Genomic DNA, 286222 nt, shown 5'->3' on the forward strand with positions numbered 1-286222 from the left:
GCTCTAACAGACCCAGAACGGGTTCCAACCAGCCTCCTCATCAGCCTGGGCATTTACCCCAAAAGGAGCCCATCGCCACTCAGCTGATTAGAGGTGAGTTCGTCTGTTGGACTGGGGCAACTCCAGAATCGAGAATCTACCCTTAGTGAGGAAAACCACCGCGGTGGGGCTCTCGTGACATCATACCCATGGTCATGACCCCCGTTCTAATATTCGAGGATTTAACACTAGAGGTGCTCGAGAGTAGACTCCCAGTGACGCTCCTCGCGATAGGAGTCGCTGGCGTCGACGATGACTCTCATAGGTCAAGACTCCGGCTCGAGGATCACACAACCAAGAATCGTACAGGTCCTCTACGTCTGAGGTGTCCATAGAAGTCCATAGGTGCGTGATACAGTGCATCTGCCATCTTACTAAAGGTTCCCCTAGCAGTCGTAGCTGTGCGACGATAGGTTCCAACGTGCAAGTCGCCCCGCAGGATTGACTTGTTGATCGATGGCCTGTCTGGAATTGTGTGAATTTTGTACCAGCGAGATACATAAATGTCAGGAACACTGTCTCTGTTACGACGCGATTGTCGGGAGGAGTCAGCGGCACCTTGCAACAGCGCTTTCTGCTCACTTTCTACAGACAGCCGCTACTGTATCAGCGAGACGCCCCCTTATGAAACCCAACTCGCAGACTTCAGTCTTCACTGTGTCGCAGGCTTCATGTGGCGAAGGCAGTCCCAGTGGTACGAAGTGCGCAATCTTTTGTGGGGAGCGTTAAGGACAGGGTAATCCCGCGGCTAAGACGAGACTGACCCGAGAAACTTATGAGAACGGCTGGCGAGACTTTCCAGTTACTTACATCTCATTGAAATGAGGACTCACGAAAAGCGTTATCTGAATGCTTTTAATCGTGTCTAAGCAATAGTTTGACGCCCCCTCACGATGTCCATATGGTGCACTTCTGATTAGGGTTCATCGAAGAATCACTAGCGCAGTCCCAAAAGGTCGGAAACCGGTAAGAGTTTCGAAGAGCTCCGTTCACCCTTAGAGAATTTACACTGGTGACAGACTCCTGCATTATTTGCCTCTTACGCTCTGCATCCATGGTTTCACAGAAGCTCTTCGCGTACAAGACAAAGAATAACTGTTTGACGGTGATGTTGATCCCGGTAAGTAGTCCGTACTCCTCGATGTTAATTCTGTTCACCTTTTTCACGAAAACCTTGAAAGCAGGAAAGATAGACAAACTATCGATAGTGTCAAGCTCCGACCTTGTTTCCAGCCGAATTCTTTGGTCGTTGTCCCTCTCGTAATGTTTCTGTATGCAGCCTTGCAGATCATGGTAGCCCATCTGCGTGTCGACTGACCACCTCAGCTTACTTCTTGGGTAGTTGTTTTGATGAATCCCTCGAAACAGTACGCTGATTACCTTTGTGGCTACACGAGGAATTTGCAGAAGCATAGACTCACTGTCAATCATGTAGGATTGGTCGAACAGAGCCATTGGTATAAAAATTGTATCCGAATCCCTGTCGAATATTGGTTCTGTGTCGAATACAGAACCTTTCCAGGCAGGAAACTCGACGCTGCGAGGTAGCCTGATCTTTGACAGCTGCCTTTCCATGAACTGTGTTGCCAGCGTCTTGTATATGATAATTATACCCCGATGCTGTATGCCTAGTTTAATCTCTTCATCAGGTAAACGATTTGAGTGTTTACTCCAAAATTTCTGGAAAACCTCGAGCTTGATCCGCGCTACCTTACTCTTCAGCATGACTTTGTCGTCTATGCTCATCCAGGGGGCGCTTCCAATGCCGAGGACGAACGTGGCTTGGATCTCGTTTAGTAGTCTCCAAATCTTGTCAGGATTCTTATGCCGACGCTTGGACAGGGCGTAAGTATGTAAAAACAGAGATGGAGCCACACGTTCGAACATGCGTAGACAACGCCTCCACCTTGGCCATGACCTGCGAGAGATTCCGGTGATTTCTCTCATCTGTATGGTTGCGAGGTCAATCGCTTGATCCGGAAGCAAAGGTGAAACGTGCAGGAGAATACGAAACCCCAAGTAGTTGAGAATATCCACTCCTTTGCTTACGTGCAGCACTGACCTGAGGGACTTGAGATAGTGTTCGGACTTTACAAGCACCTTCATGCGGCTGTGCACAGTTGTAATATTGTTGAACACAGTCTTCAGCAGTTGAATGAGGTTGCTGTGATATTTCAGCTGCATAACCCTGTACCGGTTCGTAGAAAATTCTTCGTATCCCCGGTTCAAGGTTATTTCAGCAAGCCGTACAGAAAAATCACGAACTCTCTTCGCAATTTCAACGTACTTTCCGCTGGTGAAGATCTTGAAACATGTGGTGACCGCCATGCTGTACCATTCAGGCAGGATGCTGTCTTTTGTGCCGTACTGCCCAATCAGGAGGCTGGGTTCGCCCAACGCTATCATGTACCTGTCATCGTTGTCAGGGTCAATTTCGAGATCCACTGAAACCAGCGTATGCAAGCCAACGTTCCTGACCAGGAGGCCAGCAGACTTCCACACGTCTATGAGGGTTTTGGTGTTACGCACAAAGGGCCATCCACGTAGACCAAAGCTGCCCATGAAGTCCAGCAGTATCGACCGATAGTCCTGAAACGCCGGAGTACGAATGCAAGCATTCAGCAACTGTTCAGCTTTCAGTGTTTGAGCAGTGACGCGTTCTTTCGTCGTCAGCCCGTGGAATATATCCTCTTCAACTTTCTGCACCAGTAACGCGTCTGCGGATGTTCCGACATCTGGATGCAGGCTCTTCCACCGACTGCACACGAAACTGTAAAAGTCTTTACAGGGCTTCACGTTCCAGCTTAAGTAGTTCGTTAAATAGACTGATTCTGCCTCGCAAATCTTTGTCTCACAGAAGTTTATCTTCTTGGGGATGACAGTCGTATGATAGGATCTGGTAGGCGTAGTGTTTTCATAAAAGTGGACGCCATATTTTTTGGAAGTGTCCTTACGTCTTCGTGTCTTCGTCACAGGTGCATCGAGTTCTATGACACGTCTTTCTTGAGTCACTCGTACGGCTTCTGCTTCGTCACTCGTTCTTGTGACACCAACGCTGCTTTCCGCTGTGATCACTGTATCTTCTACTTTGGAACTTAGTTCGTAAATCCTCTTTCCTTCCCACACCTGCAGTTTCTTCTTGCGCCAAACTCGTTCGCTTTGCGTAGTCGAGCGGACGTGTTCTTCAACTGCCATATCGGAAGCTCCATTGGCTCTGGGTGCCGTGTCGTCCACTACGCTGCCTAGGCCACGTACGTCACTGCTGAACAACGTTCCTTTCGCAGGTGGTCGTGCTCTCACTTCCATCCGTGCACCTGTACCATTCGCTCGGGGGGACGTCTGCCAAAAATCGTACGCTGCTTGATACATGGATGGGTCTGTATCATACCCCCTTCGTGCAAATAAATATTTCGCGTTGATATAAGAAATAAATATTCCCACTCCAAAAATAGCGATCGCGGTGGCGATTAGAAGAGTTACTTTCAATAAGAAAGGCCTCTTTGTCGTCGTCTGCGGCGCCTTGGCGGTGCTCTCCAACTTCTTGGACGTCTCCTTCCCCTTGGAGTCTCTGATGCCCCTGGACCGCTGCGGCACAGCAGTGCGTGACGTACGAGCTGCAGTACCGGGGTCGTTGCCGTCGTTGTGGCGGGAACAGTCAGCGTTGAAATCGGTCGACTGCTCGCCGGTTGATCCATCCCTGTTGAGGGAAAATAGCGGTCATGGGGTTAGAAAGCAGCTGTAAACAGCTAGGCACAATGCGGAGATATCCCCTGGCCACAAGATCTTCCCGACACTGTCGGTTCGTGGCTAATTTTGCCCAAAATGGTGGTAGACGCAAGACGACGTACCTAGCTAACTTGTACCATGCTACCAAGTTACGGGCGTGCTCGCCCACTTTCTAGCAGACAAGTTAAGCAGACACTTTACTAACTCGTGCACCAGTGCTGGAGATACGGGCAGTAACGATGACAGCAATTGACACCCAAACCGGAGAAGTACTGGTGCAGTGGCACGGAAGCAAACATAGCAGAAGCAAATCCTCGTCGCTTCATTCCCCTACTTTCAAGAGATACCCGTTTTGAAGAACAAAGGGCCTGCTTTTGAGATTGTCGTCGTAGCGAATTGACGTAGTGAATAACGATAGAAGTTGTGCGAACGAGCAGCACGAGTGCACTTGGCAGTTCATACACACAATACATAACGTTCCTTCTCTACAAGACTGTATATTATTCTCGAAAATTTCCTTTAGCAGCAGCTGTTTTACATTTTCAACTGTGCTCCATATCCATAGCATTAATAAGGTAGAGTGCTGGCTCATGATCCACAAAATACGATCCACTTTGAAAAGAACGCTTATCAGGTTCTTAATTAAGGTGCGATCGAAGATAAAAGATTTCAAACGTTTAGGGACGAGGGTTTCTAGCAAAGAGTATATCATGTATCATACCCAAGAGTGGAAGACTGCTTTCGGTAGCTGTCATGCGCCCACGGAGAACTTGGTGCCTGGAATGAAGGAGACGCAGCGCTCTTCTTGGAGGGTGCAGGTGCCGTCAAGGAATATTCTCTGGAGAAGAGTTCGGAGCTGTGGGTGTAGGAGCTGGAGCTGAGGAAACCAACGACGCTGTTCCATGTTGATGATGTCCGGGTGTCGGGCGCGGGTGCTGAGGTCGACGACGACAGTTCCTTGGCCTTTCTGGAACTTTTGGTAGCTGGGCGTTTCCGACGGCGGTCGTCGTGTTGCCGGACCATTGCTGCGTGACCTTCTTTGGTTCTTGCGCGTCGAGGTATTGACGGTTGACTGTATCGGTTCCGAATGGTACCGCGTGGCAGGATGAGCGAATGCGATGTTTCTTTTCTTCTTCCGCGTCTTCCCAGAGCCCGTGCGAAAAATAAATCAGAATTAGATGCAATGCAAAAGTACAACAACAAAAAAAACTTTCTCTGGTACACATCACAAGTACTGTGCTATCGGAAAACTTTCCTCGTGCCGTCCTTATGCTACTTGCATTTCTTCAATATGTGAAGCTATAATGTCACTGACACTCAACTTCCGCTAATCTGCTTAATTCGAAAGAAGCGTAATTTCATCAAAGAATGCGCTGCAGGAGATGCCGTGTACTTTGGAAGAACAACTTCGTGGGGAACACCTCAGAAGGTTGGGTATTGCAGAAACACTGTCAAACTTGCAAAAGATAGTCGCAAAATGCGCTGGAATAATTCATGTATGCGAAGGCCCCTGTGCAACTGCAGCATATTAGCGTCATGAGTCATTGCGTAAAAAGAAGAAAAACAAAAGAAAGCATTGCTGTGTATGCGGAGCCTGAAGGGAACGCAGCGGGCTGTGCATACGTAATTTATTCGTATCTTACGGCTTCACACATTAACCTGTTGTGATAGCAAACTGTTACGTATTTCTTCCAAGTGTAAAGGGTACTATACTAATGTGACCTCGCGTCCCCATTTAGGCGACCCAGGTCGCACTCTTACGGTCGTAGTACCCCAGTCCCACCATCCTGCCTCTGGGACGGAGATTCGTGCCGCCTTTCCTTGCAATGAACCGTGGAATTAAAAGGGTATGGGGCTAAGAATCTACGGTCTAGCCAACGGAACATCCTGGCATGCTGGCTATCAAGCCATTCCCAGAGTTTCTTTTAAGCAAATCTCGTTTGCGCACGTTGCTTATGGTGGCTAGAAGCCTCATCATATTGCCTCGGTGGGAGCATGGAACTCGGTGTAATGATTTATTTGCGTGGCGCTGACGATAGTGACAAAATTGAGCTGCATGTTCAGCGAGCTTGGGCTGAGATTGTGCCTTCATATCTATAATTATGAAAACACACCATACAAAGTATCTGACGTGCGCGCTAGGTAGTACGTCAAAATGCAACAGATTAGTAAATAAAAGAATATAAGTGAAAATAAATAAACAAAATAACGGCAGTAAGTTTGTGCAAAATAAAACTTTTGATTTGTTGACTGAAGGAAAGCACAAAGCTGCGGTATAGTTAGACTTTAAGCTTGGCAGAAACCTTCGGAGTCTTATCGCCATCGATACTTCCTGCCTATACCATACCTGCCTATACCATCGCCTTTAAAAATAGTCTCAAGCAACACAAACAGTGCACTGACCATGGGCAACCACTTCCATATGGCCGTAGCATGATAACTAACTTCTACTCCCCAGTTGCCAGCAAGGGCAAAGCTTCTCTTTAATCCGATGCAGTCTTCCTCACGCCCCAGGAAGACGACGACGACGACGACGAAGTGGCGTCCTGAAGAAGGAAGCAGCGCCCAGGGAAGCTTTCCTTGCGGGCGTGGTGGGCCTGGTACCATGGTCGCTGAGAAACAGCGAAAGCCCGGAGCAGTAGGAAGCGCTCGGAGTCTGTCGGTCAGCGACGACGTGAACGCTTTCGATGACTCACTTCCCTGGAGCCATGTCCTGGGCTTTAAGACTGCCGCAATTATTCTGTCCGTTGCCGCGCTGGTCATAATGGGTACCGTATTGTTCTTCAGCAACTTTGATATAAGCCAGAAAACAACAACCCACACCACAGCAATCACATCGGTGATACTCAACGCGTCGACGACTGGAATCGTCCTCACTCGTAAACCGCTATATAAGAGTGCCATATATGAGCGGAAGTATGAAACTGTTCATGGAGATAAGGGAGCTGAAGTGACCAGCACTGAAAACCTCCACAAGGACGCCGTTCAAAATGCTCCTTCTGTGAACAGCTTCGAGAACTGGCGTGAGGTCGACCCTGATGACGTTGGGACGACTGACAGGAAAGACTGCAAGCGCCCAATGTGCAAGTGGATTTCTCGTTACATATCTTCGAAATTGGACTGGACAATCAAGCCGTGTCACGACTTCTACTCTCATGTTTGTTCGTCGAAGTGGTTTGCGTCTGACAACGTCGAGGAAATGGACTTTCCGTCTCAGAGCCTAGCGAGGTTCATGAAACATTTAAAACATTACATCATCCACAAGGCAACAGGCAACGCTTGGGAGAAGAACGCCGCATCTTTATTCAAAGGTTGTCTTCAGGGTGACAGAACGCTTACTCATATTCGCCCCCGTTTTCCAATTTGGCCATTGAAACGGCTGTCAGGAATTCAAACGCTGGCCAAGCTGCAAGCCTACTGCCTACGATTCTACAAGTCGCAGCCCTTGTTAGAGACATTCATAGCACCGAGCGGAACCAGATGGAAAGGCGGAGAGCGTAGTAACTTCGCCCTGTTCGCTGATTCACCGACCCTGCCCGTCTCTAGATTTCAACTTCTGTATCCAAGCGCTGCCGAAGATGACTACAAACGTCTGATACGTTCCCTAATCGAAGACAAAGATGGGGACAGAATAGCCCAGGGCATTATAAAGCTGGAGAAGGCCCTAGTGAAAGTGATATCAAAGGAATACGTCTCGCTGAGTCACCGTGCGGTGAATGTCCTCGACTTGATTCAAGACGACGATGATTGGCAAGTTTTGCTCAAGACGGCTCTGAGCAACCAGAAGGATATTAGGACGCTCGACCGAAATTATTTGTTCAAACTTAGACATGTTTTGAAGAACGCGTCGTCTACATTGGATGTCGCCAACTACATGGTTTATTACACCCTTGTGCAGCTATCGCCCTTGATACGAAACCTGACCTTCCTGATACCCCTGGGCATGGGTAAGACAATACGCGGTGTTTCTGTGTCCACGCAGGGATGTCTGAGGCTAACGGAAAAGGCTTACGAACACGGGATGCGTATCTTGGGTATGATGGCACTAGGAGCACAGGACTGGACGCACGAAAAGCCGAAGGAAGTAGCCGTTCGTGGAATTGTCAGTGACCTAAAGAGGATTCTAGCAAAACACGCAGAAGAATGGTTCACAACCCCGGGAACACGCAAGGAAGCAATAAAAAAGCTGAAAGCACTCAAAGTGGTAATACTCGGCGCAGCCCCCCTCGATGCCATCACCTACGCAAGAGGTGAGAAGGTTGTGGGCAGTAAAGATGTTGTCAGCCTGCTCCAAGGAGGTCCAGCGAGGGATTCGGTGAGATTCGGCTTCTTCCCTGGTTCAGTGTTCGATACGACTCCCCGCTATCTACCAGAGGTGAACACCGTGTACTTACCCCACGCTATGTTCGGAACTTTCAATAATGTCAGCAACCCGGCAGATCCACTGTTCCTGCCGCTAATCGGAGCTTCCATGCTGGAAGCGATGATGTCAGCTATGGATTCTAGAGGCGCCGAGCGCATAATCGGTCCTTCTGGCATCAGTGCGAACTGGTGGGACATAGAAGAAGAAACAAAGGCAAATCGGAAGAAGGAATGCTTCAAGAATCTGTACGGGCACAGATTGAAAGAGCTGCTGATAAGCAGCAGCCGGCAAGTGTTCATGGAGAAGTTCCTGGCTCGCGGGGCTTTGCTAGAACCGCTCTATCAGGCTTACCACAATAGAGTGACGCAGCACTATCCCGATGGTCTACACATAGACCCAGGCCTTTCAGCTGATATGCTGTTCTACGTCATCTACGCGATGGGTCTTTGCGAGCAGCCAGGATCTGAAAAGTACAAGATCAAGCACAAGGCTGGAATTCCAGCAAGAATACTCGTTAATGCTCACGTAGGGAGCAGCGAAAGATTTCGACGGGCGTTCCATTGCAAGACAGATGATGACATGGTCCCTGTCAAGCCCTGTTCTTATTGGAAGCCATAATGTTATGCGTTGCTTTCTAGATATGTGTGAATTTGTTGTGGCCTTGTGGATAGCTTCTTGTAGCATGCATGTAGTCGGGGAATAAACAGCGAAAGTGTTGCCTAAATGAATACTTGTTGTGATTAGTGTAGCCGTATGTCTGGTTCTTTACCTCTTGACTATTAGAGACTTGTCGATCTAATGGTGAAGACTGGTAAACCCAAATGAATGAGTACATCAACTTGTGGGTTTCGAGTATGTAGGGATAACTATTGGTACATACGGTCAAATAATTCACAGAAGATATGGTGAGTTTCTGAAAAAAATATCTTGGTTGAGCCCTCCTTTTCTGAAGGCTTATTTTTGAAAAATGCGCACCTGTGTTATTGCTTTGTGAGTGTGTGCGTGTGTGTGTGTCAGAGCTCTCAATAACACAACCTATATGGTGTCAGTATTACACCCTAATCTAACCTGCTGTGAAACTGCAAAACATATGGCCTAGCCGTTTCCTTGTAGTGTGCATGTATATACGTGTATATTTCTTAAACCACGGAAGAGCATGAGACTTCAACAGAATAATTTATTCAATAACTTTGCGTAGGCTATCAGCTGTTTATAAAGGCCTATTGTCAGTTAAGTACTTGACTTTTCGTGGAATAAAGTTACTATTATATACAAAGCTTCCAGTAAAATCTACCTGCAAGTCGCAGTCCAGACGTTTGTTCCATTTCATATTGTGACTTAGGTATAAAAGAAGCTGTACGAGTTATGGAAGCCCTATCTATTTACATAACACTCTCATTTTTGTGACTATAATTTAATCACTGGAAGATCACAAGCGAGTTTACTAGTCCCGCTGCTGCTCACATGTTTGAACCAGTCAGATGGCTCACATTGCAGTTTTGTTTATAGTGACTCCAATATGAAGCACAAATTCTAAGGCACAAGAAACGCGATGCCACTGAAGCGTCTACCTCAATGATACATGCCGTCCACCAAAAAATCCATACGTGAATAGTGTCTCCTCTGCCACAACTCCAGGATCTGTCGACCGACAACTCCCAGGACAATGAAAATAAACACCAGGCCTAAGCTCAGCCCAACGATCAGACCCATAGGCGCTGACTCCTCATTATGGTCAACTTCGACGACAAACGTTGTGTGAGCGTGGACACGTACTGGAGCCGTGTCCTTCACAGCACTTGAGGTGGATGACTCTTGAATTTTGATACGTGGGGACTGAGGTATTGCAGTAGATGTAGCAGGAGTTTCTGCAGTGCTTGAATGGTTCGACCGGGTAAGCATAGTCTCCCACAAGGGTGGCGCCGATGTAGCCGTCTGTGTAGCAAGGAATACAGTTGTTGAGGTTGTCGTCATTGGAGCTGTAGTAGGGGAGCTTGTTGTTGTCATTTGCCTTGCACTTGTTGGATGTGTTGGACTTTCAGTTGTTCCTCGGCTTGTAGTCGTCGCTGGGGTCGTGGTGACTGTAGGTCTTGATGCAGTTGTTGGGTTTCTGGTAGTTGATGGATCTTCAGTTCTTGCTGGTCTTGTAGTCGTCTTTGAGGTTGTGGTGACTGTTGGTCTTGATGCAGTTGTTGGGCTCCTGGTAGTCGCTGGATTTTCAGTTGTTACTGATGGGCTTGTGGTTGTCACTGGCGTTGTAGTGTCTGTTGATCTTGACGTGATTGTTGAACTTGTGGTAGTTGTAGGACTTTCAGTTGTTGCTGTGCTTGTTGTTGTCACTGGAGTTGTAGTGACAGTTGCTCTGTTTGTAGTCGTAAGGTCCACTGCAGATGTTGCTGTAATTGTTGACCTTACTGTGGTAGTAGAACTTGCTTCTTCTTGCAAATTTGCTTCTGTGTAAGTTGTCTCTTCTGTGGTAGCTGGGGTGGATGCAACAACGGAAGCTGGATGCTCATGTATTAGGCTTTGTGGTTTCGTCAGCATTGTTTTCTTGTAAACAGCATCCTTTGATACTGTAGTCATAGATCCTGCTATACTGTTCGCATTAAATTGCACCCCTTTCCTCGGTTTTACAGAAGACTTTAGTAACTTCAATAAGTGATGCCACGCCTCGTCGCGGGTGAGGTCTATCCTCATAGTTGTATGTTCAGATGTCGTTGCGGATTCTGTTGTCGTTGGTTTTGTCGTACTGCTGGAACGTGTGGTCTCGGGTTTAGATGTTGTGTTCATACTTCTCGTGAAGGCACTAGCAGTAGTAGAAGCGACTTCAGCGAGCGAAGATGAACCCAGTAGAGTCGCCGCAAGTGGCATAGCAATTGTGTTTCTGTGACAGATCGTCTCACCTGCTGTTTTTGTAAAGGTGCAGAGATCTTTAACGTACGAACCATACACAAGGCACGCTGTGGTGTTTCCAGATTCCTTAACAGTTCCCACAAGGCAGGTACCTGAAAAACATAGTGAAATGGCTCAGAACGGAACTGGACTGGAGTCCAACGGTGGGAGCAAGAAGAGGGACGAGGGACATGTCCCGTGTGTAAGAAATGATTGCACTGACCCAACGGCTTATCTCGTTAGCGAATGTCGCAATAAAGACCTACATAAGACATCCCGCAAGGTTGGTAATTCGTGGTTTTACGTCAACTACGATCACGAGCGACGCCACAGTGGTCGGTGTGAGGATTCACTTTGCCCACATCGGGGTCCATTAACAGTCCCCGAAAGCTCAGCACATCGTATGTAACGTCCCTCGCGCAAGACGATATGTCTAAGTAACTTGTACCTGGTCGCGGAGTTAAGGCTCGTTCCCACTGCAAAGCCGCAGCCCGGTACGGCGCCCACAACGGCAAGAACGTCACTTGGGAGCCCGTTCTCTGGCGCCATTTAAGCAGTCGCTCCTTGCGCGACTACACATACCGGCGGACGGTTGATGACCAACCAATCGTGGCGAAGAAGAAGAAGACACGGCGTTTGTTTACCTCCACATTCCCCACGTGGTGTGGAAATTCACCGCTTTTGGTGGTGGTGGTGGTGGTGGTGGTGGTAGTGGTGGTTTTTGTGAAAGGGCTCGCCCTTTTCTGTCTCACAGGGGAGGGCAACGTCACGACTAACGCCCTTGGGGAATGTGCGTCCTGGGCCGACTTCTAAGGGAACTGTACCGACATACATCTGAAACTGTTTAAGGAAAACCCAGGGAAAACTCCAAACAGCACAGCCGGCACCAGGATTCGAACGCAAGTACCTCCCAGCCTCGACGTGACATGGTCAGCGCGCTAACCACTGAGCCACGCGAGCTGGTGTTGCCGCTTTTGCTGTTGTTTGAACACCGCGCGTCATGGCGAATCGTGAAATGGAGCGGATGCGGAAGTGGCGCAAGCCTTGCTCTCGCCGAGATACCTCGAGATTTCCGTGACCGTCGGGTGCCTTGAGTGTGGACACTCTTGCCGTTCGCGGGTCGCCGTTTCAAGCAACGTGAGCGGGCGCCCGGCAGTGGGAACGAACCTTTACTGGCGCGTCGGCAGGGTTCGAACCCGCAACCTTGGGATCAGTAGTCAGACACGCTACGAAATGATCGACGAGATTTTCTTCTTTTTGCCAATAATCAGAAGGGGTCATCACACGGGTGTTGTCATTATTGTAATGAGTCAAAGTAGAGGAAATTCAGTGTAAACGTGTTACATGGCACTCAAAAGGTGGTATGATGACAGCCCCTTGAAACGCGTTTCTGAGGTAAAGGAACCGTGATATCCCATAGGAACAAACTGTTTGTGTACTCACCTAAATTACAACAATGTTTTAAGCAGTTGTCGTGAATCTTCTCCTTGTGATCTTTGAAGAATTGGTCCACAGTGGTATTGGCACTGGCTCTGAGCTTCCCCATTACCACGCGCGTCGTAGTCGTCCGTGCGTCCTTTGCGTCACACCAAACCTCAATGGAGAAGGACGTTGCATGTCTCAGCTGGACCCAGGCTAGGATCCAGGAGAATAGAATTCGGGCCCTCATATCTGAAAGCAGACACATTTCCTTAGTTCCGCGGCATGTGTTGGCGAAGAAACCTGCAAGCTTATGACATCCAGAGGGAGACCACTCCAGCGTGCATATTCCCTCCCGTTCGTTCCTTGCTTCCTCTTCGATCGCCTTCACCGGCTGACTTCCCGTATCGCACTCCGCACGCCAAAATGTCGCTTCGTGTCGCATCATTCTTGACGTGCCACTCAAGCTAAAGGTCCCTATAATGGTGTGCTGGGCGAAATGTTTGCACAGAGAGTCTGCCCGTCCTTCTTTCTGGCAGCAGGTCGGCATCTACCCCGCGAGATGAGTTGTTTGCTACCACCTTCGATTACCCGACAACGTGCCACCCTCAGGCAGTTCCTGAGCTCTACATCCTAGCAAACTACAATAAATATGTGATGACGGTGCTATGGGGTGTCCACGACCTAGACAGTGCACTGTAGTCTAGGGCAACATTCATCTTGCCGTTCTTCCTCGCTGAGTAGCCATTCCCATTTACCTTCTATCATCGTTTATATCTCTGCTTTTGTTCTGACCCTTCCTCGTTTTTTTTTTCACCTTGTGCGCCTAGACGCATACTCCCTCGTCATCTCGTGCCACCCTACTCCTTGGTTCTGTATTTCTTCTCTCCTCATTCTTATTATTCTCCTCACCCTCAACCCCTCACATCTTATCTTGTCACACTCTTCCCATAGTTCATTCCTCGCAAAGAATTGTAAACTCCCTTCTTTCCCCTATATGTCTTGATTGATTTCCCTCGATTCTTCCGAGTGTACAACATAAGGGTATCTGCCCTTTTGTGTAGCGCTGCACGCGCACGTTGCACGCATGTTACCTTCCTTATTCAAGTGACATGCTGACAAAAAAAAAAAAAAGACGTGACAAAGAAACATTTGATATGTCGAATACAAAGCGCATTGTATTATGTTAGGTCCGACCCACAAAACCTATGTCCTAGTGTACGATGACCTGCGCCTACCAGTTCTGTCTTCCAGCGGCCCCATGCAACGAGGAAGGGTATCGTCGGTGTCGGCATCGACCCTGCCTCGTCCAGAAAGGACGGTTCAGTATTTGCAGCACAGAAGTCACGTGAGAATGGCAAAGCGCACGGCCCAAGGTCAACGCCACAAAGGTAAACAAGCCTGATCACTTAAGAATGACTATGTCACGCAGTTCAAGCGATCAGGCTTTCTTTACCTATGTAGCGCTGTCCTTGCGTGGTACGTTTGGTCATTCTCACGTGACTTCTGTGCTGCAAATACTGAGCGGTCCTTCCTGGACGGGACGTGACACAGTCGTTATTTCGGTCCGCCGTGTACGGTAGCAATGTGGGGGAGGTAAACGTTGCTTCCAGCGCCGTGCGTCGGAGAGTTCCGGCGCAACCCCTGGTGGTGGTGGATAGATATGCTATAACAGATTGCCTCTGCGCAAGGTAGAGTACAAAGTTTGGAGAAACCACGTGACACAGTGTATGTCCGCTCACAAAGCAGCAATAAAGGGGTATGCGTATAGACCGGCATAGTTATCCGCATAGGCCCACAAAAGGAACCACGTGCGCCTCGTAACCTTGAGGGACCAATGAAGTCGCTCCACGGACAATAGCGGAGAGTGGAAAACGGAGGAGCTGCACAGATAGCTGACCTGCTTGCATAGCGCATTATCCGCAGCCCTACCCTGCAGCACTACAGCATGCAGACACACTCGTGTTGAGAGACTCACCTTGCGTGTAGGTCTACTCTGAATTATTATTATAGTCGTTAAGAGTCCGCCAATCAAGACCGTCCTTTTGGCGGCCATAGCTATGGGGGCGAACCACCATGAGACGCATGGGGGAGCCACTCGTAGCTACAGAAAGCCTGTGTCTGAAATCGTCCGCGACGGCTTTACATGTCCCATGTGATGAAGGAGTGAGAGGAGGTATTAAGCTGGCCTTCTGTACATAAGTGGCGTTGACAAGGCCCGCACTAATCATGCCTGCAATAATTGTGTCTTGGGCAAATTATTTATGCCCTTCTGGGTGGCGCTGTCATTTTGTGTACACGCAGGTGTTTCATTAAGAGAGAGAAAGAAATTAGATCTACACAAATCACGCAGGTAAAAAAAGGAGACGCAGAAGGAAAGAAAAAAAAAATACACGAAGAAGAGGTAAGCAACGTTCTAAAAATAGAAGTCCCTGGCGCAAAATCGTCACTTCCATTCTCCTCCTTCTTTCTGGTCGTTTAAACATTGTGAGAGAGCCATCAATAAAAGCTCCACCCTTGAGATCAGAGCGATGGGATAATTTAGTGCATCTTTTATTATATGGCTTCATTTCTTTTCGCTTCTATACCCTTTGAAATCGTTGCGTGGCTAGAGCCCATTTACGATAGGATGGCATTTGAATAACCGTATTTCTTCCCTTCAATTTTCTGTACCTGAAGTATGCGAACTATTCTCGGATGAAGGCCTGCGTAGTAATATAGTATGGGAAAACGTCTGATGACAGAGACAAGTGCCAATCAATCGATCGGGTTGCGTTAGCGCTGGGTCGTTAACTCATAGACACCGAGTTCTAGACATTTGTATATACTTGGAAGCAGTGCTGATTTACACTCTTAAAAATGAACTTCACCGCATAGCACGCTCCAAGCCAACCATCATCTCGAATGATATCGTTATCTGCCCTTATTTGTTGAAAACGGGAGGCGTACGCCATTTCTGTGACAATTATGAACAGCATAAGTGTCAAAAAAAGGCGTACGCCTCTCGTTTTCAACAAATCAGGGCAGATAAAGATATCATTCGAGATGATGGTTGGCTAGAAGCGTGCTATGTGGTGAAGTTCATTTTTAAGAGTGTACTTTGATGCAGGAATGTCGTCCAGTTTCGGCTTACACGGAGGATACCATCGATTCCCTTCAAATCCCAAGACACCCCTAGTGCTGGTGGGGACATCGAATACATAGACATCGAACATGCAGAAAAGGAAGTCTCAGTTTATAAACGTTCGATGCTTTTAACCTTTCCTTCTTTTCTTATTCGCTACCTGCGAATGAGTTTGCTAAAATTCTGTATCGTTTTTCTCTATACCCGTGCGCTCACACGCAGAGATGATCTATTGAGATGATAAGAATATATATATATTGTTATATATAATTTATAATTCATATCATAATATAATTTATAATATGTATATAATATATATAATTTATATTGTTACGGGGTAGAGAAAGAAGCGGGAGCCGGAGCTCGTGCATGGAACCCAGTAACCTTTGAAAGTCTTTCATTTCCTTAATCAAACAGGGCTTGAACGCGTTTTTTGCTTGACGTGAATGAGCAGCCATGCCGAGTCCTGGCTGTGCATTCCTATTTTTGGCAGCATAAATATTGCACGTAAATCTACTTCGGTCAGGTCTGTTTTTCGAGTACAGAACGAAGAAAATGAAGGAATCCGAGAGTCGAATACAAACAATGTGCATGTACACATATTACTGAATTACATTCAAAGCTCGTGATAGGCGTTCAATAACAAAAATTGGGAGCTGGATTTACAGGCGAATCACCTAAACTAAGTAATGAAGTGTCGAGCTCGCTGCATTCTCCGTCCAGCGACTGCATGGCTTGCAAGAGAAACGGAACATGATACGTTGTCAGTACACAAGCAGGAAAGTACATACATGGGTAACGCAGTTGCGCTTATTGCATTAGGAAGCCCGCCAAAATGCACTCCGATAATGCCCGTCGACTACAGCAGTTTTTTCTTTTTTTTTCTTTTTTTTCATGCACTTGACTGAAGCAGTGGGCGAATTCCATTTCGGTTCCAGGAATAGAAACTTGAAAGATATAGCTTATCGGGAGTCGGAGACCGTCATACCGGGGGACGTCGATATTTTTCACGAGACTGTTACCTGTGCCTCTGCTTTGTTATGCATGGTGGTAGACGGGTCCCTGTTTTATCTTTGCTGCCGCAGGAGTACGTGTGGTTTCGTTAGAGGGCGCGTTCGTCGTTTATTACTAAATTAGTGAAAGCGACGATCCTGCAAACGTACAGAAAAAAAAACGATATAACGATAACAGATACGATAAATAACGATAAAAGATAAAACGTTGCGCTGCTATATGAGTGCTATATGAGTTCATTCTCAAAGGCACATGAGATGACTGATAGGGCGGTGTGCAGCATCTTTGGCGGTTTAGTGCCGGAGCAGGACTTGCTTTAATAGAGCCTGACGACATACGGTCAAAGTGACGAGTTGAATGCTGAGCTTAAAACGAACGCGTCTAACTGATGAGACTATAAGTGATTTTTTTCTTATCTTTTCTTTTTTTTTTTCGAAGGTGGACGGAATCGTTGTGCTAGATCGAAGATGTTCACAGTGGAGTTATACGAAGGTTGGATGTTTTCCAAAAATCAAGAAAAGCTATTCTCAACAGCGGACAGCGTAGCTCGATGGAAAATGTGTTTGATAGTTTCACTGCGTTGCATGGACCCAAGTCCATCACGTGCTTATTATAACCAGACTAACTGATATCCAGACTAACTCTTAGCTTTCGATTTCAAACGGGAAATAAATAGTGGCAATTAAAAACAGTAGCGCAATAGCTGCAATGGCACAGAGAACAGGATTGGCCACCTTGTAACATTACTGCGTGGAACGGTTTTGGTTGCACTCTTGAAAATATACATCACCGCATAGCGCGCTCCTAGCCAACCACCATCTTGAATTATATCATTCTCTTCCCCGGTTTGTTGAAAACGGGAGGCGTACGTATGGACTGCATAAGTGTCACAAAAAAGGCGTACGCCTCTCGTTTTCAACAAATCAGGGCAGATAACGATGTCATTCAAGATGATGGTTGGCTAGGAGCGTGCTATGCGGTGAAGTTCATTTTTAAGGGTGTAGCCAACAATATTATCTCGAATGACATCGCTCTCTCGCCTGACTTGTCGAAAATAGAAAGCAGACGCCTTTTTGTGGCACTTATGCAGTGATGTTATTTGCCACAAGGGGGCGCACGCCCAACGGTTTCCGCAAATCACATACAGTGAACCCTCGTTATTATGACCATGGTCGTTCCCGAAAATTTTGGTCATAATGCGGAATTGTCATATTAACGGGGGGGATTTCCAGAGGTTTCACTGCATTGTTCCCCAGGAGCATGGTCGTAAAGCGCGTATGTCAGATTATCGGGGGTCATATTAACGAGGGTTCACTGTATACGCAAGCGATATCACACCGTGCAATCGTCTGCTTTCAGCGTGCTATGTGGTGAAGTCCTGTTTGAAGCGTGTTTGAAGGCGTTCAGCTCACCCGCAATTGAAATGCGCCGTCCGATAGGTACTTAGGGAATGGATACCCCGAGTGCTAGTTCCGCGAGGTAAATGTCGCTGAACTTGCGCGCGGCGCACCTTGGGCCACATGCGCTCTGCGTGTGGAAGCAAAGCGCACGGGGTTCATCGCACAGCCGGATCACGTTCTAAGGCCCGCATTACACATACTCGGCATCAGCCATGGAAATAACTTCCTGATGGACGTTACAACGACCATGTCGATGCAGTGCCGGTTATTCCCCTGAAACGGTATAGACGCGCGGGGACCTACATTACCGTGAACAGTTTTTGCTCTGCGTGTGTTCGTGAATTCCTCACTTCTACGTATTTGTTCCGCCTTAAATGCGTGAATTTACCGATTTCGTCGACTGCCACATATCTCACAACTGCAAGCGTACTGTGGTACTGCGTAGCGAAATGTACTGCAAGCGTACTGTATAGGAGCAATGCAAAAGCGTGCTGTTTCTGGATATTTTGTTGAGTATGAGGAAGTTTCAGCTGATGCGATAGTCATTGCGAGCTCGCTGAATTTGGTCTAATCAAGGTTTTAATACACTGATCATGACTGAGAACGCGGAGCGACAAAGACAACAACAACAACTTTATTTTCGGTCTTGGAGAGTGGGGAGTTTCATCGCAACAGGCGATACTCTACCCCATTGCTGGGTGGAATGGGGGAAATAAAATAACGAGCCCCTTCACAATAACGAGCGAAGTCCGATGGTGTCCAGAAATGTCAGAAGAGCTTTGAGCGCAGAGCGTTGCTGGGCTGGATTGGGCCAGAGACCAAGCAATTTCGGTAGGGAGAAAGGGCGAGAGTCCAGCTGACGAAGAGACTCGGAGAGTGTGGTTCGGGAAGGTTCGTAGTGAGGGCAATGAAGAAGAACGTGCTCCAGATCCTCAAGAGCACCACAGTGGCAGCAGGTGGGAGAATCAATTTGTCTCAAGCGGTAACGCCACTGAGCTGTAAAGGCCACATCGAGGCACATGCGGAGGCACAGACGTGTTAATGGCTTACCACACTATCTACGCCGCAGGCCACAGGCTAGTTCTCCAGTGGGTTCCAGCCCATTGCGGTGTCGTGGGGAACGAGCAGGCCGACAGCGCCGCAGAAGCAGCACTCTCGTATCGGAACCGGACCCGTATTGTTCTGCTCAGAGGAGCGACAAAGACGACACACACAAGGAAGCGTTATTCGGACAAACAACTCTAGTCAAGAAAGTCCTGGGCGACAAGAAGAATTAATATACTGGAGTAATACAAAGATGTTGCGTGTGACATGATAACAGGGTTATATATGAAGAATTAAAAGGGTTACGCCGCACCTGAAAAAAGCAAAAAGCCCGTCTGGTGCAGCTGAACGATTTGTATAACACTCAAAAGCAATCGCAATATTTTTTTATCTTTCCTTCAAGAGCAAGTATATACGCAAAAAAATATAGCGAATCAAATCACACACTACACAAAATATATGTGCACACGTTGACATAATAGACGACAACGCAATACCTGTAATTAATAACAAACTCTTACTGGGAGAAGTTTTTTTTAACCACGCTGAATACTGGAGATTATATATACGAGCATATATATCACTGATTATTTTCTGTCGTAAGTCTCGCGGAAACGGATTATCGGAACACTATATAGGATGATGAAACAAGGGGGTCTCTCGGTCTTCATCATGGATGCCAGGATGACTTTATATATCACTGCTGTTCGCGAGAAAGTTATTGGGCTCCCCGTGATGAGGAGATCCAGAGCTTGAGCACCACGACTAGCTTGTCTGTGCGTATATCCGTTTTATATGTGTTATTCGGCTCCGTATTTATTGGTGCCTATAGCACGAACGGTTTATGACGTATTATTATTATGGCCACGACCCTGCTTCATGACGCATAGCAATATTACCCGACATAGCAGGGCGAACCATATCTAAAGCATTCCTTTTACGAGTATTTCTATCCTTAGTACGAATATATTTGCGTGCTCTCTCTATTCTTATCACTCCCCTTTCAAGCCCATATCAGGGGGTGCGAGGGACTGCGGTTGCCCAACGAATTCCAGATGCTCTCCTAACGGTTGTCCTCTAACACGACGCCTCACTCGGAACAACCGTAGTAAAGAGGAGTCTCTCCAGAAAAATTTGCTTCACCTTGGAACATCAATAATTCCTTAGCAAGACACTAACCCAGGTGCTAGCACGCTGCTGTGAACGTGACGTTGTAGTTGCATGCCGGAGCAAGCTCCGCTTTGCCAAGGAATTTAACCTAGCTGGGGCTAGCCAACACCACTTATTTATTCATTTTATTTATTTATTTACCCTCAGGGCAAGAAGCGTTACAGAGTGGAGTGGATTGCAAAAAGGTTACAACAACAACAACAGCATGATAGTAATAAGAACTTGCTGTGTTGGGAAATTTCACACTTGGGTGACATAATCACGTACAGCGGTTTTAAATAGATTAATGGATGAAATCGATGTGACACAACCAGGAAGGTGGTTCCAATCCTGGCTTGTACGGGGAACAAAGGAATTGGCGAATAGGAGATATGCGAAATAGCGCCATCTGCCGAGTGCGCCGCTCCCGACCGCCATGGCTAAGGCAGATCTCTCACGAGCTGCAGCGCGGCTTGAGGGGATTCCGCTAAAGAGAAATCCACGGCCGCAATTTTTGAAGCACGACTTCTCGGTGAAGTACAGAACATTTCGGCGGAATGTACGAATGACAAACTGTTCAGAACTCTAGTCTCAGCAGCAGAAATAGTCCTACAGTTTTGCGATCGATTCCATTTTCAGCGAGATCTCACACGGCACTTATCATGGACGTTCGGCATTTGCATTCACTTTGTTTTCTGCAATACTTCACTTTTTAGTTTTAGCTGATATTGTGATGGCAAGATTAAAGGAGATACTGGTCTTATAAAAGGGAATATTTTGATGCAGGAGTTTTTCATATCATTTGCCGCACTGTGCCGAGCAATTTCTTCCTTAATGTTTTGAGATTCTGGTAGCCACGCCACGGTTGTAGTGCTGCTGCATTTGGTAGTTGTGATATATAATTAGACGATATAGTATTAAGTTTCAGATTTAGATATTGGAAGGTATCTGGTTCTATCATTGCTGCTTGCTCTCCTTAAGCCACGATTTGACCCGTTTGTCGAGCATGTGACTTCATGACGAACGTTTATTTGTTATTTAATAAATAAATATTTGATCAACATAAATGCCATGATTCAGAAACCTGTAATAAGAGTGGTTTTATCCTACGTAGTTCAACTACAAGAAGTGATCTTCCTTAACGCACACACAAACACAAATAAGATTTAAAAGCAAATATTCATAGATGATGTCCTATTCTCGCGTTCTGGCCTATTTAGTGGTTCGACTAATTTCTTTTCTTACTTTCCCTTGTGCACGAGAAACTGGAACACAGTAGAGAACACATGTAGTGACAGCAAATTATTGTGCACATGCTTATTTGGAGTTAGGATGTACGTCAAGAGAGCGCACTAGGTACATATGCAAAACAATATTCCAATCTATCACATTTGACAATTCACCTGCGGGTTATGATATAATTCACTATAAGTTCAGTGACTTTACAAAAAGAGTCAAATCAGGATCACTCATATCACATTATGGGTCTGCCTCTCAGGATCTGCATCTGTGGTGCATAAACGAGCGGCAAATGTCTGATTCTAAAGTGACTGCATACTCGTATTAATTCTGAATGATCGAGAATGTTAAGCTTTACTAGTTAAGCTTTAGTCTGGTCCGATAGTAGCCTCAACTACAGGATACTATTTCAGGTTTTTTCTTCATGTCATCTTCCTAGTGCTCAGTTACAGCGATACATGAATACGCACACTTTTGTCGTTTTATTCCTCTCTGTTAGTACAGCTTCGCGCAGCAGTGCGGTGACACCTTCATCATTACTAAATAACATTGTGTTTTGTTCTTCAGAGTTTCGACATACGCAGTCCTTTTCACGACAAAAAGTTGTGGTAATCAGATGATTCTTTACTAAGCAGAACGAAAAGCTCGCAGTGTCGTTTACACTATGCTGCCGGCTGCTGCCTTGCTGCACAACATACTTTTACTAACGCAGTGGTACATGAGGCGCTTACACATAGCATGACAACAGAAGCCCTTTTCAGCTGCCACTATTCAGTCAAACGTACTCAGGGGCAACGCAAACCGTTTACACGGAACAGCGGGGCCATGCTTTCCAAGCATCGCCTCGACGAAAATGGCGCGAGCGCGTTTCCGCTAACGGGCAAGAGAGGGCGCTTCATTTCGCATATCTCCTATTGGGAGATGTATGTGGCAGGACGGATAAGGTTAGTTCGCAGCGAGTCATTGTGGTAATAGAGTTTGTGAAAGAGGCACAGTCGGGAAATTTTCCGGCGTACCACATGGTCAGTTAGCTGAAGGTTAATTTTCATGGAAGTGACACTTGCGGTTCGTTGACTTGCTGTACACTTATATAGACAGAAGGCCAGCGCAGCTCCGCGTAACGTCATCCTACTCGGATCGGCCAATTACGCGAAGGCGGTGTCCCGAGGAGGAGGAGTGTCGTTGGGAGGAACCCGAGAGGTTTGCCTGCCTGATTAGGCGGCATGTTTCTCGGGAAGGGAAAGGTGGTGGAGAGGAGGAGAGGAAAGTGTGAAGTGGAAGACCGAGCGGAATCCGCTCGGGGGGAGGATAGCTGCGTCCATGGGCCGACTTCAGGGGAACTGTGCCGGCATACGCCTATTACACATCTGAGGGAAACCCAGGAAAAACCCCAGACGGCACAGCCGGCCCGCGGATTCGAACCGCGGACCTCCCAGTCTCCAAGCGCACGCGTTACCGCTGCGCCACCGGAGCTGGTGCGGTGTCCCGGCGAAGCAGACGGCGCGCATTTCATTGGAGGGAAACCATCCGCGTAGGCTGACGTATCGCGAGGGCGAGGGGATATTGGAGAGGCCTTCTCTTCTAGGTGGTGTCGGAAAAGCAAGCATAACGGTCACGACGGTCACGTCAAGGCAGATACCGGTATGCATTCACACAAGCGTTGTCGTGAGCACACTGCACCACTTCCGTCAGTGCAGGTGATGATGGCGAATGATGTGAAGTGATGCTATAGTACCAGCTTCCGTGGCGTAGTGGTTAAGATTATCGTTTTCCACGCTGAGAGTGGGAGGTGACACGGGTTCGAATCCTGCCACCGGCTGCGCTGTATCAGGTTTTCCGAAGACTTTCCGGACGAATGTCGGCACAGTTCCCCCGAAGTCGGCCCAGGACGCGTACTAACCCCCTTGTCCCCCACTCCTTCCTGCTGTGCTCTCTCCGTTTCTCCACATCTGTACGCTGCTCACAGCCACAGTTGCTTCGCGGCGCTAACACAGAAAACAAAAAGAAATTATGCTAATGTCCGATCATCGATTGATGTTGATGTCGAATGATGAGTTGTACCGTACCATTGATGTCGAATGATGAGTTATGGTGTTGATGGGTTGTGATGCTGATATGATGGACTGCGAGAAAAGAATTTCTAGAAATGGTACCGATCTATGACATCCTGCAGTATGCATGATGACGTCACGCCTGAGCGTTAGAAAGGAAACTTAACCAACTTTGCATTGTCCTTTCCATAGATCGCTTTTTACTTATTTGACATTTCACCGTGACACGAACCGCGAAGCATACCTAACGAGTTACTGGCAGGACACTGCACTCAGTTTCTGTCCCGAAAACGATGCCGTGTCAGTCAGGAAGACGAACGAAGTGAAACTTGCTTTTTATAATGTGGCCTATTTTTTAATGTTCGCATGCAGGAAAGCGACCATGCGAGACGGGTGAACGTGCAGCGAGGACGGAAGGGCGTGGATTGAGTGCAAAACCGTTCAGATGACCTTTATCGTGCTTTTTGATCGTTCCACCACTCTTGGACTAGAACGTAGCACTTTTTACTGCAAAGGGATAACTGTGTCATACTTTTATTTTTTTCGCATGTGGAGCATTATATGTATCTTTCGAAGCCATGCATGAAGCCGAAAACTAGCTACACTGTAAACTTTTTCACAAGTTTAAGGGTGTGCGCTATGCACATTCAACCTGGTTGCGTAACATTGCATCTCCAGGATGATCTTTTACAAAATTCGGAAAGCATTACTAAAGATCAAGTGTCAGTGCAGATCTTGCTTTCATGATGTCTTGGGTATCGTAGGTACGAGCTAATGCATATATGCGTCGCTACCGATAATCGAGCACGGGCAAGTGTCTACAATACTGTTGAACAATGTTGAGATGTTGCAAGACTGAATTTTTTGAGGACAGAGAACACTCGAGTAAAGAAAATTTGTGCAAAACCGTGCTCCATTATGATGTTACCAAAATTACACCTAAAAAGGCGTGCGCCATGCACGCTGTTACACCTTTAAAGGTGTGAAAAGATTTAGAGTGTACGAAATTAACGTTTTATTAATTAACTTTAATTAATAAAATTAAATAATTAAATTAACGTTAAATTAATGTTTCCGAGTGACGCAGCGGGTGTGTTACAATGCAACACGTCTATGGCCACAGCGGTGCATATCCTTTTTATTGGTGGTCTTTGTGAAAAAAAGATTCGAAAGTGACTCAGTTTTCAATCAACCAGCGAACTCTCGATAAAGTTAAGACGGAAGAGTTTTCTTTCCTCGTATCTTTCTCTCTTTTCTCTTTCGGTCCCTTCTTTCAGAAGGCATTGTTAAATTTACACTGCCGCTGCACGTTTGGAGTCCATCGTAACACGGAGGTTGTGTACCGCCATGCCGGGAACATGATTCGCCTTCGTTCCGTGCGACGAAGTTCAACGTTCTCGTTCTGTAGCTAAAGGGCTAAGGCGCCGGAGTTTCGTGCTATCGATTGGTCGTAATCAAAGTTTGGCCACGCTGTCCCGCGGAACAATTTTTTATGTTTCCGTGACACGGTATAACCCCCTGGTGACATCCAATTGCCATCTGACACGGAGTTTATATTTATATATACAGGGTTATTCTAGCAAACGTTACACATTTCGACCGCACTGTAAAAATAGAAGACTACATTTGGCCCATCCCAAACTTTGCAGACTGATAGCCATTTATCTGAAGTTTCATTTGAATTTTTTGTAAGCGCTATGGTCACGTAGAAAGAAAATTGAAAATAAACCAATATCTCGCCCCATGCATTTTCAATGGCCTATCTCACACAAACACCGCCATTTTTTCTAGTGTCTGCTTCACGGTCACATCACTTCACACAGGTAGCGCTGCCTGCAGCGGTGTGACATGCAGATTCTGACGTTATGCACCAATCATCTTGTTCTGTATGCTGGTGCCACCTGTGTGCGGTGAAATGAAAGTGAAGCGCACACAGAAGAAAATGGCGGCTTTTGAGTGATATAGGCCATGGAAAATGCATAGAGTGAGATTTTGCTTGTTTTTTTAATTTTTCTTCTACGGGACCATAATGCTCACAAAAAATTCCAACGAAACTTCAGACCAATGGCTACCAGTCTGCAAAGTTTGGTGTTGGACAAACCCCGTCTCCTATTTTTAAGATGCGATCAAAATGTGTAACGTTTGCGAGACTAACCCTGTATATAGCATATGGCGTTTATGGTCAAAGTACTAGGATAAGTTACTTTACACACAAAAGGTACAACACAAACAGGACGCCTTTTTCTTTTCTTTTTTCTTTTTTTTCGTATCCCTCTCCTCCTCCCGTTATAGTATAGTCAATTTTGATCCGCAAAAAATATATGCACACACAATTTCAACACAATACACAATTTCCTGTTTTGTTTGTTTGTTGGTTGGTTGGTTTATTCTTCTCTTTTTTCTTGCTCTATTTTTTCACCCACAAACGCGTTTTGGAGTAGCCAGTTATGACTGGGTCGGGACTAACCTATCCATATTTTTCTTTCTTTTGCCAATCCAATCCAATCCAACCGCAGACAGCGCCAGTAAGGATAATTGCAAAGCAACTGTCCTGGGAACGGGGAACAACAACAACAAATAAGTAATGACGAGGTAGTGGGATGTCCCACAGCTGAGGCGGGGAAACCTATTAAAGCGATGGCTCTCTTGAGCCAACCACCGCGTTGATCTGTCCGTAGCATTATTGATCCACGTGACAACAATCACGTGAACAAATATTTATCACCAACGATTGCCCTATAAAGCTACGAAGCCAAATGAAGCCATCGAATATAAACACGTTTTGCACAATGCCCAAAGACTCTGCCAGTTTTTATTGAAGCTCGTAAGCACAGCCATGTCCATCCCCTATACGCCGTGATAGTGGTTGCCTTTTGCGTTATCTTCGTAGAAAAGTTATTAAAATGATACGTTCCATTTAGTGCTCCACTGCCAAGTCATACGCGCATGCAGCTGTAGACGAAAAGCAGGATTGAGTTACATGGGAAGCGATAAAACTATGAAAGTCCCCCGTTTTCCGATATTATAGTGGGCAAGATGTAGGCAAGATCCATGACGACGAAGCATGACCTTGGGCACAACAACAACAACAACAACAACAGAACGCGTAACGTAACACAACACAATCTCATTTGGCAGCTCATTTAGGCATTTTGTTAGATAGCTGTTTATTGTGTGGAAGTTATTATTCACCGATGGCGTGGTCATTGTACAACGAGAGACATCAGCGAATAATTCTGGAAAGCTTGATGTTACTTTGATGACACCCCCCCAATCACTAACTTCATCACATGAACAATGTACGGTGAACTGCACACAGCAGCCGTGCATTCAAAAGTAACAAAACGGATAACTGACACAGTGCAGGGGATCGAAGCTTTCTTGTCTCACTTTCTTCTAAAGGTCCCATTGTATTGATTAGTAACTAAGTAATTAGTAACTAGGAGACCATACTCGATCGTCTTGTAACTTTCCAGACTCTGAGCTCGCATGTTTTTCTTTTTTCGTTTTCTTTTTTGTCGCGTCCCGCAAAGTATGCAACGGTTTCAAGTGACGGCTCCGAAGGCCACATGGCATGTGTTTCTTTTACGTTTCGTAATGCTGCGCTCCTATAATATCTCCGTTGCTTCGTTATGTTTCGCGATACAATCCTCTGCTCCGCTTGAGACGAATTGCTTCCTGTTGGCTCCATTCTGACGATGGACAGCACTTCGCCGTTATAAACAAAACGAACGGTTCCGCAGTGGCCAAAATAGCTTTGCTGAGCATCCGGATCACATCTTGCTTGCAGGACGAAATATGATCCGGAACTGATGACATATGGCCCGGCTCCGGACGTGGGAGCTCAATGAATATCAATGCTCAATGCAAGATCAGTTTAGTAGCGTAGAGCCCGGTGCATTATGGCCCGAGAGCCTTGAAGAGTGTGTGACTTCCCACTTTCTGACTGGGGAAATGTAGTTCATTGCGTCATTGAAAAATTTCGTATTGACAATCTGCGCTTTCAGTTCTGTACTCGCATACTACTTATCACGTACAGAATCTGTTCGTCCAATACGTCCGTACGCATGCGCACTGCAACAAACTTCACGTCGCTTTCCCATAATATGATGTGATATGATATGAAATGAAACCAAAACTAGTGACAACAATAACCGTTGTTACATCGCATTCGCCACTCACACTTACACATAATGCACCGCACGAATATAAAACTTGTCCACCCAGCCGTTTCCCCATCAGCTCTCATGGTCACAGAATAATTGACGTACTCTGCTGTCCACAGCGGGTCAGCGGAAGCTACATACATGCACAGCTACATAGAGAAAACAAACAAAAACGACGGCTCAGAACAAAGGCTACTAATATTCATTATCACACAACAAACAGCATGCCTTATCAAAGCCCGTCACAAAGACACCAACGGGTGCATTCCCAGCGGACAATCACACCACTAACCCTTTCGAAAAGCGTAAAACCTACTCACCCGAACCCGACGGCGTTCGCTTTCACAGGAACGTGTCCCCGACAAACCGGTTTGTGTCCGTACAGTCGACTGCGACAGACGTAAACATCCAGCGGCCGCTGTTGGAACGTCCGGAACTGGCGAGCACGAAGTTAGCAAGTGTCACAAGTCCTTCTGGTACGCTGAAGGATAACTCAGTTGCGCTACAATTCGTAACGGCGAATGGTTGCAACCTGGGTTATCAATCGATTGTGATATCCAGTAGCAGAAGTGCTGCATGTAGGTCGGCGTCTCTGAACGTGATCTACCTACGTGCCCGCTTTCCGCCTCGCGTGCTGCTCATTACTGCAGGGCACGTCCTGTCGTCTGCTTTCTCTCGACGGTCTTCTCGAGTGAGGAGCGACATCGTGGACGGGTCGCGAGCGCCCCCTCTAAGCCGGTGTGAGAATTGTACCGATGGATATAGGCGCGGGAAACTTGAGTGGTATGGCTGTTTGTCGCGTCCGTGACTTTATCGATAGAGAAGCCGAGATGAATGGATTTCTCGTCTCTGTCTCTTCAACCACATTTATCGCTCAAACTCATTACGCCCCCATTACATATTACCTCCTACTCGCATTTCAGCTCGACTCGATCATTCTTACAAGGTTTCCCGTATTCGGTCTCGCACCACACTCTTAAAAATGAACTTCACCACATTGCGCTCCTAGCCAACCATCATCCCGAATGACAACGTTCTCGCGCCTGATTTGTTGAAAACGGGAGCCGGAGCCTATTCTGTGTCGTACATAATGAGCACAAAATAGGCTCCGCCTCCCGTTTTCAACAAATCAGGGGCGAGAACGTTGTCATTCGGGATGATGGTTGACTAAGAGCGTGTGATGTGGTGAAGTTCATTTTTAAGAGTGCACTTGTTTCAGTAAATCATTCGTTCCAAATACTATCATCTACTGGAACAACATACCTCAGGACACTGTCAATGTCATCGACCCCCATGACTTCCGCATTGCATTACATCGTCACTTCGCTGTGCCATTATTTTTTCGTTTTCCTTTGTACACCTGTTCTTGAGTATGTACATGTTGCCGGGCCCGCCCCCCTCATGTTATGCCCTCTGGGCCCTTGAGGTGTATGGAAATAAATAAATAAATAAATAAATAAATAAATTTTGAGGAGAAAATGGACTGAGTAGTCAAAGTTTGTAGCCTATCCAGCAGTGCCTATCTAACGAAACAATTGCTAGATACGCTAGCTGGCGTATTTAGCATCAATAGACAAGACCGCCCCCGTCCCCGCCCCATCCCGCTCTTGCGAATTTTAATTATGATGAAGATGAAGAGCAGCCTGTGCTAGGTAGAGATGTGTGTGGCAGATGCAGAAGAGGTTACACACATGAATTTAGGATGCAGCCTGTGTGTCGTCTGAAACACAACTCCTACAAGGAGATATTGGAATGTGGGTTAACACAAGTAAGCAAAACTTCACTCGTGGAATCTTTTAAAATTGTGACGGACATGGTGTTGTTCCAAGCGCTACCAGATGAACCTCCTGACAGGGTTACTTGGAAAACTGCAAAAACAATGTATGCCAGAGTTTAGGCAGCGCCTGTACGCTTCCCTCGGAATCACCTTTTGCCTTACTTGCTGAATGGTCACGTCACGTGGACGAACTTTTGCCATATGCAGACGAAATCGACGCTATGCAGCTTGATGCGGAAAGTCTATGTTTCATGGAAGAAGCCGAGTCTGAAGGTTGGCACTTCTAAACAGGCTATATCAGCATGCTAACACTTGACCTCTTCAAACATCGACTGGTGCACAATGAAGCATAAAAAAAAAATCAACGCTCGTGTATCAGGGAAATAAAAATGTACATTTGTACTAAGCCCTCTCATTTCATTGTGAGTGAACAGACATGGATAGATGTGTCTGTGTTCTCTTCTTCGTTGTGTGGCACACATTTTTCCTTGTTGCAGTGATCATCGAGCTAACAAAGCTTCCGTCCTCTTCCCTTCAACTTCATCAAGGCAATTGCAGCAAAGAAGTTGAACTGTACAAATATGTTTATGTACATTCGTGTCTTTCTGACTTGCTTGCGTTACGCATTTTGGGTGACAACGGTAAACCGAAGCGTTCTGGTGTTACCCTGACGACGAAATGACACACACCAGCTGCCAAAATGCTTAGAGACAGTCAATCTTACAAGGACCTATTAGAAGCGTATACGAAGAGGGGAGTCAAGTCCTGTAGATCACATAAACAAAATACAGAAGCCGACATGAAGATTTTTGTTTAAGTTTAATTTGTACAAGCTTTCGCGTGGAGGTCCACGCTTCCTCAGGTACAAAGTGAAGTGGTGACACACATAAGTATATATAGTATAGACATATACACGACTAAACACACTGCTGTACAAAGAAAGGGAAGTGGAAAGGAGATATGGTGCCACATGTCTGTGTACAATGAATAGCTGGGCAGACGGATAAGTGACCTCTAACCGTTTAAGAACAGTAAAAGGTGTTGTTGTGAACAAAAAGGCTCGCCAACCCAGTTTCGCGGAAGGGGGGTCAGGAGTATGGGAAACGTTTTTGTTTTGGGTTGGCGAGCCTTTTTGTTCACAACAACACCTTTTACTGTTCTTAAACGGTTAGAGGCCACTTATCCGTCTGCCCAGCTATTCATTGTACACAGACATGTGGCACCATATCTCCTTTCCTCTTCCCTTTCTTTGTACAGCAGTGTGTTTAGTCGTGTATATGTCTATACTATATACTTATGTGTGTCACCACTTCACTTTGTACCTGAGGAAGCGTGGACCTCAACGCGAAAGCTTGTACAAATTAAACTTAAACAAAAATCTTCAGTGTCGGCTTCTGTATTTTGTTTAAGGACCTATTACGATAACGAATGCTCAGATGTATGCTGTTTGTGCTTAGAACGTGAGTTAAAACTTCGTCGCTGCCCAAGCAACATTCACACTCTTGACAGGACAATTGGTCGACATCACTCTGGCTATGGAATCCCTCTATCTAAAAGGGCTGTCATCTCACTGTCCTTGTATCTAAATAAAAGAAAAAGTAACTGTTCGCAATCGTTTATTTCTATTCATTTCCAGTGAAGAACTAGGAAAGTACTCCTTAAATCACAAAGACCTGCATGTCGTCACTGAAAGCGGGAGGCACGAATTTTTTTTCTTTTCTTTATATTTGCATTTCCATAAATGACTGTGAACTTGTTGTTTCTTTCTCTATGAACATGCAACAACTTTATTTTTTACTTTGGAGAGTGGGGAGGTTCATCGCTACAGGCGATACTCTACCCCATTGCTGGTGGGAATGTGGGGAATAAAATAACGAGCCCCTTCACAATAACGATCGAAGTTCGATGGCGTCCAGAAATGTCAGAAGAGCTTTCAGCGCAGAGCGTTGCTGGGCTGGATTAGGCCAGGGACCAAGCAATTTCGATAGGGAGAAGGGGCGAGAGTCCAGCTGACGAAGAGACTCGGAGAGTGTGGTCCGGGAAGGGTGGTAGTGGGGGCAATGACGAAGAATAGCAAAAGAAAATCATTACCAATAGAAAAAGAAAAGCATTATATCGTATTGCAAAAGAGGAGAGAAAATCCATGTACTTACCATAGTCGGCCTTTCCGGTCAAACACTCTCAGGGGGTAAAATCTTGAGCTGGAATCTCAAGTGAATTCACTTGAAAAAAACATCCATTTTGGTTTTCCGCCTCTTCCCCATTGTGTAGCACACATTTTTTGCTTGTTGTAGTGATCATCAAGTTAAGGAAGCACTTACACTCTTCCCTTCAACTTTGTCGGAGTAGTTACAGCAAAGAAGATGAACTGGAAAATATGTTTTATGTCAAACCAAAATCAAACGATTAAAAAAACACCGTTCCGCTAAATTGAATGCAGAAGAAACATGCAGTCCAGCAAGACTGAGCATTTCCTAAAGTTGGCTTCCCCCAATGTACGTAGAAGTTAGGTAAAGCCGACTTGCAAATTAACAACGTCCCCCAAAATGAAGGTAGACACACTCGTGTCTTTCTGAACTGCTTGCCATTCACGTGCAGGTGAAGTGTTCTGGTGCTACCCGAACATAAAATGTAAGAAACCAGCTAAAAAATGCTTAGAAACAGTCTATCTTACAAGCACCTATTATATAAACAAAATACAGAAGCCGACACTGAAGATTTTTGTTTAAGTTTAATTTGTACTCTGAGGTCCACGCTTCCTCAGGTACCCGAGGAAGCGTGGACCTCAGAGTACAAATTAAACTTAAACAAAAATCTTCAGTGTCGGCTTCTGTATTTTGTTTATGTGATCTACAGGACTTGGCTCCCCTCTTCGTGTACGCTTCAAGCACCTATTATGATAAGGAAATGCTCAGAAGTACGCTGTTTGTGTTTAGAATGTGAGTTGTCCCTTCAACTTCGTCAGAGTAGTTACATCAAAGAAGAGGAACAGGAAAATATGTTTTATGTCAAACCAAAATCAAACGATTAAAAAAACCGTTCCGCTAAATTGTATGCAAAAGAAACATACAGTCCAGCAAAACTGAGCGTTTTCTAAAGTTGGCTTCCCCCAATGCATGTAGGAGTTAGGTGAAGCCGACTTGCAGATTAGCAACGTCTCCCAAAACGAAGGTATAGACACACTCGTGCCTTTCTGACCTGCTTGCCATAGGCATGCAGATGAAATGCTCTGGTGTTACCCGAACATAAAATGTAAGAAACCAGCTAAAAAAATGCTTAGAAATAGTTTATCTTACAAGCACCTATTATGATAAGGAAATGCTCAGAAGTACGCTGTTTGTGTTTAGAATGTGAGTTGTCCCTTCAACTTCGTCAGAGTAGTTACAACAAAGAAGAGGAACAGAAAAATATGTTTTATGTCAAACCAAAATCAAACGATTAAAAAAACCGTTCCGCTAAATTGTATGCAAAAGAAACATACAGTTCAGCAAAACTTAGCGTTTTCTAAAGTTGGCTTCTCCCAATGCACGTAAGAGTTAGGTGAAGCCGACTTGCAGATTAGCAACGTCTCCCAAAACGAAGGTATAGACACACTCGCACCTTTTTGACCTGCTTGCCATAGGCATGCAGATGAAATGCTCTGGTGTTACCCGAACATAAAATGTAAGAAACCAGCTAAAAAAATGCTTAGAAATAGTTTATCTTACAAGCACCTATTATGATAAGGAAATGCTCAGAAGTACGCTGTTTGTGTTTAGAATGTGAGTTGTCCCTTCAACTTCGTCGGAGTAGTTACAACAAAGAAGATGAACTGAAAAATATGTTTTATGTCAAAGCAAAATCAAACGATTAAAAAAACCGTTCCGCTAAATTGTATGCAAAAGAAACATGCAGTCCAGCAAGACTGAGCGTTTCTTAAAGTTGGCTTCCCCCAATGCACGTAGGTGTTAGGTGAAGCCGTACACTCGTGCCTTTCTGACCTGCTTGCCATAGGCATGCAGGTGAAGTATTCTGATGTTACCCGAACATAAAATGCAAGAGATCAGATCAGAAGTACGCTGTTTGTGTTTACGATGTGAGTTATCAATTCATCGTTGACCGGGCAACATTTCTCTCTCTGCGGCAAGATTGGTCAACATCACTCTGGATATGAAGTCTCTCTCTATCGAAAAGGGTTTTCATCTCACTGTCCTTGCATCTAAATTTAAAAAAAAATGTACTGCTTGCAATCGTTTATTTTCATTCATTTACTGCGACGATCTAAGTAAGTGCTCTTTAAAATCACAAAGACCTGCATGTCGTCACTGGGAAGGAATGAACCTCTTTTCTTTTTCTTTTCTTTCACGTACTTGCATTCCATAAATGACTGTGAACTTGCACGCTCATAGGGAAAGAAAAAAGAACACTATATCACAAGAGCAAAAACGTGTACTCACCTTAGTCTGCTTGTCCAGTCAAGCACCCTCAGGGAAAAACCTGAGCTGGACTGCCATGTGAATCCACTTGAAAACAAAAATCCATTTTGGTTTTCAAGTGGATTCACTTGGTTCCAACTAAGACCGGAACACGACCTACTCTATACTAGAGACCTGGACAACTGGCAATCGCCTATGGGAGAGCCGGGTCGTGGGATAGTTACGGTAGTGGACACTGCCAGCGCCACATAGCATTATTGGAGAGAGGGAATGATACTGTCACCCTTGCCACCGTCTTTCGTGCTGTGCTACCAGGTTGTTGCTAAGCACGCACTATTCTCTCTCTTACTGCTTCGTCGTTGTCAACACAGCCCACCATGCACATAGAGATAATATAGTAGACCATGCATTGCCGCGGTTTCGGCAAGTCACGTGGTAACGAATAGTGCGAGCTAGCGCCAAATCCCATAGCCAAGCGGCGATTGCCAGAACTACTACCCCGGTGCTGGGAGCTTTGCGGATGTCCAGGTCTCTAGCATGAGAGTACAGCGACGACTGTCTCGCCCCCAAAGACGTGACGAGGAAAGTGATGTTATTGTTTATCCTTGAGAGTTATTTACAGCTTTACCTGAACTGGCTCGCTGTGACACAATGGGATACGGAAAAGTGATGTTATCATTTATGATCGAGAGTTAATCCGTGTCTTGCACAACAACGGATACGTGACGTGAACTGTGATTAATGTGGAGAGGTAGCTTGGTCGACTACATATATATATATATATATATGAAACCGAAGCATGTTTAATGAAATCTCTACAATGAATATCATGATGTTCGCCCACGATGTGCATCGGTTGCCGAACTTCAAAGCGGGAGGCGCGTGCCAAGCCTTAGTTACCTTAATCACACAGTAGGCGTGCATGCAAACCGAATTATAATATTAAGAAGCGCATGTTGCTTCCACGTGTGTGAGGGACTGGCCTTAAATCCGGGCCACAGCTGGCTGGTTCAGCCCTTACGAGATGGGGGCTGGTATTGCGAAAGTGGGCTGGTGCCCCCGTAGTTAATTAAACATTCCGAAAAAGGCGTACACCCCCCGTTTTCAACAAATCAGGGCAGATAACGATATGATTTAACATGATGGTTTACTAGGAGCATGCTATGTGGTGAAGTTCATTTTTAAGAGTGCAGCTTTCGCGTTTTGAAGTGCACTCTACAAACAGAACTTCACCGCATAGCACGCTGTGCGCCAACGATTACCAAAAATGATAGGGTTGTCGCTTCTGATTCGAAAAAAGGGGATGGGCGTACGCCTTTTTGTGGCAATTTGGATATATGATAATTGCCAAAAAAAAAGGCGTACGCCCACCTCTCTCTTCGAATCAGAAGCGGCAACCCTATCATTCTTGGTAATGGTTGGCGCACAGCGTGCTATGCGGTGAAGTTCTGTTTTTAGAGTGTACACTGTTAAAACAGAACTTCACCACATAGCACGCTCCTAGCCAACCATCATTCCGAATTATATCATTCTGTGCATCGATTTGTTGAAAATGGGAGGAGGCGCCTATCTGGGACAGATTATCTTGTCCCAGATAGGCGCCTCCCCCCTGTTTTGAACAAATCATGACGCAGAATGATATCATTCGGTATGATGGTTGGCTAGGAGCGTGCTATGTGGTGAAGTTCTGTTTTAACAGTGTATGCCTGAATCAGGTGGCGTCCGGCCTGCGCGCAACTGCACAGATCCAGCTTTCTTATTTTTAAGCTTACTAGGAATGTAGAAACTTTTCCAAGTGCGGTCAATACAAGTATAAAAAAGATAAAACACTTAAACTACTGTTTATTAACGTACATGCTTCCTTGCACTAGTCTGCATTTCGTCAGGTATAAAAGTGGTAAAGCTCAATAAAAGGTCACTAAAAAATCAAAGATAAGCTAAAATATGAGCTCATATAAATAAAAATAATAAAAGCTCATATTAAGATCACTTTTGCACCTGGCGAAATGCAGACTACTGCAAGAAAACTTGTATGTTAATAAGCAGTAGTTTCGGTGTTTTTATCTTTTTATCATTTCAAGCTTACTGAAAGGACTCTGAAACTTCATCGAACAAAGTTTCTACATTCCTAATTTGGTATCAGTAAAGCCCAACCTCATAAGGCCCCTGAAATGCTCCAGATGACTTCCCCCCCCCCCCGGAAATATATCATTTTTTAATACTTTTTTGTTGTTCCGCCTAAGTATTCCGCCTAAGATTATTCGTATCTTTGAAAGCAGTCACCTGACTCAAATCACGAGCAAAGCATCTAATATCGAGAGTAATGAATGACAATGATGATAGTAGACGGACTCGTACCTGACTGATTATAAATTGAACTGTTGCCGTCTTTTTCGCGAGAGGTGGCTATGCCCTGTTACCTTCTTTTGTTTCTGTTAGGCTTATCTGTGACCTGTAAAGCCGCCTTTCCTTGAGACAAGTTGACTCTCCCACCTGCTGCCACTGTGGTGTGCTCGAGGATCTGGAGCATATTCTTCTTCATTGCTCCCACTACCAACCTTCCCGAACCACACTCTCCGAGTCTCTTCGTCAGCTGAACTCTCGCCCCCTTCTTCCTATCGAAATTGCTTGGTCCCTGGCCTAATCCAGCCCAGCAACGCTCTGCGCTCAAAGCTCTTCTGACATTTCTGGACACCATCGGACTTCGTCGTTATTGTGAAGGGGCTCGTTATTTTATTCCCCCCATTCCCACCAGCAATGGGGTAGAGTATCGCCTGTGGCGATGAACCTCCCCACTCTCCAAAGCCAAAATAAAGTTGTTGTTTTTCCTTCTGCAAACCTGCATACACTGTGAAGCAGCATTTAAAGTCAGCTGTATAGTCTTCCGTATTAAAGGCTCATTTTTATGCCTCCCCTTCATTAATGGAACCGCGGTCACCGTATTAATACCAACTATTTTTACCGTGCACATCCTTGTCATATCAGAATAAACACTGTATATTTATATTTGAGCTCAGCCGGCACCACATGCAAACTGAACATGAACCAATGGTACTGACAGAGTGCACTGCTATCAGCCGAAATTGAAAACTGAGATTCTTTTTACCACAACGTAACTAATCCGATGTTGATATTGATGTTGACGAAAAAATAATAATAGGGAGAGATTGAATTGGTGACACGACAAATTCGTCTACTGCCATAAACAGCTAACCTGAACTAACCTGAAAGGAGTCAGATTCGGATACGTTGATTTATACTGTGCACTCAGGTTTAACTGCACGTACAGCAGCATAGAGTTATTCCAGCTTATTTTCTTCTGGTAACTACACCAACGCGACATTTTAAGACGTCGAACGTCCACCTACGCGACCCTTACAAGACCCAACCTCTCCCACTTGCGCCACTTTCGTCCAAACACACTTCACCCTATCGGAAGCGCAGCAACAGGTGATCACATGACGTCATCGATTTGACCGGCCTATCGCGCACCGACGATGGCGCACATAAAAGACGGTTCAAGAGAGCAACACTCAAATACCAGTGCTGGCGTATATCCACTTGTGACGGCTCCCAACCATGGACACGTCGAACCGTCGCAGACGAATGTTCCAAAGCAGACGATGCTGCAGCACACCAGCCATGGCAAGTCTCAGTGACTTTCCAGACTCTTTCATCGAAGAAATTAAGGTCAGTGGTTTATTGCTGTTACTGTGAATTTAGGGCAGTCAAAAATGAAATCACATACCAGACAATTTTTCTATGGTAGCCTTGATCACTAGGTACCCTTTCGATTTTTCTGGCTTTAACGATGCTGCAAATACATTTTTATTTATTTTATTTTTATTTAGTTATTTATTTATGTATTTCCACAAAGTGGAGGAGGCCGGACAAAAAGCTGTCAGTGTAGCGTGGCAAGACCCCGACTCCAAAGCAGTACAGCAGCAACCTTCACAATCCATCAAATATATACACATAGGAGGAAACAAAGATATTTACAAATGTTTGCGTAACGCAAACTGTACACTTGAACACAACTTTATACAAAGAGTGCAGACTTGTACCACGCTAAATTCCCGTTTCATAAAAATAGCTTTTTTAGTTCTTTATTTGTAGGTATGGTAGCATTTGTATCAAAACCAAACTCGTTTAATATTCGATGTAGTAACACACTCAAGCTTTGCTCACCTCATGATGTCCGCACGCCAGGGCACGTCCACATAGCGTCTCTCCTGGTAGGATAAACTCTTGTTATCCAAAATGAGGTTTTGAACAGGGACAAAAATTCAAGGTTTTTATTCCTAAGGGATAACCTGTAAGTACTTAGGCATCTATATTTAAGGAAGTCCGTTGCTCTTATTACTTGGTACTCCTTAAAAAGAACCTTGCTCGAAAGGTGTCTGTCGACATTCGCAATTTTACTAGTTACCTATGCATCGCGAGACTATAGCAGTCCTCTGGTTCCTATAGTTGCAGAAAGTTCTGTGTTGATAGACTTGTGTATCCTACAAATTCCGTCGTAGCCATAGAAGAAAGACACGGAACCCAGGCCTAACGAATTTCACGAATGTGGTTCTGTTATCATTCAGTTATTCTTCAGCACAGGGGAACACCTCTATGACTGTGTGCGATTACGCGTGAATAACTTTGTTTCAATGGTTGTACAGTCATGTCTCGCTTATCCGGAGTTCAGATATCCGGAAACCTCGTTATCCGGGTTACATTACCGGGAACGAACCTGCTACCATTGGATTTTGTCTCGGTTATCCGGAATTCATTATCCGTATCCAGACAGCAAGTACGGGGAACAATCTTCCAGGACCCATGTTATTCTGATTCGCTTATCCGGAAAAGTGTCAACGTCCTCTGTCCCTGGTATGTGCTGTGTTCGAATTATTCCGGAAAAGGGTCACATCTAACGGGGCCATTCTGTAGATTGACCTTCTCTTCTTCTGAGGTCACTCCTTTTTGGTGTGTGCGGGCACACGGAGATAGTAGACGATAAGCGAAAGACGTGCACTGCACCCACGGAGCGTAAGAAATCCACACGTCAATGTGAACGTCAAAGTCCAGGCCGTCTGAAAGCATCGCCTGTCTTTTTGCAAGGCCAAGGGCATTTGTAAGAAGACAAAAACATGAGGCCAGGACCAACTTTCTCAGACATTGCTCTTTATTGAACAGCGGGGTGACGCAGGTGGTGCCGTGGCTGTGACGAAAATACTGTCACACGCGTGCCTGCTAATTTCAAGAAGCTCACTACGCACGAATTTTTCAAGTAGTGATCCTTTCCTTGTTTTCTTTTCTGGAGCTATAAAGAGCTGTCCCAAATTTTTCGGGTTTCCCCGGAAGTATGCTTGGTCCGGATACCCGGAAATTCGTTATCCGGACGAAAAGGGACGACTCCCGAGGTGTCCGGATAATCGAGACATGACTGTATTCAGTACCGCCGTCTACTTTTCGCCTCCGGGGGTTATTTGCTTTCCGAAATGTGTCTTTTTGAGCCCCATTAGGCGGACCCCGGGGGGGGGGCAGTTGACCCCCTGCCCCTCACGTAGATACACGCCCTGGTTGTACTGAACGAGTGAGCTCATGACCTTGGTCCTCCACAAGGGCAGACCACGTGATTTGTTCTGACATTGAAAACGCGGCCTATTCGTCGGTTTCGCTACTTTCGGCTTACTCTTTCTTGTCATACAATACTGAGTTTCTTTATACACGATCTTTTAAAATGTCACACAAATTACGTCTGTACAGATGCTTCATTTTGTGCATTTATCGAACGCACACAGACCAAGATATCATACAGGAAATATCTAGCAATAGACGGGCAATCTCTTCTATTTTCAGCAAAGACTTTTTTTTTCCTTACTTTTGAACTCTCTAAAAAAGTAACTAGGAAACATCAATTACGTTCGTATATAGTTCCACCAGCCAAGCAGCAAAGATTGACTTCCTCTTACGCCCTTGCGTTTCTCACTGGCTAGTAGCATTCCGTGGAGCAGCGAACAATTAGTCGTAGTCCTGGCGACCCCTTGGAGACATTTAGGGATGACGTCAATCACCCTCAAGCCAAGAAAGGAACAAGACAAGGAGATGCCATTCGCGTCCCCCCTCTCCCCCCCCCTCCCCGTCGAATATTTCTATTAGACCTGTCACGAGCGTTGCTGAGTTGGGGTTGTTTCGTTGTTGGTCTTGTAAGCTTGGTAACCACCTGAGGTGAAAACGTTATTCCGTCACTCGTACAATACTTGCTTCTTTGTGTATCCTAGGTAATACGCGGCAAGAACCCTTAATGAATGAAGGAACCTCTCCTGGCGCTCTTGAAACAGAACTTACCACCACGTAACACTCCGAAGGTCAACCACTGCACAGAATTATGCCGTTTTGACCCCTGGGACCTTATCCTCGTCAACGTAATCGACCTCGATCACTTTGTGTCTCGCCTGTCATTGGTCGTTACGTGAAGAAGGCGAGAAGGACGGAGATGAACGTCACGCGCCCTCAACCAATCGTCGAGCACTTGATCCTGCACTCTTCATGCTTTATCTACACTCTAAAAACAGAACTTCACCGCATAGCACTCTGTGCGCCAACCATTGCCAAGAATAATAGGGTTATCGCTTCTGATTCGAAGGGAGAGAGGGGGGCGTACCCCTTTTTGTGGCAATTTTCATATATCCAAATTGCCACAAAAAGGCGTACGCCCCCATCTTTCTTCGAATCAGAAGCGATATCCCTATTACTCTTGGCAATGGTTGGCGCACAGCGTGCTATGCGGTGAAGTTCTGTTTTTAGAGTGTACACTGTTAAAATAGAACTTCACCACATAGCACGCTCCTAGCCGACCACCATTCCGAATGATATCTTTCTGTTTCATGATTCGTTCGAAACACGGGGAGGAGCCTATCTGGGACATGCATAATCTGTCCCAGATAGGCGCCTCCTCCCAGTTTCAGCAAGTAAGGACACAGAATGATATCATTCGGAATGATGGTTGGCTAGAAGCGTGCTATGTGGTGAAGTTCTGTTTTAACAGTGTACACTCTTTAAAACGAACTTCACCTCTTAGCACGCTCCCGGGAGGCGTACACCTTTTTTGTACCGCTTACGCACGCTTAATTGGCACAAAAAAGGCGCACGCCTCCCGTTTCCAACTAATCAGGGGCGAGAACGGTGCCATTCAGGATGATGGTTGGCTAGGTGCGTGCTAAGACGTGAAGTTCGTTTTTAAGAGTGTGCCTTATCACGAAGATTGCAGGATCAAGAGCTCGACTATTGGTTGAGAGCGCATGACATTCATTTCATGTTCTTCACGCCTTCTTCACGTGGCGACCAATGATAGGTGAGACACAAAGTAATCGAGGTCGATTACTTTGACGAGCATAGGGTCACAAGAACACGTGCGCCACTCATTTTCAACGGATCATGTGACAGAACGATATCGATAACGATAACGATTAGAGGGATATGTTGATCATCCTTACCTCTCATTCTCGCCATGCGATCTCCAGATACGATCCAATTAGCTAAAACCGTGGTCCTTTTTAATCCTCTTTAACGCATGCTCTCTCCCTTCTCTCCCTCTCTTCCTGGTTGTTTATAACTTACTGTTCTTGTTGTTTATTTACTTGCAACGACGTCGAGCTGTCCCTGTCATTCCACCGATTACCAGCGCAAAGATTGCAGCTTAGGCTCTAGCTGCCGCCACATTCTTTCAACTCGCATACAGTGAACCCTCGTTATTATGACCATGGTCTTTCCCGAAAATTTTGGTCATAATGCGGAATTGTCATATTAACGGGGAATTTGCAGAGGTTTCACTGCATTGTTCCCCAGGCGTACGGTCGTAAAACGTGTATGTGACATACACGTTTTACGACCGTACGCCTAGCTCGGCATACCGACCTCGGCTCGGCGACCGTACGCATAGCTCGGCGCGATCATGATCGCGGCAGCCTTGCCAGTGCTTCGTGATCGCACTCATGATCGCGATCATCAGGCTTTGATAAGGCATTGCGATCATGATCGCGCCGAGCTACGTGTATGTCAGATTATCGGGGGTCATATTAACGAGGGTTCACTGTACTCTGATCATTGCGACGTCTAGCATTTTTCTCTCAACGAAACTGCAGCTACGCCCAAAGGCTACCACTTTCCAAACTGTTGCCTTCTGAACTGTGCAGCGTCGTTTCTTTCCGTGACTTTTTCGCGACTTCTGAACGTTGCTTTGGAAAAGTATTGAGCGTTGGTAGGCCCACGATACGAGCAGACACCTTAACGGTGCCAATCAGGCAAGCTGTAGGCGGGAAGGTCTCATTAGTGGAAGATCGAAGGGAGGACGACTGATTTTGGAACCATCATTTTATACAGAATGCGCGAAGGCTCGTGGCACATGATATAACCCACGGACTATGTATATACCACCGAAAAAAACAAAGAAAGAAGACACGGAAGAGAAAAAGGGGAAGGAAGCGATAAAAGACCTCATTAATTCAATTTCTCCCCGTTACAAGGCGCTGGCAGAGGGGCCCGATAAAATGCATGAAGCCCAAGAGTAATGGACGTGTCCTTTGGGTGGCTTCTGCAGATTCTTCTTTATTGCTCGATGCCTCCGGAGCAGAATAAGAAAGTGACCGCCCAAATAGTGGTGCGAGCTAAAAATATTCTTCCTTGAGACCACCCGTAAGTGACGCAGCAGAAAAATGGGAGGAGAAAGACAGGTGCATGAGGAAAGGGGAACTCGATGAGTGGTTGAAGAGTCACCTAAGTTTGAAACGGGTGGTTGAGGCAGTGACGCCCGCTTGAAGATAAAGGAAATGCCGATAACAAGGTGATGTAACCTTTCGCCTTTCTATAGTGTCAGGTATGACGGATGCGTTTCTTTTATTTCCCTTTTCTGTGACGTGGTCACCGTGAACACCTAGTCGATGTAAGGAACAGCGAAGAGCGGCAATAATTCTGTGGTATTATTATAGTGCTACGTATACGGGAAGTACTGTATCGTCGGCAAAAAACAGTAGGCAATACCGGCTGTATTTGCTCCTTTTCTTTTCCTTTTCTTTTTTTGCATTATGCCTTGGTGGTACATCTCTATGTTGCAAATATTTATTTAGTTCATCGGAGACAATTGCAATGTTACGCAAGAGGTTGTTTTGCAGAGCAAGATCTTCAAGAAAGATGCAGACTCCCAATCAGGCTCCCCTTCAGGATCGAAGGAAAGCTTGAATACCCAATCCTCAGATGGATCTCAACAAGACGGAAAAGAGAATTCAGCCGTTGTGTTTTCTCTCCGTAACCAGGTCGGCGGCCTGGTACGTGCACTACGAGTCTTCAAGGTAGGTACTCTGCCCTTTGCAGAGCTGTCTTTGATGTGATGCATGAGGTTCCCGATAGAACACACCCACAAACCAACGTTGATTAACGCTTGTTGTGCGCAGGAGAAAAACGTGAACGTGCTTCACATAGAATCCCGCAAGTCTCGCGCAAACCCGTCTCAGTACGAGATCTTCGTAGGCTTGAACTGTGACCAGGGCCAGATGACTGACGTGGTGCACGCTCTGCGCCATGAGGTGGATTGCATCGCCCTGAAGGAGTATTTTTCCAAAGGCTGCCAACTGGAGTCCATGGACTCTTTCGGGCCGCAGCCAGAGCTTTCTTCTGCGGACATGCCTTCTCGTAAGACACTGCCGTTACAGAGATAGTAGCATTTGTTGACATCACAATAGAGTTCGCAGGAATGCCGTGGTTTCCGAGAAAGATAGCCGATTTGGACAAGACTTCTAACAAGGTTCTCATGTACGGTGCTGAACTGGACGCCGATCATCCCGTAAGTGCACCTCCTAAACAGATATCTACAGCACTGAAAAAAAATACACGGCGACGTCCCGTACGTGAGGAATTCCTTTACGAGGGAGTTAGACTCATGAATGTCTAGCCTACTCTGCGTGTTCCACAAGTGAAATTGGCATTACGGTCATATAAGTAGTAGTTACATAGATAATCATCTTGCCCTGATGAAGTGCAGGGTCTCGAAGCAACCTCGTCTTTATGGAAGTTAACTTGTCCGGGGTGCATCATCCTCTGTATTTATTGTGCTTTACATAGATCGATTATAACACAAACTCTAGCACAAGTTTGCGAAACAACCACATCTTGAACAAAGAACAGGCACACACCCGAGAGATAATGTGGATGTCCAGATGTTTTCCAGAGCAGATGTTTTTGGATGTCTTCCCAGGAAAAGCGTTCGCAGTCGATGGACCAAATTCCTAGGGTAATGACGCACACACAAAAAAATAAAACAAAGCATTCTTACACGTGAGCAGCAACAGAAAAAGGGCTCATCTCTAAACCTTCAATCTGTATTCGCTCACCGTAACCCCTGAGACACCAAGTGGCAATGCAAGCCGTTTCCAAGCTGAAGCCTGCTCGCTACAGAGTGTCACGTATGATAGTCACTGCCATATTGGCGAAACTCACAAGAAATGGAGCTGCAGGCGCCCTTTTGGACAGCCACCAAGTTCCAACTCCCGCTTAGTTAGTGAAGAAAGAAAGAAGAAGCCCTTGGATTCATCATTTGTACGCGTCGTGCGGAAGAGTTAAGTTTTCTTTCGCCATCGAATATTCAGGAATGTCGCAGAAGGACCGGTTTCTCGATTGAGTCCATGAGCAATATTGACTTTCATGCACAAACGCGAGGGATCGATTTCTGCTTATCAGGGACTTAGCACGTTTCTCGGCTTTCCTTTTCGTCTTCGAAGGTCCCTACGTGATTGACCCTTAGATGTCGGGCACAAGACGGATTGATCTTTATGAGGTTCTTTTGTTTCTTCCATTGCAACTCTGTCATCTTCATTCAAGCACTAAGCTTGTGTTGACGTTTCTATTCTGCGCATATAAACGACGAGGCTTCCGTTTTAAGAAGCAATGACTATGCTGCGTGTCACGTTCTGCTTAAAGGAAGGTACAACTACCCCTTCGTCATATTAGTATAGGGTGGAATAGCAACCGTCCCGTTTATGTCGCTTTCTTGCGGAACTAGTGTACATTTCCAACAGCGACGTCTGTCTTCGGTGATTGTCTTCGTAGTGCGAGGCTTCATTCGCGTCGCCATTCCTTTACAGCTACCGTGGGGTTTATTTGCTTCATGTCAAAGGCTAACTATGACTCGCAAACATGACGCACAGATAACATAGCGTGGTAGTATGGAGGCGTCGTGGTTTTTCACGAATGTCATCGTCGTCCTCGAGGTCACTGAACTGCCTTCGGGATCACGCGGGAGACGGTCTCTATAACATCCTCAAAGCAACCGCCAAAGGAGGAACAAAATGGTTCGCCTCTAGTGACTGCCCCTGGTCATTCAAATCTGAGCCCCGAATGTATAATGGCTGAAGACCTCGCTCTCTACAAGGCGAATCGTTATTCAGGATCCTCTACCCTATTCAGGATATAGGATGGACACCTTCGCTACTGTCAGTCTCTAGCATGCATGATTGTCTTGCGAACAGAGTGGCACCATATCCTTGTGTGTCCCGGGGATCTGCACAGAACAGTTACAAGTACTCTGGGCTCTATTATTTTCTTTTATTTTTATTTTTTATTTTTTTTCACCTGCGACTGGAATCTTCCCACCTGGAGAATCATATGCTCATCAACGTACAGAAATGTCTTGAAGACTCCAGCCTTCGCAAATCATTTCTTCGAACGAAGATGTGATCATCACAACCAACAATCAGATCAGGGGTCTACGACCCCAGATCTGATATGCTTCTCTAGTGGCCTTCCGGATCAATGTCTCAGACCGTATACTCTACAGCATGCTGGGAAAACAGTATAAAGTAGTCCAAATGTGGCAACATGAAACTCAGCATATATCGTACATGTCTCGTGGCACATTGGTGGTACCCAGCATCGTATCTCGCATACTTGTAGAATACTAGCATTGCTGCGTTGTAGGTTTATTGCTCCTTACCCTCAAGGGCTTGCTAATGGCGGGACATATATCTACTGACACTGGTCTTATGTCTACCTCAGGGCTTCAAAGACCCCACCTACAGGCAGAGGCGGATGTTCTTCGCCGATGTGGCAATGAAGTACAAGCAGTAAGTCATTAAAATATCACCATCGTGACGGTCACCTATAAACCATGAGCATCCCGACTACGCCACAACATCCCTATGTCTTCCAGCCAGTAGTGCAGATAGGGTTGTCTGGCAGCGCGCTCCAACTGAGCTCCGTACAGACAACTATGTTTTTTTAAATGCATGCGATTCGCCACCTAGCGGGCAGCCAATAATGAGGATCGAGTACACGGAAGAAGAGAAGAGGACCTGGGGACGCGTCTTCACGGAGTTGAGCAAGTTGTATACCAAGCACGCCTGCAAGGAGTTCTTGGAGAACTTCGAGTTGCTCATCAAGTACTGTGGATACAGGCAAGTTGGTAACGTTTCGATTCAACGTTCTATACCTGCAACTTCATCACCTGAATCGCTCACTCACGATACCCATCATTTCGCAGGAAGGACAACATCCCACAGCTCGAAGACGTCAGTCAATTTCTGAAACGTGCGTACAAGATTGTTCTGTGTACATATTCTCCACAGGGCTCGCAGTGTGTTCCCCTTTGGTGAACATGCAAACATTAGGACACTTTTAGCTACTTGGTGCACCAGGACTCGTCATTTCAGTTCATGAGCAATGTGAATGTAAAAAAAAATATAAAAAAACATCTGCAGGCTTAGTTTTCACGCGACGTAAAGTCACGAATTATTATTCCAAAGCTGTTTAGGCGTCACCGTGAACACGTCATTGGCAGAAGAGGCTGGAGCATTCCTGGGCCTCTGGCTCCCTCGAAGTGGGGCTCGGCTTGCTCATACGAATAAGCAGGTGCAGTGTACCGTTAAGTGAGAAAACCACGAATCGAGGAATAGGTTTGAAAGAATTCAAAAATACTTGTAATGTGATTTCATCTAAAACGTCAATAGTGACTCGAATCTTGTGACTACTGTGTGTTCATATCGTGCCTGTCATGACATATCATGATGACCATCGTCGCTCCAAGACTTCTTTCTGGATATTCTATGATAAGTTCTTCCTCTGCTTACATCAATTCGTGCTGTTCAAGAGCCTACGGGTACCATTGGAACTCCTACGTGCACAAAAACTATTTCCCAGATAAGCGCTTCTCTATAATCTGCTCAACAACAGGAAGACGACATGCGCAAATAATGCATTCGCCTGAACTGCACATATTAGGATCTTCAAAATGCAACGAAGTTTACGTGCCTTGTTGTATCCCATCGCACACACCTCCAGCCATGCCCGATCAATCCACAAAAAAAAAAAAAAAAAAAAAATTGAAAAATGTATTGAACTGACGCATTGTTTGTGTAATGACTGCATTTTATTATACGGTGTACAAGTAAGTTTTGACTGTTTGCCTTTAGATAGGACAGGCTTCCAACTGCGACCCGTTGCTGGCTACTTGTCAGCTCGAGACTTCCTGGCCGGCTTGGCATTTCGGGTATTTTACTCTACGCAGTATATCAGACACGGCTCTGACCCTTTCTACACACCTGAACCGTAAGGAGGCACATTTTCCTATAACTGACAACGGCAACGAGGCTTATTCGCCGTACTGTGTTCTGTGGCCACAGGGACTGCTGCCACGAGCTCCTGGGGCACTGCCCGATGATGGCGGATTCCAACTTTGCCCAGTTCTCTCAGGAACTAGGTCTTGCATCGCTAGGAGCCTCAGATGAGGAAGTTGAAAAGCTGGCCACGGTGAGTCATTGACAGTAGATATGCTCATGTTGCCACAGCTAAGTCGGTTGGTCGTAGTCGCCTGACCGAGTTCAAAATATGCACTTAGTGTCGCTTCTTTCGCTTGTTAGTGCTACTTTTTCACGGTGGAGTTCGGATTGTGCAAGCAGAATGGTGAAATGAGGGTGTACGGCGCCGGATTACTCTCGTCAGCTTCTGAGCTAAGGGTGAGCTTTCACTTATAACTCGGTGTGGACTACGTACCGCTATAAAAAGTCATTCAAATGCAGCACGCGCTGACCAGCGAAGCCAAAGTTCTCGCATTCGACCCTGTAACGACGTGCGAGGAGGAACCTATCATTACAGCATTCCAAAATGTGTATTTTTACACGGAGAGCTTCGACGAGGCCAAACAACAGATGAGGTAGGAACATAGTGGTTATCCTTTTCATTTTTTTTTCTCTACTCTCTCTTCGCAAGTCATACATATGGTTGTGCATATGACCGTCTTCTTTCATCGTTAGTTTCTTAGGCACTTGAGGCTTTCTAGGTATTCGTCCATGTGTTCCAGCATTCAGAACATTAATTGCCATCACGTGCATAGAACCATGTGTGGAAAACGCAATGCAACACCAGCAGCCATGGGCCGCATGTAATACAATCCGAGTTAAAGTTACATTGATCCACCTGGGAAGTATCACTAATATGGTTTATTCCCCAAGCTCACAAGAAGTCCCGCACAAAAGGAGGAGCATGGTAATGCCCTATGGCGAACCAAAGCTCTCTTTAACGTACTTTATTGCGATGATGAAGGCCCAATGTGGCTTATCAGATAAGTACAAGATGGTGATGATGATGATTATGATGACAGAGTAAACGATGACCTTGTGAAACTTGTCAATGCAGAGAGAGGGAGCTACACGAATTCGTCTCACCCCACGACACAGTTAGAAATACTAGCTTGTACTTGAATGTGTCACTCGTGGTAACGTCACATGACTTTGTGTCTAAATGGCCTACTCACCTCGAGTGTGTTCTTCCCTCGTGTGTTATAAGTCCTTCTAAAGCCACTAAATAACCATGTCTAGTGTCTCGAGGCCCTCAACGAACACGTGGTTTATAGTACCCGTTATTCCTCACATGTTTCACTATGCACTTGCACTCTAAGAAGTCCAGTCATAAAACAGAAGGCCCCACGGAACATTGAAGCTGAAGTATGGTACATTGAATGTCAATGTCCTCGAAGGTCAAACCCTTGTACTCAATCAAACACCGACCTTGGCTCGATCTTGTCTCTTTCGCCAATCACCAAGTGTCTTCCTTCCGTGTTCTGTCGCATTTATCATCATCTAGAACAATACTACTCGGGGGAACATCGCCCCGAGACACTGCAAGAACAAGCGCGACTCATGTCAACGGCTATGGCTATGCCATGGCTATGGTACTATATGTGTGTAAGAAATTCAGGGTCAACTGAAAGTTTTCTAATACACTGAAAGAACGCAACAAATGAGTTGTTTAGGCATCGTTTCTGAAAGGCCACATGTAAAACAATATGAATGTTTTCCTGACATGAGTACTCTGAAAATGTGATAAGACTTCATGCCTACATGCGAATATGCTTCAGCCAACGCCGGAATGTAAGTAAGTCAGAAGGTGAGTCTGTCTGATGATTAGAGATGTCATAGACAAACGAATATCAAGAAATCCACACAGGTAGGTAAAGCTTCAAGGCTGAGGTTTTTGTCAGCTCAAAAGCGTATCTCACTATATCGTTTCCCATCGCTGCTCTAGTGGACATATAAACCGCGAGTATATTCTATACACTAATGAGCAGTAGATGCTCACGCTATCCTGTGCGAGATGGAAGAGCAACATTGCACAACGCTTTGTATTTCTTTACGAGCGTGGTTTCGGCTCACAAACCTTTGTATTATGGCATTGGCACGCTTTGACAGCGCCACTCTACTGATCGACAATATCCCGAAGAACTTCGGCAGTAGCCCATTACATGTTCCCAACCTTAGGGACGTCCTTGTCTGCTGTTGCCTTTCAAAGACTTGTATCACCCGCCCCTGTATACTGTACAAGACAAATAACGGTGTTCACAACCGTCCGACATTCACTACCCGTCACATTTATGTACTTTCACAGGGAGTTCGCCAAGACCATCAAGCGTCCATTCGGACTGCGTTACAATCCCTACACGCAGACTGTGGACGTGCTCACCAACACCAGAAAGATCGCCAATATCGTCAGCGAACTCAAGGGAGACCTCTGCATCGTCACCAACGCCCTGAGCAAGCTGACGCCTTCGGAACTCCCAGAGACGCTGAACCGTTGATCCTGTTCACATATATGTTTATTGCTCATACCCAATTTCTTGCATGTTTCGCCGTAGAATATGTCTGGACCCCTCAAAGTATCACCCACTTTCAGCTAAACTGTACGTACCAAAGTTAGCGAAATATCATTTTGTCATATTCCTTGGTGTGTCGACAACCAGCGTAATCTCCCAACGTTTCCCTTTGTGATTCTTTATTCTCTTCCCTCTATTCCCTTTGTGATTCTTATCTTTGTAATTCACACCTGCACTGGTGTGTTTCAAGTGGTGTTTCTTTAGTAACATAACAGACGCCAAGGAGAAAGCCCAAATCTCCAAAATCTGATTGCTCTGAAATCTGATCTGAAAATCTGATCTCGCCAAAATCTGATTGCTGAATATCGAATAAGGACGTAAGGAATGCTCAGTGATTTTATCAATATTTATCAAAATGACGGGAACACATATTTAAGTTTTCGATAAGAAAATAATGCCAACGAGGAGAGACTATCGCGAGGTTTTGAAGATGGATATAGTGCATAAAAGAAGCCGCAGCTGTGCGACCGCGTGTTGGGTATCCTTCACAACCATTTTTTTCTTCTTTTTTTAGTCGTCAGCCTTCTTCAAGCAACCCACGGTATGGACCTCTGTCGCATGCGCGTGGCGTCCATGATACTGAAGGCAACGCGTAGCGATACGTAGAGCTGCTGACTACTCCACAGGTTTCGTGTTACTCACTTGCATGTTCTGACGCATGTCCTAGTCGGAGGAGACCATCACCGAAGACTCACACCCGCACCTCCAAGATCGGTTTGGGGTTTGTCTGCTATTACACTTCAGTTTTGTTCTGCCACGAGCAGCAAGTATGTTTTGCTGAAGAACCTTCAGGACTGTGACAAGATTAGGAGAGAGGTCCCTAACAATTTGGCTCGGGGTTATCTGCGTGCGTCTGCACCCTGTAACGTGCATGTGGCATGAAGAGCACGATAGAAATGTTCAATAAGCACACCCCTGTCCCAATGCTTTGTATATCATGTGTGCGAGTGAGTAAATGATGTCTTACCACAAACCAGTTCGGATCACATTGTTCCAAGTTTGCTCGAAGAATCTGATAAAGTTTCGTGCAAGATTCACCAAAATGCGGTGTCACGACAACAAGATAGAGAGGGAAATAGAAAGATAAACCGATAGCCATGTTTGAAGCCATCCTGGATGGCGCCATGTTGACCTCACCTTGCTTTGTTTGCAAATGGCGGACGTTAGGAACTCATGCGGTGAGCATCTTTGCGCGCCTACGCTTCGAAATTCCGCGACATTCTATTGGTTCCGTAATGCCGGCAACAATTTAAGGAACCAGCGTTATAACGATGTAGCGGGCCGTGGACAACGACGAAGATGGCCACGCGCCTGGAGCACCGGCCTCAGTTCCACCGGCGCGGCCATGGAGATAGGCCACCGTCATCGCCTCTCCGTGGCATACCATCATCGCCGGTCGGGGCTCATGTAGAGGAACTCCACCTCCTCTACAACGAATTCAGCTGGTTGTTTTCGTGCAGAAAAAGTTGCACTTCGTCGACCACCGCCACCGCTGCTTCAACCCAACCTGCGTCGCACACTCGCGTTCCATTGGTCCTTCGGCTCACTCTTCGTTCGTTTTTGCCTTGAACGAAGGAGTGCGAGAGGTCTAATTGAAGCTTCAAAGTTCAAGGAGAAACGCTGGGCGGCATCACGTTCGTTGCATCACGATAGCATGATTCTTACGCGAGCTAACGCCTTCCTTCTTTCCCCACGAAACGAAAAAAAAAAAAAAAAACAGCTCCGGCGAAACCATATCACGTGACGAACCTCAACATCATGCTGTCACTTGTCTCGTGTGTTTTCTGGGCCGCCGTCGGCACGAAGAAGGGTCGACCCTCATGACCCTCATGTGTTGGGACAGGGATTAATCAGCCTCGGTACCAGTGCGTCAACCTTTCCCGCGGGGTATGCTGTACAGCGTGACATCTCAGCCCTGACTGTTTATGACTAGGGACGCATACCACACAAAAAAAAAGGAGTTACCAGCTCCGTGGCATAGTGGTTAGGATGATCGCTTTCCACGCCAAGACTGGGAGAGGTGACACGGGTTCGAATCCTGTCACCGGCTGTGCTGTCTGAGGTTTTCCCTGGGTTGTCCGAAGACTTACCACACGAATGACGGCACAGTTCCCCTGAGGTCGGCTCGGGACGCATACTAACCCCTCTGTCCCCCACTCCATCCTTCTGTCCTCTCTCCGTTTGTGCGTCACTCATAGCCACAGTTGCTTCGCGACGCTAACACGGAATTAAAAAAAAATTATTAGTTACAAAGAAGGACTTGACGCATAGTGTGCGTGACATGTATTTGTTTGCGACCCACTCTCTTGTAAAAATTACGTACGCATGCGTGCAACGAAGAACGGCTAAGTCCTGGTGTGACAAAGACTTCGCTGGGGCCGACGTCGACGAGTCATGACTCATAAGATTGCTGACTTTCCGTCAGAAGGTCGCGTCATGGACTGACCCAGAGCTCACTTTGTCGAAGCGCGCAGTGAACGAGGAGAAAGAGGGAAAGCCATTGTATAAACTAACGCGTTTGGGGGAGGGGTCGCACCCCCCTCCCCCGGTATTCGCCACTGGGTCACCTAGAATATGTCCACCTAGAACATGATGTCCTGGAGGACATCAGCACTGGACAGCTGTAGGATGGGAACAACAACGATTATGGGATGAGGTGATTCACCGCGACAACTGCGGTACCATACCTCAGTGCATGTGGGTTAGTACGTGAGTGGGATGACGATAAAAAAGATGAGGCATACACACTCGCACGCACGCAAATGAGATATCACACACGTGGGTGCGTCGTAACGGATGGGATAGTAGTTCATCCGGTCGGCTACCGGAGATGAAGTGCTGTGAAGAACACATCTCCGCATTCATGGCAACAGCTCTGAGGTCACAGGAGTTCAAGCAGGTTAGAAGACGTCAGGAACACATAGAATGAGTGCAGGCATTGACGGTGCTGCACAGGGTTAGACCAAGGATCCAAGATTGCTGCAGGGCTGAGCGGTTTGTTGTTGAGACGGGTCAGTTGGGACTGGAGCAGTGCTCTCTCCGACCTGTATAGAGGGCAGTCGATGAGGACGTGTTGAATGCTTGCCACTATGCCGCAGTTGGAACACGAGCTGGTTGACGCATAACCTAGTCTGTGTCTGAACTGCGGGGTGAAGGCCACGTTGAGGCGAAGTCGATGCAGAAGGGAAGTGAGACAGCGGGGCAAACGGCCTGGGAGAGAAAACGACATAGTTGGACCGACGACGTGCAACAAGGACCTGTCTGTAATGTCCCGGCGATATTGTTGGGATGCCATTGGTAGGATCATCACCGACGAGGATGCCCTCCTGTCACCACGGGTCAACATATTCGGTATCACCGCCTGGCATTGTCTGGCAACAGCAGCCACTCTGTCAGCCTCTTCATTTCCGCTTAGTCCACAGTGACCTGCCAGCTCGCGTTCAAACTGTGGCATAGCGACAATAACGAAGGCGGCCGATGAACTTGCATGTAGGATGGGGCAAGACACAATACTTGAGCACATTACATTACTGTCCTCGCCGTACACCTAAGAGCGGTCCAGCTCTGGACAGCTGTTTCGGCCTTATTGGGCGATCGATCAGCAGTACGCAGGCAGGCACCGTTTGAGTGCATGTTTATTTATCCGCAGTCCTATCACGCTGCACGAGCAGGCTACAACTTGCGTGTAAATCTACTCCAATTACTTTATAGGAAATTGAGGTAGATTTACAAGTAAGGTGTGAAGCTGACAAGCTGCACGTGCTGCAGGGTCTGACTGCGGATAATTTCGACCGCCTGGGGTTCTTTTGACGTGTGCCGGAAATCTCCGGAACACGGTGCTGGACGCAATGTTTACGTCCCCAATGTTTACAATGATGTCCTCCCGTCGACGTGAAAGCCTTTCCAAATGAACGTCCCAGTGACAAGCCCGTGAAATATAAATGAGAAAACGAAAAGCTTTAGCAGCAAGAAGACATTACATGAGCTTTCACTACATGTAATGTCTATAATATTTATATTGTGCTGTTTTACCACAGACACACAAAGTTGCGGCAACAACCCGCTACGTATAGTACGTACTCGAGTTTCGCGCTCTTCTCACTAGCGCCACCTACGAACGTGTAGTTCAGGTTCAGCAGTTCAGCGGGCGATTCGATTCATCCTCGCTTTTGGTGCACCATGTGCGTTGCTCTATCTCTTCAGCATATCCACCAAGGTGTTCGCTTTTGAAGGTCTGGACGGTCAGCAAACTCTGTTGCAACGAAGGTAGCCTGCGGTGGGCTAATCTTCAAACAAAGGTAGCTGTGAAAACTTCTCTTTCCTGCAAGAATATAATACGCATTTATCATCCAGTGCTGAAGACGGTCTGGAAGACACCCGTGAGTGCAGCCATATAATTTTTTATGCCGTTGTAAAATGCCAGTACCAACTCCCGCTGAGAGCGTAGAGGCCTTCGCAGCTCCTGTGATTGAAGGGCCCGATAACTACGCTGTGCGAAGTGCCCTCATGGCTCACTTTCTGGACTTCGTACACATCTACAAAGAGCTCCAGGAAAAATATTACCTCATGAACATTAACGCAGTGAACATGATGAATATGTTGAGCGCACTAGTAGTGCGACTGGAACGTTTGGACGATTTGATGAGTGCTATGAACTTGCGAATGTAGTTGCAAGAAATTATGTGACAAAACTTGTTCGACGGTAGCCACCTTGCGCCTGGCAATTCCTGTCTCTTTGCTGTCAAATTTTGTCAATGTTGTCATGTACAGTTTTGTTATAAGCTGCGTATTATCTACGAAATATCCTCGCCAACATTCCGCAGTTTTGCAGCAGTGCCAGTTTATAGTTAGCACGTCTCAACTCGGTATTTTAGGGCTCATTTCCTTCGTGGCAGGCATTGGGGGTATTCTCTACTGTTTACTAGCGCCACCGCTCCTCACTTAGTACGGCGGTGTTGTGCAAGCCTTCTTCTATAAGCAGTCCCAGTACATGCGAAGGACGAAAGATCACCGGACTTCGTTATTGAGTGTATGTTTTAATTTGTAAGGTAAGATTATCACACGCATGTGCTTCTTTGACAAAGCTTGCACATTTATGTTGCTTGCTGCATTCTTTCTTTGTGGTTACGAGTAAAATGGCGTGGATCTGCAGTGATTTCCCCTCGCCGCTTGGCTTTTGCAAATTTTTTCATTTACGAGCTTAAAAGCTGAGACACCAGTGCACTTTTTGTGAGAGTAGTCTCTCAGTGTTAGTTTTCAGGAGCCCCGCGGTGTTTTTCCAAAAGTCTGTGAAAGGTTTTGCATTCATTGCATGCTCGGGGGTCCCCCCCTTTGGACGTACACTCATGTGATTATTGTGAACCACGGGTACCTGTACTCGATATTTATGTCATTATTCTGTTTTGAATGAATGAAATGGAGTATTTACGTTGGTCTTCCATCCGCATATTCTAGGTTTCAAGTTTCCCACTTTATTATCCCATTAAAGTTTACTCAACTTCGCACACCGTTTCTCTAGGAAAAAAAAACGCAGCATGTCCGGCATAGTGAGTGCGGTTGTAAAGGGAGCAAAGCCCAGGCTTCAAACTTTCCTCAAGTATGCAGCAGTTGAACTGAGGCCGCCAACTCCAGGAGAGATCCCCGAGGTAATGTGTGGCATGGGCAACCTCGTCCGCTCTGCACAGAACGGAGCCTGGAAGAACCTCACTGTCAAGGAGGCCACCCTCAACACACTCATCGGTCTGGAGGTTTTCTTCTGCTTCTTTATTGGAGAATGTGTAGGCAAGCGAAGCCTCGTGGGCTACCATGTGTAAGGACGCACACAGGCACCCGTCGTTCGTTGTGAAGTAAGAACATGTGAGAATAAAGTTTAGCATATATTGGGACACTGAGACATACTGAAAGTATTGCTTTTAGTACAAGTGTTACGAGAAACTGGGGGTAAGGGAAGTGTGTGAAGGCTGTCTAAATTCAGTACCACTTCCACCTTTCTTGACACAATAGCTGCCAGAGCGTGGAAGTATTGTGTTTCTGAGCAAGCATCTTTACGATGTGGACTCCCTTCAGGTAAAAAAATTCGTTGAGCATCATACCGCCCCCTTGATATCGAATACAACATTCGCCTCCATTTTGTGCGGGTAATTAATTCATAAATGATGACAATACCAAACCGAAACCAAAATGCAAAGCGCACAGCGGTTCGCCCGGAGGAAGATACCGTGATGTCACCCAGCATTGTCGTCTGCTACGAAGCTTGCATTCTTCCATGATAGATGGCATCGGCAGTGTTGCTTTCAGCACCCTCTTGCTTCACAGAAGCGAAGCGCTCACTTCGTAATAATTCGTTCGGATAAAATCTTCGCACTTTTGGAACGTGATATTTCGTATATATTTTCCTGACACCCCAAGGGTTATTGACGTCATTTGTTTACAAACAGGTAGAGGTCTATTCGATTGCGCAGCTATAACGCTTTGCAGAGCCAAAATATTTTGCATTTTGACTCCTGGTGGACAGCTTGCCAGACGAGGCAGGACTTCTAGCGACGTTAAATGTCACGTCACTGCTCCTTTACAGGTGCAAGGTGGGCTTGAAAAAGATACTGGCACGTAATCATACCACAACAATAAGCTTAAAAATGACCGGGAACGTACTTACATGAGACTACGCTGTGGCACGAACAGTCTTGCATAACAAGAAAATGTCAACTGTCTTTATCTAGATGGCCAAGAATGGCTTTCTCGAGTTCGACAACAAACGACGGAGCGAATAGGGAGCTTCCCATTTTGGTCCGCTCTGTTTTCGTAAGAATTAACGGCCGCCCGTGTTAAAAGGACGTGTTCACATGCTTTTAGTCCGTGTGGAGATTCGTCTGCAGAAGTCTGGCTCAGAATTTCCTTCATGGCGGGATGTGTTGTTCATCAAGTGGTCTGTCATGAACCACCTGCACAATGTTTTCGCTGTGCAGTGTACTGTCACAGCACATTCAAATTTACATCCTCTCGCATGTGCTACAGCTCAGCTGTGCTCACGAATCCTTCACAAGATCTCGTGCTGTTTGTTGTGCATCACGTTGTACCCAAAAACAAAAGCAAAAAATAATGGAAGGTCATTTCACTGCTTGTTGAAATAGTATGCCAACTTTCACCATCTTCATATTGGTTCCACCATTTCGTGTTGCACCTTCAAGCATAGTCGTATGTGATGAGTGTTCAACTGACAGGGAGACGACAAAACACAAGATATAGTGTTACATAGGTCACACCGCACGTGGAATATTTAAAAAACTTAATAAAAAATCAAATTTTAAATTTGAAATCTCTGTGGTCACTCTACATCACAGTTCAAAACCTTTGGTAATAAACCGTACATAAATGTTGCAGTTAGCATTCTGAGTAGTATTCCCATGATCAAATGCAGTCAGCTGTATCAGTGTAACGGTATAGACCCCTTTCAGAATTCGGAAAAATATAAAACCCGGAAACTTCAGGGTTCACTAATGTGCCATTAAACCTCAGCTGATGAACAACATCATCACTTTTCACGTGTACCACAGGGGCGTGTACTTAATATTCACACGCTGAATCTTCATGCCAATGCAGCGCCATAAGTTTGGGAACTAAAGTAACAGAACAGTTGTGGAGATGTAGTTCTGCTGCGAAACTCGTGTCACATTCTCATTATACCGTTGTGGGGAGCAGGTGATAACCATTATAGCTGCGAGATGCAGGCGGGATTCCCAATGGGTGGCCGCTGTGCTCTATTATTTCCGTGGTGTCTGATAGCTGTGGGCTATATGACAGCACTAGTGCATGTAGTAAACATTGAGGGGAGGTACCCAGACGTGTAATGACGTTCTCTCTTATGAACAGTGCGCTGGGAATCTGCATCCATAATTTCCTCTCCATTAGGCACTCTTGTATGAATGAGCCTTTCTGTGTAGAGAAGGCCATCGAGACGTCACTCCTACTGAGCTCTTTTGAGGATATTGAACTCGTGTTTGTGACATTGCAGAGTATGTTGCTTCTGCCGTAGTTCAAGTAGATGACGCTCCTGTGTGGGCATGTATGTTTGTTGCAGACGACAAAGACATGGTATCCTTATGGGGCTATGGAAAACTAGTGTTCCTTCTTGGTAATGAAATGAAGGAAACTAGTTTCATCGTAAGTAATGGGTAATAGTGCCTTATGATCGTGTCGTTATCATTAAATGATTATGGCCTCGTGTGTGGAATACGGATCAGTGGCAGACATTGTAGCTGATGATCATGGATAAAGGTAATGCAACGTAGGTTGACAGAGGTCATTTTCTGAAAGTCCTTACGAGGGCACGTGCTATGTCTCGTTATGCTGATTGGCTGCAGTTGATTTTAAAAGGAATGTTATAGTGTTTGTTTTGTTCTTCTGCAGTCATACAAAGTGCTTCAGAAAGAGAGACCTGGAAGACCAGGTTTCATGTCAGCCTCACATAACTGTTTTACGTATATCGATTGCTTTGATTTAGGGAACGGACTACATCATACTAAGCGTATCAAGACTGGCCAGTTGGTACAGGACCATGACTGGGAAAGCAAGCGAGACAAACACAACCACACAACATAAGCTCAAACTGACAACTGGCAGTTTATTGCAAGGAGAGGAGGAAGACTGGTACTTTTGGGGCCTCGTAAGTGCCTCTCTCCCTCCCCCCTCTCCTGCAATAAACTGCCAGTTGCTAGCTTGAGCTTATGTTGTGTGCTTGTGTTTGTCTTGCTTGCTCTCCCCATCATAGGGACTATGTCATGTCCAGTTTTGATACCAAAACATTGTATTTCTTTTTTTTCTGTTGATGTGTTGGGATGAAACTTGCCATCAAGAGCCCCAGGAGCAAAACAAAACCATTTAATTTACGATAAATGACTTTATACAGTTCTCAGGAACAGTTGAAACAAACACCACAAAACAAATTATACAGGATACGAAGGAAAACAGCATTCACGAACAAGTGGCTTAAGAAGCAGTACAATTTAGTTTCTTTAACAACGTAACAATATCTTAATCCTCTATATTGACATGAAAACAATATACACATCTGTACAATGACATCTCGTTAAAACACATAAAACTACCTATACAGGGTGATCAAAAAGAGTGATTAGATTTTTTTCATATCTAGGAAAATAAGTTACATTTTCTCAGATCATCACGTTGCTTTGTCAACAGGGACAGCATCTTCTCACGCCAGACAGAGAGAAGTTATGGTGCTGAAACACTTTCTGTTCGTCCTTTTAAATATACTCCAAAAAATTTCCTTTTGTAAACCTAAATTGCGGTGCTGCTGCAATTCTAACATCTTCACGTTCAACTTCCGATCAATGTTAGTCAAAAGATGTGTTTTATTTTATTTTATTGACATATCATCTGGATGTATTAGTGCAATATTTTTGGAAGATATGTCTACTGCACTCGAGCAATGCCAGATGTAGTACCCACGGCCTGGAATATATCCATGAGAAGTTTCTTTTTTTTGGGGGGGGGGGGGCTGTTTGTATTTGTAGGATGAGGGAGATATAATTTCTGTCTGGTAATTTTTCTGTAGCTGCCATAATGAAAAAGTGCATTTCACCTTAACTAAGTAGGCTTTTTCTAAAAATTTTGATGAAAAACTAATGACAAAGGCTCTCCACATGTAACTCCTTTTTCTAGACACTATCGTAAGACATCACTCTTTTTTTTTTTTATCACTTTGTACCGTTGAGAAATTATTTCCAGGATTGTGTCACAGATAATGTTTCAAGTTTGTGCCATTTCCAGAAAGATACTCAGTTGAGATCAGCTATTATCATCATCTGTCAAGGTTTCACAATCAATGGCTGCATTGCGTGACCTGTATGCTGCATGTACATAAGATGCAGGTGTATCACAGTGACCACCGGTAAACGGTTTCTTCATCCAAAGGGTACAGGCGTGCACAGAATGAGCACTAGTACAGTGCAGTTGTACAGCCCACATTTTTAAAGCTTTTCGGTACCAGAAAATCTTAACACACGTTTCGTCACGAAACCAGGCTTGCAGGTCTTGATGGCAGGAACTAGCAATTACACAATTGCCATGTGCTGCGTACATGCAGAGTAGCTGTGCTGAGGTCATGGAAACATAACAGTGTACACTTCGAGTTAATAAACATTCACAAAATGTATCCCAAATAATAGCAAGTTACATTCCCAGACTAGAACCAGTGCTTTCCATGTCGAACAAGAGAGAAACTGATGTTCTGAGGCTGGAACAACATAGAAGGGACAGATACAAACAAAGCCTCAAATTGCCTAAGAAATCAACGATGAAAGATGAGTCACTGAAAAGGTTAGCCAGCTGTAGGGATCGAACCCACATCTTCTGGATTACCGGTCAAGGGCTCTAAAGGAGGGTGAGTGAGAGTGAGTGGCTGGTTTGTCGTCCCTTCAGATGACGCACCCCGAAAGTCGCTGGAGAGGCGTGTTAGCTTAGCTCAATTTGTAGAGCCCTGGACCGGTAATCAAGAAGATGTGGGTTCGATCCCTACAGCTGGCTAACCTTTTCAGTGCCTTTCATCTTTCATCGCTTTCCATGTCGTAAGTTGAGTTTTGTGTGCAGTGACTTACTTTACTCCTTACTTTTCTTAAAGTGCTCGCCTTTTCTTGAATCCGTATCCAAAAGAAAGACATTTTTGTGGAACTGACTGCTTTTAGTTCCACATACCCCATCCTTCCGTTATTTCTACTAAGCACCACAGAGGGCTGCAATGGCGTTGAAGTTAACTCTGGTGCTAGTGCAACACGAGGAGCCTTAACCGTTTCCCCGTTTTCTTTGACATTAACGCCCTCTCCCCACGAATGTCTACGCTGTTATTTAGGGAGTGACTTTTTCGGGTTTAATGCCATTCTCAGATTCGGGGGGTAAAAATCGGGTGCTATTTTTACTTCTGTAATTTGGAGAGAAATCGGGCGATGATTGTGCCTTCAGGTGTTATCGGGTGTTTTGGTTCTCCTCCCGTCTATTGAGTCATTTCCTATTTTACTTTCCTCTTCTTTTTTTTTTACCTACCAACGGTAATCCCCGAAGGCATAGGCAGTGCTGACACGCGTGGATATAATTCTGGGAACGTTAAGTGACCCATTCTTACATGTGTTGCACGTGGCGACCTTTGTTCATCTTCAGTGAAAAGGTCACTTGAGGATTTCATAGCGAACCGAATTCAGGGAGAAATCGGGTTTAACCCGAATTGGTCGGATGTCAGTTTGGGGGGGGGGGGGGGGGATAACCGGGCGGAATCGGGCGGTTTAACCCGAAAAAGTCACTCCCTGTATATACTGTATACTTTCACTTCGTGTTCACCAGGCGAAGTTAAATTTCTTTCTCGAGCATGAAAACGCACGGCTGTGTGATGGTTCAACATTTTACCACCAGGTGGATTTTCCCACCCTGTGGTTCATTTCGCTTACGTAACAAAAGACACAATTTTGAATCACCTTCGTTTAAATACATAAAATTCAGCTGGGATGTTTTTACTGAGGCGTATGTACAGAAATATGATACATAAGTCATCCTGGAATGCTGACTTTTAAAATTGGAATAAGACCTAAGGAAGGATACAAAATAATATACAAAGGCAGAATTGAATGACTGGCAGTTTGATCTGACTGCGCGCGTGATGGCACCCTGAGGAATCTCATTCGTCTTCTCGTCGACCGACCTTTGTTCTTGTTGGCACAGAGAAAACGGAACTCCATGAAAGCTCACAGCCTCATATACATAAATGATATGCAAAGAAAGACCTAAAAGTTCACCTTCTTTAGCAAATAGTACGTCGACACTGCATGAACGGAATGGCAATGAACTTAGACTTGTGTGCGAGTTTGAAGAAGAGCAATAAATAAATAAATGCACTTTGACGGACTATGCAGTTGGACCTTCGTCTTCGGACGAATCAAATCCTGATTGAAGCACTATCCAGTACGGCTGGTGTCGACTGAAGGTACCAATGCGAGGCCTAGCTACGAAAGACTGTGGCGCCTTCCGGTAGGACCCCGAGGAAAGTAATCGGCTTCCCTGACCAGAGCTGTGACTCTCGACCTGCAAAGATGTCAATTCACAGAGGTCTAATTATGTGATAATGCTTTAAAGCTTTATCTGCTCATGGTTGCTTTTATGCTTCGCTGCGCGACTCCTTTCGGGAACTGTAACGCTGCAACCCGGGGGGGGGGGGGGGTTACAATCGAGTGCAAGTACAGTGTATCCCTGCAAGTTTTGCTTCACTGCAGCGCTCGGGGGCTGTAGGTGAAACGCGCTTTCCAAGATGATGTATGCGGGCTCGACGTGGAGTGCTTTTCCAGAGCGCTTGAGCGTTGCAGCAGTTTTCATTAGAAGCAGAGTTAAGCTTTGGTGTTATTGGTCAGTCATGGACAAGGTACTCCAGAAAAGTATCGCAGCTAAAGTTACAGCCAGTTCGTGAAAATGGTAACTGACAGCGAAGTTTTAGGAATGTTAGTTGCAGCTGCAGTTACCAAGTAAAAGTAACTTAATTGCTTTTAAGAAACGAGAGATGGCAAATCCACCTCTCGAAAACTTTGTTTTGCTTTTTAATAGTTCCGGTGCTGGCCAGTCATAAATTACATGACATGTGACATGTGACACTACCTCAATCTTCAGTAAGGTACTCAGATTTTGTAGATACTCCCACGGAGAATGGCAACTAGTTGCAGTTACAACTTGTTTTCCTAGGAAAGTTAGTTGTTAGAGCAACTAATCACTGACAAAAAGTACCTCCTGTAGTTTCAGTTACGAATTGCTTGCAATTCGGTTATCGGTATTGGCCTGGGACTGGAGTATTCGGTTGGCCAGTAAGGATTTGGTACAATCAGAATCACAGGGATCCCCAACACCGTGAAACAAAGGAAACTACCTTACCTGGTTGTGTTCCCTGGCGACTTCTGCAACCGCTTGTGCGACCATTTGGGGAGGAGGAGGCGTCGGTGGTGCAGCGTCGCTCAGAAAACCGTTCCTGGCATCCGCTTCGGGGCCGTCTGGAGGAGAGGCGATGACGTTGACGCTTTCCAAGGTTTCGCCTGCGTGGGGCTCGGCGCAGTAGCTGACCAACGTTCGGAAGCTACACGCCCGTAGACAGCATTCTTCTACGATGCCTCCCGTTTGACTGCTTGCACAACATGCGAAGAAACAAATTGCACGAATGATAACGCTGTTTGCATCCCATATGCCTGACCTTAAAGAAGCCCAGAAAGCCATCTCAAAGATCGTCTGTCTCAGACGCATTATGAAAGCATGTGACTTGACAACTAACGCAATAAATGATCTGCATACGCAATATCTTTCTCAGAGGAAAGCGCACCCGAACATTGACGCGCGCGTTTCCCCTCAACTCATTCAGCAGGGCGAAACGAGGAGGAGGAGGAAGACGAAAGAAGAGCGGTTGCAAGAGTGACTGCGCTCCAATCGGCGTCTGCGCCTTGCGCTCTTTTTTTCTTCTCTCTCTCAGTTCTTCTTGTGTAGCAGACGACGTTTCTCTAAACCAGTCAGCGGGCTGTGCCGTAATGACGTCAAAGCGATTCGGGCTGCTAGTTGCGGGCATTGCCACCGTTGCGCGCGGCCGCGATTTTAAAAATCGAATTTTGCGATATTCATCCATGTGTCGAATCTGTCACTTCGCATAGTGCATTTTCATAGGCAGGTTAACGGCTAGGTAAAAAAAAGGGGGGGCAATGCAATAAAAGGGGGAAAGGTGTGCCAAAGGGGGCTGATCAGATAAAAGGGAGGGATTGACGAGCTGTGCGACGTTTCGAGCACCAAGCTCTTCGTCAGGCATATGGGAATGCTACCCCATTCCCGTACTGCCTCACGAAGAGCTTGGTTCCCTCTTTCACCGTTCCCCCTATTATTGCATTTTCCTTACGTGTACTCGGCACCCGCATAGTTTTTACCCGTAAAAAAAAAAGAAAAGGAAAAGTTGTGACTGAAGTGCTTTCTGTGCTTCTATAATAGTTCTGGGTTTTCATGTCCCTGAGCCCATGGGGAGATACGCACAAGACAAGACACGAGAGCTTGCTTGCATTATCCTTCTGTGTCCTGCATGAATAGCTTACCTGTTCCCAAAGTAACGATTTTCCCTGGACGAATCTTGACTGCTGCTTGCTGTGCTTGTTTCTTGCTGTTCGCCACTCACGGAGTTCCTTCTACTAGGAGAAGGCTTGTAGATTATGTAGGATGGGAACCTATTGATGGGTGTGTCACTTACTGAAAGATAGAAATTTTTAAAAAATGTGAGGAAAATGGCGGTGAATTATACGATGCGTTGGGTCTACGGCCACTGTAAGGCTGTGCAACTAGTGAAGTTTTGGGATGCCACAATGAGCCATGAAATAAAAAAAAAGAAAAGAAAAGCGAGAGTGATGTAATGAAAGACGCAGAACGTAGCCTTCAATAAGATTTGCGTACCAATCGGATGACAAAAATTTGTAGTGTAGACAAAAACACGCGCCGCAATAGAAGAGTTAAGAAAATCCCAGTGCTCTCTGCGCACGCATTGCATTCTGGGAGCTTTCTAATAATCATGAATAATAATCCTTCACATTTCGCTTTCGCTGACCTTGACACGTCGTGGACAATGGACCGGTAGGGAAGAAATCGGAACAGTTGGGAGGCCACCCGTTTCTTTCGTATTAGTAAACTCCCACAGTTCAAAGCGACGCTAAGCACTCTGGGATTTTCGGAACTCGCCTATTGTAAGATGCGTAAAACAACTATCTTCAGTTAGCTGATTAGCCTGATATAATTCATTAATGAATTAGTCAGAATGAAAAAAAAAGTACTGGGGATACGACTGCTGACAATATTCAACTGATTTCGTTCGAGTAGAACTGAGCGCTCTTTCTTTTTTTCTTTTTTTTCTTCTTGGTTTATATGTTCATCTGGTACACCACGTACACAGCAGTAGCCAGGGAAGATGGGTGTTCTTCCCTGGGATGGGAACTCCCCTCGCACTCAAATGAAAACCTTGACTCAAATGACCTCAAATGAAATGACAAAAACTCAAATGAAAACCACTCTCGGTGCAGTCACCAACCGGTGACTCTTTAGCGGACACAACCACTATCTAGGATGCCGAAGTTGGTGGTCAGAGAAATATGCTGCTTTGACTCAAAACTGCGTCCTCTTCAACGTCTGGGCTCCTTTTCGTAAAAAAAAAAAAAGAAATACTTATGCTGAAACGATAGCGAGTGGAAGCTACAGCTGTATATAGTTAGATGTATAATGGAATGATAGATGACTGCGTTACAATACTAGCTCATTAATGCCATCATTAATCGATACATCTCATAATCAATGGGATAATTTGTAAGGACCCGCCCATATACTATACTCTGCCACGAACAAAAATATATCGCTACAAATGTTAGGCCCCGTAACCACATCCACACGCGCGACGTCCAAGAACCTTATTCATTTCTTTTACGACCATTATGTAATCGTATCAATAAAGGAAATGTGCCGCGATTACTGACGTGGCCATCATCATTACCACGTGTCTGCGCCCAAGGCCTTCTATCAGCCTTAGCTGCTGTTAGCGCTGTCACCGCTGGAGCCACCGCATTACCGTTCAACAAATTATGCCAGCCTTGATGATTCAATGTACCTTTTTTTACACTCGCGGCGTATCCTAGCGTCTGTTCACGGAAACACGATCGCGCGCCAAAACACAGCCGGCTAGGGTGACTCGATACTTGCGCCCTCTTTGCAAAGAGGGCGCAAGTAGCACAAATGTCGAGGCACCACTGCAGCTAGCGCCATCTATTGAATATGTAGGGAACTTTCTTCGGCGCCATCAGGGTCACAAAGCATGCGCAGAAGCGTTGTGAAAAAAAAAAAAAAAAAAGGTCCATTGTAACGTTTGCGACAATGTGCCTCAGAGCTGAGTTGACCGTGCGATCTGCTGCGTACTTGATAGTCTGACGCATATTTTTTTTAAAGCTCCCTGTTAGCGCCGCGAAGCAACTGTGGCTATGAGCGGCGTACAGACGTGGACAGATGGAGAGAGGACAGCAGGAAGGAGTGGGGGACAGGGAGTTAGTATGCGTCCTGGGCCGACTTCAAAGGGAACTGTACCGACATTCGTCTGGAAAGTTTATCGGAAAACCCAGGGAAAACCTCAGACAGCACAGCCGCTGCGGGAGGTTCGAACCCGCATCACCTCCCAGTCTTGGCAGGGAAGGCGATCATACTAAGCCACGGGATCGAGCTGGTCTAACGAATGTGCCACCCCGAAACCTGGCGCTGCACACAACCAAAGCATGAATGCCATGCCCGTTCCGTGCCATCAAGCGCGCTCTTGCAGTCTGTGAATGATGTGGCGGTTTTTGACGAACTCCCTGCGAAAACTGTGATCATGCAAAATATGAACATATGGAAACTTGGCAAGGTCCTAACTGGTCCTTTCTTTTAGTACAGTTTTTGTCTTGCAATGATTGTTTTTTTTTTGTTTTTTTTGTGTGTGTCTTTAGGGTTTGACTAAATTTACAGTACGTATTTTTAATTGTTGCAACAGATGTTGTTCTTCGTCTGCCCCCCGCAGAAATTATTGGAATTAATCTAATCTTCGACGCAGAGAAGTTATTGTCTATCTTTCTCATCCAGGTACGAACTATGGCAAACTCATGGCAACTATGGCAAAATCTTCTTTTAGAGGTCATGCTTGAAACGGGCTAAACGGTGAAATTAATTGTTTATTAACCCTGCATCACTTTTGTTTTTGTTTTTGATTTCTTGTCTTGTCTTTTTTTCTCTTCTTAAAATGGTTTCCGACCATCGTCAGGGACAACATGACAACTGTGACCTTCCGCACTCGCAGGTAGAAATCGTCGAATAAACTCGACCTCCAATGCTACTAAAATGTACGTCACGCGCGCCATATGGTCCACAGAAGCTTGTGATCCACAAGAGCAAGCCACCTTCCTGACGTCATACACACTGGCCGACCAGCTGAGCACCGCATATGTATGCAACCATATGTGTCTCGGATTCTCACCTGACGATCCGTTATCAAGAGGAGCTACATAACCACGTTCACACATCGGCGCTTGACAACAAGGCCGTGCCTCGGAATGACGTGCAGGAAAGAAGACTCACGCCATACCGCAGACGCAACCGCGTCAAGTGACAATCACTGCCGCTTTTGGCTCACGACGAGTGTAGACTGACTAGACGCCGGTGCGATCTACCCTGATCTCTCTTACAGGTTTTATCACGAGTTCAGCTGTGCGCGGTTGCAGGTGCAGACGCTTGTTCGGTGTGGAAAAGGACGCCTGCAGTCTTTGCGTGTGCCGCTCCCTTGTCCTGTGTGTAACCTTATCGATTATTTTCGAGCGTTGTGAGAGTTATTGGTGCCGTAGCGTCACCCGGTGTGGGAGCTCTTTGCGTCATACCCTTCCCCAATAATGGATCCCTTTCCATACCAGGCGGTACCAGATAAATAAGAGTATTATATGTACCACATACAGAAGAAAAAAATGGCGTGCTCGCATAAGGATGCTCATTTTGTTTTCGGTGTAATTGCGCCGCAGAGAAAGACAGCAAGCAGCCGAACTGCGGTGCGGCACGTCACCTCCATCCTCACGTCACACGGTGCGGATCGCACCCCCATTAGTGACGTCACTGTCTTGGAGCACTGATGATGTTAGACTGCCGTTCTGGTGGAAAGGTGTAGCTATATACGGTGCAAGGATGTGGGATTCGTTTATTTCCTTCAAAATATATTGCGTTGTGTTAGGTAGCATGTTACGAAACAAGAAGAAGAAGTCGAGGTTATACTAGTTATACTAGATGAGTCCATTGCTGCAAATATTTGAGAGGAGAACGTGAGAAAATTATTGCGTCACCCGTTGATTGCTCGTAAATTTTTATCAAAATAGGTACCACGCGTTAAATTGTTTGATCAAAAGATGCGATTTTCATAAGCGACAGATTTTATAGCGCCCGCGCCAACGTCGACAGGCGTCTATGTCCGTCCGTGACAGTTCTGGAGAGACAAGAAGGAAAGAAGAAGAGAGAGAAGAGAAGGATGAAGACACAATGACACCGATGCCATACCGAAACTAGCCCGCCGTACCGAAACCGAAACGAGTGGCTCACGGCCATCTTTTGAAACGAAGAAGAAGAAGAGTGCGGGTGCGGGCCCTAACGTCACGATCGCAAAACTGTCCCACAAAGCGTTTAAAGGTGTTTGGCAGAATGCCCAAAGGTGCAGTCATTACTTTTTTTCTTTTTGTGAACCTTCATTATGAGACTTTCTAAGCAGCACATCTTGGGCCAATATTGAGCCAAGATGTTGTGGTGCTTGGGTTAGGATCAACTCCTCGTGTTCACGTCGTAAGCACAGCCCCACGTCGCACCTTGGGCGCATGTGGCGAGTGTGGAAGGGCAGGGAAATAAACTTTACTCCAAGACACTGCCTAAGGACCGTGCACCACCACCGACAACCATTGATGCCAGAGCATCAACTGCACGCCAGTTCTTCCGACTTTCCTCGCGATGTTGCACAGGCCGAAGTGACGCACAAGTTTAGAATCCCACTCACGAGTATAAGAAACAGAGAACGATCGCCAGCTTTTTTCGCTGAGTACGTATTACCCAAACATCTGTATCCTCAATGACTAGTCTGAGCACGCGGAGCGAGGGTGACGTCACTGGAAAGTAAACAGGGACAGTAAACAGAAATAACTCATTACTCAAAAACGCGGTCTCTCACGCGAAGAGTCTCTCTAAATTTATGCTTGGCACAACAACAACTGCCGCTCAGAGCCGAACAAGAAGAATGTATAAGTGTATGCGCTATTTCGTTCAGCAGCCCAAAGCGAAATGGACGAATGACAAAGGAATGCGAGACCGAGACTGAGCTACGAGCCATTCAGGGTTTACAACCTCAGAGACTGCGTCATCCGTACCTTCCCCCGGGGTTTCAGTTCTTTAATTAAAAGCAAGGAAAGTGTGTCTGGAAGTTTGGCATGCCCCGACTGTGTTGTGGCACGCCAGTATTTTAAAGAACGCCGCTTCGTAAGGAACCCTGCGACACTCTGCGACGTATTTATGTTGACGGCAAGCGTGCATCAGGTGTATGTCAGGATGTTAGGAACGCGTGTTTGCGTGGCGGGCACGTTTTCTATACGTTTTCTATACAGTTGTTAATATTAGCAGGATAACATAGGACAAGAAGGACATAGGACAAAGTTTCATTTTAGTAACACAAGTAAACGCAGCAAAAAGGACACAAGCACAAGAGAGAAGTGACACGCAACACAAACTGCGTTGTCTGTCACTTCTCTCTTGTGCTTGCGTCCATTTTGCTTGCTGTGTTTACTTGTGCTACTGTGATATACCAACTTCCCCGCTTCTGTACTTTAGTCAAAGTTTAATTTACATGATGTATACGGCAAAGCGCCTTGGCAAGGTACAAGTTCTTATATAGGTTCTCAAGCAGCCCTGTAGGTTCCGTTTAACACAGCATTTCTCCTCGAGATAGGTTGCTGAGATGCAGTTCATGTTGTTATAATGAAACTGGATGTTTCTTCGAGAGAGATTTCGAAATTTTGGCGTATCCATCGACTTTTGGGAAAGCATAACGGGCGTGTATGGACCTGGAGCATGGATGTTTTACACTCATCCTGTCACGAACTTCATGAAGACCACGCTGTTTTCCCACTTCCTTGCACAAATAACGATTCCGAAACCGTGTATAATGGAATGGTGTGCAGGCGCATTACTAGCGCAAACCCCCAATTTGTGAAAGATTTAAATATGACAGTAGTCGAAAAAAAACCGAGACAGCGACAGGACTCGAACTTGCACCACAGTTCTAGACTCCGGAACACAGCTACTTTCCGTTTCTGCAGTTTGTGGAACAGGAAGTATACCCGCAGTCAAACTCACTGGAACCCCTATGGTTTCGCGCTATATAAGCACAACTTGCTGAAAAACTCCAAGCTCCCATGACATAAATACGTCAGTCATTTCATTTTCATTATCACCAGGGGGCGCTATCTTTAGCCAACGCCATCCCGCATAGCGCGTTCAAGTTCAAGGTCGTAGAAAGTTGATGGGAACGTTTCCGGAAAGGCTGCGCCATTCGAGTAGACAGCTCGTCGTCCCGTCGGCCTATATTAGAAATCGTAAAAGGAAAGCAAAAAGAAGAAAAAATGCAATAATAATAATAATAAAAAAAAGAAAACAGGAAACTAAAGCCCTGTATGGTGTGTGCTTGGCAGCTGTCCATAATCTGCGATGCCACTGACGTTCGCAGTCGGCTGCAGTATAATTGCTCTTGGAAATGAATGAGGTACATCTAAGTACCATCTAAGTACATCCACGGTACATCTAAGTAAGTATGTTAAGTATGTACCTCATACTTAACACTCAACAGAGAGATAGAGATTCAGAGAAAATGCAAATTGGTTTGTTGTGGCTTTGTCGATTTCGGCTACCAGCGCACACACACGCAAGTAAGGTCAAGAAGCTGGGCCACCAAATCTGGCCGCTATCCAATCCTATTTGTTAAGCACGATTGTTGAACTCTCCTTATGTTTCGCTTGGGAAAAACTAGGTCAGGAATCGACACACGTTCAGGATGCATTGTGAGGTAATGGGAAAGTCAATTTGGGGAATAAATGCGCAAAAGTGTTTGCGAAGTTTAGCGAAAGTGTATGCACTGTTGGAGAGTGCTAGCAGGGCGTAATTGGTCAGCGCATTCGACCGGCAATCGAGAGGTGGGTGGTTCGAGTCCCGTTCCGGTTCGAGGTCAGGGCAGTCTGCTTTTTATAAGCCTTTTTGTAAGACCGCGAGATATACCGTATTTTCCGGTGTATAACGCGCATTCGTGTATAACGCGCACCCCTAAAAACGGGCCGAAGTTGAAAAATGTTCGATGTACAACGCGCACTGGTGCATAACGCGCACCGCAATGGTGCTACAAGATTCTGTACTGCGACCAGTATACACAATAAACCAAAGCGGTGTATCATATACGTATGCATATTCTATATTTGAAACACATTTAGTCAAATCCGTTAAACTCCGATGCAACAGCGTCGGTGTCATAGTATACTTCAGTGTCCTCTCTGCTTTCCGTTTCGCGTCCCTTCTCAATCACGTCATTCTTCTGAAATGAATTCAAGATTATTGACCGTTTATGAAGTCCAGTGTCCTTTCGCCGGATCTGTCAGCTGACCCTAAGAGATACGGGAGAAAACCACAGCACAACCTGGAAGTGGCTAGAATTTGTACGTCACTGACCTGAAAAGGAACTCTGCAGGAAAATATTTCCGTGTATAACGCGCACCGTTAGATAACGCGCAGGACCTCTTCAGAGCACTTTTTTATTGTATAACGCGCGCATTACACACTGGAAAATACGGTACCTACAATGACCACATCGTGATAGAGGTTCAACCAACACCCTCTACACCAACATCCAACACACCAACCTACACCAATCTACACCAACACCAACATCCTCTAAAGGGCACCCCCGGGACATTTCCGGAACCGGCAGGAAAAAAAAAGCAAAGAAAACGCCGTCCGATTCAAGACAGCTTAGCTATCTGCTTGCGAATTAATGTTGCGCATTACATAATGAAGCTGACAACACTGCTGAAGGGCAAAAATGTGACGTCATCTAATGGTGTTGTTTATCTAGTGATGTCCTAAAGGTCTCGCCCTTATCTATAAAGGAGACATCAGCAAAGCTCGTGGCGGATTCTCTGTTGCGTGTGGGGAATGAAAACAACAACAACAACAAAAAGTCATTTTCCATATCCTTTGTGCGGCTAGAGACTGTGGCGTGGGTGCTCAAGGGACAAGTGGACTTGCACAGCTCTACAGTTGCCTCAGGAAAAAGAAGAGGAAAAGAATAATTTGTCTGCACGCGCACAAAAACAGAAAAAAAAAGAACACTAACATGAAGGAGTGTTTTCGCTTTCATGAGTTGGGATTACCAACCGGTTTGGCAGCAGGTGTTAATCATCGCACGGAATGGAAATGCCAGTATATCGCCTTGAAGTTGACGTAACATGACGGGGGATGTTGACAATTGAGAAGAAGACGACGCGTAGATCTTTCTTCGTCGTTTTATTTTTCTTCTTCTTTAGGTTTAGGTTGCAACCGCGTTTTCGGTTGCAATCGAAAAAAAAAAAAAAAACTTCAAATTCGAGTGGGTTCCGGATCCATAAACCATTTTGAAAACGGGGCACAAGATTTAAACTTTCGCCATACATTCCGGTATGTACGGTAGGTCTGTCACGTTTCCCCCCTTGAACTTATGCATGTGCGCGTTGTTATTCGCGTGAAATTTTATTTTCGATTTTCTCGTTCGATTGATCATGTGATCTACAAGTACATGATGGCCACAGTTGCTTCGCGGCGCTAAAAACAAACAAAAAAAACAGGTAGATGAACACAGAAAAAAGACAAGGACTGTGTAAACCATGGGCGTGGGTCCAGCTGGAATTCGCGATTTTCTCCCTCCCATATTTTGTTGAACAGCGTCGGTGTTTTACGCTTAACATTCGTGTCTCCGAAGCAATGTTTTCCCGTTCGCCCCGCACTTTATTCTTCACCCTATACCGGCCTTTGTGATCGCAGTCCTCCACGTACCGATCGCGCCCAGAAACCTAGAACAAATTTGTTCGGAGCCCACGACAAAAACGGTCTTCCACGAAGCGCCTACAACACCTGCAGCACCAAACACACGTCGCTATAATTCTCCCACGAGCGGGACATTTGGTGCCAACTCGAGAGTGCTCAGCACACAGACTTGCCATCGAGAAGCATTTTCGTTGACCAACAGCAGCGAATTCTTGTTTAGCGAAAGTTTTCGATGTCTGGACACCTTCTGCAACCTTTGGGCATCATCCCATCACGTTCAGTTCCTGCCCACATACACATTTTACTTCTTTAATATTCGTCCTCTTTTTTTTTTTTTCTCTCTTTTTTTTTTTGCTTTTTGTCGTACGGCGTGGCTGCTACGACAGAAGCTTCATTTATGTTTCCCGTTAGAGGCTGGAATAGGAGTTCGCAATACCTATTGGGTTATTTCTTAGAAGGTGGGTCTCGTCCTATATAGTCCCACATGAAGGCAGGTGACCCCTACAACCTGCCACATTTTCAGAGTTTTTATTTATCTGAAGTTCTTGCCGATTAATCGTTTTTGCCAGTGAATTACAAGGATGGAAACTTGTCAAGCTGTCCTACAGCTTTTTTCCCGATCTCCACATCCTGTAGAGATCAAATAAAATTGAATTGAATTTAATTGAAATTGAATTGAATAAGCTCTGACTACTGAAGGTTCATCCAATATCCCTTTCCTTTGCATTCCGACAGCCTTTCTCCGTTTGTATTGCTGCATTGTCAACTTAAGTGATGGGCTTCTTTATGTCCGATGGTAGAGAAGAGAGAGACAGAGAGAGAGAAAAAAAAAAACAGGAGGCTGTCAAGACAAGAGCTCGACGATCTGCACGTGGAAGAAACGACAGGTGAGTAAAAGACAATCGGCATCATTAGGCTTGTCACGTGACAGCACGTGTATGGTGTATAGTGAGATGGATTCCTGCTCTCGAACGGGATCTGGCGCGATGCTCCCTGTTTGTGAAGAAAGAGACACTTAATATGTATACGTATAACGCCCTGATTCCGTGTCCACTCAAAAGGCTGTGAACGAATGAGGACAAAGTGAGCGATAGTGGTGGGAGGAGTTGATACTAGAGTCATAAAATCCGCTTCTCAGACCTTCTCGTAATGCGTTTCCTTGCGCAGCGCGCCCTCGTATATACTCCACTATACGAGATTGTAGCACACAATGCTGTGGTCGCCAAAAATATAAATAAATAAAAAAGAAGGAAAGAACAGGTGACACGTACGGATAATAGGTATGAGAGCTTCGAGAGTACGACAATTCTTTCCCGGGGTGAGGCCTGCGATGTTACAACTCTAAGAACGCTTTATGACAATATTCGTTGATTTTGAAATGAAAGAAGGAAGTCACTGAAAGAGTTAGCCAGCTGCAGGACTCGAACCTACATCTTCTGGTTGGTGGAACCCTGGGCCGGTAATCCAGAAGACGTGGGTTCGAGTCCTGCAGCTGGCTCACCTTTTCAGTGACTTCCTTCCTCCTTCCATTGTTCTTAGGCACTTGAGACTTTGTGTGTTGTCCTTTCTTCTGTGTTCCAGCCGCAGAACATCACTTTCCATCGCGATTTTGAAATATGAGTACCGTACGCTTTTTCCTATCCCGAATGTTTGGGTCTCGGCCCACACCATCACCATCCAATGTATGTGTGTGTGTGTGTGTGTGTCTCGGTCCGTCACTTTCGATTGTTCATCGATGACTTAAAATGTGACTTTATAGTAGAAATTCAATTGATTGCAATTGGATACATCATATAGCTGCGGTGACAGATGGCACGTCGGTTCTCTCAGACGACAGACGGCAGCAGCGATACCACGACAGGAAGCGCTAGACCGTTGAATTCTGAAGCGCGATAAAAGCTACTCCTTACGTCATTAGAGGAACCTGACCTCTCTCCTTTGATAAGCTTCGGGAGGCGTGTTGTCCGAAATCAACCAGCAGTGCAACACGGGCTGTTACGTGGTGGCAGGTTACGCCATAACTTACAAACTGCGGACATGGCTTTCTGAGGAGACATATGCGATAACTGATTGGTGTAACTGGGGCAGCGAAATCAATGCTTTCCACAAACCGTATAAAAGCGTGCGAATATTGCTTTAAAATGACGCTACTAGACTAAATGAGATGGGGCTGCAGGCGCCCTTAGGGTAGCCACTCTGCTTCAAGTCTTTTTCCCCCTTCTTTTTTTTTATCAGTTAATTCCTACTACTACTACTACTAGACGCTACGTACTAAATGCATGCCTTCAGAACAGGAAGTCTCCTAAAACATTGTTTATGTATGTGACGTGGAAGTATTATAAAATTAATTTCTAGTTTTGAGAAGTATGGCGTACGTGGGGTGACGAATCTACCAACACGTCTATAGCACCATTGCTCCTCCCTCTCTCTCTCTCTCTCTCCATTCTCTTCTTTTCTGAATAACGCGTCTTGGAGTAGTCAGTCCCGAGTGGCTTTTCTAACATCTCCATTGTTTTCTTTTACAAATCAAATCAACATTGCTCCTCGAAGGTCGATTTTTTGTTTGTCTCCTATAACCACAGTTTTTGACAGTCTTCCAACGTGGGATGGAGCGCGGAGACGCGCGCCGTTGGTACGAGGCAGACGCAAGGACTGTCAGTGTCGTCACATACTCTTGAAGGATCCATGAAACTATGGATCTTTCCGTGTTGTTTCGAAAATTCCTTGAAAGCACGTTACGTTCTCTGACTGCATTCAGGATTTGGGATCCTACCACCGGCTGTGCTGTCTGAGGTTTTCCCTGGGTTTTCCGAAGACTTTCCAGACGAATGTCGGCATAGTTCCCCCTGAAGTCGGCCCAGGACGCATACTAACCCCCCCTGTCCCCCACTCCTTCCCGCTGTCCTCTCTCCATCTGTCTACGTCTGTACGCCGCTCATAGCCTCAGTTGCTTCGCGGCGCCAACACGCAATAAAAAGAAAAAGGCTTTGTGCACTGATTGTTTGACCGAGGTTGAGTTATGATGGGAATACTCGAGTGGGAAATCGTCCCCATTTCGTCGAGAAACATTGATCTACGGTATATACCCCAGTATGATTTGCTGTTCCTGATGTGATTACTATACGTAGCCAATACCTTTCATTTTAGAATCAGCGTTATGCACAATATACTTGACGAGCTGTGCGCAGTTGGTGGCAGCTTCGACGCAGTGTTGCCCGTACTTTTCAATTTCAATTTTCTAAAAAAACTACGAATGTAATTGGGACAGGCGGTGGTGCTTCTGAAAGAGCTTGCCGTTGTTGTCGGTCTCACAGAGGTGGGCAACGTCAACGACTAACGCTCTGGGAGAATGTGCGTCCTGGGCCGACTTCTAAGGGAACTGTGCCGACATACGTCTAACAGCTAGCCGCCTGAGGAAAACCCAGGAAAAACCCCAGACAGGCACAGCCGGCACCGGGATTCGAACCCGGGTACGTACCTCCCATGCATTTTTGATGTGACGTGGCCAGCACGCTAACCTCTCCGTCACGCGAGCAGGTAAATACTGGTGGCTCAGACTATCGAACAGAAACATTTTGTGAGATTGCATGTCTACAGCTGTTCGGCACCTTTCCCAGGCAGCACTGAATCTTGGACCAATATCGGTTAGTCATTGGTAGGATTGGTCCAATATTGGTTAGTCATTGGTAGGATTGGTCCAATATTGGTTAGTCATTGGTAGGATTGGTCCAATATTGGACCCGCTTTGCCAATGGCCAGCCAATAATGGATTCAGCATGAAAATGTATTGGTCCAACATAGCCAATTACCAGCCTATGTTGGCTATAAACGGGCATTTCTAGGGCGAGGCAGCGTTGTTTTTGTAACGCGAACCCGGATCGATTAGAAGATCTACAGGAAAAAAAAAAAAAAAAGGAAATATGTAATCTCATTTTTGGTGGTGGGTATTATACCGGATAATGCTTTGTTATACCATCGACTCATCATTGGCGATATAACGGTAGAATTGGCACAATATGGGCAAAATGAGCTTGCCAGTATAGGCAATATGAGAGGTGCACTGGGAATATGGGAGTCCAAAATTGGCATGCCATTAATGGGTCAATATTTGCATCACTAATTGCCAATATTGACCCAATCTGCGACCAATATTGGCGTGCTGCCTGGGTTAACTCCATCTTTCATAGAAAAAGAAGAGAACGATATGGCGCAAGCGAACAAGGCGTCGCAGATGTTCCTTTTCAAGATGAACTTAACTCATTTTAGCTGCCATTTTGTGGAAAGGGTCATCTCGTCGATATTCCGAACTATGATGAGATTCTAATGGCGCTTCGTTTCTGTTCTTTCGGAATTGGTCTGAGAAACGACCCAACGTTTAGGGCTGTTTGCGACATCTCTCTCGCCTTCTTTCTCTTTAGGTGCCGTTCGTAAGCTCAGAGAGAGTGCGTGGGAAGTGCAGTTTGTGGGTCAGGCAATTGTAAAATGTAGAGGAGATGGATTTGTATTGATATATACAACAAACTTCGAAGGCGAATCGAGCAGACCTCATGGTCAACTTCGTTATATGCAAAACGAAAATAAGTAGTATAGGATTTGAGCACTGTCCTGCAACAGTGACAGTTTCGAGCAAAACGGGGGAGTGAGCAATCTGAATTGTTCCAAAATCCAACACGGGGTAAGATCGCAAGATGGTGCTCTCCGGCAAACAAGGAATCGAGTCCCAAACAAAATGCAAAGAATGCAACAAGGCATTCTTTGTACAACGCATACACCGCAGTACAAAGTTCTTCAGTTGGTCCAAGCGCGGGAGCAGCAAAATTTCGAAACGAGGTTAATTACAGGTTGACCTGTCGGATCTGGCTGCGACGCCAGACGAACTTCGTGATCCTTTAGCTAATTCGAAGGATCCTTCGTCGATATGCCCCAATTTCTTTCGTTTTTTTTTTATTTTTTTTTTATTTTTTACGGGGGAAAAGCTGCCGATCGTTATGATCATTAAATCGCGTTCCGTCTGGTCGCCTGTTGAGGTTCAGTGACTCCGAGATAAAATCTCGTGACAGAAATGATGTCAACTCTGCTTTTCCCGGGGAGCGCGATGATCATTACAAGGGTAACACGGGTTCCCTAATTGCGCCCTAATGCCTTTCTAAATGCCGTAACGAGAAACTTGTCTGCTGTGCATCTTTCTGTGAGGTTTCTGTCAGATCCGGTTGTCGTCTTGTATGTGTTGTAGGGGAATATAATATGTAGCTCACGCATTTTGAAATAATATCTGATGATAAGTAGCAAGTGCGTTACAGAAACAACGCGCAGTTACTGGAATAACTGCGTTGCTCCAAGAGCATTCAGTCAGAGGTTGCTGAAGCTGCGTGGAGGAAGCTATACCTTCCCGCGGAACACAAGCATGTGTGAACGTAGTGATATGGTAGTGTGTACAATAACGATAATTCTTAATGCGATTAAGTAATTACGACGGAAGTAATTTCGACATAAATAAGCGAGGCAGAGGAAAACTCATTATGTTAGCTATAACAACGGCTGGTCTCTGGGTTTTCCCTTTTCAGATACACCTCGCCGTCCATGCTCACGCTGTTGCAAGCGAAAACTGGCATCTTTAGCCTAACCCGTTCACCTTGCTTCGTAATACGAGGCAGCTTTCGCCAGTTAAACGAAGGGCAAACAAATCCCACAACTGCTTCAATGCTGAGGAACTGCTAAAATGACATGTCACCACTGATGTGTGTTGGTGTATACGTGAGAAGGGCAACTTTCTTCATTGATTTGGAGGAAGCACACGAATACAAGTGAACACAAGGGACAGGACTGCATGTTCTGTGCACTCCGTGGTGTTTACGTTCCTTTCTGTGCTTCCTCAAAGCCAAAGACATGTAGCCCTTTTCGCGCATACATCAACTAGCTTACCTTATTTCCACTTTTTTATCTAATATGTTTTGCTTCCTCCTGAATGGGTCACAAACGGCCATAAAAGTTTTGAAGCGCACATTTCAGGGCATAAACCCTTTCGCTCCCACCTCCACAATCAGTATGCTCAGAAACACCATGACATAATGAGCTCCTCAATCAATGAATTAATTTATTGATTAACTATCTGGATGCACAAATACGCCCTTCAACGGTTTTCTACGCTCTACTTTTAACACACACTACTCCTTGTCTACTCTGGCGTACACTGTCAATGCTCTTCAGGTCCTGTGCTCAGTGTGTGTGCATATTGAGCGTTGACTGAATATATATATATTTTAGGCTCGCGGTACATAGATTAGCTGCCGCGTGCAGTTGTTCGTCTTCCCCGCGATAGAGCATTAGGATAGGCGATAGAGCGTTAGATTAGGCGATAGAGCATAGAGGATAGAGCATTCCTCACTTAGATGTCGTGGCACGTGCACTCCATCTAGGGTAGGCAATTGCCACAGATGCAAACGATGTTCTGATTGTTGCTGCACCAGCCAAGTTTCATCTCAGCTTCAAGCTTCGGTACTTCACAGGCCGATTATGTAACATTCTCCCGCGGTCAGCTATGCCACTCTCCTTGTATGCGGATGCAGCGGATGCCTTACATGAGACAGAGTCGCCGTCCAGGTTAAGCATTGCGTTTTAACGCGCATGAGTAGGTGGGAGTGCTATACGACCTGAACGTTCTCCTTTGCCGAGAGAGAATGACCTCAACCGTGCCATACGGCATGGAAACCTCTTACGGCGCACTATCTGGAGCCACGTCGGCCATCTTTTTTGTGCTTTCTGGCCCCACAACCTCGTGCGATATCACAGCCAATGGTTTGTAAGAGCACCTCTCTCTAATCGCTTTCCTGTTTGCGAGGAACTATAGACGCCCTATACGGCATGCTCTTCCAACGTATGTGCTGCCGGCAGTTCTCCTCAGACGCGCGGCTAAAGTCTTCTGCGTGTCCGAGTTAGTGATGCAACGTATATGGTCATCAAGCCTGCATCTCCCTCATCCCAGGCCACTCGTCAGTTCATCGTTCTCATCGCCGAGAGAGAGAGAGAGATACATGATGACGATGATATGGGGATGTCTCATCGCCGAAATCGCGTACCAGGTTGCAAGAACCCGTCAGCCAGCTGCCGATAGAGGGACACATCCCTGTCTTCAGGCGTGTCGCCGCAAGGTTCATAGCGAAGTACGTGTTACAATTCTCCTGTAGCGTATGCGCTTTGGGGCCATTCCATTTCCTCGCAAGTAGTGTGAAAGAATAGTAACATTTCGCCTCGTAGGCTCAGGTGACATTGAGGTGTTCTTTTTTTATTTTTTATTTTATTTAGTAATACTACTCCGCACCGAAAGGTGCTACAGTAGGAGTGCTCACGCACGACAGGGAGCATGGACAAAGTGCATCAATATAAAAGCTCAGAAATTCAGAATAAAACAGTAAGAGCCTATTCTGGCTCGCCGTACATCATGTTCAAAAAGCTTGACAATGTGTCACATTCAACGATGTTTTGCGGAAGAGAATTCTAGTGCGAACTAGCACGTGGAAAGAAAGAGTTTTAAAGCACGTTGATATTACAGTATGGCTCACATAAATACTTAGTGTGCCTCAGTGGAGTTCTCCCAGGTTCTTTAAACGAAAGGTAACTTTCAGCGCTTGTGTGAAGCCTTCCGTTGAGCAGTAGCCAGAACACTTTCGTGCTCAGCATTTCAACTCGCACAGATAATGTAGTAAGGTTTGCGTCATGTAACAGTTGTGTGGGGGAATCGTATCTACCAAATTTATTAAAAACAAACCTAACAGCTCTTCTCTCAAGCATTTCAAGTTCTTGCCTTTTTATTTGTTCTTCTGGGTACCATACTGGTGAACAGTACTCAATTATTGGTCTAATAAGTGTAATGTATGCCACCAATCGAACTTTACATGGTGCATGCCTTAGAGTACGACGAATTACGTTCAACTTCCTAAGAGACTTCCCTTTTATATTCGACACGCTGTTTCCACGATAGCTTACTATCTACAATGACACCCAGATATTTGTGTTGGTCTACACGTTGCAACTGAAAGTCTCCGAGGAAGTAGTTAAATTTTAGCATGTTTTTCTTCAGCCCTATAGACATAACCACTGACTTTTTCACGTTGATGTTCATTTGCCATTCTCGGCACCATCTCTATATGCTTGCAAAGCTGTATTTAAAACAAACTGGTCCTCTGGAGTGGATATGCATGGGTACAAAATACAGTCATCAGCAAAGAGTTTGATGTTGCACGGTACTGAATCGGTAAAGTCGTTTATGTATACAAGAAATAATAAGGGTTCGAAGACAGTTCCCTGAGGGACACCTGACGGCACATTTTGCGTATTTGAACAGGTCTCTTGAAAGAAAACAAACTGTTGCCTAGACGTTAAGTATGCAGGTAAGTATGCTTTTGAACTGGGGGATGTTTGCATGTGAGTGTACTTGTGCGTGTTATCTGTTTATGATGTCAGTGCTTGTCCCTTTTACTCAGCCCAGGACTCCAAGTGCCCCGTGACGGCCCTCTGTGGTCATCATGGGGACGCCACCATAGGCAGGCTGACATAATGATGGTATGCTGACCCTTGTGGTCACAAGGTACCCAGCACATTAGCGTTTGCTACAGACACTATGGCGGCGTCCGTCAACAATATCCCTGCTGTGCCATCGATAACGGTGCAGTCATTTGACCAGACGGTGCAAATCAATAACGCATGTTCCGGCCGCTGATACAAGTTTTAGAGGTAGTCTTACTACGGGCACTCGTACCGTAATGAATGCGTGTACCCTGTCTTCCGAAAGGCGATAGCGCCCAATGACCGTCGTCACCTGCGGCTTTTCTCTTTCCAACGCATGGCTCTCGTTTCAATAGTCCGTACATAGAGCCTTCTCGAACAAACCGACTGGGCGTAAAGTATGGCAGACGACCGCGTCGATGGATGTACCGAAAATTGCGTCTAGCCGTCGTTTTGCGTGACGCAAGACGGATAGTTATGGATGCAGCCGTAAGATGGGGCTTCTTTATGCGTCGGGTGTCAAGTTGCGGTTAAAGAACCCGCGATAGTTTCGGTGGTTTCGGCTTAGTCTCTCTGTCTTTCTTTTTTTCGCAAGCCCGGCAATCTGAATTTCTTAAAAGAAAGGGGGTGTGAGTGATGCCGTTGGGCGATGAGGTGTCAGTTTACGTTCGAGGTTAAAGACTGCTTCGTGGGTATACAAAACGTTTGCGAATTTAGCGGTCAGCGCCACCGAGTGATATTCCCCGATGTGTCGTTGAGTATGCGGAAGATGATACGGTACCCATTACGTTTAATATTTCGCCGAAATTTCGCCCGGTGTTTGGGACCCAAAATGTCTACTTGCAATCACAAGCGCATGAAAAACATGTATAGAAAACTGGACGAAAATAAAATAAAACGTATGCGTTGTTCTGCAACGGGGATGGGAGTACGGGTATGAAAAAAGAATCAGATTGTGCATCAAAGGTGGTCACAAAGTACTTCCCATTCATGAATTGCTAGCTGCTAGCTATAGACGAGAGGCTAGTGCTGCATCTGTATGGAAATGTCCGAACGTGGTAAGATGGGTTTAGGCGCTGCAACGCTTTGATGCTTCAACTTATTTGCTATGAGGTATAAGACCAGCACCTGCCTTTACAACAAATTGAAATTCCAGATTTTGTTTCTAAAAACTATTTCACAAGACAAACACAAAAATTATGATAAAAATAAGATAATGCAATACAAAATAATGATGGAGCACAGGAAAGAGACGCACACCAGAGGGTACACCACAGGTACTGTAGGTTGTAGTGGACGGAAACTCGAGTGCACATGCTTGGAAACGGCACAGTTTCCCCCGAAGTCGGCCCAGGACGCATACTAACTACCCCTGCACACTAACTCCGACACTAACCGCCTCCTCTCTTTATCTGTCCATGTCTGTACGCAGCTCGAAGCCACATGATGTCCTAACGGATTCGTACGTCCAGAGGATATCCGGTGTTGTTGGGGAAGATTTCTCCTCGCAGAGTGGAAGATGCCGTTACCTTAACACCAACATAAAATGAACGTGAGTCTTTCGTTGCGTCGTTCGAGATTTATGATCGATAGGAAAAAATCCCAATTTACGCTCTCCCTCTCCTTCTTAAGAAGGCCGAAAATGCGGAGCGCGTTCTCATTGGTCTCCGCAAACGATTTGTCCAATCGTCGCGGGAGATCGTTTCAGGAGACCAATCTGCGAATCCCTGTTCCTTTTGTGTTAAGGTAACGGCATTTTTTTACTCCGCGATGGGGATGTTTGACAACGCAGGGTAACAGGTCCTATGAAGCGAACTCCTTGCGTCTGATGACGGGACGAGGGACAGCGTACTTCAAGTTCCTCGACAAGGACCAGGTTTCTCGTCATGGATCCTAATCTCTTTTGTATCTGGACCTCATTTCCTTTTGAAATAAAATGAAATGAAATGAAAATAAAATGAAGTTGACACGGAGACTCACTGTCCGTGTCAACCTATTGTCCGCCGCCCCTCGTCCCGTCTTCAGGCTCAAGGTTCGCTTCATCTGCACACCAGCTCGCTTGCCTTCTTCAATTTTGTTGTTCAGCAGGTCCTATATTTCGTGACGAATCTCTCTCCATACTCTTTTTGTTTGTTTTTCTTCTTTTATATATATATATATTCCCTCTCACTCATTGACTTTCGCCTTTGCTGTCGTGCCTCGCTTTATTTTCCCAAACAGTGTCTCCCAGAGCCTTGCGACACAGTTTCTCTTTTCACTAAACAGAAAGACGGAATCTAATGTCAACCGGCATGAGGGAAGGGAGAACTGATACTCGGACAAAGTACAAAACGTAAAGAAAGCCTCAACACGAGAACACTTTTTCCTGTCAACAAACTATGCTTTTACACGGCCTCATTACGGACTCTCAAATTAAATTGCAAATGTGCAGCCTCTTCTTTTCGGCTCAACGTGTGCGAAGGTCCTCAGACAACGAAACCCAATCTTATCCTTTCAAAAAACAAAACTTTGTATCAGGGCAGAAATATCCTTTATCTTTTAGTCGGCGTCTCGCTGTCTTCCCGACGGAAAAAAGCGAAAGTCTCGACAGCAATGTTATAATGCTGGAAATTTGCCTCTAAAGAGAATCAAATAACCGACGTGGCTTAACTGGTAGTTGCTGGCTCCAGATATGTTAATTGCGACGGTGAGGGTTAATTATTATATGCGCGATGACGCGCGATTCTCAATATGTTATGATACTGACGTGCTTTCTAGAAAGTCTCTCTTCTTCCCTCAGTAATGAGGACAATTATGGTGGCGGAAAGGAGGGGAAGTGTTTGTTCATTTTTTTTTTCATTTTTTTTTTCATATGCAGTGACGTACTAAGGATATTATTCTGAGCGTGCTTAATTGAAGATGGTATTATATATTTAAATCATGTCGACTACGCTATCCTCGTGCCAGTAAAACCTGGAAATACCTTAGCAGGTAAAGGGTAGCACAATACAAAAAGCAACATTGAAGCTTCCTTAGTTTAATATATACAAGCTTTCGCGTGGGGCACCACGCTTCATGAGGTACCTATCAGTGTATCAGGTATCAGCGTACCTGATGAAGCGTGGTCCCCCACGCGAAAGCTTGTATATATTAAACTAAGGAAACTTCAATGTTGCTTTTTGTATTGTGCTACATTTCTTATAGGACTTGACTTCCCCTGTTTCGCCGAGATTCTGCTATCGAGGTAAAGGGTAGGAAGACAGTCCCGGTATCGCTAGATTGATTTGGGCCATGGATTGGATTTGGGGACATCGAAGCACACAAATAATACGAGAAACGTTGAAGCTTCACTTGGGGGTTTACTGAGGTACAAAGCTTTCGTGCTGCAGCTTACACGTCCTGAGGAACATAAAACTCAAGGAAGGTACCTCAGGAAGTGTATAGGCTGTAACACGAAACCGTACACCCTAATAAACCGAGTGCAGCTTCAGTGTTTCTCGTGTTATTATTTTTCTTTTTCTTTTTTCTTGTTAGCGCCGCGAAGCAACTGTGGCTAATGAGCGGCGTACAGGTGAGGACAGATGGAGAGAGGACAGGCAGGAAGGAGTGGGGGACAGGTGGTTAGTATATATGCGTCGACTTCAGGGGAACTGTGCCGAAAAGTGTGCATGGAAAGTCTTCGGAACATCCATGGAAAACCTCAGGCAGCACAGCCGGTGGCAGGGTTCGAACCCACCACCCCCCAGTCTTCACCACGGCCCTGGTTGGCTACCAACAACGACCAGTACGCCTTAATCCGCTCGGCAATTCCGCTGTTGTTGTTGTTGTTTTTAAGTGTCGAGAGAGGTCAGCCAATATTGGGCTTGCTACTCTGCTCGCTTGCTCTGCTCTGCTTGCTGGTATTTGGCTGGTCGTGTTATTAGTGCTTATGGCCTCTATACTACACTCAACCTCTGACTTCCTTCCAGCATTGAAGGGCGAGTGATGTTTTATTGCGTGACCGTGACAATACACAGAAATGATCGAACACGAACGGCGTGTAATTAATCCATCGTATGAATGTGCATATGAGTATCCTGTTCTGGAGTCATTGCACCAGCGTTTGCGTGGGACTGGCACAGATATTTCAACTTTTTTTAGTGCGTATAAGCAAGTACGTCATTCTCTTGCTAGTGAGAAACTTACGACTCTTTAAACTTTTGAAAGAGCGCTTGGTTTATAGGATTTGAAAAAAAAAAAGATAGAAAAACGCGTCAAAAGTATAAGCTTTTGCGAGCACAAAAGAGACGACGACGCGCTAAATGAACTCATGAATAACTTTACGCTACGAACGCTGGCTTCATTTGCGGTTCCTTGCTTTTGTGGAACAACAACAACAACAAAAAAAAACAAAAAAAACACTTCATTCATAGTCTCTTTTGTTGTTGTTTTTGTCGGAATTCTTCCTTCTGTATCACGCACATGTTTGTACCGTTATGCTACTTAGACGATAAGAACACTTCTGTATTCCAATACTGGTGGAAGATACACACTTTGTTATCGCTAAGTAGACGTGCTGTGTGCATGGTTCTGATAGAATACTGTCTAACCCTCCACGAGTGAAGAAGGAGCGGGAAAGAGGTGGAAGGGAATACAATTACTTTCCGACTGGAAACCCATGCAGCACTATGCACTGAAACTTCGAGCGCTTAGGAGGACCTGGCAGGGTTTCCTGTCAGTTCAGGAAGCCTCAATTCACAGCACTCGGTTGGCGAAAGAGTAACATGGAGGTCCCCTTGTGCGCTCGCTCCTTCAGTGGATGCTGCGCTGCGAGGGCACTTCAGTGTGGTACGTAGAGGGCCCTTAATGCTTTCAGCGAAATCCTATTACTAATCTGCGTTCTTTCTTCTTAATCCATTAATATTGTTCACCTCTCACGTAACTGGAAGTAAATGCTGCCGCTGTAATAACGAACTATAAGTAAGTGTATTATACATTTGTTGACACCGTTAGTGGGCGGAGGTTAACTTTTTTACATGTACTTGGTGTTCAACAGGTGTGGACGCAGTGACTGGCAGAAAGAGTGTGTACTCAACCAGGAATCAGTACCACGAAATGACACACATTCGCTCCGAAAGAGGTCGTACATGTCACTTACTTGTCAGACTTGCAAGATAACATCGCTTCAATGCAGGAAACGACGCACAAAGGTGAGGAAAGGATGATATTACTAAGTTTCAGACGGTGAATGCTGACTTCGGAAGGCGCTGAATCTTCGTATCCCTTTTATTCATAGTAGTTTCTTCCTTTTTTGGTGTTTTAGGGTAAAATTTTGAATGGAGGTTCCAGCGCGAATTCTCGTACTTCTAGTCATGCACAAGAAAAGACGATTTATGATTGTTATCTTCCCCTATCCCCATATCATTGTCATCAAGTACCTCTCTCTCTCTCTCCCCCCTTTTATATATATATATATATATATATTTAATCAAACTCAAAACGATTTACGTATGATTGGAAATGAGACGACTGTTACGTGAAAGCACGAAAACGGAAACATAAAAGAAATATTGCTGTGTTGGGAAGCATTATTTTGTCACAATTTTAATTTATATTTATAATAGAACTTATTGTTATAATTTCATTAGATATATGCAAACATTTTAAAGCTTTGTGCTACAGCCCGTATTCGTGTGGTTGTCTAAAAATATTGTTCTGTAAGAACATCGAAAACGCAAACGCACATTTCTGAACGCACATTACATTACGATATGTCTCGAGAGTGCAGCAGTTTCAGCAGTAAGCTATCCATAAACAACAACAACAACAACATAGATGAATGGGTGATGATGATGTGGGATGTTTCCCTGCGTTGGGTGCAGGACCCTACCCCATTCCAAAGAGGTTCATATGAGAGGATGACTATCCATAAAGAAATGCAGAAATATATTAGTAAACCAGCTTTGCTTCTCCTGTTTATGTTACAAGCAATAATTTTTTTTATTTTTTTTTCCAATGGGTCGTACTCAGCGAGAAACTTATCAGGGCTCGCAACACGGACAGGTAGATGTGGGAACGGCTATTGGGTTTAGACAGGACAGGTGGTGTTCCTCTGAGGTTCATCGTCGCAAAGAAGGAGAGAGAGGACGACGTTCTAGGTCGGGCACTTCTGGAAGTACACGACCTGCAATTGATGTGACGTGATGTGAAAAAAATGGCGATTTAAGTCACGACAAAGTCAGACTGGCTACCCTAGACCACTTAGCCGCAGTTAGTTGAAATAAATAAAAAGAAGGAGAAAACCCAGTAGTTGGGGCCGGGAGACAAACATCCAGAACTAGTGGGAACACTTGTCACAAACGAGGGACCAGGAAGTCTCACGAAATGTCAATCAGATAACCCCGAACTGCACGTGCTGCAGTAAATAATCAGCGATCAACTTGCATCTATCTGGAATTCTTCTTTTTGTTCTTTCTCCCGGGGTCGTCATACAATACAATGAACCCTCGTTATTACGACCATGGTCGTTTCCAAAAATTTTGGTCATAATGCGGAATTGCCATATTAACGGGGTGGGGGATTTGCAGAGGTTTCACTGCATTGTTCCCCGGGAGTACGGTCGTGAAGCGCGTATGTCAGATTATCGGGGGTCATATTAACGAGGGTTCACTGTATACGTATCTGTGACATTGACAGATAAGGAACTGGCTTTACTCATACTATGAATTCATTATATGAACTCGAGCGTGTTCTCGCAGTAAATCTGTGGGAACTAGCGCCTGTCAGTCCTTGTGTTTCTTCGGCCGCTTCTTTGCCATAGTGTCGAAAACCAACAAGCCCGAAGATTCGCCCTTCCCCCATACGTCCTTGTAACAAAGTGTGGCCCCGCTGTATGAGGATATGGAGTTTGGCTTATTCCCTATATAGGCTATGTAACCCGCTCCTTTTTTTTCTCTCTCTCTCGCGCACGTATAGCTATCGGCGGGCTAAATGTAGACACGGCGCGGAAGGAGACATATTACCAGATATGATGTTTTATTTAGTCCTCGCGGACGACCTTCAAACGTAAATGGTCCAAGCGTTCAGACGATATGCCGCTCGGGGAAGACGCCGACTGATTTGACATGTTGTAGCGTGGATTTCCGTGTTGCATTTTGCCTGGCTCTTTTACATTAGCCCTGATACACAAATGGAGGAAAGCGATGTCCTACTGGAAAATAAGAAAGACGTACAACGTGACCTTGAATGCACGCCTGACGTCTTTGTTTGTTCTTATGAAGAAGGAGATGGTGGAGAAGCGTCAAATGTGTGTGGACATTTGTCAAAGTGACAAATGTCCCAGAAGAGTGTTATTGAAATAGGAAAAATTATCCGAAAACGGACACAGACTATTTTTAATGCAGTTTAATTGTATTTTCTATTCAAATACTACCAAAAATTAGTGCAAAGCTCATGAAGAGGACAGAATTTATGCAGTCTAGCTGGTGAACCGCGATAGAAACGGAAGCCCCGAGGCAGAGGAGCACAGAGGGACGACACAATACGTTCTCGAGAGCCTGTTGTGTTGTCCCTAAGTGCTCCTCTGCCTCGGAGTGTTCGTTTCTATCATATAGTCCTAAGGCGCATTTTTCGCTGGGTACGCGTTATAACGACAGCTATGTGAATACCTAGAATTTAGAGTACGACTTTCTTTTTTTTTTTTTTTTCGAGAAGTTCAATTAACAATGCGGGAGTGTTAGGGACTTTTAATGGATCGGAAGCACGATAAAGAATCACGGAAAGGGTTGGATAAAAGAAGCTGTCAAATCAAAGATAAGACACGTGTGGTCATGTACGTAAAAGGAGTACGGCAACTGGCTCAGCCTGTTTTTCGGAACTGTTATCGTGAATACGTGCCGATCTTCTAAAGCTCGTTATTAGGCAGTTTTAGCACACCGTTGGTAAGGTTATCGTGCCTATCGGAGCCAATCGCAGTCGTGTGTGACTAAGAATCTTATCCACTGCTTCCCAAGCAGCACAATGTACTGAAAGTCGAGTGCAATAGGGGTGGACGGGTAGGTGGAAGGCCTTGAACAGACTCGTGAAACTAAAGACAATTGATAAGACACATACCGTCCACCCCTATTGCACTCGACTTTCAGTACATTGTGCTGCTTGGGTTGGTTCCGGTTGATACTGTTCGGCGCGAGCGACGTTGTCGTTGAGCGACGGGGAGCAAAATTACAATTGATTTCGGTGTCGTGAGGTGTCTTGCGGTAGAACGGCCTGGATCATTGTGCCCTCTTGGAGAAACTGAGAAATGCTGCAGTGCCATCGCAATATCTGAGTACCGACCCACATGGCTACATGGTGAGTTAGTACAATACTGCATGAAATGGACTGGAAGTGTGGAACTTAATAATAATTGGGGGTTTACGTCGCGAGACAACTGAGATCATGAACGACGCCACAGCGATCGGTCTGTGGATTGTTTTTGCCCACCTCAGGGTTCTTTAACGTGCGATGAAAACTCATCACACGGCACCACGTATTTAACGTCCCTCGCGGAAGACGGCGTGTCTAAGCAACGTGTACACTGCCACCAATTGTGGAACTACTGGATATCGAGTTGGCGAGGACATAGGTTTGCCTTTGATGACAGTTGTCTTATAGCGCCGTAAAAGCCCCAAAATTATTGCCACAAGCTTTGTTGTATCTATACCGTCTCCTATTTTCTTAACAGATGAGCATCGCAATTTGTATCATAACTTTCGACATTCACTGACATTGATAAAGGTACATTTTTATTATTTGGTACATTGGTTAGTTGGTCTGACTCGGCAAGGTGGTGAACAGTTGGGATGCTTTAAGATTTTCTAGCTTTTTATATAAATTTTAGCTCTTTTATTTTTAGCCATTTTAAATTAGTTATTTTATTTTACATATATTTAATTAAACGAAGTTCCGCACATTTCGTGCGCTGCGGAAAAGAGGAACAACACACACACACTCATGTAGCGCATCTTTCCCACAATACGAAGGAGCAATGCAGAGAAACGACATGCATGCATTTGAACCTGGCAGACAACACGGCACTGTTGTGTTGTACACAAGGTGCACAGATAATGAGGACAGCAAACACTAGAAGACGAGAAACATATCTGGTGTTACGCAGGCTCAACCTCTCTCCATATCTCTCGCCTTTTCCCTTCTCTGCTTTCTCGTCCGGCTACCAGACAGCTTCTAGGACACTTTTACCTAAAATGTCAAGCGCCCCACAGCCGACAACACCAATTTATTCAATTCCGTTATTTAATAAACATTGGATAAGTTTTCGCAGAGATTTCTGTAACGGTAAACAGACATCTCACAAAGCCGTGGTCCGCGTAGTTTGCATATTGCTCTCTCGCTGTGAAGCAGTGCTTACCTTATCGTGTTCTCTTGGAGCCTCCCCCGCTATACAGTGCATGAATTTATGGAATCGTTGATCTTGTGAAGCCGAATTTTTTAAAGAACATTTTGATGATTTTGAAGGCAACAACGACGTGCTTCGTGGAAGGCGCATTGCTTTTCTAGAACTGCATTTTTTAGATCCATGCAAAGCGACCTCTCTCATGTAAACTTTCAGTTTTTAAAGGCCAGATTCATCAAAATCGCCGACTTTCATCGAATACACGTGTTTTTGTTTATTGTTTGTGGAGCACGGATTGATTCGAGAAAGTATTGCGGCCGAATAGTTTGCATACATATGCGAATGTGTGCATCTGTAGTAAACAGGAAGCCACGTACGTGGAAAATCGAAATGGTGAGCAAGGCCGGAAGCTTTTAAGATATGGAAATATCTTCCCGGAGAAATTGTTTGACATTACGTTGCCCAAGACGCATGCACTCGGAGAAGGTGGAGCAAAATGGGGAAGGAGGGGGGCGAGGAAGTTTCCGGAACGCGTGTCAGATGATAACACGTGCGTTCTGCTTTGGCAGCCCCGAGACGGGCCGTGTTTACGTTTTGAGGTCAGTGGTCTCTCGGCGGAAATTCCCAGCTACAGAACCGATATAACTTCGGCTACGTCACTCACGATGGCTCACTGAGCTGGTTTGAGACCAATCTATTCCTAAAAGTAGAGTGCCGCCAAAGTTGTTTACCCGCCTCACTCCTCCACTTAAGCTATATAACGACATGGTCTGTTTTGAACCTGGTCCTAGTGTGTTTCTTGCTTGTTTGAACTCTTGGATAACACATCAACGCTGTTGAAGTGTTGTCCCTGAACTGTTTGTTGATTTTGATAATTCGAAGCGCGTTCAAAAATGACGATTTTGCTCGTCATTTGTGTGCCGGCTCTGTTGAGGTTAAAGCAGATGACGGACTTGCAAATTAATAGAGTTGAAGAATGTAGAGGGTTGGGTCAAGGTCCACTTGGCAAAAGCAACAACGCTTTCCTTTAATGGACTGCACGAAAGCTTGTAACCATTAAAGGAAAGTTTCAGTGTTTTATATTTTTGAAATTAATAGAGTGAAAATCGCGATACCACAGCATTGCCGTCACATTCGTCTTACCGTGGATGATCGCGCAATTTCTGTCCCTTTGTTGAACGTCTGCATGCTAATATCGAAGGAGATCGAAAACCTGTTTGCTGCTTGTACGTCGGCCTCGTAACTGTTTGCTCTTTAGAAGAACTCGCCGAAGGAAATACGTACAAGTCTCTGGACAACCAGCGATGCCCCCGCATGGCGTCGCTGCGTACTTAAGAAGCAGAAAGAGGAAAAACGAGACTCATAGAAGAAGAGCGAAGGAAAAAAAAAAAAAAAGACAATGTAAAAATACAGCAGGAAGAGTTGGAATGTGATAGTTAAAAAAAAAAAAACAGCTGAAGTTTGTCCTGGTTTACTACCTTGGCGCGTCCATTCCACTTCTATTAAAAAAGAAAAAAATAAAAATAAAAAAAGAAGTTTGAACGAAACGTGTTTTGCCACAGTGCTCGATTTTTCCTGCAGGTTTCTAGATGTTTCTGTGTTTCACTTCGTCACATGGAGGTGAGCTGGAGCCTTGTCCTCACGGGAGCCCCGCGCGACCACGAACGTCCAGTGCATATTGAAGGTGATCCAAACATCTAACTCGGGGTTTCTATACGACGTCCGCCCGACATTCAAGGACAGACAACAATTGATTGATCTATCAATGACGTGGCAGGGGCATTGTACTGCGACGGCCACGTGGATATCGCTTTGTGACATCCTTTGAACGTTCTCACGAGTCTGCTAAAGTGCACGCAAAAGGAGGGTTCCCGAGGGTATGGCATAGATGGAGGCTAGTTGGTGAACAAAGTCCATAATGTAAAAAGCCTGGGTCTGGGCATAACTAGAGGGACAGGACAAACACACTACTCAGTCGTGTGTTTGTCTTGTTCCTCTAGTTGTGGTCAGGCTCAAAAATGAAGTTTCCCGAGCTATGTGACCTTAATCAGGAGGCAAAGCCGCATACTACGTGCACGGCGAGAAGAGTGCCTCACGTACAGTGAAAGTGAAGCTACAACCAATCGGCATAAATCGGCGTAAATAAAAAACGACATAAATCGGCATAAATAAATAACCGGCTTAAAGAGAGAGAGAGAAATATATCCGACACAGTAGAAAATCTGAAGGGGCCAGCTGCGTGGTGCTCAGTGAACAATGAGAACATGAGAAACCCACGATGACGCATTTGATCAGTTGCGTCCTTCACCAAATTTCAAATTCGTCAAATCTTCACCTGCGTCCTTCACCGAATAAATCCTTCAACGAAAACGCAGGAAACCTTCTAGGTACGAGAACACAGAGGCCGTGTACGTATTCGAATATTCTACTGCGTGCACTGTCTCATAATTCAATGATATGGAGCTCAATTTAAATCCTCTTCCGCTTAGCACGCATCTGGGTGATAAATTATAGCTGAGTGCTAGTTAACTTGTACGGGTCCAGTCTGACCACAAATTGGGCGATGAAGGAAACAAAAAAACATGCACGTTTCAGTTGAGTGGTGGGGAAAAACACAGTAAATACACAATAAATATGTAAATAAATACGCAGACGCTTCCGAATCACCAACGTAGCGCTCGCGCACGCTTCAGATTTTTGCTTGTACAGTGATCATGTTGCGAAAGCCCTAGTCGGAGGCGACTTAGGCAGAGCAGATTTATACGTTTTTAAAGGAGCAATGAAGCGACATTTAACATCTCTCGGAATCCCACCTCCTCTGTCAAGCTGTCCACCAGGAGTCACCATGCAAAATATTTCCGCTCTGGGTGCGTTATAGCTGTGCAATCGAATTTATAAAAATCAGTCGGAAAAAGGAGCCGCCGACAGTCGACAGGATGCTTCTTCTTTTTTCTCTACTAGACCTGGAGTCCCGCGGATAGCGCGCTCACATCTCATTTATTTCTCCTATCATCGTCGTCGTCGTCGTCGTCGTCATCATCATCTTCATCATCATCGTCATCATCGTCGTCATCGTCATCATCATCATCATCATCACGATGCTTTCGTGACAAGTCCGCCATAGTGACATGGTTATGATCCGTGCCTCGTTACTTTGTTTTTTCTTCGCAGCTCACGCGCCGCTTGTACACGTTTGAGCTATGCCGCCGCACGTCACTGGTCACGTGAGGGGAGTAGCATACGTCACGACGTCCTCTCGTTCTGCGATGCGCTCTTTTCACGAGGAGAAGGATTTTTTCAAGGTGTGCGGCACAGAGCGCTCGCGCTCGCTCTGTAGGTCACCTACGCTCGTCGTTCTTTAGCAGGAACTCATTTTATTCGTTGGAGAACACTCTGCACCGAAAAAAAAAAAGAAAAAAAAACTTGGGGGTCACGTCAGTGTTCCTTCAAGGCAAACACGTAAAGTATTCGCGTTAGCAAAATACGTGAATCGCCTTTACCCGTCAGCCCTGAGCAGACATCTTCTAGTGTGCCCCACTGTCAATGTGCGGACCACGTTTTCCCCTGGCGGAGATACAACCTCTGCGACCGTAGCGCTTATGTTGCCTCGGAGTGCCGTGAGAACAATTCTCCACGGATCCATATGGTGTAACGCGTGGCATCTCGCAGAAAGCAAGAAAGCCCGCAGAGGCTGGGAGCGCGGAGTGTTGGGCTATAGTGGCTAGTTAGCTCATGAGTGAGTGTTTACGCATTTTTTCCCACAAGTATATAGAGACCACTGTTGACCTTCTCGGGAGGCGTTGCCGTATATCGTCTCGGTCTGTCGTTCTCCGCTTCCGTAGCTGCATCAACCACTGCTACTTATTAACAACAAAGAAGTTCTTTCAAGGGCGGCCGAGGAAACAACAAACTCCCGGCGTGTGTTTTCGTCTCGTAGCCTTCTAGCAAGCGATGCAGGCGATTGGCATCGTTAGCGGAGCACGCGTTTCACTCACGATTTGCTTGTTTGTTCCCTGGGGTTGCGTGCGTGCTGCTTGCGTTAAGTAACGGTACCATAAACTTATAAAACAACATCTGTGATTCGATGTGGCTGCCATTCCTGGAGTTATGGCTGGTTGGGGGATTTGTAGTAGGCCTGCGCGACATGGTATGAGGAAGACCTCGAATCTGCAGCATCACAAGAATGGTCCTGTCACGGAAAATGGAAAGCTATATGCTAGCAACTATAGGGGTGGTGATGTGCAGAGCAGACGGTACGTGGATTATGAGAAATGATCCGTAATAAAGTTAGCGAGATAGGACAAAAAAAGTGAGAGAGAGAGAGAGACAGGAAAACGGGACTGACTACTCCAATAATACCGGGGAAAAGAAACTGGAGCAGAAACAAACAAGACGATAACGTCATGAAGAGCAAACCTCGAAGGAAGAAAATCCCAGGCAAACAAGCCCATAAGAAAGAGAAAATAACTTGAGAAAAGCGGGAAATGAGAAACTGACGGAGGGAGCAAATCTGACAACATAATGTAAATAATGGGAGTGGTTGGGATGTGTGTGCACAGTAAGAAAAAAAGGAGTAAAACGGGGAGTAATTGCAGCTTCTACTCCACTAGATTGCAATTACTCTCCACTTTAGTCACCCCGAAACCGAAATTTACTGCTTCTAGAACTGCAAATAGTCATTGAACTTCGCGAATGATCTCCTGAATGCAAGAGTCTACGTAAATATGAGCTCTTTGTGAATCTGGTGGAGTAACGCTCTATAACTTAGCTAACTTAGCAGATTTTCCACCCACACGGAGTGAGATATAGTTAGCGGTTTGTTTCTAGACAAATTGTGCCCTATGGGCGTCACAAGATTTTATATCGCTCGACATATAATCACGGTTGAGGGTTTAGTTCAAAGTATTTTTCTTCATGCACACGAATTATGCACCTGGGACTCTTGGAACAGAACGTGAAATGCAATCCCCACTCTGTAACATTCATTTAGTCCTGTGCAATTTCTCTCTAAAGGAACAAATTTTTGTGACAAAGCAGCTACTCCCTAAAAGGAGTAAAATTACAATTTTTTCCCTAGAGCGTGGGAGTAGCGGGAGTGAATTTACATGCATTTCGGTCTTTTAAAAACCAGCAAGGACGTTATAGCGTATCAAAGCGATCGCTTTATGGAGCCAGCCAACGTGTTGGTCCGTCCGTCCGTCCGTCGGTTTGTAGGGCCACGTATACCACGTGATCGCTGAAACTACATAACCAGCACGTGGCCTTACAAATCTATCGTTTAACGCGTTTGGCACAATTAAAAAAAATGCAGCCTTAAAAAAAAAAAAAGGTTTTGATGACTGACCTTGAAGTACACCTAATCACCAATGCAATACCTTACAACGCTGCCAGTAAATATATATATATATATATATATATATATATATATATATATATATAAGAAAGGCGCGCACGTCCGGCAGGTTGATGACCTGCAGCGCCAGCTGACTGTCATCTGTAGCCGCGTTCTGTAATGCGTTCCAATACATAATCGTGCAGACACGTTAAACCTGAAATCCAGTAGGAAGCGGCCAGCTGTGCTGCGTCGAGCATGCTCCATGGAGCCAATAAAGAACTAGAGGGTCATGCCAAGTTGTACGAACCCGATTGGTGTTCGAGGGATGATGACGTCAATGCAAAACACTTGCACGAAAACAAGCTCGGACTTCTCGGAAATCTTCGTCACCATTTGGTGCTTCAACTGGTCTTGGGTTCGAAGATGAAACCACAAGATCTGTAAGCTGCTTTCTGATAAACGGATGTGGCCCATTGTGTAGTGGTAAGCCCACTGATGACAGCGTTACATGTTGCCGCCACTGTTGTTTTTGGTGCTATAAACGATGACGTCGTAGCTATACGATGTAACTTTTTGGCGGCTCATAAACACTTATCCGCGTAGCCGGTGTACGCTTTTATCAGATTAAGGCCGGTTTCACACCAACGATTTTCTCGTCCGTGTTTTTCACGAAGCTAAAACGGACTCATTGGAACCTGCGGGCCTCGATTTCCCTTAGGTTCTATTTCTGAAGCAGACGTTAACGAAGCAAAAACGTTTGTGTGAAATGGAAGGGGGGATATGTTTAATAGAGTGAAAAAAAAGAAAAAAAGAAAACGGAAATGTCAGCCAGGCTATTGCCAGCTTGCTATTCCGAAAAAGAAACTGAAAAATAAACAAAAGGAAAGAAAAAGAGCCTAAGCCGGAGCACACTGGTACAGCATTTTCCCTTTTGTTGTTTTACCATGCGTTCGGCCGAAGATGATGAATAAGCTGATGATGATGATGATCATTGGAGTTGTTGCGGTGCGCAAGCAACTAAGAGTTATAATACGCAATGACCGGAGTGCGGACTGTTGTCACTAGTATAAAACGACTATTCAAAAGAGCCACGAAAAATGAATAAAACAAGCGATAATAAAGTAACCAGAAAAGTTGATAAGATTTAGGTGCAAAATAGAATATCCAACAAACTAAAAATAAGTTTTAACCTCAACGCGTAACCGCATACCTTACGCTACTACAATCGGACCACTCGAGCTTTTTACAAGTAGCACGTCCACAATAGCAGGTCACGGCACAACCACGTGGACACCACGAATATTAATAGCCTCCTGATAGGCTAATAACTATCACGAAGGCACCCACCAGACGTCACCTTTCCGGGCTCTGTGACAACCTGAGTCTACATACCAGGCGCATACCAGCTGTTATGCAACATACTCAAGGCGCTGATAACAAAGTCTGGAGCGAAGTGAGGCGAGATAAGAAACCAAACAAGTAAGGAAAATACGTACCGTAACACGTTCGCAAGAACTCAAGACAGATTGGCGACGGGGAATTGTGAATTTGATAGTACTATCTCCACAAGAAAATATTCGAAAGTTATCTTAAATGTCTTCTCTTGTTTACCCTCACGCAGACTTCATCGTAAAGAGGCGTCTGCAATTAAAAATGAGGTTAAAAAGCTAACCAGCATAATATAACAAAACTTGGGAAGTTACTCAATCCAGAAAGGCGACACCCGCCATAGAGTTCACATCGGAATTATCTACCAAAAGTCTCACGAACTGTTCGTGTATGCGCTGTTCCTTCTACCTTGATAGTGAAACTGAATGGATGAGCGAATTATTGAACTGGCTAACAAAGTGCACCTGTAGCCTTGACGACGACATTCGCGTTGTTCATTCACATTAGCATTCGTGTTGTTCACCCACAATCTGTCAGTCGAGCCCTCCCAAAACACGTCGGGTTCTCTTCACTACCGCAAACTGTCCACGACGATTTCAAATCGCTACAAACCAATCAGTCAATCAATCAATCAATCAACCAACCATACCCTTCTCACTTTCTTATCTCTCCCTCTCCGATGTAACCTGCTATAACAATGATCCACATATCATTGACACTCCGTACAGCTCCCTTTTCCTCAAGAAACAGACACCCGCCTGGCTTCCGCTCAAATCACGCGTTCACTCAGCACTGTCTTCCTGCGAATCATCGTGAAAGAAACTTCATCAATAGAGTACAAAGTACAGTGTTAGCAGTCTCAGCAGAAGGTCACTAGATGTGTTAGTGGATTGTTCTATTTGCAAATTGATTGTAAGAATTTGGCTGACTGTTTTGCTGTAGTATTTCGTCGGCGGAGAGTTACATATCCTGAAGTGTACGCAGTCTTATTCACACTTGCATGTTAATACCACGTCATGTTAAATTTTGCTCAAACACGGCGTTCTAGACGTGTGACATTGTTTCTGATTGGAGAAACAACCCACATCTATAGAGAGTCTCTAGCTTCTGATTCCGTATAACAGAAAGGTCAACGACATTTTTATAAATTCCGCTTCGCAGAAGTTATATCTAGAGTACCAATTTTAAAACATCTGCATCAACGCATAAACATTCACCATGTTCACACTACATTAGTTCAGCGTTGAATGTAGACAGGGGCAAGTTCCTCACCTCCGTGAGGACTCCTACCCCTATAATACCAAAGTGTCTACAGTGTGCAGTTACATGTCATATTCACTGATGATAAACAATCTTAACAATTTTTCTGAGGTTACTAAATATTCTGTATCTGCGCAACACCGTACTAACGTTGTCAGTTCCAGCGTAATTGGGTTGATTGATCTCATAATATTTAAGTAGACACCGAAGGTAATTTTAGAGGTTCGATAGTCGTTAAATTTGCACAGTGGTCACGAAAAACGTATTGAGTGAGGTTAAAAAATATATATATAACTGGCGCCACTGAAGTTCTGATTTTTTAAAGAAATTTGTGGGCATAGTTACAGCAGTGATATGCACGCGCAATTTGACGTTTTCTAAGAAGAAAGAGAGAGAGAAAAGAAACACGAAAGAAGTGCAACATGATACAACGCTGAAGAAGCCGAAAGAAAGCAGAACTGTCCCAGGGGATGTTCGCCACGAACAAAGTCACATGTCAGATTATAAGTGCTTTCTCTACCACGTCGATATTCGAATGAAGTTTCTCGTGTCGATGCGATCGGCCGTATAGCGAGCGGGTCACAAGGTGCTTTGCAAGAAAATGATACGAGAAGAGTGAATGATGATGATGATGATGATGATGGTGGTGGTGGTGGTGCTGGTGGCTGTCCCCTTTGTATCGGGTGGACAACGCAGCTGCTACAACCTGCCTGAACTACAAGTACCTGCTATACGTGAGGTACGACGTATGAATGGAGTTGCCAGACTTTTTGAAAAAAGAATGATCCATGATCTACCCGACACCACTGGAGAAAAAATTTACGAAAGTGTGACCTACGAAGTTCGTGAGTGATATCAACTATTTTTCTTTCTTTTTTTACCACAGGAGTGGAGCACATATACCTGAGGAACTTGTCAAAAAATCTTTTCGAGGTGTGTTCACTACAACTTCGGTGGGTCCTGTCAAACTAGTCTTTTACCTGTATACTAAACTATGCCGCGTACCAGCATTATTATTATTAGGAAACTTTTTTTTTACAAAAAGCATAAATCACGCGCTTTATGAAAGTAAGCTGAATAAATTTATGAGTCGAGCAAAAAACGACTTCTACAGGACTTATAAAAACGCCGCCAAGTCCACGAAAGGGGTACTGTCAGAACAGAGTTAAAACGGTTAGAAACATCAGGTGCTATTGAAACGTTTTCGTGCAGAATAATACACCCGATGAAGTGCAGACCCTGCACGAAAAGCTCGTCAATAAAACTAGACGCTCCTCACCGCTTGCACTAAATTCAAAAAATGAAGAAGGCTAGTTCCATTTAGCTTGTCTAAGGAGGATGCACGGAAAGAGCATGGCTACAACTTCGGTCGCGGTTGACACAAAAGTGCAAAGGAAGCAACCAAACTGCCCTCTATACTCTCTCCCCGTGACTCGTCAATGAAAGCACAAAAAAGAGCACGTGAAACACTCACATCTTGCAGCACGCCGTCGCACGTGGCTGTGCACTCCTCCACGATCTCGACAGAGCATGAGCACCACGTTTGTAAGGTGTGTACCACATAGTCGGACGGAGGGACGGTTCAAGACGGAAGATGCTACGGTGGCGGAGAGGCTATGTGCGTCGGCGGCCAGCAGTCCCGTGGTAGCCGCGACGGCCGCAAAGAGAACCATGCGTCGGAGCTCCATTGCAGCCGCGTTTCCTCTGAGCCTTTCTTCGTTCGTCGCGCTGCTGGTCTTTCTTCAAAGTGGGCGGGGAGGACGCGTCTCTCGCCCTCCGTGCGGTGGCGCGCCATTAGGTGGGATGAGGAATAAGGGGTTCGACACGTTGCCGTAAGGTACAAAAAAAATGGGGGCGAGAAAAGGGGAAGCGAAGAGGAGAGGGGAAAAAGTTTGGAGAGATGTCACGTGGAAAGTTTGGAATTAATTTGTGGATAGTTGAAGGAGTGAATGTCTTCATCGAGGAAGACACTCAGCACGACACAAGCTAGCGGGTGTGTACGTGAAAAAAAGGCATTTCCGTTAAGTTCGGGAAGCTGTAAGTAAGACGGGTAAAACAGCGAAGTGGGCAGAAATGTGTACGTGTGACGGATGACGGACATGGAGGTGCCTGTTGGCTACCTTTGGATGATTATGGCATTGAGGAATGAAGAATAATGAGAAGGACGTTACAGCTCTTGATGAACACACTGTTTTTGCTTTACGTTTGCGTTGCAAAAAGAAATGTGGAATTTATGTTGCTGTCGCTTATTAGACGTATTTTGCACAGTTTCCACGGTGTGGAGGCATCCCGAAAGCCTTATTCCAAATGAGATAATTCTGTTTCAATACTCCATTCCATAGAGCAGTTTGTAGCGTCACGCATTTATAAATCACAGCCGCGTCGACAAATAGAACAACAGACGGACGGACAAACCTTATTTCCCTTCTTCATAGAGAAAGTCGTGTAACAGCTTAGAACGAGAGAGTTTGCAGGCATTACACATTGAAAGATGACTGGTGTAACGCTTTAAGAATGCCACAAAAAGAGGGGGGGGGACTTAAGATGCAGTTATCCAACCACTTCCTGTACAGTCGTTGCCGTGTTGCACCAGTGCCCCAGTGCAGCGCACTCACCATCACAGGCACGTGCTGCCAACGCTTGTGGTTCAACGATCTGACAAAACATCTTCCGACATACTGGGACATATATACTTTTCTTCATTTAGACCAAATATTTTTTTTTTCATCTCGTCCTGAATGCCGGAAGCACGAGGATAGTAAATTCCTCTTCACTGGAGGCTAAATTTAGCACCAAGCCGTGATATATGTGCGCGCTCTAGAGTAGTAGACGTCTGTGGGACGTCCACTATAGTCTGCTGGACGCCGGTGACAACAAAGCCCACAAGGCGTTCTTCTCCGTCTGTCATTACTCTCCAACCGTCTGGTTTTTAAGCTTTTCCTTCTTCTTCCTCTTCTTTCTGTTCCCATTCATGAATGACGGAACTCCATTCTCTATTTTCGCTCTTAACACTGCGTTGCAATATAATTATTTTGTTACTTTTCATTTGAGTAGTTTTCCTCGGATTTTTCTTTTTCTTTTTTTTTGCGATGGGCTTATACCTAGCGCTGGTCATTTGAGATAGTGTAATCAATACTTCAAGTGTAGATTCATTCAACTGCGTGGTAGCTCGAGTTGCTGTCATTCCTCATCATTTCGAAGCAAGTCGGAGCCTTGTCTTCGTGAGCGTCTCGCTGGCCACCACAACCGCCAAAGTAAAAGTTCCTACCAAGTTGATCCAGACCAACTGCAACACAGGGTTTACATACGGCGTCCGCACGACATCCCAGTCCGGATGACATTTGACTAATCCACCAGTGACCTGTTAAGGATATCGTGCCTCGACTATAGTGGAGGAATCTGCACTCTAAATGGGGCGGGGGGGGGGAGTGAATTGATGAGACATTGCAGCTTTTTGTCCCCTTGATTGCAATTACTCCCCGTTTTAGTCCCCTGACACTGAAATTTGCTCCCCGCTGAGGAGTAAATAGTCCCTGGCAAATACTGCTCGCTGGGGAGACTGCAACTAGTCCCTTCGCATAAACTCCCGTGCATTTAGTCATAATAGGGACTAATGCTTGTGGCAATGCATCTACTCCACGAAAGTTTAAGATTACTCCGTTTTTATACCCCTGCCACACGGGCAGTCTTGAATAATCATTGAAACCAATGACCATTGAACATGCGCATAGCGCCACCAAGCGTGCAAGTGTCAACCTACTAGGGAGCATCGGATTCTATGCTCTTTGAGAAGTTGGCACGTTACACGCTAGATGGCGCTACGTGCATGTTCAATTGTAATTGGTTTTAATGATCATTCAAGTATTACAGTGTAAGAAGTCTGAAGGACTATTCGTAAGTTTTTGGATTGGACGTAAGTTTTTCGGCCACATCATCCGGTAAGCGAGATCATGAAAGCCGAAAATAGACTTCATTAGAAACGATTCTTGTACACGCACAAATGTTAGCGATACTCATCGGTTGGGAAGGATGGCAGATTTGCTGATGTGTCGTCGACGCCGTCGAAAATACTAGATATTAGGTGGGCGCACCTATTAAAGTGACCACTGTACACAATGATGGAGAAGTCTCTAGACCCAAACCTTCTCCTGTATGAAACCACTGCCAAGAACCAAGTGTGTTCAGCACAGCTCAATAAGCCACTGTGCAAAGCTACGTACCACGTTACCAGTACTGCAACTACTGTTGCTCTCGAGGCCCCTTAAAGTCGAGAGGAAGTTCTCAAAGCGAAATAAACGGAGGAAAAGTTTCAAGCAGGTGATTGACACAGCTCATAGACACAGTTGCTTCGCAGCGCTAGCACGGAATAAAGAAAAAGTCCAACACTGCTTCTATATGAAGCAGCGATTGGTGATATTAGATATTACGTTCTCGCCGGTAACAGATACAACGCTGCACTTTTGTAGCAGTTCTAGAATTTTGTAAAGTTGGCTTCTCTGCATAACGGAGGAGTAGCAAGGAGAAACCATGCGCACAGGTTTGTGATGTGAGTGTCGTTCACGGACTTGGACCATTTTGTATCTTCTTGTTCTCAATTTTAGACATTGGAGTCCTTGACCACTGACACACACCGCATCGAGGTCGACAACGACAACTTTATTTTTAAGATGATAAATGGGGACTTTCATCGCCATGGGCGATGCTCTACCCCATTGCTGGTGGTGATGTGGCGAATGAAATAATAAGCCCCTTCACAATGAGGAGTGAAGTCCTGTGGTGTCCAAAAATGTCAAAGGAGCTCTGAGGGCAGAGAGTTGGTGGGCGGGATTTGGCCAGGGACCGTGCAATTTTGAGGGAGAAAGAAAGGGGGGAGGGGGTAGAGTCCAGCCTATTAAGAGACCCGGAGTGCGGTTCGGGAAGGTTGGTAGTGTGGGCAATGAAGAAGATTGTGCTCTAGATCTTCTAGAGCACCGCAGTGACAGCATCTGTGAGAGTGGGCTTGTCTCAAGCGGTAACGCCACTGAGCTGTAAAAGCCACACCGAGTTGCATTCGATGAATTAATGCAGCGTCTCGTGGCATACGAAAAGCGAGCGTTGGATGAACACTCCTCAGCATAGATGAGGGGAGAATGTCATTTGTCACTTGGCGAGAAACCAGGGGTGTCACGAGGCGTCGAAGAATGGAACGACGCCCTCCTCTCAGCAGCGCAGTCTCGAAATCGACACTATGTCAAGTGACATTGCAGAAAAGAGAGAGAGAAACAGAAAACGCCGTTACATCATAAAACAATCGTAATCGCACATCAAACCGTAACAAAGGAAGGTCACGCGATCCCCCCCCCCCCACGTAAAAATAAACGAAGCAAATACACCGTCTGCAGCGACGCAGACGGCAATAAACGCAACAAAAGAAAATGAACGGAAGAAATGCCAACTCGGTTCTAATAAGCATAACGCAATACGAAGGACACCATCCCTAGCGATAATGCCCTCACTAACCCCTTCCCGTCAGGTGGCAGAATGCATGCAACACCAGAAAGCACTATACTGCTATCATTGTGGTTTTGTTTCTGTCTTCGGACACGTCTGCGGGCATATGGGGCTAAACTGGCCAGTGCATAATCTCGGTCGACGCGTGCGGAAGAAAAGGAATACAAAACGGAAGACACGAGCTTGACGACCGACGCGCCACGAAGTCGCCATTACGGATCTCATCGTAAATTCCGCGCGGCTGCTCTTATAACTACGTGGCCTTTTACCGTGTCCGGTTTGTAGTGGGTCCACTTAACTCCCTTATTGCAGCTTTGAGAGCCAAGTTAAAGCTAGCGGGCGAGAGTACTCCATCAGCACATCTGTTGGCACGGCACTAATGACTTGTTGCTTTAATGTCACGTCTTCAGTTTGCACATTACTAAAGATTTTTCAGGGTATAGAAGTATTCCTGACATAGAGTGGTGTGAAAGGGAAGTGTGACCTATGCAGCGTGGTTTGTAAATGGCAAGTATATACCACGTACTAGCTGCGTTGCAAGAGTGTGATGTAGTGACGCAAATTCTAACGTGATATGCGCAGGTTGACAATTTTGCAAAACTTCTGAGCCTCGGCACGCTGCGCGCTGTTGCTGGGTGGAACTTATTCAGCTGGGTATGGGCCCAGAAAAGATTGTTACAACGTCTTTGTTTCGGGGAAATAGCAGCAAACGTTGAGAAAACCCTATCGACATCGATTTTTGTTGCTTCGCAAGCACTTAATATCTATCAAGGAGATAACAGGGATAAAGGTTCGCAAAGTGGACTTCACTTGCAAGCTAAAATGAGTGAAGTCCTAGAAGAACCTGTTTACTTTCTCAGTAATTAAGTGCCTGATGTACAGGAAGTCCACCAGTGAAGCCTTCTTTAACATTCGCAAGCTTTCACGTAGGCGTCAAGATTTCTTCAGGTGCAAAAAGTTAGCTTTAAGGTGCTTTTATGTTGGTGACCTAAGGAAGTCGCTTGAAGAACTTTTCCTTGTCACTTCAAGTCGGCACGGGGAAAAATTATTTCGGTATGAGTCACCATCCAGGGCGAGGCCATAGTAATGTACAGTAATCCCGGTAGTGGACTGTGTGTGACACAATCCAATACCTATAGGGGAGTCGCTCTTATACTCTGTACGACGTTCCAATGTGTGCGGTTGTCTTTTAAATATCTGCCCCATCGTCCTGAATGATACTAAGTCACTTTAACAACACAGATGGCGATAAACTAATGCGCTCTCTGGTTGTGTCTTTAGACATACCGGGTGTCTCAGTTAAATCCCCGGGCTAAATAATTCGCGAACGGGTGCACCAATCGACGGACTTTCTTTTTACAAGTATCTGTCCGATACCACCTAGACGCTGAGCAATGTGTGAATGAGTGGGAGGTGCTCATTATTTAAATAAAAATTCAAATGAGCTTCGTAAAAAAACGTAACTTCTAAAGCAGGGCGCTTTTTTTGTCGCGATTGATCACGGTGAAGCGCAAAAGGACGTAATTCATTGGTGGATAAGGGAGTGGAAGAGCGTCTTTTTGCGCTTCATCGGGACCAGCCGCGACAAAAATATGTAAACCGAAACCAATTAATTACTGCAGCAAATGGCCCGCTTCGGTGGCAGACTTTTCTCTAAAAGGTGTCTACGGGATGTCCCAAAAGGGGTAGTACCCATTTTAATGCTGACAGCGCCCTGCTTTAGAAGTTAATTTTTTTTTACGAAACTCATTTGAATTTTTATTTAACTAATGAGCGCCTCCCACTCATTCACACGGTGCGCAGCTTGTAGGTGGTATCGGACAGATACTTGTAAAAAGAAAGTTCGTCGGTTGGTGCACCCGTTCGCGAATTATTTAGCCCGGGGATTTGACTGAAAAAACCTGTATATATGGCTCATATACTTCAGGAGGAAGACGGAGACACTTCTTCTGCGCCTCTTTAGATTAAACCAGCCGTAGCTGCTTCCTCGACGAGGATTTTGTAACGTTCTGTTATTCACCTGGTCCAATTTGCGGATAAGCTCCTTCTCCTCGTCAAATCTCGTATGTAAGCATAGCTTCGCTTCTGATGCCCCCTCTTTTGATTTTCTTTGTCTTTCTCTCTTCCAAGATTGATTGTTATGAAACATACTATCCTAAATTTTTTTCAGCCTTTCTTTTTCAAACGAATGTGACCCATTTGTATCAAGCCGCAATAGGTTTTGCGTTACCCAACCATGCTTAAAAAACAGAGATAGAGGAATAAAAAACGAAAACGATGTTTCATTGTGTGCATAGCTTCAAGAAAACATCATGACTGTGCCGTGCAGAAGTTCAAGTTCGCTCGTTTGCCTTTCCGTTTAGTTTAACGACTGTACATAACGCTATGGACAGCATAGAAATGGTGGCCAGTGTCCGATAAAACCGTCGGATATCGTGGTCTTCAAATCTGTGCTCAACCTTGACAATTGCATTAAAGAAATAGGGGCCTCTTTTTGTTGGAGGAGTTCGTGAGATTTTACTTTACTTTTAATCAGACTTGTACGTAATGCGTTACAAGTAATTGCGTTACTTGTAATCAATTACTTTTTTCAGTAATTTTTCGAGTAATCAATTACATTTTTGAACACGTAATTTTTCAAGTAATTCTATTACAATTTTGAGTAATCAATTACCGAGTAATCAGTTACTTTTGAAGTACAGTCTGACTCAAAATAACAATGCTCTGTGACAAATTTCCTGTTTCTTTGTTGGGCTATTCCACAGTAGTAAGCGGAAAAAATAGTATTATTACTTCTCACGCGCGCTATTTCAGCTGTCCCAATCATTTCGGAGTTGGGGTTTTTCTTTTTCTTTTTTTTTTCGAAGCACACAGAGGCGGAAATTTTTGCATGAATTGAAAGTAACGGCCCGAGTAACGCGTTACTTTTATACTCGTTACTCAATTACATTTTGAGTCGAGTAATTTGTAACGGTAATCAATTACTTTTGCTAGAAGAGTAATGGTAACGGTAATCAATTACTTTTTGGAGTAACGGGCACAAGTCTGCTTTTAATTTACTTTAGCAACGTGCGAGCTCCCGTGGCGTAGCGGTAGGATCCGACGCCGCGAGTGGGACGTGACGTGGGTTCGAGTCCCCGCACCGGCAGACTTCTGGCACACTTTCCAGTCGAATGTCGGCATAGTTCCCCCTGAAGTCGGCCCAGGACGCATGCTAACCCCCCCTTGTTTCCCCACTCCTTACTGCTGTCCTCTCTCCAACTGTCTACGTCTGTACGTCGCTCATAGCCACAGTTGCTTCGCGGCGCGAAAACGGAATAAAAACTTTAGTGAGATTGAATTTATGAAGTTTAATTATTTTATTTCATTATTTAGTTGAGTATTGAACGCTTAGCAGTTACGTTAATTACGTACACGTAATTAATTTAACCCTACACAAAACCGTAGCGACATAACGTTGCATGAAATTCCTCAAGTGTCAGTCACGGAAACGATCAGGAATACGTAAATTCTGCGTCAAAAAAAGGAGCAATTTTAGTCCCTTTCAGGACTAAATGCACGGAAGTTAGAGATTATTTGCGGTGTTACGGAGTAAGTTTCAGGATCAGGGTACTAAATAAGGAGTAAATGCAATATTTGTGGCTAGGCGCTGCAACTCTCCCCAACTTACTACTTCTTGTTTTTACGTGTGTGTGTGTGTGTTTTTAGGGCGTACTTAAAACTTTCCGCAGCAAGAGGGAAAGTTCTCGTTCTCGCGCAACAAAGCCACTACTTCTCTTTCTTTTTTTTTCTTTTTTTGTATTTCATGTTAGCACCGCAAAGCAAGTCTCCGGGATTTCCACTGGGAATCTCGGACGCCACACCCGGATTCGAACCCACCACCTCTTCATCTTCAGCATGCGGAATTTGCCACCGGCGAACACTTTTCCCTCGACGAAGAGCTTGGAGGTTCTCGATGTCAACAGAGTACGCTATTACGGCGACATATAGCAATGGAGCAGAACTACCTCACTCAAAATTAACAACCCTGACACCGCTTTTTGGCATAAGTTATAGTTCGTGAAAGTTGAAAATATGTATGGTTATAGTACGGTTTGAGAGAGACTGCGTGGGTTTTGAGACATGAATAGATAAACGATTGAATAAGTTAGAATTGGCCGGATGTTTATGTAATAGTACACTCGCAATACGGCATACTTGAGATAAAAATAAATCTGTATGAATAAGTATTGCTAGTAACGTCCCACCTTCCTGCAAGCATTCCCATAGCCTGATTTATCCATCTCTCGAATAGATATGCAGGGTGTCCCAACTGACATGTACCAACTTTTAGGACATTTAAGATAGCAATATTTAAAGAGACAAAGATTTAAAAAACGATAGTGCAACCTACGTGAATGAAATCAACTGGATGTTGTTAGCAGCCCTACACCGTAGTCTCCAATATTTTTACCGTGCCCAATAACTGAAACTGGTTAGATAACTTTTAAGATATTGGTTTATAGACCTACGTAGTAATTGGAAAGCTGTAGAACGCCTTGAGCAACGCCTGATAGTGTTTCTAATGCTTTGAATTGCCTTTTCTTTTCTGGCCTAGAAAGAAAGCCCGCGAAATATAAAATCAAAGGGAAGTAAGTGACAATGCGGTCTTCTTTTTTGTCTAATTTTTCATTGTTTTGTGTCTTCTGCATGCATCCTCTTTTATTTGAACTTATTGTTACATACGCCCCTCCCCTCTCTAATGCTAATAAGCCCTGAGGGTATCATGAATGAATAAATAAATAAATAAATAATTCCAGCGCACGAGCGTCTCCTGACATGCCATTGTTTTGTGGGTCTTAAGGGTGAACCGTATGGCACGAAAAACTGGCCGAACCGAAATCGGGACCGAACTTTTTTCTTTGCATCATCGCATGCTAACGAAATGCACCCCGAATTTCGGCCGAAGAGTTCTGGCCTTGGGGAACATCGCCTTTCAACCATCCAGGTCAATGAGATAATCCCTGTATTCATAGAGGTAGAAGTCGCACACACGGCAACAGTAAACCCGATTGCTACGTCATCGTTGCTATGGTTCTCCTTCCGGCTGAATAGCCATTGGATGCTTCTACTTTTTCGGTTGGCGTCACTTCCCATTTCGGAGGAGAAATCTGGCTTGGCCAGATCGGGCCGAATTCGGCACGGAATTCTGTTCTCCGAAAAAAGTTCGGTCCCGAATTTGGTTCGGAAAGAATTCGGACGCTTTTCGGGCCATGCGGTTCACGCTTTAGGCTCTCTTTTTAGGAAAAAAAAATAAGAAAAGAAAAAGGACGGTTTAAAAATACGGCCAAAGGAGCACCTTGGGTAAAAGTCTAAGGGCCGTATTCTCAAACGATCCTTGACTCGACCCTCCACTCGAGCTGCTCCTCGAGACCGGTTTTGTGCTCCAAAAATCAGTCTTGACACGAAACGCCCCTGGCCAGAGGAAATCCTTCGCGCTTTCCACGGGTTCGTGCGTTCCTTTATGGGTTTGAAGAGCGGTCAGCCAGGCAAAATTGCTTGCTACTCCGAATACTACAAGGTAGCGCCGTTGTTTCCTTGAAGCTCAATAACCCCTCAAGTGGAGAAGCGTTTCTTTCATTTATTCATTGAAGTCGAGGCGGGATGTGTAGCCGAGGACGGCTTAAAAATACGGCCAAAGGAGCACCTTGGGTAAAAGTCTAAGCCTTGTGTTGTGCCTCCTACTCTTCGAGGTTTCCTGTAGCACTACATGGTAGAGCCCGTGTTTCCTTGAAGCCCAATAACCCCTCAAGTGGAGGAGCGTTTCTTTCATTTATTCATTGAAGTCGAGGCGGGATGTGTAGCCGAGGACGGTTTAAAAATACGGCCAAAGGAGCTCCCTGGGTAAAAGTCTAAGCCTTGTGTTGTGTCTCCTACCCTTCGAGGTTTCCTGTAGCACTACATGGTAGAGCCCGTGTTTCCTTGAAGCCCAATAACCCCTCAAGTGGAGGAGCGTTTCTTTCATTTATTCATTGAAGTCGAGGCGGGATGTGTAGCCGAGGACGGTTTAAAAATACGGCCAAAGGAGCTCCTTGGGTAAAAGTCTAAGCCTTGTGTTGTGTCCCCTACCCTTCGAGGTTTCCTCGAGCACTACATGGTAGAGCCCGTGTTTCCTTGAAGCCCAATAACCCCTCAAGTGGAGGAGCGTTTCTTTCATTCACTCACTGAAGTCGAGGCGGGATGTGAAGTCGAGGACCGTTTAAGAATACGGCCAAAGGAGCACCTTGGGTAAAAGTCTAAGCCTTGGGTTGTGTCCTGTACCCTTCGAGGTTTCCTGTACCACTACATGGTAGAGCCCGTGTTTCCTTGAAGCCCAATAACCCCTCAAGTGGAGGAGCGTTTCTTTCATTTATTCATTGAAGTCGAGGCGGGATGTGTAGCCGAGGACGGTTTAAAAATACGGCCAAAGGAGCTCCTTGGGTAAAAGTCTAAGCCTTGTGTTGTGTCCCCTACCCTTCGAGGTTTCCTGTAGCACTACATGGTAGAGCCCGTGTTTCCTTGAAGCCCAATAACCCCTCAAGTGGAGGAGCGTTTCTTTCATTTATTCATTGCAGTCGAGGCGGGATGTGTAGCCGAGAACGGTTTAAAAATACGGCCAAAGGAGCACCTTGGGTAAAAGTCTATGCCTTGTGTTGTGTCCTCTACCCTTCGAGGTTTCCTCGAGCACTACATGGTAGAGCCCGTGTTTCCTTGAAGCCCAATAACCCCTCAAGTGGAGAAGCGTTTCTTTCATTCACTCACTGAAGTCGAGGCGGGATGTGAAGTCGAGGACCGTTTAAGAATACGGCCAAAGGAGCACCTTGGGTAAAAGTCTAAGCCTTGGGTTGTGTCCTGTACCCTTCGAGGTTTCCTGTACCACTACATGGTAGAGCCCGTGTTTCCTTGAAGCCCAATAACCCCTCAAGTGGAGGAGCGTTTCTTTCATTTATTCATTGAAGTCGAGGCGGGATGTGAAGCCGAGGACGGTTTAAAAATACGGTCAAAGGAGCACCTTGGGTAAAAGTCTAAGCCTTGTGTTGTGTCCCCTACCCTTCGAGGTTTCCTCGAGCACTACGTGGTAGAGCCCGTGTTTCCTTGAAGCCCAATAACCCCTCAAGTGGAGGAGCGTTTCTTTCATTTACTCACTGAAGTCGAGGCGGGATGTGAAGTCGAGGACCGTTTAAAAGTACGGCCAAAGGAGCACCTTGGGTAAAAGTCTAAGCCTTGTGTTGTGTCCCCTACCCTTCGAGGTTTCCTCGAGCACTACATGGTAGAGCCCGTGTTTCCTTGAAGCCCAATAACCCCTCAAGTGGAGGAGCGTTTCTTTCATTTATTCATTGAAGTCGAGGCGGGATGTGTAGCCGAGGACGGCTTAAAAATACGGCCAAAGGAGCACCTTGGGTAAAAGTCTAAGCCTTGTGCTGTGTCCCCCTACCCTTCGAGGTTTCCTCGAGCACTCCATGGTAGAGCCCGTGTTTCCTTGAAGCCCTATAACCCCTCAAGTGGAGGAGCGTTTCTTTAATTTACTCACTGAAGTCGAGGCGGGATGTGAAGTGGAGGATGGTTTAAAAATACGGCCAAAGGAGCACCTTGGGTAAAAGTCTAAGCCTTGTGTTGTGTCCTGCACCCTTCGAAGTTTCCTCGAGCACTACATGGTAGAGCACGTGTTTACTTGAAGCCTAATAACCCCTCAAGTGGAGGACCGTTTCTTTCATTTATTCACTGAAGTCGAGGCGGGATGTGAAGCCGAGGACGGTTTAAAAATACGGCCGAAAGAGTATCTTGCGTAAAAATATCAACCTTGTCTTGCACTGCTTTCCTCACGGTGATAAATTTGTCTTCAGTACCAGAGCCATGTACCTCAGTCCGCAAATCCTCGCTCTCGCTCATTCTCGTGCGAATTCAGCGGACCCTTTTGGGGATAATTTTGTTTTCCCGGTATTCTGAAATATATATTCCCTGGCGTACGACATCACTCGTGGAACACATCTTGCGGACGAGGTTGTTGCGCGTTGTGTGGCCTCATGTATTCCTGTGTGCAGTTGATTTTATGATAACAATTTTGAAGGTCATTATCATCATCATAACGGATGTAGGTTCAATAAGCCCTTTATGTCCGCCGTGCAACGCAGCAAAGATCTCCTCGAGACATCACTTGCAAACAACCTGATATTAGCCATCATTTCAAATTAGACATCAAAGGAACGTGCTTGAGGAAACAGAAAAGACAGGATTATGCTTCAAAGTAGCCGCATGACAATACATATACGTGAAGGTGAGACGTTTTGCTCTAATGTATTATTCACGTCTGGTTGCAAACGAAGTTCGTTACGAGGCGTTAAAGGTTCAGCACCTCTTCTTCCTTTTCTTCTTCTCATATTCCACGCGAAGCCTCCTGTCATATGGATGAATAGCGTGCACTTCATGCTCGCGAGAAAAACACATTTTCCAATTACCTGTCAGAGCTGCCCTCGGGGACTCCGCTTACGTAAGAAATGTTCGGAATATATAGTTCAAGGGAACAACAGGGAACAAGAAGTTTGCGATATTTTTCATAAAATTTTGTGGTGGCATTTAGAACGAACCTGAATGTGCCGAGAAACTTTGTCGTTACGCGATTTCGTGTTTTGCATTATGGGATATGTACGTATTTTTCGGGAATAAATTTACGCTGAGAAAGCACAGACGTGTACGAAGCGTATACCATTTTGAGACGAGCTCGGTAAGCACGAATGCAGGATAATATCGGGCGCTTACTTCGCGCAACTGGATGCAATTGCGAAAGTAAAGTATATGTAAAAAGTAACATAAATTACAGTGTGTGGGACGAGAAGATGCGCATTCCTCCGAGGGCAGAAGTGCTTCTTTACGCACGCTTGAGCAATCTTTGTTGTGTGCGATAAAATGATATTTGACGTGTATTTGTCGGATGCCTACCGTTTCTGAGTTGGACTCTGAGTGCACTGATGTGTTTTCTTCGTGGTCTGTGCTTGTCTCCTTGGTCAACTTCGAAACAACTTACTTTGCCCCGGACTTGCTTACTTCACTATTGAACAATCATCTGTCCAAATGCCTGCCTGATAAAGTGCGACGTAATGCGACGGTAAGTTGCGACGGAATGGCCAGCCTCGTAACTACTAATTTAATAATAATTAGGGTTAAATACTTGTAGTGAATTTCGCTTCGATAAGGAATTCACAAGTGGGGGCCGTGGGTTAATTGCACCCATGAAGAAATATACCAGGAAGGTACCCAGTACGCTTCGTGAAAAATGAACAAAGAAACAGCTTGGTCTGGTTTGGTTTTAAGAAAAAATAAAATGGAGATTTTGGCTTCACTAGTGTGAGGCCCGCAACCAGACGTCACTTGCACCAGTTTCTTTGGTGGAAACAGCTTCTCGTTTTGAACCCGTTCTGTAGGAATGGGGATGAATTTTATTGTGCATCGCCTAAAGTATTATGTCGCGCTCAAATCATGGCACTCTGACCCATTCGTTGCAAAAAACGTGAACTGCACGAATTTACTGCACGATACTCGGGTCTTCTTGGAGATGGGATGCCGTACAGGTTACCCAACAAATTGCATGGTAGTGAAAGGGTGAGATTAAATGTGTGTCCAGATCGTGGGCACCGTGCCAAGGTCCTTGAATCAACACTTCACTGGCCATTAGAGCGCTAAAAGTCTCGTTTTTTGCTTGTTTTATCCACAGTCCTGCGTCTGCAAAAGGTGGCAGGTGGCAAACTCTCATGCTGTCTAACATTTTTTGTTTTTGTCTATTCTCACTTTCATGTAGGCTAGAACGACAAAATAAAATGAAATCGTTGAAAAGAGCAGGGAAGAAAGAAACGACACACACATGTAGCTGCAAAGCTTAATATAGAAAGAGAGAGGAAAAAGAGTGACGGGGTGAAGTAAAACGTCCAGGATACCATCATCGGAATGCGTTTGTGTTTGTATTAACATTACGGTAACCTTGAGAAATATCCCTTGGCAAAAGTGTTTTAGTTGCAGCATATGTATGGAAATAGCATGTTCTCACTGCGCACGCGCTAAACCCTAGCACTGTTCGCCCCCATGTGGAGTGCCCACCCGCTATTTCCTTGCGTACGCAAAGCGACTGCGTACGCTGTACTAAAGCTATTATTTCCATTGGTCGTTTGCAGCGACGGTGAACTGAACAGCTCACTTTGAGGTGTTGTTATCTACTTGTTCAATGTCCAATATTTGTCTGATTTTCCTGCTGAGTTGAGTTGAGAAGAAAAAAAAAAGGAGAAATAGGCACTCATTACGAGAGCCGACCACTCCAGATCTTTTCAGATCAACATTTTTCTTAGCACGCAGTACGTTTTTTTAGTAAAGCACACGAATCGGTACTCTCTTCTATTGATTGAATGCATCGTCGATAAATAAGCAAACAGCAATATAGCTATCCATTTGATCTTGGAGAAGCCCTCTGGCGTGGCAGAGGTCATAGACCGATGCTTCGGCTATGCAGGTAGAATTTCCTGAAAATGAGTGGCAAAATAAATATTGCATTACGAGAGTCGTCCAACAACAATCAGGTACAAGGTGCTCACGTAAGTGCCATAGACTTGCAACAGCGGAAGCTGAGGCTGGCGCACGGCTTTGGCTGCAGGCGCGACTTGGATCGGCAAGAAAGGAAGATGTTTGCACTGAGGAATACCCGTCTTTCGGATCCAAACTTTTTTCCTCGAGTACAGCATTCTTTGCGCCAGTTCCTCTTCGGCTTTCTTCTGCCCAGTTTCCCTGCTGGAATAAAGGCATTGCACACAGGGAGGAAATGTTAGTAGCATAAATTATAAGGAGTGTCACAGTGCCCCTTGTTGCATAATGTTGGAATGTTTTCTCCAACGATAATGTACATGAACTTCCCATAGGTTAGCACATTTTATGCACGTACACTCTTTCGTCACAATGAATATATATTCTGTGCGTCTCATGCGGGTATTTATTTAGGCGAACCTGCATTTCGTCGAGTTCGAGAGAGTCCATAAGTTATTGATAAAATAAAATAGCATACGAACAGGGTAGCTGGTAGAACACGAGAATTTGATTTTGGGCTTGTCTGCGTTCGTTTTCTCCGAGTGTACCCAAGCTCATGATGTCCTTTCATCCGTATCGGTTATTAACCGGTAACTGTCTCGTTTGTTCCAAGGTATGTTTTGTATGCATATTTTGTATGTTTCTGTATGTTCTGAGGTATGCATCAGCCTTGTACGATTCACCAATAAGTTATGAGCGATTTTCAAGTCCATGCGCCAGAGAAAAGAAAACGTCGCGTGATTCATGTGTTTGAAGCTATACGCTGCTGTTTCTCTGCGTTGTGGCTACGATACAGATCCAACTGGGCTCAGGACAGCTTCAGACACGGTTGTCACAGGGCTGGCTGTTCATTTTCCTTGCCACATATATGGCTCCCTTTTGAAGAGTACAATTTGTCTCACTCCCTTCATACCCTTTGAAGACCCTTTGACCTACTGAAGAGTAACATTACTCTTCGGTAGGGAGTTAAGGGGTATCCTCAATCCCTGAAGAGACTGAGGAGACTCCTTTTTGAGAGTAAGTCTACTCCTCAAAAGGGAGTGATATACAGGGTGTCTTTTTTTTATACAGATTTTTCAGTAAAATACTATAAGGGCTATAGAACATCCTATTTTCACTTCTATCATCTCTGGGCCGGCGGACGTTCTTGGCCACCTGTTGCTCAACCGTCGAATTATGTAATTACCTGAAAATCGTTAATTAACTTTTTAATTATAAAAGCTACAAGGTCGTCTCAACATCTGGTCCCTTCGGTCAACTGATACCGTTACTGTTTTCAGAACAGAAAACTGTTCGATAGATCGCCCGCAAAAAATTCGTGAAGGAACACCATTTTTCTTCTTTATTTTGTTCGTTGCGCATCTTCGGAGACGCTTCTTTCCTTCACCCCCAATGTGAGAGGGTGAAGGAGCACAGTGCTCGATGAGCTCGAACTTGCGGAAACAAAACTAAAAGAAATGTATCGGGTGACGCTATTCGATGCCCTTATCTTGGGTTGCATTTTCTTGGACGCAAGAGGCGATAGTGTGCTTTTTCACCCTCTCACATTTGGAGTGAAGGAAAGACGTGTCTCCGAAGATGCGTAATGAATAATATAAAGAAAAAAATAATGTTCCTTCACGATTTTTTTGCGGACGATCTATCGAACGGATTTTTGTTCTGAAAGCGATAACGGTATCAGGTGACCAAAGGGACCAGATGTTATCATTGGGACAGACCTTGTAGCTTTTATAATTAAAAAGTTCATTGACGATTTTTAGTTAATTAGTCATTCGACGGTTGAGCAACAGATGGCCAAGAACGTCCGCCGGCCCAGAGATGATAGATCTGAAAATAGCCCTTATAGTTTTTTAAAGGTACTGTAAAGCAGTAGACAAGCAGGATATGCTGGCGACGTGGCTTGAGACTTTGTTGCTTGTAAATTCCATATGCGGAACCATACGACCGACAACGCTCTCTAAATATTTTTAATTTATCATTAAAAATCCGGCATTGTGCAGCGGCGCGACGCCTGGTGTCTAACGACCCCCTGTGCAGTGGGCAACAGTGTCGAATATGTATTATGTATGCAGCCCTATTTTGTCGCGTTTTGTTCTTTTGGTGGCTATATTATTTCGTATCATATTTCAATAGGAATGCAGAGACCCCTTCTTAGTGTGTTTTTTGAGAAATAAAATCAAGAAGAAACGCAGCGCTGTTCGGCTGTCGGGCCCAGTGTTATACGCATGCAACGTGGTCGCCGCCGTATGCGGCTGAGAGTACGGATCCCTTCCGAATACTAATACAGTGTTGCCCGTAATCTTTAGTTTTAATTTTCTAATTAACTGCACCACCGATTGGAATGAAATTTGCACCGTTTTTGTGCTGATGGCTTGGACTATCGAATAGCCACGCTAAATAAAATTCTGCCTCTGCTGCTTTACAGTACCTTTAATGAAAAATCTGTATCGATAAAAGAAAAAAAAGACACCTTGTATGTGGCAAGGAAAATGAGTTAAAGTACAGCCCTTTTTTTAAGAGTGTGCTTGCGGCATCTTCGCTCATTGGTCAGCCGCGTGGCTCCGTGTTCCCGACCCAGCACGGTGTTCGGTCTAGACGCTTTGCTTCGTTGGCCATATCGTAGCTGTACGTACCGCATCGCATCCATAACGCGTGAAGACGAAACAGTGTGTACCAGACATTAGTGATGGGAAAACTGATTGCAGTTTGTCGTAGGTTTATGATGTACATCTACTGAATATACACGATGTTAATTTGGGAACGACCCGTCAGATTTACTGGAACCCCCCAAAATTCGAGACACTATTCTGAAGTCGCACCAAAACGGAACCCCGCCCGCCTAAGGTTTGGCTCCACTTGCTTTTTAATGGCCTGCGAGGCGCCGGAAAGGCCAGTGGAAGGATGTATTCGCCCGCTATCGGGGCCTGCACGTGAAACTTCGGGGAAGAAATTAAGAAATTGTTCGTTTGGCATACGCCCTTCGTACCATTGAGGGTGGAGAGCCATGTTGAGGGCGGGCATCTCAAAGAGTTATGGTCGGTGGGTCACGAACACAAAATGAAGGGTCAACCTGCATATCTGTGTGTGCGCGTGTGACCTGCCCTGAAATACGCACAAATATTTACATATATACGGGCGGCTTTTCTGCGCACGCAGGGACTTTATACTATTGGTCTGTATCTATGATTTCATAACGCCTTACCCCTTCGCGTTCATAGCAAGAACGCCACGTCGGGTACTTGCAGCAGCAATTTCTAATACCCAGTCACCCATCGATGTGTAAAAGCTTAGGATCTTCCGGAAATGATTCGCAAATCCAGGAATTCATGAATCGAAGCGTCGAATGGTTGAAGGGGGTGGAAAATATACACCAGCGACGAGAGAGCTCTGGGGCATAGGTTTTCCCCAAACACCTCAGTTACTTTTAAGGGTGTTACGTAATAGCATTTGCCCCATCGTTTTCTCAATGCCAATCATGCTCGGCAACGGGATTAAACTGGCTTCTCTAGACGGGGTGGAAGTTCGGGGTAGGTCCTGCGGGACCTGCACGACGAGACCGATTGGATTCGCCAGATATAGGTTGAGCATGAGCTCATGGTTTATAATATAGGTCAAAATGATTTCTGTGATCCTCAAGCAAATAAAAATCGAAATAAAAGTTGCCTAGCGGAGCAACTTTTATTTCGTGCAATATAATTGCTGACCAGCTCCCGTGGCATAGTGGTTAGTGTGACCGCTTTCCACGCCGGGACTGAGAGGTGACGCGGGTTCGAATTCCCGCACCGGCTGGACTGTCTGGAGTTTTTCCTGGGTTTTCCGGCAGACTTTTCGGACGAATGTCGGCGCAGTTCCCCCTGAACTCGGCCCGGGACGCATACTAACCCCTCTGTCCCCCACTCCTTCCTGCTGTCCTCTCTCCATCTGTCCACGTCTGTACGCCGCACATGGCCACAGTTGCTTCGCGGCGCTAACACGAAATAAAAAAATATAATAATTGCTGAAGAGACGCAAGCCATGTAAAGGGAACACCCCTGCCCCATTCAGGTCACATTGTACCACAGTGGACCTTGTACCTTGTTCGGATGGTCTTTTCTTGTGAGCCGGCATGACATTCTCCTCCACCAAGTCATCGTCGCATATTATTTCACCGGGTGTTTTGAGCTGCGCCACATGAAGTGGCGGAGACAATGGAGCCTCGAGTTTGTCCGGGGCATCTTCATTGATCGCCGTTACGGTAACGTTGTCGCTCGATGTACTCACCTGGAAAATGCAGTGGTGATCGTTCTGTTTTTAACTTTGCACTGGAATTACATGCGCACGACTTTATCCGGCGAGATGTCGATGGAGATGCGGGTACGAAAAAAAAACAATATCCGGGTTCGTTAGGTTCACGTGACCACCTGGGCCTTGCGTCTCGTCTTCTCGTGCATGCCCTGCGCCTCGGGAAGGTTCTGCTCGCTCATCACGGAATGTTCCTTCTTCTGGAGCTCGTCTCCTTGTGTCGACTGGAGGTCTCTCTCCCTCACGTTTTCCAAGAAATCTTCCTTCGTTTCTTCCAGCGTCCGTTCGGGTAGACCTTGGCATTCCTTCCGCGATATCTTCTTATAGCGCGTGCTCGCCTTCTCGCTGTCCTCCGCCGACATCTCGTCCGATAAAGTCGCGCGTTCGGATACTCGATGAAAGGAAGAAATATTGGCCGGGGCGAGAGAAACTTTAAATTAGTGTCTTCAACTGCGTCTTTTTTTTGTTGCTTTGTTGTAGCTTTACATTTATTTATGAATATTATACCTAAATGACTATTATTACGTATTACTATTATTATTGTGTACATTATGATGTATACTACAAAACCTACGAGGAGCCGTTGACAGCGCTAACATTTGAAGCTGTTTTTTTTTTTTTTTTTTCAATCTTGTGACACTCTGGGCGAAACCTATCTTTCTCTCTCTTTCATTTGGTTTTGATGCCCCCCCCCCCCGTTTTTTTTTCAAGCATAGCCGTCGTAATATTCTAATACATATATCACTAACCAATCTAACTTACTACACTAAGTAATCGAACGAAACTAATCTAACTTACCTCTTCATTCATTGTGCGCCCTCCAGCACGATACGCCACCAGTACGTCACTTGTGAAGCTCCCCTTTTCGACTAAAAATGCGGAGAATGGTTATTCTTACACATAGTGGCGTTTCGCGTAAAAAGCTAATTGGACTAGTGCAGTGAGGCATGCACAAGCTTACAGATCAGTCAAGACCAAAAAGTGAAAATTCGAACTAAATAAAGAACGAAGCATCAATAAAATATGTAATAACAATTCACACAACAATTCGTCAGGTACGAACATCGTAATTCAAGATTTTTTTTTATTATTATTGGGGCATCGTTCTTCTTTAGTTACTCTAAAGTCTGTTAACATACCTTTACAGATTGTTATTTAAAGGGTTATACATTGTATGAAAGTAATTAAGAACAGAAAATGTTATTTAGAGCTAACGTGTTCCCAAAGTATATGTTACTTGAAAGCTAAGTACGGTCTCCAATAGGTGTACACAGTAAATATTTTTCCACCTTTCAGCGTGTGACATGGGAGTTTTTGTTATATAAACACTTTTTTTTTTAATATTCAGCAGGCTCAACTGAAAGGTGCTATCACAGTGTTGAGAAGGGTGCTTGCGAAATACCCATCTGAAACAGTATTTTAAGTGACATAAATCACCCTGAAATGTTGTTTTCTGTAGAAAAACAAAAACTTTACTGTTTCTCTACGGAAAAAAGAGATTTTGTGGGGTACTAGACTCCTGGAAGAGCTGTAAACAGAACTCCGACAGTCTGTCGTCGCTTCACTTTCATCATAATTCATCCTCTCATATTAACCACTGTGAAGTGGGGTAGGGTCCTGTGGCTATCATCACTTCTTCATTTATTGTTGTTGCCATTTACACCCGAAAAGTGAAAAAAAAAATACTGTAGAAGAACACAATTTACAGCATAACCGAGTGACATCAGGCAATGTGAACGGACTTACCCACGACATTGTAAGCTATGAGTATCCAGAGCGTCTTACGAAAGGACATGACAACATTCGATGAGCATCCACCACACGCGTCTGCTTCATGCAACGGAGATTTCTTGCAAGGCCAGTGAAGGAACTCCGATAACTGCCGACGCTTATCGTTACCACTTGTGCCTTCCGAAAGAGTCCTTCGCTCACTCCGGAAAAATAAAGAAGAGCAGAAGTGAATTGGAGGAGCAGAAATGTCGTCCCGTTGTTTGAGGAGAAAGTGAGAAGCTGCGGGGAAAAGATTGGCCTCACTCTGTTTCGACTCGCAACTTCGAGGCGGTGCTGCGAGGCATACAGGGTGTTCAAAATTAAGCTTTCACTAGCACTTTATAAATAGGAGAACAAAAGAAAACTGGTGCTATTTTTTTTTCTGTTCCTTGAGTAAGAAACAGGTGCTACATAATTAGCAGCACCTGTTTCTTACACAAGTAGCGTAAAGTTATCATCCGGTTTCCTGTCATCGCTGTGTTTGCGTAGCGCTCGTGAAAGCTTTTGAACACCTGCGGAACTGACACGCAAGATATCCACAATGTAATTTCAAATACTGTCGGGGTGTCACACGGTTCCTCAAGTGTTACTGCATTAGGTTCGCTGCATTCTTTGTCACATGAAAGGAATTAAGGCCACCTTCTCATCCCAATACAGACACAGCAAACCGACAACGACGTTCAATTGCAGCAGCAGGTAACGATTTTCACCTGACGGCAGCTTCAGGAAAGAAAGATTGCTTAATATAGTGTGTCTGTACACTGGAGTGCCTAACCATTGTCGAGCGATTGTTCCTCAGCGATCAAGAGGCGATCCTGGGAATGTATTTATCAGTCGTCGACGTTTAGGAACATATATTAAACCAGGAAAAGAATAATTAGAGACGTTCTTTTCTTTTCTACGGGTGCGCAAAGTACTTGGTTCTATCTCTTGAGGCATCTCCGTGACCGAGCCCGTTTCTAAGGTAGCGTGAGGTGGCACGTACAAGAAGGGAAAGTAGAAGGAGAGTGAAAAGGTCCAACCGATGGGAGTCACCAATGGAAAATGCTTGCACACTAGCCTTTGCGCACGGGCTTCTCCAAGAAGCCGCATTAGGGCTTGCAATACATCTTCTTCGTGCTGCACTGACCATCGGTCCTAAAACGTTGGCGCGAAACATTGGGTGCCCAGAGGAGCTGAAGTTGCTTCCTGGACAGTGAGACTGGCGGTGTATTTGGGAAATGCAAGGATCTGTGCATCCAACCACATCTATGGCAACACTGCCTGCATTTAGTGGGACTAGATATTCAGAGTTTACATAAGAATCGAACGCTGCACATGATATTCAGCGGTAGCCTAACGCAGGAGTCTAGAGAATGAATTTTGCCGAGGACGAGATGGAGGCACTCGGAAACGGAACTCAGGAACAACCTTTTTACAGCGGCGAAATCCGTGCAGCTCCAGTTCGCCAGGAGGCATTGCTTATTAGCTGCCTGAGTTCAGCTATCTTTTTCCATCACTTTTAATGTCGTCTATGAATCCTGGTTGGATGTAATCGTCGGAAAGGATCGGCGTGCAGCGGCATCCGCAGCCTAATTCCCCGTTATGACATTCATTGAGACTGAACGTTAAGTCTTTTTGCGATTGTAGCCATACAGGTGCAGTGAATTTTGCTCTACTGATGCCAGAGATTCCATTTACATGTATGAGATTCCCTTTACATGTATAATTTACGAATATCGCATGTTATCAAAAATAGTGTACCAAAACTGCAAATATCAAGAAACTGAAACAGCACTTTTTATACGAATGATTGTAAAATACCCTCTCTCTCTCTGTGCCGGGACCCGGTTGGTAGCACATGATGCCACACGATGAATAAAATCCTGCTTTCGGAGGAAGATGCACTTACATCAGCAGGGCCGGTGTTAGGGGTGTGCGGGGCCTGAGGCAAAGGCACATCGCGGGGCCTGTTTCACAGGATTAAGTGCATACTTGATATTTAAAAAAAAAAGTAATCCCTGGTTGAGGGCTTCGTGCCGGGGACCTATGCAAGCAGGGGGCCTAAGGCGGTCGCCTTACTCGCCCCCCTCCCCGCTATCGCCGGCCCTGTCCCTCAGAACGTGTTCCAAAGAATACGGGACCTGCAATGAAACGCCGACCCTGTCCGCATTACTTTTGCTAGCTCTTCCTGGAATTTTCAATCCGGGTATCGTTTAAGTTGCACAAGAATCCATGAAGTATGACACCTCACCATGAGCTGCTTCGAAAACCTCCCGCTCTCTAGCCACCCGCCATGTGTTGATATTACCCTTCCCAGGTGGCGCAACACGCCCATCGGTGAACTGCTAGATGTCTTTTTCTTCTTCTTTTTCTTCTTGGTCACTGCTAAACATCACACAACGAAGCATGCCGCACGCATGTAGGAGCATCTTCCTCATTATCTTCTGTTGCAATTAGCCAAATGAACTAACAACAACTTTATTTTACGATTGTGATTGGGGGGTTTCATCGCCAGGGGTGACACTATGCCCCATTGCCTGCGGTAATGTGGTGGAATATAATAATGGGTTCCCCTCACAGTGAGGACCCACGTCCTACGGTGTCCATAAAAGGTCACAAGTGCTTTGAGGGCCGAGCGCTGGTGGGCTGGATTTAGCTATGGACCAAGCAATTTTGAGAAAGTGAGGGGCGAGGATTCAGCTGATTACGTGACACTGAAAGTGTGGCTCGGGAAGGTTAGTAGTGCCGGCAATGGAGAAGGATGTGCTCGAGATCTTCCAGATCGCCGCAGTGACGGCATGTGGGAGAGTCAACTTGTCTCTGGCGGTAACGCCACTGAGCTGTAAAAGCCCCATTAAGTCGCATCCGATAAAATTAACGCAGCTTCTTGACGAGACGTCTTTCGTGGCATCCGAAAAGCAAGCGTTGGATCAACATCTTGCAAGCATGGAGAGGGGGAGGATGTCATTTGTCCATTGGCCGGAAGCCAAGGGTGCCACTAGACGTCGAAGAATGGAAGGACTGTCCCCTCTCAGCAGTGCAATACCGGCAATATTCGTCCGTCTTCGGGATGAGAGAACTGCTTCTGCGGCCCTGTCAGCCTGTTCATTCCTCATGGCACTAGAATGGGCTGGAGCCCACGTGTAGCCGGTATTTCCTAGTAGAATTAAAAATACAAGCGTAGGACAAGCGTATGAACAATTATAGGCAAGGCGGAATTTTTCTAACATCTTAAAGGTAGATACAAATAGGTAACGAACATCGACGCACGTTCACGTGTGGCGAAGAAGAAGAAGAAGGGCAAAGACGTTCGGTGATTGCTATCATTTCTGTTCCACGGTGCGGAAACTACGGCAACATCACTTTGAACAATGAACAGCAAAGGGTACGATCGCGACCACCGCAGCCACCGCAAGAGCGCTCCGCGCACTAAGGCGCTGAACACTTGGCGTGTTGTCCATGTCCTGCTCTATCTTTTTGCCATTGGAACTTCCATAGGCGCACTTACTAGTTACAGGAGCATCAATAACAAACTGCAGAAGGGAGTGGGAAAGTGCATCCTGTACGCGAGGCCTCGGGTTCATATTGTGCAGAAGAACATGACGTGCGGCATAGACCTCTCTACGTCACAGTGGGGAAGTGACGCCGTGTGCAACTTCGTGTTCTTCACCATCCTGGCTTCCTTCGTGTACGGCATCATCGCAGTGTGGTTCTTCATCATGTGCGCTCCATCTACCAGGTCTATGCAGGAAGACAGGTGAGACTACTGGAAGACCATAGACCATAGAAGACCATAATAATTAAGGGAACCGTACAGCTAAGTTATCCTACGACAACGCCCCTGTGCAATACGTGGGTATTGTTCTCACCTTTGACCAACGCGTGTCAATCAACCTTCTACTTGGCTAGCCTGATGAGAAGGGCAGAAGGTCTGTGATCCGCTTGTTGAGGTGCGTCGTTGGTGCCATACGCACCGTCCAGTGAATGTGCTGATCTATGGGAAATCTCGCCGTGAAATTCCTGTACAGGGAATGCCTCAAAATGTAGCCGAAAGTCTAATATATGGTGCATTAGGTAACTAGCCCCATGGCGAGAAGCACATCCACCATTATGCCTGAGTCACGTACTTCTTCGAAGTGGACGACATTTGATATCATGTTGCTCACGCAACTTGGCCATGTGCGAAGAACATATTTTAATCGATATGGTATCTATCTTCTCCGTAGAATATTAAAGTAACAGATGTATGCTGCCGACCACCGTGTAGGCCCGTGCATAGCTTTATAGTACCACGTGACAGTTCACAACAGGAACACAACTTTCCTGCCAACGAGTTCCCTGTCAGGTTACCGAATTTAAACGCGTTTAGCACAGCGCTGAAAGATTCGTCCGAATTATTCTTCAGTTAATAATATGCGTGCAGATGCCAGCCGTTGCTTTGGACATATTGATGCAGAATGATAATTTAGGATTAATGATCCTAATCATCATCATCATTAATCGCATTGCGCAAATATTTACCACGCGTTCACTATAGGAACGACAGCGCAAACTTCACCTTTCATTGTTCTATTGTCATTTTGCGCAGCTTTGCCTAGATTTTTCTGGGAAATCACTCATATGTGTTGCCATGTGGGCTCCCGTAGATATGCGAAGAGGAGGAGGAGGAGGACAATAAAATTCATTATGAGGTTCGGAGGCACGAGAGTGGCGTGGTCTTACATGTGGTCAGCAGCTTACACAGGTCTGCAACTTAGTATTTGGGATTTTAGGTTGTTGAAACTAGGTTATCGACTACATTTTTAGCTGGTCTCAGAAGTCACTACAATCAATCCATCCATCCATCCATCCATCTTAGCGTAATTATTTTATCCCGTTTTGTAACCTATCGCATTAAACCCATGGTTGCTTTGCACCAGAAAACCGGAAATTATACTGTATAAACTGATGCTTTCTGTATTCTTTTTGCAGCATAATTCAAGTGTGGAAGATAGTCCCCCCGGCAGCGTTTTTCAGCTTTCTCATTGCACTGCTTACTCTCGCAATGGCATGGAGAGTCTCTGCGGGTCTTAATACGATTTTCCGGGATCTCGAAGAAGGAAGCCAAACAAAGTGAGTTATGGTCAAAGCAGCAGGAAGTCAAGTAACAGTAGTATAGTACCTTGAGAAGGAACTGACTCTCATACAATAAAACCACGACCAGATGTAACGAAGGATGAGGTCTTATACCCACTCCGTCCCTCTGACGAAGAAAAAAAAAGACATTCCGAGTGACACGAAAGATATCAGCCGTTAGGATGGTCGAAGTGTTATTGCATTTATGTTATTGTTCTGATACCCTTAGTAATATCAAGTAACTGCGTCCAACCCACACATGGCTTGTCCAAGCAGCGCTGATTATATCGTTTTTTTTTTCTTCTTCGTTTAAATGTAATAAAGCGATTAACTAACAGATACACTGAGCGTTATAACGAGTCACTTGCATACTGCTACTGCAGTCTTCTACATCGTTCTCTTAACTTTGTGTTCGCAAATAGTCCGTTACCTTGTACCCCTTGCCTTGTCTACCTGCCTGCACGTCGCTTCACGTCACCATTGATGAGGTTTTCCGACGATGAGCCCCCGTTGAGCTGTCGAATCTGTTTCGTGTGTGCCTGCAATTTGAACTCATATTTCGTTCTATGCAGCTGCACGAAAGGAGCAGATCGAAAGGAAGTTGCGCCATGGGACGACGACAGCATCACGGAATTGTATAACAAGCGGCTGCCTGTGCAGGTCAGTTATTGCCCGCGTAATATGTTTACGGTTACGTTAATGTGGCGGCCAAAAGTCCACGATGAACGCCTATCCCAACTTAGATACCTGAGAGTTTCCGAACTTGTAACCTTCACAAATGGCAGGTACATGTTGTTTCTTCGAAATGAGGCTCTCCAGAAACAAAGACGTTGTTGGCGTTATTTTATTTAGGATAACGCCGCATCGTCATCGTTCCTATATGTAGGTCTATAAGAAAATGAAGGAAGGAACGAGTAGCTTGGAGTAACGTGTGACCGATCTCTGTAACGCAAATAAGTACTGTAGTAGTGCTCAACCTAAGGAGAGCATGAAATACTATTGTTCGTCAACCCTAATATTATACTATTATAGTTATATTGGTCGCGTCACCAGTTGCCAAGCTTCTGTAGCGGAGTAATGCTGCTAGCTATTGTAACTAGCAGAACGAGCATAGGGAGGGCTTAAGCGCGTCCCATACTTGTGCTGAATACGGGTACATCTCGCTTCTCCACCAAAAGCACTAAGAACGGGTTAAGACATCACGCCCCACTGTTCTCTCACCTCTTCTTTTTTTAAGGATATTTCAGTTACTGTACATGTGATCCATACGTCGCTAACAAATCGTCTGCATTGCTCTGGTTTCAGATTTTCGTGTGGTTGATGTTGGTGAGCTGGCTGATGGCGACTCTCTCGCTCCTCTGTCGCTGCATGATGGCCGCCGACTTTACGACTGACGGTGAAGTCAGGCTATTACGCCGCGTCATCTGGCTCTTCGGTGGCGAAGACTACTTTGACCTCTAGCTGTTCCATTAGGCAACATATTTGCTACTCTTGAACTTGTTAAACCTCGTGTAACGTTCATAATCAATCATTTTTATTCTGCGTAGTTCTTCATAGCCATTGTGGCCTTTTGTGGTGTCTAGCTCAGAACACTCATTATTTTTGCATACTTGTGCTCGTTGAAGCTCCGAAGACTGAATGAGGCTTGTGCAGTGACGTCACGTTTGGTCACGTGACTCGGGAAAACATACTGTCACACCGGAGTCACAGTAGGAGGGCATGCCGTGAGTTATCGCGGTATGCGTGCAATTACGAGGGGATATTATAAAAACACACGCTGCTGGCCTCATTCGGCACGCAGTGTGGCGCCTGTGACGCATCCCCATGTTTTCCCGAGTCACGTGGCTCAAAGGCGCTCAAAGGCTGCGCGTGACGTCATGTGCACGAGCCTCATTCGATAGCAGACAACAGTCAATACGGTTGGCTGAGTGGCCGATGCCATTGGTCCATATTGATCATCACCGCCTGGAACAATGCGACTCCGGAGGACCACGACCAGAAAATATGCATTGAATAGATGTTTATTGGTTAACGGCACAATTACACGGTCGTTATCACAAAATACTGGCCACAATTTAATGTGAAAGAAAGTATCACACCTAAAAAGTTTTCCCCAGGTACTGCTCAAGACAAGTAGAAATGCTTTTTCTTTTTTTGCACATTTCGTTCTAAACAGAACATCGTATGTGGTAACCAAAAAGAAAGTGTCTATATACACTTTCAAGTTGTCGAATAAAAATATGTTTGCTATTAATGTAACGCCATCTTTAAAATAATTTGGTATATTGAAAACGGCTGCAAACGCGATCTGGGAAGCCGCAAAGGAGTAGCGTCCCACATATGCGACTCACTCAGGTTCCTCACTGGGTGGGTATTTCGTTGGTTGGTGGCTGGACGTCGGGATGCTTTGTCGGCACAGCTCCCTATGAAGTCTACCCAGGACGCAGCACCCCTCACTCCTCCCAAGGGGGCACGCGACCATGTCCGCACGCATACACTTCGGCAATACCACCACCAAGTCTCATTTCCCATTGGTGTTCTACAGTGAGTCGCATTAACGTACCACGTGACTTATTAGGAAAGTTGTCTTAAAACCCTAAACCCTAAAAACCCTAAAATATAGACGTGCAAACCTTGTTAAATAATAAGTGTATCATCCAAGCGGCAAGACTAATGAAAAGATAACAATGCCAGTCAGTTATTTGTTACGGGAGCAAGAACTTGGACACACTGATATCATACTAGCCGTTTGGCTTTGCTGTCGCTAAACCTTTTGACGTTCTGGTCCTGGTAGTGATGGAACTGGTTGCCGTACAGTCGCCACGCTCCGGCGGGCAACGTCACGACCATCGCAGGGGAAGGGGGGGGGGGGGGTGACAGGAATGCCAACATCGTAGCCACTAGCCCACGGGAGTCATACTCCTTCGTATTACCGATCACTCTGGCATATCAATAGCTCCGGCCAGTCTCACTTTGTGCATTACGGCCAGTACACGTGAGGAAGAAGAAGAAGGGGAACGCTGCTGGCACGAGCCTGGCGTCTCGCACCACTCACAGCTGCTCTGACTGCTGGACGTAGCATAACGTTCCTCACAGAGATACTTGAGAACACCACTGCGATTATATTATACGGGAAGTCGAACCATGGAGAATTCGTCGAATAAGGTAAGCAATCTCGCCGCCTTTCTTTTACGCAGTCAAAGTGTTGAAAGTAGCATAACGAAATCGAAATGTCATTCCCTTCATTGCGCAGATGAAACCATTAGTGGCGGTCATATTCATTGTTGTACTTCTGGGCGTCGTCTCCACCTTCGTGGCCATCTTCTTAAGCACCCGTCAGCAGCCGGCGACCGCGACCATGAACCTGTGCGAGTCGCAGTCCTGCAGAGCTTATGCGGCCCTCTTCAATGCTTCTATCAACCAGGCTGTCAAACCATGCGACAATTTCTACGAGTACGTCTGCGGCAACTGGAAGAACTACCTCAATCTGTCTGTGCGCGTTGACACACGCAGGAGGTTCGTCAACCTCTTGTCAGAGGATCTACTCAGCACTCGAGTCCCGATTCGCAACCAGAACTCTACAGAAAGAGCAGCCAAGATGTACCAGTCTTGCCAGAAGGCTTCGACCGAGGAGGCTGAGACACTCAAGGGTCTATTCAAGGCAGCCAGGCTTTCCTGGCCACAGAGATCCTCAGGCGGCGATCTTCTCTACAGCCTCATGTACATTTCGAAGAATTTCGGACTTCATGTTCTGATTGATTTCGGCGTCGGAGACCATAATGTCCTCGAGGTGAAGCCACCGATTCTGTCCTACACATCGTACGTCTGGAGTCCCAGAAGATGGTGGTCCCACTTGGACCAGGATCGAGAGAGATACCGCCAGCTGTACGATGATGCTGCCAGCCATTTTTCCAATGGCTCGGACGACGTCCCTTTCGACGATATATTCGCCGTTGTGGGCTACGCCGCACAGCACTTAAGCAGGAAATATAACCCCAGTCGCTATTATTGGTTCATGCCACAGATTTCAATGAGCAAGTTTGTAAAAATGACTCCATCGCTCCCGGCCAAGAAGTGGCATGATGCAGTAAGCGCAGTATTTGAAACTCAGGTAGCCGACGTCACGTACGTCACTGCCCTCGTGACTGGCTTCAACGCACTAGTTGAGAAATTTGGCGCAGACAGAGTTCACGAGTACGTCGGTTGGATTCTGATGCAGATCTACCCTTCTGGGCTCATGTACCGCCTTTTTCTGAAACATGCAAGAGACGCCACGGAACATTTGAAGATCGACAAGATATACTGCTACAACTTCGTTGAATACGTGATGGGTGGAACACTCGTCGCGAACTTCATAGAAAAAATCGAGACTCCCGAAGCTAAGGCGGAAGTCATTGCGATGGTCAAGAATATCTGGGGAGCTGCCAGAAAGGCCACGCTCAACAAAGTAAACTACACCATCGTCGATACCAATCTAACTGGCTTGTTTTGGGTACGGAGCAGTTACCCCGTCATAAGTGCGCTGAACGCAATATTTGTGGGCTACGCTGACGTTGGTTCCAGTTTGCCAAAGAACTGGCCACTAGCGATACGTGGCTACAGGGTGAACGCCGCTGTTGACGTGAAGGGTCTCTTTCCGCATGACTTTGCCAATTATTATAGTGGAACGCGCTACGACACTTATGCCCTTTCACCACCGTGGGATGTGTTGCAGAGGCATCTATCGGACAGCTACCTTGTAATTAGACCTCACCACTTCATCATACCGACTTACGGCTCCAACGCTACAGCTGGGCTGTTGTACGGCTCCATAGGATCCCTGGTTGCTAACATGTTCGCCGAAGACTATACCACCATTCGGAACATTTCAGCTGATGCGTCATGGACCGAAATGAGGACGGATTTGAAATGTACTTCTTCTCCTCAGCATTCTAGTCAGGGCAATGATACTCTTCACCGTGTTGCAAGTCAAGATTTGCTCTGGGAGGCCTTCCGTAGTGCCCCCACGCGGGGAGACTTGAGACTCGACGGGCTTTCCGCGATGTCGGAAGCTATGACCTTCTTCGTGGCTCAGTGCTACCTACTCTGTGGCTCTGCCAGTTCAACTGAAGCTGTGGCTAGCTGTAACGAGCCTCTGAAGCGTAGCATTCACTTTGCGGAAGAGTTTCACTGCCCCGTTGGTTCACCGATGAACCCCGCAGATAAGTGTGCCATATGATATCATTCCGTCCGTGGTGCTGCAATCGCGATCCCGCCCAACTCAGATACTGTTGTGAATCGATTTGCTGCGCGTTGCCACTGAATTTATTAAACATGCTTAACGTAAGTTGTGAAGTACATTCAATGTTGTTCAGTGATTCTGGTCTGTGCTGGGTGGGTGGCATCCGTGTAACTTCAACCTGTCCTGGAGGCATCGATATGCTGTCTCTGTCTGTGTCCTCCTTCCAGGACTTCGTCGATAGATCTGAAGCTTCTTCGGCTGGCTCGCATCTGTATAGTGGAGTAATTTCTTCGTTGTGGAAGGATCTCAACTTCACGAAAGTAGAAGCGATTGTCTTCTGATCTCTCAATTGAAACAACATTACGAAGAGCGTGTTCGTCAAACACTCTCCGTATATATCTCCTATGGAGTATGAAATTGTACACATATCCGGGCTATGTCTAGGCGGTAATGTTCATGTCATCCTGGAGCACAGCTCTTTCCTAGAATAATATAGCTTGTTCTGGCCTCCACTCGTACACGTGCACACATTCATCTTACGCGTACTTAGCAATGTCCTGTGCTGCATACTTCAAACCTAGGGAGTCTCTCTTGAAAAAAAAAAAAGAATCTGCGCCCTTTCGTAAGTACGCACAAACGAGAGCATCTTGTCGATATCCGAGTTGATTGGTTTCCTTATTCTCCAATGGTGTATTCGACTGGTCTTCCCGGTACTGCGAGCTGGAGCGAGTCAGACCGCACCTCACTCGGTCTCCAAGCCGACAGAAGCGTGCAGAAGCCGAACGCGGCAGGTTCGAACAGAGGAGCTGAGATGGAATGTTTACTCACCTGACTTCCGGTTTTGCCCGGGTAGTCAAAACGACAACGATGCAAACTTCAGAACATGGCAGGCATGGCGCAACAGAACCACTATTCAGCGGAAGCTGGCGCAGTCACGTGACCGGAACCCAACGAGATTTCGCAACCGTTCCGACGGCGTTGGTGAGAGCACTCTAGAGGGCCCCGAGTTGGAGGAAAGAGCTCCAAATTAACCAGTGGAATGCAATGAGAGTGCTCTGTTTCGACCAGTCGAAGATGAAACGTCGCCCTGGAGCGTTCGGAAGCAACCAGTCGAAGACACCGTAAGCAACCTCATGGTCGTGTGTTTGTGGTCACGTGTCTGTGAGCACAGCGCAACGTTCGAAGTTTTTTTTGTGTGTGTATGTGTCGAAGGGAAGGCAGTTGAAGAAGGCTGTAGCGGGCGTAATCGCCAGGACTTGAGCGTCTTCGGCCCACTGGGTCTTCTGTTGCACTAACTGGTACCTCAACTATGTACCACCAACTCGGCCATTTGCTGTGGACTCCAATAACACTGCTTTCACGTGCAAAACAGGACTCAGTTTATTACAAATGACAGCATAATAAGTTAAGTATTCACAGTGAGTAAACCGCGTCCCCAAAATCCCCAGGTACAACCGTAGACATAGTATTTACATGTTACTTTAAATTAGTGGCGTAGTACTGACGTGCACTTCGAGTAGGTGCATGTGCGCTTTGGTCTCTCGTGTCACTCACGTTACCTGCGAAATAATGGAGAACAACAACATTGAGGGTTACGTCTTAACGGCAGAGTGACAACAGATTTCAACGATTTCAATAATAAAAGCACTGGCAATAGAGACAGCAGCGTGGCGTCACGAGGCTTCAACACATCGTGCACACGTAACTAGTAGAGGTCACCTGCACATGCGACAGGTCAGAGTCCCTGGATTGGGAAAAGTAGCGACATCCCTTGATCTTGCCGCCGTGACCTTGGAACTTTAATGGCGGCCGTATCATGCCAACCAATGTTGTGGCCGCCATTAAAACCACAAGGTCGCGGCGGCAAAGGGAAAAAGAGGACTCTACTTTTCCCAATCCAGGGACTTTACAACAGGTACACTGTAATTAGCTGAAATTGTTTTACGCAACGAAATCGTGGTACAGCTCCGGTCAACCTTAATAATAACATTGAAAAAAGTGTGGCCTCGCTCCTGAGCGTGATTGCAGCAATCCTTGTGGCCATGAGGAAATCTTAGTTGGACAAAATTATTATGTTAGTTTAACGCAAGGACTTTGTTCACTTACTGTTCCCCCATTGCTCCAAGGGTGGCTGTTATCGTGCGGAGAAATGAGACCGAATTTTTTTCAGTGTTATTATTAAGGTTGACCGGAGCTGTACCATTCGTACCTGGCTGCGCCACGGCTTGTTGACACTATAGGAGCTTCGATGTACCCCTTACAGATGGCACTGCGTGATTGGCAGATGTGTCTCGGGTGCCTGAATACTAGCTCCCTCTGTGTATGCAGAGACACCCTAGATGTGTCTACGGTACTAATACTTTAAAATTGCACACAAGACACAGGCGCGCGCGCACACACGCACACACAACGCCAAGCGCTCTCTGTCAAGTGTCAACCAGTGTGTGCCGCTGTGTGTGTTTGTGTCTCTGTCTAGTGTGGAATTTTAATGCTTTCAGTGTGGTATATGTTTGTTACCAACAAGCCCAAAGGAATCTTTTACTAACGCGTACTGGAGTAGCCAGTCCCCAGGTTTTTTGTGTGTGTTTTTGTTTTTTACTAGGAGAGGTAGCACCATCTGTCAGGAGCTTTTCAGCCTTTCTTCTTATAAAGTTGCTTCCCAATAGTTCAACAGTCAGTGTTGTGCAAAGCCAGGTAAGCCAGACTTCATGTTTATATTGGGCTATTTTTGTTCGAAGAGCTTTGTTAGTGTGGAATCACTCACTTTGTTCCTTTGGTTAGCACAGGTCGATAAATTGTAACGGGTAGCAGTGGTTTCTGCAGCACATCGTTGCGAATTGTTCAGCGCTTATTGTACCTGCGAAAGGAACATTTGTTTGCACAGAAAACCAGAGCGCAATGCCGGTACAGTTCTCATTACCGGGAACATTTCGGTGTCCGTTACAAAACACCATGTACCTTGAAAGCACGTTCATTTGTTACCATGCCTCGGCTTCTATACGAATCTCATTAACGCATAAATGTAACAGTGATGGCCGGCATGCTCCTAAGCAATCATGGCAAAGGAAGAACCGGGTGCACCCTAAGGGGTATTCGAGGGAAAAGGAAAAACGTGGGGTAAGCGACGTGCGAATAGGTCGTGAGTCTTAGCTTCATTGAAAATTTGTAAGAGTCACGTTACTTACGAAAGCCAATCAGGAGGTTTTGCACACGTCACTTTGGAGGATTTTGTGACGCACTATACAATCACAGCTGTTTGGGAATTCCGAAACTACGCTATGGAAGCAACTGTAAAACCGAAACCGGAAAACTAGCGGTGACGTCACGTGGTATTCTGGAATGGGGCGCCCCCTATCATCCCTTCCTTATAAACACGTGAAAAGAAAATCGATTGTCCGTTGCGTGCTTACCGAATTGAACTCCCCGTTTCTGCGGGTGCGCCATGAGAGGAGTCTTGCACAGTTTCTCGACGAATTCGTACAGATCTTGGCTAGAGCAGATCTGAACGGGCGTGAAGTAGTTGAAACACGACGCCATACCCAGAAGGGTGGCCAGAACAATAAATGTTTTCGTCATCTGGAAAGGGAGGAAGAACATGCATGACGGACGCCTTGGCCAAGTTGACATTGAATTTTAGTAGTGGGTGTGGCAACTGAAGAGCCTTGTCCAGGGACTCTTGGAGGACATTAACGTGAATAGACCTCTACCCGAGAAACATCACCATGCGTTGGTACACAGACTGAAACCGAAACAAATCTGAAGGGGAGGGTTGGGTTCCACGAATTGGCACTTGTTCGCTGCCTCCTATTGAAAGAAAAGTAGGACCCAAGGTCGCGTCCGTTTCATAGACCATCGTAATCGTCTTAAGACCGTGGCTTTCGGGCGTGACCTTCTTCGCCCCGTAGCTTCGAGCGTAGTTCAACTCTACCAAATTGGTGGCGCTGTCGAACACTATGACGTCATTTGTTTACAAACAGGGAGAGGTCTATTGTTCATGGACGCATTTGCCAGATTTCTTTCCGCTTTGTTGTTCTTGTTTTCGTTAGTTAACATTCTATGTCTAGCTGATGTATATACCATCGCTGGCAAGGGCAAGTTCTGACACATCCCACATGGGCTTCTAGATTGAACTGTTGTGTGAGCCCAGCGAACGCGAATACAAACGAGACAAAAAGGCAGACTGGTAACGATGTGTGGCTCGTTTGAAACCGGTTCGTCAGTTGCCCTCATTTGTGACCTTCACGACTGCGAAGCATGGCGGCGAACCAAGGTGGCCCATCGCCCTTCTCGCCAGGTTCTAAACATGCTGGCGCTGTTTATCTGTTTTATTTTGGGAACTCATCCAGCGCATAGGGAGCTAACGTCGTCCAATCAGATAAAATCATGCACAATGTATAGGAAACCGGAGTGTGCAGACGGGATTGGACGCATTGTCTCAACTCTTGTCGCTGGACGTTCTGCATGCTTGTGCTCAGCTGTCGTTCACCGTAGGATTGTTTTAAAACGGTGCAGAATTTGATCGGTAAATTAAAAAAAATATCGCAAACGGAATGCAACTTACATATAGTGATGTTTATAGGGCGCATGCGTGTATGTCGCTATTTCGATCTATGGTGTGGCGGAATATCCGCATTTACCTATTAACTAACTCACTCACTCACTCACTAAATCGTTTTTCTTCAAAAGGTTCGCGAACGTTTTCGCGGATGACCAATGAGAAGGGGAAGTGACTCAGAACGTAATCATCTTATTGGGTCGTGGCTGAACTATTCGCGAGCCGTCTGAGCGAAAACTATGCACAAAAACTCACTAATCATACGACTACAACGATAACAGCAGATCTAATACCGGTAGGAAAACTTTCACGATGCTATTGTCTGCCCATGTTTATTGATGCATTACCTATTTCACCTATCAGTGAGCTCATTATGAGAACATATAAAGCCTTTATCATAAAACATAGCAAGCGGCATTCCTCCTCTAACACTCCTTACCTGCGCTATACCAATGGCACTAATCACCAAGTAATCCAACGACACGGAGATCCTTACCTTTGAGTCTAAGCGAGATGGTATAGATCTTCTTGCTCGATCCCTGCTAGTGTTGTTGTGGGTCGCGGTGGCTGCGTTCGCTTTTATGCGTCCTGGTCTACGTGCGGGTCTCACTGGGTGGTAAACGGGGCTACTCCCGGTCAAGACCACGCAGGTGCTTCAGCCTTGCGTCTGTATTGATCAATCAACGAAGTCAGGGTTGACGCCTCGCCCACTGCTGCTGAAAAAGCAGAAAGGACGCTCAGCTTTCATGGTCCGTTATCTGTATCGCGCGAAATCATTGCGCGAGATACCAGCAAGCGGTGCGAAACCGCTGGACGGTATGTTTCTGTGCTTGTAGCGAAATACGAGACATGGGCCGAGCTGATTGCACACTGTGTTGATGTTGTCGGTACGTGGTGTCAGTGCGGGGATTTCCTCTCGGGGAAGCCGCGTCCTCGTGCATGCGAAAACCGGATGTGTTGTTTCGTAAGAAAATGCCTTTTTATAGCAACATTCGCTATTTTAAACAATATTCAAATTTGGAGAGGTTCTACTTTTTTTTACGCCGTGTTAGCGCCGCGAAGCAACTGTGGCTATGAGCGGTATACAGATGCAGAGGGGACAGCAGGAAGGAGTGGCGGGGTGTACAGGAGGTTTAGTATGCGTCCTGGGCCGACTTCAGGGGGAACTGCGCCGGCATTCGTCTGAAAAGTCTTCGGAAAACCCAAGGTAAACATCACAGAGCACAGCCGGTAGTAGGATTCGAACCCACTACCTCCCAGTCTTCAGCACGCCCTTGGCTACCACCAATGCCGCTGGTTTGGACAGTTCCATCTCTGCTTAAAATGGGCCGCCTGTGCTGGGATAAAAGGACAACAGACGGCACAATCAGTGTGTGCGTCCTTGTTTGTCCTTTTTTCCTACCAGTACTATTTTTATTCAAATTTTACTTTTGTTTTTTTGAAAGGCTTTAAGACACCTCAAATGGTTCAACAATGCTTTCTTACGCAACTCTGACGACGTAAAAGCGTGCACTTATTCTCTTTAGCGTACTTCCCTTGAGTCTTTTCGTTGCTTTCGTTCCTCGTACGGTTGTCGAGGCTCTCCCATAGCTTTGGTAGAACTGTTATCAGTGCTCCCAGAACAACAACAGCCCACGACGATAAAAATCCTTACAGAATTGAGTTATACAGGATCTGGACTGTTACTAATATGGAGAGTGCATTCACACGTAAGGCGTGTCCGCTTGTATTTCTGTGGCGACATGCTGTACGTGCCGCAGTCTAGGCCCGCGGATAATTTCAACCACCTGGGGGTTCTTCAACGTGCGCAGAAAATATCCGACACACGATGCTAAAAGCTGGACAGTTCACCGGGTGCTGTGCAGTACATTTAGCGATAGCGATCCCGCTTTGATAAAATCGTGTTTTACTATTAATGGTTAGTTCCTGATGCTTTTGTGGGTTGCCGGGTGTGAGAGACGCATAACAGTAAACAAGCCCTGCTGCTTGAACGTCAGTGAAAGTAATCGCACCGGTTGTTAGGTCGTAACGCGCATTTGTTTTATAATGAGCCCTAAGTAACCCGTCCTGGAGTAGCCAGTCCCGAGTAGTAGTTTGGGACTAACATCTCCATTTTCCTTTTACGAATCAATCAATCGTGTCGCACATATTTAGCGTAAGTGTCCCAATCATATTCGATCAGATAATTTACAGCACTGTGCCAAATACCGTGCAGGGCTGAACACGGCGTCATAGGTTATACCACTTCAGTGAACACGCTAAACGATAGGAACCCGTCGGAAAGCCGTACTCCGGCAGGCATACCATGTACTCCACCGTGTAGATATCTAGTATACCTGCAAGAATATTGACATAACGACAAGGCATCGTTCATATTTGTGACCTACCTGCCTGCAAGGACGTACACGCACTGTTGCGGACAGTAGGCTGGGGCCAGCAATGATATCCTGGGCTTCAAGGCACTCGGCTTTTTATCAGACAGCTCATGCGAAGTGCAATGTTCACGGGGTTTCCCCCGAATGTCTGTGGACGCGCAACGCACGCCGCTGGTCTACCTGGCGTACCTCAGTGTCGCAGGGATATCACCTTACAAAACATCCCGAATGCCGCGCGTTCCAGCGTCCGTATCCTATGCTGCTGATCACCGACCACTTTCCCAACGGCCTATCGCTTTCAGTGTAACTTAGAGGGAAGTGTGCGTGTAGGTTTACTGGCAGGCGGTGCTGAGTCTTGGACATTCGCCCATACCTCCTTAAGGAAAGTAATGCACACGTGCCGCCAACTGTTTTCTCGGGGGGTAGTACGGCGTGTGAGTATTCAAAGAAGGAATGCTCAGGAGGAACGGTACTCCGAGCAAACATCGCGAATGCATATTCAAAGGAGTGAAAGCTGATGATGATGATGATTCAGAGTTTGATGGCGCAAAGGCAGCTTAGGCCATAATGCGCCGAGACAGATGTTGGAGTGAAAGCGATGGAATACAAAATTGAAAAGGCGTTCACTTTGAAAGAAACGCTCGTACATTTGTATATCATTTATACCGGGACGGGACATGTGTCTCAGGCTGTTATGAAGCTATAAACTACTTTACTGTTTACAAACAAGAGGCGCTATCTGCGCATGCGCGGGGTTGGTGTTGGCAAAACGCACTGAACACACACAGGTACCGTGAGAGAATCTGGCAAGGGCGATGTCAGGGAACCTTTCCATGTATTTGCAGCGATCAAACGATTTCTTGGTTCTGCGTTGCGCGGACACTGATGAAAAGTGATTTCGGCACCCTTTCCTCATCGGGTTGTGTGCCCGAACGATACACGGCGCAATCCACAGACCGACCGCTGTGGCGTTGCTCATGATCTCAGTTGTCTCGCGACGTAAACACCCAGTTATTATTTGAAGGATACACGGCTTTGCGGCATGCCCACTTTGCACGAAAACGGTCACTCCAATCACTCTAATTGATTACTGTTTTGCCTACACCTGTCAGATGATCTGCTGACTGCAGCGCCACCGCTAGAGTGTGACGTCAGGGGCGCAAACTGGTCTATAGAGTTAGGGTATAACAATGTTTGAATGTTCGTGCTTGGTCAGCTCAAAGGTGAAATATACACAAATCCAAGACAAAGTGGCCAGTTTGAAGTTGAGAAATCATCACAGAAAATGTTACCTTGCACCTAATCTGGACTTGAAAACTAAGAAGGTACTTGGAAGTAATTAGCGTTTCATTACTGTATAATGAGCAAAATGTATCTCTAGTTTTCTTAAACTCAGTTTCACACCGTAACAGTGAAAATCTGATTACCTTTATTTTCGATATATTTTGTATAGAAACAATGTTTCCAATTTTGACGAAAACGCATATTTATTTATGGCATCTTTCCTGGTGACAGCAACAGCTTCATTCGACAGGCCAGAAGTTCCCCTTACGTGCTCCTCGATGCTGGCGGCCGTATACTATGTTGCATTTTCAAACAATGTTTCGCAAGCCTCTTCTGTTTCTGTACCGGGTGTGTCACATAACACAGCCTATTGCACAGGAATACGTCATTAAAGCAGCTACGTGCGCGCTGTCTCGTTCGAATAACCTGTTTCGATGCATTTTGAGTGTTCTCCACTTGTCATTGCAAGCGAAAAAAAAATGAAAAAGGGAGAAAAATAGACAATAAAAAACTAGCATGTAGTTCTAGTATTGCCTGTGTTCTATTATTTCATGCAGCGAAAAACACACAGGAAGGGAGGGAGGGACCCTACTAACTGCGTGGTTTCAGTCCATGGCTCTGCAGCAATTGCGCCGGAACATCGAGTGTCTATCCTTCCTGTATTCGATAGACCCAAATTTGTCGTTTTCTTTCCCTGCCCGTTTATTACGCCATTTTACCTCCCTTCTGCGTAGACTCCGCCTCAATGTGGCTTTCACGCCACAATTCAAATGCATGATCAGATGTTGTGACACAAGTCTCTGCTCCACCTGCGGTGTCGTGGCGAACACCCAGCACATTCTTATGGAATGTGCACTCTACGGCCCGCAAAGGCGGATACTGTGTGATGAGCTTGCTCGTATCAGCAAGAGACCAAACAACTTAGCTGCATTCATCGGCCACTGTGAAGATCATGTGCTCCATCGTCGGGTTCTTCACCTATTGATGGATTTCCTGTCGTCCACTATGGGGGGGGGGGGGGGGGGATATGTTTATTAAGAAAAAAGAAAGGAAAGGTCAGCCAGACGCTTTAGTTTATTCTCCTGTTTTCATCCTTCCCCCATCATCTTCATATAATGTTCCACGTGCAATGGGGTAGGGTAACCGTACCGCCGCGGTAAAACACCCTATCTCATTGTCAGCATCTATTGTTGTTGTTGTTTTTGGGATAAGGATAACTTCTTACGTCATCCGCGAAACATTAAAAGCTCGTTCACGCAGACCGTTAAAGAGTTCGCGACACTTCCCGTGCATTCACACGGGCGACGATCGGTCCACGGAATATTCCAGTGGAAGAAAAAGTTCACGACTGCTCACGGGACGGAAGATGCGCGGCGTCTTATATTGACCATTTCCACGGCGTAGGAATATTGGGAGTAGGTAGCAGACGACACTAACGACCCTGTCGTCTGCTGCGGTCTGCAGCTACCCTGTCGTCTGCTATGTTGCTGCTGCGCCGCAGGACATTCCCCGTTGTTAGAAGAGCACGAAAAGACATAGCGTTGAGCACTCGCGCTCACACGGCAGCAGAAATTAGTGACGGATTGTATCTCCCAGAGCATTCTGGGGGACATCGCTCTTGCGAATACACGATTCGTTCCAGGTTATGCCGAATGAATGTGAAATACAATTATATGTGCATCGATGTGAACCTGCACTCCAATTTTTACCGCAAAGGGGTAATACACGCGTAGAAAATGGGCACATCGATTGCAGTCCGATATCAATGACGAAGCTCGTCCACTTCCTACACCCGTTTATCCATCGTATCGAAAGAAATCAACCGGAAAGCTCGAATACGCGTGCCTCTTGTGGGCAACAGAGCTCGTATGTCCAGCGACGTGTTGCTTCGCATGTCCTCAGCGAGTTCGTATAGCATCTCTTTGCTTAAGAATGCGGAATACCGCGAACACCGAGCACCTCTGAGGAATTCAGCGTCTTTGATGTCATTCCAGTCTCCGAGTTAGCTAGCGTCGTAGTTGGGGGCAATGCGACGTGGGTTTGTCGAATAGTTGCAGAAAGATTGGTACATGTTGTACGGTTTGATTCAGCGATATGGTTCCGAGTTTTGTACTTCACGTGCGTGTCAACATTAGATGCTGTCTATTAAATTAAACGTCAACGTTAAATCAACATTAACTGTACCGTTGAATTGCGCCGTATTCTTATATATATATATATATATAGAGAGAGAGAGATACTCATTGAGCGATGCGAGAGCACCAGAGGACACGTGTTTCGCCGTGTTTGCGGCTCGTCGGCCCTGGGTAGCTGCGCATCGTTCGGGATTGGCAAACCAGGGGTCACTCAGCGAGCGATATACACCTGGGAGGGTGACTGAGCACTCCTCAATGCCACAGTGCAAGCCAGTAAATTATAAAGAGGGGGAAAAAGCCATTAAAAAAATAATAAGTAAGTGATGCTAGACGTGTTTGAAATTCAAACTTACAGATTAAAATGGCTTCTATGGCTGCACGTGGAGAAACAGATACTCATTGAACAATGCGACAGCACCAGAGGACACTTGTTTCGCCGTGTTTGCGGCTCGTCGGCCCTGGGTAGCTGCGCATCGTTCGGGATTGGCAAACCAGGGGTCACTCAGCGAGCGATATACACCTGGGAGGGTGACTGAGCACTCCTCAATGCCACAGTGCAAGCCAGTAAATTATAAAGAGGGGGAAAAAGCCATTAAAAAAATAATAAGTAAATGATGCTAGACGTGTTTGAAATTCAAACTTACAGATTAAAATGGCTTCTATGGCTGCACGTGGAGAAACAGATACTCATTGAACGATGCGACAGCACCAGAGGACACTTGTTTCGCCGTGTTTGCGGCTCGTCGGCCCTGGGTAGCTGCGCATCGTTCGGGATTGGCAAACCAGGGGTCACTCAGCGAGCGATATACACCTGGGAGGGTGACTGAGCACTCCTCAATGCCACAGTGCAAGCCAGTAAATTATAAAGAGGGGGAAAAAGCCATTAAAAAAATAATAAGTAAATGATGCTAGACGTGTTTGAAATTCAAACTTACAGATTAAAATGGCTTCTATGGCTGCACGTGGAGAAACAGATACTCATTGAACGATGCGACAGCACCAGAGGACACTTGTTTCGCCGTGTTTGCGGCTCGTCGGCCCTGGGTAGCTGCGCATCGTTCGGGATTGGCAAACCAGGGGTCACTCAGCGAGCGATATACACCTGGGAGGGTGACTGAGCACTCCTCAATGCCACAGTGCAAGCCAGTAAATTATAAAGAGGGGGAAAAAGCCATTAAAAAAATAATAAGTAAGTGATGCTAGACGTGTTTGAAATTCAAACTTACAGATTAAAATGGCTTCTATGGCTGCACGTGGAGAAACAGATACTCATTGAACAATGCGACAGCACCAGAGGACACTTGTTTCGCCGTGTTTGCGGCTCGTCGGCCCTGGGTAGCTGCGCATCGTTCGGGATTGGCAAACCAGGGGTCACTCAGCGAGCGATATACACCTGGGAGGGTGACTGAGCACTCCTCAATGCCACAGTGCAAGCCAGTAAATTATAAAGAGGGGGAAAAAGCCATTAAAAAAATAATAAGTAAATGATGCTAGACGTGTTTGAAATTCAAACTTACAGATTAAAATGGCTTCTATGGCTGCACGTGGAGAAACAGATACTCATTGAACGATGCGACAGCACCAGAGGACACTTGTTTCGCCGTGTTTGCGGCTCGTCGGCCCTGGGTAGCTGCGCATCGTTCGGGATTGGCAAACCAGGGGTCACTCAGCGAGCGATATACACCTGGGAGGGTGACTGAGCACTCCTCAATGCCACAGTGCAAGCCAGTAAATTATAAAGAGGGGGAAAAAGCCATTAAAAAAATAATAAGTAAATGATGCTAGACGTGTTTGAAATTCAAACTTACAGATTAAAATGGCTTCTATGGCTGCACGTGGAGAAACAGATACTCATTGAACGATGCGACAGCACCAGAGGACACTTGTTTCGCCGTGTTTGCGGCTCGTCGGCCCTGGGTAGCTGCGCATCGTTCGGGATTGGCAAACCAGGGGTCACTCAGCGAGCGATATACACCTGGGAGGGTGACTGAGCACTCCTCAATGCCACAGTGCAAGCCAGTAAATTATAAAGAGGGGGAAAAAGCCATTAAAAAAATAATAAGTAAATGATGCTAGACGTGTTTGAAATTCAAACTTACAGATTAAAATGGCTTCTATGGCTGCACGTGGAGAAACAGATACTCATTGAACGATGCGACAGCACCAGAGGACACTTGTTTCGCCGTGTTTGCGGCTCGTCGGCCCTGGGTAGCTGCGCATCGTTCGGGATTGGCAAACCAGGGGTCACTCAGCGAGCGATATACACCTGGGAGGGTGACTGAGCACTCCTCAATGCCACAGTGCAAGCCAGTAAATTATAAAGAGGGGGAAAAAGCCATTAAAAAAATAATAAGTAAATGATGCTAGACGTGTTTGAAATTCAAACTTACAGATTAAAATGGCTTCTATGGCTGCACGTGGAGAAACAGATACTCATTGAACGATGCGACAGCACCAGAGGACACTTGTTTCGCCGTGTTTGCGGCTCGTCGGCCCTGGGTAGCTGCGCATCGTTCGGGATTGGCAAACCAGGGGTCACTCAGCGAGCGATATACACCTGGGAGGGTGACTGAGCACTCCTCAATGCCACAGTGCAAGCCAGTAAATTATAAAGAGGGGGAAAAAGCCATTAAAAAAATAATAAGTAAGTGATGCTAGACGTGTTTGAAATTCAAACTTACAGATTAAAATGGCTTCTATGGCTGCACGTGGAGAAACAGATACTCATTGAACGATGTGACAGCACCAGAGGACACGTGTTTCGCCGTGTTTGCGGCTCGTCGGCCCTGGGTAGCTGCGCATCGTTCGGGATTGGCAAACCAGGGGTCACTCAGCGAGCGATATACACCTGGGAGGGTGACTGAGCACTCCTCAATGCCACAGTGCAAGCCAGTAAATTATAAAGAGGGGGAAAAAGCCATTAAAAAAATAATAAGTAAATGATGCTAGACGTGTTTGAAATTCAAACTTACAGATTAAAATGGCTTCTATGGCTGCACGTGGAGAAACAGATACTCATTGAACGATGCGACAGCACCAGAGGACACTTGTTTCGCCGTGTTTGCGGCTCGTCGGCCCTGGGTAGCTGCGCATCGTTCGGGATTGGCAAACCAGGGGTCACTCAGCGAGCGATATACACCTGGGAGGGTGACTGAGCACTCCTCAATGCCACAGTGCAAGCCAGTAAATTATAAAGAGGGGGAAAAAGCCATTAAAAAAATAATAAGTAAGTGATGCTAGACGTGTTTGAAATTCAAACTTACAGATTAAAATGGCTTCTATGGCTGCACGTGGAGAAACAGATACTCATTGAACGATGCGACAGCACCAGAGGACACTTGTTTCGCCGTGTTTGCGGCTCGTCGGCCCTGGGTAGCTGCGCATCGTTCGGGATTGGCAAACCAGGGGTCACTCAGCGAGCGATATACACCTGGGAGGGTGACTGAGCACTCCTCAATGCCACAGTGCAAGCCAGTAAATTATAAAGAGGGGGGAAAAGCCATTAAAAAAATAATAAGTAAATGATGCTAGACGTGTTTGAAATTCAAACTTACAGATTAAAATGGCTTCTATGGCTGCACGTGGAGAAACAGATACTCATTGAACGATGCGACAGCACCAGAGGACACTTGTTTCGCCGTGTTTGCGGCTCGTCGGCCCTGGGTAGCTGCGCATCGTTCGGGATTGGCAAACCAGGGGTCACTCAGCGAGCGATATACACCTGGGAGGGTGACTGAGCACTCCTCAATGCCACAGTGCAAGCCAGTAAATTATAAAGAGCGGGAAAAAGCCATTAAAAAAATAATAAGTAAGTGATGCTAGACGTGTTTGAAATTCAAACTTACAGATTAAAATGGCTTCTATGGCTGCACGTGGAGAAACAGATACTCATTGAACGATGCGACAGCACCAGAGGACACGTGTTTCGCCGTGTTTGCGGCTCGTCGGCCCTGGGTAGCTGCGCATCGTTCGGGATTGGCAAACCAGGGGTCACTCAGCGAGCGATATACACTTGGGAGGGTGACTGAGCACTCCTCAATGCCACAGTGCAAGCCAGTAAATTATAAAGAGGGGGAAAAAGCCATTAAAAAAATAATAAGTAAGTGATGCTAGACGTGTTTGAAATTCAAACTTACAGATTAAAATGGCTTCTATGGCTGCACGTGGAGAAACAGATACTCATTGAACGATGCGACAGCACCAGAGGACACGTGTTTCGCCGTGTTTGCGGCTCGTCGGCCCTGGGTAGCTGCGCATCGTTCGGGATTGGCAAACCAGGGGTCACTCAGCGAGCGATATACACCTGGGAGGGTGACTGAGCACTCCTCAATGCCACAGTGCAAGCCAGTAAATTATAAAGAGGGGGAAAAAGCCATTAAAAAAATAATAAGTAAGTGATGCTAGACGTGTTTGAAATTCAAACTTACAGATTAAAATGGCTTCTATGGCTGCACGTGGAGAAACAGATACTCATTGAACGATGCGACAGCACCAGAGGACACGTGTTTCGCCGTGTTTGCGGCTCGTCGGCCCTGGGTAGCTGCGCATCGTTCGGGATTGGCAAACCAGGGGTCACTCAGCGAGCGATATACACCTGGGAGGGTGACTGAGCACTCCTCAATGCCACAGTGCAAGCCAGTAAATTATAAAGAGGGGGAAAAAGCCATTAAAAAAATAATAAGTAAGTGATGCTAGACGTGTTTGAAATTCAAACTTACAGATTAAAATGGCTTCTATGGCTGCACGTGGAGAAACAGATACTCATTGAACGATGCGACAGCACCAGAGGACACTTGTTTCGCCGTGTTTGCGGCTCGTCGGCCCTGGGTAGCTGCGCATCGTTCGGGATTGGCAAACCAGGGGTCACTCAGCGAGCGATATACACCTGGGAGGGTGACTGAGCACTCCTCAATGCCACAGTGCAAGCCAGTAAATTATAAAGAGGGGGAAAAAGCCATTAAAAAAATAATAAGTAAGTGATGCTAGACGTGTTTGAAATTCAAACTTACAGATTAAAATGGCTTCTATGGCTGCACGTGGAGAAACAGATACTCATTGAACGATGCGACAGCACCAGAGGACACGTGTTTCGCCGTGTTTGCGGCTCGTCGGCCCTGGGTAGCTGCGCATCGTTCGGGATTGGCAAACCAGGGGTCACTCAGCGAGCGATATACACCTGGGAGGGTGACTGAGCACTCCTCAATGCCACAGTGCAAGCCAGTAAATTATAAAGAGGGGGAAAAAGCCATTAAAAAAATAATAAGTAAGTGATGCTAGACGTGTTTGAAATTCAAACTTACAGATTAAAATGGCTTCTATGGCTGCACGTGGAGAAACAGATACTCATTGAACGATGCGACAGCACCAGAGGACACTTGTTTCGCCGTGTTTGCGGCTCGTCGGCCCTGGGTAGCTGCGCATCGTTCGGGATTGGCAAACCAGGGGTCACTCAGCGAGCGATATACACCTGGGAGGGTGACTGAGCACTCCTCAATGCCACAGTGCAAGCCAGTAAATTATAAAGAGGGGGAAAAAGCCATTAAAAAAATAATAAGTAAGTGATGCTAGACGTGTTTGAAATTCAAACTTACAGATTAAAATGGCTTCTATGGCTGCACGTGGAGAAACAGATACTCATTGAACGATGCGACAGCACCAGAGGACACTTGTTTCGCCGTGTTTGCGGCTCGTCGGCCCTGGGTAGCTGCGCATCGTTCGGGATTGGCAAACCAGGGGTCACTCAGCGAGCGATATACACCTGGGAGGGTGACTGAGCACTCCTCAATGCCACAGTGCAAGCCAGTAAATTATAAAGTGGGGGAAAAAGCCATTAAAAAAATAATAAGTAAATGATGCTAGACGTGTTTGAAATTCAAACTTACAGATTAAAATGGCTTCTATGGCTGCACGTGGAGAAACAGATACTCATTGAACGATGCGACAGCACCAGAGGACACGTGTTTCGCCGTGTTTGCGGCTCGTCGGCCCTGGGTAGCTGCGCATCGTTCGGGATTGGCAAACCAGGGGTCACTCAGCGAGCGATATACACCTGGGAGGGTGACTGAGCACTCCTCAATGCCACAGTGCAAGCCAGTAAATTATAAAGAGGGGGAAAAAGCCATTAAAAAATAATAAGTAAGTGATGCTAGACGTGTTTGAAATTCAAACTTACAGATTAAAATGGCTTCTATGGCTGCACGTGGAGAAACAGATACTCATTGAACGATGCGACAGCACCAGAGGACACGTGTTTCGCCGTGTTTGCGGCTCGTCGGCCCTGGGTAGCTGCGCATCGTTCGGGATTGGCAAACCAGGGGTCACTCAGCGAGCGATATACACCTGGGAGGGTGACTGAGCACTCCTCAATGCCACAGTGCAAGCCAGTAAATTATAAAGAGGGGGAAAAAGCCATTAAAAAAATAATAAGTAAGTGATGCTAGACGTGTTTGAAATTCAAACTTACAGATTAAAATGGCTTCTATGGCTGCACGTGGAGAAACAGATACTCATTGAACGATGCGACAGCACCAGAGGACACGTGTTTCGCCGTGTTTGCGGCTCGTCGGCCCTGGGTAGCTGCGCATCGTTCGGGATTGGCAAACCAGGGGTCACTCAGCGAGCGATATACACCTGGGAGGGTGACTGAGCACTCCTCAATGCCACAGTGCAAGCCAGTAAATTATAAAGAGGGGGAAAAAGCCATTAAAAAAATAATAAGTAAGTGATGCTAGACGTGTTTGAAATTCAAACTTACAGATTAAAATGGCTTCTATGGCTGCACGTGGAGAAACAGATACTCATTGAACGATGCGACAGCACCAGAGGACACTTGTTTCGCCGTGTTTGCGGCTCGTCGGCCCTGGGTAGCTGCGCATCGTTCGGGATTGGCAAACCAGGGGTCACTCAGCGAGCGATATACACCTGGGAGGGTGACTGAGCACTCCTCAATGCCACAGTGCAAGCCAGTAAATTATAAAGAGGGGGAAAAAGCCATTAAAAAAATAATAAGTAAGTGATGCTAGACGTGTTTGAAATTCAAACTTACAGATTAAAATGGCTTCTATGGCTGCACGTGGAGAAACAGATACTCATTGAACGATGCGACAGCACCGGAGGACACTTGTTTCGCCGTGTTTGCGGCTCGTCGGCCCTGGGTAGCTGCGCATCGTTCGGGATTGGCAAACCAGGGGTCACTCAGCGAGCGATATACACCTGGGAGGGTGACTGAGCACTCCTCAATGCCACAGTGCAAGCCAGTAAATTATAAAGAGGGGGAAAAAGCCATTAAAAAAATAATAAGTAAATGATGCTAGACGTGTTTGAAATTCAAACTTACAGATTAAAATGGCTTCTATGGCTGCACGTGGAGAAACAGATACTCATTGAACGACGCGACAGCACCAGAGGACACGTGTTTCGCCGTGTTTGCGGCTCGTCGGCCCTGGGTAGCTGCGCATCGTTCGGGATTGGCAAACCAGGGGTCACTCAGCGAGCGATATACACCTGGGAGGGTGACTGAGCACTCCTCAATGCCACAGTGCAAGCCAGTAAATTATAAAGAGGGGTGCAGCCATAGAAGCCATTTTAATCTGTAAGTTTGAATTTCAAACACGTCTAGCATCATTTACTTATTATTTTTTTAATGGCTTTTTCCCCCTCTTTATAATTTACTGGCTTGCACTGTGGCATTGAGGAGTGCTCAGTCACCCTCCCAGGTGTATATCGCTCGCTGAGTGACCCCTGGTTTGCCAATCCCGAACGATGCGCAGCTACCCAGGGCCGACGAGCCGCAAACACGGCGAAACACGTGTCCTCTGGTGCTGTCGCATCGTTCAATGAGTATCTGTTTCTCCACGTGCAGCCATAGAAGCCATTTTAATCTGTAAGTTTGAATTTCAAACACGTCTAGCATCATTTACTTATTATTTTTTAATGGCTTTTTCCCCCTCTTTATAATTTACTGGCTTGCACTGTGGCATTGAGGAGTGCTCAGTCACCCTCCCAGGTGTATATCGCTCGCTGAGTGACCCCTGGTTTGCCAATCCCGAACGATGCGCAGCTACCCAGGGCCGACGAGCCGCAAACACGGCGAAACACGTGTCCTCTGGTGCTGTCGCATCGTTCAATGAGTATCTGTTTCTCCACGTGCAGCCATAGAAGCCATTTTAATCTGTAAGTTTGAATTTCAAACACGTCTAGCATCATTTACTTATTATTTTTTTAATGGCTTTTTCCCCCTCTTTATAATTTACTGGCTTGCACTGTGGCATTGAGGAGTGCTCAGTCACCCTCCCATGTATATATCGCTCGCTGAGTGACCCCTGGTTTGCCAATCCCGAACGATGCGCAGCTACCCAGGGCCGACGAGCCGCAAACACGGCGAAACACGTGTCCTCTGGTGCTGTCGCATCGTTCAATGAGTATCTGTTTCTCCACGTGCAGCCATAGAAGCCATTTTAATCTGTAAGTTTGAATTTCAAACACGTCTAGCATCATTTACTTATTATTTTTTTAATGGCTTTTTCCCCCTCTTTATAATTTACTGGCTTGCACTGTGGCATTGAGGAGTGCTCAGTCACCCTCCCAGGTATATATCGCTCGCTGAGTGACCCCTGGTTTGCCAATCCCGAACGATGCGCAGCTACCCAGGGCCGACGAGCCGCAAACACGGCGAAACACGTGTCCTCTGGTGCTGTCACATCGTTCAATGAGTATCTGTTTCTCCACGTGCAGCCATAGAAGCCATTTTAATCAGTAAGTTTGAATTTCAAACACGTCTAGCATCATTTACTTATTATTTTTTAATGGCTTTTTCCCCCTCTTTATAATTTACTGGCTTGCACTGTGGCATTGAGGAGTGCTCAGTCACCCTCCCAGGTATATATCGCTCGCTGAGTGACCCCTGGTTTGCCAATCCCGAACGATGCGCAGCTACCCAGGGCCGACGAGCCGCAAACACGGCGAAACACGTGTCCTCTGGTGCTGTCGCATCGTTCAATGAGTATCTGTTTCTCCACGTGCAGCCATAGAAGCCATTTTAATCTGTAAGTTTGAATTTCAAACACGTCTAGCATCATTTACTTATTATTTTTTAATGGCTTTTTCCCCCTCTTTATAATTTACTGGCTTGCACTGTGGCATTGAGGAGTGCTCAGTCACCCTCCCAGGTGTATATCGCTCGCTGAGTGACCCCTGGTTTGCCAATCCCGAACGATGCGCAGCTACCCAGGGCCGACGAGCCGCAAACACGGCGAAACACGTGTCCTCTGGTGCTGTCGCATCGTTCAATGAGTATCTGTTTCTCCACGTGCAGCCATAGAAGCCATTTTAATCTGTAAGTTTGAATTTCAAACACGTCTAGCATCATTTACTTATTATTTTTTTAATGGCTTTTTCCCCCTCTTTATAATTTACTGGCTTGCACTGTGGCATTGAGGAGTGCTCAGTCACCCTCCCATGTATATATCGCTCGCTGAGTGACCCCTGGTTTGCCAATCCCGAACGATGCGCAGCTACCCAGGGCCGACGAGCCGCAAACACGGCGAAACACGTGTCCTCTGGTGCTGTCGCATCGTTCAATGAGTATCTGTTTCTCCACGTGCAGCCATAGAAGCCATTTTAATCTGTAAGTTTGAATTTCAAACACGTCTAGCATCATTTACTTATTATTTTTTTAATGGCTTTTTCCCCCTCTTTATAATTTACTGGCTTGCACTGTGGCATTGAGGAGTGCTCAGTCACCCTCCCAGGTATATATCGCTCGCTGAGTGACCCCTGGTTTGCCAATCCCGAACGATGCGCAGCTACCCAGGGCCGACGAGCCGCAAACACGGCGAAACACGTGTCCTCTGGTGCTGTCACATCGTTCAATGAGTATCTGTTTCTCCACGTGCAGCCATAGAAGCCATTTTAATCTGTAAGTTTGAATTTCAAACACGTCTAGCATCATTTACTTATTATTTTTTTAATGGCTTTTTCCCCCTCTTTATAATTTACTGGCTTGCACTGTGGCATTGAGGAGTGCTCAGTCACCCTCCCAGGTATATATCGCTCGCTGAGTGACCCCTGGTTTGCCAATCCCGAACGATGCGCAGCTACCCAGGGCCGACGAGCCGCAAACACGGCGAAACACGTGTCCTCTGGTGCTGTCGCATCGTTCAATGAGTATCTGTTTCTCCACGTGCAGCCATAGAAGCCATTTTAATCTGTAAGTTTGAATTTCAAACACGTCTAGCATCATTTACTTATTATTTTTTTAATGGCTTTTTCCCCCTCTTTATAATTTACTGGCTTGCACTGTGGCATTGAGGAGTGCTCAGTCACCCTCCCAGGTGTATATCGCTCGCTGAGTGACCCCTGGTTTGCCAATCCCGAACGATGCGCAGCTACCCAGGGCCGACGAGCCGCAAACACGGCGAAACACGTGTCCTCTGGTGCTGTCGCATCGTTCAATGAGTATCTGTTTCTCCACGTGCAGCCATAGAAGCCATTTTAATCTGTAAGTTTGAATTTCAAACACGTCTAGCATCATTTACTTATTATTTTTTTAATGGCTTTTTCCCCCTCTTTATAATTTACTGGCTTGCACTGTGGCATTGAGGAGTGCTCAGTCACCCTCCCAGGTATATATCGCTCGCTGAGTGACCCCTGGTTTGCCAATCCCGAACGATGCGCAGCTACCCAGGGCCGACGAGCCGCAAACACGGCGAAACACGTGTCCTCTGGTGCTGTCGCATCGTTCAATGAGTATCTGTTTCTCCACGTGCAGCCATAGAAGCCATTTTAATCTGTAAGTTTGAATTTCAAACACGTCTAGCATCATTTACTTATTATTTTTTTAATGGCTTTTTCCCCCTCTTTATAATTTACTGGCTTGCACTGTGGCATTGAGGAGTGCTCAGTCACCCTCCCAGGTGTATATCGCTCGCTGAGTGACCCCTGGTTTGCCAATCCCGAACGATGCGCAGCTACCCAGGGCCGACGAGCCGCAAACACGGCGAAACACGTGTCCTCTGGTGCTGTCGCATCGTTCAATGAGTATCTGTTTCTCCACGTGCAGCCATAGAAGCCATTTTAATCTGTAAGTTTGAATTTCAAACACGTCTAGCATCATTTACTTATTATTTTTTTAATGGCTTTTTCCCCCTCTTTATAATTTACTGGCTTGCACTGTGGCATTGAGGAGTGCTCAGTCACCCTCCCAGGTGTATATCGCTCGCTGAGTGACCCCTGGTTTGCCAATCCCGAACGATGCGCAGCTACCCAGGGCCGACGAGCCGCAAACACGGCGAAACACGTGTCCTCTGGTGCTGTCGCATCGTTCAATGAGTATCTGTTTCTCCACGTGCAGCCATAGAAGCCATTTTAATCTGTAAGTTTGAATTTCAAACACGTCTAGCATCATTTACTTATTATTTTTTTAATGGCTTTTCCCCCCTCTTTATATATATATATACTCATGGAACGATGCGGCAGCACCAGAGGACACGTGTTTCGCCGTGTTTGCGGCTCGTCGGCCTGGGTCGGCCCTGGGTTTGAATTTCAAGCACGTCTAGTATCATTTATTTGTTTCTTTAATGGCTTTTTTTTGCATTATATATATATATATATAGAAGTTCAAAAAAAGACGCGGAAACAGATTTTAGGGAAAGCTGTTTCCGCGTCTTTTTTTGAACTTGTGTAACACTTCGTGGCCGTTTGATAATCCTTTTACCTCACCCTATATATATATATATATATATATGTATATATATATCGTGGCGCGTAAGTTGAAAATGAGATCTAAAGATCTCTGTCCAAAGTATCGGCGTCTCACGACTGTAACCGGATCATCCCGGGTTTTCCACCAGATTTCAATTGCTGGATTTTACACATCCTCAACGGTTTATAGCCCTTCTTTTCTCTCTTTTCGTCTTTAGTTCCGGTGTTGACATCCGCCAACTTACATGGAAGATACGTTATTTCTAGAAATGTCTCTTACCTGACATCCCCCAAGTCCCCATGGCCCTGACATGGCCCCAGGGCCATGTTTCATCCTTCGCACAATGAACGCACAAAGTTTGTTAACTAACCGTGAATTATAGCAAAATTACCAAGAAAAATCTTCCGACAGGAATCATTGAAACACTTTATTTTCTGAGTAATCGCAATTATAGCATCGATTACAAGAATGAGCACGGTAAGACTTGACATGACATCGCGAATGCTTTATTAGTGAATACATAGCACTGCGTACGAAAGAGATGGAAACTAAGGAATGTACAGTGCATCTACGCTCATATACTACTGCATGCAGAACGTGTTTTCTTAGATTCACTCATCGCTTCATGTACTTTTGTGTGGATTCTTGCCAACTGCTAGAGATGAATGTTTGCGGTGCACTGCTTTTCTTTACATATCATAGTTCTGCATGAATATGCAGTACGTTTCTATTATCACTTTAGCTAATTAATACGCGCAACCTGTACACTCCTTGCAAATCGTTCAGTTGAAGGCATAAGCGTTTTAACGATTATGATCGCCCGAAATAATGAACTGTAATATTCCGTAACAGGAAAAGGCAAAATGTTGCCGACGTCACATGTAACAATTCTGTCACAACCGAAGTTAACACGATATGATGTTACATGATGTTTTGAACTGAGGTGGTCACAAAATGCACAGTGCGTGTAGACAGACATAACGACCGGCCGTGGAACCCATGTTATGAAAATTGGAGATTGCCATCATTGTGAAGAATGTTAGCAACCTTGATCGGATCTAATGAAGACCCGCCCTGAGTATGGTAATATCAATGCCGATTGGCACCAGTATCGGTTGTTTACGCGTTCATAATGAAAACATTTGTTTGTTTCGTTTTTTTTTTGTTTCCGGTATATGTAGGTGAGGCCAGGCCGCATTATTCGTTCTTTCAATCAGTGTGATTTCGGCGCACACGCCACGAGATTCATGCAGACATGTGTCTTAAAGAGCTTACCACACTGTATGGTAAAGAAAATATGACGTTCAGTGTGTAATATCTGTGGGTGAACGAAATGAAAAATATGGTTGTCTCTATGTGAACACTACGTGCAAGCTATTGCGCCATAACATGCATTCAAATTAATAAAGTAGCATAAGGAATGATAACATGTGCACACGTGATGAAAAAAAAAAAACGCAATTTCCTTGAGTTTGAGGAAGCACAATAAGACGGTACGTACAATAAGCACGAAGTAGACAGGGCAGACTGTCAAAACTAGAAATGAAGATTTTGAACAATGAAATCAATCAATCATGTACAATGAAAAATTATGGGGTACAATAATGAGAAGAAAAAAAAAGCGTCGCCGTTCCGCCCAAAACTGAATTTGGTACCCGTAATGCGAGTATCGAAAGCGTTTGTGGTCAAGGCGAGGAAGATATCATTTTTTGGTAGGTTTGACAAAGTGGTAACGACCATACCACCCATTAATAGATGGATATCTTGTGGAAAAGGTTTTCAATGCACAGTATAGAAACGAGGTAAAATCATTGCTACGAGAGAAGAGGTATTTCTAAGTCTCAAACACAAGGAAATAGCGCCTTTTTCAGGCATTCAATGAGAGTTACTTGCAGGGCACCTTCAGCCGCACCCATGGAAGTCCCATAATTGAGGGGGGGGGGGATGTTTACAAGAGTGAAAGAAAAAGGAACAAAAAATAAATGTCAGTCAGGCTATTGCCATCTTGCTATTCCAAAAGGGAACTGAAAATAAACACAAAGAAAGAAGAAGAAAGAGAGAAAATGAATGAAAGAAAGGAAAAACAGTGCAGAACAGGCACGACACCAAGTCCCAAGAAAGTCCAGTCAGAGGGCAGACGCAAGGCCCGAGTCTTTCAAGAAGCGAAGCAGGGCTGTGGTGACGGCCCACCGAGTTGGCATTCTATAAAGAAGTTCTGTTTTTAGCAATACCGTTGCTCATAGACAACCTGGGAGCTATGATTCTTCTCCGTCGTTTGAAGGTGGCTTGGCATATTTGCCAGTTAATTCGACTGTCATCTGAAAATGCTTGCAGACAGCTGGCTTCTTGTCGCACGTGATTGTGAAGCGAATATCCACCAGGTTGCATTTCTGTAAATCAAAACACTCACATTGAGTACGTAACACCTCGTCGGAACACAGAAAACAGAATGATTGAAAAATGGCAGTGAAGTAGACGAGGGTTATACCCGCATCTGTAGACACATTGTTCCGGTGCCCTTCATGTTACTAAGAACGGCAACCGAGTTTGATTCGAAATTTAGAGGAGGGGGATATATTTATTAGAGCAAAGAAAAAAAAAAGGGGGAGGAAAGGTCAGCCAAACGACATGTCTAGAAAAAGAAAAGAGAAAAGAAAACACATACGCACACACACACAAGAAGAAAGATAAGAACAAAAGAAAATTAACTGAAAGTAAAATAAGAAGGAAAGAAAAGAATGGGGAAATAAAGGATAAACCAACAAAGGGTGAAAGCAAGATGAGAGAGATTAAAAACTAAGATGACTTTAAAAAACAATAAGAGGGTAATTCCTATGAGGGTGAGAAGGTGAGGGTGGGACACTGAAGAACGACGAGGACATTGAGTTCACAGGCTGTGCATCGGGCCTGCGTCGCTGAGGAACGACGAGGACATTGAGTTCACAGGCTGTGCATCGGGCCTGCGTCGCTGAGGAACGTCAAAACTGCTTTCGTCACAGGCTGCTGTGTGGGACGTCGTACGGCGTCGAGCAGAGCGGATTCAGAGGGTTCAGTCTAAGGGCAAGGGTTATCTTGGTAAAGGCCGATTACATGGTGATATAGGCCCAGGTGGGATGATTGTGTTATGTAATATTATTTTTATTAATATTACGATATATGAATATAATAATTAATTAATGGATACTTTGTTTCTGCATCTCAGAATTATTCTAACTTAGGCCACAATTGAGAAACAGGAAAGGAACTACTGCGAGCCAATCTGTTAAGCTGATAGCTTTTCAGGGTCCACCTATGTTGAAAGCCATGTATGTTAGTCCGTAACAGTGGGGGGGGGGGGGTGAGATAGTCAATTTTTCTTCCAGTCACATTTGGCGTATTTGTAAAGTTCAAGACCCATTACGTGTAAGGACAATCGAGTGTAGTACGTCGTTCCAAATCTTACGCGGTTATTCTCTGCCATTATCAGCCAACACACAGGTTTGTGGAGCATATGTCAGTGTGCCCTACGAGGCCGCTTGGTGAAAGCAATGAAGGGCAGCATAAGGGGCTTAGGTCATATCATACAATTTTGAAAGTTATTTTTTTAAACTCTGAGTAGAATCAACCCGCATTTTGTTTCAGTAGGATCGAGCGAATAAGTCCATTGACATTTACATCACCTGCTCTACATTACCGGCAGATGCAGCGCGGCGTTATTAAGAAAGTGCAGTAACCTCCCTGGTTCAGCTGGCAATATGCGTAGGAAGTACGAGGTCGACAAAACTGCTAGTGTTCTATTTGCTAGTGAATTAGACATATGTTTTAGGCTGCAATGCAGATCACAATATGGTAATCGTCGAAAAGGACAAAACACACACACACACACACACAGAGACGAAACGTCCAGGATCGTTCCTGTACCTTTTATTACCTGTCTAGCGCGCTACACATTGCAGTTTACCGACGTCTTAACAAGGGGCCTTATTCGAAGGAACAGGACACGCACTCACCAACTTCACATTCTCTCCTGAATATTTTTTTTTTCGACCGCCCTCAGTCGGTAGCGTGTTCACTTTCCGATCCCGATATCGCGGGTTCGAACCCGCCCGAGGACGCCAGCGACTTGGTGGCAGGGTACAGGTTGCTTAGACACGCCGTCTTCCGTGAGGGCCGTTAAATACGGGGTGCCGCGTGGCGAGCTTTCGTGGCAAGTTGAAGAACCCTCAGGTGGGCAAAAGCAATCCACCGACCGACCGCTGTGGCGTCGCTCATGATCTCAGTTGTCTCGCGGCGTAAACCCCAAATTATTTATTTATATTTTCTGTCTCGTACACACACAAAACGTGCACGCGCGCGCGCGCAGACGCACACACACACACGTACACATACAACACAGACAGCGGCATCTAGTGAATGTAATGCAAAGTAACAATTCTGAAGCTCGAACACACAGACGGACAAACACAACACAAGCATCGAGGTGCCCGGAACATGTTAGAACTACAGAATCGTTACTTTGCTTCATGCTGCGGTGCATTTTCGACAATTTCTCTGTCGACACACTTGGAATTGTCTTTTCCGGGAGACAAGCTGATACAATGCACTGATAGGCATGGCTTTCTGAAAGTGCGAAGTTCATTTCGTCTGACACTGTCAGAGATGCCCCTGGTATTATCTTTCAGGGGTGGCTTGGCCGATGCATTGCAAGATAAATCATGTTTTATGGGGCCAATCACAGTGTAGGTCCGTCCGTGGCTTAGTAGGGCCGCGTGATCTGTGACGTGGCACTGTACGTGCCGCCATCGCATTTTAAAATCTGCAAGCATGGCTCGATTCTGTAAAGCGTGCTTTGTCCGCAGTGCACTTGTTCACCGCAGGGAAACAATCACAAGATATTGGGGCATGGAAGCACCACGAAGACAAAACTGACCAGAGGTGTTCGAAATGCTTGCACACATAAATTTTATGACACTCACCTTCATAAAACCGTTGGATTCTTTTGGTATGAGGGTCCTCATGATGGTTTCATACTCCCCAGGCTGAATGGGGCATGACCCTCCCCAGCTATCCAGGATGTTTCTCTCCATCACTGTCTTGCGAGTGCACGGCTTATGCTTGCTGCCGCGAGAGGTGCAGATAACATGATATGTAGTAGCAACCATAATCACCTTGGATGTTCCACATACAATAACAACGAACACATTCTGAGCAAACTTCTTATCTCGACCTTATCTCATCGTAGAAATGTTCGTGACTGTTATTTCTTATATAAGGTCCTACATGTCATCGTTGATTCTCCTGAGTTACTGTCAATGATCAGGTTTACCTGTACGTCACGTACTCTGAGGTGACCTCTTGTTTCTTATCCTCACTCTTTCTTCAAGCTCACTCCTACCAACCGCTCCTTGATAAGCTAAAGAATAAGTTCAAGAATGTGTCGTAGTACCACGCCATCGACATTTTTGCTCCCTTTCATGAGTTTGTTGCCAACACTAATGCAGTTTCATTTTCATAATATCCCTAATGTTCATATCTGTTGTTACGCTTTATGTTCATTTTCGTCTATTATTTGCTATCAATGTGTTTTTCTATGCTACGTTATGTCTATGCTATATCGGGTACTTAGGCGCACTAATCAGAAGGGTTGTTTCGGCACCGTAGCAAAAATAAATTATTAATTAATTTTAATTACTTAATTTTATAACAATTAATTAATTTTTATAAAACTACTTAATTAGTATTAAATACAATAATAATTTATCATTCATTCCATTTCCTATATAAATAGCTAGCCCGATTAATAATTTTGAGTGTGATCATTATATCACGCAAACTCGTTACTACTTCACCTATTACAACTTTTTCACTCTAATTGTTGGTTCATTTCCGACGTCTGTCTATTGATGTTTCGTGATGTCGGTCTTTGCATTATGCCGCTCTTCCACACTATTGATTATTCTGTCAAGGAGTTTCAGGAGGTGCTTTTGAGTGGGCTCTGATAGATTAGAAAATACTGTATACAGCCAAGTTTTTTTATAACGATGTGGACAGAAACGCGAAATCCGATCGTTATATCAGAATGTCGTTATGCATGAGCGGTCGCTAAACAACAACAGCAACAGTTATATTCTGACGATGTCGCGAAACCTCCCAATGTCAACGTCAACGAGTGTCAATAAGATTGCCCTCATACTTGATTGTGCCGAGTTCGTTATCTGGTTTCTTTTTCTCATTTTCTGCCGGGGGGGGGGGATATCTTTATTAAGAAAAAAAGAAAGGAAAGGTTTTCTGCCGGGTCTGTCCCACAAGCTCCTGTAGGCTCAGGTTCTCCTGCTTCTTCAAGTTCTCAGGTCCGCTCACCGTTCCCCGTTCAGGCTCTCACCGTTCTCGTCAGAACAGTGTGTTACTATACCGTTCATGACGTCAGCGTGAAGTTGTCGTACGTACCGGAACCACTGATGGCGACTCACCAATGGCTCAGAAGCTTATTCCCTGGTTGGGTGCGGTGGGCGCGGTACTACGGAAGCCACGTTATCAACGTGTCACGCGGACAACTGAATGGCATTCCTATAGCGAATGACAGTCGCACGGAATGTTATTCGTTTCTATTGCATCGAGCTTACACGAAGAACAGAATAGAGAGTTTTAGTGCATCGTACGCTATCGCTTTTGCGTACGCTATTGCGTTGGTGGTTCTGCGCAAGCGCAAACCATAAAGGGAGCTTCGCGCAGTGCGCAGAAGCACCATGCTACCCCTTACGTACGCAAAGGCAATGAGTGTACGATGCACTCAAAACTCACGAATGTCATTCGCAAATGATGTCACTGTCGATTATTAATTAAGACACCAGGGCCGAACATATGAAGTATTATACAGGTACATTAGTTACATTTTTATTCCTTTTTCTCGAAACTAGCGAAATATGAGAATAGTTCACAAAATCGGTTGCGTTTTCGACGGCACTTATAGTTGGCTAAGTATCACATGCAAAGGCAGGTAAGAAGCCTATCTGCAGCACACTTGGCAAAATGGCGACCGGGAACAAGGATAGTTATCCGATAAACAGCGCAAAGCCTTCCTTCCTTCGTGTCAAAAGTTATCAGATTCGTGATAAAATATTTGAGTGCAACTTTTCATTCGTCTTTGATTTCTTCGAATGGTTTATCGTTGTGCTACCTCTCTACCGCTAGGCTACGCAGTCGACGCGAGAGGGAAAAAGCGAATGAGTTCCCCCGAGCCATTCGGATGCCCTTTGCTTTCACCGTGTGACACGGAACGAATGTCATTCGCTGGGAATGACATTCAATTTGCCGTGTGATAGCGGTATATCACTCTCTATTGGCGTTCTATTTAATGGGTCGGAGAAAGGAAAGGAGTGTAAAATGGGGAGTTCGGGACATTGTGAGTTCAACCACTGGCTCCTGTGATTAAGGTGAAGAACCTTATTGTCCCCAGGGGTGCTTTCTTAGAGTGCATATGTGGTTCAGTGCCGATTGCGTACTGATATCAGAGAAGATTATATGAAAATGAAACGTATATTTTGAAAAACTGGTAGAACCTACCGTGAACTAAGCGCTTCTCAAAGTATCCGTTTTCGCAACTTTTTTTTTTTTTTTGCCGCTGCTACACGGTACCGTATTTTCTGGAGGATTTGGGTAAATCCGGCAATGTACTATCTGTTTATGGCAACAAAAAATAAATCTCGAAAAAGAAACGTTAGCTTGATACACCTCAGAGTACTATATGTATATTCGTATTCAGGGTTAAATACAAGAAATTAATTTTAGGTGAATTTAAATTTGGTAAAGTTACTTGTAGTACGTGCTAAAACATGCTAAGAATCCCTGTGACCCCATAATTTTCAGACTTCGATAGGCTTTTCAATAGACGTTTTTTGACAAGTTATGTACGACATCCTGCATATATGGAAGTCCATCTGTTCTCTCGCTGGAGGTCATCTTTTGGAGAGATGTCAAGATCATATTTGATAAAGAAGACACAATGCTTACAGTGTGCAGTTTTTGTTGAGATTGTGCAAACCAGAAAGAAATGCAATTGTTGCCTTTTATGCGTACTTGATACTTTGGTGACCTGGTAAAAACTGCTGATAACAGTCTCTGATTGCAAAAGTGAGTAGCTGCTGACGAAAATTATCGCTGTAAGTACCTTGCAACATGTTCGCAGTTAAGAATAGTATACATATAGCACCTGATAGTTCCTGTAGCTGAAGTACACATGGCTACCAACAAATAGAGAAAAAGTAATACTTTTCAGGCACTGAGTAAGTTTCTTTTTACGTTTTTTTTTTTTTTGCGTATGATCAGAAACAAATAACGCATGTGACTATATCTAATGTAAATGCGAACGCATCACTTGTGATTAATTACAAATGCTGTTACTTACCATGACCCGGCGCCCTTGAAGCACGGTATCAGTTTTCCGATTCTCATGTAAAGTTCTACCCCTACATCTGCGCAGGGCTCGAAAAATACTGTTTTGTACTTCAGTGTCATATTTTGCATCACAATGGCATTCTCAATGACCACGTCCGTCAGGTCGAGTTTCTTGTCACCTGTAGATAAATAACAACAACAGATACACTAATGATGATGAATGGAGGATAAAATCCCTTATGAGTCTTTGAAACACTTAATCAATGTTATTCACTAAGTTTTTGCGTAACCCATCAAGTTGAAACACGACGTTTGCTGGATTGCTCGTTATTGAAATCTCCAAAATCTATCTTGCATCTTACCCGAATATTTATTTTCTCTATAGCCTTTTGTATCTTATATCAGCCCCCACGACTCTTACGTCTAACATCTAGGGTGAAAGTAAGGTAGAATTGCATCGTGGCACAACTTCCTCATGTCTGCATGCCCTAATACTTTCATTAAAGGCATTCGAAAGAAATTTCCCACTGGGTTACTGTTCGAAACTGTGTTACTGATCCCAAGGTCGCAGGTTCGATCACGGCAAGCTGCAACTTCAAGAAAGCTCCACCCACACGTTGTCTTCCGCGAGGGATGTCGACAGGATTAAAACCCGGAGACCTACCACTGTGGTGTCGCTCACGATCATAGTTTTCTCGCGACGTAAAGTCACGAATTATCAATTATCGCGAGTTATCAGTTATCTAAAACTGCGCGAGGTACGTTTCTGCAGCTCCCCACAAGACTTTGAGAACGCACATAAGGAGCAAGTACGAAAGCTTACTTGGACAATCCTCAAGCGTTGGTCTCTGTACAGTAGTCGCGGTTACCTTCTCAACTGCGAAGATCAGACACGCGAAAAATAACGAAAGAAAATGCATTGTTATCGTTCGTAATCCTTCTTGAAATGAAAACGCTCAGCCAAAGAGGTTGGAATAAAAATGGCGAGAGCGCACGTGCAACGCCAAGTGTGTCCCCACACGGCCAATAGACTGCTGAAAAGTTGCCACGGCCCGACCGGTGAGCTAATGGGGTTCATTACTTCTGTTTGGCTTTATTGTTGTCGTGTGCTTCCGCGCTCGTGTAGTAACTTTTGCCACATGGACGCCATGCAGCTGTTTCGAAAGAGTAAGTTCCTGGAGCGTACGTTCAACGTTTTTCAAAAGGCTTCACTACTGTATGAAGATGCAGGTGTTCGTGAATGCTGAGCACGTGTATGTGATCTCTATGCAGCCGCGGTGTACGCAGGTGATCGGGTTGCTTGCCGCAGTACGAGTGGGCGTCTGGTGTCATTGCACTTTCCAAAACAAATCGTACCAGCCGCGTTTATTTCGATGAGCGTAACAGGAGCATAGGCAGGCTACAGAGTTGGTGTTGGCTTGACGACGGTAACATTGCCTCGAGTTTGAGGTAAACGAAAAATCGAGACGAGACGAAGAGCACGCGACAGGCTCACGCATTTCATTCGTACCTTTTGACTCGGTATGGTAGAACACCTCACTAAGTTGTTTTCTTTCCCTTTCCTTTCTTTTTGTTGCTTTTTGTTTTTCTTTCCTTCCTTTGTTTCGATTCCCCCTTTTTTCTTTTTCCTTCCTTTTCTTTTTTGATTCCCCTCTTTGTTTTTTTCTTTTTCCTTCCTTTTCTTTTTTGTTTTCCCCTTCCCCTTTTCTTCCTTTTTTTTCGGAATAGCAAGCCGGCTCTTTGCCTGGCTAAGCTTTCCTCTCTTTTTTGTTAATAAACATATTCCTCCCCCCACTAAATAGTGTATGATTAACGACGGTGATGCTCCGTGATATTGGCGAAAAATAGTTTGCGCTGTCTGGAAAGACGTTGTAACCTTTTAGGAACGTCGCTAGAGCCTTTCAGAATCACTCGTACGCATGGGCGTTCCCAGAATTTTTTTCAAGGGGCGCAAAGCGTGTCAGCCCTTTGCCACCTCTTTTCCTGGAGACGGACACTATGGTCTTTAGCACGTCTTAAGAGGTTCACATCGCGACATCTGAGAAAAATCGTGACGACCAGTGACTAAAGAGCGCGCAATTTTCACAAGTGACCTTGGGCGCTCCAGGTGGGGCGCACGACCCCACCCCTTTGTCCCCCTCTGAGTACGCGCATGCCCGTAAGGTCTGTGCCAAAGAGTGCTGCAAAGTTTTCGCCCCGGAAAAGAAGAGCGCGACCTACAGTCATAAATCTTTATTTTTTATTACACCTACTCACCTCGAAGTTCAACGCACATCGTTCCTGAAGCTCCTTTAGTCCCCAAACAAAAAAGAAAAAGTCTGATGCCGGCTGCTCTTATCGCCTCCGAATCCGCAGAGAATGCTTTCCTGTCATACTGTTTTTTGTTTTTTCAAGTTTGGTATCAAAAGAATAGTTCGACTGAGCCAGATCCGGCGAGTACGGCGGATGTTCAACGCAGTTCCCAGTGTGACCAGTCCATCGACTGTTTTGTCTCAGGATAATGGTGACGCAACCATGTTTCATCAACTGCAACGATCCGCCCAAGAAAAATGTCACCAGAACGCTCAAAATGCTGCAAAATCAACCTGGAGGCATCCATTCAGTGTTGTGTCGCATCGGCATTCATACATATCGGCACCCGCTTAGCTGACACCTTCCGCGTACCCAACTCTTCATGAATTACAAGCCGAATGTGTTCTGTGGCTATGCCTAAGGTCTCCTCAATTATTTTAGTTGAGAGGTCATGGTCATGGTAGACCGAACCATCTTCTGTCGCCTTGCCTGCTTATTGCCTCCTCTCCTTCCTTCGCTACGTGGTCATATAAAGCCAGAATTCGTCTGTTACTGCGAATCGTGGTTCTGTGAATTCAAGGACTCGCAAATGATTGCCGCTAACTTAGAGCCTGTACACCTGAATATGTAGACAAAAACCGCAACACGCTTTCCAGAAAATCAGTTTTGAGAAAGATATGGGACCTCTTTGAGCTTTATTTTCCCCTTTAGTACGTGGGGACGTTCAATAACTCCTCGCAGACGACGGTTGTTCGTCTTCATGGCCACGACCGCTGAAAACACGTTCGTGATTGGCTACCGCCGTTGAAAACACGATCTCGATTGTCTGACTATTAGTTGTTACGTCATGTCGATGACTAAGCAGACTTATCTAGGTAGTGTTGCCACTGACCACGCTATCGAAAATCCCACGCGAAATAGTGCCGCAGTTTGACTACTACGCGATTGAAGACATGACAAGACCGGACGCCGGATGTTGAGAGTATGCCGGAATTCTCTCTCTGGTAAAAGGCGAAAACGTCATTCCTTACCATAGCTGGGCGTCCTCACTCATGAGGACCCTCATGAAGACGCCTCACCTCACGACGATGAGGTGAGGGTTAGGGAGGCCAGAGCACGCTGAATGTTCCTCACGAGGACAGTCGTGAGGCATTGTCCCTGATGAGGCCTACCGTGCGGGCCCCTCGTGAGGCCAGTCTTCGTGAGGCCATCAATACGTGAAGGTACAACGTATTCCGTGAGGCCTTTCGTGAGGAACCTCACGGATGAGGCCATGAGGCCTTTCGTGAGGCACCTCACGGATGAGGCCGTGAGGCCTTTCGTGAGGGACCTCACGGATGAGGCCATGAGGCCTTTCGTGAGGGGCCTCACGGATGAGGTGATGGGTTCGGGCTACACTTTGCTAATGCCAAACACTAACGTTAAACCTCACTGTGACAGTAACAACTGTTACCAAATTTATCCAAGCACAGCACGAAACCCTATAAACAGTTTAATGCCGCGCAGTATCATTAGTACCAACTACCGACACAGTAGTTCAACGCCGACGTGTCATGTGAACATGACGGAAAGTTTATCGAAGCGATCGCTTTGCATTCAAGTTAGCTTTGTTCGTCCTGCACTCAGGTTCCGTAGCCGTTCTCGCTCGTTGCATTTCAGGGCCTACACAGGGCAAAACAGCTTCCTAATCTAAAGCCTGGTAAAAGATACACCAGTCAACGATATAGACAAGACAAGCCCACCTCGGAGGCCGAGTGAAGAATGGACACTGGATTTGTCTTGGGTAAGATACCCAGAATGCCAAACGTCGCTGTAATGTTATACGGAACTCCGCTGACTTTAGCGACGTGGATATAACGATGCACCTCTTGCGATACTACCTGTCATGGCGGATCCCAAGCTCGGAAGATGAGAGAGGGCACCAGTACCTCAGATATTCTTTGCTTTGTTCCTTACTTCTCTCTCTTTTCCAGCTTTAGTTCTAGGTTTCGTCAACGCCACCTAGATACACAGCAGGCCTTCTCTCACTCCGACACCACGTGCACACGTGGTGGTGGTGGTGGTGATGGTGATAGGGCTTGCCGTTGTCGGCCTCACGTATGTGGGCAACGTCACACGTAAAGTCAGGATGTCGTCTCCTTCAGCCAATCGTCGCAGACGATTTCAAGGCTTTGATTGGCATTGGCTTTGGATTTGGATTGGATTTGATTGGCTTTGATTGGCATGGCAAGGATTTCACAGGCTTCATGCGTGGCTACCAGTGGCTGCCCTTGCGGCTCATGGTGACTCGTCCCCATAGTTACGGCCACTGAAAGCACGGTCGTCATTGGTGGACTCTTAATGGCTACTGGAGAATTCCACCGCTCGTTGTGTATAGTGCAGAAAGCCCTACACTTTCTTTGCCGAACTTTTCTTACGCTCTATATACAGGGTGTTCGCCCTAACGTGTCCAGAAATTTTAGTTAAAGCGTGCGATAAAAGAGAAACGAGCGCCACTTTTCAGCTACTTGACTAAGAAACAGGTGCTACTAGTGAAGCAGTACCTGTTTCTTACTCAAGTAGCAGAAAAGTACCACTTGCTTTTCTTTTATCGCTCGCTTTAAATATAATTTCTGGACACGTTTGAGCAAACACCCTGTATACTACGCTGCACGAGAACGACCAGTAGAATTTGCCATACGTCACGTCGCTTAAACGATCAGGCCTTCTTTATCTATAGGCGGCGTTGGTACAGTTTGTACTATTCCTATGGCGAATGCAAGAGACATAGACTGATTTTTTTTTCTCTTCTCTTTATTTCTTAACCGTCGAAGCTGGAGAACTTCGCGGCTGTCAAAAATGAATGAAGGGTGCAAAGGATGCGCGTACCATGATGTTTCTTACATTCTAAAAGAAAAAAAAAATCTATAAGTTCAAGTTAAAAATGTATGAAAAAAGCACACACATCACAAGACGGCAACGATCATCAATACGACACAGCGTTGATTTCGCATTATTCTGCTACGTATTTTCTTTATTCTAACTTTCAACGATTCCTTTGCCCCCGCACAAATACGTCGTTTCGTGCATATCACGCTGGTGTGCTTATTGTTGGATTTTTGAATACTTTTTTGAAGGATTATGAGGTTTTGTTTCTAGTACGTGACTGTAGATTAAAATTTTTTCCCCGTTTTATATTGCTGTTGTCGATATTTCGGCTGCTTTTCAAACGTTCTGTTTGGCTCGATGACACGTCATTGTGGTCCCACTTATTACACGAGGTTCGCCAGGTAGATATGGGTAGGTCCGATTGAGAGTGTCGAATTGAGATAATATTGAAGTCAATAGAGACAAGCCGACTGTCGCATGAGCGATACACAGAGGCAAGCAACAAACAATACAATACAATACATACAATACAATGTGCATCATACAATGCGCTCCATATTTCCCTCTGCTGGACCAACTCGAAGCAAGAACAAACAACGCGGGTGTCTTGTTCGACGGCTCATCTTTCCATAGGGTCGATGTATATAATCGTCTTCTTGCATTCTCTGACAACGTTTGAGCAGCTAATTTGGAAGGTCACAATAGTTTTGGGATGATTCTGAAAGGACAAAGCAGGCATTTATTTGCGCAAGTCGGTTCAACACTATAGCCCTTCGGCACTATACGTCACTGCATTATGTTTTTGCCGCTGGAGCTTCCTCAACTGCAGAGGCCCTGCTAATTTATAAAACCCGTCATCTAAGCGATTTTACCAAAGACAAAATATTGGCCTAATAGACCGCCGAACGATGACAGATGTTGTGGTACTTGTTACACACACACACACACACACGTTTCTGGAACCAGCGGCATTGCCGCGCGGTGGTAGAAAAGGTCGTGTTGAAGACTGGGAGGTGGTGGGTTCGAATCCTACCACCGACTGTGCTGTCTGGGGTTTTCCCTGGGTTTTCCGAAGACTTTCTAGACGAATGTCGGCACAGTTCCCCCTGAAGTCGACTCAGGACGCACACTAACTCCCCTATCCGCCACTCCTTGCTGCTGTCCTCTCTCCATTTGTCCACATCTGTACGCCGCTCGTAGCCACAGTTGCTTCGCGACGCTAACGCGGAATTAAAAAAAGAACGTTCCTGGATGTGACTGTCCTTTGCCGTGTGTTCATACGAGCGACATTCCTCCAGAAGCGGACGATGCAAAAAACGCCATAGCTAACCTTGGGGACTATCCTGCGACACAGCCACAATATATCCCGTAGCAGACGACAGGAAAAGACGCCGACGGTGTCGTCTGCAGTGTCGTCTGCTGAATGCGCAGTACGCCACTCCCGGTACTCTGCACCGTGTGAATGCTCCACCTAGGCCTCCATGTATTACACCCAGGCCTGAAAGCTCCAAAGAAAAAGTTGTGGCGCACTTAGTTCGTTTACCTGTCACATCGGCGCTTCCTACATGGCCCAAAAGGCTGCTAAGCCAGACCGCGATCCGCAATGAGGAAAAGACTATACTGCACCAGCACCTTCGCTCATGGTACAGCGCGCAGCAGCTTCCTCCACGGATGTGTGGCGGTTGTGCGCTTACTCACGAATGAACCACTGTCCCCGTGTGTTAGAATAAACGTTTGTCCAGAAAACGTTTGACCAAGATCATTCATTTCTGTGTGGACAGTGTGCCCGGCGCATTCGGGACTAGCAGACGATGCTAGCAGACGACAACCATCGTTATCACACAAGTTCTTCGGTTATAAAAGCTGTTAAATTTCTGTAATTGCTGTAATTGATTTTTTTTTCGAGACCTGGCCTGCGAAATCACATGCGTAGTCTTCTGAAGAAATGCTCTCGGAGTCGGAAAATTTATTTTTCGCAGAAGTGGTCATATATAAGCTAGCTCTGCCGCCTCCTCACTCGAGAGAGAGAGAGAGAGAAAGTTGAGCTTGGGCGTTTGAGGTATGAAAAGAAAGAATAAGAAGGGGGGGGGGGGGAGTCTTGCTTGTGCCATTTCCCTTTCGGTCATTATGATGACAAGATCCACAAGCGAAATCGATTCGCATTGTTCAAAAATCCTCACGCATGCGAGTTATAGTTCCCTCTTTCTTCCGAGCAGGCACACAATATAGACACACTCACAGTACCAAATCCACGTGACCAAATCATCGTCGTTGAGAAGTTCCCACACGACACATTTCCCAGAGCGCGGAACTGTGCCGGGGCTCCGCAACCTGGCAAGATCCCAATCGCATCGCCATCCTGGTCCATGTAGCGAGCGCCATATGGCAGATAAGTGAACAAAGTCCGGCACAAACTTTCAATTGGGAAATCGCGAAGCTTTCAGGCCTGCTGCAATACATGGAGGCCTAGGCTCCACAGACACAACAGAGGATGGAACTTCGGCTCTGTGAGCAATGTTTTCGCTTTTTCTTCCGCTAGAATATTTCATGGGGATGTCGCTCGGGTGAATACACAGTCAGTTCCTGGTGAACATCGTACTAAGGGTGACCTATCCTCTCTAAACACAGCAAAAACGGAAAATGCAAAGATACTTGCCCGAAAGAAAGGATCGCCAGCTGTTGGAATTGGACTCTGGAGGATGATGTGGTATTTCCCGATCTGGACCGGACATTCTCCCCATCCGTTTCGAAGGGCTACGGCAGCGTCACAGGTGTCCGTGCATACCTTGTATGTGCTAAAGAGAACAGGCAACATTTAGGGCCCCATGGAATTTGGAGCATAGAATTTACGTTGACGACTTTCAACGTAATGTAATTTGATTAGTGTAATTATCTAGTCGCATATAATAATCGCATTAATTTAACCCTACATCAAGCCGTCACGCTTAAGGATTGCATAAAATTTCTCGAGTATCAAAACGTAACCGATCTGAAAGGTGTATAATTTTTATGTAAAAAAAAATGTCGCGTTTACTGCCACACTTGCCGCCACAATAGACGACTTCAGAAAATCCCAGAGAGCTTTGAACTATGGGAACTAGCTTATGAGAGCGGAGGAGGAGGAGGACTCCAAGCTATTTCGGTTTCTCCTCTGTCGGTCCATTGTCCACAAGGTATCAAGGTCAGGGAAAACGGAACATGAAGGACTGTTCCGCCTTCCTCGCGGCAGTAATACCCCAGGATGCAACGCGCAAACTCAAGGAGCACTGGGATTTCCTGACGCCGTCAACTGCTGTTGCTTCCTGCGTGCTGGGTACGAACGAACGCCCTTAAAGGGACTATGAAATTTCCCGAACCCCCATACTTTTTTTCGATGGAAACTGTTCTTCCCGCAGAGAAACTAATATGCCACAAATTTTTCCGGACGAAATCGCTACACTCTGCGAGGAGCGCGCGCTGGAAATGTCTCTTCCGCGTTCCTCCTCTCCCGCGCATATTTCCCTGCCGATGGTGTAACTGTACGGACCGCTCTTGGGTTCCCCGTTACGTCACCGGTGTTGCACAATGGCAAGTAATGCTGCGAGCTCGCGCTGTGGCTGCCGCCACTGCCGAAATCTGCCGATCGCGCGAAAGCTGCTGTCATGGAGATTTCCACTCCCGATGAACGCATACGCGGGATCCTACGGCGCATGCTCCTGGCGGGATTCCTCGGCTCGGCAACACGTCACGATGACGTGTTGCTGAGCCGGCCGCGGTCGCGTCAAGTTACCCGTTGTGTCTCCGCTCGGCAGCTCGTCACGGCGCGGCGCCAGCTGTCCTCCCTTCGCCGCTCCGTTTAAATTCGCTCCCGAGAAATCCGCTCGCGCGACGAAAGTAAAATTTCGGTTCTAGACTCAGAAAAATGTCTTCTTTCGAACGAAACGAAGAAAAAAATCGTTTCATAGTCCCTTTAAAAAAGTGGTGTCCGGACAAAAAACGCAGTTGAACTGAACGTGCACTCGGAGTAGTGGGGAGCCTGAAATACACGTAACCGGAATACTTCGTTTTGAAATAGTCGGGAACATTAGAAAATGAATTTAATCGGCTATTGCATCCGGCTGCGCGCTCCCGGCTGAATTCGGGCAACAGTGTGAGGAACGACGTCACGGGAGTCGGTTATGAAGGCAGACTGTTCGTCACATAATGCGGTCTTCCGACTCACAATCTGCCGCCGAACAGCCGCTAGAAACATCTCAGCTAAGCCATTGGGAATCTCGCTGTCAATGCCAATTACGTCACAGGAAGAGGCGAAGCAGGAAACGACCGTTTCAACCGGAAGCTGTCAGTTGGTTTCGAAATCGATGTTTCTGATGCTTTATGAAAGAACACGAATAAATTTTGCGAGGCTTTTTTTGGTGTTTTGTTCTTGGAAGGAACCTCCAAGTGGATATCGCAGTTCTGGATTCCTCGCGGACACCAACGGTATGAAGCAGGGCTTGTTCGACAAACGCCGGTCACAGCGACGTTTAAACAGACGGCAGCAACGTTACACTAAACTTTTCTTGTTTTTAACCGCTGACAACCAAATGGATTGCATGTAAAAAGCCCATCTTTGCATTTTTTTTTTCTCTTTCCCTGAAGCATGAGAGGACTTGTGTGCTTCACAGATCGAACAAGTTGCATCGTTTGCCTTCGATACATACCAGCTCCCCGAGTCGTGGTAGCAGGGAAGGGGAATTTCAAGCCCGGTGTCTTTGTCTACGTTCACCAATTTCATTTGTACTTGAGCATCTTCGCAAGAAATAGTAAATTGAACAAAGAAATCGAGCACCATGGTGTTATTCACTTCGGCGTTCTTGACCACGAGTTCGGACAGGATAATTGTACCATCACCTGCAATAAAGAAGATGAAGACGACGTCATTCGGTCAGTGTATGCAGACGAACAATATCATTTTGTCAAATAATTTGCTATGGGTAACCCAGGGGAGAATCCTAATGTGCATTCAAGATGGCGTCATTTTCTGACATACAAAGCCCGAGTCCCCAATATACTGTATTGTCACTACATGACGTCAACACTTTTGTCACGGCATCTCGTAGGCCAGCTTAATCTTATTTTGAGTTTGATGTCCATTTATGCCTGGCCATGCTGTCATCTGCGGAAAGAATGTGATATTTATTTATTTACCTCTTTATTTGTTATTGTGTTCAACGGACCCTTCAACGGCTGTGAGGCCTTACTACTTAATATCTTAATATCTTTGGGTTGACGAGACAGCTGAGCTGTTTATATTTAAATGACACGTAGAGGAAGCTCTACAGATTAGTAATAATGGTCTGATTGCGTGCGGGATTATCTGTCAGAAACGGTTGGTTCTTCGATGATTTGGGATTGATTAAATGCGGGTGTAATTACCTACCTCCGTTATAAGGTCAGATATGCTCTGCACTTCGAGACACTGTGTTCCACATGTGCATACAATCTCATGTGCCTTTTGCAACAACAACAAGAAGAAAAACATAACGAAAGAGGTGAGTATGCATCGGACTATATAAATGAATTGCGTGTCATGCAGGATGCTCAAGCAGGTTATACAAGCAAAGCTTCTCCAATGCCTAATAAGCACAGTATTCGAAGCGACCACGTGATGCGATTCCTGAGAATGTTCAACTTTTTACAATGAACTCTTTTGAAGGGCTAACTATTTAGTTAACTAACAGCATAAATTCCTAATGGATAGGGCGTGGATAAGGTGTTACAGTCGATGAATCAAATCGGGTTCCAGTTACAACAACAGAACTGCGTTGGAGGTAACATAGACGGAGATTCAGAGTCATTAAGGCATCCATTAAGGGGAGTCCCATATAAATGTATAAAAACAGGGAGAGACAGGGGTAGAGGAGAAAACTGCGGAGATGATGGCCCCTCCGATGAGATCTGGAAGGCTTACTACTCCAGAATATTACAGGGTGTTACCCTATAAAAGTCTACCCGTGCCGCCATGACGTACTCGCCAATTACTCAATGCAGGTGGCACATTGTGCGATCTTCATATAAAGCTCATAAGGACATTTAATCTTGGTGAATTTCGAAGTGATTAAGCGCCGCAACACGAAGTTATAACTCAAAACGTGAAATTCCCATAGTCAAAACAATCAAGATGGCGGATCAAGATGGCGGATCAATCAACGTGAGGTACGAAAAATGCCGACGTACTCAGCAGACGACACCCAAAAGGGATGTCGTCTGCTTACTGAGAGGCGCCATCTTGGCTGTTTTGCCTACGGGAACCTCACATTTTGCGCTATAACTTTGCGTAACGGTGCTCAATCACTTCGATATTTACCATGATGGAATGTCCTTATGAGTTTTATACGTAGGCAACACATTGTACCGCCTGCATTTAGTAATTGGCGAGCACGGCATGCCGACGCGGGTAGACTTTTATAGGGTAACACCCTGTATATTAATATAATATCACGTTGATTAATATATTAATATTATATTAATTTATAAAAGTTCCATGCTGGCGGATGCACCGCGGTTTCGCCTCTGTGTGCCGTAATGCGCAAGACACTCCGAAGGTTTCAATGCTATATTAAGAATACGATACTCACAGTCACATGTGTCTAGTTTCGGTTTTTGCACTTTGCCGGATTGTGCTTGTACTGCCAGGGCGACGAGAATCAGGGAACGATACACCACAATCGCAACGCCCATGGTTGAAACGGAAACGGGCAGTCGTCGCGTTTCCTATATACTCGTTGGTAACTGATAAAATTTAGGTCATCCTAGCATTGCACCACGTGGTGACCCAACGCTTCTGGTCATGCCACCTGTTATAACGGGGTGAATGCCCGGGAGCCATCGGGGCGCGCAACAAAAGCACCATACAGTAATATTTGGGGCGTGTTCCGTGAAGCGGATGTTGAATGTGAGAGCAACATTTAATTTCAATGCGCGGTATTTTCCTTGAATACCAAATATTAAAGGGACGGTGACATTTCTTCAATAGTTCGTAGAATTTTTGCAGAAAATGTTTTTTCCTGTCGAGGCACTCGTTTTCCTGATTAAAATACGCTGTTTGTTTCTTTGCCTTTTTTTTTTCTTTTTATCTGTACCTCTCCTCTGCCCGTGCGTGGCTCCCTCGCCCCGTCACGTTCCTCCTCCCGCCTCTTGCGTACTACACACCAGAGCCGTCTACGCTCCGAGAGTTCGGTCACGGGGAGGAGCCAAATATGTGTGACGTAAACCCCGTCACCCCGCTCTCGCCTTCCCCAGCGCTCGCTGCCATCTTTACAGGTGAAAGATGAAAGTCACTGAAAAGGTTAGCCAGCTGTAGGACTCGAACCCACATCTTCTGGATTGCCGGTCCAGGGCTCTACCAATTGAGCTAAGCTAACACGCCTTCTCAGCGACTTCCAGGGTGCGTCATCTGAAGGGACAAACCAGTCACTCTCTCTCACTCATCCTCCTTTCACTCTTACATTTTTGCTCACTCATACAGACATTCATACGACAGGGATCGACGCAAGCGGCAACTGTTGAACATGAGAGAACTGATGTTCTGAGGCTGGAACAACATAGAAGGGACGAATACATACAAAGCTTTGTATGCATTTGTCCCTTCTATGTTGTTCCAGCCTCAGAACATCAGTTCTCTCATCTTTACAGGGTCGCTATTCGGTGTCTTGAGCCGCCGCCTCTGTGTATGTCATGAGCGTCGCCGGCATATACCCACATTAATCCGATTGTTATTTCGATTAGAAGTTCGAGACTCAAGTTCGTTCGTTTCTACTACCTTCAAAGAGTCCTTTCGATGCGAAGATGCGGATTCACAAGAGGCACAAGCGGAAAGAACCACGTCACGCGACCCTAGTGGCCGATTTAGTGGGACCTCAATACGACAAAATGTTCTTTCTATAAATCTGCAATATGCATATTGATATTTTACGTTACATCACGTACCGTTGATTTCAGGTAGCAACAACAACAACAACAACATAGATGAATGGATGGCGATGATGATGTGGGATGGGACCCAAAGTGTATCATCCCCCTGCAGCAATATAGGCTGCAAACTATGTAAGCATGTTTTTTTTTTATGTTTACATTTTTCTATAAGTGTTCTCCCATACTTTTCCCTGTTCCGTTTATATCTAAACATTCTCTAAAGTTCGTGTACGGGGGTTCACGGCAAAGTGTAAACTATTATTAACCATATTAGGTCGACATACATACAATTCAGATGTTTGGATTTCCCAAGCAGCACAATCTACTGAAAGGCGAGTGCAATAGGGGTGCACGGTTTGTGTCTTATCAATGTTCTTTAGTTTCACGAGTCTGTTCAAGACCTTCCATCTATCCGTCCACGGCTATGGCACTCGACTTTCAGTGCATTGTGCTGCTTGAGAATTGATACTTCGGTCTACTTTCATCATTTCTTCCTGCCGTCCCTCTTGCAACCTTGCCTGGCTCGCGTTATTATTATTTTTTATATTGTACTCGGTAACTGTGTCACCCAAAGTGTGACTGCTTGCCCATGTGCCGCGCGATAACATGGACGGCGCCATTTCTACGCGGACCAACGCTTGGGAGTCACGCTTGAGCTACGTGACGTAACAATTAACAGCCCGCCAATCACGACCATGCATTCAGTGGCCGGGCCGTAGCTGTGGAGACGAGCCGCCACCGGCCGCATGGGGAGCCACTGGTAGCCATATCTATGTTTCAAAATCGTCTTCGGCGATTGGCTACCTTGTCTCTTGTTTGGCTGCGGCGGAGGCTTTAAGTAGGCTCCCTATATCTAGGTGGCGTTGACTGAGTCCTTCCCATAGCGACAGCGCGGAAGTCGTTTCCAATTCTTAAAGAGCGGAGCCGTGCTCGCCCTGGAATTTCCGGCGACCTGGCTCCGCCCTCGTCGCCTCCTTTCTACCTAATTGTCGTTCGTACCAACAATAAATGGTCGAACTCGTGGAAACATAAACGTGTCTGCTATACGCGTGTTCCCGGCGCTTCAGGGCGTTGGGTTTACACACGGATCGCACAAGGGAGCGTCAGCCAACCCAACCATGACCGTACTATTCTGTGCGCTGTGACGTCTTCGGTACCGTAATCTGCCAGCGCAGTGGCGAGGAGGAGGAGTGTCGTTGGGAGGAACCCGAGAGGTCTGCCTGCCTGATTAGGCGGCATGTTTCTCGGGAAGGGAAAGGTGGTGGAGAGGAGGAGAGGAAAGGGTGAAGTGGAAGGCCGAGCGGAATCCGCTCGGGGGGAGGATAGCTGCGTCCATGGGCCGACTTCAGGGGAACTGTGCCGGCATACGCCTATTACACATCTGAGGGAAACCCAGGAAAAACCCCAGACGGCACAGCCGGCCCGCGGATTCGAACCGCGGACCTCCCAGTCTCCAAGCGCACGCGTTACCGCTGCGCCACCGGAGTGGCAGAGTGAAGTTTCTCCGCATTCTCCAGACGCTGCTCGCCTTGGCGCGTCTCTAGATGTATCCAGTGGAACGACCTACGACTGGCAGCCAGGACCGGCGAGAGAAATTACGGGGTCCGGGGATGGGTTGTGGAGGATCGTGAACGACGACGACGATCTGACCCTGCTGCAGAGCGCTACCGTGCTCGTCCACCAGTTCATCCGGCACCGTCCTAGCGTGAGGCCACGAATATCTGCCCGCTGGCACATTCCATCACCGCCGGTCATCGCACGTGTGGAGGAAGACCATGTCCTTTAAATTTGGATGACCCGAACTACGAATACCTCAGTTCGGTGAACCATTCGACGTTCTACCATCCCAAACCAACCGGAAGCGGCGCTCCGCGTCTGAGGCGGGGGAAGTGATGTGGCGGACCGTGGACGACGACGACGATGTGATGCTGCTGCCACGCGATACCGCGCTGGCCCCTCAGTTCTATCGGCACCGTCATAGCGTGAGGCAAAGAACATCTGCCCGCTGGAATATTTCCGTCACTGCCGGTAGGGACTGGTATGGAGGCAAACCATTTCCTCTACAGGGTCACGCCCGTGCCCCCTCCTTGCGATCGATAACATAGTCCAAGGTTTTCTTCTTCACATGATGACGGCAGGTCCTGGGTCGTGCAAGCCCCTGAATTGTCCCGGGACACCGCGCCCTCTCGTTCGCCATGCTAACAGCGGCCGTTTGAATCGTCTAAGACGCACGGTTGGTGCAACTCGGAACACTACAACGTAAAGCATGCGTGTGTAGAAATTAGTTGAGTGCGAAAAGCATGGAGGTAAGAAACTAAGGAGAGGGCTATAAGATCGGAGGGCCGTGGGACCCCTCTAGCGGTCGCTCCTGGCAATACCACGCCCATCTAGTTGCCCGGTCACGTGATCCCCACATGTTTCGGCGTTATGGCGGTCTGCGCGGAGGCTTGAAAGTTTAGCAAACCTCATCTTCAGCAAACGTCTTACCTTCAAGGAGTCCATTCGCACAATACTTTGAAGGTTATGGGTTGTTTGAACATTTGCCGCGTGATAAATCACGGCAAAAGTTGAGCAAAACAGAAGAGAAGCCAGGCAATGTCACGATGACGTACGTACGTCTTCTAGCGATTTAGTGATCCATTGCTTCCACACTGAGATGATCTATCTTGTGTTTCAACGGGTGTGATAACTTCTAACTCCAAAGATGTTATGAGAGCGGAAACAAGTTATTCGGCCGCAGTTCGCCTCTGTATTCAGGTAAGATACGCCGCGGACATGGAGGACGCCATGTTTTATGACGTCTTGCCGTGACGTTTATGGGTCACGTGTGTGGGCAACTAACCACAATGCCATGCGCGGGTCACAGCACGCTCGCTTGCATTGGGAGTGGCGCTTAGGACATCTCCTTAGTTTCTTACCTCCATGGCGAAAAGCGACTTTTCACTTTCTTCTCACTCTGGCGGAGGAGCAGTCAGAGCAGACGTTGCGGGGAGAGGCCAACAGATGTTGCAACAGACGTGGTTTGGAGACCGTTCCAGGCCATGGCGTTCATACAGGTTACAACCGTTTACACAATGATTTGAACTGAACTAATCTGCTAAGCTGACGCCACTTTTTCAAAACATGTGTTATAGAAACATAGTAACATGCAACATAGTAATCAGTACTCTGTCCCAAATGTGTTACATCGCACTTTAACGTCACGTGATACCTGACCACCAATCAATGGTGGCCTCCACTAGTCTCGCGTGACGGACGTCTGGTGACGCCACGATCGCGGAAATACCAATGTTGCAAATTCACCAATACGAAAAAAATGACGAATTGAGCCGTGGTGGCCTGCGTGGGTCATCGCAAACCCAGCAACAACTACATGAATGACGGTGGTAACCCAAGTTCTACGTGAGCAGAAGCTCCAGCAGTTGTGGGAATTGATGGCATATCTTGCCAACAGCTAACGGCCCATGAATGCAGAGCAGTCGGTCTTAACTTACCGTGACCAGCCTCTCTGCGTAATGTTCTTTTTGCATATTCTCTCGCGTATCGTTCCTTAGTAACGCCTATCCTTCTATTTTGCATTGTTATCCGTCTGCCATAAGTGAAGCGGGGTAGACATTTTCTGTGGAGTACAAGAAATTAACATTACAGCATATCATTCTCTTAACCTATTCCACAATCTGCTTGATATCACAGAAACTGCAGGATGAATAGTAAACCAATATATACCGTGAGCTCTTTTGGAGGCTCCTACCTTGCGTGCTTCAGACATGAAATAGTTCGGTAGCACTTTGCACAGTTTTTTTAGCAACCGAACTTCGAAGATTGCAAAGGGCCTCACCTAGCAACATTGACACGCCTCGTTGTGCTACCTATTGAGACCGACGTAGCAAAGCTAGCTACCTCAAAATGTGTCGCTATTCTTCGAAAGAGGTTCTAAAATAATTAGTAGCCGATGTCAAAATTGTCACGTGGTGTCTGTCCACCCATCCGAGGCGGCCTCCCTCTGGTTTCCTTAGCGCACGCGCATCGTGATCAGCAGGGTGTCAGTCTTACAGATTCATGGGTACAAAAAGTATGAACCACTTCCTGAAAACCTTCACCACAAAGACGAATTCTGCATGGCATTATATCGAAATCATGGATTTCCACATCGACCACACCGCTTTGCACTTCAGCCACTTCACTCACAAAGTTCCGAATATTGACTCCTTCTGTTCGATCACTCATAAGTGATCACTCGTGTGAAGTCTGGACATGGTACTCACACTCGCACTTTAGGGAGCACCAGAACTTGTCTCGCGATAGCCAGGGTCTGTGCCGCGAACAAGGCGAACAGACGAAAGCCACTCTATAGCAGCGGTTATGGTTGTGGCGACCATGCATGAAGGGGAACCAGGGGCAAGTCCAGGGAGAATAAGGGAGGATCCTCCTGAGGGGGATCCAGCCTTGTATAGCATGGTGCATACACTGCCTGAGATCAATTGAAGCACTTGTTGGCGACAGAAACTGAAGTGGGGGTCAGGTAATTCGGACCCCTATATCCGCGCCTGGTGGGAAACCCTTCTAATACATGGTACTTGCCGTCGAGTTTTGCGAGGTCGCTTGTCCGTTAGCAGTGTTCCGCGATAGCACTCGACGTCTAAAAACATTATCAACGGCTGTTATCAAAAGGGTGAACGCGCCTGTCGCATACCGTACACGAGAGTGGCATCAATCGCACATCCTGGACCACATGGTATAATGGTTGGAGCTGCATCAATTATGAGTCGCGCTGAAGTGTGCTTCTGTAAATCGATATCTTTCACAGCTGGTACCTCACCAGTGTAAAGGTTGCCAAGTCCCTGCGTGCAGCGTTCTCCTAGATTTGTTATCATGTTCTGATGCCTTCAGAATAATTTCTATTTACGGTGACTTTCTAATAGTCATTATTTTAGGAGTGTAACGGAAGTATTGATTGTCAATCATGGCCGGGATTAAGAGCTCTGGTAGCTGACGCTATCTGATCTATTCATGCGTGTTCCATCTGTTCCATTTGAAGCCCACATTTGTGTTGCGATATACTGCGAGTGCCGCAGCGTAGGATTATAGGTAACTTCCGCCATCTGGGTTTCTTTATAACATAAGCCGGAAAATTTCCGGCACACGGTGCTGGAAGCAATGTTTGCCTCCCCCGCATTGCTACCGTCCTCGGCGTGGATGATTTCCGGGCTTTGTGAACGTTGCGACATGAGGCAAGTGCAATGACGTGCCCTGTATTTTTATTTTTTATTTTTATTTTATTTTTTATTTTTTTGCCGCAGTTTTCCGCTCGAATTCGCCCGAACACGTTTCCATCATGGTCTCTTTTGGCACAACTTCGCTTTCTCATGTGTGGTGAGAACTGTGGTTTCTCTCTGCGAAACACTAATGAGTCAGCGCTGTTCCACGGTTGTTTCTAGAGCACCTTCTTATCGTAAACTGTGAACTGCGAGTGATGCTCTCCAAGCTTTTTTGTCTGCTCAAATGCGAACGCACTTTAAAGGGGTCATCCCACGTTATCCCCAGATAAATGTGAAACAGTGTTTTTTTGCACTGATGTGAGCCTGCATTGAAAGTTTCACAGCGAAGAGGGTAATAGAAGCTGAGAAAATGGACACCGCGAATACCGAAACACATGCGGCTATGACGTCACAGCCCTCGCCGCCGCCGCCAGTGAGGAAGCGCACGAGACATCACCTGCTTACGGCTGCCAATGGGGATGGGCGCAACTCTGAGCTCTGTGACGTCCGCGCTCCGCTGGAGAGCGTGTTCGAGGCCTTGTATCTCGCTATGTACGACACGTAGAAGAACGATTATTTTTTCCTCAGTATTCTATAGCGTGCAGTACAATGCGTCTATGATGTAATGAATCACTTCTATGAAACTGTCTCAACCCCTTTAACGTCTTTAACAGTGAAAGGCGCAGACTTGCAGACTTGCTGGTTTATAAGGACAATTAGGGGAGCCGAGACAGGGTGAGAGCTGAGAAATTTGTTATTGTCTGTTATTTTTCCCCCTGTCTAGTCTCTCCCCGTTGTCATCTTAAATTCACCCCCCATAAACGCAAAAGCAATATTACAAATCGGTCCCGCTGTCTTGGAGCAGAGCCTTCCTATGGCCACTTGTATACATTGATCCCGCAAGGAAAGCTATTTGGTCACCTTGTATGAGGGCGTGCTGAAACCTTCTCGGTCCGACGAACGCTATTTCGTCATCGCAGACATAAAAGAGCAAGAAGAAGAAGAAGATAAATTGTTGGTAGCGTAGGTAAATTGTAGCGTTCATTTTTGCACGGCCTATCAACAGATATACCACCTGTATCAACAGAATCATGTCTATTACAAGCGTGAAATTTTCAAATGTTGAACTTCTTGCTGCCATGAAGTTCGTGCATAATGTAAAACCCCGAGACTAGGGAACACGAAGGGACAGACTCAACACGAAGTCTTAATCAGTTCTTCTCAATCATTTTCCAGAAGTTCCTGTTCATGCGGAAGAAAACTGCACTGGAACTCTATGAGTGGGGCATGATGCAAATATTACGTGACGAGTTCCTATCATCCTCAACCGTGAAGAAGTGATGGTGTGCCAACTTTCAGCGTGGGGATTTCGGCACCGAAGACGCCGGACACCTCAAACGGTGTCAACACCCGAAATTGTTGGTCGTGTGAATGACCTCATTTTGGCGAATCTCGGGTTAAAAAATTGCGAAATCTTTAGGCATAATGCTGAAACTGTCAACCAAGTGGACGTCGAAATATTTGAATGGCGACCTGAAACAACGCAGAATGAATGGCTCCAACTTTATTTTGCAGCGTTTTTAGCGTTCTGGTGGCTCTTTCTTGAGCGTCTTGTTACCGTTGATGAAACATGGTTGCATCACTATATGATACTGCGACGAAACAACAGTCCGTGGAATGGAGAGCACTTGGGTTCTCCGTGGCCAAAGAAATTCAAGACTCAACGAGCAGCGAGAAAGGTCATAGCCACGGTTACCTGGGACAAGGATGGTGTTTTGATGACTGACTATTTCCAGAATCGGTGAAACAGGCAGCATACTAGAATAGCTTGCTCTGCCGGTTAAAGGAGGCTTTGTAACAAAAGCTGCGTGGGAAGCTACGGAAAGGCGTTCTCGTTTGCAGGGCAGAGGCATCGGCTCACAAAGGAGACAAGACAACGCAGGTTCTGAAGGACTTGCGGTTTGAACCCATTGAGCATCTCCCGTGCTCGCCCGATCTTCCCGGCGATGGTGCGGTTGTAAATGATAAGACGGGCATAAGGAAGGAAAAATATCTAAAACCCCTCTGTATTTCTCTCCAAGGTCCGATCACTACAAGAAAATCCAGCCATATAGGTGCCAGAACAGATTTTTTTCGGGAAAAACGAGTTTCTTAACTCGTTTTTCCCGAAAACGATAGGCGAGCGGAATCGTCTTGAGTGCGGAGAGGTCGGTTTGCTGTGGTTACAATGTGTTGTACAGGTGTTTGTGCTTCCCGCTGTCAATATTAATGTTACTTACTTGATTTAATTGTTGGTTATTGTACCCCGCTACTGCAATGCCGTAAGGCGGTGTAGCGTATACGCGTAAATAAATGAAATAAATAATAAAAAAAAGAGAGAAGGCTCGCCGTAATAGACGAGTTCAGAAAATCCCAGAGTGCTTAGCGTTGCTTTGAACTGTGGGACTTTACTAATACGAAAGAGACGGGTGGCCTCCCTCCAAACTGTTCCGATTTCTCCCCTTCCGGTCCATTGTCCACGACGTGTCAAGGTCAGCGAAAGCGAAATGTGAAGGATTCTTCTTCGTTCCCTGGTTTAGCAAGCGCCCAGGATGTAATCCGTGCACAAAGAGCACTGGGATTCTCTGAACTCGGGCAAACATTGCTTCATTAGTTGAAGAGTCTTTCAATATGTGTGAATAAACATATACCCCCACCCACCCACCCCTGTCTTTCAAGTGTGATCACACAGAGCATTTCGGCTGAACAGTGCCCTATTGTTATGGAATTCACTTTACAACAACGCTTTATGGACTGAACGTGGGATAAGATAAGCTCAGAAGATAAGATAAGCGTCAGTAGAAGATAAGCTCTCATTCGATCGCTGCTGAAAACTCGTCTGTAGCGGACGGCTCCCATCGTATGCGTTCCGACATCTACGCAGGGGCAACGGACTTCACGCCACCTGATTGGCGTTCCCGTACTTGTCACGGAGTGACGTCACCGTACGCGTACGAACGGACTTCTCTGTAGGAGCGCCAGAAGTCAGCGACCCTCCATATTCTAGTGCCTAGTGCTACATGTTATGTTATATGTTACATGTGTTACATGTTATGTTACCGCCGCCACACCCCAAAGAAAAATGGAAACAAATATGGAGGCTGCTTTCACTACTGCTTTAAGAATGTCTCCAAATCATCACTCGTTCTAGCACCTTTGTCGTCAAGTCAGTACGCATGATGTTTACAGCAGTGGCGGTTCAACGACCGCACAACAGTCACAACGAACAGCTGTTGTGCAAATGTGAGTGTTTTTCCGCTTCAACGTGAACAACCTGCATAGGTGAAAAAACCCCATGTCATCGCCGTCAGGCGAGTCCAAAGGGAAGTGTAAAGGCTCAGATGAGGAGAAGGCAAGATTAGCAAACGCTACACATCGATGTACAGTGTTAAGGAAGGCCGAAGAAAATTGGTCATTCTAGCATTCTAACAGATGTATAGTATATACGACGTAAACAATGAGAAATGGCCGAAGCAGACCACAATTGGGGACCACAGGGACACGCAAGCCTCACACGCACAGAAATCCATGAATGCAAAGAACTCAGGGAAAAGAGCCATGGTAGTGTTGTGTTCGATTAGCGTATGTCATTGAAGACCAGAAGAGTCCCAATCGACTCCCGGCATCAGCCCCTCTTTTCCCTGCGTTGTTTGAATGAAGTATATACCTGCGAGAGCATCATCACCAGCAATGGGGTAGAGTATCGCCCCTAGCGATGAAACTCCTCATTCATCATCTTTTAATAAAGTTGTTGTTGTTGTTGTTGTTGTTGAGAAAGCCTCGCTATTGACGAGGCCCCTATAGTCATGTTTAGCTAATCGGAGAAGCACTGGGCAAAGCTAGCTCTACGTATCTTGTGTACCCTATTCAAGATAGAACAGCAACAACAAGAATGATTATGGAAGGAGGTGATTCACATTCAAGATAGAGCATTCTTTTATAGTATGACATTATGGCTGCACACTTATCGGTGCACTGTAAAGGTATCGCAAGACTCGTTCGTAACGAGTGGGTGAGTGCGTGGTTTGTAATGACGCCCGCGCCGCTGAACGCTGGGTTCGAGACACTGGGTCCCGGCTCATAGGCGCTTCCTTACGATGCCAATGCTAAGCCGCTCCACTGCTCCCTTACTTCTGAGTGGTCCCGAAAGGAACCTATGCTGCTTTATCGAAGAGGAATCCTCAGGTTGGCAGCGGCGGATATTGTTCTACTGGTTCCAGTTGGCGGCCCTTTAGTGCCCAGTAGAAGAACCGCCTCCGTTTGAAATATCGGCGAGTCGAGAGCTGAGGCTCTTGCCCCGGTTTGCCTTCGCTGGATGGCAGGATTTTTCATTTTTCTATGCGGTTTTATCGGTGTCATTTCCTTTACAACGTTTTCTCAGTTATCCCGTATATAGTGGCAAAGCACCAGTTGTCGTTACCATTTAGAAATCAGTGGTAACGTAGACACCCATGCGGCCACGGAGTATTGCCTTGGGCCTCTGGAGTTTGGCTTTGTTGTTGTTGTTCTTCATCTTCACGAATCGAAAGTTCCTCGAGATAGGTACCAAGATCATGTTGCAGTGCCTGCACCGTCAAGCAATTCGGAGTCATTTCAGTTATACTTTTCTTTCTTTCTTTTATTAATTTCACTGAGTGAATTACTGAGACCAGTAACCACGTTGCTCTGAACCATACTGCAACTGACGCATGACGGAAAGTTACGACGTAGAAGTCGCGAACCGGACGAGCCTGCACACGTGATCTGGAGGGGACTCAGCAGGACTGTCCCCCGTAAAGAGGTGATCTGATACTTTTCGTTCCACGTTGCCAGGCCGAGGGGCTCTGCAAGACTGTACCGCGAAAGCGCATGGTACATGAACTTAGCTGAACAGCAGTTGCGCGTTCTGCGTTCTCGTGCAATTCCCAAGAAGTTATGCTAACACCTCCTTTGCCGAACTTAGGTACTCACATAGTGCCAGAGACCTATAGACACTGTCCTAAACACGCACCAAGACATAGACCTAGAACACATTCTAGAATGGTGCTGTTTCACCCATTGTAGTCGTACATTGGCCCATGTGCATATTTGCACATAAATTTCATCATTGCTCGTGCAATCGTTGCTGTATAATTGGCACACATTTGACCCTTGTTTGTTTACAAGGAAAGCGGTATATGTGGTCTGTGTTGGCCCCCGCGCCCTTTGAATCATTTGTTCATTCATTTACATGGACAAGTCTTAGCTGCAGCACGGGGAATGAACAAATAATTATCATTTGATCTCATACGTGTTGGCAGAAAGAAATTTGAAGAATCTTTATAGGCTTCGAAAGGAGTGAACAGCGTAATTAGACGGCGGTTCAGAAAACATGCACGCAGAGCAAATCCTGTCTGTAGAACAATCCCAGGAAGGCTGGTGTCTTGATGATCTGGTGATGCAGGCTGCGCAAATGAGAACCAGGATATGCTTTTGCACCACGCAAAGCAAACCGGCAGTCAGAGGGCACGCTTGTCTGACGTCACCTTTTCGCCCTTGCCCACACTGTATAAAACAGAAGGTCGACGGCTGATCAGTGCCTGATGTTCGTCGTGCTTGAAACATGTACTTCGGTGAAGCATTTTTATGCTGCTTTTTTCTCGCTCTGCTGGCGAACCAAGGACTTGTTATTGCGGACAAACCGCAGCTTCAATCTTGTGACTGTAAGTACATGCGAATTCACATCTAGCGGGTAAACGTTCATATCTACGGCATCGAATCGTTTGCGGGCAGTAATGGGCTGGATACCTGAGTGTGCTGTTCATCATGAAAATATTTTCTTTTTTTTTTCTCTCTCTCTCTCTTTCTTTCTTTCTTTTTTTTTGTGTGTGTGTCATGACCAGAAGGTTGAGTTCTGATCTATCCGCGTAGCTTCAGTGTCGTCCGGGGCTTGCCGTCCTCTATGATATCACGGTCACCGGTCAGCTCGATCTAAGGGACTTGTGCTCTTGCCTTCTTACGTGCGACGATTTCTGACTTATACTCCCGATAGTAGCCAACGCACGTTGTCCTCGGCATTTTTCCCAGGACGGTCTGCCTTCAGAAAAAAGATAAAAGAAAAGTGGCAAGGGAAGGTCCTCAGGACGAGAGCCACCGATATTAACGAGTTTTCTTTGCCGTAGAGTTTTCCTTGCCGTTTTTCCTGCCGTAGAACACAAAACGTCCCCGAGGGAAGCTGAAGCATTTGCTGAATGCTCCATCTGCATATACAGTGAACTCTCGTTAATATGACCCCCGATAATCTGACATACGCGCTTTACGATTATACTCTTGAGGAACAATGCTGTGAAACCTCTCCAAATGCCGCCCCCCCCCCCGTCAATATGACAATTCCGCATTATGACCAAACTTTTCGAGAAAGACCGTGGTCATAATAACGAGGGTTCACTGTATATGACTATGCACCGCCAAAGTCATAGCTCTATTTAGTACCAACGGCCATACACAACGCCATCTATAGATGTAGAAGGCCTGCTTTCTGCATCCTCTCCATCTATCGCGACGTGGACATATATAGTGAGAATTCGTCTTCTATTGCGATTCGCCATTCTGCGAATTCAAAAACTCGGAAATGACTGCACCTAACATGGAACCTGCAGACATGTACCTGTGGACAAAAGGTGCGACACGCTTTCCAGTAAAAAATCAGTTATGAGAAAGATATGAGACTGTTTTGAGCTTTATTTGAAAGTTTTTCTCATGTGGTACTCGGGGACGTTGAATCGCTTCTCGCAGACGGCTGCTGTTCGTCTCCATGGTTACGACTGATGTAACTGCGAACTGTCGTTCGTGATTGGCTACCGCCATTGAAAGCAGGATCCTGATTGGTTGACTATTAGTTGTGACGTCACGTCGGCGAGAGAGCAGGCCTTTCTCTGTCTAAGTGGTGCTGCCATGTAGGTCCGCCCGTAGTCTTGTACACATGTAGTAGCCTTCTAGCCGTGTAATAGCGGTATCCTTCATGCATACGATACTGTCCTCGAGCTACAGGCATCCGATTTATTCCTTTGTGAGTTGCAGAGCTGATATTTGAATGTAGTTTCCTTGCCAGTCAAACGATCCATCTATTGCAGGCGACGGATCAGTCCAGGTATCCAACTTGGAAGTGAGAAATGCGCAAGTTGGGAAAAGGATGTCGATAACATTCGTCATAGTATACACCGGTCTGCTATCGGATTTCAAAATACGGCTGACTCTGCAAAATGTAGACAGCTTTGGAAATAAAACGCCCGTTCCCTGCTACGAAGGATCAGGATCGTGGTAAGTTTGGGACTGCGTCGAACCTTTATAAATGGACCAGCGCATCCGTCCCGGTCGATTTCGAAAGCTGCAGTGTCTTTATCTTCAGTCTTATGTCAGTCTTCATCGCTGGTAATAACACCGAACACCCGAAGCGAATTGGTGGCCTTGCTCCTGCGCAGTTTGACGTAACACATGACAAGAGCAAACGACGCATATTGAGCCCAAGCAGCACCCCCCCCCCCCCCACCCACACACCCTCCCCTGTAGATCCTCTCCTGGTTGTGCTCGTGGTTTCCTTTAGGCGCGCGACAACAGTGGTTCGCTCGAAGAGTCATTGAGCTACGACGTCATTATAGGAAAGAGGTCCACTGCGCTTCCGAAAAGGAACATAACTGAAGGCGACAGAAAAAATTCGTAATGCGTTCCTTTTGACTTTGCTTGGCTAGCGCCAGCGGCAGGGCGTCGCAGGACAATACAAGCAACAAGAATTTGTCGTGATTTCTACCAGAACAGAATGGAGACCTTATAGCCTCACTTAACTCAGGCAAAAGGGATATTCCCTCGATATTCACGATTGCGAAATTCCCGAATTTCGATTTCACGGTCTTGAAAGGACGAAAAGGCTCCATTGCATCGTAAGATGACATGCCGTGTTTAAAAATCTGACATCGCTATTTAATCACTGAAATTGACAGGTTTTTGGATGTCTGACCAAGTCGTTTTAGCGAATGAAAGCAACATTTTACTAAGTTAGTCCAAGTTCGGTGTTTACATTCTGTAATCTAAGTTCGCTGTTGGCATTTTCCAGCGCGTGTGACTCTGCGTTTTATATATATAACGTCTATTTCCAGTAGTTTATTTTGCAACGGCCATTTCGATCAAAGATGAAAGTCACTGAAAAATGATGTGTGTTCGAGTCCTACAGCTGGCTAACCTTTTCGGTGACTTGCAGCTTTCATCGTTCATTTCTTAGGCAATTTGAGGCCTTGTATGTGTTTGTCCTTTCTATGTTGTTCTAGCCTCAGAACATCAGTTCTCTCATTTCGATCACTTTATTTCGCAGTACACCCGGCCCAGCCAAAAAAGATGTGTCTTATAGAGGTCTTGTCTTTTACAGCACATACGATGTTTGCAACGATCAAGGCGGCGCTGGTAAGCAAGTGCGGGATCAATCAGGCGGAAGTTGTCCCATACAGCCGGGAAAGTACACCGTAGTAATTGAAACTGATATTCCTCCTATCGGAGAGATGCTGTTTTCGGTGAGACCCTTGGACGTTCAACACATCGCTTGTGAGCTGACAAGAGCCTGCCAAACACGACATGCTTTTAGTGAGCTACGGATATGGATTCAGCTATAGCTATGAGATAACCAACCAACAGTCATATAGGACGCCACAGAAAGCCCGTCGTTTGCGGCGATTGGCTGAAGTAGACGGCCATCCTTTAATTCACATGAGCGACATCCCACGGAATATTCTAGTTGAAGAAAACGTAAGAAACCGCACGCGGGCCGGAAGTTCCGCCACGTCTATGGTAAGCTTCAGAATATCGCTAGTCTGCCCAGAGCAGACGACACCATCGGCCCTGTCGTCTGCTACGAAATATCTTGTGGCTTAGCCGCAGGATATTCCCCAAGGTTAGGTGACCACGAATAGATATGACGTATTCAGCGCACGCTCTCACGTGCCTCACGTGGAAATGTCGCTCCCGTGAATATACGGTATGTGTTCGCGTGACGAACGAGTGAGAGGAGGCATTAAGCAGCTTTTCTGTATCTTGGTGGCGTTGGTAGTGCAAATACGGCTGGGAGTCTGGCCATTAATGGGTCATGCCTATACCTGAAGCTCCAGCCACTTTGTCAGCTTTCAGACCAATGAAGTGTTGAAATATGGGACGCTATAAGTCAACCTATCCTCACTATGTGTCCCCCTATCCAACATGGGCAGCGCCATTTTGGATGGCAAGTGGATTGGATGGGATTAAAGTGGATGCCTTTCGCAATCAGCAAAACTAGGGGATTTTTTGTGCAAGTTTAATGAACGCCACCTAGGGTACGTTGGGCACGTCGAGAATTGTCGTGTGCTCCCGTCGATGTACCGCTGCCGGCAGAACCAATTGTTGGATACATTCTGTCTCCGGTACGATTTTTAAACAAATGACAAAGACAAAGACAAGGATGATTATATCCATGATATCCAGCAATTAAATATAAGATTGTACAGCACAGTGCCGTTTTTTGTTATGATTTCGTTGTGATCGCCGCGATCGCCGTGTTCACTAGGCCTAACACCGGCGACAAAACGCATTATTTTCGTTTAGATATCAAGCATCAGTTCAAACTGATTTCCGAGAAACGTATATGAGGATGTGCATTTGCAGCGTAAAATCAGAGTAGTCTGTGAAAACTTTGTCACGAAATCTCCGCTTCACTGTGTTTGTTTTCGTCGCCATTTTAGGTGGCAGTGAGGTGTCATGGCGATCCCCTTGCTAAAAAGCAAACCAATCAGTAGAGCGAAACCTTGATTGACGGGTCGAGTCTCACTTTGTGGCGCTTCCCAGTGGCCAGACTCCCTTTTAATATACGGCTCTGAAATACGGCCTGAGCGATGAGCAGAGATCGTTTGATCGTCGACTCGTTCGGCTAGGTGGGCTGTAACCTCACTTTCGAGCAAACCTTAGGGAATGTCCTCGTCTTTGTCATGGACGAAAGAAAATGAGGAGACATCTGAGAGAGTGAGATTGATATGCTTTAGTGTCTCGAAACGAAAGTGTGTCGTACCACGTTACCTGAAAAGTCAAATTTAAAGGACTCTGCTCACACCACATTGTGGGCCAGTTTGACACGCAATGCAGACTGTGCTTTAATTAAATATGATTAAATAAAATTTAAAAAATATAAATGTAATGAAATGTGAAGTTGTGTCGGGATGTAAAGTTACGTATTATCAATTATAATTTTGGCATGAGGAGACCCGTGTGCAGTAATGTACCTTGCGCTCTTCAGATAAACAGTAGAACAAGAGAAGTGAAGGAAGGATAAAGCCTGTAAACAAAGATAAGCCGTTTTAAGGCATCGTTTGAAAACAAGAGGCGCAGCTACAGAAATATCACACAGCGCTGGAAAACATTAGATTCCCAGTGGTAGACTTTGATAGAATCTGCATTTTCAATTTGTAAATGTCGACAGGAGACGTTTTGTGATGATGACGCTGCGTTTTCAGCAAACTGAAATGCACTTTCGCTCTTCCAGACCGCGGTCAAGACATATGTGACGTTTGAAGTCGTAAGCGGCGGTGTCACACGTGAATGCAAGACATTCACTACAAAGATCGCCCCTTAATTGACCATGGGTAACAACGATCAATAAACAATGGTTCATCAAACTATACTGACTTTCAAAGTCGTCATTTATGTCTTTCAGTGATTCGGATGTCCATCGGTGCCATAGCAGTGCACTTTCTCACACGTGTGAGGCAATTAAAAAAAAGCAAGAATATCTGCTGTGGCGACTCCAGGAATCGTATTTCGTACATCAGGCGACCATCGCAACACGTTATTTCTCCGAAAGACAGCCGCGTTTGGCAGTCTGCGCCCGTCTGTCCATCCGTCCGTTACAGACGTGGAGAGACTGAAGGAAGAAGAAGTTACAAATGGCGTTCAAAACGACTGCGTGCGCCCGAGGACAGGATCGAATCATGCGGTCCTATAGCTAAGCTATCGTATTTGAACGTGTTAGGCAGCATGCCCAAACTCTTTAAAGGGAGACTTCGGAAGGTTTCGAAAAAAAGAAAAAAAATAGGTGTGCATCATACCGAACCGAATACAACATTCGCATTCATTTTGTGCGTAATTGTGTGTGTGAGTAATTAATTCGTAAATGATGACAATATCAAACCGAAACCAACATGCAAAGCGCACAGCAGTTCGCCCGGAGGAAGATACTGTGAAGTCAGTCAGATTGTTGTCTGCTACGAAGCTTGCATTCTTCCACGCAGGATGACGTCGGCAGTGTTGCTTTCAGCGCCCTCTTGTTTCACAGAGGGGAAGCGCTCACTTCGTAATAATTCGTTCGAATAAAATCTGCGCAATTTCGGAACGCGATATTTGGTACGTATGTTCCTGACACCGCAAGGGTTACTGCTATGTCACAAGCGCTGTGGTGATTTTGTTGCGGAGTCCCACAATAATACGAGTATGTTGTAAAGGAAACATGGCACTAGTTTTCTGTCGTTGTTTGGGAAAATTTATTCACACTCCCACACTATATAGCACACTAATGCACTATTTAAAATTCGTTACAATGCACAAGCTACGATGTATATATGGTTGCACTAGAGTCACTAAATAAGCTTCGCTTCAGAGTATCGACACTGAGGTCCAAGGGAGAGCAGGAGCGCCATCTTGTTTCCGCACCACACCAGTACCGTCCCAAGTTGAGGATCAAAGACAAGCTAACATAATGCTCACTGTGGGATGGAGAAGCGTGTATGATTGTTGTGCGATAATCCATGTATTATCAACCACAGCATCCCGAGGATGTCAAGGTGAGCTCAAGGCAGTCAACTGCTGCTTGTAAACGAAAGGAACATTTCACCCGCGCACGATAGATGGCATCGTGTGCTAAAATCCACAGTGCGCACAGGGGTGGCATCCAATGTATTCCTCCGTAGACGAAAGCGTGCTGGGCGAACGCAATGCATCCTGGACAGGTCCTGGTCGCACGTCACAGCAAACGTCAAGGCGCACGTAACCTTAAAGATGGCGGCGCCCGTGATCGGCGGCCAAACCGTTTGTAAACAATGCGGTTTTTGTTTCTGGACGACGTTTTGGATGTTTTTCGATCACGGTAATTATTTTTATCCGATAATCTTGCAGGAAAACGCGCAGTTTTGCACACAAAGCCTGGTATTGTTGACTTCCAAAGATGTGATGACGACTGCGCGTTAGGACCTACCGAGCCGATGCCATGTACTTAAACTAAGGAGAAATGGGCTACCATGTTGCGGAAGAAGCACCGCATAGTTTACGCTAGCAAAATACGGTAATCTCTTGGTGTTATGACGGCGAAAATATGTTGGTAAGCGGCAAAACGACATATAAACAAAGTCACATGACCTGAAAATGACGTTTTCTATGACGTGCGACCAGGACAAGATGGCAGTTTTGCCAAAAGCACCCGCTTGAGGGTAGTTACAACAATGGCGGGTTTGTGTCACCCCTGTGACAGTGCGCGTGTGCGTGGGTAACGTGGCGTGGAAACAAGATGGCGCACGCTCGCTTTGCAACTCAGTGTCGATACTCTGAAGAGTAGCTTATTTAGTGACTCTAGATTGCACGACTGTGAGACTGTACATATGACTACACGACTGTGACTATACACACTTGACGCCTATATACACAACTGTGGCTATGTAGATATTAGGAGGGTCTTTATACAATTATGGAGACGCACCAATGATGCTAACAAACGCGTCCTGAATCTAAATTTCCGCGCAAGCAAGAGTTTGTGTCACTACAGAATACTCCAATTTATACCATTTATGCCAATTTATGCTATTACAAAACAAGTGTATCACTCACTCCTAAAATTCTGTTACTCTATGCTTGGCGTCGAGGTATAATAAAATTAATACAGCTATTGAGAAGTTGGATGCGCATAGGGTGCACAAACTGCGCATGCGTCTGGCAACATTGCTCTTCGAATGTGGATCTCCGTCTTCCACAACGGGCAGCTTGCACTGGCAGTCTTCCAACGCACAGCCCCGTTTCCAGGAGACGGACGCGAGAGCCCCGGATGACGTCACCTACATGTGGAGAACCCAAAACTATGCGGTTTTACGGGTTGTTTTGAAAATGAAAGAACTGAAGTTCTGAGGCTGGAACAACATAGAAGGGACAAATACATACAAAGCCTCATCTCTTTCATCTTCTTTCATCTTTCATTGTTTTGAAAACTCGCGGAAGGGAGTGAAGTTCATTCAGTTCAGCAAATTCCCCATCTCTGGAATAAACGAACGTCATGACCACGAAAATAAGGTTTACCTACATAAGTAAACTACCCTCTACTGCTTCCAGTCGTTTACTCCCCGATTGTCAAGGATCTGGAATGACATTCTTCACCATGTAGCACTCTTCACTAATCATCCCCAGTTTCAGGAGGCCATTAGCAATTTGTTATCTCTCCCGTGAATCTTCTTTACGTTGTTTTTGTTATTTCCGCACTGTTGTTCACGGCATCTACAGGGTGTCCCAGAAAACGTGTCATTGAATCATAATTAAAAAAACTACACCACCTAGAGTCATGCGGTCAATGGCATTTGTTCTTACTGGGTTTTTGCCACCTCCTGATGTGAATGTCGTGTAACGTAAGTTTAATTATGTAAATTTTTGCGAGCTTAAGTCGGAAATTTGCCTAGCAAATATCACTTTTTTACCCTACCAATGTGAAGAGCGCGTCTAATTTACTCGAACTAATGATAATTGACAGGGATATTCAGGAACTACCCCATCGGAAAAAATAGCCGAACATCATGCTCTACGGAGCTACCACAGAATAGCGCATGATGAATTTTTCAGCGCAATCTTTGTCAGTCCGACGAAAGGAGGTTGGAAACCCAGCCCACCCCGGCATCGCAGAAAGAGATAACACAAGCACGGCTTATCACGTCCGACTTTCGCTGGGATAATGCTTTCCCTCTCCCAATTTTAGGAACGGTTACTTTTTCTACTATCACCTTGTGGGCTGGCTTTGGAACCTCCTTTCGTCGGACTGAGAACGATTGCGCTCAAAAAGTCATCGCGCGCATGGTCCGATGCTCCGAAAAGCATGATATTCGGCTATTTTTTCCGATGGGATAGCTCGTGAATATCACTGTAAATTATCATGAATTTGACTGAATTCGGCACGTTCTTCATATTGGTGGGGTAAAAAAGTGACCTTTACTTGGCAAATTTCCGAGTTCAGTTCGCAAATATTTACATAATTAAACTTACGGTAGATGATATTCACATCAAGAGGTGGCAAAAACCTAATAAGAACAAATGCCGTTGACCGCATGATTCTAGGTGGCGTAGTTTTTTTTATTATAATTCAATGCACATTTTCTGGGACACCCTGTATGTGTGTACATGCTTGCTGGTTTTTCCTTTATGTCTTCCGTATTGTGTTTCCTTTTTATAAGTATATATGACGTTTCTTTTGCTATTTGCCGATCATTGTAATTACTTTTTTTTCCTTTTCTACAATGTTATTGTCGCCCATCTTATCCATTATGTTGTACCCGCTTGGGTCTTTAATCTTTAACGTATTCTAAATACATAAATAAATAAACCCCATTTTCTTTCACTGACATTTCAAAAGGCAGGTCGCCAGACTTTATTTTTTTTGTGCATAAACTTGTTTTCCACCTTCGTTTAAAAAAACAGTTTCGTTTTGGGGTCGCGCGCCTGCATTCCCACTGATATCACGAGGCCGTCCTTGCCACCTGACGAAACGGCTACACATCGAGGTCCAGCAAAATGTGCGGCCGTGTAGCATGGTAAGACTCTACTATACACTTTCTTGTGTGTGAAGAATGTAAGTGGTGGTATACCATATGTTCCGTCCTATAATGTGCACCGACGTTTAACACGTGCATCGCCTAATAATGCTGAACAAAGACGTAAGAGACAAACGAGCTGGTGTAATGAACTTGTAGGTAACGTTACTTCGAGTTTTGGGTAGCACAGCTCATCCCTTCGTGTCTTCTTCACGTGCTCTAGGAAATGTTACCTATAAATTGGTATTAAAAGTATTCGATCGAAAACACACCCGACAACAGCCTCCTCCTCCGCGTTCTTTGTGCGTTCAGTTTTTCTTTTCTTTTTTATTTGTTTTTAGTTTTGGAGCGCGGGTTACATGTCTAGTTACGACAAAAGGGTGAAATTTAGGGTGAAATCACGCGATACGTATGCATCGTGTATCATGTGTTTAAGATAGATGGGGGAGTTTCACCCACGTGGACACATGATGCACAGACGCGAAGGTCGCATGTGTTCGTGTAGATTAAACTCTGGTACCTGCTTATGACAGCTGTAGTTGTGCCGAACGTATCACTTATGTGTACTCTCCAGACAGCCCAACAGACTACAGATGTCAGAACATCATGTGGGTCATTGGGTCTATCCGGATCCTGACGAAAGTTTCTTGGAGATCGTACGTACGCAATGGAATTGAGAGTAATACCCTTGTCAGACGGGCAATCTTCAAGGACCATTGAGATCAATGACCATTGGAAATGCAGGCAGCATCATCTAGCGTGTAATGTGTCAACCTGTCAGGAAACATTGGATCCAATGCTGTTTGAAAACTTTACGCGTTACATGCTCGATGGCGCTACGTGCATTTTCAATGGTCATTTGGTTTCAATGGTCGTTGAACTCTGCCCGTGTGACAGGGTTATTACACTCTGAATTCATACACGTCTTTGCTGAAAGATCACAAAACAAACTCTGCCTCTTCAGAGGAACGTCGCCTTAGTGGAACATAGTAGGCTTCGTGGATTAGCATGCACAGGGCTACTTCAGAAGATACGTGAACGCATGCACCGACGCCACCTTCATAGCGAACGCTGAACAGAAGCAGGTCCCGTCGGCTGCGCCGCGAAAGCTGAGGCGGCGGCGCCTTTTTGAAACGTGTAATGAGCCTGTGTTTCCGCATTTTCAAATACGTACACACAGTGGTGTATCCAGAATCCGCAGCACGATGGCGTACTGCAAAAAATTGAGAGGTGGGGTGATTGTTACAGTTACGTCATAACAGCTCAGCGCGTAAATCAGCTCACTCGCATCACAAACACACACGTGCCACCCGCACCCATGGCGTGTAATAAACATCGGTTATGGCAGCACAAAAGCCCGCAGACTCAGCGTGGCAGTATTCGCATTTCATCCACAACCCGAAACAACGCCTAGAAGCCGAAACATTCGCTGATATATACGGATAACCGCGGGTATGCGGACCACAACCGCGGTCGCCAATTCTCAGGACCACAGGTGAGTGCGGATAAGACTGACAGCACCCGCACCCACACGGCATCCGCGCTCGAAAGATCCGCGACCGCAATCGCACCAACATTCCTTGGAATAGGTGTATTGGCATCCGCCCTTTCACAGGAACACTATGCCAACAGCAGTTGTCCAATAAGGCACACTTCGACGCCATTTTGGATTCACAATGTGATCTCAATTACGGCTCCCCCTAGGGGACGTCGAAAAAGACACCAATGTTAATCTGCGGATAAAATTCCAATATCCGCGCACTGCGTTCTATCGCCGCAGCCTTGCAAAACGCTATGGTCCTATCGACAAGCCAGGATGTAACCCGCGCGGACCTGCATGATATAAGCGCACCCGTTCACACCTCTACTCGTTGCTCTGCTAATAGAGGGCTGTACTGTGCTTCCTCATAACGTGCAGTAATAGCGTACACGCAACATTGTCTATGTTTCAGCATTCTGAGTCCCCTAGGCGTACAGTGCGCGTGCATCCACAGAGATTCCTCTGGAGCGGTCGTTAGTCCAGACTGGATTGAGATCAACGAAGGAGGGGTCTATAAGCCGTCCTACAACATCAAACCTAAGACCAGCTTCAAGTGAGTTGACGTATGTGACGGGACAAGTCAATTGCACCTACAAATCTAAATATATCAGTGTTTTAGGCTTAGGCCAGGTCATGTCGCCACCGAGTCACAACGTACCGCGTCAGCATGCTTCAAAATGTTGTTCTTACGCTTATCATGTTACCAAAACACTCATACACTCTTAAAAACGAACCTCATCATGTAGCACGCTCCTAGCCAACCATCATCCCGAATGACAACGTTCTCGTCCCTGATTTGTTGAAAACGGGAGGCGGAGCCTATTCTGTGCCGTGCATAATGGCCACAAAATAGGCTCCGCCTCCCGTTTTCAACAAATCACGGGCGAGAACGTTGTCATTCGGGATGATGGTTGTCTAGGAGCGTGCTATGTGGTGACCAGCTCCGGTGGCGCAGCGGTAACGCGTGCGCTTGGAGACTGGGAGGTCCGCGGTTCGAATCCGCGGGCCGGCTGTGCCGTCTGGGGTTTTTCCTGGGTTTCCCTCAGATGTGTAATAGGCGTATGCCGGCACAGTTCCCCTGAAGTCGGCCCATGGACGCAGCTATCCTCCCCCCGAGCGGATTCCGCTCGGTCTTCCACTTCACCCTTTCCTCTCCACCACCTTTCCCTCCCCGAGAAACATGCCGCCTAATCAGGCAGGCAGACCTCTCGGGTTCCTCCCAACGACACTCCTCCTCCTCCTCCTCTGCTATGTGGTGAAGCTCATTTTTAAGAGTGTAGGAGACTATGTGCTTAGAGCACATTTTCATGCTTATAGCCCAAACGGTATTGAACGTGATTGAAATCAACGGACCCGTGGCTGGTAGGTTTGCAGCGTGATAATGCGAATTGGCACATCTTGTCCATCGACAACACGTGGTACAGAACCAGTCAAACAAACATATGCGTGCCTTATGTCTTGACTTGACTGCCTCTTTGCCATATACGTTGAGCTTTTAGCGGTTTCTCCGAATGCGCACGCAAGAAGTACAAATACAAGTAGATGTTTTGTTTATACCCCCCCCCCCCATAAAATGTCGACCACGCCTTACATTTCATTTCCACAGCCCAGTATTGCTGAGTAGTGCACACTTTTCTGCTACTGACCTAACCGAACGCGTCATATGTCCTCTCCGCTGGGGTCTCGTGCCCTCCTGGTACAACAAGGACCCACAGAACTTCTTCGCCAACACAGCTAACTGCCGTGTCGAAGAGTGCCATCTCAAAAGAAGCTTTCGTCCGGCCGTGGCCCGGAACCAGCGTTGCGTGGTGCTCGCCGAAGGGTACGTCTCCATTCAGTTCCGATTCACGTCATGCACGGTAAATTGGCCCACAGCTTGGCTCGCCGCTACAGAGTGGGGACTCAAATAACTGAACGACCCCAGGCAGCACAATGTACTGAAAGTCGAGTGCAATAGGGGTGGACGGGTAGGTGGAAGGCCTTGAACATACTCGTGAAACTAAAGAACATTGATAAGACACATACCGTCCACCCCAATTGCACTCGACTTTCAGTACATTGTGCTGCCTGGGACAGTAAACGTCTGTTTGTTACTTTCTCTTGTGAAGCGCAGTACAGCCGTGACGTCAGCCTTCAAGTGCCAGTACAGAACTTTAAAAAAATATTTATTTATGTCGTGCGTGTTATAAACCAACCTGCCTGGAAGACTCTGCACGCACACACACACACACACACACACACACACACACACACACATACCCAAACACGCACACACACACAAAATCGTCAATGATTAAGAATTCGAACGCTTTGAACACTTCCATGAGTTTTCGAAACAACCAGCAAAACTTCACGAAGACGTCACGTGACAAGAGCACGTGAGAACCAGCGCACGTGACGTCACCACGAACTTTGGCGTCATTTCGTAGCAACTGCGCGAGCTCTTCCTCGGTCTCCGCTCTCCGTTCCACGTTGGAAGATTGCGAGCACTTTTGACGATGAAATGGAATTCGACCTTGGAGGGCAAATGTTGCCAGAGGCGCGCGTGGCCGATTGCGACATCATGCTCCTGTGACGTGACTCCATACATTCTGTGACTTCACGCTCCTCAAATTTTAGAAATTAATTTTGTGGTACTTCCGCCTTTAGTGGGCTTCTCTATTTTACTTTCTTTGTCCTCAAATACATCATTGTAGTTGTCCTGTAAAGTGCATCGATTTTCTTACCGCGTAGGTTCTACGAGTGGACTCATGAGAGAAATGGTACTAGTCAGCCGTATTTCATCTACTTCGACCAGCCAAGAAATATAGACATGTTCGATCGCTTCTGGGACGACACCAATGATCCGACGTCCCTAATTAAAAATAATAAGTGGAGGGGACCGCGACTGCTCACCATGGCTGGCCTCTTCGATGTCTCTTCATTTCAGGTGTAACATTTAGCCGGTAATCAGAGAAGCACTGCAACACGTGAGAAAGTACACTTTTTTTTTTTGTTATTGTTGCGTATTCGATCACGTATTACGGTCCTCACACTAGAAACGTGCACCGTGCTCCCAAGGAAGAAGCATCCTCGAGTGAGCTCTTCGCCCTCTTCGTCTCTTGCAGGAGGATCTGTTCAGCTACACCATCCTCACCATGCAACCACCAGATTATTTCCTCTTTATTCATAACAGAATGCCTGTGAGTTCCTTTCATTGCTCCGTATATATTTTGTCGAAAAAGGGCCACGAAATAGAGCACATTCTTTTCAAATACACACAAACTATGCACTAAGTGGGCAATGGTACGGAATGCTGACTTCAAATGTCCGTGACACGTCGCCCTACGTCCTTGACGGGCTCTCGAAGCGAAAAACGACTCTTGCACCAAGGTCTTCCTATAGAGTTACTAGAGCGACTCTATGGTTCTTGAATTAGAGCGACAGTTACCGAACCAAAGCTAAGCAAAACGCTGTCACGTGCTTTCTCAGCACCCGTTGCAGTGACGTCACTGTCAGTAACTTCCGGTTTTTGTTCTTCCAATCAATCAAGTCGCCAGTTCGAGACAAAACTTACTGTTTACCCTGTACCATGCTTCAAAACCTACTTCAGTCTCCTTTCTCCCGATCGCACAAGGTTGCGACGTCCGCCGAGCGGTCCGCCGTTTATTTCGAAAACTGCGAAGCTTACTTGACGGCATCAGCACGCAGCTTGCACTTACAGTCGAATGCACCTGCTATAATCTCGAGCTCAGTCGACAGCATGAAACTGTCCCTTCGCGACGATACACAGAGGCTGTGACCAATGTAGTAGTACTAGCTAGCAACCATGGAGGAAGGAAACACAAGGAGCGGCCCCTCCCACAGTTTTCCATCGGGACGAGCGTAGCCGGTTTCGCATTGCATTCTGGGATGCTCCTGTCTACCACGTGACCGCTCACGTGACCCTCCAGACGGCACGGCGCCACCAGAGCAGACGACGCGAGCTGTAGTTGTGTCACAGTTCAGAGGGCAGTACTACGTTGAACGCGTGCTTACACTTTATTTCTGTATCTTCGAATGTTTACTCTTCTATTAGAAAACCAGTCACAGTGTGCAGAACGCAAAGGAGTACGCGGGACCGGAAACATCACGTGTGGCAACGGTAACTTCCAATGTATGTACGTTTCCTGATTAAGTGATAAAGAATGCCGTACTCAGAACACTATTAATCAGATATGTACAACAACAGGGTATGAAATGAATCTGCGACACAGTGTCAGGTCCTAAACGAACAATTCAAGATGACTCGAACACACACAGGCGACTAAGACAACTGACCGTGTACTTACAAACAAAACGTGTTCCCGTGACAGAGCTGCTTCCCGTTCAACGAGAGCCGCGGCACGGACAGGAACACATTACCATTCGTCGTTGCTACGATGGTGCTCGCATTTTCACAATAAATTACTTTCGAAAAGCAAACTCACACAGAGAGCAGCGCGAGAAACAAAGCCTTGCAAAACCGAAACTTTAGAGGGGATCACGTGGTGGACAGGACGTAATGGCGATTTTGACTCGAGCGACCGCTAAAGGGTGGCTACGCTAGTCTCGGGCGAACAGCCGCTCCTTGTGTTTCCTTCCTCCATGCTAGCAACACGTCACATCATGCCAATAGACCTCTATCCGAGAAACGTCATCATGACGATGGTAGACAGGCTGAAACCGAAACAAATCGGAAGGGGAGGGCTGGGATCCACGAATGGGTACTTGTTCGCTGCCTCCTATAGAAAGAAAAGTAGGACTGAAGGTAGCGTCCCTTTCAGGGTCCACCGTAATTCTCTCAAGACCGTGGCTTTCGGGAGCAAGCTTGTTCGCCCCCTAGCTTCGAGCGTAGTTCAACTCTACCAAATTGGTGGCGCTGTCGAACACTATGACGTCATTTGTTTGCAAACAGGGAGAGGTCTATTACTCCCATCTTTTCAATATTAGAAACAGATGTTTTCATTTTCACAGGTGATCTTGGACGGCGATGATGCCGTGTCCCAATGGCTGGATCCAGAAATTTCTTTCAAGGAGGTATGTCGCGCTCCCTTGACGTATGTTAGCGTGCTGTTCATGTATCTCCTTTTCCGAAATCAGTAGCAGTTTTCAAAGCAGATTTCTCTTACCGACACTAACCTCGACCAATTTGCGATACTAAATTCGAATACAGGATCGAATCTCCCTTGAACGGTCACCCGCTAATTCAAAGCGAGATCCCAGCTAAGGTTCCAGTCCACGTAGACCATATAGTGATGTCGATGACTATGCAGAAGCGGACAACAACACGGAACGGTGTCGTTTACGGCTACAGTAACGGTTACGGTTATAGTTTCGTCGTCGGTAGCATTACGACACATCCGTGAGGTGTTGGCTGTTTCACCGAGGCTTTGTGGCTCTGCCGTACTTGCAGGCAACGGAGGATCTGACATGTCCCTCCAGTCTCAGCTGCCACCCGGTCTCGCCTTCCGTGGGAAGGGTTACGAACGACAACATTGAATGTGTTCTGCCGACAGGGACGCCGCAACACGTCGCCGAAGAACATGAAACGTCAGTTGCTGTCCTTGTCTTGTGTTTTAACCACGCCTTACTAGATTACAACGACCATGTCATAGGCACCCCTCCCAAGCGCCGCATTTGGAAGCTAGCGGTGGCGCTACACATCGGCCCGGTTCTTGCTTCCTCAATTTCTGCAATACTTTGTACTTCGGCTTACCTTAGTATTTTTGTACAAGTGGTGCACGTCCCACGGGATATGCTTCTTTCAAAAGTTGATTATCATCATCATCCTACGCGTTTTCATAGGAGATGTTGCTGTCGTCTGCTACGGTAGTCGTACGTCCGCTTCTGCGCGTTCAAATTTCAATTGTCCAATCATGATGTACAGATCTCGTGGGCCGATGAGTAGCGCCCCTAGCGGATCGTGCGGACGAGCTCCTCATAGGGGTTGCCGATTATGACATGGTCGTTATAATCTAGTAGGTCGTGGTTTTAACGGCGGTGCCAAAGGGCTATATTTCTAGCTTCCCAGCCTATCCCGCTCTCCTTCTGCCTAGGGCTACGCGGTTATGCAAAGACCATTTACAGCACACATCCCGATAAGCCCTCCGCGCGGTTTTTACCCCGACGTTCAGATTTTGGTAGAACTGATCCCTCTACACCTGCAGGGCACCATAGTCGTGCCCAACTTAAGCACGATTACGTAAGGTACATTTAGGCCCTGCCCCACATTTGTTCCTATTGGCTGCAGTAGCGTGTCACATTACTGTGCGTCGGAAGAAGTAGTGCGCCAACACTGAAATATATTGGAGCCCAATTGGCGGCGCTTGGTGGCACTGCAGTATAATCCGGCGTAGGTTAGCGGACTACGTCCTCGTGCGTTGTTTATTGTGCCGTCGCTATATAGACAGCGCACTGTCGTACCGCGTCCATTGACTGCTTTGTATGAGGGGTGTTGAAGTCAAACCGGGACTTTCTGTCTCCTGAGTGTACAAATGGCTCGCGCTACTTCTTTTTCGTCATTTTCACACGCGACAGATCTTCGCGTTCACCACGTGGTGGTCCAAAGTTTGTGCAAAACAGAAGACACGTGCTGGACAAGATGACCGACAACGAGGTGAGCGCGCACATCGAACAGCGAATTGTCATGAAGTTTCTTGTGAATGAAGGCGTAAGGTGATCTGAAATTCACAGAAGACTTCAGGCTCAGTGTGCCCACGATACACTTAGCCGCAGCAAAGCGTTTGAGTGGTGCAAGCGGTTCCGAGACGGCCGTACATCAGTGCAGGACGATCCCGGCCGGAGCGGCTCAGAGCCCAGTGTCAGAGTTCCTGAGAACATCCAAGTTTTTCACGGTTTTCTGGGACAAGGCTGGCGTCGTTCATGTTGATTTTCTGCCCAGTGGTACTGTGGCGGCCCGTGTGTGATGACGAAAACGTGCCTCTGCTACCACGCGCTACGGCGCTGGCACGGCAGTTCTACCGGCACCGTCCTAGCGTGAGGCCACGACCATCTGCCCGCTGGGACATTCCATCATCGCCGGTCAGGACTCATGTAGAGGGACACCACCTCCTCTACATTTGGTGACCCGAACAACGAACACCATGTTCGGCATAATTCGGCCAAGCACCATCCCAAATTACTGCAAGCCCACCTCCGAAGGTACGGTGCAACGTTCTACCGAGGAACCGCTAGGCGACGACGTCAATTCACCGCGGCTCCACTCATCGCAACGCACGGCCGCGCAACACCATGGTTCTACCCAGCTCGCTCATCTACTCAGCTCACATCGCCATGGTCTCTCACTATGCGTCACGTCGCCACATGCTTCGCGATGGCACTCCTCGGGCTTTCACCAGCGGCACCTTCACGAGCATCACGCTCCCATACCGGTCGCGGTACGCCGCTGGCGGCTGCATGGTCCCATCCTCATCGTCAGGCCATTCCTAAGAACCCTGCCCGCCTTGCCTTCCCACCAGGCTTCGATACAGAGTGCTGGCAGCCCATCCAGTGGCGCTCAAGAGGCACCGGGACCAACGTTCCACCGGGGACCCGCACGGAGGCCACCGAGTGCTACACCCGGTCTCCCCGTGCTTCGCGATGGTCCTCCCCGGCACTCTCCTTGGCGACATTACGAGCTCACCGCTCACGAACCGGTCGCGGTTCTGTCGCTCCATCCTGCATTACGTTCTGCCTACCTGCCTACTCTGCTCTCCACTTCGGCCCGCCCCTGGAACCCTCCCGGCCAGCTCTTGTCCGCACCGTTCATCCCGCCACTTCTGCCCACTCAGCACAAGATGCAAGACCAGCCGTCCCTGTTCCACCTGTCGCCCGTCTTCCTCCTCTTCATGTATCGACGCGGACCCCAACCGCTAGCTCTACACCGCTCCGCGTCTGAGGGGGGGAGTGATGTGGCGGCCCGTGTGTGATGACGAAGACGTGCCTCTGCTACCACGCGCTACGGTGCTGGCACGGCAGTTCTACCGGCACCGTCCTAGCGTGAGGCCACGACCATCTGCCCGCTGGGACATTCCATCATCGCCGGTCAGGACTCATGTAGAGGGACACCACCTCCTCTACAGTACCACCATCAATAGTGCATATTACTGGTTCTCAGGTATGTGCATAAGGCGCTGAAGCAAAAGCGGCCGGGCCTCATCACCAAAGGAGTCCTCCTCTACAGGACAATGCACGCCCGCATACCGCGCATCTCACGACACGCACCTTACAGGAACTTGGCTGGGAGTTGCTGCCACACCCCCCTTACAGTCCAGACCTCGCCCACAGCGATTTCCATCTCTTCGGGCCACTGAAGGCGTTCCTTGGGGGCCGCCTTCAGCTGCGACGACGAGGTCAAGAATGCGGTCCGATCATGGTTGCTACGTGGCGGTAAGGATTTCAACGCTGCTGGCATCCAAGCCCTCGTGAAACGCTGGGACAAGTGCATTAGTGCAACTGGAGATTACTTTGAAAAATAAAACTAATTTCTCGCCTGTAAGTTCATTTTACTTTTGCGAAAAATGAAAAGTCCCCGTTTGACTTGAACGCCCCTCGTAGAGTGCGAAATATAGGCGATGTTCTTGGCGCCTCACATCACTTCGCCTACACGAAAAGGTAGAACAAATGATCGGGGACGTCGAAGATATCGTACTGTTCTGCTTCAATATCTATATTTTCGTCAATGTAGGCAAGAAGACCAACAGTTACCAGTGCGCCGCTCATCCAAACGAAGAAGATCAAGAAGGTCAAGGACCCCTGTGAGAAACTCGTCGCGAAGACAACTTTCTCGTTCACCTAAAAGTGAAAAAAGGGTCACGCCAAGAAGGTCGAGAACTGCGACCAGAAGTTCTTCTGGAAGGCGCTCCCGCCGTTCACCGAAATCTAAAAGATCGCGGACAAGGGCCCCAGTTAGGTCCCCTCGAAGCCGCTCCTCGTCTAGCGGGAGTCGCTCTAGATCCGGAAGGAAGTCTCTTCGGGCGCCGCGACGTTCGAGGTCGAACTGTTAGCTCGAGTTCTGGTTGCAGATTGAAAGTCTCACCCAATGAATATATGATTAGTGTTTTAGACCATGACCGTGACCTGTGCTGGACATAGATCACGGCTTGTGACATGAGGCGCCTTAAGGGGAAGTAAAATTATGCAGATGCTGGTGAGGTCCGTCTGATAGTCGTCCGAAGTTTGAAATTAAGCCCAGCCTTACTGAGCAACGTTTGCTGAAAGAAAAGAAACTGAAATACAGCATGTGTAGGTTTCCAAAACCTCTGCAAGATTTTGTGCCTAATACTATATACGTACGCATTTTTTGCAATACATATGCTCAATGTATGTAACTATGTGTTGTATATCACGAAGCATTATGCGAAGTAATGAGAAAACAAACAGCTCACAAGTCAGGCGATCTCGCGATCTCTCAGCGATCTCTCTACCTTCCATTGCCTGTTGCGTACAGACGAAAAAAATCGTTGCTGGAGAGTACCTACCGCACTTCTACCCGCCATAATCTCCAAATGAGGCCGTAGGAGGAAAAATCAAGGGTGATCATACAGGCGTTCTCACAGTACGGCAACCAGGGGGCACACTGACGTACACGAACTGCCTTGGCGAAGATGTCCCAAGGTCTTCGCATGTTACGGACTTCTGCTTCCTTATTGTCAGAAACCACAGCGCCCAATTGCTGCAGTATACTTGCTGCTTCTGCAGTTTGCTTTACCTGTAAATGTCATCATTGAACTTGTACCTACTATAATTCACCATTTGTAGACTGCGTGCTACCGCCTCAATTTAGTTCGGGACCATGAAGGGGTATCATCACTGATACGGAGGGCCTGGTTCTGCACATGACTGGAACACGCGACTTCAAGATATTGACGCCCAATATTGACAAATACTGACAGTGCACCATGTAAGTGCCTGAAGGACTAGAGTAAACGGGAGAATATTTGCGTTACGTGTATTAACACTGGATCGATCTCAAACTACTTCGAACTTGAGCGAAGTGCGCATATTTATAAGGATACCACTGCACAGGTGTTCACATTCAGGCAATACACACATGGTTAGGAATGTTCTTTCTTTTTTGCGTGCGAAATATACAAAAGACAGATAAGGATCTCCACTGATGAATTATCCAGATTTGGTGGTCACCGTCTTCACCCGGCACCGCGGCTGAAAGACGCTGTTAATGACTGTATCGACCACTTCGGTGGGCAGCAGTTCCAGGAACAGAGCCAAGATCATATCCGATCCTCCGCAACGATACCGAGCCTTAGGTGACGTGTCAGTCAGGGCACTGAAATAAGTACGACAACTAATGATTATGCAATACCGTCCATACAGCAGTTTAACGTACCAGTGGATTGCCCTCGAGATATCATTGAGGTTGACGTGCATGTACCGGTGAAGTCGCTTTGGAAGCAACGACTTGTAGGCGTCCATGTACGACGTGCCATACTCGTCCTTCACGCTCTGTGGAACACGGCTCAACAACTCCATGATTCCAATCCTGACATTTTCCGGTTCCGTGACTCGGGTCCTGCCAAAAGTGATGTAGGTTTTCCAAATAAAATTGTTCAGCTCTTTAGCCGGAATTGACTCTACACGGTTAAGGACTTTGATAAGCGCTTCTGCTCTGCTCTGTGGCAAGTCACGTACAAAATGAAAGTATGGGACGTTCAGCTTCGTTAGTTTGTTACTTAGCGCATAATGTCAAGTCGAGCACGTGCAGGAATAGCCATTTCCTATAGCCTGGAACAAAATCCTCATCAGTCCTGTCTCAACGACTTGACTTGTTGACATGAACTTGCATTGGAGCCTCTACCACTGTGGCGTAGCCTCATTTTCTTTACAGCTTTATTTTAACTACAGCTTTACAGCTAACTTTACAGCTAACGCGTTCTCCCGTAAACGTACTGAAAACATATGCCTAATAAGAAAAATGAATAGTGCCTCTGATGTTGCCCACCTGTATAGCATAGGTTCGATAGTGCTGACCCCAATGTGCCACTTGCAGAGCTCCCTGCGTAGACCGTCCCCTATGGAACAGAGGCCGGCGCTGGCAGCACTTGCTGCAACTATTCCGGGTATGGCATGGCGACCTGTCAGAAGTATTTTCTGAGCTCAGTGAGGTGACCCCCATGGAATAAAACGAGTTCCTGCCATAAGAACGACGAGTACAAGCGGCCTACGGAGACTCACGCGAATCCACTGTTCCGCGCACATTTGAATAATCCTCCACTCTTCAAAAAGAGGCCATCGGAGTGCGAGGGAACGTCGTGACGTAACGCAGTCCCCGGGCACGTGACTCGTGACGTAGAGCGAAACAGCGGCGCGTGAGCTGAGAAAGATAAAGAAACAAGAAAAAAGGCACCGGAAGTTCCCCGCGTCACGCGAGGATCGTGTCGACCGTACGCAGATACTTCCTCTTCCTACAGTTTTTTTTTTTTTTTGTATATTTGATTCTGCTGTTATAATATACACTGCAGAGCGAAACTATCTTCCATGGTGGCTCCCGGTGGTGGTGGACAGCTTCACGAATGAAACATGGTTTCGGGACACGTTAAATGTCACCTCATTATTCCTTTAAGGCAGGCAGTATTTTTGGCCGTCATAACTTTTGCACGAATAACAAGGAAGAAAAAAAAATGAATGCCCGTTTCTGCTTTTCGTTGCCTCTTTTTTTAACGTCAGTTTCGGCCCTCCATTTTTGCGCAACATTATAACATCGCAGCACATAATCGCGTCGATACCGGCACATTACCGTGGACGCCGGACATGACGACGATTCGACCCCTGCTTCTTCTCAGGAGGGGTATCCCTTCTTTGATGAATCTTAGTGTGCCAGACAAGTTCACGTTCACTACCCATCTGATTTCATCGTAAGACATCCACTCCACTTCGCCGTAGTTCACCACACCAGCGTTAGCAACGATGCCCCAGAGGTCTGAAACAAATCGTACAGCAAAATCACCAGTCCTGAAGTGGGACATGCTGTAACGCACTTGACATACCTCTGTCGCCTAGTTGAGCGGTTACAGTCTTATAAGCGTGGATAATACTGTCTTCCTCAAGGTAATCAATCGGCACAATGGTTACGTGGAGTTCCTTTAAGATGGCGGCTCCATCAGAATTTGGGTCTAGACAGCCAGCAAACACGTCGAAACCGTGCTCGTGTAGTCGCCTTGCTGCATGCAGACCTATGCCACTGTCGCAACCTAAGGTGGAACGTTGAAAAAAAGAAAAAATCACTTCACTGTTCACCAAGGTCCAGTTGAAGTCGACGCTGGTAACACATTCTCGAAATTTGGTTCATTCATAAATGAAGACCGGTTCTCTTGGACAAGTAACCGTGTATTCACACGGGCGACATCCTCACGGAATACTCTAGTGGAAGAAAAAAGCGTAAACACTGCTCACAGAGCCGAAGTTCCGCCCTGTGTTATGTTAAGCATTCACACGGTGCGGAATATTGGGAGTGTGTACTGCGGATTTAGCAGACGACACTTAGCAGACGACGCCGTCAGCGTGTTTCCCTTCGGTCTGCTACGGAATATCTTGTGGCTGTGCAGCAGGACATTCCACACGGCTAGTAGTGTACGTGAAGACACAACGTTGAGCAGACATGTACGTATCTTGAGTATTGTATTTGAAATGCAGTAATTTAAATACTTTTCTTTCAGTATTTTGTATCTTGCTAATTCCTTTTCAAGAAATGTATCTTGTAATCTAATTTAAATACTCTTTCAAGTATTTTCTACTCAGTATTTCAATTACTTTCTGGCTCATAGCCTCGTGAGGATTTTTTTCCGAAGTGCCCTGACGTTTTTCTTGTCCTCATCCTACCGATGACAGGTCAGCTCAGGGCAGTCAAGAGATGACGTCACAATTTTTGCTCTCTTGATTGTTCTCTTTTGTTCTCCATCTCAGGATGGAGCCCCACACGAAGGCTGCGCCTTTACTTCCTTTGCCTTATCTGAGGCCCTATTTCGAAGGCGTTGCCGAAACAGAGAATAACGGCTATAAAGACTATCGTGGTGTCTGTTCTTTATGACGAGTACGAAAGTATCTTGTGAGTATCTTAATTAAGTTTTCAAGTATTTAGTATTTTACTCTAAATACTTTTATTCGTAAGTAATTTGGTACTGTATTTCAAATACATTTTCGCTGATGTACTCCAGATCTTATTTCAAATACTTTTTTTGCGGTATTTTGTACATGTCTGACGTTGTGCGCTCGCGTGACAGCAGAAAGCTATGACGCTTTTCGCATCTTCCGCTTCTGGGGGAATGTCGCTGGTGGTGGGAATGGTCTGGAATGTTGCTCGTGTGAATACACGGTACGCGGAATATGTATGGCAGGTAAATGTTTCGAATAAATGCGGTGAATTCACGCGCTACATGAAGTTTAATTTCCACGTGCAATGATCTAAGAACTCTCGAAAGAGTTCCAACAAAGATACCTGTGATGAAGACTGTAGGGTCCTTGAGTCGAACTTCTTTCCGGTAACGTCGGTCGATGCAGTCGGCAAGGTTGTACCCGACGACCAGCGCGAAGAGAACGTTCGACACCATGCTAAGCATATAGCTCAGAACCGAAGTAACGTTTAGGACAATGAAGGTGAGACACGTGATCAAGATCATGCCCATGAGGCGCTCTCGGGCGCCGCGAAAGTCCTCTGTACTTCGACTTGGAGTCGCCATGCCTGGAGCTCAATCCGACGGAATGTAATCCGACGGTGATCTCGAGAAGCACAGCCGAGCTCGAGCGTTGCGCACTTCAACTTCGTCGCCGTGAACGAATAGCCCAATTTTTGAAAGTCGGCCCCTTCAACAATGTTTTCAACAAACAACACTTCTGCGCAACCAAGGTATAGAATAAGGATTTATTTCATCGTATGCGAGACGACTTACGCGTACAAGCGATCGTTCTAACAGTCTTCGTCGTCGTCGAATAGTCTTTCTTATTGCGTATGTCCACTACTCCTGAAAATCCAAAGGAGCATTGGGGTGGTAGAAACATCAAAAGGAGCAAAGGTAATTGGCTCGAAACTCTGTCTTATTCGTCAAGCTGTCATTCGGGAGTCATCATGCAAAATATTTTCGCTGTGCGGCGTAATGTGAATCAGCAATCCAATTTACAAGAACGGAGAAAGCAGCCACGGACGGTCGACACGATCCTCGCATGACGTCAAAGGTCCACGTGTCTTTCTTCTTTTTTGGGAGTTTGGGGTGCTCAAAATGTGGCAACACGGCCTAGCACGTCAGGTCACGAGACAGTTGTCATACGAACAACAGTGCTCAGAAGCTAACGGTTTTAGCCGCCTGGATCACGCCAGGGGCATCGCGGTCTTCGGCTTCGGGTTCCGTCGTCTGCTAACACAACCCAACTCTCGCAACCATTGCGGTGCGGATGTGACGACACCAGTTGGGCTACTCGGGATCGGGCAAATGTAACAAAAAAAAACAAAAGAAATGCCACGAAGTGACCACCCGAATTCCCCACTTGTTTCTTTCTTCGCTGTTCCCACGCCGCTTATACGCGCAGGTGTACGTCACGTGTCACGGGAACCGGCTACGTCACGAAGTACCACCCCCTTCCCCAACTACTGGCTCCGCTGTTTCCACGCTACTCCATGACCTTACCTGCTAATTGAATTGCTGATTGAAATTATATTGTAGTGCCGACATATGTATCCCCTGAGGCTACCCGACTGAATGACACTATATTCAGTGACACCTTAAGTCTTATAATTGGGACCGCCTGCTCATCCGTGCCCGTGGAAGGCTCCTGCGATTGGCTACGATGTAGTGCCGGCTCTCTGTCTCTCCCCAGTCTCCAATTGGCCGCGCCGCACTACATCCGCGCGCGCGGAGTGATTCCTGTGTGGGGGCGGGGCAAAGTGTATGACTTATGTTGTCACTGAACTGTTGTTATGTGTATTTAATGGTACTCACGAGAACATTATCGTACATTCTGTCGGTTGCTCAGATTGATATGATTGGGAAAGTTGGTATCTAACTCTCAACAGACCTCGAAAGTGCCTTCGGGCATCTCGGGAACCTCGGGGACCCCGGGAAAGAAAATTGGCCCGATTCCGCCCGGTTATTCCCCCCGAACTGACCCAAGACCAATTCCGGTTAAACCCGATTTCACCCACAAAGGTCGCCACGTGTAACACTTGTAAGGAGGGGTCACTTACGTTCCCAACAATCCACCCATGTGTATGTCGTCGGGGATTACCGCTGGTACAGTCAAAGTCTTTTTAACGAAAATATCACTAGTGCGAATTTTTTTTTGCTGTCCCCTGAGTTTCGTTGTGAAGGAGTTTGACTGTATAGACCACGATCCCCGCAAAAAAGAAGAAAGAGAGAGAGAGATCAGGAAAGGACTTTAGAGAAGAGGAGAAACAAAAACACCCGATAACACCCGAAGGCACAGTTATCGCCAGATTTATCCCCGAATTAGATTTAAAAATAGCGCCAATTTTCTACCCCCCCCCCCCCGAATCTCGAAAAAGTCACTCCCTATTTATAGTGTGGGCCCAATAAAAGAGAATTTTTCCGTTTCATATTATTTTATTGTAATTTCATCCCTTTGCACCATCAGTCCATATTATATAGTTTCGTCTTCTTCTCGCACGCTAAGTCACCGCTGCCAAGGACAAAACAAAACTCCGGGACGCCATCGTGGCTGCACAATTCCCCCATGGCAGGTCACAATACCTTGCCCGGCTGCAGAATCGGTGGCGTACTATACAGGCTTACGGGTCTTAGGATACGGCCGAGTTCAGGTGGCGTCTCAGCGCTGCATACCGATACACGCTTCAGTGCCGTGCGCCTAACTGTGATGTTACCCGTGACACTCACGCTCGGCAGGAACTGTTTGACGAGAAAGAAGTCGCGCAGTTGTTGCGGCGCCGACTCCAGCATTAACCAGGTCAGAAACTGGCGCATGCTACAACACTGGTACCTATGGTTCGTCTCTCTGTTCAAGAGAGATCTTTCGACGGCAGCAGCCACTTCGCTTATATTGGCACGCGCAAATCGCTTCAGCCTCTTCGGGTATAGAAAGTGGTAGGTATTCAAGTAGGCACCGCCGTATTCTTCTTTGACGACGCTGGATAACCTGTCGATGACTGCCGTGAGAGCTGCGCTGATGTTGTTGTGGTCCATGATACGTGTCCTGCAGGATTGAAACTAATGATTGATGCGGATCGCCATGCCTGTTGATTGTGCAAAGACTGCCATATGTCGCAAGAACTATGAAGGATATTAATATAAGCAGAATGGGAGCACTCTTGGACAGAATACCTCGTCTGTCCTTTGTCTGTGGCTTTCCATGACATTGCTTTTGACTCCGACGCCGTGATCGGTTAAGAAAGGTGCGTTCTTGTTTTCTCGACTACTGTTATTTCTGTTTCGTGAGGCATTTTGTTGTTTTGCAACACTTGATGCCATTTTTATAGGATAATATGAAGAGCTGTATATTTATAACGTATGAAAACACTGCAGCGCTATATTGTTATCATTTGATTATTTCCTACCTGTAGAAAGCTGGTTCTATCGTACAAACTTGAACTTCAAACTTTAAGAGCTCTCGTCGTAGTCCGTCCGCAAACTGCGACAGCGTAGCAGCTGTAGCAGAAGGCACGACCATGCCCGGTATGACCAACCTGCCTGCAGTCAAACATCTGTTATAGCATCTAAGGAATTACTTTGACAGTTCGTATTCTCGATCAGCCCTGAGGGATCCCTGGTCCCTTTCAATGGCCTTGGCAGCGCTTCCTGCACGTGCAGCGAGCGTGTCCCCCAATGCATTTGCAAAGGCTACTAAGGGGACCCCCTCGAAGCCTGGGGGAACCCTCAGGGCAGAGCAAGAATACCGAGCGTCTGTAGATTCCTAACCATGAAGTCCCGTAAGGATAACTATTCTTCCGCGGCTCTTCTTGACCTCAGAAATTCCTTCTTTGATGAAGCTAATTGTGCCGGCAACGTTGACGTCCACCAACCAACGCAGTTCCATGGGCATCAGCCACTCAACCTCGCCGTACGTAGTCACTCCAGCATTTGCAACGATGCCCCACAGCTCTGCAAGACAATAGTGACATCGGAAGGTCACTGGCACGATAACAAAATCATGTCATTATGCTGCAGCCACGCTAAGACGTCGTCACTATAAACTAACCGCCATATTCTCGTTCCACCCTCAGTGATCCTCAGAGCCTAGTCCGCTTCAAAGGACCCTCTCTTTCGGCCGAGTTCTCGTTCCACCCTCGGGGGTCCCTAAGGCCTCCTAAAGCCTAGTGTGCTTCGAGTGTCCTCCCTTTGATTTTCGAAGCGCACTCTACCGCAGCGCCTTCCCTTGCCGTTCCCTACACTCAAGGGCGCACTGGACCACAGTCACCAGCCCCTTTGAGCGTCCCCAGTGGGCTCCAAACAGAGTGAACTACGGCGATATTGTCGTCGAGTGTCGCCGAGCACAAGAGGAGACAATTGGATTGTACAACAGAGACCGTTGCGTGACTGACGCTCTAAGAGAGTGTCCCTTGGGCCGCACTTGGCTCTAGGGTTCCCTGAGGCGAAACTATGACAATAAGGCTATCACAAGCCGTAAATGCGTTGCAGAAGAACGGTGACTTACCCTTCCCACCTAGAATGTTCTTAACTTTGCTGTAGCCCTTCACTACAGTGTCCAGTTTAAGATAATCGACATGAACAACGTTTGCGTCCTTATCCGCCAGCGTTATGGCACCCTCAGATCTGACGTTGAGACATCCTGCGAACACGTCGAAGCCCTTTGCAAGCAACGACTCCGCGATGCAATATCCCAGGCCGGCATCACATCCTGCCAAAAACAATGTTAGAACTTTTTGCTTGTGACAGGCACTCCCATAGGCCTTCTTCTGTTATGATATTTTGAGTGCAACTACGGACTAATAAAAATATATAGTAGTTCTGCTTCGTATTATAAATCATCCTCGCTCAAAGACCCAGTACAGTTCAATAAACTTCATTGTTTCGGACTCTCCGAGACTACCCCACGTCACTGCGGGAGTTTGTCTCCTATCTGCAGCCGCACGTACACTTTCCCTGTCTCCGCTCCCCGCCCCACATTCAAAGGCTGCCAGCATCTGTGGTACGGAGACGGGTGGCAGAGTGCGTGCAATATCACGTCATACCTACCGTCACCTGCAATAAATATTTCGACACTTCCTCGTCACGTGGGGAATAATTCTGGAGAATGCAATGTTCATTGCATGGAAAATGTGTATGAATGACACGTGGGTTACAATAGCATAGTCGGTATGGTTATATATATACCGGGTGTTTCAGCTAAATTCCCGGGACCAGCCGCGACAAAACATGTAAACCGAAACCAATTAATTGCAGCAACAAATGACCCGCTTCGGTGGCAGATGTTTCTCTAAAAGGTTTGCACTGAAGGTCCCAAAAGGGGTAGTACCCATTTTAATGCTGACAGCGCACTGTTTAAGTTATGTTTTTTTACCAAACTCATTTCAATTTTATTCAAATAATGAGCGCCTCCTACTCATTCACACGGTGCGTAGCTTGTTCGTTGATTGGTGCACCCGTTCGCGAATTATTTAGCCCGGGGATTTAACCGAAACACCCGGTATATGTATGGCTATATTCGGTACACAGTTCGGTATGGCTCTGTGGACACGATATTTAGTCCTGCAAACTTAGTACAGGACGTTGCATGACTTCGCACGTACCGGTTATGAAGACCGCCTTTCTGTCCACTGGAAGGTTGGTGCTGAGGTAAGCCTTTGACAGTCGATAGTACGTTAGTCCCACCGCCAACGATACGATGATGCTGCCCACCATGGCAAGTAAGCTCATTAGGACCGGACTCAAAGCGGTAGTGATGACCAGGAACATTGTAATAAAGACAAATATGACCAAGGGTCCTTGGAGTTGACGGGACATGGCTGCGCTACCCGGCGGCGGCTTTGGGATGCCACGTTTCAGATTGGAACTGAGATGTTCCGATTCATGCTTGTGAGCTTCTTCTTCTTCTTATGGAGAAACTGCACTGCACTGCACTCTGCACTTCTTCTTCTTCTCCCTCCAGCTCAGGCCAGAGCAATAGCCGTTAGCCACTCGATTGGCCAGGGCTAGTCGTGACGTAACACGCGTATCGGTGCAACGGATCACAGGGGCATGCGCACTGAGTTTACGTTCTTCTTCTTCGTCCCACGGAGAATGGCCATTAGTCACAAGGGAGATCGGCCTGCTGTCCGCGCAACAACCGTCGATCATCATCGCTTTCTTCCTCACACGCGCAGAGTAACCGTGATCCATGAAGGGCCAATAGACCTTTTAGAAAAGAAAGCGCCACCTGTGTCACGCAAGGGCTCATGGGAACTTACAGCGCCGTGAAGCATTACGAGACGGCCAAAGGCGGAGGTATACATGAAGAACAACAACATTCCCGATGTGCGCAGTAGCAGCGTCAGCCGTAGTAAATCATAACCGAAGGACCGAAGCAGACGACAGAGCAGTGTCGCTCAAAGTTCCCATGCTGCTTTGCGACGCGCGCTTGGTGGCGCGCGCATCTTTTTAAGATAGTCTATTGGCCACGGCTAAAACGGAACTATTTAGAATCAATATATCCGTATGAGTAACTACATTTCTCTGTCATTAGCACCAGACCACTACCAGTAACTACATGCACCAGCTCGCGTGGATCAGTGGTTAGTCGACCATGTCACGTCGAGACTACGAGGTACTCGGGTTGGAATCCTCGTGCCGACCGTGCTGTCTGGGTTTTTTCCTGGGTTTTCATCAGACGCTGGCAGACACTTCGGCACAATTCCCTTAGAAGTCGGCCCAGTCGCACATTCCCCCAGAGCGTTAGTCGTGACGTTGTTTAAGGTAATGGCAAAAATTGCACGGTCTGCAGCAGTAGCCTCCTTTTAATAGAAATGCGAATTTGTTCGCCTGCTATATGCGGTTCTACGGAGGTAGACTCCATTACACGTACTCAAGGAGCGTTCAAACTTAAGCTCAAAGTCAACCCCAAGGATGTAATAATAATTGGGTGTTTACGTCGCGAGACAACTGAGATCCCCCAAGGATGTGCCGTGCTCTTCTGCAACGATGACCTCTCAGCTAATGATGTTCGTTGGCAAATTTGTTTTCCACTTCAAGGTTTGTGATTTGTGAAATCGGTTACACATGATTCGCTCACCGCTTCCGTATCGTTTGCAGCAAAAAAAAGAAAAGCACAGGTGAAAAAATGCATATATCGACGAGAAGAGAGGGAAAAAAAAAAAACTTAGCAGAGCGTGGTTTCGATCCACGGACCTCTGGGTTATGGGCCCAGCACGCTTCCACTGCGCCACTCTGCTACGAAGTTTGAATGCTGCTAATAACAGTTATATGGTAGACTACATAATTGCTCCCCATTTGTTTTCTGTTTCATATTGTTTTAATTTAGGATTTGTCACAGATAAAATCGCCTTTATGCACCTTTTCTGTTCTGTACTTGAATGACACATCATTTTGTGTTGCGTGTTTCCGTTGTGATGGCGCCTTAGCAACGGCGTCGGCGTCAAGCATTGAATCCGACTCAAGGCGCGTTCAACTGGTTCAACTTGATTCAGAAAAGTTCCGATAATACACGACGGATATTCACATCGCGCGTCCACGTCTTCGCTGCGTAGGATGCCACTCCGAAAGCTTTATTATGTGCGAAGGTGTCAATGAACGGGTTGGTAGCTTGGTGCGAACACCAAATTTGGATGGAAACGAAAGTCTCCATTTCAGTCTGCCTAATATGTGCTGAGCCGTGAACAGTGGCGCGTGCATTTTGTAAACACAAATCTTTGCTCTTGAGAATGGGTGGCTGGCAAACGGAGTTGTCGAGAACTTGCAAGAGCGTCCCTGTGTTGTGGTTACGTGAGTGCGCGTTGGCTGCCGTCGCTGTACGTGTGCGAATGTTTACTTCTGTGACAGCAGCAATGGATTTAGACACTGCGTCGGTAGGTGTTATGTGCATTATTTGCTGTAAATTTTATCACTTCAACAACTTTTGCCATTGTCACCTGAGATGCACCGAATCGTTTCTTCAGCTTTAAAGCTTCTTGGTGTGTTGCGTTAGCTAAGGATATCAGTTATGATGTTATGCGTCACTCTTTGCTGATCCATTATTTTTGTGCGCTGAATATCATTTCCAAGTATTGAGTTTGAACAAGCTGTGCTCAGCGTTGTCCACATTTGCAGTGCACATTTTCGATTTGACGTTACAGTGCATTTGTGTGCAAACGCTCTGTTTATTTACGTGCAACGTTTTTGTATGTTTTCTTTTCCACGTAGGCACTCTCCCATAAAAGGTAAACAACAAATGACATCAGCATTGAAGGACGTAGATGTTGAGACCCAATACCAGAGGTTCACAACCAGATAACAACATGACAGTCTTGGAGTCCTTGAAAAACAGTGACTCTGAAACAACTTCCTCGAACAACAGGTTTGTGTTCTGTAGGTTTCGTTATACAGCCTCGATCAAACTTGCATGCAATGCATTCAGTTCAGCCAGTGCAACATTCAAACTGTGGACTCTGATGCAAATACCGCGTGACAAGATATAAAGCGGGTCGGCCCTAATAGTCTCATAGGCCACAACTTCCGTGTTGCACAGAAGTATGACTCAGGCTGTACTGCTTCACGACGGATGAGTGCGGACTTCTTGTGTACACAGAGGAGAGCGTAGGTATAGCGCTTTCTGCAGAGTGAACATTTTTGGTACGCACTTGCTAGTTAATGCATTGCTTGCTTATTTCTGGAGGAACAAATATGCAGCAGGGACAGCACGTAACACACTCGTAGCGTTAGCAGCGACGGCTTACAGTACACTACAGTGCAGTGTACTGACAGTGTACACTATTGTGCAGGCATAGTGTGCGATTGCTACAAGCTTTTGCGGAAGCATCTTGAAGGATTCCAGATAGTATCGGCTGCTCCGTGGACTTGAGTGTCTTTATTTGTGAAGAACAAAATGCAAAGTATCCTCAAAGTATATTATTACATTTTGGTTGTGTATGTCATGCAGTAACGTAGCTAGTTGAGTATTTTGGGTGGGGTCTTATATCTTAACTTTACATGCCGGAGAAGGATTTCACCGTTGTTTTCCCTCTCACAAATGCACTACTAAATGTACAATTTCTGGGGAAGGTTGACCCCCCCCCCCCCCCCCCCTCGTGCCTGCCACAGAAGACAATGCGACTCTGTTGTAGACAACCGCTTGGGAGATTTCACATTGAGAGCGTCCGCAGAAAGCGATTGTGGACGGGAGCCCGCTGAAGCGTGTTTCTGTTTCATTGTATGTTGAGTTCATGTGTCTTATCAGAGTATACACAAAAGGGTGGCACACGGTTCATTACGGCCAGTGGCGGATCCCGGGGGGGGGGGGGGGGGGGGGTGATCGCCCCCTCCCTCAAAAAGATGTCAGTTTATACATTGGATTTCCCTCTCTCCCTTCCTCCACTATGTGCTCCGACAAAGAACCCCCTCCCCCCCCAAACCAGGGGTTTGGATCCGCCCCGGAACCGTCTTGATCCGCCCCTGGTAACGGGAGGCTAATAGAGGCTCGCTATTACCACCACTGTACCACGGTGGTTCTTTTCTCATTGAGAGGGTCCTACGCTCCTTGTACAGTGAAACCTCCCTAGCACGGACACCTATTGGGCCAGGATTATCTGCCGAAGGGGGATGTCCGTATACGAGAGGTATTGAAGCAAGAGCATTAAAGCCTGCCGGGGGCGGGGGGGGGAACCCAGCTGTCCACCGCAGGGGAGTGTCCATAATGGAAGGCTTCACTGCACTAGAAACAAAATTTTGCCCAAATATGAGATGAGCCCTCTCTACAACCCCACCTCTGCAAAGCCATTTATAGGTCATCATACGGCTCACGTCAGTGAACACGTAATCGCTGTACGCCTCATTTCGGGAAGGCCCGCCTTCCAAAATTAGCCTAAACAGGAAACGAATGCAAGGCGCATCACATTTGTTCATTGCGAGGGCAAGCCCGGAGCCCAGAGACGCTCTTGAGGGGAAGGCCTCTATAAATAGGTGCCCAGGACTGACATGTATGGTGAAAGAATGCGCCTTGCACGGTGAAACTGTGCCCCATGTTTGCGTCCTGTCCCAGAAGCAAAAGAGGTGGAGGGCTATATTTGTCCGGAGTTGGCATTTTCGGCGTTTGGTACTACGGCAACGCAGCGCCGGGCTCAGGTGCTCCCGCGCGAAGTGGTTGCGTCGTTTTTCCCCCGTTGGTGATCGTCATGGGAAAAGTGTGTGGTTGCGTCGTCGTCGTCGCCGTTTTCCGGAGGTGTTGAAATCGTGCTGTTTGTTTGCTTGTTCAGGATGCTGCGACGGCTCACCTGTAAGTTCGTACGCTGTACTTTTTTTTCTTCTCTTTTTGTCGATGCGCGAAGACGATGCGCGTTTCGTCCGCGTTAAGGTGTTATTTTTGGGGCGAAATCGGATACGTTCGTTGGGAAACGCGGTGTGTGTGTGACTGTTTCTTTATGGGCTAATTTTCTTTGTGGTCCCCAGATGTTCTTCGATTTTAAGCGCACTTGTGAGCTCGCGTGTTTGCCCGCGCGCGCGATTTTGCACGGTAAGCAACGTGCGAGTGGCGGGTCCGTCTGCACTACATGTGAATTTCGCTATGCTGTGACTTCGAATTTTCCAATATTCGATGTACACGCAGGAGTTCGGTATATATACACTTGGATTGCTTATACATTCCTGGAGTGATGTTCCCTTTTTTATTCCTCCCCTTTTTTTTCGAGTATCTTAATTCCTTTACTCAGCGGGTCTCGTGACTTTTCCATAATCCTGATGATGTGAGTTCGAGTCCTACTGCTGGCTAACCTTTTCAGTGGCTCTCATCGTTATCTTCCATGAGGTTTTTTGGCGTGATATGTGACTTGGGTCTCTGCCGTTTCGCAATCTCCAGGTATTCCTGGTTCGCCTTTAAAAGAACTGAGTGCACCATGACACAAAGATTATGTCATCACCCATTACGACCTTTTAGAAGGTTTCGCAAGTTTCGCACTCCGAAGTTTACCGTTCTCGATGTCTGTGCCACGTTCCCGAACAGGTGCTCGGGGTCTTTTCTTGTATGCTCTTGTCGGAATCTAAAGCGCAGTTCGTGCACAAAAGGGTGCATGGAGAAAATTGCTCTGTCAGCCCAGCTGACGCGTATGCTGGCGTTGTGCCTGGAGTTGATGTCCTTCTGGATCCGTCCATAATGACGTGCCAGAATCGTGTGTCGAAACGCGACAAGGACAAAGTTGTCTTACAGTACGACTGGGAAGCCCTCATAATAGTAGTTCCCGTCGTCTTATATTGAACTGTATTATGAAGCTAACCCCATTTTCTAAGGTTCATCATTTGGTTGCTACAGCACGATGCAAGCGCAACAAATTTTTGTTTAGCAAGCTTCGCAGAAGAATAAGTATAGTTAGCGCTTCTTCGTGAAGTCAGTCAAGGGATTGTTACTTTCCCAAAGGAAACTGGTGTTCAACTGGCGTGGAACCAGTGGACAATCCAGGTTTACCACACTATATTTTCCCATATCTTTCGGAATCATACAGATAGCCTTTAAAACTTTTTTTTCTTTAATCATTCCTTATCGGCAATGTCCGATCCGTCCAGGACAGCACGCCACCGTGCGTCTTGTATAGTAGATCGATAGTTGTTGTAGACGGTCGGCACTTTATGCCCGTGATGAAGTGTTTGCACCAAAATAGGGTATCATTCGAAGGGGAATAAACAGAGAGTCCACACTATCTCTTCCAGCTATTTATACGTGCGGCGTCTTTGAGGCGGTAAGGAAAATGAGCCGGAAGAGAAGTTTCTCTTGAGCTTCGACTCCACTAAAGGAAACCCCTCTACCAAAAATACGTCCACTTCGTCTGAATCACTCTCGCCCTGTGAATCGTACCAGCTATGTCGAGAGATGCACATTCCCCACATCTCTCACGCCTCTTAACGTCACTGACGCGACTACGATTTTTTTCTTTCTTTTTTTTTTACAAGAAGAACTCGTTCTTGAACACTCAACCAAAGTTTTAGGTCGGCAAGCAAGCCGTTTCTTCACGAGAGAACGAAGTACCGAAGGCGACGTACCACGGGGTGCGGTGGTAGGGATGGTGTCGTGCGGAGAAACCTGTCCGTGAGGCGCGACTACGTCACCTTCGTCGTCACCGCATGATTCGCCCGACGCAGCCGACGCGGTCGACGCTCTTTTGTGCAAGGAAGGTGGAGAAGAGGTCTGGAGCGCGATTTTTTTTTTTTTCGTGCACGAGTTTTTCGACAGGAAGAACCGTATAAAAAAAAAAAAAAGTGCGGTTCCCGGGAATTTTTATGGTCCCTTTTAAGGTGGCGTACAATAACGAGATTTTTCCATCCAAAAGGGGTGCCACCGATGCAACGGCCATGACGCTCTTACGGAATCCCCGCTCACTCTCTGTCTTCTGCCTGCGACTCGTAATCGCGACGTTAGTTGTGACGTCAGCAGCTTAGCCAATGGCGAGATCTACGCGCTCCCCTGGTGCGTCCTCGCGCGGAGCGTGCGTTATTCGTGGTGGCGCTGCAGACGCTTTTGTCCTCCACTCTTTCTGCAGTTTTCTAGCTTGTCCTGTAGGGAGCGCAGTTTTCACATCTACAAACCTTCTCAAGTTTTCACAGCTCTTTAAATACCTTGCTCTTCTATATCTGCAACAACGAATAATTAATGCGCTAATGAACTAAGTTTGGCTCGCCTGATTAGCACTACTCAGCTAAATCATGTGATCATGTAGATAACGTGAAAGTCTCATACTCTCATACTGAATCCAAGCCAGTAAAAATTTGTGAATATTTTCCTTTTTCTACATATAACAGTATGCATAGAGCATTGGATCGTAGGTCACTACTTGTATTTATTCATTCATTCATTCAAGATTGTAATTGAAGACTGATTGAGAGGATTAATTGGAAAATTGTAATTGAAGACTACCTCAGTTGGTTGTAAGAACAAAATGTGATGACTTTACCTTCTTAGGTGCAAGAGTTATGCATGTTGTGTACCTTGAGAGTACGATACGGCTCTTATTGATAACTTATTGTTTGCATTAATAACTCGTAAAGGAGCTGAAGTACAGGCATGACAATGCACATTATTTTTTGTTCCAGACCGCCAGTGTCTGATTTCCCATACTCCCAGAAGCTGTTCCACGTTGCAAATGGAACCTTGTACAGTGTGTTCTCACCGACGCATGGCCGGAGCTGCGGAATGAAACCGAACTTCCTCGGCCGCCAGCGAGGCTCCGCACGAGAATCCAGAGGACGAGGAAGACGGTCCGCGAACCGCTGCCTGAAGTTCCACAACTTCATTCCATCGGAGAGCATCACATCGGAAAAGGACGATGGCTGCCAAGACGACGTCTGGAAAGTCCACGCGGAGTGTCGTCTGCAAGAAGAGCACGGCACCAAGCAGATCATGGTCTCGCAGTGGTCGCTGTCTTCCGACCTACCGTCCAGCTCGAGAGAAACTAAATCACCAGTGCCTCCCCCTCTTCCTCCTTTGGTGACACAAAGCAAAGAAGAGCCAGAGCCGACCACCGAAGCCGCACTGAAGAGTGCGCCGTTTCCCGGCCTGTTTTCTAGTCTCCGACCCAGCGATCACTTGCCGAAAACGAGCGACTTTCTCGGCATCCAAGACGAGCTCTTCGGCGACTCCGGACTCGTGTGCAGCCCCACGCCGTACGGTTGTGATAACGGTGACGCCAGGGAGCGCTGTGCTACGCCTTCGTCCACGAACAGTTCCGTAGCTGAGAGCATCAAGGACGACCCCGAAGCCTTCCACAGGGTGCTCTCGAAGAAGCACCGCAGAAAGCCAGTTCAAACACGGAGAGTGATTCCATACAATAAGTACCTGTCCATGATGGAGGACGACGAGTGTCCACAGCCGCTGGACCTCTCTTTTAAAACAAGCAGGAAGGCAACAGCGGGTTCCGCCGGTGCATTTGTGAGTCCCAGCTTGTCCCCACTCGGGTCTGTTATTCGTGAGAGTGACTCCAGCGCGTCCCACCCGTTACCGGTGCCCCATAGGTTTCAGCAGTCCTCCAAAATGTTCCAGGAGAAGTCGCCGCTACAGGAAGCGCTGGAGGCCCCGCTGAATCGGCAGTCTTCTCCGCATTTTGCGTATCCAGTGCCTCACCACGCAGCCATGATGATGCCGCCGTACGCGCAGGGTACTGCGGTGCCGTTCGGACACGCCCTCTACAAGGTGCCTCCTTCGAGCACAGAGACGCAGCATTCTGCTATGCACTCGTTGTACTCAGGTTCTCCGGTGTCAAGCGCTGCTAGTTCAACGTTGTTGGCCGCCCTGCAGGACAGTAGCCAGTGCCAGGCCGGACCCAGCCGAGCGTCTCCGGACTTCCAGAGGTCATTGAGGAGGCCGAGCCAGAGGTCGCTGATTAAGCAGAAACTGGAGGATACCTTTAAGCAAAACGGGTTTTTAGTGAAAACGAAACAGGTGTCGGACGGTGATGCGACGTTCTGCAAGTTTCGACAGCTACGGAAATACACGCGGTACTACCTCAAGAGCTGGCATCACCATTTGCCGGCGGAAGTACACAAGCTCTGGAAGGGATTTCTTCCACCAAAGACACTTCCTGGTGGTCATGTGATGACAGAAGAGCCCAAAGAATCGCCAGAATCGCAGTGATGTAGAATACTCAAATTTTGTTCTTTGGAGAAGTTTTAAGCTTGTTATCGGAATGGTATTGTTTGTGCACAAAGAAGATTTAAGGAGTGCCGGAGGGTTCAGGAGTATATAAGGAGGATATATTACGCGCCGAGATGCCTATACTGGGATTACAAAATAACGGGCAGTCCTGTCACAGGGATGCCCTACTTTTAATTTTTTTAAAATATCTGAACACTTATTTTCGTGGGATGGTGAACCGGTAGTACACAAAAATTGACCTAAAGAATAGCTGCTGGCTCAGTAACGGCGTATATGCAAGATGTAGTCGCAATGTAGCTGCTCTTTCCCACCAGAACCTAAAGTGCCACTGCGGATGAAACAAATTATATTTATTTTATTTCGTATTTGAAATCAACTCAAAGACTCAACATAAAAAATATACCGGACTTCTTTTTTTTTTTTTTTTTTCTCTTTTAGAAATGTGTTATAAAAATGCTATCGGGGCATAGATGTCGTTTTTCAAGTTGAGTTATACGGCCATGCGGGCATCCTCTCTAAGAAAATATCTAACTACGAAATGACTAATTACCGAAAATTCATTAATGAACTCTTTATTTAGGGAATTCCGAGCAGGATGGGAGAGAATCCTCGCAGAAAGCCATTCTACGTTTAAAAACATCCTGAAAAACATCCTGAAACACCCACGTGCATTGAAATATGATATCCATAGCTCAATTTTGATATGCAAATGAACCGAAACCACAGTGACTGGAAGTGCAGGAAGCGCAACACCCATTCCACGTCGGAGGGCTATGTGCTTTGGAGCAATAAAGAGGATTGGAGTAGTTGCTGATCTACTAGCCAGATTAACTGCTTTCCTGCGCAGAGAAGCCTCTGTCCGCAAAGGTGATATGTATGCTCCTGGGGCACGCTGTTTAGGTTTCGGCTCACATGCTTAGCGGGATTCAGCGATGGATATTTCACGGTGTGCACTCGTTTCAGGATTTTTAAAAGATGCTACTAGAATGGCTTTCAAAGAGAATTGTCTCCCATTCTGCTATATCTCGTTTTTACCCAAAAATTTCTAATTAATGAGTTTGTTAACGAATTTTAGGTTTAACTTGACTGCAAAACCGACGTCTACGCTGCCCGCATTGCTAGGGCCGGTGAGGGGGGCAGCTGATAATAAGGGGGCTTCTGACAGCAGTGGGGGGGCTTTAGATTTACCCTGCCCTGGGCGCAAACTTGCCTCGCTACGGCTCTGCCCTGAAGTCTGGTAAAGAACGCACTTACATCTCGTGTACACTCTGTGCTTCCCTGTAGTCACTCTTATGAATCTTAATTTGTGTTTTACGAGTCTAACAAAACAGCAAAATGGAACTGTTACCACCTAAACTCAAGGAGTCACCATCCTTGTTTGACTTTGTTACGTTTGTGATATGGTTTTTAGTTAGATCATCTGCAGTTATTTATTGCCGGGTACTGTTGAGATTTTAATGTAAATGTGTGCCATTGTCCTGTCCTTTGTAGTGTGCACCACAGTGCTTGAAAATGCAGGGTGCTTGTGAAAGAACAGTAATATTATAGTACAACTTTTACATGTACTAATGGCGCTTGTATGACATATCTAGACATGCTAACTGAGCACCACATCTGTGAATATTATGTGCAATACATCAGTCATGAAGCAGCTTTACGATGTATCGGATATTTATTAACAATATTTATATTGCTGCAGCGGTTCGTTAAATGTGCTCCCCGAAGAGCGTGGATGTTTTTATAGGTGTAAACCTGAGGCTGGTCACTTAGTGATGGAGCAGGTTTTACTTATTGCCCTGTGCTTTAACCTGGAGCATAACTAGTCTCATTAATTAGTAATTGATGGATCTATGATTACACTTATGCATCTATATTTTGCTGCCCTTCCCAGCAGAGCTGTGGGAAAAGAACAAAATATACACCTGTGTGCCTTATAATGTTGAGAAATCATTTGTGTGGGGGCACTCGAGTTCATTTATGATGACTCCTGCCATGACAAAAATTTCACTGCTGCCTCTGCCTTTTAATCACCGTTAGCACAGCGCACATGCAAAATAATGAAGTGCAAGAACGCAGTGATTGCTACCATCATATCATCGAGAAACAAGAGTTGAACTATGTGACAGCGAACAGTGACGTTGTATGTAACTTACACCAGCCTCAAGGTTGAGGCATCAACATCAAGCATCATAAACAAACAACAGAAATTAACTGAATACCCCAGCAGGGACCTTTGCAGGCATGATGGGGACTGCATGTCTCCACGGAGAAAAAGAGGTCAGGATGTGGCACGTTGCAAACAAATTATCATTTCAGTTATTTTGAACACACATGATCATAGGTGTAGTGTGCAGCAAATCAATAGGATGTCACTTTATAACATATTTTCTTTTAATCCATTCTCCAGAGAAATGATCTACACTGGTCTGTCTGATATTGTGATTCTCATTGCAAGCCCATCATGTGTACTCGAAGCTTTGTTGCCGTTTATGCACCAAGTATAGAGCCTGAAGTTTTAGGGATTCTTCCCCAAATTTGCACCACGAATTGAAGGCTGCCTGTTTAAAGTGAAACCCGATTTTTACCTAGCAAATTGCCCTCACTAAGACATCTGTAGGAATGGACACTTAACTTGTTTCGCAGCAAATGCAGTTACATTTCCGTATGTACCAAACCAGTACAGTTAGTTTGAGTAACTGAGCCCGTTATTTCTGCCCATATTTAGGATACTGGAAGTTTTTCGAGCCGAATTCGTATAACTTTAGAGCACAGGTTCATTTACCCCCCCCCCTAATTTAGAAAAAAAAGATTTCCAGAAAACTTCAGACTCTAACCATGAACAACAAAGTACTTGTAAAAATTGCGGTCTGTGCACACTGCATGGTTTTCATTGGATCCTTTTTTTTTTTTGTACAGGCAAGGTTGTTGTATAACATTGGTTTGTTTGTGAGGTGATATATTTATTTCGTTCAGCAATATAACCATTTTTGAGGCATAGTATTTATAAGCATAGTGATGTGTTGTTACACTGCACTCAAATGGTTGTGCTTCAGCAATGTTTTATATTACGTGGTAACCTAGAGTGTCCTGCCCTTGGGTCGTCTCCTGGCAGTTAGGGTTTCTGTTTCTGTTTCTGAACAAAATGGATAGTGGTTCTAGTCACTTAAGGGGCCTTCGGTCGATTTACTTTGCAATAATGTTGCCCACGAAGGCGTTCCCCCACCTCCCCTGTATATCTTGTTTTTAGACGTACAGCTTTTAATTGCCAATAACTTTACCCGCGAATAGGCTTTGTAGTTGTACAGATTATTTATATATTGGTGATTGTAAATATACCTACGTGGTAAGAGCAAATAAATGTTGTTAGTCTTTGGTTACATCGAGACCTTACTATATGTCGGTCATCAATGCACGAGAATAACCGAGCTCACACCCCATTCAGTACAACAGTAATAGGTAAGTCCTCACATACTTTCAGGTTTCCGACCAGTTAGATTGTGTTATGCAGCCCACATGATTGACATAACTTCTTTCCTAATGGTGTTAACAGAGAGCTCGAAGATACGCTGATGTCTAACATGACCAAGCTGACGTGGTTTATTCAGGTCCCCCCCTCCCCCCAGGGCATATCGGGGGGGGGGGGAGCGGGGGATATGAAGGTAAATAACTTTTATTTGAAGTATCTTACCAGTTTAGGTCTGAGACGGACAAACTTTGAGAGGGGAGGGGTAAAGTGATAGGAGTACAGAAACAGTCTCAATGAAGTGCAGCTTGTTCACAGGAGCCACAAGAAAGCTCATTATGTCAACTAGTTTACTGTTTAGGTTATCTACAAAATGAAGACACGTTGGATTGAGCGATCTGCTGCAAAAGATTTCTACTACCGAAAATAATGTGGCATCGAATGAAGTCTCGCCACATGATAAACATTTGCTTGCGAGGCAGCTACATTTTTATTTTATTCGCAAGCTTACAGAATAACAAACAGTAAATACAAACAGTTTTGCTTGAATTGCGAGCAACTGAATTCAAACAGCCAACCTGAAACAAAAAAATCAGTTAGCAAGCTGGCAAAACACTCTCGACAGATCCTGCCACATCACGAGATTTGCGTTTGCAAAATAAGTCACAATACACGAAGAAAGCTATACATTGGGCTTTGTTTATGATAGGAATCCCCATTATTCACATGATAAAAAGAAAAAAACAAAGGCCTTGGTACCTTTAGGCATAGGAAGGACGTGATAGGATACAGATTGATTTCCCGAGGCACCTTAATGTGCAGCTGACGTCCTCCTGTTTGAGTAGAACTTGTTGAAATCAATCCTGCAAGGAAGCAAACACAGCAAATATAATGAACTAATTGACATAATTTGTCAATAATTTGTCACTTTGCCACAACACTTTGTCATAATGAACTCCTTTTCAGTGTTCTTTGTCATTCAGAAGCGTATACGAAGAGGGGAGTCAAGTCCTGTAGATCACATAAACAAAACACAGAAACCGACACTGAAGATTTTTGTTTAGGTTTAATTTATACAAGCTTTCCTATATATTTATGGACCTCCACGCGAAAGCTTGTATAAATTTAACCTAAACAAAAATCTTCAGTGTCGGTTTCTGTATTTTGTTCATTGAGATCATCTCAATCCATCACATCTGAGGGCAATTGGAGCAAATGTCTTCCGAATCTGGAGTGCATAAAGTACGCATAAACTCTCATCCACTTCTACGTATGAACGCTCGAACCTGTGCAGCATATCAGCAAAGCTGTTCCCATGGCACAGCTCACTGCAATCCAAGATGCACTTTCGCAGTCTTTCCACAGAAGAGTCAAACTGATCCTGGTACATGTCGACTTGCTTTTGGAATGGCACTGCTTCTTTACTTTCATCCACCACATCCACCAGCAGGCTGACGTCACCACTCTGGGTCTTTGTGTTGCTTGCCTGCCTTGCCTGGGAAGAGGCACAATGTAGCAATCAGCACCCTGAGGGCGGTAACTGGTACTGGTAAACATAGCTTGTGGTCCTTACTAGGACATATGTTGCAAAATCAAGGCAGTGCCTCAAAGTAGTGTAGACCTCGTGAAGCAGACCGTAGTTTGTGAGCATGCACTGTACCATACAGGTGTCCAGAAAGTCCGTGTGCAGTTCCAGCACTGCATCGACGGTTTGCACCTGAAATGGCGAAGGTTCAGCCGATCAGCTACAGACAGACTACCTACTGTTGAAATTTGATATGTGTATTTATTTTGGGGGTTCTAGCTTTTCAGATAGTTGAGGCTTGAACACTAGAAATCTGTACAGAGCAAATCCGAAATGCTGGAGTGGGGACACTGGTTGATGGTTCCTCATATGGCCTCCTTTCTGTGGGACAAATGCGGAACACACATGTATGTGCAAATCGTGAACTTCACCTCTTGCATCTTGGAGTGGAAGATGTGCCAGTTTGGTTCAATAACCTCTACCATGCTGTAACATGCCAAGTTTTGCACAAAGTGGAGCATGCGATGCCGCAGCCCAAATGCTGCTGTGTAGTGGGTGCGTAAAGATTTTGACTGCTGAGTCGATTTGTCCAAGAGCCAGACCCTATATAAAGACGGGAGGGTTGGTGTTTCAACAGCGAATGGTGCAATGTCATATTCAGGACCTACTAGATTATAACGACCGTGTCATAGACCCTGAAGTTTTCGGCTTTTATTTTTTTCCAAATTCGGGGGGTAAAATTCGGGTCAATCACTTGATGTCGAAAATTCATGCAAATTTGGGCGGAAAAATTACCATCGGACTGAATTTGGGGATAAATCGGGCTCTATTGTAGAACAAACGTCCGTTGTACAGCCTATCCAGAGTTATCAGACGTTGAGATCAACCGTGTATTTTGTGAAAAATTAGTATGGCATTGCCGTGAGGTGCCTAGCTTAGGTGCAGTTTTGCGGGTAGAAATCGGGTTTAACCCTAAACCGGTGAACCTCGATTCGGGGTGCAAATTCGGGGGAAAAATTGGGTTTAACCCTAAAACTTCAGGGTCTACCTAGTCATAATCAGCAACACCTATGATCCGCTATGATCTGCTAGGAGCGATACACATCGACACGCGAGGTCTATATCATGATTGGACAATGGAAATTTGAACGCGCGAAAGCAGACGTATGACTACCGTAGCAGACGACAGCGACAGCACCTATGAAAACGTGTAGAATGACGATGATAATCAACTTTAGAGAGAAGCATCTCCCGTGGGATGTCCACCGTTTGTACAAAAATACTAAGGTAAGCTGAAGTACAAAGTATTGCAGAAATTGAGGAAGCAATAACCGGGGCGATGAGTAGCGCCACCGCTAGCCTCCAGATGTGGTACTGGGAAGGGGTGCCTATGACATGGTGGCTATATTCTAGTAGGTCGTGGTCATATCACTGAAGCTATGTTTGAGAAAGGGAAACTGGCTCACTTGGTAAGCATGCGTTCTACGTGTCTGCAGTAGAATAAGTAGCGGAATATCATTTGGTAGCATCCTAGGCTCTGGAAGTAAGTCGTAAGATATTTTGCAACGTAGTACTATTACAACTAGGGCAGTGTGAACACAGTTTTTCAAATACCGCAGGAAATAATTGTGTGTTCTTTTCAGTTATGAAACTGTATTTGTTGTCTGTTTGCTTTGGCTTTTAACATTATGTACCATCAACACATCCCTAACAAACAACACAAGTGCTCATCGCTATGGCACATCAAGTGATCACTGAGCAATTTGAGAAAGCTCTTTCGTATCGACTTCCATGTGGTAACAACACTGAGATTAACATTGAGACTGATGATCCCCATGTATTGATTACCCAATCAGTATATACATTAATGATAACGATCTTGGATAACAATCTTGGATAAATTAACTATGCAGTGTAGCACGTTGCTCCTACCCGTTGAGACATAAGCGCATAGCTTACCGACGTACTGAGTACAAGGTTGAGTGGCCACTCGATATCGTAATTGAGCGTGAAAGCTTCATAGCCAGAGATCTGGTCCGAAGGAATGTCATTTCTGCCTGCAGAGGCAGATTCATCCGATATATCGTGCGTGGTAGGAGTGTTCCAACAAAAGCGAGATACTCTAAGCATTCTGCTAGTGCATCACACGGCACAAAAAGGAAGCGCATGCAAACACTGCCAAATGTTGTGTACCTTGATCGCTAGTGAGTATCCTACTCATCTGCGACAGCAGGCTCCATTCGAGGAGCTGGTGCCTGAAAGACGCCATCGTCAACATAGCAAACCACGAGGCTTCAAGTACACGTAGACCTACTTCACGCTGTCCTTGTATCGGTCGGTGCTGACGACACTTGTTGACAACGCAAGCTGAAGTAACAGCTCTAATCTTGTAGGCACAATATTGCTAATAGGATAGGACAGTTCTTCGTCAGCCATGTCCATAAACTGAACCACAAAGTCTGCTTGTTCCATCAGGAAATACTGTTTAACGGACCTGCAAAGTCACGAGAAAAATCTGGCAAAAAACAATTGGCTTGAAAATTTGCGATACCTATGTGATGATGGATACACCGCGGGCTCTTCCCGACATAACTGCCGGCCCCTACAGAGATTGAGGTTTCCAGAACGTTACCTAAGTCTCCCCATGAGGTCCAAATTGCGCATGAGCAGGTTCAGAAGCGTGCGACTTGCCAAGCCATAAGTACTGTCAATCTTTTCCGAATATTCTCGTTCATTTACGGAGTAGCACAGATGTTCCTTTGGCAGCTCTATAGATTTTCCACCCGTAGCTGCACGAAATGACAGTATGATTTCCAAGCGACATTCTTATAAGCATAATGCGCACAGTTCATGTCCGTCAGATTGCATACTTGTACGCGTGCATAAACTGACGAAAAGCGTGCAAGAGGAAGTCTAAAAGTCGCTTCAATAAAGATGAAACATATCCTGATGCGAATTCTTTTTTGTCATCTTGTTACTATATTTGCAAAAGTACTACAAAAGCGTAACTAAGCATGTCGTACATTCGGCATCACTACATTTTCGACTACATATTTTACTGCGCTGTACATGCTATATTCAGAAGCCGGAGCAATCGCAGCCATCAATGACCTGCACTGTACTCCGTAAAAGGAACAAAATAATTAGCGTGCCAGTGCGCCTTGTCAACGCTGCATTCACGTTTTGCGCTTCTAGCGGCTTTGCACATGCAATGCAAGGTCACGGACACATTGTAGAGGACAGGGTTACTCACCACATTGACGTATAACATTACGATACTTTCCCGTCGTGAGTATTTTCTCAGCGATAGAATTCAGAAACGTTGGCACCATTTCATGAACTAATGTGTACCGAGTATTCCAATAGCTGTTGATGCAAGTTAAGGAAATTGATATGCATATTATATGCAATTGATATGCATATGATAGTCATGCAGCACAACGAGGTAAGTTTTCATAGAAAGTGTGGTACATGTCGCTGTTTGCGTCAGTTAAGTTCTCACTACTGGCTTGGGTACAGTATCAATGAATCTTCAATTAAATCTTCAATTAATTAAATTAAATTAAGCCGTCAAAGGATACTTGTCTGTGTTATCGACTGATACATCGTCCTTTGTGACCTGGTTACCATCAGCAACAAGAAACTGCATAGAAGGAAATGTGATCCGTTAGATATAAACACAGATATAAAACGAAAATTACTCTTTGTATGCGGCGTACCTCTTTGTACACATCACGGATTTGACCCTGATAGATCCACTTTTCTATCATCTCAAAGTATGGCACAGAAGCCTGAAAGACACGACACACTTTGAAGCGTGGCAAAACAATGAGTAACAGGTACATGGTGATGGTAACTGCGAACCAAAGGTGTTTTGCACTTTATTTAGCACTGCGCTCCTTTTGAAGCTGGGCAAAGGCGGGTCTCAACTAAGCACAAAAATAAACAGTAGAAGCCTGTCACCCAGTGGAAGCACTCACAGCTTTGGCCAAGTGAAGACAGATCTCTCGGGCCCTGGAATCACTGCAATAGAAGGGATACGAAGTCCGTCACAGATTTATCTGTTACTTCTGTCACACACATCATATCTGTGTTGAAACGTACATCAACATTCCTGCAAAGTGGCTTCTCAGTCATACATGTAGTAAACAGTGGACTGCATGCCGGCACGAAGTTTTAGCTTTGCGTGTCATACTTTTTTTTTCTCCATGTAACCTTATTAGCAAAAGGTTACACAGTAAAGTCATTTAAGCAGGAAAAATTTTTCAGTTCAACTGCATCCTTCAAAAGGATTATTTCACATACCGTACGGCACACAATTATATATATATAGTCACAATGCAGCTCTTTGCAGTGCAGATTATTATGCTCATTACACTTCAATAATAGGCACTAATGAGCACCCTCAAGATTAACCGTATCATCAAAGCATTTAAAGGTGGGAGTCCCAGCCACTGGTAGTCATGTATCACCATTATGTGTAAGCATGTGGTGCAAGAGTGCCTAGACTGAGAAGCTCACTTGCAGCATTCATGGTAACGCCATTAAAGTACAGCAGGTCTGAATGCGCCACTAAGTCTTACCCAGTTAAAGATGTTGCCTTCTCATGAAGTACACCAAGCGTTCGCCCTCCGAAGCACTTCCCCTGAACCAGACAGGGAACAAAGGCCTTTTCAATGCATTCCATCCCATAAGACTACAAGTTCTGAGGTGCACAGTTTCGTTATAACTCGCCTTGAGCACTGCTGTTGCGACTGATGCCAATGTTTCCATGTGTGACAGGGCTGGTTGCACATAGAACCACATCTTGTGAAGTGTGAGATTACGTAAATGCACCAAGTGATGTTCCAGCTGAGTTACCAGCACAGTGTGGTCCCGCATTATGAGCTCCATAGCAGTGGCTAGGGCCTGATTCACCATCCCCTGGTTGTATTCCATATTTGCTGTTTGCAGATAGAACATAATGCATTAGAGACTGTAGCAATTAGACAAAAGCTGCCTTTCTCAACAGAGACACAAAAACGAAGTAAGGGTGAGGTCTTCGTACCTTCTATGAAACGTGTTACGATTGAGCAACAGCTACAGAGCTGAAGGACCTTCTTGACCAGCTGATGTAGTGCAGGATCTGCAAACAAATGGATCATGTGCTCTCATGTGCATGGAACTGTGCTAACAATGTGCTTGTGCTTGATGGTGCCAAATTTGCAGTTTGACAGTTTCCAATGTTGTGTGAACCAGACAAAAGCAGTGCCTTAAGGATATTTTATAGATAGGTTGATATTAAAGTAGATTTTGAAATACACATCAACAGATAACAGAGCAAATTAAGTAAATCAGCGCTTTGGAATCATGACGACCATACAAAACAATATATTTTCTTTTTTTTTTTTCAAAACATCTTCTCACTAGGAACCAAAGTCATAGGCATTGTTTGGTGGGAAGTATGAACATCCACATATTATTACCAAGTGTACAAATCGGCTTGACAGTTTCTAAAATTTGATTATACAAAAAGCAACATTTAGAACAAAATGCTGCAATATGAAACAAAAAGGAGTCTCGCAAATTCAACCCAGGCATATCTACCAACCTGCTGTCTCATCAACCGAGAAGGTCTGGATGCCGTAAGGCTTCGTGAGAGGCAATGCTTTGATATAGGAGCCGTCAACGCCCTGTAAACAAATACAGCACGCATTAGGAGACATTCCATGAAACAGTTACGCTAGCGTCTCACTTACCACGAGACAATATAGGAGATCTTCCAACAGCACATATTCCTGAGTACTTACAGGTAGGGCACCGATTGGACCTACCTAAAATAGGGGAGTACAAAAAAAAAAAGTGCGTTGAAAAAAAAAAAAAAAAAAGAGAGAGAGAAAAAGCTCGCACATAATAAAAGATGGTTGACACATACTTTGCTCCTGTCAAAACTTCGACTGAAATCCCAAGATGCGTGTGGTCCCCCATTCATGAGCAACGTTGGTGCTGCAATTTTACACATAACAAATTACAATCGGTATGTTTGCCATACTAGTTATGCACAGTGCTGTAATGCTGCTTTGTTAGCAAAACAAATTTATATATGTATATTTAAAATTTTTTTCTAAAAATTAAGTTACAAATTCTAAAAAAATTTTTCAGGTAATAGAGTGCATAATAGCACAAAAATCGAAGTAGTTCTACAACCGTATAATAACTCTACTCATTATGATCTTGTGCATGTGCCTTTTACTAGTTTTGAAAAAAACTTGCAGAAATTATTTCACAGTGCAAAAAGCATTCAGAAAATTGAAATCTGGTTTTGGTGTCAACTGAAAATCAGAACTAACCAATCTTTGTCTGACCGGGAACTACAGTGATGGAAGATGCATAACTTGAGGACAATAATCCAACCCTGACTTCAGTAGCGGATTCCTGAATCTCTTCCTTCAGCTGCAACAAGATGGCGTGACAACAATATATACGTTTACGGACAACAATATATACGGATGTACTGTTTATCATGCACATTACATAAATTTATCATACTCTGAAGTAGCACCAACAAAGCCAAGCCGTGTTTCCTAGTGTACCTTTAAGATGTCCTCCTTGCGAAGTGTGTACTCAGATTTTGAGCTTCTCGAGACATTTTCCGGTGTCAGTTTTCTTTCAGACCCATTGTAGGAGGAAATACTGTTCTGCTTGTTTTGGTCCACATCTTTCTTCCGGCGGTTCTTCGACCCAGACTCAATTGTGCTAACTTGTCGCTGCTTTTCATCCTTGAGCTCACGACTCAAGTTAACTGCGTTGTTCTGAGCACACATATTAGTTAAAAACATAATGAACACCGATTTTAATTGCACGTATATTTTACCCATATACGCACCACGTTTTGCTTCTCTGTCTCCCCAGACTTATTTGCCCTGTTTTGTCTTGCCCTGAAATATTGTTTGTGTCGATGTTTAAGGTTAAAACTGTAATGCGACTACATACTGTCAGATTCCGCGCTATCACCCCTTCGTCTAAATTAGTTATTTCAAAGCAGAACGGGTATTGAATTACATTGAAAGACATACCGTTCCATGGATAATTTGGCTAATGATCCACTTCAATTAAATGCAAAGGGGTCGAACAGTGACGCCCTGATTCAAGCAATACCATCTGGTGTTTGGCACATCTTGCTGGTACAAAAGCGGGCATAGACGAGGTAGGTGACCCACAGCATTGGTAGTCACACTGCAAAATAAATGCAGCAGGTGAGGTAGAGGTTTATAAGTGCTCCTGTAGTGTGGCCAGAAAAGAATTTGGAAGGCGTTCTGATGGTTCTTTACATAGAGAGGAGGATTTCACCCCATTTTTTTCTTACCCAAATGCGCTACCAAAGGTACGAGTTGGGGGTCCAACCCCCGAAACCCCCGAAGTGCACGGTCGAATTCGAACGGCAACACACGGGAACAGAATGGGAACAGTGGTTTGAAGAAAGCATATTGCATCGCGATAATACAAAGTGAAGATATGCGGAACAAAGTAATGAGCTACGCAAGACATCAAAAACAACAGAAGATACACCACGACTATTACATCGAAACCAACAACAACCGCTTTTCAGGCTTGGCACCACTACACTCACGGGGTTCTGTAAATACGGAAGTCGTAACTAGATGACATCAAAAATGAAAAGACACATCCATATGAAAACAGAGGTCATAAAGCTGTCTTGTCTGCAAAGTCATGACATCCCTGCGTCATTTCTTGGCCTATGCCCCGAGACCGTGGTCCAAGAGGCTACGATAAACATCTTGATACAGCCAGACATCACTGTTTTAAATTACGAGAGAATACATAATACGATAAAGGCAAAACATGAACAACATTACCTTTGCTACGGGCACACGAAACGACCTCCCATTTTCATATTGATCGAGTAAACCCGGGAACTACAAAACGGCGTCGAGTCTGTTATTGGTCAGTTTCGTATACTTTGCACTATTCCGCTTCCGGTTCTGCCTTCGTTTGGCGCCTTCGCCCTGGTTGGTTCCGGTTTCGATATCTGCTGCAAAAGTGTAATGTAGCGTTGTTTTGAGTGTTATACGGATTTGCAGTAGTACCATTCATGCCTGTAGGCAAAACGGTATGCTTGCTACGGTAAAGGCAACACCACAACCACGACATCGCAAGTGTGGGTGGCAAATCGGCAGTCGTCCTGTGACACCACAGGGGATCCGAGGTTTGTACCTCTACGGTTGGCAATCGGCCAACCCCCTCAACTTTTCCGTTTTCTCTTTTCGTACGCGGGTACCACCTGTGCTGAGATGTCAAAATAAGGGTATTCTGAAAGCATGCACAGGGTCGTTGACTGCCATGTGGGAATGATCTGTAGAAATTGTGTTTTGTAGTTTCGTAAAAATCTATATGCACTCCTCATGGTAAGACTGCTCTCGACTTCTTTGTCTACTCATTTTCTGTTTTGCTTTGAGCCATCGTCCCAGCACTGGTGCCTTATAGAAAATAGTGATAATAATAATAAACTAAAAATAAGCAGATAATAATAAATCGATTATTTTTATAATTATTACTTCCTTGTTGTCTGAACTTTATACCTTTCCTTGTTTCTACTCTCTGTTTTTCTTATTCGCAACAGACATAGAAAAGAAGAAAGGCATAGACATAGGAAGTTCACAGTGAATTTCATGCTAACTCACTTGCGCGCTTCTGAGGTTAAATCGCTTTTATCTTGCACTGTAAAATTCAATTGATTTTACGCGAAGTGTCACATATCTAGATACGAAGCCTTTCAAAGTCGGCGACCTTCGTTTCTAAGAGGATCACGTCCTAGCCGTAGCGTAGCTAGACAAATGTTTTAAGAGAGGTTCTTTGGGAACCTTACATGGGGACGAGGATTTCATCCACCTGTTTCCCTTTCCCAAATGCCTGGCTGGCGGGGGGAGGGAGATACGAACCCCTAAGCCCCCGGACTACGCCACTGCGTCCTAGTCAAAATTGTGACGTGTTACTTATGGACTCGAACGATGACTTTGGTTTCGGTTTGGTTTCTGTCTCTGCTGGGGATGCACGCCAAATTTTCAGGGCATTTTTTTTTAATATTTATTTTTGAGAAGAACGCTATGTGAGCACCATGCGACCATCGTTTTTGCAGTTGAGTTATACGGCCAGGTGGACATCCCCTCAAAGTAACTATGTAACTACAAGATGACTAATTACCTAAAATTCATTCATTAACTCTTTAATTAGGTGATTTCGAGCTAAAGCGCGACAGCAAGAATAGGAGACAATCCTCGTTGAAAGCCATTCCATGTTTTAAAAGCTCCTGAAACGCGCACGTGCGTTGAAATATCCATCGCCGAATTTTGATATGCCAATGAGCCGAAACCGAAACCGCGGCTACCGGGAGCGCAGGGAGCACAGCGCTCATTCCACGTCGGAGGGCCGCGTGTTTTGGAGCTATGGAGATGGTTGGAGTGGTGCTGTGCCGCTTTGCGCTGATAGCGTGTTCGATCCCGTGCCATCCTATGTCACGTCGCGACTGGGAGGTACCCGGGTTCGAATCCCGGTGCCGGCTGTGCTGTCTCGGGTTTTTTCTGGGTGCTCCTCAGATGCTTCCGGACACATGTCGGCACAGTTCCCTTCGAAGTCGGCCCAGGATTGATATTCCTACAGGGCGGCAGTCATGACGTTGCCCACCTCTGTGAGTTTGAAATTAACAGCAGTACTACCCTACAGCAAGTGCAGCATGTCGCCACAGAAATACGCTGGCTCGCATTCTTTACCGTTCTAAAACTTTTTCACGTTCACAACTTTTAAAACTCTTTCGCGTTTCTAAAACTTGAAGTTAACACAGATTTTTTTTTTTTTTGTAAACGTTGGTTGGTGACGTGATGAATGTTTCAGTAACAATAGCCCCCTTTAGTGACGCACAGTTAAGCGTTAAAATAAAGTTAAGGGACCGTTGATCTCGATACAAATGTTAAGCGCTGTTCGTGAAATCGGGCCGTACCCTCTTCGAGTGGATGTCCACAAATAAAGAAAGCCCTGTATACCGGGTGCTCCGCGAAGGTCCCCTGGCTGAATAATTCGTAAACAGGTGGCGCCATCTTTCTTTTTGGTAAATATCCTTGGGACATCGTCCATGAACTGAGTACTGAGCGGCTCATTTGCATACGTTCACTAATTAAGTAATCATCCTAACTTTTAAAATGTACTTCGCACGCTTTTCGGAACAACTGTTTTACGTATCGGGACCGTCGGGGAAAAATATATAAAAGAAATAAAAAAGAACGCGTCGACACTTAGTAATGTTTTCGAGTAAATAACCGGTTTCGATTTACATATATTTCTTGCGCTGAGCAGTGCACCAATGCGCTCTTTGGATCAGCTATCCGGCTGACTACTGACCACTCACAACTTTGTCACAAGGATGTCCCAAGGATCTTTATCAAAAAAGAAAGTTATTCGATGGCGCCACCTGTTTACGGATAATTCAGTCGGGGGACCCTCAGGCGTGAAACACCCTGTATAGGCTGCGCCCAGTAACAAAGCCTTTCTTTCTTTTCCTTTTTGCGAAAATATGGCGAAAGCGTATCTGGCTATAAACTTCAGCCTCCTCTCTAAAACATAGGGGGAACAATTAAAACGGATTCAACTGGAAATGGGCACACGTAAATGTTACACGTAAAAGCTGTAATAACCACATCATATCGCATTTTCCACACTTCCCCATCCTGCGCATATCATCACAGCAGACGGACTCGCGTGTAAAAATAATTGAATCCTTTATTCCTTTATGCTCATACACAGCATACTTGTCTCGAACGTTGACCTTCGCACTTCCTCCTCCAACCTCTCGTAACAAAATATCTTTTAGCACAACCTGTACCTGTTGGGCAAAATTACAACGTGCACACCGAGATGCAATCGACAAACAAGACTCTAGACCTTACATTCCGGAATAGCCTCAACACGGTGTGCATGTAACTCGTATTAAAACTGCGCCAAAAGTACAAAACGAAAATTCAACAGGCTTCATCCTACACTGCGGAGACAAGTAATATACGCTTTACTCACGAACATTGAATCATATACAAACCTTGATGTCATTGACTACATTGACATCAAGAGATCTGCGATGAATACGGGGATGTTTACCGATAGAGCTCCTATTTACAAGGTTATCATTAGGAATAAATTTCAAAGCAATTGTATTGTACACATTAATGTACAGAAGCAGATACATTCGCGCGGATATATTGTACAGGGTGTATTGTATTGTATTGTATTGACTTTATGATGTTACACAAAGCTTGCTCGAACTATGACGACAAGGTGAACACAAGTCGTATATTATCACATCAGCGAAGCGGTATGCCAATATCCATACAAAACGAATTTGAGCAATTTGTTTTAGTTAAAAGCCATCATGCGACATTGCATTACATAGCGCTGCACTTACAACTGGACTACGTTAAAAGTAAATTGCATTTGTGCGCACATGAAAATCCTACAAACTCGATTATGAGTTCGCCATTATAACGTGTAGAATCTTACAAGATTCCGCGGTACATGTTGCATCTCCATGCCTATTGCTTTAATTCGGCACTTTAAAAAATGGGTCCGCACGCTTATGCTTATCAGGCAGAATAGCGTTTCCGCCTTTCTGAAAGTGAATACACACAAATGTCAAACGAAATGCGTTGGCAAACCGGACCACGAAAATATATGGAGTACCATCACGTATCTCACGACAATTAACAGCGTAAGCGTATTAAATGTTGTTAGTTAGAGTATTGTTTTTTTTTTCTGAAACACAAGAGATGCGTCTCATAAGCGAATTAACGAAACTCATGAAAGGGGCTCTAAAATGCAAAAGCAACTTGCTCTCAAATGAAAGTCCGTGCGTGCAATTCAAACAAAATTAGTTCACACTACGCTACCGTTTAGAAGAAAAACGGATTGAAAACGGAGCCGTCTTTTGCTGCAACGAATGGGATCCCCAGGAGACAATGAGAGAATGTCCAATGAGACAGCAGGAGAAGCGCGCGCAAACCTGTCGTGTGGGAGTGTGGATTTGAAACGGGTCCGATCGTAGCGTTCCGTATACATGCGCGACGTGATGCGCACTGCCGCATTTTTCAATACCGATTCACTGAGTTGTAGCCCACAACGGTTCTCGCGAATTTTCCGTTTACCTTCCGGTCCTTCGAACAGCGACGCCACTCCGCTTCGCAACGCGCACTATATTTTTTACCGGGACCGCACCGTGGTGTGGCACGCGCGTGCACGCGCGGCACGGTCTAAAGCACGACCTACTAGATTATAACGACCATGTCAGGCGCACCCCTTCTATGCGCCGCATTTTTTTGGAAGGTAGCGGTGGCGCTTCTAATCGTCCCAGTTATTGCTTCCTCAACTTCTACAATACTTTGTACTTCAGCTTACCTTAGTATTTCTGTACAGGCGGTGGACGTTCCACAGATGTTTCATTCTGAGGTTGATTATCATCATCATTCTACGCGGTTTCATAGGAGCTGTCACTGTCGTCTGCTACGGTGGTCGTACACACGCTTCTGCGCGTTCAGAATTCAAATTTCCATCGTCCAATCGTGTTGTGCCGATCAGTAGCGCCCCTGGCGGATCGTGCGGACAGGCTCCTCATAGGGTTTTCTGATTGTGACATGGTCGTTATAATCTAGTAGGTCGTGGTCTAAAGACACCGAATCACGAGCTGAAACGGCGTTCGCTGCTTAGCGCCGAAGCAGGAAAGAGTCCTGTATAATTTTGATTGTAGGCTTCGTAACGGAGTCAAAGTTTCGAATTATGATAACAAGCACGAAATTAACATAGCCCTTAACGCTATTTCAAGTAAACTTGTTTTTGCATTTTAGTGCCCCTTTAACAAGATGCAGTAGCAAAACGCGCGATGCAACGCAAAAAAAAAAAAAAAAAAAAAAAACGTTCCTATGCACCACAATGAACATTGCATTAAATAACATGGCCAAGCACTTTTTAACACACCGTTTCAGAAGGGCAAGCCGGCATTCCCTTCTCTTTGAAACGGAAGACATGCAACTGTCAAACGAATAAACTGAACACATTAACAGAACGCAGTAACAATATACATTTCCACATGTACGACAGCTAAAAGCGCACTAAATAACATGTCGTTGACGTTTTCGACCGCGTCAGCACATTCCGCGTTGGTAACAAATGACAGGCAACGTACATATGTAACGAAGTATCAAATTAATTTTCAACACGCGCGCGAAAGCTCTAAATTTTCACCCTGCTAGAAACACTAGCCATTAAGGTTAGCTATGGTGGAAACAGTTACAGTACAGTGGACACATGAGGTGGTGATCAAGGAAATACAATAAGTTGATGGTGGGTTAGATCGTGGTACTTACTTCGCACGGATTACTAAGGTTACACACAAAGTCAAATCAGTGTTGTTTGCGTGATTACTTGCTGAACACGAAGCAACGACAACGAACTGGGCTTCACGACATTTATCACTTGCGATTGATGATGGTCAGTGCGTGCGAGGAACACCAAAATTGACAAAAAAAGGTCTGTGTAGACATCGAAATCACGTGCGTGTGAGTGTGTGCGTGGGCGAAACAGTAATCACTGCAAAAAGGCAACACTAATATTTGGAATTAGCATGGGCTAGAGTCGGGGGTTCATATAGCATATGTCACAGAAATAGGCGAAAGTCATGCTTGGGTTTACACGGCAGGCATGCAGATTCCGTGATCCTGGAAGACCATTCTGAGGCAGAAGGTTTGATTGCACGTCGGAAAGAGGAGAGGCCGACGAACATACGTCATATTCAAAACACAAATGTTTTCACTTCATTATACACAGGGCCGAGAAAGCACGGCACAGAGGAAGCCTTCCATAGCTTTTTACATATCCACGTTCGGTGACGTCTAGCATAGTTCTGTCAGACAGACCTCGTACAACTTTGATTCAAGGAAATGGGCTTTCCAGAGACTACGATGAACGATCAACGTACTTTTGGGTTTTCCGCGGGATTAGTCCGGCATTTCGCTGGCGCTGCCAGACAGCGTACAGTCACACTCGTACACCCCCGCCAGAGGGCGGGGCAATCACGCTTCCGTCAAAGCCATTTGTGTCTTATATAGCTGACAATGGCCTCAAGCCTTGACTAATGCTTACAGTGTATAGCCGCTAGAAAGGCTTTTTCCCCCACTTCCAACATTCACATTCATTATTTCTTCAATTCGCCTTTCCCATAACAATGCAAACACGAAAACGCATTGCAACCACATTGCGTTTATCCTCTGTTTTCCACGCATATACATGAAAGAACGCTCGCAGACCGGGTTGTTCACAGAATTGTCCTTGCACTGGAAAGACTCGCACTCTAACGAGTCTCGGACCATACGGGCGAGTTGACAAAATCGACTTGGAACCGTGAGGTGATCACTTTATACACGTGACAGAGGGTGTACGCGGTGGGTCCAGTTCCGCAGGAAGACTCTCGACGAGCGGGTACCACTGAGCTGAAGGTTTCCTGGGATTGTCGATCGCTGAGAGCCAGTGGTCCCGTCCCACTCCGACGGCTAATGTACCGATGGCACAGCACCCCATGAGCTCGTTTGGTCCTACCCTGCATGCGAGAGAACAGACGAAGCAGGTCACATGGAGACCAACGCACATGTGCACGGTGAACAACACGGTGAACATTGAATCAGGGAGGTAATGCTTCCCAGCACCCTACCATGCGACAACGGGCAGTATGTCGCCACACATATGCAGAGGGTACGTCACATTAAGCTTAAATTTACTCCATATTATGATGTTGCTGCTTGTCTGTTTCGAAATTTATAGACGCATAAAAACAATGGCTGCTACATTTGGCATGGTCACTGTGGGGCAAACATTAAGGAAACAGCTTGAAATATTAATTAACCGATTACTTAAAATTTTACGTTCATTCAGCACCAGCCTGCAACGAGGTTCTTGTATTCTCTGGTCAAAAGGCTATAGTTACAGCTAGAATACGCTATAGTCGTGTGTAACCTAAGAGCGGCACGTTTAAGCTCCGCTCTATGCGTGTTCCTATTGGCTGCAATAGCTATAGCGGCATCATTCTACGTCGTGATTCTAAAGCGTGCGCCGACACGCTTTGGTGGCGCTGCAGTATGCCCTCGGCGGAGTAACTCTGATAGCGTTGACGGACTATATTTCCTGCCGCTCTTAGGTAGAACACGGGTATAGATACAAACAGACCCTCGAACAAAGTACATGTATTGTCCTCCGAGATGTTTATAGGTGCGGTTCTGGTGTGCACTCCCATATAGAAAACTAATACATCGATAGACGCACCTGTCGTAGTCGACGACTTTAACGGCCAGGTTGACGTCATCGACGTTTTCTGGCGGTACGTCGAACACCAACGCCTCGTTGAAGACCGGGTTCAACGTTGACTTCTTCACTGACGTTTTCTTCTTCTTGATCCGTTTTCCTTCGCACACCAAGATCACCTTGACATAGGGATCTGCAATGACGATTCAGAATTACGGGATGTCAGGGCTACCGTGAAGTGAACTGTAGTATGCAAGGTGGGCCACTTTGTAGTAACCACATGTAACCTGATACGTCTTGGAATCTCACATACAGGGTGTTCCCCAGAAAACGCGTCATTGAATTTTAATTTAAAAAAACTACGCCACATAGAATCATGCAGTCAACGGCATTTGTTCTTACTAGGTTTTTGCCACCTCCTGATGTGCATGTCATGTAACCTAAGCATAATTATTAATATTAATATTAATTAAGGTATGAAAGAGAAGCCTACAGCTGTAATGGTAAACCTCGAATCCCGGAGGAAGAACTGAGGGAAGCAACTGGACGTCATGAACGAATAATCGCGGCTTCACTGCATAGCATTCCTTCTACTAACGGTTGGGAAGGAAATGGAAAGGAAAGAGGGAACACAAAGGACGAAAGGACATTGAAAAGGATTTCAGCAGCATGATTGTGCCCATACTTTCTTGCTCTCCCATTCGCATTGCGACGTCCTTAGAACACTTCCCTTAATCCGTAAACACTTCGAATCGCTTGAGTGAGTTACTATAACTGGCTGTGAATGCACTATTTCAGTTCTGAACAAATGACGATAAGAGTCGATCTGCACGTTACACACAAAGAAGTGGTGTACTGCTGTGACGACTTGTGATTATACAGCGCGGGAGGATATTTTCTCACTTCCTTCGACCACTCCTTTGAAGAGCCAGCTTCGTTTCTTTTCATCGTTTCCGTCCTTTCCAAATAGTCCCAACAATATCCGTTCCAGGATAGCCTAGTGCGAACAATTGCTGATTCTGTTCTATTGCTAATTTACTTCCATCCGTGTCTACAGACCCTCTGTGTTGCCTACAAACAAGTAAAGACGTGTAAGCTCCTTTTTGGAAAGGAGCGCAGGATTTGTATAGTAGTAGTAGATAAGGCAACGAAGACTATGTAGAACTTGACACGCGAATGAAAATTTCAATCGAATTTGATAACTAATTTGGTTTTCGGGTCCTCCAGTGGACCCATACAAAAGATTCGTACGAAACCAAGATGATTGCAGTCAGCGGGAAGAACTTGAGCAAGCTTGAAAAAGGTCACTCCGATAGTTATTCGATCGTCCGCCATGAAATGTGCTTCCACCCAGTTTCCGGAGGATTTCAGTTCGAAGTAGAGAAACAAAAAAGAAAAAAAACCTAGTCGCGACGGGCACTCCGGAGAACTCATCTGCGACGGCATTACAAGAATTTGCAGGCATTTGAAACGGAAGAGCGGAAATAGGAACCCGAAGTTCGCAGAAGACAGGACAGCCGTAATCCCTTATTGCCAATGGGTTCCCCGTAAGGTTGGAAAAAGTAGCAGCGCAGCGCTAGGTCGACGCAGGTTTCAGGTACAATTCTTCGCAGTAGCCCAGCAGGAGGGCGAATACTCCCTGGAACCATAACAAGAACAAGGTCGAGAGAGTTGAAAATTCAGTCCGTCCTTGTACTCCTACACTCTAATAAAAAAAAAGTAGTGATTTTAGTCCATTTGGGGGCTAAATGCATTGCCACACACAAAAAATAGTCCCCTTTAGGGAGTAAATGCATGGGACTAAACGAATGCGACAGGTTGGGGACCGTATTTCACGCCCTGTTCCAGGAGTCCGAAGTACTGCGCGAATACAAATACTTTGAAATAAACCGTCAAACGTGATGTGTCGACTCATATAAAATCTTGCGACATGCATAGGACACAATTTCGCAAGAAAGAACCGCAAACTATTTTTTTTCCTCTGTGTAGGTGGATAATTACCAAGTTAGCCAATTTATATAGTCTTATTCCATCAAATTCACGAAGAGCATATATTTACGTATAGACTCTTGCATTCAGAAGACCATCTGCGAAGTTCAGTGACTATTTGCAGTCCTGGGGAGTAACTTTCGGGATTAGTCGACTAAAACGGGGAGTAATTGAGGACTCGAAGGTGCAATTACTCCCCATTTTATTCCCTTTTTTCTTAGGCTGTATCAGCAGCTGATGCTTCGAGGAGTTTTCACGAGATAACGCAACACGCGTCACACGCGAGCAGGCTGGTGATAAACTCCACGATGAGGAAAGCCCGAGATCTAGCGAACGAGAGGACGCACAACACAGGAACATTATGTGAGATGGTGCTTCCTTTCTGATGATGGGAAGGTAATGAAGAAGAGTGAGGCGTTACGCTTCCTAACAACGCTCTAGAATGGCTGTTCTTGTCTTCCCTTGGCTCGCTCATCGCCCTCCAGCAAGACCATTACGGAAATGACATTCCTTCTGCTGTCTAATGGATTACGGCAGAAAATTAATAATAATGTGGCGGATCCTGGTTCGAGTCCTGCACGATGTACAATAACAAATTTACTTCAGGTGTTCTCATTCACCGTAAGTGTTCGATTTTGGGTGACAAACTTCTTCTGTCTCCTTGTATTTACGAAAGTCGTGCATCTATACGTTCGGCTGCACCTGATTTTAGGAGGATGCTAGAGCAGCCAGTGCTCCATTTCCTAAAATGTCCGTTCATGGGCGTAATAATAGATAGAGACATAAATGGGATGTTGCAGGGCAAAGCGCCAGTTTCTGTATTCATTGAAGATCGAGTGCATGATTCTGCGGGTATAAAACTTCGTTTTCCAGCAGCTCTTTGATGCGGTTGAATGTTTCCTCTGCCACAATAACATGCGCTGTACTCATCGTCGAGTCGAACTCCATTCGAGCCAATAAAACCTCGTTAGGCTCCAATGAAGCACTTCCCGCAGGGCCTAAATCATGTTGATTGAGCACACACAAGGCCCTTATAGCTGAGTTCAAACAGCGCACGGTATACTTGCACTCGTGCTTCGCGTAGGGATGCTTTCGTTCGTTGTAGTACTGCGTTTGATTTATTTCATTCTATACTGAGAGAGTTAGACGCCAAGCGCTTTCTCGGCTGATTTAAAATCGGAAAGGGAGATCTAGGTGAAGAATGGATGAAGGGGAAAGCAGGAACACAAAGGGAAAAGAGCGCATTTCCTAGATGAAAGGTTTCTTGCCATAAGGTAGCGTAGCAGGGCCATTTCACAACAGGCGGCCGCTTTCATCTTTAACACGAACAAATGCGTCTTGACAATATCTTTAGCTTTACGCGAAGCGAACAGCGCAACCAAAAAGACGTGGACGAAAGTACTAGACGCGGAAAATATCTGTCTTTGAACTAACTCTTTCACTAGGTAAGTACCAGCATACAGTGTGCCCCTCCGAGGAGTACGCCAAAATTTTCTTAAATTCGTGATTAATTTCTCCTTCAAAAACTGCGCTGGATTTACCTGCTTATCGCATGACCTAACTTCGACGTAATGTTGTTGTAATGAGCTTAATGAGCTTTCATAATTAATTTGGCTAATTACTAAAGATGGGTCAGGTTACACTTGGGACCCTGATGTCTCTAACCAACAAACATAGAAACCGCAACGAGCTCATGTGGCACATTATGACAGATGGAACAATGCAACATCTCCGTGCCTCCTGCGAGGTTTCGTTTTAGGTGTGGTGGTGGTAGGTGGCGCTGCTGAAAGAGTTCGCCCAGAGTTCGCCTCACCTATAAGCTCGCCGTTGTCGTCCTCACAGAGGTAGGCAACATTACGACTACCGCTCTGGCGGAATGTGCGTCCTGGGTCGACTTCTAAGGGAACTGTGCTGACATATGTCTGTTAGCGTCCGAGGAAACCATAGGAAGACCCCATACAGCACAGCCGGCGCCGGGAATCGAACCCGGGTACCTCCCAATCTCGACGTGACATCGCCAACATGCTAACCGCTCAGTCACACGAGCTGGTCGTTTTAGGCGCGGCCGCTTTATGTCCCCCGCTCCGCTGGTTCAATCGCTGTTAGTTGACTTGTGTCCTCTCCGTCGTCAGTGCACTCATCCTCACATCTCACCCTCAAGCACACTACTCTCATCTGTCGCTTTTGTTGTTGTCATTTGCGTTTTCGTCTTTCTCATCCTTCTTTCGCCCTTCTCTTTTCTTTTCTAATTATGTACCCGTGGAATAGGAAGCCGACACACCGTATGGCTGACCTATCCTTCTCCTTCTGACCGCAGTTTTCTCGCATTTCGTAAAGCCCCGAATTATTGTTATTATTATTATTCACCTTCTCCCCTTTTCTTTTGTCTTCTAATAAATATATCTCCCCTTCCCTTCCCTGTCAATGCTCTTGCGGCCGTTTCGCGGTGCGTGGTGTACCCTTGGTCTGTGATGCAATGAATCAAATGTAAACCTTATCTTCGTTCTGCACTGTCGGTGTGTGATGTTGCGATTGTTGCCGCTGTTGCTATTGCGTTGTCGTTCATGTTGCGCACGTGTTATGGCTTTCTATATAATTGTGCCCCCGAGACTACGTTTTGGTGGGTGCGTGTGTTACGACGCGTTTCTGTTCTTTCTATTGTTTTATATTTTATCTGTATTTCCCCCTTTTTTTTTGAGTTACAGGATTGATTGGGTGTTGAATTCAATTTATCCATATTTAAAAAAAAATCTACTTATCAACTTATCTTCGTTGTCGTTCCCAGAACTTTTTTTTTACGAAGAAATAGAAGACAACGAAGAAATAGTTGCGGTGAGGGGGGGGTGATGTAGGGGGAAGGTGCGGTCAGCCCGCTCTAGAGTGGCGGCTCGGTGCACCCAGGGAAGGGAGGAGAGGGGAGGGGAGGGTGAAAGAGGGAGGGGAGAGATGATGGTGGTACAGGAGAGGGAGGGGTGTGCGAATCCTCTTGTACTGGGATTTAGGTAGTCCAAGAGAACTACCCACCGCAGAAAACATGCGAGCATCCCTCAGTATAGTCTTCTCCATGTGGCACGATAACGCGAAGAAATAGAAAGATGCGCGCGCGACAGCGACACTTGTGTCGACAGCACGAAGTGGTGGTGTTGGAACGGCTTGCCGTTGTCGACCACGCTTAGGCGGGCAACGTCACGGCTATCACAGGGCGGGACCTACACCACAGGGAACTGTGCCAGCCAGCAGACTGAGAGAGTAGGAGACAGCGAGGGGGGGGGGGAAGTGAAAACGCGACCGCATGTAGAGCGGAGCCTTGCCGGACGCACGCAGATTGTGCTTGCCCCTTCCGTACTGCAGCACAAAAGCTCGCTGCGGTTTTCTGTTTTTGCGAATTTGGGATTGAACTCTACAAATTTCTAATCTAAAGTACAGACCCATTTTTATTAATTATGCAAATTCAATATGAAAGTTAATTAAAGGAGTACAGAGGGCCGTCCAAAAAAATGTCAGTGTAACGGACATCTGATGAAAGTATATGCGCCAATTTGCCGAACGCACGAAATGTCTTGATGCATGCAATTTTTTTCCCCAGAAAAAAAAGGAAAGAAAAACCGTACACAACCACAGTCGCGCTCGTTCACTCTCGACTCGCCCCGCGGGGTGTAATGAGGAGGAGAAGGACGACCGATGACGGCATAACGTCAGCGCCGGTCAATCGAGGTCAGCACCTGCCTTTTTCGCTTTGTGTGTGAGGCCTTCTACTTTTGTAGTCGGCAAACCTGTTCCCTCGGGGGGGGGGGGGGATTAGGGATTGAAAGGGTGACCGTGCGCATGAAGAATTTCACTGTCCCGCCGGAGTTTCCCTGTGTGCAACGCTTCTTCAGAGCCATGAACAGCTGACTATAGCAGACGACATTTCTCTGAACCAATGAGCGAGTGCGGACGGTGTGTCGTCAGCGCAGGGTCACAGGCTGGTACCGCTCTCCGCCACAGTTGAGCACTGTCGCTTTCTGCGACGTACTTTAAATTCAATTTTTGCGATAATTGTGACTCTGTGGGGTGATTTACTTCTCATGGTGCATTTTGCTGGCCTACTTAACAGTTTTAGAGGATGAAAACAGGGTGTCTAAAATGACTGGTTGACGTTGGTTGCTAAATCAATATTAGATAGGTACCTATAAAGAAAAATGAACAATGAATTTAGGAGAATTTTGGGCCCACAGCTAGAGAGGCACCCTGTGATATCAGTTCTGACTTTCCCATTCTTGGTTGCAGTCTGGGCTGCTATTTCCGAGCGACCTGCTTGGCGGCATGTTGATAGATGGGATCGCGCGTCGTGGGGCCGGCTTAACAGGGAACTGTGGCGACATTTGTCTTACAGCGTCTGAGGAAAACCTAGGGAAAACATCCAGACAGCAACCAAGCCGGTGCCCGGATTCGAACCCGTGTCACTTCCCAGTCCCGGCGTAACGTCTTTTCGTAACTGCGCTGTTCGCTTCAGTTAATGTACGGACCAGCCCCAGCCTTTCATCCTTTTGTACTTTCTACCGCCGATGGCCCCTCGACCAGCTCCTGTGGCATAGTGGTTAGGATGATCGCTTTCCACGCCGAGACTGGGAGGTGACACAGGTTCGAATCCTATCACCGGCTGTGCTATCTGTGGTTTTCCCCGGGTTTTCTGAATACTTTCCAGACGAATCTCGGCACAGTTCCCCCCGAAGTCGGCCCAGGCCGCATACTAATCCCCCTTCCTGCTGTCCTCTCTCCATCTGTCCACGTCTGTACGCCGCTCATAGCAACAGTTGCTTCACGGCGCAAACATGGAAATAAAAAAAAAAAATGGCCCCTCGCGTTTGAATGAAATAAACAGGGGCAGAAAACCTGCAACTTCGCTGTCTCGGTACTATTATTAAACGCCACCGACATATCTCTATTCGAGCGATGAAGAAGAAAAGACTGCAGATCCCAACACTTGGCTCCCTTGTTTATGTTTATCACAACTCAACGCAAGCGTGCCATCTGCATGCACGTCAAGAACAGCAACTACCAACCGAATGGTGCCGTGCGAGGATTTTAAACGTGTCTGCACAATATCTGTCGCAACGCAAAAAAACAAAACAAAAGAAGGCGTTCCATCCGCTGCAACTGCAGTCTTGCCTAACACGGCAGAACCATGCGTACCCTTATCCAGAATGCAGACGCGTTACGCAACCACATCCCTACGAAAGACACACACATATATATAGAGGGCAGTATGTTGCCTGCAGACTGATCCTACTCGCCCCTCTTTCCTCCTCCACACCCTTTCTCTGGAGCAAAAGAAGCTGCAATGCTACAGAGCGAGCAAAGCGGGTTCAATGCACGGACACTGAAGCCCCCTTGCCGAGGGCACCAATCGATGAAACACTTGCCTCTCCGTGCACACGTCACTTAGAAGTTGGGATTCCTGGCTACTTCTCGTTTGCCCCTGGTGCCACCGCAAACACCTTAAGTCCACCTCGGGTCAGTGTGTAAAGCGTTGTGAGTAGCTGCTGCGACAGGGCGGATATAATGGGTGTCGTTGACTAACGTAAAACAAGAAAGAGAAGAAGTAAAATGGCGCTCTGCGAGGCGGTTACAACAAAGGAGAGCTTTTAGCGTAGACATCAGGGGATGCGGCATGAAGTTTCATATTCGTTCGTCGAGGATGTGTGCCTGTTTTTTTTTTTCTTCCTTTCTCTGACAGCAGATTGGACAACTAGGTGAGGTAAAAATTTAACGAGAGGAGCAAAAAGTAACTCGCGTAGGAGATGCGTTCCGCTTCATGCACCGTAGCACGTGGGCAGCTTACGTCATATAGCTGGGTGCAGTGGTGTAGCTAGGGTGGGGTTTCGGGGATTAAACACCGCCCGAAATCGTAACTTTGGCGTAATTTAGGAAAGGGAAAGCGAGGATGAAATCCTCTCCCCCATGCCAAGCTCCCACAGAATGCCACCCGAAATATTTTTCTGCATACGCTACTGGCTGGATGGAATAACTTTGGGATGAATTCACGCGGAAGGGCGCAATGCAACATAAACTGGTAAAGCAAAATGAATGTTGAAAAGTGAACCAGTACGAAATATTCTTGGCGGCGAGGAGAATATATGTTAGGAGTAGCAGAACACGTCGTGAGTCGAGTTCAATTTCTCCGCTTTTTTTTTTGTCCTTCTTACAAACAATCAAACAAACTCTTCGGAACATGGAAGACATGTAGGTAATCTGGAATCGGTGCTGACATTAGGGTTTGCTTTTAGAGCTTTATAACTCGTCAGCCCATGGATTTTTATGATAGGCTCTTGTGGATGTCGATAGAAACCCTATGTGTAACAGATCTCAAAAGTGGGAGTACCCTTAAAACAAGTTATTTTAAGGCACAGAGCTTTTGTTAAAGAGGCAATGTTGATGTCTAAAATTGTTCATGCTAACGCGACACTAAAGTGCAGAAATTTCTCTTTGCAGAATGAAAAAAGCCGTTACCTTTAAAAAAATATCAGAAAAGGAAGGACAGTCATTCGTTACGTCATTCGTGAGTTAGGCGTAAAATAGCCTGCAATTTACGTCTCCCCATTTCCCTCTCCTTCTCGACAAAGTCGACAATTCGGAGCGCCCTGTGATTGGTCTCCGCAAACGATTCGTCCAATCATCGCGGGAGGTCGTTTGAGGAGACCAATCCGAGGCCTCTCCGTGTTGTCGGGCTTCTTCAGAAGGAAAGGAAAAGCGTTTTCTCTACCGATCATAATTCACGAACGACGCAATGGATGACTCCCGTTCCTTTTGTGTTGGTCTCAAGGTAACTCGACCTTTAATTCTGCGAGGAGAAATTTTCGAACTTTAGTGCCCCTTTAGTAAACTGCTACTGAAGAATGTTTTCCGAGGTTAACGTTACATAGGACATAGGAAGAGAACACACCTGAAGATCCGCTGATGTCCATAGGTTTGAGGTCACGTGCTTTAATCACCGTCACAGTGAGCCGACCGGCAGTTGGCAGGTAACACAGGGAGATCATCACCTCTCCAAGCTTGTCCAGTTTTTCCTTGAAGGAGAGACAAAAGTGTAGCAAAGTAAGTCAGTTGTTGACTTTGTTGGAGAAAATAAAGCGAATCAGTAAATTAAGGATATAGGGAATAGTGGGCTAAAACGTTAAGGAAGATGGGCTCAAAAATTCTATGACTCATCTAATCAGTCAACAATACAAAATGACATGTGCTTCCTAAACAGCACAGTCCTAATGGCTTTTCCCCTTAAACCTGGCGATAAGGTGACCTGGGGATAAAAACGCGCCCTCTACCGCGAAGCACACAGCGCCCAAACAAGACTTCACTTACAGACGATACCCGTGGGCCTCCACCGATGTATTGGCGTCATGTTCGAACATAAAGACAGCAGCAAAGCGTGTGACTATTGTGGAGCAAAAAGCTGCCGTTTGTGACATGTGTCCTTTCTGTAGTGTTATGTTTCAAAGGCGACCGCACGTGGCCTTTGGCCTCTTTTGGATCAGTGGCACAAGCCAACCGCTTTTCCGTGAAACGCTGCGTTTGTGCGTTTTTTTTCTCTCTCTCCCTCGCTTTCATGCTGCAGTTGTAAGAAAACTGCACGGTGAATTTGTTGACCGCTTTTCGTACAAGAATTTCCGCTAGCAGAATTTAAAATAATAATAATAATACGTGTTCAATACGTGTTCAGTTTTAAATATACAAATTTTTAAATAAACGCATGGTGTATGTTGTACATAGAGGACGACGTGTAGAAATGGCGTTTATTATTATCGAAGACTCGAGGATGGGACAAGACGCTATGCCTGACCTCTATTTTTTTACGCACAGTGGACATGTTTACAGGGCATCAAGCAGGGAATCTACTTATGTACACAGAACATTTATTTACTACTTTCGTATTATTGACTGACTAGATTGACTGATTAGATTAGGGATGAGCACGAAAGCCCGCAACCGCCATATCACATAGCTTACATGCGTGTATTTGTTTTGTCAACTGTATAGGATGTACCTATTGTGTGTATTGTCATCAAACAGGAGACCTACCTATTGTGTGTATTGTCATCAAACAGGAGAGCTACCTATGGACGTAGCCCCCTTTTACACAGACTCTATCTTACAGACCAGATAACAACGTCGCTTATCAACGTGGAAGACCATGCAAAGTGTTTAGTTTCAACGAGCACACGTTTTCTCATAAAAGAGCTTAGACAGCAGCACGGACGCCATTTTCGCCGGGTGTGTTATCACTCAGGCATTGCGGAGGCAAATAGGTGATATATATACTATACGAAACGATTAATAAGACGGAACTCATTAATAACTTTTTAATTAGAGCTTTTCGAAGAAATGTGGGATACCAGTGTTGGAGACCGTCATTATCTATAGCCACTCCATTTTTCAAGAATCAATTATCAAAAAAGTCATAGAACGAGCACGTACTGTTCGTCGGCAGATTTTGTCATGCAAATCAGCTGAAGCCACGCGCTTCACGAACGCGAAGTTCGCGGAACTGAGGGCGATCATCTTGGCCATCTTGGCCGGTATGGTAAGCCACTAGATATGGTAAACAGATATGCTTCCGAAATTTTTTGTGCTAAGCGTAGCCCTACGCGTTAAAGCTGCAGTGATAGAAGAAAACAATTTCAAGAAGTAAAAAACAGTGCCAAAGTCCGACTAACTGACTAACCAACACTGAGGGAAGGTAAGACGCGTAGAAACACTTTATTATAATTAAAATGAACAAGACTTTCGTGCACTTTTCCGGTTCGCTTCGCGTTTTGCTTCTTGTTTTCAGATCCCTCGATTCCAGGAGGTGTCTTCGTTTATAGTTATATTTGTATTTTGCTCTTCTATTTTTCTTGTATATTGTAACGACGAAGACGAGGAAGAAGAGGAAAAAGGTAGAACGTTGGGGGGATTGGATGTTGTACCCAAGACCTGAGAAAAGGAATATTACATATATTTCTCTTTTTCTCTTCCTTTCTATACTGGCATAGGTACGACGTGTTGTATAACTACTCTGATGAAGTGCATGCTCTGCACGAAAGTCTTGTTCATTCACCATCTGCCTTCGTGGTAACGATAAATGGAAGATTCCATTCTTTTGCACGAACTACTCGAATCAATCACTTCGTCATAATCTACGTACCACAGTTACTCAATCAACAACTCAACAATCGTACTAAAAATATCTTCGAACTTTCTTTGTTAAGAAATAGAAATGTTATTTTTCACCATCCCCAGTTATTGTGCATCGTTATTATTTCCCAAGTTTGATATAAATAGTGATTGTTATGCTTTAGTTTGTGTATGTATAATAGATGACATGATGTATGCTGCTGAAACATTGAGCGGTACAGCCTTGTCAAGTTACTTCCGGTAACTTTTAGCTTTGCTGTCCCACCATGTAATGTGGTAAACCAATGAATTGCATTGAATTTTAATTATCATAACGTGTTCCTACCCATTTTACCTTCCCTCAGTGACAGAAGAAACGAAAAAAAAAAAGAAACAAGAATATACACAATTGTACCGAGTTGCTATAGACCGATAAATAGATCAGCTTCCTGGAGCGCTTGACAACATCTCCCTGAGCGAAGCCATGCATGTAACGAACGTGACTTCTCCTTGTCATAAGCGCGAATGAACACTACATAGTTATGCGCATTGACGCAAGGTCGAAGGCACAATGCAGAGACGTAGGCGCAGCAAGAGAATGAAGATGCACCGGTCTCCATATGAAAGTCACGTAGCCACGGTGTTTCTTTTTGCATTCTCGAAGGCAAAGACGTTAAGTGCCGAAGCCTGACAGCAACAGCTGCGTCAGGCAGCATAGCATTCGCGACGGGGCAGAAGGGAAAGTAGGAGCACAAGGAGAGGAACGATGCCTGTATGTCAATGATCAGCCTGTGTAGGCGTCGCTCTACTTTAGCGTAGGAGCGAAACTTCTTTATCGTTCGAAACTGCACGGTAGGAAATTCTTTCACACACCGTGGACATGCTTGAATAGAGTCACGAGAAATCTTACTGAATGACTCCATACTTCTACAGAACACACTCTCGTTTGTGACAGTGCTACTGTTCTACCGAACGTGTAGGGTATTGTTCATATAGTCTCGCAGTTTTTTATCCTTGCGCTGCAACACTGCAACCTTCTGAACGGTACGATCGCTAAAACACGATACAATAAGGAAATATTTGATCATCACAAGAGGGCAGGTCGTGAGACAACGTATCTTGTGACACTGCAGTTACCATGTTGCTAGAAAATCTGGCGCTTATCGTTCTTTCATAAATTGTATCACACCTCCTGCTCTCTGATCATGCTGCATCAATCCTTCTCATAATAATCACGGTGCCGTGACGTGACACGTAAGGTTTGTCTGCGTGCGCAGTGTGGCGCAGTTTGGTTTGTGCGCAGTGTGGCGACATATTGCACGTGCCGCAGGGTAGGAGTGCGGATAATTTGGACCACCTGGGGTTCTTTTGACGTGCGCCGGAAATCTCCGACGCACGGTGCAGGAAGCAATGTTTACTTCCCCCACAATGCTACCGCCCTCGGCCGGGATCGAACCCGCGATCTTGAGCTCAGCGAGTCAGCACATTACCGACTGAGCTACCGAGCACGGTAATCCTTCTCATCAGAGCTCATGAACTGAAAGTGACTTCTTTAAGGTGTAACATTTCTTCTGTCTCGAATTAATTATTTCCTAACAGGCGCACCGAATGGAACAACCTCTCATATATAATATTGCAGCCATAACTTACCTTCGCAGCTTTCGCAATCAAATGTCAAACGTCACTTACTATAGTCAGTGACAGCGTAAGTCCTACAATTGGGACCGCCCACTCATCCGTGAAAGGCTCCTGCGATTGGCTACCAGCCTTTGCACGACGCCCCCGCTTCGCGATGTAGTGCCCTCAGTCCCCACTTGGCCGCGCCGCACTACATTCGCGATTCTTGTGTGGGGGCGGGGTCAAGTGTATGACTTATGTTGTCACTGACTATAGGTCATTTACCACGCGTTTCACTCGATTTTTGCGACATTTTGTATTTCTTTTTTTTTTTTGCATATGCTTGTGCTGTACATGCTTTGTATATACGCTTGTTTCCTGCTTGTTCAGTTTTGTCGAAAGTGCGTTTATTCTGTGTAATAGTCACTCCTTTCTTTCTTATTCGCGTCGCTAATACGACGACCTCCTCAAGGACATTTGGGTTTAAATAAAGTGAATAACTCGCTCGATCAACCACAAAATGCACACACTGCGACAGATTGGTACCAAACCTATTTTCATTGTACGCCGCATTTCTTCGTTGTCACGCGTCTCTTTCTTGCCGAAGGACGAACGACGACGAACCCTAACCGGACACATTTCCATCATCATCACTTTCTCATCCCTTCCACAAGCGCAATGGGGCAGTGTGCCGCCATAACGGCGGAGAATGACCCACCACATCATCATCCCATTTATGTGTGTGTGTCTTGCAGAGTACTTCCTTCCCAGACAGCCACTGATAACAATCTGAAGCCACACACAACTCGAAGAGTGACATGCCGGCATTCGCGTGTTTTCATCACAGCTTTGTACGTTGAAGCCACGTACACATTACCCTGTCTCCTCCATCAGCGTCATGAAAGCCTCACAGATAAGACAGGAACGCCATGCAACACTCGAACGCGTACGAGCTCACCGAAGCGCGCAGCAACAGTCAGGGGAAGACTCCTAACCTTGAACGCCAACGCTGACCCACAATGATACAGTGACAAGGTAACAGTTTATGGAGCGGAATTAATGAGAGCTTCGTGTGTCAGCATCATCAACATTCGCATGGGCGGAACCTTCGTGTCTGAATAATTTCGGTGGATCAGACCGCGGCTGGGGAAAAAAGGAACGAAAGAAAAAAAAAAAGAAGAAGAACTGCTGACAAGATATTTAGGAACCAGTAGCGTAGGGCATAAAACATAATAAGAGATATGCTGCGGAAGATGACAGATGAAAGGCAGTGAGAAATTGACTGCGCGGAAGAGACCAGCAAAAGTGATAAAAAAAAAAGGAAGCCATATATGCGGGCAGTCTAAAAATAGAACAAGCAGCCTCAGCAGGCTGAGGGAAAACGGCAATGGGTGTAGTTGGCGGATGGGAGTTCGGTATCGATGTAGGAAGGGATTTCGGATATAGTGCGAGTGGATGATGCGAGCGCAGTTTCTTTTTCTTTTTTTTCTTTTTTGCTTTGGCTTCCGCCTCCTTGAAAATGGAAAGGCAATAAACTGGTGAAGACAAGCGCGGATTGATAGCAAGATACTCGCTTCCGACTCTGATGTCTCTCCTTATCTGCTGGCGATGCGTTCGCTGCGCCATCATCCGTTTGGTGGGTTGGTGCAAAATCCGTTTCCACCGAACATGAGAAAGTTTTACCGGCGTACGTTTATCGGTGCTTTTCGGTAACTACCGAAAACCGGAAACCCTACATGTAAGTCATATCTAAACACAGAGTGATCGAAATACTGCACGACAACGTAAAGACCATCTCTCTTCAGACCACCAAGGCAACACGTGCTTCAGAGCAACTACAAAAGACAATTTTGCGTCGCGGACGCACTTCAATGCGTCCGCAAAACATCTTGCACCACCTCGAACTACATTAAAGTTTCACTTTGAAATGGTCTACGCAACCGAATAATCCATATCCGTCGCATCTCCATGGTTGAAAAGGCGAATGATGGCCCGAGGACACCAGTCGACCGTATCCAACGTGCCCGATTTAGAAAAAAAAAGTCTACATAACGGATGATATCCATATGAATGTAGCGAAGTGCGGTGCAGTTCAGGAAATAAGCTTCTTAGCTGTGGAACATAGATGTATCTGCTTCAATATAAACTTGTTTTCTTAACCATTACGACAGACGCATAAAAGCGGCTTTAATATAAAATAAGCTAGGGACATCTAGCTGACATAGAATAGCTAACAATAAATGAATGAATGAAAGAGATTTATTCCCGAGAAGTGCGTCTAGGCGGACTACGAGACTACAGGCTGCGAGTCTGAATATTTAACGGGCCATCAACGCGGCATCCGATTATAGAACATTGCGTTCGCTCACTCCATCGAACGCTGTTATTACTAGAGTTAGAACTATGTATAATCTAGTATATACACTACTGAAATATACACGCCCTTATGGGCTAAAACACGTCGAAGTACGCATGCATAAATGCTCTATACAAACAACCGAAATCTATACCTACTTACAATAACATGCAGCAATCAACTGCGTTTCTGAAATGGATTGTACCGGCGAAGTTTGCCGTACTTTATGTGGGACCGTGGGCATATGCACGACAGGATGTCGTGCATGTCGACCCCCCCCCCCCCCCCACACACACTTTCCCTTCCGCGTACTAACGTATACAGAAGAACCAATATATTCTTGGCCTCCATAATATTCAGTTCAAGCCGTGGAGTTAGTCTGGGATGTTTCCATCGAGGGAAGAAGTTGTTCATTGCAAATTCAATTTCTGCTAAAGGAAAGTAGTTAGCCAGGACTATACGCTGGAACTGCCATCGCATTACACCCCCCCTCCCCTCCTTCTTTCCTATCCTCTAATCTAACGTAACCTAAGACCGACCATTTTTTTTATCTTTTTCTGACAGCTCGAACGTAATGCGATTATTATTCACTGCAGGAGGGAGTCGTTTATTTCTGTGGTGAATGGATTTCTGTGGAATGACTTCTGGAGTCAATGGATATCGCGAAACTGATAATGAAAATGTATTTCTGCATTAAAATACACCAGTAGATAAGATAAGTTTAACTGGGTTATGGTGAATATGGTGTATGGTGGAGGGTACAGGTAGAAAGTTAACAAACTTCGAGGTATGCATTTCATTTTGCCAAATGACCACTTGATGCCAGTAAATTTGATAGTCATAATCCAATAGAGAGAGAATGAGACTTGAATAAACATTTAACTCGCCACGAAATGGCTTTCCGAAGAATCACGTTACGTTTCCAGCTGTAAGTAAAGAGAGAGAGAGAGATAAAAAAGCAGAAATAGCTGTACTATTTCGGGTAAGCGCTGTCCTAGTCCGATGTCCTAGTAGAATTGTACTTTACGGACTCTGCACATTCGTTTTACATTACATTAGATTAGAAAAGGAAAGAAAAAATGGCGGCGTGTGTCCCAACGCGGTCTGCTATGTTCCCTTAGCAGAAATTGAATCTGCAACGAACAATTTCTTTTCTTCAGGAAAACGTCCCAGACTAACATCCCACGTTCTCGTAATGCTGCGCGGCTTTTTGCCATCGTCAAGCCAGGATGGCGAAAAGGAGAGACCCACCTTAAGAAAAAGTAAACAGTAACCTCTCAGATCTAATAACTCCTTTGGGAGCGTGTAATGTGGTGTATATTTGTTGTGCAGTTTAAGTCGAGAATAAAGGCTGCGTGGGAGCAGGCATCAGCCGTAGGTGGGTCTGAATCAAATATTAGGCGAAGGCGAAGAAAACATCGTGCCTCCTGCATGTATTCGTACGCGTAACACCTGCGCTGATCGCCTCTTTCTGCGATCTTGTTGCTTAACGTGAACGATTCTTGTACAGGTCCATAGGAAATTGCTATTTCCGTAAAAGAAACAGCCTCCTCAAACGGCCTGTATCGAAGGGTTATATCGATTTTTTCCGTGCTCAACAGCACGTAGACACCAAAGGAATATTTTACCAGGGTTTGGGGGGAATAAACGACCCGAAATGAAATTGTGATTTACTAGAGGTATACACCGCCACTTTCAAGATGCTGCCCAAGCAGCAAAATGCACTGAAACTCGAGTGCAATAGGGGTGGACGGGTAGATGAAAGGCCTTGAACAGATTCATGAAACTAGAGAACATTGATAAGACACATACCGCCCACCCCTAATGCACTCGGCTTCCAGTACATTGTGCTGCTTGGGTGTGCACAAATTGCATGCGAGACGGGCGTATCCAGGGCGTTGATACACGGCGAGGGTGGCCATTCATTCAAGATATGCGCACACCATCTCACGTTGGTGGTGAATGAAAGACGCGTCTCCGAAGATGCGCAATGAACAAAAAAAGAAAAAAGAAGTGTTCATTCACTATTTTTTTTTTTTGCGGACGATCTACCGAACGGATTTTTGTTCTGAAAACGGCTACGGTATCAGGTCACCGATAGGAACAGGTGTTCTCATGGGGACAACTTCGTAGCTTTTATAATTAAAAAGTTAATTAACGATTTTTAGGCAATTATTCATTCGACGGTCGAGCAACATATGGCCAAGAACGTCCGTCGGCCCAGAGGTGATAGAAGTGAAAACAACATGTTTATAGCCCTTATAGTTTTTTAATGAAAAATCTGTATCGCCTAAAAAAGGACACACTGTATGTATGTATGTATGTATGTATGTATGTATGTATGTATGTGTGTGTGTGTGTGTTTGTGTGTGTGTGTGTGTGTGTGTGTGTGTGTGTGTGTGTGTGTGTGTGTGTGTGTGTGTGTGTGTGTGTGTGTATGTATGTATGTATGTATGTATGTATGTATAAATGATAAATAGCCGAAGCATTTGTATATGCACTTGCTGGCTTGCACTGCGGCCTCCACAGGTGGCGCCGTCACCGTGGAATATGGATGCCTCACCGGGGCACACTGTTAGCGCCGAAACAAGATCGTGTCACTTCCCTGCGCCGGGCTGAAGAGCTCTAAGTAGAGCGAAACAGCTGTCCTCGGCTGGGACTGCGCGATCAACATATATATGAAGGAAAATTTGCTTTGTGTTTCAAGAGATATAATCCTCTAGTGCTCAAGAGAGAAAGAGGCACCTATGGCACCTAAATGTGCTAGGCAAGAAACATTGCGCACTTCCGCTTCTGAAAGTGTCTGATTTGAAGTGATACTTGTTCGGACAGCAAGCTCCCATTTCCCTTAAACCAGCACCAAGTCCTCATTCATCAGGGTTATTGGGGAGTTTAGGGAGGGTTAGGGATCGGAAGCACTCTACGAAGACGTCATGACAAAGGAAGCTGTCAAATCGCGGATCAGCAACGTGATGCTGAGCCACTTCAAAGGAATGAAGTGATCGGCTTATCACCTTTTCGGAACTGCTATCGTGAGCATCTCCCGAAAACCCGCTAAAACCGGTTATTGACAAATATTATCGTGTGTGCTCGTACTCGTATCGCATCGTAGCCATACGGAGCCATCTGTAGCACGTTAGGGCTACTTTTCCTTTATATACAATACAATCCAATCCAATCGAGGGCAGCGCATCTATGTCGTTTTCCACCACCTTGCCTTCAAGATATTATGAGGGTTCAATGGTGCCAACACAATAAACCTCTTCCATTTTGTAGACAAATGACGTCATAGTGTTCGACAGCGCCACCAATTTGGTAGAGTTGAACTACGCTCGAAGCTAGGGGGCAAAGTTTGCTCCTGAAAGCCACGGTCTTGAGGGGATCAGGATGGTCACTGAGAGGGACGCGACCTTCGGTCCTACTTTTCTTTCAATAGGAGTATGGGCACTCAGTATGGGCAATAGGAGTATGGGAGTTTTAATGGGCACTTGTTCGCTGCCTCCTTTGGTGGCAGCGAAGAAGTACCCATTCGTGGAACTCAGCCCTCCCCTTCCGATTTGTTTCGGTTTCATTCTGTCCACCAACGTCATGATGACGTTCCCCGTGTAGAGGTCTATTTTCCCGGTTGAATACGTATAGCACAACTGAGGGCCCTGCCTATAACAGCTGTGCCATAACATCAGACATGCTTGTAAACGATGGGCCGGCTTACCTGTGGTACACCAAGAATATCCACGAAGTACTCCATCTCGTGGGTGACGTCACAGAGTTCGTGGAGCCGCTTGACGACGACGTGGCCAATGAGATCATTGCGTGAGAAGCGGTCAAAGTCGTAGACGGAAAACTGCAACGTTCTATGCCGCAGTTCTTCCAGGGGCATTGAGAACACGAAGGACTCATTGAACACTGGGTTCAAGTTCTTTCTGTGTACCTGCGCGTGTAAGCGGTAAAGAGGCAAAACATCAGCTCCCTCTGGGAGACGTCCGTAGTAATATGAAATGGCGCCATATGAATTAGGGCGGTCGCATAGTAAACATAGCAGAAGCTGACGTATTTGGTCAGTGTAATTCAGGACCTGTTGCTTCTTTCGCTGAGCTGTCTCGGTAAAAGATCACATTAAAAAAAGCGGCTGAAAATAACATTTCAGTACGCGTAGGAAAGAGTGAAGGTACCAATTTATGGCACATACGCACCCTTGTTTGATACTTTTTTCTCCGGTCTGGCAGGAGGTAGATCCTGATGTATGGGTCAGAGGAACCGAGAAAATCCTTCGCTGGCAGGTCCTTAGCCTGTAAGATCTAAACGCCGAAAACATTTCGTCGCATTTAGTTGTCAGGTGAAAGCAGACAGTGCATATATCTTGATACATTCTGGCATCATCGAGGGTGCTTGTGTGCAGTGCAATGTCGCGTTTTTCTTTGCATCTTTATTAAGGGAATTTTTTAGCGCAAAGGACGTACTTGCGTGGTTTGTAAAGGTGCTTTGAAGGGGATTGGAGCTGTCCTATGGAACGGGACAGAGTACCTGTTAATCTCGTGCCTATTTGGAGTACCTTTTCTTTCCATTGAAATTCATTTTACGACTGCTGGAGATACGATGTTTTCATCACGCTGCAACAGCGAAGGGCTATATTTCGGGTAAAATACAGTGCATCGCACGTTATTATTTATTATTATTATTATTATTTTTATTATTATATGACTACATGGAAAAATAAGAAAGCTGGAGGGCTGACACGAAATATTTCTGTATATCATTCGTTCTTCTCTTGCTTTGCGACTTCATGTGTGGCTTCGCCGCACATCCGATAGTCGTGTGAGACCCAAGAACGACACGTTGAAGCTCTACACTGGTTCCTATTGGCTGTCCTCATTCCTGTTGGCATTCCTATTGGCTAGTCTCATCACTCTACGTCGCCGCACATACATATAGGCCTACGTACGTCACGTCAAATTGGTTCTATCGCATACATTCGTGAAACCGTATCTCCTTCTATACATTTCCTTGCATTGCACATATCGACCAAAATAAATAAGTATTTTTGCAGTGTATGTTTTTCGCCATCCTCACCTCGGTACAACTGGAGTAAAGAACAAAAAGAAAAAAAGAGAAGAAAAAATCAGATGAATGTAGTGTGTTACAATACGTAATAATTCGCCACTCAGTACATAAAACGACGTCGCAGATACGCCTTTGTAGCTAGGCATCTTATTCGTTGATTTAATTTGTACCGGGACTGCAAACGGCGAAGACTCTACCGTCTGTGCTTTCCGAATACAGAACACGAACACGGTGACGTCAATACGTTTTGTGTTCAATTTAAAACATATTGAGCGCACTCTTCAGTGGAGAGGTAAAAATAGCTCAACACACGTAGCACGTTTCCGTTCTTGATGGTTTATTAAATTCTCGCGCTCTACATAATATATGGAGGTATTTTATTTAAACCACACTTTCGGTACTATACGCTGTGTTTACCGCTCGAAAACGTGGAATGATTGCACCGCAGAGTGCTCAAAACCTTCTGAATTGTTAACCAGCATGCGAGGCATATGATTTTAAACAGGGTTGCTTGAATAAAAGTACCTGTGAGTTCGCGTACAAAGAAACTCTCTGAGTTGTACATGTCACAGCCTGCTGTAAAATTCTGATATCTACGTGAGCACATATTTCTGGATGCTGCGGGACTGCTGTTAAAAATACATCGAGTTACGAGAAGAGGAAACAATATGTACGACCTGTCATCCTCATATGCCACAGCGTGTCCCGTTGTATTTCGAACAGCCAATCGTATTAAAATTTGCAAAACACTGTTCAGTAGAAGGATTTCGGCAGCCAGCCGTTTAGTACGTTAAAGTGCGTGGAAGCTCAATAAGTTTAAAGCCGTAAAGTCGTTGTAAGGTTGCCAAATCATAAAGTGTTCAAAAGGAAAATGACCTTCTTTTATGTAAGTACAGCAACACACACAAAAATGATATGTATGTGCACGAAAGTAAAAAAATGCACTTTGCTATAACTTCATATTCGAACCTTACTTCACTCATTACTACTATTTTGATTCGTCTGAATATACTAAAAGTCCGACTTAATGTATGTGTTGATCATTCGTACAGAAAAGTAGATAAATAAGGAGAGGCCCACGTTGATCGTGTGATTTGATATCTCCTCTGATCAACTAATCAAAATGGACGAGCATGACACTGTTTCTTGAGCGGTTATTGCGTATATGTACGAGGTGTACACTCTAAGAAAAAAAGGAGTACTTTTACTCCTTTTGGGGAGTAATTGCATTGCCACAAAAAATAGTCCCTTTCGGGAGTAAATGCACGGGAGTAAATGAATGTCACAGAGTGAAGACCGCATTTCACGTGCTGTTGGAAGAGTCCCAGTTACATAATTGGTGCGCATGCATGAAAATACTTTGAAGCAAACCGTCAACCGTGATATATCGAGCGATATAAAATCTTGCGCCATACTAGGGCACAATTTGCGAAGAAAGATGCGCTAACCGTTTCTTCCTCTGTGTGGCTGGAAAATTGCTACGTTGTCTGAGTTATACAGCCGTATGTCGTTTAAATTGACCAAGGGCACATATTTACGTAGACTGTTGCATTCAGGAGACCATTCGCGAAGTTTAGTGACAATTTGCAGTCCTGGGGAGTAAATGTCGGGACTAAATGTTGGGTTAGAGGACTAAAATGGGGAGTAATAGCACACTAGGGGTGTAGAAACTGCAATTACCCCCCGTTTTACTCCTTTTTTTCTTAGAGTGTAGGACTTACCCTGACCACAAGGCCCTCGATGTCGAGGTCGTACTTGAGGGTGAAGAGAAGCTTTCCGCAGGAAGTTGTTAGCGCTGGCGATTCGGCTGCCTCTAAAGCCGCCGCCGTTCCCTCCTGGTCATAGAGTTCGGGCTGAATGGCTCCGACTGAGTCGTGACTCTCTCGTTGCTGTATGTTGCAGACTGAATGACAAGACAGAGCGACAAGTTGTACTGAACTTTGAAGCAAAGTAGGCACAACTGAAGAACAACAAGAGCTCCGTTTTGTTGGTCTGTGGTTCTGTCTTATAACTAGGGAACCGCGTTTTTTGGGCATTTGCTGTAAAGTGCCGAAAAACAGACGCCGAATATTTTCTTGAAAATTCGGCGCATTCCCAAAAACTCAGAGTTACACTCTCTCATACGGTGCTACATGCCGACTATGCCCGTGCTCAGTTGCATTTCTCTTCCTCCTAGGCATCACATTTTCGTTTTTCTTTCACCGCGTTTTCAGATTTGGGGGGGGGGGGGACATATTTATTAGAACAAAAAAGAAAAAGAAAAAAATAAAAGGGAGGAAAGGAAAGGAAGGATGTATATGCAGCTATCAAGGGTCTGGAGTATATTAAAGCAAAATACAGACTATCTTTTTGCCTGGAGAGGAATTAGGTTCTTAATACGACACACAGCTCCCATTGTTCAGGAAATATATGTACTAATCTGCTCTACATGTGAATTGCAAGAGAGGTTCTCTCGGAACCATACGCCCAGGAATTTTATATTGCCCACACTTTCGATGTCAATTTTGTTTATCTTAATAGATAACGCATGATCGATTGTTTTATTTTTGGCTCTGAAGATTATCATTTTCGCTTTGTTTATGCTTAAGGTGAGTTTAAGGTGAGTTTCTAGCAAGCCAGACCGACTGATAACTCGTCAAAGTGTTTCTTTGTTTCTGTGGTGGCGGGCTTTACCCAAGCAGCAAAATGTACTGAAAGTCGAGTGCAATAGGGGTGGACGGTATGTGTCTTATCAATGTTCTTTAGTTTCAAGAGTCTGTTCAAGGCCTTCCACCTACCCGTCCACCCCTATTGCACTCGACTTTAAGTACATTGCGCTGCTTGGGTAGTGATGGCGAAGGGAAAAATACGCTGGTCTCACCCGCATACGTAAATAAGTTATCTCCTCGATTACAGTTTGTTGACGTTTTATGAGCTGCGATCAAATAAATTTCGCTCCCTCTGTCTACATTGCGAAAAAAAAAAAAAGAACACGAACGCATATCGTGCTTACGATTCTGACGTATCCACAGCCATGCCAGCCCAAATGTAAGACTTTAAGAAAACAAGTAGAAAATTAAGCCCTAACGGATAAGTCTTTTTCTTTTTCAGATAGCTTAGATAAAAATCGAAAGTACTTCGAGATTCAAGGGACCGACAAATAGGATCGAAACTCCTTTTCTAAGTGTATGTCTCGCAAACCTCACTACACCGTAGGCGTAGGGGAATAAAAAAAGCAAAGAGAGAAAATGTACCGGACCTCTTAAGGCCGATATTTGATGCACTATTGACGACAAAAAGTTATTGGAAATAAGAAAGATTACTCTGAGCCTTCCTCATCCCTCCTCCTCTACTGACCATTAAGGGATTTAGCCGGGGAAGAGGGGGATGCCCTAAAAAGGGGTGGCTATACAAAGATGGCGCATGTGGAACTTACGAAGTCCAGCACGTTGACTGAGGAAACGACAGAGCACCAAGTTGTATAAAACCGTGAGAAAGAACTGGTAAGACAGTATGATTGAGAGAGGTTCGGTCAGGTTTGCCAGGTTAGCGATCGCCCTAATACTTTCACATAACGGTGGAAAGGCGAGTAGCGTGGGTTGGACAGTGTTGTAATCGTAGATTACGCTGCAGTTTCAGAAATTGCGCAATGGCGATGTTCCAAGTAAAGTAAAGTAAAAGCGCCACTGCGAGCAAAATGTCAGAAACCTACCGAATTTATACGCCATTGCAATGGGACTTTTTTTACAACAGCCTATGCGCATGCGCATGACCTTGAGGCGCCGGACAGGGTTATCTCCGTCTTCACTAGATGGCGCAGTATGGGGAGGACAGAAGTGGGGACCAGTGGAGGCGCGAGCTCGTCGGTCCCACTCCGGTCCAGTTTTGGTCCTTTGTGCTACCCACGTGGGTTTGTTTTGGCGCACGCCGAGCGTGGTTCGCTGAAGGGCCGCTAGGATACGACGTGTATGTGGAAAAGGTCCATTCCCGTCTCTCATGCTGTATCGTCCCAAAACATTGTTGCTCTACGTGACGCGGAAGTATATCATAACATTAGTTCTCTAGTTTTGCGAAGTGTGACGTCGCAGTGCGCGCAGTCTGCCCCGCGTCTGGCAACAGTGATCCTGGAAGGTCCACTTCCTTCTCCTCACCACAGTTGCTGTCACTCTTCCAACGTGGAGAGAAGAGCGGAGACGGGGAAGGAGCGCGCTGTTGCTAGGAAAGAGACGGTAGAGTCAACGCCACCTACATACAGAAAGCTCGCTTAATGCCTCCTCCCACTTCATCGCGCGTAGACATATAAAGTCACCCAATCGCGGTAGCCAGCCAAGATGTGAGCCAATCGCCGAAGTGTAAGTGGGGTTGACAGAGCTCGCAGTGACGTCACCTATTCTTGGAGAATCCGAAACTATGAAGTTTTGCCGGTTCTTTCGAAAAATCGTGGAGGCACATAATGTTCACTGTATATTTCGCGTACTGAGCCTTTAAGTGAGGTTGATTTATCCAATAAATATCTTTTGGGGTTTGTCGGGGCACTTCAAAACAACAGCAAGCTGATTTGGGCCGGGGGAAAGCATTGAAAGAGATGGGAGCAGGTACATAATTCCAGGCGTTCCTCTCTTTCTCCGGTGGGTACCTTGGAACTCAATTGCATTCAGTTCTCAAACTCCCCAATCAATTTTGCCATCAGGTGCTACTTTAATTGATTGAAAGCCTTTCAACGAAGGAAAGGTACAGCTGCGTCGAAAAAAACAGAAGGGTAAATAGAGTCAAAGTTAATTTTCAGCAAGCAACCCGCGTAGGCGGACGACGTAAATGCAACAGGTAATTAGTTCGTTAATTACTCTCCTCGAGTAACAAGGGGACTGGTTGATAATTAGTGATACTAATTAAAAGAAACGTTAATCGCGGGAAAATTCCTCGCCAAACTCGGCACCCACATTCCACGCCCTTGCTTTCCCCGTGTGTGCTCAAAGCCGGAATCGCAGTTTCTATTTGATCACAGGGGAGGCCTTACCGGTACGTCGAAGGTCGGGACGCTGGATTAACTGCCGCGCGCTCAACGGTTCACGGACGGCGTGGAGCCATACGTGTTTCAAAGCCTCTATAAAGGGAAACGCCTCGTTACGACAGTACACTGATCAGCTTTCCAGCGCAGGCGGACCGTGCATTTGAAGCGCGCGTGCAGAGCGTCTCGAAGCATAGGGCAAAGTGAACCCCGTTGGATGTTGTATTTCGCAGGGAGGCGCACAGCCAAGAACATACCGCAACATTTGATAGCTTATTCGCCAATGAGCGGTCTGGAACTTTCGTTTTAGCTACATCACACATTGTCTTGCGCAAGAGATTTTTTTCTTAAATCAGCGATCTCGCCAGGTCACAAGGACAGGTGAGGTCGATCTCACTTTGCTCGCCACTTTTTAGACTCTCTGTTTCAAATTGAATTCAAATTTTATGCTATTTTTTTCGTAAGATGAGGTTAGATTAGGCTTATGGTAATGTGAGGTTGAAGAACACAAGTGACGTTGCAAAGTCCGTACTTCAGGTTGCAATATTGCTGATCCTGTAAAGCGTGCTTTGCCTGCAAAACTTTGGAGTACGAAGGTGAAAGCGTCATTAGAAACGTTCCTGTTTGTTTCACTAAATCCGATGACTCAGGAGGTAAACGCCCGCATAGACTCGATGATGATGACGATGTTGAGGTTCAATGTCACATGAGCGACTGTGGCCATGATGTGCCAAACAATGGTGAACGACATAAAGACAAGTTAAAAACAGGAATAATTACGCTAAATTAAGATGAACACGTTCAGTAAAATATGCGTCAAAGCTAAAAATTCAAAAGAGAACGAGTAAAAGCCGTCTTAGAAATACAACTGATTGGCCTTCAGAACACAATATCCCACCTTATACCTGGTTTTGATTCCTGAAACCCAACATTGCCCAGCCTAACCTGAGGCTAGCTGGTAGCAACGGATATATTAGCTTGCAAGACTTCCCGTTTCTGCAAGGGATGACATTGCGAATGAGGTTACTTCGACGAGAATGGGAGCGACTCCGCATCGATTTTGCCCCGGAGACATATATCCTCTCTGCGCCGTGTATGATCGTCGTCCAACAATACAAGGTATACTTGCAATGTCTCTTAGGCCTAACCGAGCTCTTGCCTTCAATAGACTTTTCATTTTGCGCATTCCTTTCCACGTTTTCTCTCGATAGGCACCGCCAACATTCGAGTGACTTTCATTTTTCTCTTCCGTCGCGAAACTCGGTTCTTCCACTCGGATGGTACTGCAAAAACGATTTCGGTGTTGGGCAACCGCAGTGATGAAAAGAGAGGTAGACGACTTCCCGAGATTAAAATTGGTATGTATGATTTCTTTAGAGCTGGACTTTAATGAAGAAACGTCTGTCCTTCAGATTATGCCACCCAAATTAATTTTATGTAAAAATAAAATAAAAATACGGTTCCTTATAATTCACGTTGCCTTTCTCTCTCCTTACATTTTCTCGTTTCTTTCTTTCCTTTTTTTACTTGAGACGGTTCCAGGCATCCTTAACAAAAACCGTACGCTACCAGAGAACCGGCTGTAACGACCCTTTGCCATATTTTTCTGTCAAATCATTTTCGGGATGTAACGATCTGCTGTCGGTTGCAACACATTATATGAAAAAAAAAAAAAAAAAAGAAGGAGCAAATTGGCGACCGATTACATACAGATTTGAGTTCCCTATATTGCAGTTCCTTCCAATTTTAGAACCCTGACCTTGAAATTACTTCCGAACACTGCAAAGGGTATTTAGTCCCACAAGGGGCTAATGGCTGTGGCATCGTATCCAATCCCCAAAAGGAGTAGAATTACTCCTCTTTTCCCTTAAAGTGGAGCTAGCTTCCAGTTGTGAGATGCAGACAAACGTTTTGCCAGCATCCGCCCTGACATCCCCAATTCCCGTCCACAACAGAGATTTTACGTAAACTCACGGTAAACACGAATGAAATACGCAACACTTTTTAGGCTTTCAGCGAAGTTTCATGCATCGGATTAAACAGTCATTAAATATGACTCAACATTGCATCAACGATAGAAACTTGCTGTTTCATGTTCGTATCAAAGTGCCTCCGTTACGTAACATGTTTCTTCTTTCTCTAAAGGCGTATAGCGAACAAGCGGCGTGCACTACAGGAGTTTCAGGTAAACAGAAATTAAAGGCTAGCGTAGTCCTGCGTCAAAGCATGAATATTCATCGGAATTCATAAATTCATAAATAGCAATGAAGTCGAGACTCCTGATCGCTCACAATGTACTTCATGTATTGAGTTGCCGGAACCTTGACCGGTAACGCATTCGAAGCTGATTGATTGATTGATTGATTTTTTAAAAGAAAACAATGGAGATGTTAGTCTCGAGCCACTCGGGACTGGCTACTCTAGGACGCGTTATTAAGAAAAGAAAGGGAAACGAAGCTAAGCTGACATAGAATGGCGGTTGTGTTTCAATTTACTGGACTTTCTCTTTATAAACATGTGACGTCGGAAGAAGATCGGTTCGAGGTTATATTTTGCTGTGGTGGGCAAAGAGCGGGAAGAACGCGTCGGCTGATAGGCTGATAAGGCTGATAAGGCTGACAGGTACCCACCAGCACGCTTTGCGCGGCGGCGTTAAGTAATCGATGGCTCAGGTCAGGTGGTGCATTTCAACTTAAGAACATACCTTTGTTGGCTTGACATTAGAAGGTTTTATGCTTCAAGGTAAGATAAGAGCAGCAGCTACAAAGGTATATCTCAGCCAGCAGAAAATGTACTTCGCACATTAGGAGTTAGGCATACGAGAAGATAGCAGACACCGGGCAGACAAGGAAGCCGACGACATGTTTCGTTAACACGAATACCTTACGTGTTTGTTTCAAAAGGATTCAAGTGCGCTCTCAGCGTTTCCAAGCGTTTCTTCCGAGCGTTCCGAGAGTTTCTACGCGTTTCCAATCAGTTTTTTTTTTTCGCAGCATAACAACAACTGTATTGTAAGATGATGAATGTGGAGTTATGAGCCAGGGGCTATACTCTACACCATTGCTGAGTGCATGAGTGCATGGGGGGGGGGGGGTGCTGAGTGCACCCCATTTCGCAGCATGACGTGCATATAGGCAACAATCTTAAGCGTGCGGGCGCACTACATTTTGACTCGGAGGTCTCATGCGTCCGCAAAGCCCCGTCAAGGACGTCTCTAGATTTGTGTGCAGAGTTGACCCGTATGAGTTTACTTTCCCGGAAGTGTAGTACTGCGTACGCAAGGGGATTGCGCACGATACAACTAAAGCTCACTTTGCTCTCTCACTATACAGCTTTGGAAAGACTGTTGCGCGCTGTGCTTACCTTCAAAGGGCACGCTTCCAAAGTCCAACCTATGTGCCAGCTGTCGCTGGAAGGTTAGGTGGCGAGTGGGAACCGCCGGCAGCGTGATTTGTCGCAGAGGGGCCCCTTTCTTTGGGTCAGTGGCTTCAACCACTGGGCTTGGATGCACCAACTCAGGTAGGCTGTGGCTGATCTTGATTGACAGCATGTTCGAGGAGCTCGACGTACGGCTGCAACAATGTGAAATGGAATGAGTCAACACTTTCTCAAGCGTATGGCACTATCTATGCTTGTAGCGAACTCCCTAGACTCGTGCGTGTGTGCACATGTAGTGATAGTACTACCACTACCACTACCGCTAGCATTTCCCAGCTAAAGCTTCGCCTTGACCTACCACCTTTATCAACCCGTCGATACATTTCGAGGCTTTGCCTTTTCCACAAGCTCTATCATTCTGACATTCCTTCGTTTCCCTACATCACACCAGCTCACTCCATCTCTCCACGCATTGACCACCATCTCAAGGTATCACGTTTCCGCTGCAGAACGACGGCATTTTCTAACTAATTCTTTCCCAAGACATGCGTTGATTGGAATAACCTCCCCACCGATGTCATCTCTCATCTTCCCCCGATCGCTTCCGCAGTTCATTGTCCACATTTGTTTCGTTATAATGTTCATTCTTTACGTCACATATCGATTACTGCATTAATTCGCACATTTTTCGTTCGTTTATTCTGTTATGTTTGTTCGCTTGTTCAGTTATGTTCTGATATGTTGCAGTCTATGTACTTTTTATTGCCTATTTTCTATTGTATTAATATGCTTTTTTCGTTGCCACCTCTGCCACTCTCCCATGTAATGCCCTCTGGGCCCTTGGGATTAATAAATGAAATGAAAAATGAAATAGTGCCTGTAGACACAAGCGTCCGAAAACTGCCCTGTTCCGATTATCGCAACACAACCCATTGGTGAGGGCGATAACAGATCGTTTCACCCAACCTGCCAGAAAATGAAACGAAAGAAAGTATCTCTTCGAGAAATATGAGGTCAGCAGCACTTGTCTTTAGGAATCTGATGGTGCCTACCGCAAGTACTTCTTTCAATCAATCAATCAAATGATTTTTTTATTCTGTCATCAGCATAACCATCATCGTCATCATATTTCGGTTACAAAATTCTGAGCAAGAAACATTTAGTTTTCCACATTGAACTGTGAAGCTTGTAAAGCTAAAAGCAAATATGTTCTTGCCCAAACCGGAAGCAGATACCCTAGGACACAGCGAAATGTTCTTTATCGCGCAATAGTAGCAACTAGACAAAGAAAACAATACGGAAAAACAAAGTTTGCTGAGGCACAATGACCCAGACGCACTTCGTAAAACTACCCACACGGGCAGTGCAAGAAAGCGGTGGACTCTCCCGTAATTGCTGCCTCTGAAAAAGGAAGTGAGGATATACAGCGCCACCGTCACCTGCAGTAGCTGTGACAAGAAAAGTGATGATGATAGCCACTTTTTCTTTTTTTGCTCGAGAGAGTAATTTCGCTTCTCCACACGACGGTTTCCGCAGGTTCTCCTTTTGCTTTCAAGTATTCTCGCGAACGACATATTTCGTCGTGCCATGGGGGGTTAGGTCCAGCATGCGCTTTCTCTTTCTGGTAAGAAAACGTTGCTTTAAAGGAGCAGGTAAGCGGCATTAGTGCGTTTTAGTGCATCGTACGCTAGCGCCCCTGCGTACGTAAGGGATAGCGTGGTGGTCCTACGCACTGCGCGAAGCTCTCTTTACGTACGCAAAGGCTATAGCGTACGGTACACTAAAACTCTCTATCTTCGACTGATTCATACCGTGCCTAACTCGGCAGGTTGGATTATCAGAAGCAATGATGCAAAATATTTTAGCACACCGACCTGTTGTCACAGTGCAACTTAGCTTACGAGCGACCTATAAATACACAGCGTGACGAGGACGTCTCGATCCTCAGAGTGACAGGCCACACCCAGCGCTAGTGACGATGGATTGAAAGTGTCTTCTCATTCGTTACGGAAAATTTGCCTCCTTCGGATAGGGCGTGGCGTAGTTTGCTCCCCAGGCGCACTGGCCTGTGCAGCGTTGGTGGCGGGTTGCCGCTGACCTTGACATTACGATCCCTTTGATTGGTGATAACGGCTTTCGTCACAGGGTGACCTGGAACTCCTGATGCGTGACGTCTGCGGCAGCAAGATAGGAAAGAGCGCTTCGCGCGCGCGCGCGTGAGGATCAAAGCGAGTGGTGTGCACGCTCCAAGTACGGTAGGATTTTTCGGGAGTATTCGATGAAGCATACGCGTGAAACGCGTCTACAGCCCTGTACGTAAAATGTTGAGTTCTTCCTTCAACAGTTTGCTTCGTGAGAAGTAAAAGAAAATCTGGTAGCAATATTTCGGACAAGTGTGTCGCACGTAGCACCTTGCATTGTCGGGGACACAAAAAGTGTTTGGCGTCACAGAAACGATGTTATTTCGCGCTTCTTTGCACATCTATATGACACGATATGACAGTCTCTATAGGCACTTCGATGTGTGAATTGATTTTGTTCATCTTATTATACTCATTTTAAGTTTTCAAAGTTCTTAAGGGGTTCCTGCGACGGGATGGTCATGTGACCAAGGGAGAAAAGGGCCCGCGAGCCGCAACGACGACAGTCTGGGGCGTGGCACCAACGAACAAGGAGCTCGAGACTTGGGGCCTTCTGACCATTAAAAGGTTTTGTTATTGCTGAAACTGGACCTGTATTCTTGATTATAACCATCCAATACATAACAGTACAGGAGTAACTGACACCTAAATGTCCTTTTTTACGATTCTCACGTTACGTGTATACTAACGCCTCTGTCGCCCACTCCTTCTTGCTGTCCTCTCTCCATCTGTACACATCTGTACGCCGCTCATAGCCACCGTTGCTTCGCGGCGCTAACACATAATTAAAGCCTTAAATAGCCTTAAAAGCCTTAAAGCCTTAAGCCATAATTAAAGCCTTACCCGTATCCGCGTTCTCTCTGGTGACGCTACTATTCGGGTGCGTTCACTTTTTAAATGTGTTCGAAATGTTGAAAAATCGCTATACGTACCTTGGCGCTACCTTCACATGCACCGGGCTATTGTCTAGCACTTGGGGCTTGAACTGAAGATGGTCGTAGAGGCGTCTGTAGGTGAGATACGTCACCACCAGCACCACCGCAAAGACGAATATCGCCGCCAGAAGGAGCAGCAGCAGGGACATCTGCGAGGAAAATCGCCTATTAATTAATTACAGCTTCAGACCCACAATAGGGGAAGTTCGTCGTAAATCATGAACACGCTGAGTGGAAATGCGAGGCAGGTGCACTACGTATGCGTGCGACTGCTTGACATGTAATCATCCATCACGGACAAACAGCGCTCCAAAAATATCCGGACAGGTGGAGAAGAGGAAGGGGAGAGGGAGAGCTTCGTCCACTATTCAGGAGAGTATTTGACACTTGTGGCGCCGCCTCCAAAACCATTGCACGTCGAACACGTCGAAATTCCAACCTTCCAGACTCGCAGGCTCAGTCAAATTAGTCCTTAATAAAAACAAAAGCGTGTTCTACATTTCAAAAATGTTGCGGACAGAACTCCCGAGCAATGCCGCATTGCGCCTTATGCCCAGTACACTGTATCCTGCAAGGCAAAAAAAAAAAAAAAAAAAGAACTGCAAAAAAAAAAAAAAGAAAAAAACTATGTGAGAGGAACTTCTTAGGAAAGCACTTATCGTGCTTACCTAAGCAGTTCCTCTCAAAAAGTTGTTTTGGCGTCGTACCTCATCTTGCGTCACCGAATGTAGAACAGACGCACTCTACGAAAACGGCGCAATAAAATCACGCATTGTTTATTCATTTATTTATTTCTGTTTGCTTGGTGAGCACAGGCTACATCGTCTGGGAGGCTCAGTAGAAGACTAGCGTTAAGGCAAGTTAATTAATTACATGACACAATTCAATTAATGTGAAAACACGTTTGTCTGGGTAAGTTACACATACTATAGAAGGGGTGCGAAAATTACTTGTACAAAACACTTAAGATTCCCCAATGTTTTCTACCCACCTTCGCCTCCAATGTTCGAAAAAGCGACAACGACAGCTGTGTCATCATGTTCTGCTTTCGCACTTCCTTTCACAGAGCGACAACAGACATGATGATTAAAGTACGTCGGCAAGGCGAGGCACTGCGACACCGTGCGAATGTTCTCGCCTTCTCTTATTCGGTGTGCTTAACTTTGTGTACGACGACGCTCACGAGCAGCAGCAACGCGCCCCATTGCGCGGAGTCTGGCATACAACGGCGACAAGCGCACAGCTAAAGGTTTATTTCCCTCTCCCTGCGCTGCGATTAACTACAGCGCCGGCCAACGGCGGTGCTGCTGGCGGAGTGATGTCATGTGTGTATGTGCGTGTGTGTCATTGATGACATTCGCCGTACCACGTGTTGTTGTGACGTCATTTAGTTTCTGCTACTCTCGCTATCACCGTCAACCCACCAACCTCCCTGAAACAGCTATCGCCGTAAAAGGAGCTGTGCCAATCCAAGTTCAGCAACGTGATATGCTAGCCACTTGAAAGCAAGAGCGATTCACGTTCAGTACCGTGACATTAAAACTTACTCCCCAGCACTGCAAAGGGTATTTAGTCCAGAAAGGGACCAATGGAAAACCTTCCGATCTAGTAAAGCACCTCATTGAACGCATTCATCATTGCCCGTACTAAGAAAAAGAAAACTGTGCCTTCGGCTACGTTTCCGACCCGCGCAAGCTACAGCGCCTTTGTTAGCCCCATTTACGTCATTCACGACCGTGCGCCTTTGAAATGCAGAACACATTCTATGAACTCTAGCGCAAGGACAAGTTATATAAAGACACTGGATCTGCTCCCACCATTGTTCCATTAGTCGTCGTTTCGATAACAATGGAACGATTACCATAAAAGGGTGCAGAACAAGGTACTGCATCCTTTTCAGCATACATGCATGCTCTTTAAAACGTTTCCAAAGAAAGCAGCTGACTTGGAGGCTATTCTTTTCAAAAGGCTCCCGCAACGAAGGCACGAATGCCGCTTTTTGCGGTAATGCAATCTCATCGCATAATGTGGGCGTTTATCCGCTTCACTTGGGCGAGGCCACAGATTCAATTTCGCATCGAGTATTAGCACGGTTAATGCGACTGCCGCCTACGTGCCAAACGGTGCACGCGGCGGCTCCGGTAAGCTTTTCTTCAGCTTCTAAACCGTCCCCGTTCCACATATTGCGATAGGAAGGACTAGTGGCACGGAAACTGTAGGCGAGGAAATTGCGCTCGCAGATCGAAGGTAATTTGCAGGGAAACAGCGAAACCAACCAAGAGATATGTCCCTTAGCGCGTTCCAGGTACGCATATTAAACGTGTCTAATGATAGGTCTGTTATTTATGACTTCTCACGTCGCTAGACTAAAAAATTGTGTCAAGGTTCTGGAGAAGAAAAATAAAAATAAAAGATGACGCGGAGGGTTGACTAAATGAGGTCACCCACGTGTCATTCATAGTGAAGAACGAAAAAGAACGCACCCAAAAAGTCGAGAAAGAGAGAAAAAAAAAACGTCGCGTGACAGCAAAGTGAAAGCGGTGTTTTATACTCATTTACGGGCGCAGTAAAACCTCAATTTTATTTTTATGCTTCGACGACAAGGCCGAAAAGATTTAATGATACGCTCCCGCGCTGAAGAGCTTCAATGGGTCAAAAATAATGCGGTCGCACGGTGCGCAAGAAAATATAGGCGAGCGAAATGCAGAGTGCCTAGAACGTGGAGGAGAATCACCTTGGAAATTGAGGTGAGTAAAAGGTTGGGTTCTGGACAATTCTTAACAAGATTGTGACATTTGGAACTGTAAAGTTCGAAATGTCACGTGCTTCTTCCACGTGGAAGGTCTCAGAAACGACGAATGGGTAAGTAATGGGATTAGAAGAACGTGTAGTAGGCGGGCACCGTCCATCATTTAATGTGAGCTTCATAAACATTAATGAAACTCGCTTCCATCTTTGTTCAAGGTTGGAGTTGAATAGCATAATGACAAAACTGATGATATATCATAAGTGATGATATATCATAATAATATATATAAACTGACATTTTTTCGTAATAAAGTCTCTTTGCTGTCTTTCCTATATACAAGAGCTCACAGTGATGTTTTAACACCGTACCTTGTGGTACACTTATGTTCTCAGAGTTAAGAAAAAAACACTCTTCTCTGCAACACGTATGAAGTTTGTTGGAAAGCCTCCTTTAGAAGAGCACCATTCAACCACAGACCCTGCTCTCTTAAAAATGAACTTCACCTCATGGCACGCTCCTAGCCAACCATCATCTCGAATGATATCGTTATCTGCCCTGATTTGTTGAAAGCGAGAGACGTACGACTTTTTTGTGACACTTATGCTGTTCATAATTGTCAGAAAAAAGGCGTACGCCTGCCGTTTTCAACAAATCAGGGCAGATAACGATATCAGTCGATATGATGGTTGACTAGGAGCGTGCTATGCGGTGAAGTTCATTTGAAACCACACGAAGAGTAGACACGTTTGTGACCATAGTCATACAAGGTTACGATAGTTTGCTTGATGAGAGTGAGGATAGCGAACCATAATCAGGAAGGCTGGAAGACTTGGGACGCCGCGCTGGTTCTACATTCGAGGACCGTCTTTACCGTCTTGAGTTGCCACCATACATACGTCTCATCGGAAGTTTACTCACTTCTATGAAGCGGACTAGGTTCTTGGATGCCCTTCGTACTCCCCTACTAGCCACAACTGAGAAAACAAGACACAGACTCAGCCTCCTATAACAATGCAACGGCAAATGACAATGTTTGCTTTTAATCTAGTAAAGCCTCTTACTTACGAACTTTATGATAATAGATGGCGCTGTTGTGACGTGTGACATTCAGTTTATCCATAATCAAATACGTCACGCGCTGATTTCGGGCAGCATATTCCGGAGTAAATACCACCCCCTGACATTTTGTACGCGTATGAAAGCCGATTTGACGAAGAATGCAAATGAAATTCGATCATATCTCTCGCTCCGACAGAGTTCAATGTGCCCTGGAGCCATACCGTAAAAAAAGGAAAGGGATTGTATAATTGAAATACGTGACGGGAAATTTTCATGTACAAAAGACGTGGAGGACCAGAAAATGAGGTGGGATCCGCTTTCACGGCTTGAACCTGTGATATTTCGAGTGCGCATGCTGTTGCCTCCTAAGCCCACATTCTATTATGTGAACCTTCGGGTGTTACACAACCTCCGGCAGCGTCGCTGTGTGCGTGTTGACAAAGTATGAGTTTCTGTTTTTCGTCGATAAAAGAGCTACCCCATAGCGAGGCTGTTTTCTTACAATTACAGTCCTGGATGGGTTTCTAAACGGAAATTTGACTTATAATGGACTGTCTTTTCGCTTCACGCAAAACGGAAATTTGAACCAGAATGATATTTGGTGGCTCTGTGTGTGAATGATTAATGTTGTTCGGATTTCAGCTGCGCTTTTGTCATAACTTCGTCACACTGATCCATATAGTAAGTAATGAATGACCATACACACAGGCACTATTGCGCAGGCGCTATTAACGGCATGCTAATCTTTATTACGACCTCAATCTCTGCATGGACGTTTTTTTTATTGTATTGTACACAGTTCCCCTTGAAGCCGGCCCAGGACGCATACAAACCCTCTGCCCCCACTCCTTCCTGCTGTCCTCTCTCCATCTGTCCACGTCTGTACACCGCTCATAGCCACAGTTGTCTCGCGGCGCTAACACGTAATAAAAAATGTATTGTAATTTTATTGCAACCCTCTCACCTTTCGACGTGCACTCTTAAAAATGAACTTCACCGCATAGCACGCTCCTAGCCAACCACCATCTAGAATGATATCGTTATCCGCCCTGATTTGTTGAAAGCGGGAGGCGTACGCCTTTTTTGTGACACTTATGCTGTTCATAATTGTCACAAAAAAGGCGTACGCCTCCCGTTTTCAACAAATCAGGGCAGATAGCGATATTATTTGAGATGATGGTTGGCCAGGAGCGTGCTATGCGGTGAAGTTCATTTTTAAGAGTGTGCAGTAAATATACTCTTAAAACAGTAGTTTCCCTCTCAGAGCGAAACGCCTACGCCTACGGAATGCATCCGCCTGTTTGTAACACATATGCAGATATACGCTAAGTGTCCCAAAAGAAGGCGTACAACCTTTCGACGAATCACAGGTGATAAGGGTATCATGGTATCAATGATAGCGGTCATATCACGACGACCGCGGTGATAACATGATATCACGATATCAATGATAACGGTGACATTCTTCATCACCACAGGTGATACTCTACCCAACTGCGCAGAATCACACAGTTATCACTCCTGCTTTGTAGAAAGCACACCTCTGTGTGACAATTACCATAGCTGCATAAGTGTCACAAAAAAGCGTGTGCCTCCCGTGTTCAACAAATAAGAGGAGAGAGCGACGTCATACGGGATGATGGTTGTCTAGCGGCAAGTCATGAGCTTACCGTTAAGACTGTACCGTTAAGGCTTACCGTTTAAGACTGTAGGCGTATAGCTATTTCTGTCATACATGCATGTGGCCTGGAAATTCCTGCGCTATTTCTATGACCAGTAATCCGAGGGCTTCCACATTTCTACATTCTTTGCGCTGTGCTATGCCTATCTATATCGAGGCTACAGGCGCAATATCTGCGTTCAATGTTAATGTAGATTTATTATATGCTCGTGTAATTACCTTTTATAAGACTCAAGAGTCAATGGCTTATATTTAGTAGGTTCCAACGTTATTTCTGCGAGATATTTTGGTCTATTATTATTTTCTTAAAAATTACTACACTAAAAAAACAAAAACAAAACAAAAAAGAACGTGGCAAATTGCGGTAGATAAATCAGGCAGTGTCACCCAGGAAACCGTGAGATTCATGTATGACATTAGATGTTATGAATTTTCTCTTGGACCCTTGCGTGGGGGGGGGGGGATATTTAATGCAAAGGAAAAAAAAAGAGAGAAGGGACCCTTGCGGACTACACTGCTTTCTATTCATTAGGACCTCCGTGGCCCTTAAAAAGCTTCATAAAAAGCTACATAGCAGGTCGGCAAAAAATATTGGCTGCACCTTTGGGTGCGCAACGACGAACGCGTTTAAATACGGTTGCTTTATTAGGTCGTCGTTGGCAGTAAATTTGGCGAGTCTTTTAGTCACGTGGCCCTGTGCAGCTATACCGACGGACTTACACGATGGCTGGCACTGTAAAGCTATCGCTCTCAAATGAGAAAAAGAGAAAGGAGAGAAAATCCAGCGAATCTGGTGAAGCAAAAGCCTCGATATTTCGAACAGAGACTGTTCCCTTGCAGCTCTCTTCGAAATATTGGCAGCTCGCCGCCTATAATATAATTAAGCGCAAAATACTAATTTTCTTTAATAGCTTTTGTCTACATTGGAATTTTTATTTGATAATGTTCTGAAGTTCGAACTGCGTCTTGACATACGCAAGACATCCGTTTATTATCCTTATTACCTGTCAGCCTCGCATCATGACACCTTTGTATCGTGCGATTTTTTTTATTTTATTGTACTAGCTGATGTTCCGTGACTCATAAAGCGAGGAACATCGTGTGCCGGAGTCGTTCCGGCGAACCCCAATTAGGCGCAGGTGGCCTGACGATGACACTGAGCTGGAGATCATTTATATGAGTGCGGGGACAAAGACTATATGGTTTTATTTTTTGCTCTTTTCTTCCTTGTCACGGTCGTGTAGGAGTTATAACAACGTGGTATCCAGTGTACAGTGTGTGATGACAACTGGCATTGGCCTTTCTACACCATCAAGTACTGCCGTGGTGACGCCAAGTGACGTGCAGCAAGGTTGGTTCATTGATCGTGATATTGAAAGAAAAAAAGTTAACAGAAATGCAAGAGAAACTCGTTGTCTTCATTTTAATATTTACGTCAAAGGTTACCTTATTACATCGAATGCTTCGAGATATACATGACGCTGCTATGAGTTGCGGGAATAGAGATGGCAGAAAAATAGAATAAAAGCGAAAAACGTAACGTATGTAGGCGCCACCAACATGGATGGTATGAGATGTGTGCGCCATTGATATGGTACGGCAAAATGGAGCTCCATTGTTCTTCCAACTGTAGCTGTGAACATCAAATTATCTGACCATGCCTTCTGACGCAAACGATGCGCGTAAACCGTATTACGACTGCTTCAAGGCGCACACCCAGGGTTCTCATAACCATGCAAACACAAGCCGAGTGACAACAGCAACTTGCCGTCTCTATTGATCGACCCGCCGTTCTTTTTTTAATCGGTGGTGGTTTTTAATCGACTTGTCCCTTTCCACTTATGAGAACCTACAGGGTTTTTTTTTTTTCGAGACAGATTTTTCATTTAAAAAATCTGTAAGATCTAGAGACATGCTGTTTTGACTTCTTCCGGCTGACGTTCTTGGCCATATGTTGCCCAACCGTCAAACGAATAATTACCTAAACATCGGTAATTAACTTTTTAATTACAAAATCTACGAAGTTGTTCCAATGAGAACATCTGTTCCTTTCGGTGGCCTATCGTAGTCGTTTTCAGAACAAAAATCCGTTCGGTAGATCGTCCGCAAAAAAATCCTGAAGGAACACCATTTTTTTTCTTATTTTGTTCATTGCGCATCTTCGGAGACGGGTCTTTCCTACACCCCCAATGTGAGAAGATGACGGAGCCTCATGCGTCGAAGATGAGCTTTAACTTAAACAAAACAAAAACACGTGTATCGGGTGACGCTATCGGAACTGCTCTTATCTTGGGTTGCATTTTCTGTTTTCGTTTAATCTGTGTCCAGGGCGCAAGAGGCGACAGTGCGCTATTTCACCCCCTCACATCGGGGGTGAAGGAAAGACGGGTCCCAGAAGATGCGCAATGAACAGAATAAAAAAAATAAAAAAAGGTGTTCCTTCACGATTTTTTGCGAACGATCTACGGAACGGATTTTTGTCCTGAAAACGGCTACGATATCAGGTCACCGAAAAGAGCAGATGTTCTCATTGCGACCACTTCGTAGCTTTTATAATTAAAAAGTTAATTAACGATTTTTAGGTAATTCGTCATTTGACGGTTGAGCACCATATGGCCAAGAACGTCCGCCGGCATGGAGATGATAGAAGTGAAACAGCATGTCTCTGGACCTTTATAGTTTTGTTGTGAAAAATCTGTCTCGAAAAAAAAGAAAAAAAAAAAACACCCCGTATATGAGAACAACCTATCATTTTCGACTCTTGTAGGCGAGCCGTTGTCTCGTGCGAAGACAGCGCAGATGAGACGTTATTCTCGTCGTTCACTTCCAGGACCGAAAAACGAAAGTACCAAGACACCCGATTTTAATCGGCAGTTTTAGAAAACCGTTGGTAAAGTTATCGTGCCTACCGGAACCAATCGCAGTCGTGTGTGACTCAGAATCTTATCCGCTGATTGGTTCGACGCATTTTATGTGATTACTGAAACACCCTGTAGGTTTTGAGAGTGTGACACTTCGAATAGTAAACGAAGATACTAAAATGCCAGCATAGTTCACTCGTGCTCCCAGTAGTCGGAACTTTGAAAGATCGCCAACTGCGCACCAAATCGGTCGACGAACTAAGCCCTATATTATAAATTCTCCGTCTTTCCAGACCAAGTCCCATATATCAGAGAGGTCCATGCAATCTGTGCCTGCATAACCTCCTTTTAACCTCTCCGGGAATACTTAATTGAGCGCTTACCCCTTCGTAAATGCGGATTAAGTCTCGAGGTTCTTCATCATCGTCGTCCGCGGTCGTTGTACATCAATATTTAAGGCTTTCGCACGCCTTGCTTCGGCTGTCTAATACGCGTGTGGGAAGGTTAAGCTGTTGCGAGGATTATAATCTACTGTAATATGCTAGCAGTTCACCAGAACGTCGAAAACTTTTGAGAGTTTACTGAAGCACCACTTCTTGGAGGAGGCGAAAGTCACCGGACAGAATCGAGTTCACAAAGTTACAGTATCGGGCAGTGATCGTCGGGTTTTTCGAATGCGACAGATTTTATGCGGAGTATATAGTTCTCACGGAACTTTCGCTATGTTATGTGTTAAGGTGTGGTAAATGGTAACATTATCGGAAATGGTAACGAGAGAGACATGAGACAGTTATGTCTTTGTTTATTAGACAGCGTGAGACAGCAAGGATTAAATGCCCTTTCCTTTCTTCAAATGCTGTACTCGTTACTTTGGCCGTGCGTGCGAGTTCCGTTAGCGTAGTTACCAACTGGACGCAGACTATTCCAGTCTTCAGAGGGTTTAACGTGCCCTCTTTCGGCATCACAATGCTCGACGTTATATTTATTTATTTATTTATATATTTACGAGCGCCGCAGACGGCAACCGCTGTTCAAGCAGGGAAGAAGAGGTTGCTAGGTTCAGGAGAAAGGTTTCGTGACACACTGCTCAAAGCGTTTCAACGTTACACGACGCGGCACAATAGGACTCTTTGTTTGATGGCACATGTTTTCTTTCATTAAATTTCTGTGACACGATGCATTTTCTTTCAGTTATTGCGCAAGAAGTTACAATTATTTGCGATATGCTTTTGTGTCCTTCGAGGTTCTTAACAGGCACGCGAAATATTAGCACATTAATACGTTTGCAGCACGCTGAAGCATTTCTCAAAATGCCTTCTAAAAACTACGAACGCGAGTTTTTCCATTTCGCCGCTGTAATGTGCGCATATCAAGTATGAGATTGATTCGTCCCCCTGTATAACTTATTTGCTGAATGTGCTGAATACAAGAAGAATGAACCTAATTAGCCCCCCTCAAAGCTCGTGAGGGGGTTGTGCGTCGTGTCTGGCAAAACCGTCTGCCCATTAGCAGTTAACCTGAAAGGGGCAGGTCAACCTCGTTGAAGAAACACGTGTCCCAACGACTCGTGAACGCAAGCGACAAAACGCACAAAGACGACTTTCTCTTTGTGCTGCTTCGATGTCACAGACGGAATACGAACACGCTATCGGACCGCTTAGATGAAGAGACGGCTGTCATGGTAACGGGTAAACACGGGCGAGACAGTTCCTGTATAATGATGTACTGTCGCTGTTTAATGCAGCATGCTTGAAATGCCGGTTCGTTTCTCAGACATCACGTTACGTGGTGAATGTAAGAAGGATTCCAACAATGTTGTCAACCGCGGCGAAGCTATACGAGGAGATAGGGACATCCTTATTAAGCATATCCATATTACGAAGGAAATTTGCCAAGATTGTCGTTGCCGTTTGAAGTCCATGAAATAAAATCAGAATTAGAATTCCCCGTATACTGCAATATAATATTGTTAACACTGGATTAAGATGGAGTATCGTTGTACTTAAAAAAACATACTGGTCGTGATAATGATAATTTCATTTCGATTTTATCAATTCTTTATATAAGAAAATGATGGTTTTCATTTTTTAAAATCTTTTTCGTTGTATGATACCATAACA

General features: G+C 45.8%; 14 protein-coding genes, 2 long non-coding RNA genes and 1 other non-coding gene across 24 annotated transcripts in view; 7 read left to right on the plus strand and 10 right to left on the minus strand.

The window, feature by feature from the left end:
- Window positions 1-876: 876 nt before the first annotated feature.
- LOC135401436 (neprilysin-21-like) lies at window positions 877-9214 on the minus strand. The gene is made up of 2 exons (XM_064633851.1): window positions 4487-9214; window positions 877-3736 (listed from the first exon to the last, which is right to left on the minus strand). Exons 1-2 carry the CDS (start codon window positions 4786-4788, stop codon window positions 928-930), a joined length of 3111 nt encoding a protein of 1036 aa, XP_064489921.1. The 5' UTR covers window positions 4789-9214; the 3' UTR covers window positions 877-927.
- Window positions 6371-8746, plus strand: LOC135400635 (endothelin-converting enzyme-like 1). The gene has a single exon (XM_064632464.1). It carries the CDS (start codon window positions 6371-6373, stop codon window positions 8744-8746), a length of 2376 nt encoding a protein of 791 aa, XP_064488534.1.
- A 77-nt stretch (window positions 9215-9291) lies between the features above and the next one.
- LOC135401437 (mucin-5AC-like) lies at window positions 9292-28297 on the minus strand. Its single transcript, XM_064633852.1, has 3 exons — window positions 27947-28297; window positions 12464-12691; window positions 9292-11133 (listed from the first exon to the last, which is right to left on the minus strand). The coding sequence occupies exons 2-3, from the start codon at window positions 12687-12689 to the stop codon at window positions 9701-9703; spliced, it is 1659 nt and encodes a 552-aa protein (XP_064489922.1). The 5' UTR covers window positions 12690-12691; window positions 27947-28297; the 3' UTR covers window positions 9292-9700.
- A 9100-nt stretch (window positions 28298-37397) lies between these two features.
- LOC135401439 (tryptophan 5-hydroxylase 1-like) lies at window positions 37398-50965 on the plus strand. The gene is made up of 12 exons (XM_064633853.1): window positions 37398-37508; window positions 42977-43153; window positions 43256-43493; window positions 43544-43644; window positions 45852-45919; window positions 46100-46253; window positions 46340-46382; window positions 47264-47399; window positions 47474-47600; window positions 47711-47806; window positions 47870-48003; window positions 49734-50965. Exons 1-12 carry the CDS (start codon window positions 37398-37400, stop codon window positions 49921-49923), a joined length of 1575 nt encoding a protein of 524 aa, XP_064489923.1. The 3' UTR covers window positions 49924-50965.
- A 3169-nt stretch (window positions 50966-54134) lies between these two features.
- LOC135401440 (uncharacterized) lies at window positions 54135-55046 on the plus strand. The gene is made up of 2 exons (XR_010424815.1): window positions 54135-54296; window positions 54352-55046. It is a non-coding gene; the product is annotated as an uncharacterized LOC135401440 (long non-coding RNA).
- A 3814-nt stretch (window positions 55047-58860) lies between these two features.
- LOC135401441 (uncharacterized) lies at window positions 58861-100185 on the minus strand. Of its 3 annotated transcripts, XR_010424816.1 has the most exons (5): window positions 99964-100185; window positions 64110-64260; window positions 62920-63166; window positions 61606-62085; window positions 58861-60108 (listed from the first exon to the last, which is right to left on the minus strand). XR_010424816.1 is itself a non-coding variant. In XM_064633855.1 (4 exons), the coding sequence occupies exons 1-4, from the start codon at window positions 100175-100177 to the stop codon at window positions 61909-61911; spliced, it is 786 nt and encodes a 261-aa protein (XP_064489925.1). In that variant the 5' UTR covers window positions 100178-100185; the 3' UTR covers window positions 58861-61908. The 3 variants fall into 3 exon arrangements, 2 of the variants coding, with proteins under 2 accessions (XP_064489925.1, XP_064489924.1); XM_064633855.1 differs by having other exon boundaries at window positions 58861-62085; window positions 62920-63163; XM_064633854.1 differs by having other exon boundaries at window positions 58861-62085.
- Window positions 89274-127268, plus strand: LOC135401442 (uncharacterized). 2 transcript variants are annotated; one of them, XM_064633857.1, is made up of 5 exons: window positions 89274-89463; window positions 124105-124350; window positions 125565-125705; window positions 126281-126368; window positions 127014-127268. In XM_064633857.1, the coding sequence occupies exons 1-5, from the start codon at window positions 89453-89455 to the stop codon at window positions 127167-127169; spliced, it is 642 nt and encodes a 213-aa protein (XP_064489927.1). In that variant the 5' UTR covers window positions 89274-89452; the 3' UTR covers window positions 127170-127268. The 2 variants fall into 2 exon arrangements, with proteins under 2 accessions (XP_064489927.1, XP_064489926.1); XM_064633856.1 differs by lacking the exon at window positions 89274-89463 and having other exon boundaries at window positions 123472-124350.
- On the minus strand, window positions 114365-120747 carry LOC135400021 (uncharacterized). Of its 3 annotated transcripts, none has more exons than XM_064631763.1 (5): window positions 120588-120747; window positions 119640-119710; window positions 118627-118820; window positions 114575-114767; window positions 114365-114502 (listed from the first exon to the last, which is right to left on the minus strand). In XM_064631763.1, exons 1-5 carry the CDS (start codon window positions 120634-120636, stop codon window positions 114485-114487), a joined length of 525 nt encoding a protein of 174 aa, XP_064487833.1. In that variant the 5' UTR covers window positions 120637-120747; the 3' UTR covers window positions 114365-114484. The 3 variants fall into 3 exon arrangements, with proteins under 3 accessions (XP_064487833.1, XP_064487832.1, XP_064487830.1); XM_064631762.1 differs by having other exon boundaries at window positions 114575-114764; window positions 118634-118820; window positions 120588-120746; XM_064631760.1 differs by having other exon boundaries at window positions 118634-118820; window positions 120588-120738.
- Window positions 127269-128727: 1459 nt separating the features above from the next.
- Window positions 128728-131083, plus strand: LOC135400022 (uncharacterized). The gene is made up of 2 exons (XM_064631764.1): window positions 128728-128873; window positions 128962-131083. Exons 1-2 carry the CDS (start codon window positions 128853-128855, stop codon window positions 130924-130926), a joined length of 1986 nt encoding a protein of 661 aa, XP_064487834.1. The 5' UTR covers window positions 128728-128852; the 3' UTR covers window positions 130927-131083.
- Window positions 131084-132291: 1208 nt separating this feature from the next.
- LOC135401443 (uncharacterized) lies at window positions 132292-138038 on the minus strand. Of its 2 annotated transcripts, none has more exons than XR_010424819.1 (5): window positions 137872-138038; window positions 135981-136197; window positions 134340-134505; window positions 133694-133786; window positions 132292-132488 (listed from the first exon to the last, which is right to left on the minus strand). It is a non-coding gene; the product is annotated as an uncharacterized LOC135401443 (long non-coding RNA). The 2 variants fall into 2 exon arrangements; XR_010424818.1 differs by having other exon boundaries at window positions 135981-136200.
- Window positions 138039-194456: 56418 nt separating this feature from the next.
- LOC135400023 (abasic site processing protein HMCES-like) lies at window positions 194457-205234 on the plus strand. The gene is made up of 8 exons (XM_064631765.1): window positions 194457-194542; window positions 196495-196635; window positions 197689-197904; window positions 198816-199011; window positions 199190-199264; window positions 201057-201119; window positions 201496-201632; window positions 204769-205234. The coding sequence occupies exons 1-8, from the start codon at window positions 194523-194525 to the stop codon at window positions 205085-205087; spliced, it is 1167 nt and encodes a 388-aa protein (XP_064487835.1). The 5' UTR covers window positions 194457-194522; the 3' UTR covers window positions 205088-205234.
- A 900-nt stretch (window positions 205235-206134) lies between these two features.
- LOC135400024 (17-beta-hydroxysteroid dehydrogenase type 6-like) lies at window positions 206135-209858 on the minus strand. The gene is made up of 6 exons (XM_064631766.1): window positions 209536-209858; window positions 208088-208291; window positions 207838-208020; window positions 207043-207175; window positions 206431-206613; window positions 206135-206370 (listed from the first exon to the last, which is right to left on the minus strand). Exons 1-6 carry the CDS (start codon window positions 209774-209776, stop codon window positions 206205-206207), a joined length of 1110 nt encoding a protein of 369 aa, XP_064487836.1. The 5' UTR covers window positions 209777-209858; the 3' UTR covers window positions 206135-206204.
- Window positions 209859-211637: 1779 nt separating this feature from the next.
- LOC135400025 (short-chain dehydrogenase/reductase family 9C member 7-like) lies at window positions 211638-215126 on the minus strand. The gene is made up of 5 exons (XM_064631767.1): window positions 214813-215126; window positions 213717-213920; window positions 212981-213163; window positions 212620-212752; window positions 211638-212258 (listed from the first exon to the last, which is right to left on the minus strand). Exons 1-5 carry the CDS (start codon window positions 215024-215026, stop codon window positions 211790-211792), a joined length of 1203 nt encoding a protein of 400 aa, XP_064487837.1. The 5' UTR covers window positions 215027-215126; the 3' UTR covers window positions 211638-211789.
- A 1252-nt stretch (window positions 215127-216378) lies between these two features.
- Trnam-cau (transfer RNA methionine (anticodon CAU)) lies at window positions 216379-216450 on the minus strand. Its single transcript has one exon. It is a non-coding gene; the product is annotated as a tRNA-Met (tRNA).
- A 221-nt stretch (window positions 216451-216671) lies between these two features.
- On the plus strand, window positions 216672-227221 carry LOC135401444 (uncharacterized). Of its 2 annotated transcripts, XM_064633858.1 has the most exons (3): window positions 216672-217083; window positions 217418-217571; window positions 222287-227221. In XM_064633858.1, exons 2-3 carry the CDS (start codon window positions 217471-217473, stop codon window positions 223821-223823), a joined length of 1638 nt encoding a protein of 545 aa, XP_064489928.1. In that variant the 5' UTR covers window positions 216672-217083; window positions 217418-217470; the 3' UTR covers window positions 223824-227221. The 2 variants fall into 2 exon arrangements, with proteins under 2 accessions (XP_064489928.1, XP_064489929.1); XM_064633859.1 differs by lacking the exons at window positions 216672-217083; window positions 217418-217571 and adding an exon at window positions 219184-219485.
- Window positions 227222-227769: 548 nt separating this feature from the next.
- Window positions 227770-236774, minus strand: LOC135401446 (gamma-tubulin complex component 2-like). The gene is made up of 25 exons (XM_064633860.1): window positions 236689-236774; window positions 235888-236047; window positions 235698-235749; window positions 235405-235623; window positions 235162-235264; window positions 234747-234817; window positions 234571-234645; window positions 234423-234504; window positions 233880-233957; window positions 233567-233775; window positions 233416-233477; window positions 232813-232855; window positions 232552-232623; window positions 232414-232475; window positions 232086-232198; window positions 231465-231621; window positions 231147-231326; window positions 231026-231087; window positions 230792-230889; window positions 230299-230369; window positions 229264-229435; window positions 228881-229024; window positions 228594-228802; window positions 228067-228170; window positions 227770-227885 (listed from the first exon to the last, which is right to left on the minus strand). The coding sequence occupies exons 2-24, from the start codon at window positions 235893-235895 to the stop codon at window positions 228119-228121; spliced, it is 2394 nt and encodes a 797-aa protein (XP_064489930.1). The 5' UTR covers window positions 235896-236047; window positions 236689-236774; the 3' UTR covers window positions 227770-227885; window positions 228067-228118.
- Window positions 236775-239584: 2810 nt separating this feature from the next.
- LOC135401447 (synaptotagmin-10-like) overlaps window positions 239585-286222 on the minus strand; it is a 75803-nt gene continuing 29165 nt past the window's right edge. The window contains exons 2-9 of the mRNA XM_064633861.1: window positions 275750-275901; window positions 272662-272870; window positions 266033-266214; window positions 263444-263548; window positions 262963-263181; window positions 253071-253194; window positions 244178-244349; window positions 239585-243458 (exon numbers count right to left, since the gene is read on the minus strand). Coding sequence (XP_064489931.1) covers window positions 243272-243458; window positions 244178-244349; window positions 253071-253194; window positions 262963-263181; window positions 263444-263548; window positions 266033-266214; window positions 272662-272870; window positions 275750-275901 — 1350 coding nt within the window. The 3' untranslated portion in view covers window positions 239585-243271. The remainder of the gene's footprint in view (window positions 243459-244177; window positions 244350-253070; window positions 253195-262962; window positions 263182-263443; window positions 263549-266032; window positions 266215-272661; window positions 272871-275749; window positions 275902-286222) is intronic.

Source organism: Ornithodoros turicata, chromosome 7 (genome assembly GCF_037126465.1).
Source record: "Ornithodoros turicata isolate Travis chromosome 7, ASM3712646v1, whole genome shotgun sequence".
Lineage (NCBI taxonomy): Eukaryota > Metazoa > Arthropoda > Arachnida > Ixodida > Argasidae > Ornithodoros > Ornithodoros turicata.

What these genes read in the sequence shown, in the direction of transcription:
- LOC135401436 (XM_064633851.1), bottom strand. Translation starts at nt 4,788, where the DNA reads ATGGTCCGGCAACACGACGACCGCCGTCGGAAACGCCCAGCTACCAAA. An exon ending in AAGCAGTCTTCCACTCTTGG is followed by an intron (nt 3,737 to 4,486) that starts GTATGATACATG and finishes TTCCCTCAACAG; the next exon opens with GGATGGATCAACCGGCGAGC.
- LOC135400635 (XM_064632464.1), top strand. Translation starts at nt 6,371, where the DNA reads ATGGTCGCTGAGAAACAGCGAAAGCCCGGAGCAGTAGGAAGCGCTCGG.
- LOC135401437 (XM_064633852.1), bottom strand. Translation starts at nt 12,689, where the DNA reads ATGAGGGCCCGAATTCTATTCTCCTGGATCCTAGCCTGGGTCCAGCTG. An exon ending in AAAACATTGTTGTAATTTAG is followed by an intron (nt 11,134 to 12,463) that starts GTGAGTACACAA and finishes TATGTTTTTCAG; the next exon opens with GTACCTGCCTTGTGGGAACT.
- LOC135401439 (XM_064633853.1), top strand. Translation starts at nt 37,398, where the DNA reads ATGGACACGTCGAACCGTCGCAGACGAATGTTCCAAAGCAGACGATGC. An exon ending in AAGTTGAAAAGCTGGCCACG is followed by an intron (nt 47,601 to 47,710) that starts GTGAGTCATTGA and finishes TTCGCTTGTTAG; the next exon opens with TGCTACTTTTTCACGGTGGA. An exon ending in GAGGCCAAACAACAGATGAG is followed by an intron (nt 48,004 to 49,733) that starts GTAGGAACATAG and finishes GTACTTTCACAG; the next exon opens with GGAGTTCGCCAAGACCATCA.
- LOC135401441 (XM_064633854.1), bottom strand. Translation starts at nt 100,177, where the DNA reads ATGGAGCTCCGACGCATGGTTCTCTTTGCGGCCGTCGCGGCTACCACG. An exon ending in AATCGTTACTTTGGGAACAG is followed by an intron (nt 63,167 to 64,109) that starts GTAAGCTATTCA and finishes ATGTTGTGCAAG; the next exon opens with CAGTCAAACGGGAGGCATCG. An exon ending in TCGCCAGGGAACACAACCAG is followed by an intron (nt 62,086 to 62,919) that starts GTAAGGTAGTTT and finishes ACATCTTTGCAG; the next exon opens with GTCGAGAGTCACAGCTCTGG.
- LOC135400021 (XM_064631760.1), bottom strand. Translation starts at nt 120,636, where the DNA reads ATGTCCTTTCGTAAGACGCTCTGGATACTCATAGCTTACAATGTCGTG. An exon ending in GGCGCACAATGAATGAAGAG is followed by an intron (nt 118,821 to 119,639) that starts GTAAGTTAGATT and finishes TGCATTTTCCAG; the next exon opens with GTGAGTACATCGAGCGACAA. An exon ending in TGCAAGTCTATGGCACTTAC is followed by an intron (nt 114,503 to 114,574) that starts GTGAGCACCTTG and finishes ACTCATTTTCAG; the next exon opens with GAAATTCTACCTGCATAGCC.
- LOC135401442 (XM_064633856.1), top strand. Translation starts at nt 123,965, where the DNA reads ATGAACAGCAAAGGGTACGATCGCGACCACCGCAGCCACCGCAAGAGC. An exon ending in AGGTCTATGCAGGAAGACAG is followed by an intron (nt 124,351 to 125,564) that starts GTGAGACTACTG and finishes TTCTTTTTGCAG; the next exon opens with CATAATTCAAGTGTGGAAGA. An exon ending in GAAGAAGGAAGCCAAACAAA is followed by an intron (nt 125,706 to 126,280) that starts GTGAGTTATGGT and finishes CGTTCTATGCAG; the next exon opens with CTGCACGAAAGGAGCAGATC.
- LOC135400022 (XM_064631764.1), top strand. Translation starts at nt 128,853, where the DNA reads ATGGAGAATTCGTCGAATAAG. An exon ending in TGGAGAATTCGTCGAATAAG is followed by an intron (nt 128,874 to 128,961) that starts GTAAGCAATCTC and finishes TTCATTGCGCAG; the next exon opens with ATGAAACCATTAGTGGCGGT.
- LOC135400023 (XM_064631765.1), top strand. Translation starts at nt 194,523, where the DNA reads ATGTGCGGCCGTGTAGCATG. An exon ending in TCGATGTCTCTTCATTTCAG is followed by an intron (nt 199,012 to 199,189) that starts GTGTAACATTTA and finishes CGTCTCTTGCAG; the next exon opens with GAGGATCTGTTCAGCTACAC. An exon ending in CAGAAATTTCTTTCAAGGAG is followed by an intron (nt 201,120 to 201,495) that starts GTATGTCGCGCT and finishes CCGTACTTGCAG; the next exon opens with GCAACGGAGGATCTGACATG.
- LOC135400024 (XM_064631766.1), bottom strand. Translation starts at nt 209,776, where the DNA reads ATGGCGACTCCAAGTCGAAGTACAGAGGACTTTCGCGGCGCCCGAGAG. An exon ending in CGTCATGTCCGGCGTCCACG is followed by an intron (nt 207,176 to 207,837) that starts GTAATGTGCCGG and finishes TACTTCTGACAG; the next exon opens with GTCGCCATGCCATACCCGGA. An exon ending in ATCTCGAGGGCAATCCACTG is followed by an intron (nt 206,371 to 206,430) that starts GTACGTTAAACT and finishes TACTTATTTCAG; the next exon opens with TGCCCTGACTGACACGTCAC.
- LOC135400025 (XM_064631767.1), bottom strand. Translation starts at nt 215,026, where the DNA reads ATGTCCCGTCAACTCCAAGGACCCTTGGTCATATTTGTCTTTATTACA. An exon ending in AAAGGCGGTCTTCATAACCG is followed by an intron (nt 213,921 to 214,812) that starts GTACGTGCGAAG and finishes TGTTTTTGGCAG; the next exon opens with GATGTGATGCCGGCCTGGGA. An exon ending in ATAGAACCAGCTTTCTACAG is followed by an intron (nt 212,259 to 212,619) that starts GTAGGAAATAAT and finishes TCAATCCTGCAG; the next exon opens with GACACGTATCATGGACCACA.
- LOC135401444 (XM_064633858.1), top strand. Translation starts at nt 217,471, where the DNA reads ATGTTGAGACCCAATACCAGAGGTTCACAACCAGATAACAACATGACA. An exon ending in ACAACTTCCTCGAACAACAG is followed by an intron (nt 217,572 to 222,286) that starts GTTTGTGTTCTG and finishes TTTTTGTTCCAG; the next exon opens with ACCGCCAGTGTCTGATTTCC.
- LOC135401446 (XM_064633860.1), bottom strand. An exon ending in GATACTCACTAGCGATCAAG is followed by an intron (nt 230,890 to 231,025) that starts GTACACAACATT and finishes CTGCCTCTGCAG; the next exon opens with GCAGAAATGACATTCCTTCG. An exon ending in TTTGCTGATATGCTGCACAG is followed by an intron (nt 228,171 to 228,593) that starts GTTCGAGCGTTC and finishes GCTTCCTTGCAG; the next exon opens with GATTGATTTCAACAAGTTCT.